The sequence below is a fragment of the Chroicocephalus ridibundus genome, chromosome Z (genome assembly GCF_963924245.1).
Source record: "Chroicocephalus ridibundus chromosome Z, bChrRid1.1, whole genome shotgun sequence".
Lineage (NCBI taxonomy): Eukaryota > Metazoa > Chordata > Aves > Charadriiformes > Laridae > Chroicocephalus > Chroicocephalus ridibundus.
Window position 1 is genome coordinate 24,278,289 of NC_086316.1, and position 288,358 is coordinate 24,566,646.

Sequence of the window (288,358 nt, forward strand, 5' to 3'; positions counted from 1 at the left end):
AATTACTTCTGTTGTTCTTCACAGACATTCACACGCACAATAGAGATAATTTCACCAATGGTGGGAGTGAACATGATATATGTGCACGCATACATTCACAAAAATCCATGGGCATGCATGCACGCACCTATACATTCCCTCCCCACTTTTCTGAACATATCTCCATTGTTATTACTACATATCCCAATGCCAATTTGCATTGCAAATACTTTTATAATTTCATAAAATGAAACCAATGCTTTTCATAAATTGGTATCTAAAGTCTCAGCCAAGAACTACTGCTAATTAAAAAAGACATTAATGTGTTAAATATTTTGTCATAGTTCATAAATGGAGTTCCTAATTATCCTTGATGATCTATTTTAATGGCTCATGAGTTACTTCTTCTCTTATTAATTGTTTCATTTTTAAGAATCTGAAATAAAGATTTTCTAAAGCTACGAAAACCATATTCATATAAAGTCTGACATTTCAGCTTGTTGCTTTTAAGTGCCTATGATCCAGGTATTACGAAGTATTTGAATGTCTAAAGATGTATTACAGTTCTCAAAAGTATCTAGATAAATAAGGTGCAATTGGAGCATAAGCTGTGAAGTAGGCAGCTGACACGTTTATGCATTTGTTAGTCCTGTTTTGATGATGCTAAATGCTTTTGAAATCTAGTCGTGTAATGCTAAATTTAGTTTTTAAAGAGGAATATTCTGAAGGGCAAGTACAACTATAGTCCTGTCCAGAGATCATAGACACATAATTCATGATCTTGTGATACTCATTCTTTGTCCAAAATAGATATTTTTAAATCCATTGCTTTTAGTTTTGTTAAAAACCAGCAACCTTACAGATTAGGTTGCCTTTTCTTTATTTATTACAAAACTGACCACCAACATAGTGTTAGGCTGGTATGTAATAAGTGATTTACAAGCCACTATCAGAACATTGGTATAAAGAAGATAACAGTCATTTGTCCTTTAAGGTCAATTTTTACAGTATTCACCAATTCCGAATAAAATGAGAATATTTTAATCAAACTATATGACAATAATATCTATGGCTAAAATAACTACATTTTACTTGCAGTTGTGGTTTACAAACTTCAGACAAGATTGATACTCTCATGGCAAGTCTATTTTATGTAGACAGGGGGCTAAGCCTTGGCTAGTTTAGGTTATTTATTTTAAAGAAAGAGTTTTTGGAAATACCTTGTCCTCGCCACCTATATTTTAAAGAGTCTTACAGTTCTTTCACCAAGAATGTTGGAAGAGAATATCTGAAGTACAGCAGGGCTAATCTTTTGCTTTAATATTACTCTTTTTGCTTCCCCCTTTCCCTTTCTCTGACACAGGAAAAAAATCAATGTTAGTAATGTTTGAGAAATCTGGGGTGACAGACTATGGAGACTACTGAGGATTTTTCAAAGACTCTGTTAACAAACAGACGTTCAAGAACCCCATCTGAGCAGAAAATCTCCTGCTGTCCTGTGCCATAGCCCGCTGTGGTCCTGAGGGACTGTACCTCTTATAAGCTCTCCATGCCCCTTGCCAGCATTTGAAAAGAAATAACTGCATTTTAAATCAGAGACAATGAGAAGTTCTGCACAGAGAAGCTGACTGGGGAAGCCAAAGATTGACTACAGAATGAGGAGACAGGGGTTAAGACTAACAGCATTTGGGAACGGTAACATTTTGTGAGCTAGTGAAGGAAAAAGTCTAAGATCAAAGTAGCAAACAATGGTAGAAATGGGAGAAAACAGGAAAAGTGGTGAGTTAAAAGGCTTGACTGGGAAAGAAAAAAAAATTAGTATGAAAAGTTTCAAAATAAAATGACAGGATGAGAAACTGGAAAGGACATGAAAACTGGTGTATAGAAGAAGCAAATGGATTAGGAAAACAGGCTCAGGGGACAGGCAATAAGGGCTCATGCCCACTGAAGTGCACTTCCCAGGATCTGATAGAAGAGTGTGTCTTGGACCAGACATCTAGATTCCTACAGTTTACTATTGCCACACTGTCAACAATACCTGAGAAAAACATGCGCAAATAAAGAAAGCAAGCTCAAGTTGTGTTTCCCATCTCTCAGCTGTCTAGTGTGATCAGGCTCTCTATGGCCTGCAAGGAGGAGTAGGCATGCGTACTGCACTCCAGTATCCCCCAGCTCTACTGACATGTCTTTCTGGGGACTGAACAGATTCCAGTGCTGCTGCTGACCTATTTCTGTGTCACTATGAATTCAAGGAATACATTTTTTGCAGGTTTGTTTTCATTTTAGTTTTCTTAAAAAAAAAACAAACAAAAAACACAAAAGACAGGTAAAACTATATTTAAAAAAAAAAAAAGACTTGTAAAAAAGTGCCTATCAAGAAATGGAAGTGAAAGGTAGTGTGGTCTGTGAGAACTTAATACATTTTTTTGTGCTCTTGCATTCCACACTGGTAACCTGCATCAGCGCACAGGTGGATTAGACCTGTTGCTGAATGCAACTGTGTAATGAACAAAACTAATCTGTAGAGTACCAGTTTCTTTTGTTACAGAATTCAGATTGTGCTGCAGTCACTGGGAAAGATTGTTCTCATAAAAGCAGTGATACAAAACTTAAAGATAGAAAATGTGGAAACAAAAAATAAAGAAGGTAAATAGCAAATGTACTTACTTGAGAAGGTAAAAACATTAAGGGGGAAAGCAGAGGTTGACGTAACTTAAGGAAATAGCAAGGAGCTTTTAAAGCATCCAAGAAATAAAGAAATACCATAAATATCTTAACAGAGGATATCATAAAATTGTAAATAATGAGGCAGAAAAAACAGAGACGACAATTCTGCTCAGGATTTGGAAAGAAGCACAACACTTTACTAACATCACTTTACAGGGATCCAATTCAATCTATCACTAACTAAGGGGAATGTTAAAGAGAATGTATTAGAATTATGTAGTTTTACATCAACAGGTACATGTAACTTTCAGCCACACATTATTAGTAAGTTGGCTGAAGAATTTTCTGGACTTTTATTAAGTAGCATTACTTTAGCTAGCATATTGAAGGCACTCTAGAGGATTCAGAAAGTATTAAGAATTCTGCAATGGGAAATTGTGGGTAACTGTGTCGTACTAGGAAAAAACACAGAAAAGCTTTAGAAATTAAATGCAGGTGATAACATCAAGGTCAACTGATACCATGTAAGCGAAAAAAAAAAAAGCTCTTGTAATCAAATCATATTCAATCTTTGGTGAGATTAGAATTTTGGTTGGTGATTTTACTGCACAAATATAACTTTTATGAGGCTTTTGACTCAACATCTATTAGCCTTTAATTAACAAATTAATGGTAAACTCTACAACAAAGTGTATATAAAAATACTAATAATTAGATAATTGATGAGTTGCAAAAACTACTGGCAATAAAGAATCAATATTAAACAGGGGCAGTTTCTAGATGTGAGTAGTATAAACCACCATATTTCTAAGTATGATTCATAAGTATGTATTGTATGAGTGCTGAAGAAGCTGATAAAGGTCACACAAAACTAATAGACAAGAGTAAGGCCAAGGAGACCAGCTCTGGAATTGAAACACAATGCATTTTTTACAGAGAAACAAAAATTCCCTTCCTTCTCCACTCCCTACCCACAAAATGCAGTACATATCTACACAATAAGAATTCCTATTCTCTATTTCCTGATAGAAGCAAGTCTAAAAAAGAAATTCAGGGTCATTACAGACAAAAAATAAAAATTACTTTCTAGTAAAACAGAGAGAAAATGTGGTTTAATGCAAACCTTCAAGGAACAAGCAAGGAGGAGTAATGAAAAACACTGGTGATTTTATGCCTCTAGATAGCACTGGTGAGACTGATATTGGCAAAGTGACTCCTGTTCTGCATACTACACGCAGTTCATTTTTGAAATGTCACGAAAAAAAATTGTAGATGATATAGAAAAAAGCTGCAAAATTATTCCAGGCTGCAGAAAATTCAGGTGAGTGAGGACTTAGAAATATCAGTGTGTTTATCTTATAAAAAAAAAAAAAAGACTGGCAGGTAGCTTGATTGCAGTGTATAAGCACCCTCACAAGGAACTAACAAACTCTTTAATCTAGCAGGGAAAGACAGAAATCAACAGATAGAGGAGGAAGGAAGGCAAATTCAAAACAGGAATAAGGTAAAAAATTTAACAGCATAGGTGATTAACAGTTGGAACAAACTCCCAACAGGAATGGCAGATTGTCCGTTACTTGGTGCTCTCAAATCAAAGCTAGGCACCTTTCCAGAAAATGTACTTAGTCTGGAGTCACTGGAAAATATTTAATGTCCTGAATTATACAGGACATATGTGTCTAGATGATCTAATGGTCCCTTCTGGCCTTAAAATCTGTCAATCAAAGGCAAGATTGTAAAATATTGCCACACAAAATTGGATTTTAACCCTCCTTCTGCCACACAGAATACCTAGATAATGTGTGGCAAATCACTTGATTCAAAATGTCTATAAACAGTTGCTGCCAGTGTACTACTGTTTGGTGCTTGGGTCCCCATCTTAAAGCCTTCCATACTGATGCTTACAAGCACAACCAAAATCGGTGAGAACAATGAGAGAACTTACCAGTGTGACATGGGTCACTAGCTGAGTATCAGCCTCTGGGAATTTCGGAGTAATAGGCCTTAACTTTTTGTGCCTCTGCTCCCTACATGTTAATGCCACTAAGAGTATTCTCTTCCCATCTAAGCACAATGAAAATAAACCAGTCTCCACAAACGTTATCATACCGAATGCCAAAGAAAAGCCTGTAAGAAAACTAGCGATTTTTAATCTCAAATATAGATTTCAGCGAGTAAGACATGAACGTGTACATTACATAACAACAGTTTAATGACCAAAAAGCCTTTGCGTTAGTTTATAGATGATTTCATTCGATTAACAGGGCAAGGAACCTATGGATAGGGTGCAGTTACAAAAGACTGTATTAAACATTTGCCCAAATGACCCAAAACGCTGATGTTGCATCTCTTCACAGTATTTTTTATTTTTTTCACTGGGAATACTGTCCCATCTATGGTGGATTTCACACTGCCCTGGTCATAACTGGCGAAGTGGCCTCTTCTCCAAATTGTCACAAACCATAAGAAAGTTGGAAAGTGAGAAATATTAAATGGATGCAATAACACTGTCTGGGAAGAAATGTGGTCTATCTACTCCCAGTACAACAGCGTAACCAGATAAAAATTACTTTGGATGCCAGATGGTACAACAACAAAACACCTAATGACCTATCCACCTTGCAGTGCAGTTTGAGAAATCTCTGAGCCTCCCTGCTCAAGACCCTATAGTTCTGGGAGTGGATAAGGCACATGGATAAGGACAAGGCTTGAAGGGGGACCAGCTGCCTCTCATAATGCAGTAAAACTTGAAAGCAGGGAATAGGAATGTAAGCCCACCCCCATTGTTCTGTCTGAACAGTAAGTGAAGTGATAAGTTATCAGCTGCTTGTCTTTTGGATTTGCTTCCTCTGCAAAATTTCACATGATGAGTAAAATATCCATTTGTTGTGTTTCAGTTCTGGCCAGAATATTCTAAGAATCAACTTTAGCTTCCCAAAGTGGATAGGATACCTGTACATGAATAGTTTTACAGCCCCATTGTGAGGTAATGGAGTAGTGGTTTTCATCCTGTTCAGACATGAATGTATGGTAAGTTGTAAAATGTTTTCTCAGCAGTTGATATTGTCCATTTTGTATGCAGATAAACTCAGGCACAGAAAAGTTAACTCAGTTACCTGGTCTCACTTGGCAATTCAGGGGCAGACACAGGAATGCATTTACACATTGTACAAGTTTTCATGAAATGGTCAAGGTAAAGTTTGTCTTTTACACAATTTTGGAACAAATTTAATCTGTTTGCCTTCAAATGTTTTGTTTACAGTTAAACTTAACTGTGTAAGGAATTGTCTATCCATGAAAATTCAGCTTGCGTCCTATGCACATATATCCTACCTGCCATGTCCTCTGGTGTAGATATGAATTTAAAGCTAATCATTTTAACTCAATGCTTATCAGTAATAAAATACAATTGCATTATTTTCGGCCAGCTATGTTTTCTAAGTCTGCAGGCCGGTGAGATCCTTTATAGCTTCACATGAAGACAAATATTAAAGCTTCCAGCAGTGTTCTCTAAAATCGATTCTAAAGTCATGGTAGTGTATCTTTGTCCATCCTCTTGCAAGTGAATTTCATTACTGTCACTTTGTCTAGAAATCAGGTTATTAAGTGCCATCCTTACAGAGAAAACAAATAATCATTACTTTATCATCCAAAATTATACTATTTCCAATGCATATACTTGAACATCTTTGCTGAAATAGCAAATTGCATTTATGCAGCATTATGACCGAGACTGGGTCTATTATTCAGATTCAGATCTAACAATCTTCTTTTAGAAAGGCAATGGTAGAACCGGACAAGGAGCCTAAAGATAGGAAAGGGTTGTCCTGTACCCACTTTACAGAACAATTAGTCAAATTATGGCAAGTACTCATGTACAGACAACACAGGCTGTTAGCACACACAGCAGAATCTGGGGGGTGGCACCTACACGAGTAAGTTAAAGAGAGGTCTGTACCTTTTTTTATGACTAGAATAACAAAAACTTTTCACTAGTCCTGAATCAGGTGCAATCTCAGTATTCCAATGCAATCAGTTGTATCACTAAACTTATTCTAAAGTGTGTGGGGGTTTGTTGGGGGTTTTTGGCTGTTGCCTTTTTGTTTTTGTAAACATGTAACACTGCTTTTTATTACTTGACAGTCCTATCTATGCTTTGATTGTAAGTTAGTGTTTGTGTGAAATGTGTCTGAATGGCTATAATAAATCTTGACAAATTTTCTACAATCAGGAGCATAATATCTTAACTTTCTCACATCTTGGCAGGATTTAAGAGAAGACTATACCCACAATGGAGCTGACAATCCACTAGTTGTTTTCTCTATTAATTTAAGTTTCTTCTAAAAGGTATTTTAGCCTCATTTGTTACAATTAATTAAGTCTATTTGTTCATAATGATCATCCCAAGACTCCTGATGCCAATGTAGAAAATGTAGGATGACTGAGGAATTCAGGCATCATGTGAAAGCTTAGAATAACAAAGCATTCCCTTACACATTCGATTTCTAGGAACTAAAATCTTGAGAAGACTATATGCATGTGTTTGGCTACACATTTCTACCACGTGTATCTTTGAACATATCTAAAATGCATAAACAATTATGTGTTTGGAAAGGCACAAGATAGAATTAGTTTCATCTGTCATCTGGGTACCACAGAAACTTCCCCTCCACTTTCTTTTACTGATCTCCTCCTCCCATGTGTCCTATGCATAGGACATATAGGTTACATATTCTGGTTGATAAATATAAATAAATAAAAATATAAATAAAAACTGCCTCAGATCAATAATTGAGTCTCTTTTTGTCTTTTTGGAATACAACAAGCTACGGCAGTACCAGCTAATCTCAATCACACTGCAATCTGCTCTCTTCTGTTTTTCATTATTTCTTCAAAACAGACCTTTTGTTTCCTTTGTTTCACACCAGGTGCCCTATGTAAGGGCTTTAGCTTTTAAAGACATAAGCTACAAGACAACAAGAATGCAATGTTTCGAAACAAGATATTAATTACATTATGTGAAAGATTTGCATGACCATTTTTCCGTAGCAACAGTGTGCACACCCTTGAAGTACGCCTTCAATGGATGAGCCTAGCAAAGAACATTGGTACATACTGCAATTCCCATCTTTTCTCTAGCACTTAAACATTGAACAACCTATCCCCTCCCAGCTTTGATATCATTCCCCTGCCTCATTCATCTATAAAATGACATAATACAGCAGAGTGAGAGATATGAACCAAAAATGGAAGTCCTAATAAAATAAGGGACCCCAGTTTCCTGGTATTAATAATTTTTATTCTCATGGCAGATCCAGTTCACCAGTAGAAAGTGAACTCTCAGAAGAATAAGAAGGTCTTTCATTAGGGGCAATGGTGATATTTCATATTAGGCAGCCACCAGGCACAGACATAGTGGGCCTGCTCAATATAAGTAAAAGGCAGCACAAAAAACAAGGGAAATTATGAGCCCTAGTGTCGCTTCTTGCCTTTTTAGGTTGTTGCAGTCATGATGTGATAAAACATACTCATGTGGGAATTAAACACATAATCTTGTTGTAAGAAATAACATCTGGTTTGCCTTGTTCTCATGTCCCAGAGGGTTAATTTGTTTGCTTTTGTTCAGAAATGGAAGAAAGACCTGCATTTGAAAAGGCAGCTGGAAAATGATCTTCTGGATACTTACAAAAGTAGCAGCAGTGAGTAATCACTCAAAAATCTGTGTTTCTGAGACCTCAGTGTGCCTGCGTATCTCTATCTGCCAACAAGCATTGACAGCCTGCAAATGCACTTGGCTTGAGACCTTCCTCTAGAGAGCACAAGTCATCGTATAGTTTCTTCATATATATCAATCTTTATTCCCAAGTCCTTGGCACGTTACATTGCACGCATAGCCCTATAGCAGTAAAGGCATGCCCCAGGGAACAGGCTGTTCAGTGAAGGGTATTAAAAAATCCCCAACTATTTCTGGAGATGCAAATTCTGTGTCTATTACTAAAGCAAAGAGATTCAGTGAAAACAGAAATCTGAATTCCAAAGACATGCCTGCAAGTGCTGCAATGCCAATACTGATACTGTAGACCTACATATAGGGAAGTGGTGAGGAGCAAAAGCAAATAGAGCTGTTGAATCACTTCCTGTTTTTAAAATAGTGCATTTTGCTGTTTTAATATCTAAAGATACAGGAAAATTAATATTAAAAAGCATCTGCTTTACATGAAACGTCACCTGCTTGTTCTGACAATCAGCATTTTTAATACAGAAATTAAGAAAAATCCCAAACCTGAATAAACTGTTCAGAGAAAGTAATACATTCAGCTATGTCTTCATAAGCTTAAGTTGTAGAACTGTTGCAGAATTTCCTTAACTATGGAGCTTCAAACGGTACAGCAGGTCTGCCAGCCATATGGGCAAATGCTTACCTGCTCATCTCCATTTGCAGGATACTGCAGAATTCAGATTTCTCCTCCCTCTTCTCTACTATGCTTGTGAAACCATTAGCTAGTGAAATGAAGGCTCTAAGGTTTTCTGCCATGTTGGTAGGATGTACCCATTTCTACCTCCCTGCTGTGATGGAAGCAACACAAAAAATGACCTGAGTGTGAGTGTGTCTGGGTTTTTTTAAGTTGTCTTCTTTAGAGTCAGTGAAGCAACACTGCAGGAAAAAATCTGCAGGTTTCGGTGATGATATCAGCCCTTCAAAATGAAACAATTTAGTTGCTGTTTCTTAGTTTGGCAATTTTTAGGGTCCCAAATTTAAACTCTTCAGACCTTTCAGATACATTAAATAATGCATCTACTCAAAATGTCACACTTCACAGTGTCAGAACTAAAAAGCTCCTGACAATTCTGAACTCTGAGATCTGTACCTTCAAGAATTGTTGCATTACCTCTGCAGTCTTTCATTTCATTCTCTCAACTTAAAAATAACAGCTTAAGTGCTGTTCCTCAAAGTCTGTAGCTTGAGACAAAGCTGCAGTACGGAAAGAATGTGGGGAGAAAAAAAAAAAAAAACCAGCACAAGAAACTTCAAAGGTTAACAACTTTGAAAAAAAACCACCTAAAACCACAACCTCCCCAAAACTCAAAAAACCCTGCTGATCCTTAACAATAAAGAGCATTGTCTGTGTTCACTGCAATATACATGTTAGGCAGGAACCTAAGAGCTGCCATGAGTAAAGCCTTGGAAAGCACTGAAGCTGCCTAGACTTGAGACTATATTTTGCAGGTAAGCGATTAATCAGTTGTTGAAGGGTAAAGAGGAAAAAAAGAACCAAAGCTAAGCATAAAAATGATCAACCATGTGGAACCACTGCCCAGCCCAGTACGCAGTCAGGCTGAACAGGACACGGGCAGCTCATAGGCTGGAACAATGCCACCCGTCAGCACTGTCCTGATCCCCTTTAGGGTCGCGCAAGATACAGCTGTGAACAACGAAAGCAGAGCCACTGCGCCTGGTCTCGGTGTGGGTGGCTGCAAGGTGAGCAACGCTTACCTTGGTTTTTCAGCCACAGCAGCAGAACCATACCAAGTTTAAAGTGAAAACCAGAAAGCTACAGCTGTTTGATATTAGCTTGCATTTAACAAAAAGACATGATGAGGCAGTCTTAGGGTATGCATAAGGCATGCATCTCTCAGAATACCGTGAGCCCTTAGAAAGGTGAGAAGCGAAGGCTGTTTGCGCACACGGACATGGTCTGCCCACAGTGCCATACTGATGTGGCCAGTGAATTTTACAACAGGTTGAGCTCTCTGTACTAGAAACATAATGCAGACCTAGAGCTTACCAGTGTACCACTAACAAAGATAGAACTGTAACTGCATTTGTCTAAATTCAGCTATGCCAATACAGTCCCGTATTGATTTTGCTGTAACATGAGTGAAAACCGCAAGTATGAAGCTACACTGACTGTTTTTGCAGATTAAATGAAGGCTGTTCCCATAATTGACTGGATGTTGTCTTGTTGTACAGTAAACAGCCACATTAATTGTAAGCTGTGCAAGAAAGAGAAAGATGAGTGTGTAGTGGGGGATGACTGTATGAGGAAAGGCAATGCTTGCTAAATGGAAAATTGAAGAAGTTGAGAAAGTACATTCTGACTTTTTATTCTGAATAATAAAAACCAGGAATTTTAGCATTTTGACAAAACTTCCTTTAAACAGAAAAAGAAAAGGGTGGGGGGAGTGAGAAAAAAGCAAGCTCATTCCTGGCATGCATGCACACTTTCTTTGCTGCCTTTAGTAAAGGATCACTTCCAAAGGTGATTTCCCACTTGGATGTGTGCCCTTTGCCTTTTTTAGCCCCTTGAACCATTTTCACGTGCAGTTCAGGCTGAATAAACTGCACACACAGGGTTTGGCTTTTAGATAAGAACAAAAGCTATCCCCAAGACTGTGCAGGAAAGAGAGTCAGAGCTTTAGATTAATGCAATGAAATTTCAGGACATTCAGCATTTCTTTATAAAGAAATAAAAAGCTTGCAAACAAACGGGAAGACTAGTTAACGTATCTCTAAGGTATTCCCCTAAGGAAAAAATAAGAAGAGATATTCCTGGTCTCTTGTGACTCATCTTCATTATGCCATTATTTCTGCTTTATTTCAGCTGGTCTTTATATGGTATTATATTGTCTGATATATTAGTGATCAATTTTATTGTTGTACATGGGTTTTTCTCTCCTCCAAATAGGGACTAAAACAATGTAATTATGGCTACAATCTCAGAAGCAAGATAATTAAATATAAGTGTTGTATTTTCACGTACATATCCATTAAACAAACAAACAAACAAACAAACAAAAAAACACCACTGTTTTTTCTGCTCTGAAAATCTCCCCACAGAAGCACATTTCTATGTAAAAACCCCAGGAAAATAATCCAAGAGCTCAAAGACCAAAGTGGGGTAAACTTCCATGGATGAGATCAGCACAACATGCTGTGTCCTGAATGGAGGCCCCTTCAACGCCTTGTGATGTGGGGTTCCTAGCATCTGAAGGGGTGTAAGGTTATCTATACTACTAACTCTTTCCTTATATTGTTAATGGCTTTCTAAATGGTAATTCACAGAGTCTTGAGTGCTTTTCTTACTGGGATCACAAAAAAGCAGTGTAAAATTGGTGCAAAACACCTTCCTCCAAGCTTCCTGGGGAAACTGCTTTTTCAAAATCTACACCTTTAAGGCAACCAGCTATGAGTTGAAGATACCAGTGACTCCAGATCCCGTAACTCCAAGGCTGTCTTCCAGCCATAGAAACTACATCAGCACCAGAAACTTAGGAGTTTCATTGTTTTCACCAAATATATTTTTTCTGCAGAATTTTTAACCCAAAGACACACACCTCTTACATTTCGTAAATGGCAGCTCACTAAATTTATTCTGTCGCCATATGTCACTCCTTATAAGAACAGCAGTTTCTTCCCCATATAAGCCTTCTAGCTTCCTCCCTACCAAGATCTCGATAAAACACGAAAGTATCAAGATATGAATCTTTTCTCAAATACTGACAACCAAGACACAAATAAAGCTTTGAGAAAACCTTGTTTTGTTCTTCCCATTTCATGTGCTTAGTTCTTTATCTTATCAGTTTACTCATTTGCAAACGTTCTTCAATTGAGATTCCTTTAGTAAGTCTCTTTTGGATGTATCTCCAGCTATGTGTTCCATGATGCATATTTCTAATTCTTTAAAAATCCAAACTGTAGCTAGTTCTATCACGTGAATAATTTAGAAATTCAGAAACAGTTGAAATCTGAAAATTTTTGATATTGTTATAAATGCATTTCACATGAAAAGCAATATTTTTCTGGGATATTTGTACTACTACTCAAAGATACTTAGGTGCATATGTATATTTGATGGATTTGAAGCTCTCAGGTCCATATGCTCAAACACAAATAACATATGAATTGAAGATTCATAGGCTGGTCTTCAAGTTGTTGATTAAATTACTAAGCCTTTAGAAAAAGTACAGGAAGACAAGCTTCTGCAAGTTTCAGACACTATGTCCTGCTAGGTATCTACACTGCCTTATCATATTGATAGACTTGTGTCTGGTTTTCTTTGCCATCTTTTCTGGTTTCCTGGACAGTTGAGCAAACATGCACAAGCATAGGTACATAAAATCACCAACCATGCAATATAGATAAAAATTATGATTCAGAGCTTGCTTAGTTCTTTCATGTTTTGCTGTTTCTCATAACCCAAAAGCAATGTCATAAAATTTTTAGGAGCATGTTTCTGCTGTGTATGGAAATAAACATTAGGGTTATTAACAAAACACAGTATATACATACCTTTACACTTCCTGACCAACAAGAGTCAGGCATTTGGTTGTGGGAAAGGAAATAAATCAAGTTATCGTCCAAAGAACTCAGTGTACTGAAGGTGAGTGAAACAGACCAGCCGAACCATGGTCATCAACAGCTGTGTAGTGAAATTATGACATGGAGAGAATGAATAAGTATCCTGCTTAGAAATCCTCTGGGCCGATGCAGTGAACTTGGCCAAAATTGCTACTTTTGAGAGTCTGCTTTCAGTATGTATTGTAACTTTTGTGAAAGTTACTTGTCGCTTGTTGAATTCTCTGGGTAAATTCAACTCTTTTGCATGATGGTGAGATACGGTATTTCACACCTGCTATGATTTCTCCCACAGGTGCATACTATGTGGTGGTAATTAAATGATTCTCAACATTATAGATAATGTTTGAAAAATACTCCAGGATTTTTGGAGATTGTCTACATTTACTGAGTTGAATGACACCGTAGAGATTTAGCACACTGCATACTCTCATCTACTTAAGAGAACCAAAGTTAGGAAAGTAAATGCTCTGTATCACTAATGGGGAAATGCAGTACCTTCCAAAAAGATGACTCAATGCAACCAGGTTATATGCTTAAAAGTGGTCAACAACGACTCTCCCATGTATTCGCAAACAAAATATCATTCACAATGTGTATTTTGTATGAAGAATAAAACCCCACAGAAACAAAAGTGCCCACCTAGGTGGTGCTCTCTTAAGAGTGACAATATGAAATGCATTTATTTATGGAATTCAGTCAACTACTTCAAGCAGAAGACACATGCAATTTAAGTCTTACAATATACACACAATATTGCTGTTAAATATCTATGGCTAGCAAGGAACTCCCCCTTGAAGGCATCTTTACTAGCATGAAAGCAGCAGGTGGGTAATTGACATGTTGTTGTAAGTGCTCTCCAGCTCTTCAGTGGAGTAACACTCTTATGAATTAGCCATCCTCAGGCTGATGTTCTATTACAAACAGGTTCTCTGTGGCAAAAATGTAAAGATAGTCTGCATCCACAGTACTCAAACAGGGAATCAGAGGAATAGGTAACTTCCGCATGATGAGTGCAAAGCATTTATTAAAAATTGAAGGGAGTTTTGATTCATAAAATAACAGAGATAGCAGAATCAGCTTTGACCCTTTTCCAGAGTGCTCCCCTCACACTAGACCTACTGTGATCTCTGATCAGAGAACTGAACTGATTTTTATGTTGGGTTTCTGAAGAAAGGAAAAAGAGATGGATTTTCTAAGAAAGGAAAGACACTTCAGACTTGATTATGAATTTGTTTTTTTGTTGATCAAATGCTGTTCCATAGACATTAATTCTTCTCATTCATTAGATCAGTAATTGTTATTTGTCATAGAATGTTACAGGTAACAGTTGCAAACAAGATAATGCAAGCGCAATAGAATTGATTGAGTGCTTAATCATAGACAATTTGTCTCAATATATTTGTATTGTACTCACGTTCATATCAGGCATAGAAAAAGAAAAAGTAAATAAGGCTGAGCAAATCCAAAACAAGATTTCTGCAAGTCATCTCAACTTAGTGGCTCTGAATTAAGACAATGGATTTAATCCTTTAATTATAATTTGAATTAAAATTGCCCATTTTGGAATGTTCTGGTATCAACTATTTGTACTTAACACTCCAGCAATAATACAATAACTTAATTTTTTTAAGACACTCAAAGGATAATGTTTTTTAAAACAATATGAGCCTGAGGAAAATAATCTATAACTCTTGCTTGTATTAAGTATAGAACAGGTTTGTGTTCTACTTACCTTTGGATTAGCTGAAAAGTTTTATATCAGTGAGAAATGAGTAGCTTAATCTTGAAGTCCTTCCTCAAGGAAAATTAACAACAAAGAAGGTGAAGATATTGTTCAATTCCTAAATGAAGATAGTCACAATATATAACAAACATAACAGAAGCTTATGGTGCAGCTATGCTCAGTTTCGACTGGAAGGCAAGGTTTTGGATAATTTAATGGATTAAAAGAATAAAATATTTATTCCCTGTATTTAGGCTATATAATGCATGAGTAAACCCAGATTTCTCTGAGAATTTTTATGCATTTTTACTTATACTTTAGGATCAAAGACTTCGACATAAGACATTTTCATATTCCTTTGTTTAAAAAACTATTTGTTAAGATTTATACTTTCATATAGAATTTGAAATTCACTGTAATAAATTCTGTAATAAAAAAGGTAATTTCTGTTGAAGTTCAATACAAATCCAACAGTTAATTATCACCTGAGCGCAGTAAATTCCAAGTTCTAAGATAATGGACAATCACATATAACAAGCATTTCTCTTACTGGCATGAGGGCTCACTCTGGTGATGTCACATTACTGATAAATTCTCTTTTGTTACAGATTTTCTGTAGAATTCAGGTCATAAATATACTAAATTAATTCCAATTATTCTGCATTAAAAAATGTCCTATTGTTCTGATTTTCTTGTTTTCAAAATTATGACCATATTTAGACATTACAACAACTTTCAAGCTATGGATAAAGTTGTCTTTAATAACAAAGAGGTCCATAGGAGTAAACAAACAGTTCAATATTCTTGTCTCACTCAAGGCAACTATCATGAGATGCTCCAGGAAAAAGGTAATTATCACAACCAATTTGAACAAGCAGATTCTGTATAGTCTGCTAAATGACAATATAGTAGCTTTGTATGCTATAAATAAAGTACGTAAATCTGAGAGACACAAAAGAGAATTTTGATTAAGCTGTATAGTAAGTATACTTCCTATCTCACTATTGCAAAAAAAATCCTGTTTGGTTTAGGGATTTAGTGATAGGTAGGCGTGAAGAGCTGTTGTTCCTTCCAAATCTGTTTTCCCTTCTGTGATATGAAGCTGTTCATTTAAGAAGATTCATATTAGCAGAGCCAAAGAATGTCTAAATAATTAGTATCTTCACCAACTACCCGAAAACTGGATTAGCATGGAATATATGCTGTACCTTTCATACTGTAATCATGTTTATTTATTTAAATTTTACCATATTGGAAGCAGCAGAGACATTACAGAAATCCAGAGACTCGAACACAGCTGTTCTTCCCATCCTTTAAGCTCAATATAAATTATATTTACAAAAGCCTAGCAATTACATTCATGCTAAAAGATACTAAATTATTCATGACAAAAAGACATGCTATAAATAACATATCAGTTTTATTACAACAATTCAGTTAATATTTATAAGGCACCAAATATCCTCCAGGAGTAAGAGCTCAGCAAAAACAAGGGCAGTTACTTTATGACACCTGCTTTGCTGTATCCTCATAGAATTAGTCATTCTGAGCCAGATATTCAGACAACTAAACCTAAGAGGATCAGCTATAAATGGCCTCAGCAATCTTGCATTCTGTCAAAGACAAGGGCCACAAAATTTTAATTGCTGCTTTAAAAAATAGAAGCTGAATATCACTACAAAGATGAAACACACTGTATATAAAAGATTGGATGAGATCAGTCCCTATCTATAAAACCCTGACAAGCTTCAATTATCAAACTTTACATTGTAAAATGTCAAAATCCTTTGTAGCATTAATTGCATTACTCCATAGAGAAGGAAAACTACTGGCAATACAATTTCCAATTTTTCATCAAAATGGGCTTTGTCTTGTTTTACACAATTAGAGTTTTGTTTAATATGTCCCAAAGAGCAGCATTGAATAAACTTGTAGACATGACGTATGTATTTTTTTTTTCATTGACTGCTGAGAAGACCTCCTACAAAACACAGTTGCCCAAGCTGAGCCGAAACTAGCTAAAAATGTGGAAAAAGTAGTGCCAAGATGCAGCCTTATCAGAGATTCACATTAGAGATATCCGGCTAGAGCTACTAAATGCATTGTGCTAACCTAAGTCTACCAGTCAAGATTCACAGCTCGTGGCAAACCAAAACAGGACAAGAGAGCTCGAAGAAAAACAGACACTAAATCATAGGATCATTTAGGTTGTAAAACACCTTTCAGATCATCAGGTCCAACCAGAAACCTAACACTGTCAAGTCCACCTCTGAACCATGACCCTAAGCACCATGTCTACATGTTTTTTAAATAACTCCAGGGATGGTGACACAACCATTTCCCTGGGGCAGCCTGTTCCAATGCTTCACAACCCTTTTGGTGAAGAAATTTTTCCTAATATCTATTCTAAAACCTCCTCTGGCACAACTTGAGGCCATTTCCTCACTTGTTACTTGGGACCAGAGACCGACCCCCACCTTGCTACAGCCTCCTGTCAGGCAGTTGCAGAAAGCAATAATGTCTCCCCTCAGCCTCCTTTGCTCCAGATTAAACAATCCCAGTTCCCTCAACTGCTCCTCATAGGACTTGTTCTCTAGACCCTTCAGCAACTTCATTGTTATTTTTTGGACATGCTCCAGCACCTCAATGTCTTTCTTGTAGTGAGAGGCCCAAAACTGAACACAGTATTCAAGGCGGAAACTCACCAGTGCTGAGTACAGGGGGACAATCACTTCCCTAGTCCTGCTGGCCATGCTATTTCTGATACAAGCCAGGACGCTATTGACCTTCTTGGACACCTGGGCACTCTGCTGGCTGATATTCAGCTGGCTGTTGACCAAAACCCCCAGACCCTTTTCTGCCAGACAGCTTTCCAGCCACTCTTCCCCAAGCCTGTAATGCTGCATGGCACTGTTGTGACCCAAATGCAGGACCCGGCAAATGGCCTTGTTGAATCTCATACCATTGGCCATGGCTCATCGACCCAGCCTGTCCAGATCCCTCTGTAGAGCCTTCCTACCCTCAAGCAGATCAACACTCCTGCCCAACTTGTTGTCATGCAAGCTTACTGAGGGTGCACATGATCCCCTCGTCCAGGTGGTGTGCAAAGATACTAAACAGAACTGGCCCCAATACTGAGCCCTGGGGAACGTCCCTTGTGATTGGCCACTAACTGGATTTGATTCCATTCACCACAACTCTCTGGGCCCGGCCATCCAGACAGGTTTTTATCCAGAAAATAGTACACCCTTCTAAGGCATGAGCAGCCAGTTTCTCCAGGAGGATTCTGTGGGCAACAGTGTCAAAGGCTTCACTAAAGCCCAGTTCAACAATAACCACAGCCTTTCCCTTGTCCACTAAGCAGATCACCCTGTTATAGAAGGAGATTGGGTTAGTCAAGCAGCACCTGCCTTTCATAAACCCATGCTGACTGGGCCCATTCACCAGGTTGCCCTGTACATGCTGTGTGAAGGCATTCAAGATGATCTGCTCCATAACCTTCCCAGGCACCGAGGTCATACTGACAGGCCTGTACTTCCTCGAATCCTTCTTTCGGCCCTTCTTGTAGATGGGTGTCACATGGGTGTACACCCATGGGTGTATCCCATCAGACCTCATAGACTTGTGTGTGTCTAAGTGGTGTAGCAGGTCACTAACCATTGTCCCTTGGATTACGGGGGCTTCATTCTGCTCCCTGTCTCTGCCTTCCAATGCAGGGGCCTGGGTACTCTGAGAACAACTGGTCTTAATATTAAAGACTGAGACAAAGAAGACAACAAGTACTTCAGCCTTTTCCTCATCTTTTGTCGCTGTCTTTCCCCCTGCACCCAATAAAGGATGGAGATTCTCCTTATCCCTCCTGTTGTTGTTATATACTTATAGAAACATATTTTATTGTCTTTTATGACAGTAGTCAGATTAAATTCTAGTTGGGCTTTGGCCCTTCTGCTCTTCTCCCTGCATAACCTCATGACACCTTGGTAGTCCTGTTGAGTTGGCTGCCCCTTCTTCCAAAGGTGATAAACTCTCTTTTTTTTCCTGAGTTACAGCCAAATCTCTCTGTTCAGCCAGGCTGGTCTTCTTCCCCGCCAGCTCATCATTCAGCACATAGGCACAGCCTGCTCCTGTGCCTTTAAGATTTCATTCTTGAAGACTGTCCAGCCTTCCTGGACTCCTTTGCCCTTCAGGACTGCCTCCCAAGGGACTCTGTCAACCAGCCCCCTAAAGAGGCCAACATCTGCCCTCTGGAAGTCCAAGGTTGCAGTTCTGCTAGCCCCCCTCCTTATTTCTCCAATAATTGAAAACTCTATAATTTCATGATTTCTGTGCCCAAGATGGCCTTCAACTATCACATCAGCCACAAGTGCTTCTCTGTTCACAAACAACAGGTCAAGTGGAACACCTTCCCTAGTTGGCTCACTCACCAAGTGTGTCAGGAAGTTATCTTCCACACACTCTAGGAACCTCCTAGACATATATTTGTTCTATTGGCCTGTGACTGTAGGCAGGCCACACAAAGGAATTCAAAGTGTGCATGTGTGACAGAAGGTGACGTGGCCTGTGTGGATGTTTTACTCCTGCTTTGCCATCCTGTGAGATGGATGGGCTTACTTGGTGCTGACCTTTGTGCTTGTAGACATGATGGTGCTCTTGGTGTCTATCCTTGTGGTAGGACAGGGCCTCTCCATGGCAGGGCCTTCGTCCTTGTTGCGCTGGTGAGACATCAGCGTTCCAAGACATTTCCAAATGGTGATGAGGGGGTGCAGGAGGGGAGGTGCTTGGTGCTGCAGGACACTCCTTCCTCCTGCACCTGCCCTAGCTGTGCCTCCAGCTCTCAAGCTGCTACTCTGCATTGGCTTGTGTCCAAGCCTCCCACTGCTTCAGCAAGAAGTGCATCTGGAGGCCCAGTCCGTACTTATGGTGCTTGTTCCTCCGCACTTATGGTACTTCTTCCCTATGCCGAGGGATCACCACTTGGATACCATGGTGTCCACCTTCCCAGGGGTTGCACCTGGGCAGCACTCTTGCTCTCCCCGGGGTTGGTTTGCTGTTCATCTGGTGCAAGCCCTCTGACAAGCACAGCCACCTACAACAGACTACCCAGGACCATGTCCAGATGACTTTCAAAGGTTGGAGTCTCCACAACCACCCCAGACAGCCTATGTGAGTGTTAGAGCACCCTCAGACTCATAGAATCATAGATTCATAAAATCGTAGAATGGTTAGAGTTGCTAGACCAGGTTGCTCAAAGTTCCATCCAACCTGGCCTTGAACACTTCCAGGGATGGGGCATCCACAGCCTCCCTGGGCAACGTGTTCCAGTGTCTCACCACACTCACAATAAAGAATTTCTTCCTAATAACTAATCTAAATCTACCCACTTGCAGTTTAGAAGCATTACCTCTCGTCCTATCACTACACTCCCTGGTTACTTGTCCCTCCCCATCTTTTCTGTAGGTCCCCTTTAGGTACTGGAGGTACTGGAAGGCCGCTATAAGGTCTCCCCAGAGCCTTCTCTTTTCCAGAGTGAACAACCCCAACTCTCTCAGGAGCACCTGCTCCATGATCTTGCCGGGCACAGAGGTGAGACTGACAGACCTGTAGTTCCCTGGGTGTTCCTTTTCTCCCTTTTTAAAAATGAGGGTTACGTTTCCTCTTTTCCAGTCAGTGGGAACTTCTCTGCACTGCCATGACTTCTCAAATATGATGGATAGTGACTTAGCAACTTCATCCACCAGTTTCAGTCATCTGTACATGCCTTAGATAAAATCAGTTAATTTAAATTCTTTCATTTGATAATAGAAAACAAAATTACACTCAGTAATATTTGTGAATATATCTGACACAGAGACGATACTTGTACATTAAGAACAAATTACTGGATTACACCTCCTGGATCATCCAGTGCTGTCCCCTGGTGTCACAAATACTTAGTTTGTGTTCTGCATTCTGAGAAAAGAATTTTTTTGGTCCACAGTGGAAGTTTGCTTTAGAAAGGAGGACATCTAATTACTGAACAGCTTCATGTAGTTTCTAGAATTAATTCATGGCCTGTTTACCCCCTTTGTCCTTTATTATAAATAGTCATTTTCCTCTCTAGGATTAAGTCTTTGATGTTCTTATATCCATGCTTGGGTATCAGTAGGCTAAATAAAGTGAGCTCATCTAAATTCAAGAGAAAGGGTTCATACCGCCCCAGCCATCCAAGGAACCCTCATCTACACCAGCCTAACTTTTATTTATTTCTTTTTTAATATAAGAAACCAGAACTGAACATGAAATATAGAAAAACCTCTTACACAAGTCCTGAACAACAGCACTAAAATGTTAATGCTTTTCTGTTTCCTAAGAATTCTTCTCCCGTCATTTTAGGATCATACTTGCCTTTTTCAAGACTACTTACTGCTGACAGTTCACAGTTATTCTGTGATAAATCAGAATATCCAGCTGCTTATTCACATCCTTCTCCACCTCCCACCCCCTCCCCTCCCCCTGCCCAACTGATGAACCCCTATTATATAGCAAAACCTTCTGTTATGAACTCCCAATGCAGGCATCAATAAAGGGCCTTAGGCACTGTGATGTTCAGCACTGGAAAGCTTAATAGATATTTAGGTCAGGGACTGGAATATATGAAACTGACTTTTGTAAACAAAAAGTCTTACATGTAGCACAAGGGTGAATGAAGAGTCTGCTTCAGGAATGCAAACAGCCAACATTCTGAGCGCTAGGACCCCAAAGAAATCCAAGAGGAAATGTTAAAAATTGATGCACGTGTGAAACCTTGTTTCCTGCATAGGCTTATATACCTGTCTTGTGGCTGCAGTTGAGAGTCCTGGGAGATAGAGACGGACCCTAAATTCACTTACCTCACTTTGCGAAGAGCATCCACATAGGATTTGAGGCCAATGGAATTCTTCACATTTGCCTTCAAAGGAGAAGAAACTGTGAAGATTCCCATGTTAGGACCCTCTGTTGTGGAGGATTCATCACAGTACCTGTCTTTTTAGCAAAGTAAGAAGCCATGGTATAAAAGGGAAGGTCCTTGTATGGGCAAAATAAAAAAAAAAAAAGACAAGAAACAGAAAAACAATAAAAATTGGTTAGTTCTTGAAACGAAGGGAAGTTAGCGGTTCCATAGGTATATGTGGCTGTTCAACATTTCTGTATGTATCCTGAAAAAGGGGACGAGCAATGGGATGGCAGTTTGCTGTCACCCGTTATTCAGTGTCATGAGTACTGGTTGAGATGAACTGCATTTCACATGACCAAGGAATCTATCTAAAACGGCAAATGAGATTCAGTGTGATTAAACGTAACACTAGGCAGGGGATGGTGTGGGGGGAAGACACATGTGAAGTTAGAATTGTTCTCAATTGCCCATTAACCCCAAGACATTGCTTGCGAGTAGTATGATAAGCAGTTTGGTGGTCAGCAGAGATAAAAGAAGAGAACAAACAAGCAAATCAAAAGTCAAGAAAGGATTAGCAAATAAAGAAGAGATCATAATTGCTTTGCTACATAAATCCATGCTGCATATGAGCCGTGAATACTATCTGCAGTTCTGGTCTCCTTATCTCAGAAAGGATATGGTGGAACTGGAAGCTACTCAAACTTCCTTGTTGCTTTAGCTAGAATTATAAAACAGTTTCTTTTTAAGAAATAGTTGAGCAGGCTAGGACTTTTTAGAAAAATAGAGGACCTTGAGGGAATATGACAAAAATCTACAAAATCCTGAGTGGTACAGAGAAGATGGATAGATGCTGACAATAACCAAATCTGAGGTATCGTCTGATAGCAGGAGGGGTTGGAACTAGATGATCTTTAAGGTCCCTTCTAAGCCAAACCATTCTGTGATTCTATGGTTCTAAGAAGTATGCTACTGGTTTTCTTTTGTTTACGGTGCTTCATAACATTCCATGTTTATGGAAGCTCAAACAGGTGAAAAATCTGTGTTTCCACCAGATGACTGGCACCTTCATGTCAACAAGTGTCTTCAGCCATAGCAGCTCAAAACCTTTTATGCTTAATCTTTCAACAGTGGTGCAGGGCACAGTGCAAGACAGTGGTACAGATAGTGTGTGCCACAGTGGTATTCCAAAGGGTTTTGGGGTTTGTCTGTGCAGATAACAGCCTCTTGCCTTCAAAATGCTCACTTTGTTGTCACCATTCAACAATAACTAAGGCATAATCGAGCTATTTTGGTGGGATGCACTACAGTAATCAGAGTACATGCACATAAGTAAAGGCAGAAGGTAACTGTCAGTCAAGCACATTTAAAGTAAAACAGCATCAAGAACCAAGGATTGCAACAGGCCAGTCAATGATCAAAGAAGGCACAGAAAGGAGGCTAATAGGGGAATAGTCTGTATGCAAACACAGTACATTAGTATTAGGCTGACAATAGAAATGAAAAATTAAACGTGTTATTGATTGCTTTCCCAGGTAATAGTGCCTCCATTTCTACAAAACAGCTTGCACAGTTCAGCTCCATGGAAAACTAAAACACATGCCAGCAGGAAAATAAAAAATATTATTCTAAGTAAAACTAGTAAACTGATCAAGTAAGCATATAGAAGATAAATAAAAACTACAGAGCTTCCTGTGGCTGGTTGAGCACAAGCTAAAATACAGTATTTTAGCTGTTTTTCTCAAAGTGGGGGACACAGATCCTTGACTATACGTGGCAGTGACTGAACTCTGCATTCTAAGGCACAATCCAGCAAAGACTCACTCACAGGCTGACAAAAAAGGTGCATATTTAAGAGGTATATGGTGTTGTGTCTCCATTAGCAAGGAAGGAACAAGTCTTAAACATAGCCATGTTCTGCCTCACAAAAGGCTTTTAAAACCCACAGGGGCAGTGTAAAGCTAGTCTGCCGTTCCACTGTCAGCCAAAATAAAACAGGTCAAGCATTATGCGTTCACAATTGCACAAACCAAGAACAAATACATTACTCCATTCTGAACAAGCTTTAAGTGGTGTAGACATTGTGCTTCTAGGAAGAAATTACAGAAATGAGCCTCCCAGTCAAGCAATTAGATGTTGCTTCACAATTTTTTCATGAGATCATTAGGCTAACTGCTTGCACGCATTAAACCAGTGGGAAACTTACACATGACAAAAAAGCAAGTCAGAAGGAATACATAAATTCTGCAGGAGCTCACTAACACTAAAAGTATCATCTTGAGAGAAGAGAAAACCCTTTTCTGGCTCACAAAGATTTCTTCTCCACAAAATAGTCTTCTTGGACTCACTGGTGAGGCATATACACAGCCAATACAGACAAGGTGAACCACAAAAATAAGTAAATTAAAGTTTAATCCAGTAGGATAAGCACTATCTTGAAATAAGCGAGTAGCATTTTTTAGTCATTTGCGTCCCACAACATAGATCAAAACTTTAAAAGTCCACAAAAAAGAAGCTACATTACGCTTCTCAATAAAAACACTGTTGGGTCTCCTGAGATGCTCCAATGAAACATAATTTCTCTCTTTCTGGAGAGTGAAAAAAGGAGTGGATGCCAACAATGCTTTGTGTAGAAGAGGAGGCATCAAAACCTGTGGGAGTTAAAGTTAGCTTTCCTTTCTGTCTATTCCGTGGTCACGTGGGAACATAAGAAAAGGCAGCAGAACAACACTTGTGTTGTCCCTTAGTTACATGAGTTGAGGATGAGTACACGCTGGGAAAAAGAAGAAAGAGTATATATACAAAATAAATTATAAGAACACATACATGATATAAGCTGGGGAAAACCAGGACAATAAAAAAAACCAGATATGTTTGGCTTTTCTTAATGCCATAGGATATATGGCTTTAAAAGGAGAGATAAGGAAGAGGAAAAAAGAAAAAGTTAGAAACATGACCTAGGGCAAAAAGTACGATGAAAATGAAACGAAAGAGGTGTTTGTGAGAGCAATGAAGGAAAAAAAATAAGTGAAGGAAAAGAAAGTAAGCGAAAAAGAAAGACAAACCAAAAGGACAAGGACAATAAAGCTACTTTTAAGAGAAGTATTGTGGCTTAAGTGCTACAATACGAAAAACAGGTATCTCCAGTAGTTCAGACAATAGACATTTATACTTTTATCGCTGAAATGTTCCAGCTTCCATCTCTGTGGACAATTCTGCTGTCTGGATTTGTGGCATGACTATATTCGCACAGAATTTGGACAGAAAATATGCGTCTCTGTAGGAAAAAATAAAGCAAGAATAAAAGAACCACTTAACCCAATAAAGAAAAACCAACCAGAGATTGGGAATTGCCTATAATTTAAAAAAAAAAAAAAAAGAAAAAAAAAAAAAAAGAAAAAACCAGTTACAAACTAGTGAAAACATATGAGAAAGTCATCCCCAGAGTCTACAAAGGTAAGCTGTTTAAATGGCTTATTCTTTGATTTTTGTATTATAAAAATGTATACCAAACCGACATTCCCCTGCTACTGCTGTACATGCATATTTATTTTAAAGCATATCTGCACTCTGGGTAGCTATTTAATCTTTTGCTTTCTCTCCTGTAGCAGGAATGGAATCTATTATTTCTTAATGGACTAAAACACTTGAACAGTCACAAGTAATGTGCAGACATATAGACAATCTGGCAATTTGTTTAATTAAGGCTTTAAAAATTTCAGATCCTTCTAAGAAGTTGGTGGCTGCCAGTTTGGACAATGCCAGTAATGTGAGGGTTAAGCAATGCATTTAGAAGTGACAAGTGCTCAAACACTCCTGAATTATAAGAAAAAGATTCTGGACAGCATTGACATGACACAAACACAAGCACTGTCAAACATGACAATAAATCACTTGTCACAGGAAAAGAGCAAGAAATGTTTAATGCAAGCAGATGCTTCTGTGATTTATATGCAGCCCTGATCTTCGTCAAGAAATACAGTGAATAGGAACAACATGAAGTTTATTGTCACCAAGGAAGAGAATGCATATCCTGCAACTATAAATGAAGCAATTAGACTATCTATTGCCCACACATGTACGCATAGCAGCCCTCTACAAATACTGGCAGGATTAATGCTGTCTTTAGAATGACAGATCTGCTGCTTTTTTTTTTTTTTTTTGCACAGCATGTGCTAGTAGCTTTTCATTTAAAATGTGAACATTGATTTTTGCCTTTTTTCCTTCATTTTTAAAATGGCACATCTAAAAAACACACACCATAAATAAGATAATTTAAAATGACATCTATATCAGGGAACAAGAGAAAATGTTTTTAAATGATTCAATACTATCCCCTTTGCCGCACATACAGCTTCTTTAGCTGTGCAAATATTTCAGTTATTTCTCTCCTCCTACCCTGTCACTTTACCTCATACTCCTTTACAATGTTGCTGGATAGTAGCTTAAGAAATTATTCAAACTAGAAAAAACGCCTGCAATTTTCAGGCTAAATCCACAAAGCCATTTGTCTACAGTGCAAAGAAAAAATAAAGACAAAATTAAAAAAATAAGTACTGAGATACCAAGTAAGATCCAGGTGCTTCAAATCTTTGTGGCTTTCGCCTTAAATGATTCGTACCTTTGACCCACCTTTCAGAGACAGACCCAAATGATTTGTGATCTGGAGCCCAAAGAGGCTGAGGAAGACAGATTTTTCAGCCTAGAGAAGAATAATCTGAAATTGATTTTATCAGCTGCCTAATAGGGTGTTACAGACCCAGAATGCTCAGAGGTGCACAGAGAAGAGGCAGAAGTTGTGATAATGCAAATGCCAAACAAGGGGAAAATCTTCCACAGAGAGAGCAGGTAAGTGAAGGGACACATTGCTCACAGAGGTTGTGGAACCTTTTAGATGCTTTTCAAAATTCAATTTGATAAGGACTTGAATAAAACACTCTAACTTGGAAGATATCCCTGCTTCGCGCTGACTACATGGGACTTACAGATGTCCCTTCCAAATGAAATAATTTTATGATCCTAAATGAGTTTCGAAAATAGAACATACAACTAAATCACATGAGGACTTTTGGGTTTTTTCCACATTTTCACAGTGTATGAATGTGAAGGCTTCTGGATATTAACTTTAAATCTAGACTGATAAGCATTACTAAAATAACGAAAAGTGTTTACTTGTAGTTCTGCTTTTTGACTATCCTGGAGTATCAGCATGTCCAGACTCTAATCAATAGAAAATGAATGAGTCATGAGACTGGATGCTCTGCATCATCATTTAATTCTTCAAATGCAGCTCAACTCAGTGGCAATTCATAGATTCTTACCATGAGAAGGCTGCTTAACCTGAATAGAAATGAATTAGCCACGCAGTTACCACACACCCATGCTACATAAATATACATTCCTTGGTAGATTCAACACTTTTTCCTAAATTTTAATGAGCATAAAATACTCGTATTTAGAGATTGTCATTTCAGCCCTTTGTTTACTTGCACAAGGAAACCAGACAAAATTTTAAACCTTTCCTGCATTTTATTGTGTGTTTTCAGTGAATAAGGAGAACATTCCATCCTCCAGGAATATTGATCTATTCACAGGCACTAAATTCATTTTTTAAAAGACAGTATAAGAGCTTTTCCACACTGGATATCTATACAAAGCTGTGAAAAATCAAAGAAAATTAAATTTGAAGAGTAAAGTTTCTTTTGATATATGCATGGTGAACTACCAACACAGAAAGCCCTGTTTATTCAGCAACAGAAAAACAGATTCTATAACAGAAAAAAAAATATATATTACAGCAAAGGTGGGGAAGGCAAGAAAGTAATTAATTTTTATTAATACTAATGACTGAAGGAATGTGGGGTTTTTGCAGAAGTCTACAACACTAAATCATCACATTTTCTTAAAAAAAAAGATATGTGGTCTTCTCAATTAAACAAATACAAATTCAGAATAACCCTACTCAGTGATTTACTCCACTCTTCTAAGTGAGCTAACCTAATGCAACCTTGATGTAAGATCAAAATCTGCCCCTTGTTAAAATTGGCTACTCATAAATCCAAATTTACTAACTATCCTTTTAAATCTGCCAGAAATTTAAGTGACACCCACAAATACTTGATTTAAGGTCAAGGCATATAACTATATTTCAAAGAAAGCACGTCCAATGAGGTATGCAAATTAGGAGTTATGAGTAATAAAAATATAATGTGCGTAACCTCAGGGGGGTTTTATATGGTTATAGCTTAAGGACAACTTCATGAAGAAATCCCAAATGTTAACATTTCTCGATTGTGTGAAACAAAACCATCCAAAACACCCTTTGATAAATTCTGTGGATTTACTATGACTTCAATTTACAGCAGGAGTCTATGGTGCAGCACAGGTTCAAGTGGAGGGTTACTTGTCCTCCTCTTACTAGCAAAGACATTCAAGATGGAAAACAGCCAAGGTGATATGGCATTCACAAACCTGACTGAATCTGCAGCATTGGCAGTCTGGAAATCAACATCATTTAGTATATAACGTAAGCGTTCTTAGTACAGAAACAGACAAAACAAAATCCCAGATTGCCAATTTCACAGTGCTTTTAGGGTAGAAATTTACAGTATTGTATTACTGCTGAAGCTGAAATGGTAAAATTCTATTAAACACTTCAAGTTTAAATTATCATCTGAGTTTGGCCGGTACCAAACACCAGGCAACTCTACAAAACTATTCTGAGGTACATCTCCTATCAGAATAGGAATTGGATACATTTATCAAAGCAAGAATTTTGTACAGAGGTCACACTTTGAAAGTTCATTCCATTTGTGGAGAAGTTGTCAGTTCCAGTGGTATCCACCTTTTAACTATATGGATTCTCTCTCAAAGCTAGGGAAGCAACCAAAAGAGAATTAACTTTTTAAGTGCAACCACTGTACATCAAATCAGTCACCTTTCAGTGAATTACAATGAGTGTACCAGCTATTGAATCAAAGTTATCACCTCGTAAATCATACTAGGATCAAGCCAATGTCAGATACACCGCATGGTTGAGTAGTTATTTCCCCTGGTAAATTAAAATCCTGATATCCTACAGCTGCTAACATTTACAAAAGCAATTATATTCAGACCTGACGTGGTATAACTTGCTGGGAAAAATCCTGATACAGTAGGTTTTTAGGAAGTCATTGTACCTTCCTTTAGAGGGAAGACAGCAAAAGCACCGGATTTTTCACGTGTGCAATCTAATACTAATTCTAAAATGGTCATCATGCTTTATAGAGCAAATTACCAAGTAACAAATACTGCACTCATACCTGGAAAGTCCTTTTGCTTTATGAGGCTTCCTGTAAAATAAACAGATTAGCAGATATGCATTCACTAAATTTAAAAAAAAATATATTTGAGATTAGGAGTACTAATTTAATATAATATAATGAAGTTGTTCAATCACACACAAGTAATCTCACACAATAAGATCCTCTTTATAATAACTTTGTAACACTTCAATTTTTTGTCACTATATTTTCCAGATGGGCAACTTAAAATCTGTAATTTTATTTATAGTTGTATAATTCATAATATGTATACATTTAAAGTTGAGGTAATATGCTTTTTCAATGAATTGAAAGAATTTGAGAAGGTCAAAATATTTCACTGTCAATGTTATTGAGACAGTCTTATACTGTTTTGCTTTGAAATTTTACTTTTATTATATTTTTCCTTACATTGTGATTTACAAAATGGAAGTTAACTGGCTCACTCCAATCTATTTTACAAAAAAACCCAAAACTCTTTCAAAATTAAATATTTTGTTCCAATTCAGAATGAAAACTAATGTGTAAAAATGTACCATGTTTTGAGAAATAAAACCTCTTCTTCCTATGCAGCTACTTAAGAGAAATCAGTTTGAAGTAGTATTCACAGTGCCTTCATCATTACCGCTTTTGGAATAAATAACATACCCTCATTTATATTTTATTTACCACAAAGCTTTTTTCTATAATACTTAGGTCAAGTGTTATAAGATGCTGCCCTCAGAAACTAGAGTTACTATATTATTCCATTCCCCAAAATGTCAGGAACACAGAGTAGGAATCAATTATTTCCTGCAGCACTCTTAAAATATTGTACTTTCAAAGAAAAGAAAGTGAATGTTCCAAAATGAAAACTCAAGTGACAGAGAACTGACATTATAAAAAATCTGCAAGATTGGCCCATTTTATTTAATTTTATTTTATTTAATTTTATTTTATTTTATTTTATTTTATTTTATTTTATTTTATTTTATTTTATTTTATTTTATTTTATTTTATTTTATTTTAAAGAAATCTGAACTGTAGGGCTGAAAGAGTAAATATTGATGTATGTCTTTTGTATGGAGATATGGGGGAAGGGACGAATTTGGGTTGGAATAAATGAAGTTTCTGGGAACCCTTTAGTCAATTCTCTTTCCCCTAACATGGATGTGGTGCCCGTGACAGTGAGAAAAGAACAATACGTTATGTAGATAACTTCCGCATGTACCTTCCAATTTTTCATACATATAGTTTTGGATGTGAAAGCACACAGCAAACACTTCAAGAAAGAGGACATTAAGAAAATAACTTAACAAATCATAGTCACGTAATCCCATATCTTTTCAGACCACTAACCCTACAAATTGGGAATAGTTCCTTAAACTATAAATTTTACATCCCGTGTTGAACTAGCAGCGTAATTTCTGTTTAAATCCCATATAAGTGCAGCAGAAATGGCATGCAAGCTTACAGGTTAAAAAAAACCTGAGCCAGCATATGTGATTTCCAGGACGTAGACCATTAGAGCTAGGCATGTCTGTTAAGATGTCATGATGATCAACTTTCAAATCCTTGCTAGAGGTTTTTCTGGTATAAGCAGAACAGGCTATGGGAAAAATACCCTGACAATGTTCTAAGCTAACCTTGAAAAGTAGTATATATATTATACAGTAATATATGTAGTATATATTTTATATCTTAAAGTTATATTGCATATATTATAATACATTATTATTATTATATAGACTATATATTATATAAAATAATCACTTATTATATACTTTATTAAAATATTTCAACACAAAGCAGTATCAACTTAAATGAGTGCATCATGTAAGCCATGAGAACACGTGATTCTATTAAATGTTTCATAATGTCTAACATCAGAAGATAAATATTGCTCCTTAGGAAATTCTCATAAATAATGATTCCGCAACATCTGGTTGCTTATTTTTGTCAGGGGGTGAAGCACCGTTCTATTTTTATAAAATCAGTATTGAGGAAATATTAATTCTTAAGTAACTGTAGACTTGTAGTCTGAAAGAGCTCAGGGATTTTCAAAGGACAGATTTATTGAAGCCAACCTCATATCCAAGCAAAACAGACCATATGATTTGTAATGCACAATTTATTTGACAAATTTTCCTGTTTCTTTGTAAATTGGCTGCTAACAAATGGCAGCGTTCTCAGATATTCATTATTCAAAATTATTTGTGAACACAGTGAGATAATAATTTCTATTTGGCACATTGTTTAGGACACTTAATTTGTACTGTTTTGCTCATTAATATAGCAGATGTTATACTATTCCCTAACAGAACACCTTATTCAATAATCATTACCTGTGTGCAATTTAAGTTATGCATTTGAACACTATACTCAACATAAGAGCACTAATTGTGTAAATTGAAGTTAACTTTTTTGTAATATTCAAATTTACTTTTTTAAGCTTTTCTTGAATCTTTGTTCTAGTGAAGCTGTGGTGCTTTAGAAAAATACAGAAAAGAAAACTAAAAAAAAATTTCTTACACCTCCAGGACGACTTAACTGAAAATTAATATTCATCAAATATTGATCAGCAGTTTTGCAGCATGCACCACATTCCATATGCAAAGCTGGAAGTAGAAAGACTATTCTTCTCAAATCGGGAATCATTAGCTGAGAAAGTGCAACCTACATCTCAAACAATAAATGTGTATACATATATTTTTTTCCTCCACAGAGGTAAACAAACATTAACATAAATTACTCCAGAGGTATTCTCATATATTGAAAAATTAAAATTTAATGAACATAGGAAAATTATGGCCATATTTCTCTCAAGCATCTAAGGAAAAAATGAAAATATTCTCATTTATTAAGAAAGGAGCAGAATGTTACAAAGAACCTTTATTGTTTGCTTTTTATTAAATCATTTTAGAAAAAAAATAACTTTTTGAGACATAAACACAATTTTTCTGAAAACTAGTTTTCAGTACAGTCCTTTTTTATTACATTTTTCTAAAATCTCTATCCTAGTGACTACAACTCTTTAATCTAGATAAGTCATTCTATTTACAAGTTGGTGCTTTTTTTATTAAAGCACTGTACACATGGCTGGTATCTCTCATTGTTTCTCAAAACTGGATGCAGAAACAAATAGAACAGGTGCATAACTGTCTTTTCATTTTTTTTTCCTTTGCAGCCCCTCAGAGACAATTGATATTTCAAAATTACTACTTTTTTAAAAAACATTAACTGAAAACTTTCAATACATCAAATATTTAATCCCATTTCCGTATGGAAACAACTGTTGACCTGTGAGAACTTCTTCAGCAACAAATATTCTAATTTTCAGTCAGCTCATATTGGAAAGATCCACAGCACAAGGACAGATATTGTGTTACTAATACTGGAGAGCACGTGAATAGATACAGCAAACCTAAAGTTAGAGAGATTAAATAATCCTATTTATGTAAATAATCCTATTTAAGTAACTCCGAACAAACCTAATAAAGAAGGAGATACAGTGAAAAGCATGAAAGTGGACTTGAGATGAGTCCAAATGTCTGTTTTGTTGGACACTTTTTGCATTGATGTGTTTTTTATGTTCATATATCATAAACACAGAAGGATCAGTGCCTTTGTGTCTTCCATCATAAACAATTCAAACTAACCTTGTTAGGGTTCTGTATACTTTTGGATGATTTAGAAGAGTGTTTCTGTTCATAATTCAGAATCTCTGAGTGCCTCATAGTAAATAATTAATTACAACTACTATTGAATTTCAGTATTTTTATTTTTTCAGGCTGAAACAAGGACTGTATCTTATGTACCCAAGAACAGCATTTCAATTTTCATTTTTTCATACAAATATTACTGGATTCTAGGGACATAGCCAATAAAACCCATTTCTAATTACTTTAATTTTGGCAAGTTTAACCACTGAAGCCGAAAGTTTTCAAGCTGGTTTGTCTGCCTTCAGTCAAACAGTCTGAAAAATTTCAGGTTCCACTCTTGTTCAGAATAAGGCTAGCGATCAGAGTAGAGACAACAGAAGAGGGGAAGACATGCCAGAAAAATATGGTGCTGGAACTAACTAAGCAGAAACACAACCAAAAATGGCAGAAGAGGGGTTACCAAAGGATGAGAAGGGTCAGGGAAGGAGGAAGGGGTGGACAACAAAAAAAAAAAGGCAGGAAGTAAAATCTTGGAGAAAGATACTGAGACTAGACGACCTATTAGTTAAGTTTTGTCATGTGAAGACCCATGTGGAGAAAGCATAAAGTAGGAGATAGGGTCTAGTAGACAAGGAATAGCTGAACAGAGTAACAGAACACATAGCAGGCCTCAAGAAACAGAAAGGAGACAGACTGAAGCAGAAGTGGGGTCTGTGAGCATTGGGGAACCCTCTCCTTTCACAGAGCTTCAGATGCTGGCTGCTCATCACTCTGTAGCTATCAGCATGTATCTGTGACACCTGCTAGAAACAAACAAATTTCATCGCTCTCCAGTGCCAGTTTGCCTGTGGAACAACTACGTTTCACATCAGTTACTTGCTTGACAACTGGCAGTGGTACACACAGCAAAGGTGTACACTCACTTTCGTACTGCACGTGGGCATTTTTCTCTCCAGCACACAAGAAAAGAATCACAGAGATAAACTCCTCCTTCCACAGCCAAAACGACCATTAAATTAATTCTCCTCTCCTTATCTCTTTTTTTCATACAAAAGTGAAAATTCTTTTTAAAATTTTCAAAATAAAAATTACCTCAAATGAAAAAGACAGTTGCAGAGGATCATTCCATGTATAATACCTGTATATATATGATATACTTGCTTTCTACTTTGTGTTTTTCTTGCCTACTTCGAGAGTTGGAACAGGAATTGTCTCTTGTTTTGCAGAAGATGGCTTTGCTCTTGATTAAAGTACAACAGTAACAAATAATTAACCCTCTGCACATATACAATGTCATATACGTACACAAACATTTTGTGTGCATAAGTCTGGCAAACTTGTGTGCAGTTGAACCATTTAATTGCATGTACTGTTCACAAAGCCAGCCTTTATTTATAAAGTAGACGCAATTTCTGAGTGTATTCACAACCGGAGGTGCTCAGCATTTACTCTGCCAGAAATAAGGGCACACAGACTGGAGTTGGGACTTTTGTGAAGGATCTTCATTGAAAATTAACTGTTCTGACTGCACAACTGTCAGCCATGTTCTCACGTATCATTAAGATGGCAGAATCCTGTGCTTTAATAGTTGTGTCATTCCATGGAGCAGAAAACTCTGCAAGAATGTTTTTGCAGTAATAAATAACTAGTATATATGACCGGCCATTTTGCATGCAGAAGTTTGTTGACAAAAGATTTGTATGAGATGAGACTATATCCCTTTTCCTTCCTCAACACCCATTAAATCACCAGCACTACTTGAGCTCTCAAATCTTTGAAGCTTTTGACCTCTAAGCACAGCAGGATAAATACAGCCTGAGATTACTAGCATTTGCTCCATTCATTACACTTTTCTCCTAAAAGTGGCAAAATGGCTTCAGGTTCAGCCATTTCCCTATAGTCAGTGTTCATACAGGGTCCTCTAGTCTGCCTCTCCACAAAACAGGGAATTAACTCTTAAACAAAGATTAGATTGGCACTGGATTCATGTCTTAATTGATCTGCATAAGGCAGTATGGCAAAGAACATATTGCCAATAGCAAGTATGCTATCAGTCAAGTGACAATATTGTGGAGTCTAGCAATGCCAATGAGCTGCAGCTCCCCAAAAACGTGGAAAAACACACATTACTTTTTCATGCTGGTTTTAGTCTTCTAACATACTGATCATATGTTTCTTAGTTGTCTAGACCATGCTTTTGCCAAGACAGGTTGGACCGGATGATCCTTGAGGTGCCTTTCAACCTGTTATTCTATGATTCTATGATTCAATGATAATGAGTTAACTAACCTAGCCACAAACTAAACAGACCCTACAGGCAGAACCAGTTCGTGTGCAATGTTGTATAACTGTGAAAGCCAACTGAGATGCTTTGTGATCTGTATATCCCCTGACTTTCCACTGCTTAATACAATCTTCCAACACTCATCATTTCACTATGGGCAGCCAAACCACAAAGACAATTTATATCTTTTCCAGACAAGCACCTCACCTTAGCTACCAGTTTAGTCAAAATTAAATCTCAGCAGAGATAATCAGGCTTCTTGTTTTCCAAATATGAATATGTAGTGTGCCATTTCAAGTCCAAGTCTTCATAACACCGCTTGGCCTCAGCCTATACAGCATTGTTTCGCTCTGTCATTCCTGAAAACTCTGGGCATTCAGCCCCACAATGAGCCCAGCTGGCCACTATTTGGTAGCAGTTACACAAGTAAGAAAATGACGCCATTAACTTGAGTGCAGGCTTTTGTTTGGCCAATTATTAACTGAACAGGCTGGTAAAATTTTAATAAATACTGAAGTGATTAAAGTGTAAGAAAACTGATATTTGCAATGACAATATCAAATGGCTTAATATGGGTTGCAATAATAAATCAACAAAATTAGCAACTAGCCTTATCAAAGAGCAGTTTCTCAACCAACTATAAGAATATTGGCATTTTTCCAGACTGACCTCAAATTAATGTTTAAAGGAATGCATTTGCATAACACATTACACAGCACATACACAGAGTTACTAACAGCTTGTTGAAACCATCCTGTTTTCTCACTTAGGCAGAAGCAGAACAGCAGCTGCTTGCATACTAAGCTCCCTGCTCGGTACTCCCTTACCACAGCTGGGTGCACGTAGGGAACTGATTTGACTTCCTCTAGAAGGCAGAGGTAGGGGTGACCTGTTCATTAATTCAGTTCATTTCCAGGTATCTTTGTTTTAGTAAATGTGTATAAGCAATGACATTTGTGCACTTGATCTATTAAGTGATAAGGCTAATGTAACATGCCTCTCCTTTTATGTTGACTATTACTGTGATGCAACAGACTGTATTCTGCAACACGAAGTACAGTAGTGTTCTTCATCAGTACAAAACGTGTAATTTATTGTTTTTCTACCTCTCTGTTTTACCACCACTTTTTCTGCATTTTCCTCAAATACTGTTGACAATTCCATCTTTGTTCTTGAAATTTGTCCTTCATAGAGGCATATGAGACTCTGTTCACTACCGCTGACATGTGCTGGGCTCATTATGGCAGGCAGGGCCATGCTGGAGCCGGGCAGCGGCTGTAAGGGCCGCATCCACAGCTCCTCCACCACTTCTGAGCTTCTCTAAGAACTAAAGAAATGCAACAGGCAAGCTCAGCGGTAACATTTTCCTTCATGAAAAGGCAGCAGCAAACTCCATGCCTGTGGTATGAGCGAAGCAGGGGTACACACCTGTGTGGAGAAAGAAACGGGGTTTCCCCCACACCACTCTCCTCCCTGTGGGTGGGCAGGTGGCCAAGCTGCCTTGCTGGGCTGTCTTCCAAAGCCCACACATCCGCCAAGGGAGAATTTCACTGTATTCCGCAGGGAGAGCAGCATCCCAAAAACATGGAGTTTATTGAAGCTCCACGGCAGTCTGGTGCGTCCCAGGGTGGGCTGTTCACGGTCTGATAAGCCAAGAGGGGTTAAAAGCGTCCTACAGCATTGTGGCAGCTCCTCCTTCTACCAGCCAAAGAAGGGGGCAGCGGGGGGGTGGGGTGGGTGGCCAGGAATTACTAAAGGAAAAAGTTTGTGTGCAAACAGGCAATCACAATTCATAGGGAGACTTCTGTTAAGTCACACAACCAAGTACACAACGCGCATTAGGTTACAAGTGAAGTTTCTGCAGAGCTAATGCAACACTACAATGAATATAAAGACACAGTTTAAACATATGATCACATACCATTTTTTCCCAGGGTTCCCTCATTTATTCACTGCACAGTGTGGATGGTACTTACTTCAAAACCAGCTGTTCAATATTTTATTTCTCTCCTCATTGTTCTTGTGTAGTTATAACATTATTCAAGCTCTGCTCTGAAGACGGAATTTCTAATTTCCCTTTGGGCTCTTTTAGGGCTCAAATCAGCACTAAATACCTAAATTTCTGAGTGAGTGCATTTATTTAGTTTCATGAGACCCTTGTACAGTGAGAGCCTGGTTAACTCCATTTAGCAGACAAATCAATACCCGAACTCCACAGCTGTTTAACTAGCCCAACCTGGTGCTATCACCCCACACTCCTCCCAGCCCCAGCCCATGGCCACCCATTCCTGCCTTCTGGCTACGTTCTCCTTCTGGCCCAAGTGTCCACACAGGCTTTTCTAGGAAGGAGTAGAAACCAAATTACCTTAACCTACTGAAAATCTCCTTCTTCTGGCAGAAAACCTACACATCTAGGACACAGTACCAGAACCGTTGCTTTCAGACAGGCTTCTTGTGGGTATGATAAAGCAGCTATCTCAGACTTGGAACACTAAGTAAAGTTGCTTTGTGGCTAAAAGCACTTAAATGGACTTTCTAATAACCTGAAAGGTATAAACTAATCTATAAAGCAGCTTTTAAAGTATAGCAAAATGGCAAAATGAATGGCCATTTCCAGGCAGGCCTGACAGATCCTGGCACTCTGGCATGCTGCAGAAGATTCAGAACCCTTGTAATGGCTTTGAGGTTTTTCCTAGTCAAGACAGGAAAATATCTACATAGGAAATCTGAGAACGTAGTAAGTGTTTATTCCTCATTTGTGAAAAAGTGACTGCCTGCTCTTTCTTACCATTAAGCCACAACTAGATCCTATTTAGTATATAGTGAGAAGAGGTCAGCTTTCAGTTGTCTTTAGGGCATTATAGATGTCTTATCTTATTACAGTTTTAATTTCTGTCTAAGGAGTGCAGAGATCTGGAATATTCTCATAAGTACAACCCAGTCAACATTTCTCTTTGGCTCTTTCTGCAAATGTCTCACAGGGCCACAGCACAGATCCAGTTTAAACCATGCTCCAGGTCCCATTAGCACACCCCTAAGTAACTAAAGACTCAATTTGATGAGTTTGTAAATGACTGCTTCTTCTCCTAAAAGGAGATATTTGTAAAACCCCTGTTAAGATACATGTTGAATTCCCTGGCAAGTACTTAAACACAGTTCCTTAAAAGCCTCCATGACTTGAACTTTGCAAACGGGAAGTTCTCATTAAGTAACTAAGGCCAAGATAGTTGTAACTTAAAACTGCCCTGGGCAGTTGAGGAGTGTTCATATATCATTTTTGAAGCTGAGGGGGACTATGCCTCCGTTTTGATGAGATTATTTTGAATTCTTCAATGACCTTGATGTTCCTTCTGGCTAGGTGCTGCTTACAAATGTAATAACTATACTTTTGCTTTCATCATCTATATCATAATGAAAATATTGACTAGTATATCCCTCAGGACAGTCCCCAGCAGAATCCTAGTCAATACACCCTTTCATTTAGACAATGAAACATTGATAATTCTAGCGAGCTTCTGACCAGTCAGGAAATACCATCTTTCAAACAAAGAATTGTAAACCATTTGACCATATGATTACTAGTCATTGTTTACTTTGCAGCATTCTACTTCATACAACACAAAGTACAAAATAATTTCCACCATTCTAGCAGCTGAAAGGAGGTTGCAGATGTTAGGGATCAGCGAAGTGACTTTTGACTGGTGCAGAGAGACACCACTAGCCAGAAGTAGACATAGCGTACTGTCTTGAGCTAGGCTGTTTCTCAGGGTGGAATTCAATACTGCAGAGCAGGATTCCTCTGTTGCAAACTGGTGACTAATCTGCCAGTCTGTCTGGAAAAGTAGGCAGCATTGATCTGCAGAAAAAGTGCTGAACAGCATGTGGCTTTTCCTGTGATGCTGCTCAGAGCCTGCTGCATAGTGGTTTCATCCACCTCAAATTCATACTTTCCTAAAACTGCAGCTGCCAGAATACTTTGAGTAGCTTATACTGATCCTTATTTTAACACAGTAATTCCCAAACCTAATTTTCAAGATAGCAGCATCAGTCCTAATGAACTGGAACCACAGTACCTGGATGGGTCAGGTCCAGCCAGGGAGAAGGAATGCACGTCCATCTGCTCCACCATGCTATGTATCCTCTTTCTTTGCAAAATTTACAACACTAGCTTTCCCCTATCTCCTACACTCACCACAAACAGGCACTAGTCCTTTCTCCTTGCTTTACCACGCTGGCATAGGTTGTTCTGAGCTCTTTGTCTCATTCTGCCTTGCCAGCCCACTACTGATACATGTTCTGGAGACCTGCATGCAGGGCAGCTGGCTGGTCCAGGGCTCACGTAAGTACCTGCACCCCAGAAAGCAGGCAGGATCTGGTACAAGGAGCTCCTCAATGCCTGTCTTCAGCTGCTTATTTGTGAGTCATGATTAAATCAGCAAGGAGCCTATAATCTGGTGATTGCTGAATGCATGTAACTGCTGATGTACAGGACCGTGGATCCAGGAAACACCTCTGTGCAAGTAATTCATGTCATAAGCCACCAAGACCATGACTTGAGTACGTCTGTTGTCCTGTGGTTACACAGGGTGTGCAACAGAAGAATGTCACCAGCTCAGTAGGTAAGAGGCTGGGCAGATGCTCAAATAACTTTATCCTGTTCCTGGGTTTTGCACTGGCTTAGTCCTATAAAATCAGATGTAACTTCTCTAGGTGCCTATACTGACCCTCAGACCTGGTTTCTCTTGCCTGTTTTGTCTGAAAAATCTTTGTGATACAGATGGGTCCATCAACGTGCTGACATGGTGCCTTGCAAAACAGAACCCACGTCCACAGGAGCTAAATGCAAGGAGTCCAGAACACTCGTGCCTGTGGTCTTAGTTCAAATTGAGATTTTCATCAAGAAAAACAAACAAAAACTGACTTCAAAAGAAGTCTAGCCAATCTGTCAAAACAACAGAGAGGAGAATGCCTTTACTCTAGTTTAGCTTTTGGCCCCTTCCTACATACCCCTTCCTACATACCCCCTTTATTGTATTAGTCAACTAATACAATAAAACAGGTGCATGAAAGACTATATTCAAAGGTAGTCGTTATCTTTTGTCAAAACAAAGATGAAAGATATTATCTAGAGTTTTCTTTCTGGAAAACAATGTTATAGTAAATATTAGCTACACTTCTTTGATATAACACCTTTAATGAGAATTGTTCAAATGAAAAGTGTGTTTTCTTTTATATGAGAAACGACCACTGAAATAGGTTGTTAAGGGTAATGTTTTTTCATGGCATGTTTTCCACTTTTTTTTCTCCTCCATGTGAAGAAAATCAAGTTGTCTGGAAAACCTTAGATTCAAGTATCTTAACCTATAGTGGCTATTCAACTACTCTTCTGATTTTTTTTGTTTGTGTGTGGTTAATCTCTAAACAGAGACACCAAATTCTGCGCTAGTAATAATAATAATGATAATTACTATCTGTAACCTGTATCAATAAGCATGCTTTCATAGAGATTTACTACCATAGAAGAGGACAATGGTAGTTAGGCCCCTTTTTTTTTTTTAATTTATTTATTATATCACAAGATACTGAACACTTGTTCAGGTAAAGAAAGGAGACTACTTGGATAATCGAGTTGAACTTAGCAAAGGAAATTAAAATAGAGATTTTTTTTTTTTTTACCCCCATTCCTATAATTAAGAAGAGGAATAACAAAAGAGGGGGAGAGAAGAGAATGCACAGACAAGTATAAAGTTTATATGGTTTGAGGGCTTGTGGCATCAGTGGATTCTGAGCAGCCCATAGAGTGTGACTGGGTGAAACTGATGCTGGAAACCTTGGAAGCTAACCAATAAAGTCGATATTCTTCATGGTTTTGTTACCATTAGTAAAAAGACTAAAGTCCAGGGTGCTTTCCATTCATAGGAAATTACAAGAAAAATGGAAGGGTACAAAGTTGGTACGGCTCCAAAAATTAATATTTTACCTGAGTTTTCAAGATACATAATAACTTCTAATGTACAAACAAAAGCAAAAAGAAATTATTTGTTTTTCCACTAGAGGACAGGATATTTTTTATTCCAGAATTGTGAAAGAGTTGGGAAATGAAATCACATACCCAGCAGTGAGAATTCACAATGAATCTTTCATTCCAGAGAAAGGTACCATCAATCTAGAAACCAGAACATGATTCAATATTAAGATAGGCTCAAAAAGGAAGTGTTAAAAGGGAAATGAGTTGGGAAACCACATGGGCAATAGTTTGGCCTCTGCAATAGTTAGGGCTCAAATTAGTCTTTACGTGAAAAATTGTGGGTAAACTGAAAACGGACTAAGCATACAACAGTGTTAGAAAGGCAGGTTGTGTCATCAAGCATTTTTCACAGATAAAAATAATTCATATTCTGGACAAGGGAAATGCTCCAGGTCTCTTCTCTTTGGAATTCAGTGGAGGAATTTGACTTAATGCCACGTAGGAAGTTATTAGTTCAAGTGGAAAAGGTGGGAATTACTACACGAATAATAAAAGGATAAAGGTTTACCTATTGGGAAGGTAACAAAACCAAAAAGCACCCTGTAGGGATGTGATTAGTGGACTCCCCAGAAGTTGTAGAAGCCAGCCTGGAGTGAGTACTTTTGTTGATGATCTTAGCATAATATGCTGTCGTGTACTTCTGAAACAAAGTCCCGAGGCATTGTCACTACAGAAGGGGGAATCAAATGTAGCTCGAAAACCAAGATAGAGTACAAGTGTCTTTTGTTGTACAGCTGCCCCAAAAATACAAACTCTTTTAAGGTTATTGCTGAACCTGCCAATAACTTGCATAAATCTAATCACTTGGACAGGTGGAGGAGGAGGAATGGGATTGTCAGAAAAGTGTAGAAATTGTATTACAGAACACTGTTGATAGATTTTTAAATATTTTTTAGAAAAATCCCAAACCAAGCAATGTATGCATTGCTGTCAACTTTTAGAAACAAAGATCAGACATATGATTTTTCTACAGATTTTAGTGCAAACTCAAGATTAGTCCTTAAGCGACAAGAAATGAGCATGCCAGAAACATGAACCAATTTAGATTTCTTCACATCCACCACTGGAGATATTTGTATACCTCAGGCTAGAGTGACAGAATGATCAGCAACATGACTCTGCAACTATGATCTGGCTAGATGTTCGGAGTCATGTAAAATTAGAAGCATTGCTGTTTCTGTCCCTCCCTGTCACTGCAAATGCACTAGTTTAGGGTTTAAATACACTGTTAATTACTGCTATAAATGAAGGATAGCAGAGAGGCCTTTCTCGTTCTAAACAAGGTATATAAAAAAAGGAAGTTATGATTAGATGATCTTACCCTATAGAATTTCCTTTCTGAATGTTATCTTGTGTAATTCAGGTAGAAATTTTGTGTACATACACAAATTTCCAGGGTGAAAATGTTCAGAAGAGACTGGATCTCCTGGTGCAGTCATGCCTTAAAGCACTAGGTTGCATACAGGAATCATCTGGCACCTCATTGCAGAGATAGGGTGTATTTCAGAATTTTTATCAAATTGTTAAATTGGATCATAGAAACAGCTGTGAAATATGCAGCTGATAGTTTAAGATATGAATTTGACCATATTATAGCTTTCACTACAGAAATATTGTACTAAAGATGAAATTTAGAAAAAAAAAAAGACTTACTATACTTGGTCCAGCATGCAATGTTACATGGAATTCATTAATATAGATGTTCATAATTCTGCTGCATCTTCTCTCATGTTGAGGACTTATTGTGAATTATTTTGGTTTAAAAATAAGATTATTCAAGATACCTAAGAACAAAGATAAAAGGGAATACACGTTGGTTACTGCACAAATTAATAATGCTCCACTAAAATAACTTATTTGAAAAACACTTGTTGAGCCTTAATTGTTTCCCATGAAGCATCACAATTTCCATTAGCTTTCACCAAGTCCAAGGAGTCTTCCAAGGGAATCTGCAGGAACTCCTTTCATACTGCTTGAAACTGGAGATGCCAGGGTCTTACCTTTGGCTTGCAGGTAGCCACAGTGGAGGCCCTTTCCGAAGCTGGGTATCTGGCAAGTTCTGATTCCCAGGTGGTGGAGAAATATCTGCCCCACAGGACTCCATCCAGGCCTCCCAAGTAGATTCCAGCAGCTTAGGAGGTAGATTTCCCTGGTACGTGGCTCGAGGTCAAGGGCTGCAAATGAGTGAGGGTAATCAAAAGGCAAAAGCAGCAGGAAGGTATTAAGAACCCCAAACAGAGCCAAGGCACTCAGGCTCCTATCTGCAAGGTTGAAACTCTAAGGATAGAAATCCTAGGGGAGTTTGGACGGTCCCTGGCAACAGAGCAGTCCGTATAGAGCGTGGATGGCTGCAAGCAGTGCCGGGAATCCTGAAAGCCAGCCAGTGAAGCTGATACTCCTGGGTTGGTTTGTGGGGTTTTTTTTGCTGCTAGTAAGCAGAACAAAGTCCAGGGTGCTTTTAGTTCACTGGAAATTAAAGGTAAATACTTTATGTTAATTTTGTATGAAAACACACAAACAGTAACCGCCACACAACCTGGAAATCTTACTGCCATACTTGCAAGCTTTGGTTCAGCCCGTGACTGCTGCTGTTATAGGTTCAAAGAGGTGGATTTGAACGTAACATGGTGCTCTAAAAAGTACTGTGCCACATTGTGTGCATCTAGACTAATACTCTCAGGAGCATTTTACTAAAAGCACACAAAGATCGAGAGAAACTATATGTCTCATGCAACTATATTCAGTTACCCAACATAAAAGTGCAGAACTTTATGTGAACAAGAGCTACAGGAATAATTAGGTACTTAATACTTTAGATAAAGTTTTTAAAGCATTTTACAATTGCAAGTAGGCCATGCTACCAGAACACGTTCTGGTGGACAGGTGAGAAACACCTCCAAGCAAAATAGTAGAGAGAAAGAAACTGCTCTTGAACACTATCTTACGTTTTAAAAACAAGCAAATCACAAGCATCTTTCATTGCTAATAGTAAACTTATATTAAAGGAGTCTTAAATACAGATATCAATAGTTTCTCTTCTGATTTTCTGATATTTGATCCTTATTCACTGCCAAATGATCACTGATCAATAAAGACAAGTTTATTTTTTTAGCAGAATTCAAACACTGAAATGGTTCAAGCTTTGGTATAAAAGACTTTCCTGTAAAGTAGTTACTCTACTGCTTGGTCACTATTTTCTCTCAAGAAAGAAGCAAGGCAGTTGTTAGTGAAATTCCTTCATCAGTAATACAATTCTCGCTTGTAGGAAATCAGCAGTGGGGAACCTAGATGCAGTTTGCTGGTCACATTGTTGCTTACGTACCTGCTTAGTTTCATCTAGCAGTTTTCCAGCCAGTGCGCCTAGAACAGCCTGAGCTTTTGCAGTAAGAGAAACCACCTTATTTGGGCCTCACATTCTCAAAGTGTGGGCTTCTATGTCAGCAACACGGGGGTTGTATAGAGCTTTTCTGATGTCGTCTCTGTCACAGGAAGTCTGCCTCATCCCTTTTCTTTTTTCCTCTGTTTGGATTCCCTTTCTCGGGTTTTTTTTTTGTTTTTTTCCCCCTCATCACTTCCGCTTTCCACAGCTTGTACTCTCAGATATTCTTTAACTGGAATTTCAACTTTCTTCCAACTCATACAGAAGAATTTGTGGTGTATAAACAATTGCTTTCAGACTCATGACTAGGAGTTTTAGTCCTCTGGGGCTCTGTTCATACAATTGTGTTTCTTTCTCTGCCACGCTGTTAATTTTTTCCTTTGATAAGCCCTTTTAGCAAAAGGCATATCTATATTGTTTAGTATGTCAGCTGTATTTAAAACACAAATCCATCAACACTACTGCCAAACTACCAAGCAGACCATACTATATAACCTGTATTCTAACAATAAAATAACCTCTGCCGTTATAGTTTGAATGTATAACTTAACAGTACAATGAACTGTGAAGGCTGGAAGGGATAAACGTGAAATGGCTGCACTGTCATGTCCTAAGCAGTAATAAATGTACCAATGAAACATTACGAATAACAGGCAGTCAGAAACATCCTTAAACAATGTGAGGAAAGTAGCCACCTCTTTGTTTGCATTCACAGAATTACATAGTCTGCACTTAAATTACTACAAAGAAAAAAGGTCTCCCAGAATTTCTGAGCATACCTGAAAGATCATCTGTGGGAAAACACTGGATAAAAAGTCAAACATGAAGAAAGGAGATATTCTTCTCCTCCTTCTCATTTTGTTCCCTGCCACAACAAACATCCTGTATTTGATCTGCAATTTGTAAAGCTCCTTTGACATCTTGGTTGTGAATACTTGCTGTGAGTGTCACAGCTGCACTCAAGACACAAATTAACACCCTCAAGGTCAGGCAGCTGTGGGGACAACTCATATACTATCATTACTTACCTGCAGAGTAGCCCTCTTAAAAGTCTTTGTTCTGCAGATAATGTGTGTAAGCAAGTCATTTTAATTTCTTTTCCACTCTATCATTTTTAATGCTACTTGCTATGTTATTCTGCAGCTTAAAACTGCCTCAATCAGTAAAGGATTTTTTCAGTCACTCTGGCCATGCTTTGAACTAGGTCCCCAGGCTGAACAGCTGCAGAACTTAATCTAGCTTTTCAGTAATGAATTCATTCACCTCATTCATATGCAAGTCATGCATAAGTACCACAACTTTAAAGTAAGACCAAAACCAATCTTTTTAAATGGAGTGAATGTACAGTAGACTTAAACTGAAGAAGCTTGCACAGAATTCACAAAGGATTTGCTGTGTTAGTGAATAAGCTGCACACATTGCAGTTAGAAAAATTCCTTTCAGTGTTGCCATCTAATTCTCTTTCTCTCCCACAAAATGCTATCAGTCATTGCTGTCTCTTGGGCAGAGGCATGAACAGCTGACTTCCAACAGCACCCCTTAAGCTGTGGCCCTTTAAAGGGGCCTGTAGTGCAGCCATAGGTGTAAGGACACCTTGCTTCTTGCTTGCCTGCTGCACTCTAACCTGGATGTAGAAGTGGCAAATGAGCCCTGTATCGGGAGCGTCTCAAATGGTTGTCAATGCGTTGCAGCATCGTCTATCCAGAACAGCACACTTCAGCTGAGCAAACTGCCTCGTGGGTAACCTGGGTCTGGTGCAGCTCAGACAGTATTACAAGGAGGGTCTCTGTAACAAACTCGTATATTAGCATGCTCCAGGGTATACCTGGAGTGCCTTCAAGCCTAGAATCTTCCTATTTTTTTATTGGTAGAGAAGATAAAGTTGAAGGAATAATGGTTGGAAATAGGTAGGAGAATGATGCTACTATGGGCAGCCCAATGCTGGCATTGCACATTTTATATTTGGCCTTTCTGGTGTGGGGTTATTTTGCTATATTCATGTGCCACAAGATGCTCTGCAATGGTCAGATCAATCAAGAGTCTGTTACCAAGGACTACGGTAAATATACTGCTCAAATGCCATTCTGCTCAGTGCTAGAGAGGTGGCTATCTGTCTGAAATGTATTTTTCCTCTTTTTAGTGCTGCCAGTAGTGTAGTTTCAAAATAAATTAAGTTGAAAATTTAATTGCATCAGTCCTAGATAATTTTTTCGCACCTCTCATAGATCCATAGCATGCTGAGTGGTATAGGGCTCTTCACTGTTTTGCTTCTCCTTTATATTGGACTACATATGATTATTCTTAAAAGAGTGTATAAAAGCTTTGTGAAGAAAATTTGGATAGCTGAATGCCTTTGTCACTGTAGATGCTAATGTATTAAGTGAGAGCAGTGTTTTTCTTTAAATGTCATTTTTTTGAAGAGTAGTAACTTCTTGACCTCGTAAAAATTTAATTCTGCAAATTGGGTTTTGTGCTTTGTGGAAGACTCTTTTGTCCAGTTTTTATTTCACTGCCAAAGCTTGAAAGCTTCTCATTTACTTGAGAAAAACCTGAATTAAGGTCACCAGCAAGCCACTTGAAAAATTATGCTTGTTTAGTCCATTCCATGTGTGTAAGTGTTGCTCTGCTGCATGTTCCAAAAATGCTCTAATACAATATTGCTCGGTGATATTTTTTTTTTGTCACAACTGTAGTACTTCACATATTTAAACAACTCTTTGAACAAATAATGAAATGGAAAGTCATTGTCATTCTGACAGGATGCAGCAGCGTCTGTATGGCTTTTGTTTGTCAGAAGTGCCACTGTTGCCAGGATACTCTGAGGGAAGATGTCAAAAGACAACAAACTGAAAGGACAGACTATCTGGACTTTCTGGAACACTGCCCCTTGCATACTAACAAATTTGGGGAGTGCTCCTTTTCCCACTGACTTCAACAAAAACAAAATTGAGTTGCTAGTTTCACTTAGGGACAAGCTGGAAAGGATCCCATGAGGCATTGTTAAATTTCTGACACCAAAGAAGCAGCTAAGATAGTATCTCTGCTTCCAATAACTTTTACGCTTTCTCTGGATGTAGCTAAATCATCCCTGCAAGAAGCTTGTAAAAGTTGTTTGCCTTTTGAATGGATTCTGCTGTACAGTGTTTTCCTGGAGCAAGATCTCTAGAAAGTGTAGTTTTAAGACCTTCTTAAATTGTACAGTTCCTGATAAGATTTGGTTGTTAGTACAGGATACAGTTTAGGCCCTGATGCTGTGCCCTCACTTCGGTGGGCAGGTTGACAAGCCTCTCAAAGACCTAGTGTCTTAAAAGGGAAATTACCCAAATTAAGACTAGAAATATGATAGAAATGTAACTGACAGCAGCATAACTCTTACTAAACTTTCATATCTTTATGTGTAATCACCTTTGCCCGAAAGAGGACGACTGCACTTCTTTATCAAAGTGGTACCCACAGTCCAGAGGCTGCCAGCTGTTTTTGTCATTAATGCTGATGAATCACTGTGTACATCAGTGCTCCAGATGGCCTTCCTTGCAGCTGGCACACAGTGGAGACACAGAGAGGACATGCCCAGCTGTGCTGCCATACCCAGCGATCTATGCTCAACTGCCCATACTGCGGATCCTCTTTCATTTTCTCTTTACCTACCACTCATTTCCCCCGTGCTGCTAAACCCCTCTGTCTGCGTCTGTTGCTCATACCCCTACACAAATAGCCCTTGCAAGCCACACAACAAACCTCCCCCCCAGCCTGGGTCCTGGCTGCAGAACTCACACCGAGACCTGCCCCATCTCCACAGCCGTCCCCCCAGCCCGCTCCTCGCCGGGCCTGCGGCCACCGCACTTCCCTTCTCTGTTGGCACAGGCACGTTTCACACTTGCTGAATAAGAAATGTTCGTACTGCTGTTTCCCTTCCCGGAAAAGGACCCCCTAATTGCATGCGCTGCCGCATGCACTCTCCCTCCTCCCTGATGAAGGCAACGGTTAGCAAAGGCAATAAAGAGCTATGTGTGCAGCAGGCCGTTTCTTGACAGGTTGGCTGCCCCTGCGGTCACCAGTGGTTACAGAACTGATTCACCACATCGCCCCTGTGTGCCTGCATTATAAGGCAGTCTTCAGAATAACCTTGACATTTGTGCGCCTCTGGAACAGACTGCAGTCTGAGAGGGGGCATGGCGAGCACGCCGTGCCAGCCCCAGGCTTCCCAGGCGCTCAAGTGTTCTTCTTCTGCAGCTTATTTATGAGTAGTGAGGAGTGGACACCATGCAGCGTTGTCAGTGTCATCAAAACAGATTTCAGAAATAGAATACAGATGTTACCAGACGATGCCCTTGAGATTGCACTGTGTGCTTGGTGGGAAGGCACCTTTCCTTGTTTTGATCATAAGGAAGTATTTTTGTTTCAGACAGAATCCACAGGTCTCTTCATCTTCTGTGGAGAAAATATAGCTTGAGGTACAGGAGCTTATCACAGGCTGAGTAAAAATGTTTAAGGGCACATGAAGTAAGCTGAAACCAGAATACTACCAGGACTACCATTCTTTTATTCTGTGTTTCCCATTGCTGGTATAATAAAGCAAGGCTATTTATTTGAATTCTGTTGAGAGAGACAGAATCAGTTGTTAAAGGTGGCAATAATAACCCTTTATTTAAGTATAGCACTAGCATTTAAGAGGGTGATTCATTAGTACATACCTCTGATTCATCATAATGCATAAACAATTACGCCACCAAAACATAATGTTGTCATAAAGCTTTGCCTAAACCACGTTGAAAGCAATAAAAAAATTAATTCTGCTCAGTGAACTTTGTGTCAGACTCTTCGTAATATAAAAATAAGGCTTTTTAGACTTCCTACTATGTGTTATTCAAGCCTTTTTTTACAGTTTATTCAACATGAAAAAATTATATTCACAATGTGAGAAAATAACACAATTTTCAACTGGGGCCATTCATTAAAATTTTTAATAACTCATTTCCTATATGAATAGTTGAAGAATTTGTGTTGCTCAGTATGTGGTTTTGAGACATTCAGAATAGGTATGAAAGCCTGTAAAGTACATTTAAAAGGTGCACTTTTTCTCAGTCTTCATTAAAAATATAGTCCAGAGAAATGCAGAAGTGCGTGTGCGTAAAACACAGACTGGAAGGTATATAGTGGTGCATTTACAACCCAAATTGGAACATCCCCTCATAAAGATTTCTGGGCTACCATGGAATTATACAACATTACTATCCAGAGTCCTAAGTCAGTATGTGAAATGACTACTGTGTATATTCTTGTTGTTTGTGTGTAATGGCTGTACAAAACAAGGGACTTGGCTTTGACTGCTGAGTCAATGAATTCATTTTCTTCATACAGAACTCCAAAGCACCTGGCTGCTCATGATTTGCAATTCTTTTTGGTAAAAGACTTAAATATTAGGGCATGACATGACCAAAATTACATAAGATCCTATGGAGAGCTGCTGCATTGACTGAAAACTATCCAAAGCCAAAATGCATGTGAAAATTTAACTTACAAAACGTCAGTGTAACTTCCTATAAAAGATGGAGCAGAACTACACTTTGAGCACCTGGAGTTTAAGATCCTGTCTTTTACAGGCTCAGCTATTGCAATTGCTAGATGGTTACTAGCCCCTTGTAAACGTGAACATTTTCAGAAACTGTGATTGCATATGGCAAGATTTATTATTATCAGAGGCCAAATTACAAAGATAACTGAGGAAAAAGAGGTCTGAAATTTAGAACGTCTGATTGCTCCAAGGTTGCAAAAATAAATAGATCATAGTCCAGCCACCACCCTGGAGGAGTTTTTCTGCCTCATTTCTTGCAGCCCCAGCTATATTTAGAAATGAAAAATGGAAGGAAAACACCCTGTCTATATAGACCTAAGGGTATGTCTGTATTGTAGAAAGCAGCGTGTCACAGAAACTCGTGGGCAAAAATGGCATAAGCTAGCTTCAGAAACAACTTGCGTAGTCCCTTCAGATCAAGACTGTGCCAAAGCTCATGAGCACTGTGCTGTGCTATGTTGACAGTACATCATGCACTGAGCTGGCAGCGGGAGCCCTGTGCTCTGTACTAATGTCCTTCATAGACACACCCAAAAGGCAACCACTGCCTTAAAGCATCCACTGTTGAAGATATAAAACCTGACTTTTTTGCAAACGTCATTCTACCACTGCTTTCAAAGACAAACAGTGTTATCACCATGCTCAACTTATAGTACATTTATTGTACAGTCAATTGATTACAATGACTCATGGCAAATGGCAAATAGGATATGATTGCAAAAATGCAGCACAAGGGAAAATGGGCACATTTTACAGAAAACATGTTTTACGTAGCTTCATATCTTAATTGTTTTACTTCACCTTAGCAATTTACAGTGTGATGTCAGTATGTCAATCTAAATATGATGCACACAACAGCCAACACCAATTTCTTACATGCTCAGGAATGCTGAAGCCTAGGTACCATGAGAAGGAAAAAATAAAAAATAAAAGGCAAAGCAACTCAGAAGAAAGGGAAACAGAACTCCTTCATTTAAACCAATATCTTGGAAGTAAACTTGGGAGCTTATGTTTATACTGGATTTTAGAAAAATGTATTGTACAAAAAAAAATGAACAGAATTTGCTGGATAAATGTGTCGGATATCATGTTATAATGATTATCTTTCCCTGAATCCCCAAGGATACACATTAGTCTTCTAAATTCTCTATTAAAAATACCCCACAAAACCTTAAGTGACAGATTCCTGGAAACAAGGATTAAGTAGAAAATGAGAAACTTAAGTTTTTGTTTTGTTTATGGTGTGTTACAGATTTTTGCATGCTTAAAATCCAGACCAAGAAGAAATTTTACATTGCATAAATGCATCCCATTAAGCATTGTGCTCCAAGCTAAACCTGAGAAAGATTAAAACGCAATTGCAGAGTACATACTGACACACTGGAAGAAGTGTGATGACTTCAGCGGCATGGAACAAGGCATAAGCTGCCTGGATGAGGATCGGGGAAGAGTATTAAGCTTCCACAGATGCTGACTTTATAGCATTTTTAAAATACTACTCAGAGGGTTATTTAAATACTCTCCACAGTTCACCCATGCTTCTCACCAGTCTCTCACCGTTTGCTCCATTTTTTCCTTTCATTTTTGATCCTTGCTGCTCCCAAAGGTTCCTTTTCTCCCCTGCATTCCAGTTTCCCTTTTCAAACATCAGCAGGTTCCAGACACCACCTTCCTGTGTCCCTTCCTCATCACCTGGGGTAGCACTGTCCCAAAATTGCATTTATTTCATCTGTACTTGCTGCCCATGCAATCCCCTTTGTTTCCTTCTTCCCTTTTACATGCTGCCCTGTACCCTTCTCTGAGTTTCTGAAGTGTACGCTCCATCTTTAACGTGATTCCTAATGGCTGTTTCTAGGGAACTAAGACATTCATGACCTTTCAGCTTGCTTGTCTCTACTACAGCCATTCCTGGATCCCTGTGTCACATACAGTGACACAGAAATTACCTTGATTTTCCTCATACAGAGAATAATTTAGGCACTGGGCTTCTTCATGTCTTTCCACACCCTGTCACCTCTGGCTTCGTAGCTTCTCTCGGCTTTTTTTGGGCAGCAGCCTCAGAGCCTCTTTCCTCCGTTTGTTCTCATATCAAATGTACCTAGCCATCAATCTGTTTTCTAGATTTAAGCTCTTTGGTTTCCTGGATTTTTGTCTTTTGTGATAGTCTGTTAAACATCATCTGTGATGATGTCAGCCTTCGTGTCAATGATCAGTCCACCCCCTGCTCTGCACATTACCTCACCCTGATGTTTTAATATAATCAGGAGTCTTGGTTTCACATCCACCCAAAAAGCTATTATTTGATTACAGTCTTCACCAGGTGCTACTTTAATTTAGCTGTCTTTTGCTGCCGTTCTCCTTTTTAATCATCCTTCAGTCTTTTTCCACAGTACCTACCAGTGTCAATTTTGTGCCCTTGTCTTTAGTATTTCTATGACTTTCTCTCGTTCACCACCTGTGACTTTCTGTTCTTAAGTCGTTCTTCCCTTTTTTTTTTTTTCTTCAGTATGATGACTGAGTCTCTCAGTGCTTCACATTTCTCTGTCCACAAGTCCTATTCATCTCTTGCCTGTTGGTAGGTCCATAGTGCTAGTCACTACCTAACAGGCCCTTCTCATGCTCTGCTGTTGCCCTTGCCCTTGCCCTCACCCTTGCCCTCACCCTTGCTGTGGAAATCATAGAATCATAGAATGGTTCGGGTTGGAAGGAACCTTAAAGATCATGTAGTTCCACCCCCCCTGCCACGGGCAGGGACACCTCCCGCTAGACCAGGCTGCTAAAAGCCCCATCCAGCCTGGCCTTGAACACTTCCAGGGATGGGGCACACACAACTTCCCTGGGCAACCTGTTCCACTGCCTCACTGCCCTCACAGTAAAGAATTTCTTCCTGATATCCAATCTAAATCTACCCTCTTTCAGCTTGAAGCTGTTACCCCATGTCCTATCATTACACTCCCCGATAAAGAGTCCCTCCCCATCCTTCCTGTAGGCCCCCTTCAGGTACTGGAAGGTCGCTATAAGGTTTCCCCGGAGCCTTCTCTTCTCCAGGATGAACAACCCCAATTCTCTCAGCCTGTCCTCATAGCAGAGGTGCTCCAGCCCTCTGATCATCTTTGTGGCCCTCCACTGGACCCACTCCAAGAGGTCCATGTCCTTCTTGTGCTGAGGACTCCAGAGCTGGACGCAGTACTCCAGGTGGGGGTCTCACAAGAGTGGAGTAGAGGGGATGAATTAGCTCCCTCGACCTGCTGGACATTCTTCTTTTGATTCAGCCCAGCATGCCATTGGCTTTCTGGGCTGCAAGTGCACATTGCCTGCTCATGTTGAGCTTCTTGTCCACCAGCACCCCCAAGTCCTTCTCCTCAGGACTGCTCTCAAGCCATTCTCTGCCCAACCTGTATTTGTGCCTGGGATTGCACTTGGCCTGGTTGAACTTCATGAAGCTCACACAGGCCTGCCTCTCAAGCCTGTCCAGGTCCCTCTGGATGGCATCCCTTCCCTCCAGTGTGTTGACCGTGCCATACAGCTTGGTGTCATCAGCAAATTTTCTGAGGGTGCGCTCCCTTAACCAATGTAAATCCTTTAACCAATGTAACTTTCTCTATGTCAGCTTCATTCTTTTCTTAGTTTCTCCTTAGCATTTCTCTTTCTGGATGATGGGCAAGATTCCTGAGCAAGACAGTAATGCGTATAGTGAATATAAAATAGTATTTCTGAAAATTATATTAAGAGGTGGAAGTAAGTCAATATTCCAAAGCATTCTTACAATCAATATCTGTTGGTAATATTTGCTCTTCAAGGCGCATCTGATTTTTTTTTTTTTTAATTTTATCTTTCTCCAATAAACTGATTTTGTTTTCCTGTGCAGGATACAGAAACAAAGGTTACAGGCAGGTAATAAGCTTGTTGGATATGGACGAAGGGTCACTAATAGTTGTTGGGTGATTTGTTATTATTTCAAATAGCACCTAAATCTTGAAATAAATATATTGTGAGACTTATCCCCAGAGAGAACATGGATCATTTTTCTTTCATTAAATGGAGCTGGAATAGCATTGTTTTTATTTATAAACACATTTCCAGGCGTAAAAGCTTGTCCCTTTCAAATTGCTAGTATTAAATTCTGATCAGCTCTTGATGAAGAAAGAACAATTGTTCAACAGCAACCCTGTTGACATCTGTGCTTGTTAAAAAGAAACCTAAAAGCCTAAAAAGGTTTTGCAAAGTTTATCAGTTTTTCCTCCAAAAGTAAGATGGGATGAATTGCACAGTTCTAAGTCAGTAAAGAGGTAAATTGGATTATGTTTTGCAATATTGGAGTCCCCATATGTATTGTAATGTGCAGCTGCCCTCCCTAGAATGTTGAATGTGTTTTTGCAACACGTTGCAGGATAGTAACCTCTGCTTTGTACACCAATAACACTGGAACGTGGATTTTATAAGTCCTTCTACATACCTACTTCAATATTTAATGCACACTGCTTAACCAAGCATTTTTCACATGGTTAGTATGGTCTAAACCTCAAAAGCTGGGGCTCTAAAGCATCGCAGTAACAGATGATGGTCACTAGATATAGTTCCGCAATTTGGAGAGATCACAGAACTTTGTGTGAATTTATCTAAGTATAGGACTTAAACTTAGAATTATAACCATGCTATTGTTATATCATTTAACAGGTTCCACAGAACAAACAGAACACAAAACAAAGGTGTTATGAAATGTTTTCAGAACCCTCAACCATGAATTCTGGATTTTACAACCAGAAAATTGTCTCGGTATTTTTACTAGAGACAATCTAAAGCAACTTAGGTACCAGAGGACCTCTAGCCTCTCAAATCTGTGTTATTACTGGCTGATGAATCTTTTGTCAGAATGACTAATGGGTCATTCATTGGAGGACAAGGCAAATGGTTGCAATTCTCTATGAAAGATCAAAACACCCCGTTTGGCTTGTTTCCATTTCACAATTACTGTTACATTATAAATAGTGTCTGAATCCAGTATCCAGTCTCCATACATGAGAAGGCAAATGTGCCAATGACTTTTGAAGAAGAATCCTTGTAATCCCTACATGTGTGAACAGGAGCAATGTAAGTAATTCAGATGGAAAACATGGAAATGGTGAATCATCTGACAAGTCTGCAGAATGTCTATGACCAGGTAGAAGAACGAAGTTCAACATGGTAAGCAGAGCCTGTTCTTCTCAAGATATGTATAAAGGATGTTGTTCCTGCCCTTTTCATAAGTACCATTTTGTGAATCAGACCAGTTTTTTAGAGGAGATTGATGTTCCTTCGTACCTAAAACAGCATGTCTTTTCTAGACATAAGGGTCTAATTGATTCCAATGACTGTCTAGACTTGACTAATGCTCTCAAGAACAGATGCTTCAAACACCAATCAGGTGATTATTTTTAAGTGTCTTATTGTAACATTGTTAGCAGAGGCATATGAATTCTCCATGTGTAGCTTGTGATATTTACCCCTGTAACTTTAAAGGAGCTCTAGTGTGTTGTGGTTCTGAGATCTAGTCAAGGATCAGTCTTGCTGACAAACTTACTCTGGGTTCCCATTCAAGATGGACGCTAGGCATGCAGCCCTATATCTGCTTTAGGTCCTGTCTGTCACTGAGTCTGCTGTGACTGAAGCTAAGGCTGTGTCTTCATCACTCTTTGCTGAGCTTTTTAAACCTGTTATGACTTTTGACAGACAGGATCCCAGTGATTACTTTTCAAATAGTAAGAATGCTGAATCTTTTTGAGTGCCTTGTTTGAGAATGACATAACAATATCGCCTGCTGGGTAACTTGCAGCAGTCAAGTTTATTAATTTCCATTATTTCTCCTGGAAGCTGAGTCCTTCTCTTGTCTCAGAGGGGCACATCATTTTGTATTTTATTACAAATTTAATATGCATTTTGAAATATCTTGTGAAGACCTTTTGTAACAATATGCATTTTTTTGCATACAGAACATTTTCAATTGGTGTGTCTCAAAACACCGATAAAAACTAATCAATTAAAACTCACAAAACTTAAAAGATATGAAATTTCTGTTTTCCAGTAGAGGACAGTGATATAAAGAGAAGTTTAGTTACTTCCATAAGATTTCACAAAAATCCCAAGCTTCAGTTCTCACTCCCATTTTTGACTTTTTAACCATTCCCCCCAGTTGTGATCACTGTGCCATTTCACCTGCTATTCACCTCTTTGATGACATTTTAATTTTCATCCTTCTGAAATACGTTACTAGCAGAAAACAAGATACACTTGAGTACATTGTTTATTATAGCTCAGTTCCTAGGAAGTCAATCCCTTAAAAATTTATATGTCAGAGAACAATGAAGAACATACAGAAACAACAAGGTATTAGAAGGCCTCTTGAGGAAACTGAAAGGTCAACATCATCATCATTTTGGAGAGATAAGACACTCTTTTGGTTTCTTCATAGTCTACTGCAAGAAATAGCCTCTTTACAGAATGCACTGGTTCTCACAATTCTGCATGCACTCTGAAAAGGTCTCTTCCCCAGTCAAAACATCATCCACCAGTTCAGGTTTTTACACCAGAAAATACCCTAAGTACCATATTTGATCTCTGTAAATGTCCATAACTTTGCAATGCTATACTGTCAAGAGTACAAACATTCAGTCTATTCTGCAGAAAAGCGTTGTCTCACATTGGCAAAGTCCCTTCCAGTTCAGTATGGAAAACCACTAATTCCACTAATTAGTGGACTGTTAATTCATAAGAGATTTAAAGTTGATAAGGCATCAATTAAATTGTGATAATGGATTTATATAGCACTAGACCATTAGACTTGTTCAGTTTATCAGCTTTCTTTCCCTCCTGAATTAGAATAAAAGACCCAAGCTCTACAGATGATGCTACCGTATCATTTATTCATAGATCATCAATAGAATAGATCATGCTTCCATGTAATTTACATGCAATAAAGCTTTTTCACACACGAGAAGTCAGTTTCTGGTCCAATTAGTGGTTAACACTGTTTCTGAAAAGAAGAGGAAGAGTCGTATATGCACTTTCCAAATTTGCAGTGCCACCCATGAGACACAGATGTCCCTTGTGGTAATTAGTTTACACCCTGAAGCAAGAAGCTTGATTACCCCTACATAATTAAATTAACTGTGGCTACAAATGTAATTAATGGCCTGAATGTTATCCAGCCTTTAAAAAAAAAGGCAACATTGTAATCCAGTGATCTCCCCAGCCTGATTACAGTGTACATAGCATAGAATCATATAAGCATAGAATCCTTTAGGTTGGAAAAAACCCTTAAGATCATCGAGTCCCACCATTAACTGAGCACTGTCAAATCCACCGTGAAACTATGTCCCTAAGTGCCACATCTACAGGTCTTTCAAATACCTCCAGGGATGGTGACTCCATCACTTCCCTGAGCAGCCTGTTCCAAAGCTTGATAACCCGTTCAGTGAAGAATTTTTTCCTAATATCATAGAATCATAGAATTGCCTAGGTTGGAAGGGACCTTTCAGATCATCTAGTCCAACCATCAACCTAAATCTGACAAAAACCATCACTAAACCATATCTCTAAACACTATGTCCACCCGTCTTTTAAATACCTTCAGGGATGGTGCCTCAACCACTTCCCTGGGCAGCCTGTTCCAGTGCTTAATAACCCTTTCAGTGTAAAAATGTTTCCTAATATCCAATCTAAACCTCCCCTAGTGCAACTTGAGGTGGTTTCCTCTTGTCCTATCGTCTGTCACTTGGGAGAAGAGACTGACCCCTACCTCTCTACAACCTCCTCTCAGGTAGTTGTAGAGAGGAATCTACACCTCCCCTGGTGCAGCTTGGGGCCATTTCCTCTTGTCCTATCACTTGCTACTTGGGAGAAGAGAATGACCCCCACCTCACTACAACCACCTTTCAGGTAGTTGCAGAGAGCGATAAGGGTGATGAGACAATGGAACAGGTTGCCCAGAAAAGCTGTGGATGCCCTGTCATTGGAAACATTCAAAGTCAGGTTAAACAGGTCTTTGGCCAACCTGATATAGTGAAAGATGTGTCTGCCCATGGCAGAGGGGTTGGAACTAGATAATCTTTAAAGATGCCTTCCAACCAAAGTGTTCTATGATTCTATGATTTATTATCCTTTTTCTCTTGTGGAGTCCAGTTCAAGACACAGGTTCAAAACAGATCTAGTGAATTGAGTCAAGGAAATTAAACAGCAAGAAATAAAATTTTTCTTGGCTGCCTATACTGCATCAAGTACCTCAGTGGCTGGGGCAAGCAAATTAATATGATCATTATAATGACTTGAGTAATGTGTATTCACTGGGGAGAAAGTCTAATTTTAAGACAGCAGATCCTCACCAGAACCCTATTAAAGGAACTGCAAGTCATTTCATAGGCGTAATTTTAGACATGTAAATGCCATGTTGCTCATGAGGTCACGTATGTTATATTGGTCAAAAACAGTTTGCCAAAATTATTTTAAATTATCTAACCCTGGATATTGATCAGATGCAGGACTCTCTCTCAGACTGCTGAAAGTATGTGGCGCTGACCTAAGGAGGTCTTATGGCAGAGACATAAGCTAGTGTACAGCCATTTTAACCTAGAGGGAAACCTTGGGTATTTGGCACTAGAAGAGTAGTTATCCAGTGACCAAGTATTTGAAACGGATTTGTCCCTTCTTGTTCTAAAATTTTTCACTGATGATATACATTTATTAGTGATAACTCAGTTTGATACAATATTTTCATAGAAGGATATAAAATAGCCAAACTTTCCAAGTATTTATAAAAATAGGATCCAATTAGGATTGCTGTACAATCGTATGAGAAATGGTTGAATTTTGGAGCTTTCTTTCAGGTAGGAACAGTATAGTGACTGTAGATGAAGCTACCTGGTTCATATTTTCTAACTTGACTTTAGTTTTCAAAGAAAACAAAAAAAAAAAAAAACAAAGCAGGAAAGTTGCTTCTTTAGTTTAACAAGGCTTCTTCTCTTCATCAAAGTTTCGTTTAATTCATCAGTCTTGCTACTGCATACAAAGTTAATTGATGTCATTAACTATATTACATTTCTAAAAAAAAAATCTCCCCTTGCCTCCAGGGAAGGGGATTGACTATTTACACCTTTGAAAATAAATTATTTGCTAATCTTTCATTGTAAATTACTGGAAAAAGTCCTCTGACTCAGCACCTTTAGGACAACATTGTTCCTGAAATATCATAAAACAACCAAAGTACATTCCTGCAATGCAAATGGAAAGTTATGTTACCTTAATATTGATGACAGTTTACTTCAATGAGCCACTGTGTAGCATGGAATTTAATGTTTTTTTACATATATAATTCAAGTAAATACCTGTAGATCTAGGATAAACAATGTTGAATTTTAGTCTGCCCATAGCTTTCCAGCATTTAATAGTTTTTGCTTCACTAATTTGAAGTAATTTCCAAAAAATTCAGACCTTTACAGATATGGTTAACTGGTTATCCTGGGCAAATTAAATTAAGCCTCTGGCATATGATGAAAAGTTTGTTTCACCTAATTAAGCATCTAATGAGTATGGATGAATTTAAGCTACTCATAGAAATTTTGTTTTTCAAAGCTTTTCTGATTAACATCCATTCAATTGGAGAAAGAAACACATTGCATTTATATATACAAAAGGTTTTGAAAGAAAGCTTAAAATAAGATTCTGATCCCTCCAGAAGGTTTCACCTCAAATTTTTGTGTCCTGTAGTAATAACTGTAATTATTACTGAAATACCCTGGCCCACTTTTCCTTTTGATTCATACAATTGCCTCTTCTTATTTCCCTCGGCTTTTCTGTGCAATATTGTGTATATTCACTAAAAAGGTGTGCTCTTCAGAAGCTTTACTATTACTCTGATCAAACTAGCATGTCAGTTTTCTCCCTCTAGAATATGCACCTGGAAACTAGATATAGCCTTTTTACCATCAAAATGTCAAGCAACAAGAGAAAGGGGTGGATAAAATTTTGGACTCTTTTGAGATTACTGAAAGCTTTATACCTTTGACCTTGCTCCATTTGATAGTATTCCTCTATGAATTCTTCATCTTAATAGTATTGCAAAAGCCTGAGATGGGCACTTTATTCTTTTTTACTCGTTATTACACATCAATAAAGCTCTGGACTCTATCTTGTCTTTTGGGTTAGGATAAAGGAAGAAATTCTTGTAAAGTAAAAAGTCAAAAATTTTTATCCTAGAAATCTTCTCATTTTGAGGAAACCCACAGGCTTTTAGACAAAGGATTTTAAATGAAGAGATTGTGTCCGAAGAAAGTTCACAGCCAGTTTTTCACACCACACAGCTTGGTCACAGTTCTGTTACTAAGAGCTCGTGTGGTTATCTACACTTGTTTCCCTCAATTCCACATTAAAAAAAAATAAGTCTCTTGTACAGCAAAAACCTGATTTGACCGTGTCTTTTTGAAGCTTGCACTAGCTTTTTTCCTTCAAAACATTTTGTTCTGCCTTTCCTTTCCTTTTAAATCACTACACATTTTGATCCTGCCTACATCCAGACCCTAATCCCTTCTTGCTATCACCCTACCACTTTTGTTTGTTCAGGCTTTTCTTGCCATTTCCTTTGTCTTGAACTAGGTGCTTTCATTTAATGTCTTTATACCACCATCCATTTATCCTATGCCTACACTGAGTTTAAAGATGTGATTGAAGCACATGGAGGTGTGCCCATGCTAGCCTTAATCTACCTGTTTGTGCTATGAGATTATTGCCTTCTAGTGCAAACCTGTCAGAAATTTGAGTGACCTACTCAAAATGTGACTCCCTTTGCCCTGAAATCTATGACTCTACTTCTTCCCTACATTGCTTCCAAAATTGCCTGGTTTAGAGCTAGTATGGATATATATCCCAAAGAGTGCCAGTCACCTTAATTCTGGCTGCATAGATTCACGTAGAGTATATTTTTAACCCAGAGCAATGCGTGGCTTATTTCATTGGGGTGGTTGTGTTCCTTACCCGGAGAAGGATTTGTCTCTGTGCCCTGCTTCCACGAGATTACAGATTATGGTTTAATTGGATAAGGTTTCTTCCAGTTCCTACAGATACTCATGAAAGGACCCTATGTCATTTGCTGTTAAAATAAGCTTTTTTCTATTCTCAGAAGAAATCAGATATTACACACTATTCACTGATGCCCTATGTTTCTCAGTTTCAAAGCATCTGTTAGGTGAAGCAAAAGGAAAACATAAGTAGGAATTTAACCACTGCTGGGCTGACAAACTGGCTTCTTGCTGTAATGAGGTCCATATGAGGTCCAGCGAGTTGTGATTCACCTCCCATTACAGGTATGGTCTTGGGCATGGGAATATTTTCCCACAGAAGTGAAATTAATACCCTAGACGACATATAGTTTTTTAGATAATCTAAGTAAAGCTATATTTGCTTTAATACAGAGGATCATTTTTTCCTGTGGCACTAATGTGGGCTTTCACTTGACCTGGGCTGTTCAGTTATAGCAAGGTTTAAAAAATTCAACATTGATCATCTAAGGCTAGAATAAAACATTCTTAGATTTTCTCAGGATTTACCATCCCTAAAGGCCTTCATTTATCCTTTTACACAAAGTATTCCATAATACTTTATGAATCTTCGTCCTTGTATTAAACCAAATAATGCTAAAAAATGAAAACACACCTTCTTCTCTTCTCCAGCTTGCAACAAAACCCAGGAATATACTTTCACAGATGCCCATGCTAAAAGGTACAATGCTTTCTTTGTGGTCTCTCCCAAAGCAGTACCTTAATCTGTGATAATTCAAGTTTATGGTTTTGTTTTATTTTTACTAAAAAAGTTAACCACTATTGTATTCGGACTTTTCTTTGCTATATTACACTTAAATGCCAGAAGGACTGCAGCTGCTCTCAAGTGCTTGTGCACGTTCTGATGTTTTCAATTAAAGTATTTACAATAATGACATACCATGGACTAAGAAGAATTTTCAGAGATGAAAACGGAGTCAAAATGGAGTAGTTGGGAACCACTTATGTAAAGAATGTTTTTGCTCTCATTCATTTTAACAACCCTTGTCGGCCTGTATAGGTGGAAAAAAAATCATCTCCACTTTCTCTCAGGGGAAGGAATAGGGAAGGGTAAAAGTGCCTGTTTGCCAAGTCCCCTGCTGGTAATAATAATTTGAGATTTTTGTTCCATTTTGGGTAATGCTTGCCTCCCATCAAGACTTAAAGGCTTTTGTATTCAGAGAGTTCCTCTGCATTTATGATGCTTCATTTCTGCTCGCTTACCTCGCATGCAGACCAATGGTCTTCAATTTTGAGCAGCAGTTTTCACACTGCTGAAAAGAGGATTATGCTAATACCCCCTTTGGAGTCATCTGTAGACAACTGAAATTGTTCTTCCTGGTGTTGTTCCTGACCACTACTGCTTCCTTAATTCATTATTAAGGGGGGAAACGGGTTCAAGTTACGTCAGGGGAGGTTTAGATTAGATATTAGGAAACATTTTTTCACTGAAAGGGTTATTAAACATTGGAATAGGCTGCCCAGGGAGGTGGTGGATTCACCATCCCTGGAGGTGTTTAAAAAAAGGGTAGATGGGGCACTGAGGGACATGGTTTAGAAGTGGCTCTTGTCAGGGTAGGCTAAAGGTTGGACTCGATGATCTTAAAGGTCCCTTCCAACCTCAACAATTCTATGATTCTATGATTCTATGATTCCTCAATTAACTCCTTCAGCTTCTTTTATTTTGTGTTAAGGTTTTCATTTAATGTCCACAGGACATCAGTCCAGAGTGGTATTCTCAGATTACTGTGCTGAGCAGCTAGATTAGGCACACTTCTTATGAAGCACATTGTTCCATAGGATCTTTGCTGGAGCAAAAGTATTACTGATGGAAACAAATGTAGTCTGTGCTACTCCTAGGCTTTCTTCTTTTGAGGATGATTTTTGTCTCAGGTATGCTTTTTTATAGAATTACCTGTGTAATACCCATGCCTGTTTTCATTGTTAGTACTAATTAGTACCACTTCTGGCAACACTCTCTTTTGTACATCAGGGTCCAGCTCAAAATCCAGCTCATTTAATAACTCATTTCCTTTCAGGCTTTTATAGAGAATTTGACTATGATGTTATTGGCACCTTTGCCAATTTTGTGCATATTATGCAAGCTCTTACTAACTGTTGTAAAATGATGTAATTATGTTTCTTGCAACATTTATATGGGTGCTGAACATTGTCTTGGCTCCAGTATCCTCCTGAGCAGTTGTTAGAGCTCACCAGTCCTGAGGTCTGCCATTCTAAATTATGTCTTTTTTCATGAGGTATTTCAGATTTGGGGGTTGGGGGGGGGGTTTAACCATTCTTGTTGCTCTGGAATGGTCCCCACATTTTATAAAATTCATTCTGGGCTGGACTATTTCCGATGCCTGCCCAATTGCTTTGTCAAAAGGCAGACTGACGTTTTTGGTTTTCTTGCCCTCCCTTTCTATTCCCCCAATTCTTTTGTTACACGTCCAATCAAGGTGTACTCTTCGTCCTAGAGTACTGTTCATCTTTTAATTCTTAAATAAAGTCGCAGGGTTTTTTTTGTAGTCTCATTTGCTTTAGGTACAACACCCTCAAAGATTTTACTTTAATGTGAAATGCAAAAATACTCCCCAAACTTTTTTATTGGTTTCAGCTAGCTTCCTGTTTGATTTCGCTGCTGTGCTCATCAAGTGTGTCAGAATTAGCCATTTGGTAGAAATATGGCAAGGTTTTCTCTGTCTTTCAGTTCTTTCAGATATAGAGTGTGATACAGGTAAAATTTCTCCACCCTCCCTCCATACCTAGATTTTTTAGTCATTGACCACTTCAGCCTCTCATTGAGGCAGTTTTCTTAGCTCCTTTTTAATTCATTATGCTGTGGTATTCAGCAGCTGCCCAGTGCTTCTAGCATTTTGTCCTCTATCGGCTGAGCTTCACGTCTGAAGCCAGGATGAAAAATTCTGCACTCAAACTGCCCCCAGTTAAGGATCCAGCCAGTTCCCTTGCTGTGTTAGAAACTGCGTAACTTTGAAATGGGCAGTGGAGGATGAGCTACCATCTTCAGGCTGTGATTCCCACCAGCGATACACCTATCTCAGTGCTGTGCCCTTAAGGTTTCTGAGATTTCCTGTGTCAGACTCCTCCCCTGCTGGGTGCAGCACAGAACTATCTCACTTGGGACATCAGCAACCATGTAAGCCCATTCACACAGAGAAAATATGTCAGGGGAAGGACCCTGGCAGCACTTTGGACTTGCCTTTAATGGCTGTTGCCCCAACAGCTCCTTTACTGTGTCTGATGCTGTCCCAGAATGATTTATACTTGTCATCACTAAGATCCCAATGAAGACCCAGAGGAATCTTGGCTCCTCATGCAGGACCCTCAGAGTAGCAAACTATCTACATCGGTGACAACTTTCTTCCTCGCAGCTGAGTGAGTGCAAGCTGAAGAGAGAGGGTTGAACTGCTCATAAGAGTGGAAGAGTCATAACACAACTGAAGCTTCACACCAAACCCACGTACTTGTTGCATTGCTCACTGACCCCTTGCACTGGTATACCTTCATCTCTATCTCCTCTTTCCATCGTCTTCAGCATTACCAGTTATTACATTAACCTCCTCTCACCCAGCAGCACTGCTGTTCAAGCCATGTGTAGCCTGCAAATACTCTAATGAGCAATTACATTTCTAAGATTTCCCTCAGGTGAAGTAGTGAATGCTTGCACAGCATCACGGTGCTCAGTAGGTGCAGTCTTTTCAGCTGGCTAATTCTCTCCCCCAAAGCAATGCAAATGTGAGACTGGAAGAGTTAGTCTCCTTCTCCTTTGTCAGAAAGACTTCACAGAAAGAATATTTGATCACTTTGGGATTCTGGATTGCATAGAGCTAGAGCTTTATCCTCTGTATCAGTAAATTTTCTTGTACCTCTTTATGTCCTCCAACACATTTCTCTGCAGAACATGGTCTCTTTTTCTTTGGTATTCAATACCTAATAAACACTGAATGCTTTTAAAAAACAACCATGTGATTATATAAAAATAAAAACAAATTATCTGCTTCATTCCAGTCTGGAATCTGGTAGGTAGGAAAACAATTCTATTTTATCTAGATTGCTGAATCTGGATAAAGAAATATTCTTCCTCAAGAAGTCTCATTAACTGTATTTCTGTCTCATCACTTCAAATGCTTGTGGAAATAAGACAGCTAACATTTCTTCTCTAGAACGAGTCATTGCATTCATATACTAATAGAGATCTTGGGAAGATTCTCTCCTTTAAAAGCTATGAGACAAGTTTATCTGTAACTTTGAAATTGTTGTTCAAATGTTAAGCTAAAATCAGTGAAATTTGATTGAGTATACCACAACACCTTTTTAAATCACACTTATTTTTAGAGTTAGAAAGCCAATTAAGTTTTTCTGCTCAGTTTTTCTTCTCCTTTACAGAAAACTGATAAAATTAGGTTCAGATGTCCTAAGTGGGCAATATATCTGATCTTACAAAACAGTCTAGTCTGTGAGAAGTACTTAGATTTTTCAGCAAATTTCTCCGTAAGAATCTAATAAAACTTTCTTTGTGTAAGCACACTATTTCATGTAAAACATCTCCACTTTAAAATTAAATTTTCTTCCTTCTTGCACAAAATATTGGTTGGTTTTTTTTAAGACTTAGGATTCTAATTTCAAAATTACATCCTGTGAATTAGAGCAGAACATAAACCGCCTTTCTGTTGAAGCCTTAGAAGAAATTTTTGAATATGTGAACACATGGATTATAAGTCTTAAAAAAAAAAAGTAAAATAAAATTGTTTTTTAGATGAATGAGTGCTATAATAGTGAGAGCATCTGGTATAACATTTTGCTGACCTCTATATGAAATACAGTTTGGCTAACACTTAATCAAAATTGATCATTCTTTCTGTAAACTAAAATGCAATCCATATAGCCTGAAAAGCCTCTAAAACACGTTCGGTTTAGATTTTGCCTATGACTTGCACTCTAATTTGAAGACCTCCATCTATGAACAGAATAATCCCCCAGCTTTCAAGGCACTATTTTCAGCACAAACTGCACAATTACCAAGCTGAGAAGTTCTGGCATGGCATTGGATATAACTACATCTCTATGTATTTATACATATGTGCACACAGAGAGAGATTTTTTGTGTTTAGTTTCTAGCAGAAAGTCATTCATTATTCCATGAATTTCAGACTGGGACTTGCAGTTCTTTATTAAATGAATGACAAAAACGTGAATGATACTGAACAGAAACATTAATATAAAGACTAATCAGTTTCCTTTTTTGTATGACTTCCATTTCAAGGTCTTCCCTTCTCAATTAGTCTCCATGAATTGATTGTTTAATGCATACCTAATCTTGAACTTGTTCTTCTCTTGCTGATGGGAAAATTAAAGTTAATTTGGTTGAAGTCATGATGCTTATGTTGCCCATTTATCAAATGGTGATATTTTCAAAATCCGTATGGCAGCTGTTCTGTTTCTCCTCAGCAGTACATGGAAGACAATTCTATTTATAAACATGCAGACCTCTACCCTGTTTCCTGGAAATAAAAAACAAACAAACAAACAAATATTTTCTCCAGTAATATAGAATTTTTCTCTCATGGTGGTAGGAATTATGTTCCCATGTGCTGCATTACAATAGGTTAAAAAAATATTGCTTAGGTTGGAAGGTCTAAGCTGCTGGCAAAAAGGGATAGAAAAACAACAGAAGTTTATTTCTCTCTAGAAGGCACACAAAAAGAAAAGTTGCAAAGGTCTGTGTATTTGCTGCAGCAGTTATATTTTAACCAAGTAAAACAATACCTGTGTCATACAATTACTTGAAATGAATCTGAACCTCACCTCCATGCCTTTTGGGAGTACTTGACCAAGTTCACCTCTGTTAGTTGTTAGTCCCCTATTTCCAGCTTTACCTTTTTCCAAGGGAATTTTGCTTCATAAAACACTGGGACAACTATATTTTCATTCAGAATATAGTTGCAGCTTTTGCATTTGCCTTCCGCTGATTTTCAACAAATCTTTTGTAAATGCGTTATCCAACACAAAACTCCTATTAAGTGTCTTGGAGTTGTAAAGAAAAACGAATGAATAAAGGTGAAAGTAATGATAAAACCAGTATCAAATCCTCACTGCAAAATCAACTAGGAAAAGACTGTGAATCCTCATTTACAGCACAGATACAGAGTGCTGACCATTTCTAGAGCTATTACTTAGCAGCTAAGACAGCAGCTAAGAAATAGCATAAATTCAGACTATTGCACTAATTTTGCAAGGATTTTTGTTTCCCCAGTAGTGCACTATCCAAATTCCTTCAGGCCTACTAGAGTCACGTCAGTCATTCGTACCATATTTTTTTGCATGCACAGATGCCATGGGTTTATTTCACTGGATGAAGTGGAGATGGAATCTGCCTTTCTCTCCTGTGCCAGCATTGTCTTGTGCCCCAAGACACAGCAGAGCATCATGTGCCAGCAGGAGGATGGAAGAGATTCAATTCTGTTCACTCAAGTTTAGCCACAAAATTATTCATATGGTCTGAGCCTTGAGCTTTGGAATGCCCAATCCCTAATCTTGACCCAGAAATGATCCCCAGATCATTTCATTAACTATAATGAACTATGACAAGTGAATTTCCTCTCATTTAAATAAGGGTGTGACAGTTTTGCTTTTCTGTTTTTTTCACTTTACCAGCTAGTTTTTTCTTAGCAATTACTAAGAGGTCATATTAAGTTTAGTTGAATCCCTTGACCTATGTGTTCAAGCATCATGGCAGTCTTGTGATTTAACATACCACAAAGAAGCTTTTATCATCATTTGGAGATAGAAAAATACAGATACGTATCCAAACATATATAATTGATGAAATTAGCAGCCTGAAAGCACACAACATTAGTAAGCACTGAGAATTAATATATGAACTTAAAAAATTACTGAGGAGCTGCCTGAAAGGGAGATGGCCTGGAGCTCTGATGAAAGAAGAACTACTGGGCTGGAGAAAGGCAACTGGGGAGTTTTTCAAGTATTGGTTTTAGAACTGATGGTATTTAAATATTTTCATCAATGACCTTGGCAAACATAGTAGGAGTATGCTAATGCAATGTGCCAGCACCATGTTTTGTCAGGTCATGGCGACATTCCAGCTGCAATATAAAAAAGGCCATATGGATTTCTCTTCACTACATAATAAGCTGCTGCTGCCAAAGCAGTTTGGCTTTTGGAGCACTCCATGCTACTGTTCTCCCCCAGCCCCCTCACACGTGGAAAGGGAGCAAGATACAAACCTGAGGACTGTTTTCAGAGGCTGGTGAATATTCTGGGAAGATTGCAGACTCTTCCCTACCATTTGCTCTCCCAAGAGCCTCTTTGTCTCCTCATATTGACATGACCAGGTATGTGTATCACATGAATAAGTTCAGTTACTTAATTATCCCTGGTTACATACCAGACACACACCGAGTTAGGGAATGGGAGCACACATGCATTTCAAGCCACATGGGAAGAAAGAGCATGGGAGTCCTATCTTATGACCTACACAAAGATTAGGGGAAGACGTTCAGGCCAAGGCAAGAAATTCTGTGTTACAGTCTTAACTGCCTCTGTTGCCAAAAGTTATGTAAATTAAGCTACCTAACAAGGCTTTTGGGGAAGCAAAATGTGAATTACCCAGATATCCTACTTAGGAATGTTCTTGATGTATGAATAATATACTTGGTTCAATATAACTTTTAGAATGTCTTTCTGTTGACTTTTATTTTAGCACAAAGTGAATGTATAGGATACAGATGAAGTTTCTACTGGAACAGCTCTTCTTTTGAGTCAGTCATCTTCTTATGTACATAATCTAATAAGGTTTTCCTTTTGTTATAACAGTCTGATAAAGAACAAGAACAACATGTGGACCTGTCTTCAATAATGTCCTCTAAGGCTACATACCTTTCATGTGCTTTTCATGTATTCCAGCCTCACAGAAAATGTTTCTAAACTCACACGAGTTCAAACCTTCATGATCTCTGAGGACCCAAGAAAAACGCATTTGCTAGTTTTTCAGATTATTGTTTTCAAGTTTACAAGTTTAAAATTATGAATAGTCAAAAACAGGAGGAAAAAGGAGAGTCACTGCTTTTTCTTTCCTAACACTCTTCTGTAGGTAGACAAACCTTTCCTTTCAGAATTTTGCATTTTGCAGATGTTTTATTTTCTTTACACCAAAGATTCTGAGGTACCTGGAGGCATACCTCTGTTCTGGAAACTATTCAGTGTACTTATGGCAAATAACAGTGGGCAGCTGGGTGAGCTTGACTGACATGATATACTCCAAATACAGAAGTCATTTACGCTACACAAGTTCTCTTAAGCTTTTGCCAACAGAACTAGACTACAATATCATGCTATATCAATTATGTAAAAGAGACTACAACTCTCTATTTCTAAGAAAAAGCAAATTTTTGTTAGTGATTCACCTACTGAGTCATTAAAATATTTTTTAGTAGAGATGCGAAGAGGCTACGCATACTTTTTATTTTTAGCTACAAGGGAGGTAATGCTTATTTATGAATTTTAGTCTGTGTGTCTGAATTGCACTTATTTTCCTACAACCACCATTTCAGTAGAATCTTGCCTGAGAATTACTCTGCATAATTCTGCATAAATGGACGCCATTGATAAGAATAGCCATAAAGTGCTCTACAGAGAGGAATACATGATTTATATCTCGTGTGAGCAATTTTGCATAATAATTGTTAGATTTTTCAGATTTGGGGTGTATGTAGTTTAACAAACAGTGGCCAAAATATTATTTTTAAGAGAAGACCATTACTACAGGACCACCATAAAATAATCTTTATCCTGCTTTACTCTCCTGACTTCCAACAAGTAATGGCTTAGGGATTTTCAGTACCTGGGTGGTTGTTTATAACAGCCCCTGGAAAACCTATCTTTTGTCTAACCACTTTTTGAATCTATTTACCTATTGGGTTTCCACAAGTTATACTACCTCCTTTTTTTAGTTTAAATTTGTTAATCAGTAATTTCATTCTGTCTTAACTAGTTCTTATGAGATAAAAAGATAGTAAGTAATTTCCTATCATCTACTGTATCCACACACATTTATAGTTTCATCATTTTATAAATGCCTTTCAGTTTGCCATTTGTTGATGAGTCCCAGCTCTTTAGTCTTTCCTCATATGGCAGCCACTCTAATCATCCCTGTTGGGCACCTATATATTTTTCTAGTTCTACTATATCCTTTTAAAGATGAAATAATTAGAACTGCAGGCAATATTCAAGACAGGGGCATACTGTTGATTTGTGCAAATTCAAAACAGTATTTTCTGGTTGGTTTTGGTTTGGTTTTGGTTTTTTTTCCTCCACTCTCCTTCTACCAATAAAACCCAATGTTATGTTTTCTGTCTTGTCTGAGCACCGGAACTGACCTTTTCAGAGAACTGCATGCAGTGCATCCTGCATCTCTTTCCTCAGTAGCAGCTAATTTAGAGCCCATAATTTTGTATATCTATATCGCTTACCATATGTACTTACCCATTCTGAAATACATCTCCCAGTCCCATTGCCCTGTCTCTGGTATATACATCGCAATGCCTAATCCCGAATAGTAAGTGTGGTGCCAAAAGAATACAAAAGTATAAGAATTATAGAAAAAGCCTCAGTAGATATGTATGTCCAAAAATGAAAGATATGTTTCTGATTAAAAGTATTTACATGCCAATAGAGAAGATATGTTTAAGGGAAAATGCTGAAGTATCAAGTCTATTAACATTGTTGCAAAGTTAGTTAAAAGTCTGGACAAAGTGTTATAGCAAATACTGGAATTATTTCACAGAAAAAACTCTAGTCTCAAAGACATCCAAAGACTATGAAAATATTAACAGGAATTTAATCTTCATGAAGGCCTAAAGCTACTGAAAGCAGAGAACATTCAAGTCAGAAAGGTTTGATACCAAAGAAATATCACTGACTCAGAAAAATGAGGGAAGGATATTTTCCACTATTGTTCACAACATGTGTTTCTTCTGATAATTTTTTTCAGTCCAGGAAACACAGTATCAAGAATGAAAAGTGCTGTGAGAAGACATTTTTCTTTCTTTAATAGATAGAACATGCCTATAATATCATATTCATCCAACTATGGATAGGTGAAGAGATCTGGAAAGCCTGAAATAAAATTTATAATTGACAAAACCCCCTTTCTTTATCAATAGAAATTTAAGACAATTCAGAGAACTGCTTATATCACAAAAGCTAGTTGAAAAGAAAATTAAAATTTTTCAAACAGATTAGAATCAGAAGAGATCAATCAAATAAAACTTTTAATTTGCATACATAGAAGTAAGCATGTCATTGTAGCAACCAATAACCTTGTATTCTCTCTGTTGGTCATGTGATGCAAATATTGACATGAATTATGTAGTCAGCCTTTGGGAATACTAATGAACATTTCATATGGTAAATAAAGTATTGCTCTCTTTTTCCTTTCAAATCTTCTCCTAAGACTCATTACTACCTAGATGCCTACAAAAACCTTAGCAGATATATTTTGCTAGGTAATAGATCAATCATAGGCAAGTATTATTGCTTATTTATGACAAAAAGATGAACTGAGAAATAACTGGTCACAAATCTAACAGAAATAGAAACGCTCTCTAATAATTCATGAACATACAGGTTAAGTCTAATGGCAGGTAGGACAGGGACACAGAGGTTGGAAGAAGCAGAAAAAAAAGGAAAAAGAAATCAAAATAACTTCTTCACATTTCATTAGCAATAAAGAGTTAAGAGAAAATTCTATGAAAGGACATGGCTGATGATAGATCAGAAAGGCTACCGCAATTCTTTTTTGTTTTTTAAAGAAGAGGTTAGCTACTGTGGTAGCTTTTATAATAGAATAGACAAATGCACAGACACCTATTGGAACATCTGAAGATGATAAGCATTCCAGGATATAGGATAGATGTGTATATATAACACTCTGTCTTTTAAAGTCTTTCTGCTCTGTTCTTACCATTAAAATAAACCATGCATTGTATTGGTATCCATTTATATACATCCGTGCTATGGGTACAAGTGTACTGACATTGTTAAGCAGAGACTTTTACACTTTTATCCATCCTGGAGCGTCCAAGACTCCTGCTCTCACTTTCAATTTATACAGAAATACAAATGGATAGATCTCTCCCAGTCACTCCTTCCAGTCCAAGAATCTGAACTGAGGATTCTGAGGGTGACAAACAGAAAGGTAGGTTATAAAGGTACATATTGGAAACATTTCTAAAGAACAGTTATTATTAAGTAACATTTTTTTTTTTTTTTTTTACTTTGCTTGATCATCTCTGGATGTATTCCCATTGGGGAAGATTCTCAGCCTTCCCAAAAAGTGTTACGTGGGGAGTTTTTGTGGCAAAGAATAGGCACTTGTTCGTGCTATCTAGCATCTCTTCAAAAGCTTGATTTTATTGTTGAGCTTATCTATTACAAGAAGCTGGTGCCAAGTATAAAACTGAAAAAAAGAAAAAAAAAGAAGTCAAGAAATGGCACTTAAGAATTAGGAAGACCTGAAGAAAGCAAAGAAGTTTTAGTACTGGTGACAGAGAGAGTTTCAAATGGCAGTGAAGGAGGACTGAAGGATGTCACAGTGCAAGGGGACATCTTTAAACTATGCATACTCTGTAGAATAAAGCAGATCAGCCATCTAGGCAGCTGATAGCAGGCTGATATGTATCAGCTCACTTCTGGGTGTTAATCACGCCCCAACAAGTCAGGATCAAACATGTTCAATAGCAACATTAGAGAATACCACTCGAAGGGGTCATCCACCATTGAGTGAATTAGAGAATTAACTTTTTCACCACAACTCAAGCAGATTATCAAATCAGACAACAAGAGTAAGTGATGACCCCTAAGAATTTCTGGGTGAAACCCCTTTGTCATGAGAGATTAACCATATTCTGTCACTTTTACCTTTGGGGAGAACTCAAATCACAAGCCTAATAGAAGGGAATTCTTAATTAACTAAGAATTATCCCTTATATATCTTAATATCCCAATATCGGTTTCTGTCATCATCCCAGATGCAGACATTCGGGAACCTATAACACAAATGCCACTAGCTAGCTAACCTACAGCCTTTTGGAACTCTGTAGCTTCCTGAATCGGATAGTTGGTAAACAAGTGCAAACCACAGAATGCCATGACATCCCAGCTAAAATGCCAGTAAATATAAATGATAGTCAAGGGATTCTTGGGCTGCTGAAGAGCGGAGTCTCGTAGTAAGTGACATAAAAGTACAATATATGCATACATTTTCATTTTAGCTTACATTGATTTTCTAACATATATGCTACTTACTATGCTCCTCCATCACCATCCTGCTGGCCAGCACAAATTGTTGCACAAAAGAATTTTTAAAAATATCTCAATATTGGATAAAAACATTCCTGAGGGTTATATGGCAGGCTGCTATTTCCAAGCCAACTCACATATTTTTTCATATTTCATCATTTTCAACAGCCACAAGACAAAGTGAAATTAGAGCATCCAGGTATTTGTATACATTTTTAAATTTTACATATTTTGAAACTTTGATCCTAGGAAAATACTCATGAGACAAGTATCTTCTTTGAATATTCATCTAGATGTAGGAAAATTTGCAAATTTGGATCTCTGACTTAGCCGTTTGAGCCAAAATGCCTCCCACACTTGTGCTACATATGCATATTTGTTAAATATTATCCCCTTTCTCCTGCAACTCTAAAGCAACCCTGTGTATTCCCAGCTAAGGGACAGATGTGGTTTGTCGTCTACAACAGGCAATATTCTGACTTGCACTGATAAAAAAATTAAAGTTCACTGTCTAACAGCTTAATATTAATAGATATTATTTATAAAGACAATATGAAAAAATACCAAGGTTCACAATAGCTGTCAATGTACTTGTAGTTCTGGAGAGTCATAAACTATTCTGCTTTTAAAAAGCGGGATATTCTAATAAAGAGAAGAGTAAACGGAGTCTCTGAAAGCATCAGTGCTTTCCAAGTTCTGTATAGTTGGCCTTCTGGTACCAGACAGGCTGACAGAGCTGGAAGAGCTTTGTATGCTGGAATACAGGAAGTATTTTTCCGACATGCAGAGGAGCAACCTTTCTTAAAATTCACAATCTAACATCCTTTCTCGTAACACCAGTGGCTGACTGGAAACAAACTTCCTGAGAGATACCTCTCAGTGTGGCGTTCCTGGTATCTTGTTTATCTTACTATAAATTAGCATACATACACATAAGAATATTTATTAGACAACTATTGCTGATTGTATCTGAAATGGCTTCTTTGTAAACTCTAAGAATACAGTCTGGATCTAATGTATAACAGAATGATTTGTGAGAAAGATACTTTTTTTTTTTTATTTTTTTGCTAGAAAGTAGTACTTGGGAAAGACCTGCATCAGTTTTATAGCGTGATTTCCTTTAGTATTCATAAAGGAGATAGCAGAATTAGACTCACTGAAAAGTACACAGTAGAAAAGCAGAATGAATTATGAGAATTAACTCTATGAGATGGCTAAACTGAATTGTTGAATTGTAGGGGTTTGCAGTTTTCTTAACCCTACAGTCCCTAAACTTCAGAGTGGCTCATCCACGTCTGAATCCCTAGAAATTCCAGCAGGCATCTGGAAAGGAAAATCATGACCATGTATGTATTTCAAGACCAGTTCGGATAGCCTTGTCAATCTGCAGATACAGAATCTTAGAACCACAAAAGACTGGTTGAAATAGCTGAACATTTACAATTTATACTCGTTACTGTCTAATGTGAATAGCAAGCTTGCAGAGCCCTCTGGAGAACACACAGTAGGCACCCTTTGGGATACAGAAAAGCAGACGTATTCTCCCCAGGCCAACTGCACAATGACCAAACCCACAGTGTGATCTCCAGCACAGCTGCCAAAGTCAGCACACGAGCAGTTTTAAATTTCATGCAACAAAGTCAGCAATCGAGGGCTACGTCATCTTGAAAGAATGGGATCTGTGAGACATAACAAATGTGGTCTAAACTCAGAAGAAGCCAAAAACGCCATGCTGAAGGGCAATACTGTCAGCATCTAATTTCTCTGAGGGGCAGCATGTTCTCATTCCAGAAAGTTAATTTTAGAAAGACCCATCCCAACATACCATTTTTCCAACACAGCAGATGACAGGGATGTTTGCAACATGCCGAACAGATGTGCAAAATGCTCCCAACTTTCTTGGAACCAGAACTGACTTGCTATAATGGAAGTGGCTATGATCACAATGTGTAAGGCCTTTCTGGCTTTATTATTGAAAACTATGGCTTTTAGCTATATCTCTACAGCTAGGAAGTCAGATATAGCAATACTAAAATGATGTGGAAGCTAGATTCTTCTGTTTTTATTGGATATGAACAGAAGGTTAATGGTGTTGCCTTTATACTATGCATCCTCTCTGTGAATCCAACAAGTAACATCCCGTTGTGATAGCTGCAAGCACTGATTATTATTTTTAAACTCTCAAACACTTTCTAGGATGTTTTATACATAAATTAGGTGAGAAATTTTTTTTACATAGGTGATTTACTTTGTGCAGCTTTCCCAGGCAATTTTTGCCAAGTGATAATAAAAATTTGGAAAACCAGGCATAGAACTGCTAGTGAAGAGCAAGAAGTGCATGTAGTCCCTGTCTGCAAGAATTACTGTTATTTGCTACTGAAAGGACTGGAACACTGTTACATGTACTAAATGGTACTATGCAGAAGACTCAGAGATTTTTGCCAGTGCGAAGTTACTTTACCTGCTAAGAGACAGAGGACACTGAAGTCACTTTCTGTGCTAAACTCAAAATTGCATTTTCCACCGTGGAGTAAGTAGCAGAGGAATGACTAGAGATGTGTTTTTTCAGATGAAGTGACCCTAATTGATTGCTTGCACAGCTGAACACAAAAGTTTAAACAGTGAACAACGGAGAAAGTGAGCTGGAGTAGTAAAGCTCTCTGTTTTCTGCAGTGTCAACAGTAGGACACTGACTTTAGTAGAACTTCAGGAATGTAAATGACACTGTATTTTGGCCTGCTGGCTTCAGACACAAACCTCATCACATCCTAAAGTACAGTGAAAATCAAAATTCTCATATCCTCCACTTCATTGTATTACCCTTCTTATGAAAGCAGAGATGTATAGTCGGACAAACTTGACCATACATAGGCCTACATTTTAAGAAATTCTGCATTCGCAACTTTTCCTCAATTGTATTTGAAGGCACACTTACAATCAAACATGGTTTCTTATCTTGTTTGTTGTTAGTCTTCTATTAACTTTATCTTATCTTTCTTCATGTAAGGAATTTGGAGCAGGAAAAGCAAGCTGAGCATCAGGCTTGGAGAAAGAAAGCAAGCTCTTCCAAGCAACAAAAGAGGGACCAAAGCCATTGTCATGGCAACAAGAATCAGAAGTGAATGCTCCTGTTGCCCATATTCTAGTAGATAGGTGAAATAATTTATGTCTGAACTGGAGGTGCAGTATTCCTTGTTATTGATTGCATCTCTGAATTATAGAATAATTCATATAAATTGCAAGGAAAAAATATGCAGAGAAACAGATTTGTGTATTAAATGATCTAAATATAATTTGTAAGAATGTGGAACAGTGTACAGGTATTATATAAAAATCAAATCTCTCCAATATGTTATTTTTTAAAAAAATCATCCATTCTGAATAGTTGCCTCTCAGCATTTTGTGTTGAGAAAATATTCTGTTTTCCAAATAGTATGTCCTAAATATAATTATTTCCTGAAATTCAAAATACAAACAAAATATACGTATCTGCACACTATAGTGTACTAAACAACAAATTGAAAAAAGATCACTGTAATCACTTCACTAAGTAATCTAATAGGTACATGATTTTTAACTGTGTTCTTTTCCTTTATATTTTAAAAGAGGATTACATACATTTGAAAAGGCTTTTGGAAGACTACAGATCCAATGATCCTGTACTATAATCCACCAATATTTGCAGAATACATTAAACACTTTCAAGCATTATGTGCTGAATATTTAACACATGAAACACTCAGGAAGACCAGAAAGTCTGAAAGTGTTTTAATTTAAAAGCTGGGACTCTGGAATAATTTGTTCCTTTGCTCACAGGAGTTACACACGGTACCACTTTAGGTTTAAAGGAAAGTATCTTTTCTCCCATTTTTAACATAGAATCATAGAATCATGGAATGGTTCGGGTTAGAATGGACCTTAAGGATCACCCAGTTCCAACTCATGTCCCACGACAGAGTCTTACCAGCTTTCCATCCTGACTGTGCTAATTCTAGCTGTTGCCTAACACCAAATCTTTGGTTTCTCAGCAAGAAGCTTCCAACTGAGCTCCCTACCCAGCAATTCACTTTGCAGAGCCTGAGCAGCACCTGCCTGCCTGGCACCGCTGCTTTGTGCTCCACTGCCTGCCGCAGCTGGGAGTGCTGGCTTCATCTTCACCTCCTCTGCGGCATTGGTCACTGTTGGCCATGACTACCTCTACACCTGTGTGTCACCTAGGAAACATGGTGTGTGAGCAAATGTGTTGGAATTCTTTCCTGAAGAAAGAAACCCCACAGACAGTAACGTGAACCTGCATCATGACCTACTGGCTTTTCAGCCCCCAAATCTCACAGGAGCATTTTGCTTGCAGTACCAGCCAACATGCCACCTATAGGGAATCTGCTGTTTTGGTGTAAATCAGAGCTCTAGCAATATGCAGGTGATAGTCCCTCTACTTACTATCCTTGGGTGATGATCAGAGAAATGCTTCCGTGCTTTAATTTAACCAAGTACTGAATGAAAAACTGTGATTCTGTTCAGCTGCAAGAGAGAGGCTGATTTCACAAAGTCATTGGAGCAACTTTCAGCCACAGCCCACCCTTCTGTGCTAGAAGGTACATATACAAATTAGTCAATGTAGCCTGTATTCTAGTATTGATATTATAATCTTCACTGACAGTAAATTGTTATATTGCAGCGTCCAAAAATATGTCTTTTTGCCTTTTGGCTTTATATCCTGTTATATCCTTTCTTCAATTTTTTTTTATTTTTTTTTTTTTTTAGATATCTTTTTGGCTCAAAGGCTGCTGTGCCCAATCTGTTTGATCTCTTGATGTGAGATGATATTCGGAAAGATAAAGTTGAGCCCCAGAAGATTAATCTCCCTCAAAGCACCTGTATATAAACATGAGAGAGGGCTGTGCAGTGAATGTTTCAGTGCACATAAAAGCAAACTTCTCTGAGTCACTCTGCAGAAGACTTATTTACTCTCCCTGAAAGCAGAGAACCAAGAGAGAAATTAGCCTCCTGTAGCTAAAGTATGCTCTTCCACATGCTTTTCCATGGTTGCTGCCATGGAGCATCCTCCTTCATGAAACTACTGAATGCCTTTAGTACTTCTGTGTTATGACAAAGTCTGCCACAAACATGTCAAAACACGTCCTCTGCCTTATGCGCTGGTCCCTTATATCGTAGAGAGACTTTTCCAACGTCTCAGTTCTAATTTTCAAGAGTCTTATGACTTCAAACAGCATATCTAAATGAATTCTTTCCATGTGAATATGATGATAGTAAGAAACTTACAATTTGAATCAAGATGAAACATTCAAACAGCTGATGAGAACTACACCAAGGTCTCTCTGACTTCAGCCACCACTGTAAGCCATCTTTCAAAGTAAACTTGAGGAAATCTGTGTTTTCCAAAAATCTGCTTTTCCTGGCTTTTCTGTTTTAATTCACAGGCACAAAATTTTTACAGCATTTCCTCAACTAAAACCTCAAAATTGAGGATTTTTAAGTAATGTTGCCCTTATGATAGAAAAATCCTTAATCAGACTTTAATGAGGAAATTTAGGTAAACCCTTGAAACCTACATTCAACTTATACATCATTTTGCTACACAGGTCAGAATAGTTATAGAATCTCTCCCTTTTCTGGATGGAGGCCGGTCTTGTACTGTTTATTCTTCTCAGAGTGAACCAAATCAAATATCCACTTTTTTTAAAGGGCTTCTTCATTTGGCTTGTCACATTTTCTCTACTCAAACTGAAACAATTATCAGTTTGAGTTGGCAGGATCTGTACACTGCTCAAATGACAGAAATCCATTTGCGCTTTCCAAATCTCCAAACAAGAGTTTTGTAGGGTTCTTTGCTGATGGTCAGCTATGAGGAATGCTGCTGTGGGCCAACCAGATTGTTACTGTTGTTGAGCAACCAGATGCTGTACATGGATCTCATCTTTATAGCATTAGTTTACAAAAGTCATCATGCCAATCCCCACTGTCCCCTCGAAATCCTACAGAAGTTTGCATGTTTCCTAAGATAGTATGAATTTTTAGATTTCAAGTATCTCAGCTTGCCAAAGCACTATAGATTCATGTTTCCCCCTTGGTCTGTAATAGATGCAAAAATGTGCATTCACTGTAAACTTTTCTTTCTGTTTGTTAAGTTTCAGACCTCTTACACAATTCAAAGCCCCAGTTATGTTAACAATATGTACTTCATTGTTTTTCCGGTGACCTAGTCTTGGCTAGGTGCTCGCTTGATCCCACTTTTTGCACACTTTCCACTGCCCAATTTTCTTTTTCTCCAGATAAATTCTGCCTTACCTTGACTGAAGTTTTTAGAACTGCAGAATGTCCAACAGTTTAAAATAATGACATAATCTTACAACCTTCCTCTTCCTGGCAGAAGCAGTGGAGCCATGCTCTGATCATGAACTGCCTTTCATCTCTCCTGTGGAATACTTAACCTTTGAAATCCAAGCATTCTCTCTGTGATCAGGAACAATTTACCATGGACTTGAAGATGAACTGTATTTCTAGAATGGATCCTTGCCTGTTGATTTTCCAGTTCCATAAATTTACTTATTTGTCTCTTTACCTTAAAAAAAATATCTGCTGCCTTTGAGTGCAAGCCTGCTATCCTATACCTATTTCTCAGCTGTGGAAATGGGCATATTTATATTTCTTCTAATCATTAAAGCATAGACATAAATCTCATCTTCCAGAGCAAACCACATCTTTTCCACAGCAAATTTATTGCTATTTTCCTGAAGGGCACTGATTTAACAAGGATGAAATGCAAAATGAATATAATAGAAATTCAGATTTGCTGATTAGCAAGTAGTTACTTGTCCATTACATAAGACGGAAGATCTCTGCAGTAACCGCAGACTTCCTTCCATAATAATAGTGATACAAACAGTAAGGAAGATATCTATATACTTGATTCTCTCAACAAGTTCTTAAAGTAGATGTTAGCTTTTTTTGTAATATGGACATCAGCTTTGCAAAACTTTGGGGTTCTCGTGCCTGTGTCCAACGTGGACAATATAGGTAGATGAGTGTATGAACAGCTGCCATAACTTTACCAACTTTGACCACTAGAGCAAAAATTGGTGTTTCTTATCCATAAAAGAGTTCTGAAAAATTGGCAAATCCACAAGCAGATGATGTATAATAGGAGCAAACTCCAACAAAAGTCCTTCCATCTATGTCTGTCTGGGAAATTATCCAGTTTTGAGCATTCTCAGTTCTGGTTTTGCTGCTGGAAATTTCTCTTTGTTGATTGTGTGGCTAAAATAAATTAATCACTTTTGAAATGATTCACATTCCTTCACCTTTGTTCATATTGACAATCTTGTGTTTTCACAGGCCAGTCGAAACTGTATTGATTCTTGTTCAAACTGTAATACGGACAAAGATACCATCTTGCAGCAAACAAGTAATAGCCCTCAAACATGGTTTGAGGCATTATGTAAGAGGAGAGAAATCACTTTGTATTATCACAGCTCTGGCATTACCACAAAAATTTTTTCACTTTGCCCTTTGGATTAGTTTCCATTTGCCTACCTACTTTTAAAGCCAAGTGTAGAATACAAAATTAAACCGAACACTGGTGCCAAGTTACTATGCATCAATGACAATTGATCAAAATCCTTTTAATCTCAGTTTCCAGCTTGGTCCAAACATAAGGTGGCGTTGAATTGGTGATTGCCCTCACTTTTATAGGAACTGTAATGTCCCACCCTGACCACCCACAGTTCCACACCTCCCATCACAACACAGACAGCACCTTTACAACCCAGTTACTCTGTGACCTTCACATACAAAATGCTACCTGTCATCATGGTCACAAGGCTTTGGGCACCTAATGACTTACATGGTGCCAAAGTGAAAGCAGTGTGCCTCGAAAGGCCAGTAAAATGCATATCTTGACAGTTTGTGCTACAAAAGTGAACTGGACTTTTATAGACCTTATATTGTGGAATTCTAGATATCATGACAGAGATGATGTGACATTGCCAGAGACTGGATGAAATATAAGTGTGTTGGGGGTGGGGGTGTTTCTTCCACTGAGTTTTTAGTTGAAACATGGAGAAGATGACAAGGACTGCTGGAAGACTCCTTACAGATTTTTGACAAAGTCCCGAGGAATGAGATTTCAATGCTTGGGGTTTTTTTTTGGCTACTGATGTTTATTTAGGTGGTGCCTGTTTCACACATACCACCATACCAGATTGCTGTTAGGTCAGTGAATCATAGCCATTTTTTTTTCTTGGATTTAGAAGTTTGCTCTTGAATCCTAGCTTTTTGGTTCTCCCCACTTAAAAGTATGTCATCATCAAAGAAGGAAACTGTATTTGCTTTTTCCTCTTGGCTAGTACTTGCATGATTCATTGTTTCATATATTAAAAATACACACCACACACCCCCTCTCCCCCCCCCCCCCCCCCCAGCACTTGGTTACTAGTTGTCAAAAACATCCAGAAAATCAAGAGAGATCCATTTCTGGTCCGTATCTGCAGGAGGTTTAACTGCTAAAATCTCCCAAACTATGGATTTTCCCTTTTCAGCTACTCCTCATGTATTCTGTACTGGAAAGCTACTAATAGCCCACAGATCACAAGTTTCAAACAGACCTTATTTTTAAAGATGAACCTCCACAAACTCAATTTATAAGGCACCTTTCCTAGCAGCAATTACACATTTATTAGCTATATTAAAACCCAACTCAACCCAATTATTAGCGTCTTGGCTTATATTCCAAAGGCCCAATTTTTGATGAATGAAAAATCACAACTCATTTTCTCTATTTGGAGACCAATTAGGTTAATAGGTTGCGGATCTCTGTGCCAAAACCATTTGAGTAAGTTCGCCTTACAGTTAAATTTGAGCTTTCACAGTTTCTTTCTCATGTCTACTAGCCAAGCCGGTAGAATTCATTTACAAAGATATAAGCAAAAGAAATGGAACTGATTTTGGCACTGTCAAAATAAACGATTTCCTTTTTGGGGTGCAAACCTTAAGTCTCTATCTGGATGAAGGACTTTTACTAGAATGCTCCATTCAGAATTAACACATTTGTAACATCTGTATTCAATCTTTTGACACAATCAAAATTGTCTATTTGAATTTCTTCCATTAAACTGATATTGTTTGACTTATTTTGGCTTGGAATGGGTTACGGTTTTAAATAATTAAAAACATATGGAACAAAGATGATACTTCTTTTCACTGTCACAGGTATTAAACAAAGAGTTTTGCGAGCAAAGGTCATCAGTTTTCAAAGGTGTTTTTCTCAGTACACTGCTGCAAGTGATTCAGACCACACTGCTTAGGATGTATAGCAACCCCAACAGGCATTTTAAAGGGCAAGTCCAAACTCAACTTTAAACTTGCCAATTTCCGTTTTCTCCTGGAAATGTTCAGTGCTGCACATTGAACCAGGAAAAACATTTCTGGTAAAGGTTGTTCCTTCTCTGAATTTTCAGCGATCATCTTTGGCCTCACATCCTCAAACATGCATCTGATTCTTGTAAAAGTTCTAGTTATCAGATGAAGCCTTCCTTCCGCTTCACAGGAACAGGCCATGCAGCACCACAGAATGACTGAATTAATGAGGTTGGCAGGGACCTCTGGAGGAGGGGGCTGGCAGGGACCCCTGCTTTGGCAGGGGGGTTGGACTAGATGATCTCCAGAGGTCCCTTCCAACCCCTACCATTCTGTAATTCTGTGATTCTGTGAAAATGCTGCTCAAGCAGGGCCTCCTACAGCCAATTGCCCAGGACCATAATGTCTAGACAGCTTTTGAGTATTGCAAAGGGTGGAGATGGCACCGCCTCTCTGGGCAACTGTGCCAGTCCTTGGTCACCCTCACAGTGCAAAAGTGTTTCCTGATGTTCAGGAGGAACCTCCTGTGTTTCAATTTGTGTCCATTGTCTCTGGACCTGTCACTGGGCACCACTGAAAAGAGCCTGGCTCTGTCCTCTTTGCCCCACCACTTTATGTGTTTATATACATTGATAAGATTCTCCTGGGCCTTCTGTTCCTCAGGCTGAACAGTCCCAGCTCTTTCAGACCCTCCTCATATGACAGGGGCTCCAGTCCCTAGAAGAACAAAACTACACAATGTCATTAACAGGCCTTTTTTATTATTTTCTTGCTCCTTTTCACATCTACTGCTTTGGCCCCCATGCTGAATTAAGCCTAGTAAGTCACCAAGGAATTTTCTCGAAGTTATAAGACTTCTGCATGAATTGGATTGGGACAATTTGCTTTCTCTTCCTCAAGCCTTCTTGAACCTTCAGAACTGCTCTAAATGTACAGTATTGCTGATAACATTTAACTGATATCATTAAAAAGATTGACCTTCACTGTCATCTAGAACTGTGCATTTTCTTTCATCAGTGCATTTTACTGATGAAGTCTTTGAAGCTCTTTCTGTTATTAAGTTCAAAGTTGGCCAAAACTTTAATATACTCTATTTTCCAGACAGCTTTCTGATCTAGCACAATCAGGTTGCTGTCTCTCTCTTTAATGTGACTTGAGTGTCCAGTTGTTTTATGGCTGGGTTTCTCAATATGCCTAAATCTTTTGATCTAGCAAATACTTCATCTGTGCTTACAGGTCATTTTTTTATCTTTCCTGGAAATCCTCCAGTTCTTCTCGTTTTTTTTAAAAAAAAAAAAAAAAAAAAAAGCATACCTACTTTTGCTGTCTTAAAAGATGGTGGAACCTAGCAGTTTCAGATATTTTGCCTGCAACAATATGTGTATAATACAGAACATATACCTTTGCTCACGGCACGTTATTTCTCACTTTTTGCGGTACTAGAAGACAGTTGCTATGCAGAAAAGTCTTTGGAATTGACTTGAAGCTATTATTTACTGGAAAACTGAGAACTTGCAAATGATTTTGATTTCACTGTTCTTATTAAGTTCTTCCAGTACAAAGCCTATGGTTTAATCTGATTTGAGTTCTAAAGAGAGAGCTGTAAAAAGCCTAATTTCTTCAGAATGAATTGGGTTGCATCCCATTCTTACTGAGATTTACACACACAAATTACTTGAACTAGAGATTTCTTTTTTCAAACTATCTATACCTATAGTTTACCTGCTTCTGGAAAACAGAGAGTTAGGAAACATCTTACATCAAACTCAAAGTGAAAGTAGCCCAAACCACAGAAATTATAGATTTTGTTGGTCACTGATGTGAACAGGTTGCTCTTAGAGGGTGCCTGGTAGCCAAAGCCCTAACAGTGGGCATTATCAAAATGTCTCTGATTTATTATCGTCTGATCAAGACAGATCAATTAATTCTGAGCATATTCAGGACTTCTGGAAAGTAGGTTACAGGTAAACTTGGGGATGACTGACAGGTCCTGAAATGGAGATCACGTTATATCATGCTACCACTGGCAGAGCACTCTCCCATCTCTCTTGATGAGCGTCAGGAATACCTGGATTCTTCACCACACACAATTCCAGCTCACAAATGTATAAATTTATTTTGGAAAACTAGGGAAGGAGAGAGGAGGAGAAAAAGGGAGAACGGCAGCGAAGTGTGTTCAAATGGATTTTCAGAGACAGAAAAATGTATGTGCCTGAAGAGCAGGCTAGAGATGGAAGGAAGTTGTGCCAAGCAAATAGGGTTTGTGCCCCATTCACATGCTGATTGATGTAGATTAAAAAGCTGGCTGAGCGCTCACATCCAGCCCATCTCATGTTTTGGCTCACACTGCAGGCAGTCGGACTCCAGAAAGCTCTAGGCAGAGCTGGAAGGCTGTGTACGTGCTGGAGTCCACAAACGCCTACACGCTTAGCTGGCATGCTAAGAAAGGAGAAAGTTGTACAAAAGGAAAAACTCAGACATCAAAATAAAAATAGACTAGCCATCTGAGGAGATCGCAAGGTACTTTGCAGGTCATGATTTGAGAGGAACAGAGGCACATGCCATCCATGTGTGGTGGTACACCACAGGGCCTGGCGGTGGTGGTAAAGCAGGACAGACACTGCTGGGATTAAAGTCTTCAGTTTAGTCATACCCATGATATGAATGATTATATAGATTGACAGTAAAAGGATATCCCCTTAGCACACAGTCTATGAGGAAGAGTATAAGAGTATGCTATACTGAGAAACTAAAGCTCTGAAGCTTACAATTAAAAATATCCATCTTTACAGTTCAAATACCACAAGTTTACATACGTGATGGAAGTTTTTTATTTAATTATTTTCTCATTACCCTCAGCGTTATTAAATAATTTACCTAAAGGAAGGAGAGTAATGTAAATAATGTATTATTGCTACTCTGCATAGAAATTCTGGCAGACAAAAGCTCGTGGTGCAATATGGACTTCAAATATCTATTAGTTCATAAAAATCTGTATATTACAAGACTGATGGCTCCACAATTTAGTATTATAATTTACAGAAATATTTGGAGACAGAGAAACTTTGTATCAGTAAGAACATTGCCTGAAAATCCCAAATCCTCCAATGAATTGAGCTTATTCTAGGTAATGTACTGCATTTTTTGTATGTTCCCTCTTTTAGAAGACAAAATTAATATGTCTCATTTTTGTTGTTGCAATTCTTAATATTATGGAAGAGTCATTATCCCAAAATAAATAGGACAACAAATTGAATGTCTATTTTATATTTTGCCATATATGAAACTCATTACAAGTCAGATAACCATTTAAATCTCAGCAATATATTTTAGTGTCAGTATCAGTAAAGATACAACAATGGACAGGTACATACCAAATACAGTTAATTTAATTTCAAAAAGTAAAAGACTTTATTGGTAAAAGGAATTAATGGAGTATGTTCTGTCCAGATTCTGATATTAATGGATTCCAGAATAGGATGACCTTAAGAAGGTGAAGGCGTGCTTCAAATTGGACCCATACCCATTGTTGTCTGCTGCAGTTAGATGTTACATACTTTTTTTTATCTTGAAGCACCTTTATAAAATTATGTGGATTTACACTGTATATGTTTATGTATACTTTTATATTTATAGCTAAGACTATCCAGTCCAAAATCAAATAGCTTCAGGCACTGACTGAAATTTATACTAATTGTCTTTGCAACTCATTATGCTCAAGCACCATCAGCACTTTGGGAAACCTGCAAAGCATCTATGCCTGTTCAACCTCTCCTATGTAATTACAACATATTACAATACCATTATATTATTTTCTTAAAAATGTTCCATCTAATTACAATTGAACTGTTATTTTGACTTTATTTTCAAATGGTGTGTTAGTTAATTTAATTTACAAGAACAGCTTCGAGTCAGTTACTCTCAAATGCTTAAAGGAGAAATGAGATTAATTCAAGTAAAAAAAAAATTTAGAATTCTACACCTTCTACTATTTTCTGCTAAGTCACTGCAAGGTTTCTTTTGTGAAAGAAGAGCTACCCATTATGTCTGAAGTTAGCATCTATCTTCTCTGTTTGGCAACTGTGAAATAGATTGCATCTTTCACCAGGAGTTCATCTCACTACAGGTAATTGTCACTCCCAACCTTCTCAAAGAAAGCATGCTTGTTGTTTATCTTTTTTTTCTTTTATTTAAATTAAAGGTATTAATGACACTGACCACATCTCACAATAACATTATCTTTTATTCGAGATCTTATTTTACATATCCCCATAAGATATAAAACCTTCCAAGAGAAAATATCAAAAACCTTCAGTTGAAATCAGTTTGTTTCAGACAATATGAGCAAGTCAACCAAAGACATTTAAGATAAAGAAATGTAAAAAAAATTCAGTACAGGTACAACTCTGGTATGAAAAGTAATTACGAGGTTTTAAACCATTTATTACATAGCATTGTCTTTAAAACCATATTGTAAGGTAAGGATGCTTGGTTCTCTTAACCAGTAGTTATAAACCCAGCAGCTATAAAAATAGAAAAAAAAGAAAATAATATGATTAAATTAGCTGGCTAATGCACAAAAAGCCCAAGAACTTAAATGAAATATCCAATGTAAAGAAAATACGGCGTAAGAATTCATTAAGAGTTGTCAGGAAAAAACAAAACAAAACAACAACCAAGCCCATCGACAGCCACATTCTGAACCAATTAAAGTAAAATTTATTATCAGACTTTGACTGGGGCCTACAGGAAGGATGGGGAGGGACTCTTTATCAGGAAGTGTAATGATAGGACACAGGGTAACGGTTTCAAGCTGAAAGAGGGGAGATTTAGATTGGATATTAGGAAGAAAGTCTTTACTGTGAGGGTGGTGAGGCACTGGAACAGGTTGCCCAGGGAAGCTGTGGATGCCCCATCCCTGGAAGTGTTCAAGGCCAGGCTGGATGGGGCTTTGAGCAGCCTGGTCTAGTGGGAGGTGTCCCTGCCCAGGGCAGGGGGTTGGAACTAGATGGTCTTTAAGGTCCCTTCCAACCCAAACCATTCTATGATTCTGTGACTGGAGTTTTGACTTAGTCATGGATTTCAGGAAAGGATCAGAAATTGAAGGCTGTTCTGTTGTTCACAAAAAAAATGCAAAATAAAGGAACAACGATTAAATCTGCTGGTTAAGGAAGATTCAGGCATCATGATTGTACAACTGATGATAAAAGAAATGATCGAATGTTATATGAAACATCTTTTGGAAGTAATTCCAACAGGCAAAATACTTCAAAACTTTATTGCATCAAAATTTTCTTTCTTCTGCCTAACAAAACTGAAATAGTATTTTGAAAGCTCTCTTGCAAAGAACACATAAAAGTCTCTGAAGCATTTTAATTTTGAAGATGCAACAAAATAGATGTTATGAGAAAATTCTGCTGGCAGGTCTACCAAGCTTTAAGTTCCAACAAAAAATAGGATTTTCAAATACTACAGCTAAGAAAAGTTACAGTACATGTTTATTGCATGAAAACATCCATTTATTGGATCCATCTGATTCTTCCATTTGTGGTTAGTGGTTCTTATATTCTTGATATAACTTGCACCAGATCCTACTAAGTATTCCATTAATTACAAAACACACAGTAGCTTGAATTAATTAGGGAAATCTACACAATCTCAACAGAGATCCAACCTGTGACAATGCATGAAATCAAAGTTTCACATTCATTTTCTTTTAAGATAGCCTGTAGCTACATGATATAATTTGATACACTGTGGACCAACAATGATGAAATTAAATACAGTAGGCAATATCAGAGTTAGAAAATAGCATATCTTTTTAACAGTTATGATGACTTTTCATGCATTAGTATTAAAGATAAGCAATGATGTATGGAAAAGTAAAGCATAAGCAAGGGATAGAAGAAAGAGTTATGAAGATAAATGAAGACTAGGAAATGGGATCACACTCAGGTGCCTGTTTATATATATAAACTGTAAACAGCAGCTCTACTTAGGGAAATACTTTTCACACTTGAACAACTTCAGCACTAAATATGGATTGCTTGATATGTGAAAACAAAGCAAAAAGTAAAGATTCCATTTTTCAGTAACGTGAGCACTGGCAATGTAAGTGAGGTTGCAAGTTTGAAAAATGTCATTTAAAATATAGGCACATGATTTTGAATTAACAGGTCACCACAATCTGTGACATGCAAGCACATATTTTGATGGGTTTGCAAACTATGTCTTGCTTACTATCAACTCTGCATCAAGTTGCAATTTCCTTGAAAGCAGCTGAATTTAGATTTTACAGTAATTCTTTTTTTTGTCTGTCTCATGTTATGACATCATTTTAATACATTCAAATAGTCAAAATGTTCAGAATAAGATAGCACAAACTTGGTGCAGGAGGACATAGATCAGAGTGTGGCCAGCATTGTCAAATAGGAGATACACAGCTTAATTATTATATAAACTAACTTTCCCCCAAAAACATTAACATAGACACCAAAATTGTAACAAGACGTATCAAAAAATAAGGCACATTTATCTTGATATGATAATCTTGAAATAGAAAACTCATTTCAGAGAACATCGGTATCTAAATGAGTTTTATAAAAAATCTTGTATTCATGATAATTATGGACATTTCTCATCATACATGATAATGGAATAATTGCACATATCCCAGTGTGTCAAGTAACAAAATGGGAGTTTTATTAAACATTTCCATTGCAAAATTATTTTGTAGGTTCATGTTTTCCTATTTACATAACTCAGGTGAAGGATAGAAGTATTAAAATCTACCATCACTTATCACAAGTACTGCAGGCTTTTATTTTACCACAATTAATAATCCCCTTTATGTTGAATAAATTGAAATTAATTGTGGAATAAATTGAGATTATTGTCATTTATATAAATGATTGTAAATATTTGGACATTAGCTACTACACAAGAACATTTTATTTCATTTAATTTCCAAGCTGCATCAGGACTTTCTACACTGAATTATTTGTACATAAATTCATCAAGGATCAGCAAAGAAGGCTGTTTAAAATCCAATCCCCTCTTTATGAAAATTAAAACACCAGAAAACATCATTAGTTAGCATTTAACCTGAGATATAATCTGTTGAGAGGTTAACATCCTTAGAAATTTCTTCACTTGTTGCATTAACTTATACTGATGTTGCTATTTTATGAAAACAAAACAAAATAAAAACCCCCAAACAAAAAAGTTGCTTGCAACATGGCTTTTCACTGTGTTGGTCAAAAAAATTATAGAATGCATGTTTTTGTCACAGTATCCAGAAGCTGGAATAATAATAATGTGCTTCTTATTGCACGTAAAACTTAGAGGAGATATATTTGCAGATTCCTGTTCTCTATCTGAGTAGTAAAGCCAGATTTCATCTTAGCCGAATCCGGAACGTATTTATCTCCATAGAATTCATATTTATTTCACTTATATTTCCGGCATCCGGAGGTGAATGCATCAAAGATAAAGATGTGGGTGTAAGACTTTCCACTCTGAATTTGTTAAAGAGTTTATGCACCTTTATCTGAAAAAAAAAAATAAAAAAAATAGAAAATATGGCATATATCTTAAAATTGACTTTAATCTAATCTCTAACAATGATTCAAATGATACATCTCCTTATGGGTATTACCACAGCAATTCTTACACCAAACATTATGAATATTTTTAAGTACCATCTCTCAAATGCTATACACTATATCTTTTTAATCAGCGTTCCCTTGCCACGTTTCAAAGCAGGTAAGTTAAAATGACACATTAAAAAACTCATCAGAAATATTTGGATTAAAACTCTTCTTGTTTCTAAACAAAACAGCACTTACTCTTCTGTTTAAAGAAAATCTCAATCAGATTTCAAAATTTGATTACAAAATTGCTACAGATTCATAACCATCCAGTCCATCTGTAACCCTCAGAACAACATTGTATAATTCATACTTCATAATTTTACATATCACATCAATTCTCTAGCAATTGCAAAACACTCAGGTATTTGCAATGGCGTAGGCCATGCATGTGAACATGGGTAGACAAAGGACATGCTATAATAATCAACAGTTTTCAAAGTAACAGACACATAACTTGTGGATATGTTAATAATATTCAAAAGATACACTTCATAATATGTAATATGACTCTTTTTACTTAGTAAAGTCCTAAAACACTATCAAAAAAATATTTGAGAAATACCAATCTGTGTTATACGAAAACATTTACAGGAAGATGATGAGATTAAAACTGACCTAGAAGTTTACTAGTTGATGCTTACATGCCATTCCCCCACACCAGCAGATCCATATATTTATCAAATGGAAAGCAGTTTTCAAGATAAACTTAACTATTACCCTGAAAGTATAACTCCTGAGAAATAAGTACCTAGACTTTTCCTATAATTTAACTTAAAAGATCAGTGTTTCTGCAATACTTGTAAGGTAAGCTACCCATAAAATTTCAGTATACCTTTCCCTGAGTAGTGGAACAGAGCAGACCCATGTCTCTGTTTGAAAATCTGCAGTCAAATCCCTTTCTGTGAAGAATCAGAGCAGCTTCATCAGACGGCTCAATATCTACCTACAAATAAACAAAATAAAAAATTACTCAGAAAGTAGCAGAGCTGGAAAGACATTTTAGGACCTCATAAAATTATCACTACCTTACAGCGATAGAGCCACTTATGCCTTAAATAATTAATGTTCAGCCTAGATTGAACAGTCATGTTTCTTTTAATGTTTGTAAGACTAAACATTGAAAGAGCTAAACAGCAAAGAGAGTTTAGATATACAAAGTACCACAGAATATGAAGGTAAGTTGTTAAGCAAAGAGTTCGAAGCTCAATAGATGCACATGTACAGACTCAGAATTCAAGTGTATAGTAGTATTAATTGGCTTCCCAGAAAAATGACATGGCAAAACTAAAAACTGACTAGAAATCACAAGCTAATTACAATATCCGGTTTTTAACAGTCATCATGACTATATTCCATCAAGCTTTCATTTTGCAAACCAGATCTCTAAAATCTGACTCAGATTAAGGTGTACATGACATACAGTGCTCTTGAGCCTCAACAGGCATCAAAGAGCAATCCACAATTTCAACTTCCTAGTTTGGACCAAATCACTAACATCACTTAGGACGAATGGTCACAAGGATAGCATATAAAGACCTCAAATCAGAATATTGTTTTGATATGTACTTCATAAAACAAAATAACCTAGAACTGGCTGGGAAACTTCAATTTACACAAAAACTTCATTATTTTTTTTTCTTTTACACTAAAATGTAGACAACCACTCTTGTTCAGCAAGAGTAACAGAAAAGAAATTCTTCACATTACAGATGGATGTGCATGCAAGCTATCTTCATGTCACAAGACTGGCACATGACAAGATGTCCTTTGTGCTGCAAGATGGCTGCTGTATCGCTACACTCACCTTAGTAATTTATTTTCCATGATGCATTCCTTTATTTATTTTTTTTTTTGTTGTTGACATTGTTTTACATTCTTCAGCTCTTCATCTTATTGCATATATAATAAGGGTATAAAAAAAGATGGCTCTATCCACAACCATGACAGGTCTTCAGGCTATTTTTCTCTAATTTATGTCTGGTTTACTTGTTTTTGTACTGGTGCTTTTTCCCAAAAGTCTCTGCCATGAGTTAGGTTCATTTCTGGTACTTCAGTAAGTATCTATTGCCTTGGAGAAACCTACGCCAACAAGCATTAGGCACTTTGTGATGCTTTAGCTCTTGAAGGTGTAACAAACAAGAGAGGTCTTAATCTAAAACACTTCAGTTCATAACCAATCTTCTAATAAAGGAGGTCTTCGAACAGCTTGAATCAGCTTCTTTGAAACCCAGCACAACACAGCTTCATGGGAGTACAAATTCATAGTACTAAGTAGTCATTCAGATAATAAAAAATGGTAAACTGATAAACTTAATGTTAGTGTTTTCTAAATATTTAAGTATTTAAAATAGCAAAAAATTATTTGCTATTTTCATATTGATAGCAATATTGATATTGCTAATATCAACAGTATTCGGAATTGAAATGAGATACTTTTCAGTAAAACATTGCCTGGTAAAAACTCTGCATAGTTTACAAATCATGAATAAATCTCAGTATGAGAAGATTTTAATGAACAACAATAGCTTATAACCACGTAAAATCATATTTTTAATTAATGAATGATGTCTATAGTCAGCACAATGAAACTAGTTTGCAGCACTTAATATCACTGATGGTTGAAAGAGTTCTTATCCTATTTATTGGAACAGTAGTACCACCTTCTACATTAAGTAAGGTAATAATGACGCTGTGACAAAATTATTTTCTGTCTCCAACTATGAAATACCTGACTTGGTTTTCACTGTCACTGATGTGACAAAGTTGCACTTGAAAGTAGACATTTTTATGTACACAAAATAATGCTGTCTGCCTAAACATCAGAATACTGAAATTTTAAAATTCATACTGCAAAAGCCTCACTTCCTATGGAGGAAACTGGTATTAAAAATGACAAGCCAATAATGGATATCAAAATTTTCTCTATTAAAGTGGAATTATCTTGTAGTAATCTGCATAACAAATGCATTTCTGCATTTCAAATGATGGCATGAATATTTCACCTCTTAAGTTTTTAAAATTAAATATTATCTTAATTCTTAATTAAGATTCAAAAGATTTAAAACAGAAAGATAATAAACAATTAATGACACCTTCAGGAAAAGAGTTTTGGTGAGTATAAATATCTATGATACAGCAGTCAACCTTTTAGAATTCCCAGGACTTTATCATGCTCACAGCATTCATATGTAATAAATTAAGCTGTTCTAACCTATTATCAAAGCAGGTGTAAGACTGAGTAAGTTACCACAGCCTCTGCATCTACTTTAACTTACCTCTTGTATCCTTTCTAGGTGAATTAGATTAAGTGTATGCAAGCCTCAGGAAATGTCTGAGCAAGGATGAACCTAATTTACATCAAATACACCTTCTAAACATGATCATGCTAACTGCATGAAAACCTGTAACAAATTCTCAATTTTCAACGAACAACACCACTTTTAATTGCAGAACTTTACAGCATTGTTATATGACAAATACTGTACTATCAAATCTCTGCCTGCCTCTCTTGGAAGAGCTGCCAAAGCTTGATTTGATTTTGATCTCTGAGAAATAAAATGTGGTTCTCACATCAAGATGTCTAGATGGAAAAAAAAAGAAAAAATTCTCATAAGCAGCACTCCAGGGCAGTGCTGCTAAAATTTTGATGAGAAAGAAAGAAACGTTTAAACACTTTTTTTATCTGATTACTGTAAGCTAACAGGCATGCATTTAAAAGTTCAAGGAACATGACAAAACTATGTATTTATATTTAGTATAAAGGGACAAAAATGTACTTTGTTTTTAAATCTTGAGGGCCAGTCTATTTACAGTAGGTAAAATCATGTCAAACAACCTAAAAACCGGAGCTTTATTAAAAATTCATAACAAAAATTTCATATTCCTGAGGCATTGGAATCTTCCATGACAAGATCACTTATCTTACAACAATAGCAGTATTATTCCCACTAAGAGGAGCAGAGTTTAAAGGGAAACCAAGAATCCCCTTAAGTTTTTTCTCATTTATGCTTTAATGCACTTGCTTGCATTTGATTTCTACCTTAAATCTTAAAAATATTTTAATTTGGTATCCTTTTATGTGGAATTGTAATGATATGATTTCTTGAAAACCAACTTCAACGGCTAAAGCAATGGAGAAGTAGCCCACATTTCTGGAAAAAATGGCACTGTATCAATTAGCCAGAATTATGACACTTGTCATTCAAATTCTTGGAAGACAGAAAGGAAGCAGAAGGTGAGAAAAGATAAAAAGAGGCCACTTTGGTATGCAAGAAATTATTTGCAAGGCATAGCACCATTTCTGCTGTGGGGAAGAACTGTTCTGTACCTATAACGATAGTGCTCCTACCCTATGACTACTGATAACTTTCACTTTGAAGTGCACAGAGTAATGCTGCAAGCTCAAGAGCTGTCAAACAAGTAATCATTGAAATATACAGTTGTGGACAGGGAAGAGATCATAGCCTCAAACAATCTTATACCAATTGGGATAGTGGGGTCAGTATAGCCCAGATAAAATCGCAGAATTCACCTGTGAATAGTAACATTGAACTCAAAAAACGCAGACACAGAGCCAGCCTTCCATTTCACAGGTTTCACACCCACATGATACAAACAAGGGGAGGAAGTTTAGTTCTGGAAAAGGGAGAGGGGGCACGTTCATGAAGGTCTGCCCTGAACTTGACATGCTGAAGCAAACAGGTGCTGCTGAGCTGGCTGAGGTAAATGAAAAGAGTTTACAGTGAAGTGTGGAATGTGAACTTCGCATAAACATTTAATTCATTACAAAGCTTCCTCCTAACTCTTCAAAGGCATAAGACCTGCAGAATCAAGAGTTATTCCACTTTGAAATTTAAAATAATAAATGGTCACAGCTGAAGGAGCGTACATGAGACTGAACTACTAACAGAGGAAGTGTGAGAAACTAAACTAATTCTTTAAGTTTTGAAATAAGGATTAAGACAAAAATGAAGAACTACAGTAAAACAGCAGCTAATGGCAAGTTTTTTAGATATTCTGAAGATAATCTGGGGCTATTAGAGATGAGCAGTTCTACCTCAGCCACCACAGAGACTCTATGGGAAGAGGGACAACTGTAGTTTCTAAGTATCTAAGCATGGTAGAATTAGAAAGGGATTTCACCTATGGTAACAGCACTGGTGAGTGATACTGCAATACAGCATAAAGTTAATATACTCACATTTTAAAAGGTGTTGAAAAACTGAAAAGAATTTATACAAGAGCTGGCAGAAGAAGGATGTCTAAACAGTCCTACTTCTACAGTTTATCAAACAGAAAACAGAAATATGGTTGTTAACAATTGTGTAAGTTCCTTTGCAAGGAAAAAAAATATTGAGTAGAAAACAGGTTTTTTGTTTGGTTATTTTTTTTTTGGTAAACCTACCAGAGAACAGTTTCACAGGAACCAAGGATTGTAAGCTGATATAAGAATAATTAAAATAGGTCTTGTATTTAAGCTTAACGATATTTTAACAATTTATTCCTACAGATGTTAAGATGTGGTAAATTTTCTTTAAGCCTTCCAAATGGAATCAGATGGGTTTAAAACTATATGCTTTAATAAAAACACAAATTATTGTACCCAGAACAAAGTCCAATTACCTTAATTTCAATTCCTCTTTATAGAGGAGAGGCCAAGGTATATGAGCCCTTCCGCTCTTAAATTTTGGGAATGCATTGAAATGTGCCTCCTCCAGACAGAGAATAATACACTATGCATTTTATTATGTTGTGAAAAAACAAGTCCTGTATTTCATGTTACTCAGACACAAGTCTCTAGTTCTTGCAGAATTAACCAAAACTAGTCATCACAGAGCAGTTTATCAAATCATACAAAAAAACTCCCACAAATTACTTTCCTAGAATGAAGCATTTGATTAGATTATATTACTAAGCTATATCATATGTTTACTTATAAGAATAGTGGTTTGAGCTTACCTTTGATTGGATTGTCCTCAGATTGACTATATGCATGTCACAAGGCATAGATGACACGAGTGGAGAAAAAGTATTTAGCATCTCTGGGACACCTGAATCTGCATATGTTGTCATTGGAATTACAGGATGATTTAAGAAAGAAGAAGTCATATGGCTAAGAAGTGAGGGAAAACTGACTGATGCCTTCTCTTCATTCTGCAAAATACAAGAGAAAATATTTGTAAAATCAAGTTAATATACCATCACGTTTAAATTTTGAAACCCATTTACTTTATACATGACTCCATTAATTTAATACAAAATTTTAGTTTATAGACTGTCCCTTTAATTGGTTTTGGAAATTTCTAATCATCCGCTAATTCTCTTCTAGTACTAGGTATACTTCCTGTTTTTACAAATCATTAGTACATCTTTCAAGAAGATCATTAGATGACACTTCATTTTACAGTATTAGCCCTTGATGTGTAAACAATGTGGTTTAGAGAACGAAACTAGCTACTACTTTAGCAAGTTACTCCTATCTATTCAGAATCTACCTGAATACTGACAGCCAGCTAGTCTTTTGGAGGCTTCCTTTTCTGCATAAATTTCTGTCCTGTATTTCTTATCTACTTTCTTCAGATTCATCTAACTTTTATCCTACATCCCTCTTTCGTCTCAAATCCAACTTCTTAAAACTTTTTGCTGGAAGAAATTGCAAGTAGCATCTTTGTCTTAGCCTGTAATGTAAAAGATTTCATGTCCTGCCAGCAGGAACTGAAGAGGCTCTCTCCCAAGATTTTACAAGTTCTGTACTTTCCCAAGTTTTGTATTTGCAGTGCTTTTACATGACTGCAGAAGCTGTGTTACAAACACAAGACGACCCAGTCCTATGTATTCACAACAGCTAGTTAAAACTCCATAGAAGCCAGAAAAGAAAACAAAGGAAGTTCAAAAACGCGATTTCTGTTTTAGTATGTCAGTGAAATTAAGGTAGAAATGGGTGAAAACTTATTTTGCTCTTATTTTAACTTGCATACTTAATCAGATAAATCCCTGCTTGTTTATAGTTAAATAGGTGACTTTTAGTGAAAACTTCGCAGAAAGTTTATTGGAAACATAGTATCTTAAGCATTGATATCTTAAATTTGCATTTTACGACAGGCTGAAAATATGAAACAAAAAAAATAAATGGAAGACACTTAAAGCAAAAGGGAGGATTATTTATCAACTTAAAATGGACAACCATAACAGTAATTCCTGTTTTAGGGTGCATATGCATGTATGTATATTTATTCATACCTCTGCAGAAACATTTAATACATCTGATAGTGTAGCAATTGAAAATATGCCAGAACTGGATTGATGCAAAATGATAATTTCTGTTTTATTCTTGGTGCTTTTCTTAGTAATGACTAACACCGTTTGCCTGTTTGGTAGCCACTAAGCATTAAGGCTAGTATTATAACACCCAAAATTGCTTTCCAAAAATGGTAATAGTTGATAGTTATAGAGGATTGCTTCTGCATGCACTTCACTAAATTTACTTACATTGAATTCTATCTGCCACTTTACTGCATGCTAAATCACCGAGTCCTCCAACTGCCCAGTTAGCCTTGATTTTTTTTTTTTTTGTACTACCTTGAATAGTTCAGCATCCGTGGAAAATTTGTTTGTCATGATTTTATTCTTTTCCAATGAAAGTATGAGCAAGCTTACTCTAAGTACAGCAAAAGCTAAAAGTCTTCCGTTCAAGTGACTGCATGCATGCCCCACCCACATGGAAAATGCGCATATACATGTTCTTTCAAAGAATTCACTGTTTCACACCAAAAGGAACACCGTTTACTCTGTTGCCTTAGATGTGGTAAAGTCAGTCAAAACATGTTCTTGTCAGTTTTCATATTATTATTCTATCATTTTTTCTCTATAAAGTAAGTTGATTGCTTGCATCTGAGAACTTTAAAAAGGATCTCCTAGAATATCTTACAAATTACTCATGAATCAGTCAAATAATTTATTTATACTATTATATTTAAAACAAAAGATTTATCAAAAGCCCTGCAACTGGTTCCTAGTTCTAGGCATGTAACCTGAGAATGAGCAGAAGATAAAACTACTGTCCAGCTACAACAGATAACTGAGATCAGTTTTTCACACACCCTTTTAAACTCAAAACATTTGAGATCAGTGATTTTGCCTAAGTGGGATTCACAGTCCATCATTTCCTCCCCTACTTTCAACCATTGCCTAATATACACTACAAACATGTTGAAGCAAGAAGTGCACACCCCATATCCAACACAGTTCTCCTCAACTCCATTTTTCTAAAATTTAAGAGACTCCAAGGAATTGCAAAGACGAAGAAGGGTGAGCCTTCACAGAAACAACTGGGGTTTTGTTTTTTTAAATAAAATGTTTTATCTACTTGCAAATTCTCACTGTAAGACATCCCAAATACTTACTTGGAGAAGGGCCACAGTTTGTTATGAGAAGAGAGACTGAAAAACCATTCTACTACGTGCAACTTTACACCTGGAAATACAGTGCTTGCTGTAAACAAACAAAACTCATTTAGATGTACTCAAAACTTCCTTTAAAAGCTTTTAAGCTTTAAAAACTTCCTTTCTGTTCCTCAGAAAATGCCACCAAGGTCATCTGAGATGAAGAGACATGAGATCTTTATGAAAGCTTCTGTTCCATGTACAGAAGAATACCACGTACATAAACACAAGCATGATACCATGGGTCAAAACCTTGCCCGAATCCCAGAAATCAGAACTACAGGAAAAGATGGGAAGCAAGTTTGTATATTGGCGAACATGACTGTAAAAAATCCCCCATGGCAAAAATATCGGGCAAATCCTCAGCTTTGTCTAGGAAAAGATAGCACAGAGCAGGTCAATCTTCTAGGACCGAATCCTTCAAAGCCTTCTATAAGGCTAACAGAAGTAATGTGAACAAAAAAAAAAAAGCTGTTTTTAACATAAAGATGCAGTAACATATATTGCAGATGAGAAATCAGGAGAGATGGAAGGAAAGACACTGGAAACTTTGAAGAAGAATGTGGGTGGGAGAGTATCATCTACTATTTTATGGGCAATGGGACAAAATTCTCAGATAACCTGTAGCAGAACCATAAAGAGTGGGTCCTCAATTCCTTGATTCTGGAAATAACCGAGGACTACAGAGAAACACAGTCTTGAAGGTCTCTGGCAAATGCTAGAACCAGAGCTGATTCACCTTGACTCATTTTTCTCCTGCTGTGTTTACATGTTTTATCATGGGCACAAGCATTCTATTTAAGCATTATGCACTTTGAAACTTTGAAAAGCTGCACTAAAACTTAAGTGGAGATTTTATCTTGAATCTTGTATTCCCACAGTTCAAACAACAGTCAGTTATGCTACCACAGAAGACCCAGAAGGGATATTTCAAATCCCACTCCCCGCAAGGTACACCACAGTCACAAAAGGACTGGAGTACGTCTTTGCCCTCTCAACCTAGTGATCCAAAATTTCAACAGGACTCTGAGGAAAGAGAAAGATGGGAAGGTTTTGCACGTACAGACAACACATTTGGAAGAATAGTTACTCTATATGCACATTCATTATATGGGCAGCTTTCAGCAGTACCCTGCTAATGGTAAGTCAGAAGACATAGTCCCACAATCTCCATCTAACTAAAGTACTACTCTCTCAAAAGTGGCATTATTTCCTCAACTTCAATAACAGTGTTTAGCACTCAAAAGTGTGAATGGAGCTCCACTGGCAGCCTTACAAACATTACGTACTGGCAAGATTGTGACAAATGCCACTGATATAGCTGAGTGCTGGCTTTATGAGCTCTAATCAAAGCAAATACTGCCTTTTTACCTACCTTACAGTGCATTCATATACAGTTATCCAATTGGAAACTGTGTTGAAACACAACCCCTTGAATGACTGTGCAATAGATGTAAATGAAGGATCTTTCCTTGTCATCAAAAGTAAGGTGAATAATTATAAATTTTTAGTTTTGAGGAAAAACAAACAAACTAACCACACTCCAGTATAACCTTAGGTTACAACTTGCAACAAGTTCTGAGAATGGCCTCATCTATATAAAGTGCCCATATAACAGAAATGAGCTATTTTATCAATAAATGGAGGATGGAACAGATTAAGAAAAGACTCAAAGGGTTTGCTGTAAGAGTTTAAATTGAGGAACTGAGGTCCTTAATTAGAGGGGAAAAACACTAATTAGACTCTTCAGGAATCATTTAGTAATTGAATGGAAGAAAGAAATGGAAAATACTGTAGACAAGAAAGTAAAGCTGAAGCAGTTGATAATTAGAATTCAATTGAGCTAACAGAGAAACAATTAACTTTTCAACACAGACAAGTAGTCTTAAATTTCCCATACAAAAGTAAGGAAAGGAAACTGAGGCAAAGAGAATATCAAATCACAAATCTTGACTATTTACTCCTCCTCTAAACTGTTCTCTGCTATGAACAACCCTGGTCAGGAAAGAAATTTAATTATAAACCGAAAACCCACCAGCATCCAAACTATCTGATCAAACATGCTGAAATGTGGATGCTGAATTTGGATGCCAGTGCATTCAAATAAAATCTGGGAACAGATAGAATTCTGGTCCTGCTAAATCAAGGGATGCAGATCAAAATAGTCTGATATCAAACAATCTGGACTATTCCTGCAAGGAAAAATTCTCTCACTCTCTCTCATGTTGTGTGAGGAAACAATTTTTACCAACTTTCCCTGTTACCAGTTCAGAAAACCAACTGGCAGCACTCTTCAAAGACTGGTAAATCTAATCTGTGCAGTAAAATGACTCTTCAGAACATCCCTAGGCCCAAGACAGAGGGAGACAATACTATTAAATCTCTCTCAATCATAATCTAGCAACTGACAGCAACCGCAATGGTCCGCTGAAGAATCTAAAGCTTTCCAAAGACAAACATGGAAAGAAAAATTTGTTTCTTTCTGCATGATCCAAAGATTCACAATCCATCTGCATGTTTGATGAGATGCCGGAAGTGGTTGTGTAATACTGTGCTAGCCTGCTTATAGGTGAGAAACAAAATGGCAGACAACATCACTGACTATGTGAATATGCAGTTTTACAACACATAACAAAAATAAGTTACAGGTAAGGACAGAAGCCTTAGCTTTAAAATTACATATATTCTTCCCCAAATGCAAATATCTTGAATCCTTAACTATTTAGAGTGCTCCCCGCTTGAGGTGTCTGTAAACCAAAAGAGAGTGAGAAAATCGCACAATATTCTTGCATGCACATTGCCCTAAAGCTTCCAACTTGAAAGAGAAATTCAGATTTTATTTGGGACTGACACTAGTCAAGTTAATGAAATTGACATCAAGCTGTTAATGGTTTCAACTTAGTTGCAGGTTTTACACACGAGATTGCCTGGCTGTTCCCTCACTAAATGAAAATCAGATGCACGTGCTTTAAATTCACCCAAAGTTGCACACTGTAATACAAAAAGAATAATTGAAGTCTGACAAGTTGCGAAAGTCCTCCAGATATGGATAAATCATTCCCTTTCTTCTGAGGTCAATGTCTGGAGCTAGATTTTTGTGTGTCTGTAAAAACTCCCAGTGCTTTTGAGAAAGAAAGAAGGAAGATACATAACAGGGCTTAAACCCGTAATGCAACAAATGGCGATTAGTCTGATGAAAACTGGGTTAATTCTTCTGAGGTGAGTAATTCCTTTTCAGTGTCCAACAGTACAATGTGATGTAACCAAGTGTCAAAGGAAACACTGACCATCACTTCAAGCAGCCTTCAAACTGCCTAGTGGTTGCAGAGGTAATTTTGTATGGAAATCAGATAAGGTGATAGGAAGACCACCTTTTCTGGCAACGGGATTCAGAACACCCAAGACCTCAAAGCTGTACAAGAACAATCTTCAGGTACGATGAATCAGACTTTTAGGAAGGCCTGGATAAATTGCAACCAGAAATAACAGCCACAAATGTGAGTACTGAACAGGCAGTTACCCCGGAATCTTACAAAGACTATAAACAAGAATACCAGGTGCCAGATTATTTTCTGCTATACTACAGCATCAATCTTCCCTGAAATCCTGGGGGACAAAGATACTGAAAAATATAAGGATGAGATCAGCCTGAATTGTTCATATACACATTTTCGTCAACATTGAAATATTCATCAGTTACGTTACAGTTTTGCACATCAAAGTGTAAATTCTTTTGGCAACATGTTTCAAGTCCTTTATTGAAAACCATGACCTGGAATGCTTAGGGTTTTTTGATAGCTATTGAAGTGACCAGCAAAGGGGGACTCAACTGAGCAGACAAAAACTGATATTACCTCTTTACCTCAGGGAATGGAAAAATTTCTATCAGTTCACTTGGAGACTATTACACTGGAAATGAATTTCTGCCACACTAGGTGAAAGGGGTCCCTGGAGGCTGATTATAGAAGTAATGAAAATTCTGAGTCACTGTAAAATGTCCACGAGCCTGTGAGTTGGTTCAGAGTGACTCTAAAATCACCACAGAACTTCTGTACTGCCTGTGGATTCTTAGCTGGCACTAAGACTTCAGGTGAGGAAACCTGGGACAGCTACAGGTAACCAAATCCAGGGAAATTTGGACCCACAGGAGGAGTTCCTCACAGGCTGCTAGAGCCAAATTTGATGGTCTCTAAGACCAGGGGACTCCACTCTTCCCAGGTCAAGAGATGGGAGCCTGCTATACTTCTGCTCCTCCAAGACCAGGCTGGAGAAAGTCAGAGCATATATTTCCAGTAGGCATGCACACACACATGGGCAGCCATACAAGCGAGCAGAGAGCAGCACTTTTACCAGCACCCACATAAACACAAAGCACTTAGGTAACACGAGCAGAAAATCCAAACCTGACTGTGCTCTCCAGATGATCAGGTCTGAAGTTCACTAGTCAAAGACCCTGACCTTCATGATTCACAAGTACACTCAACAACCACTGATCCCTCAAAAATCAGCGTGGACCTCAAGTCTGTCTGATATCCAGGCCTGGACTCACCAGCTCAGACTTCACATCCTTACAGGTGCTGGACCCCAACCTGTCAGCTTGAAGTTTTCTAGCTGTTTACATGCACTCACAGAAAATATAGGTCTTGCGAGCAACTAGCAGCCAGTTGCACTGGTCCCTCAGTCCCATGGTGTCTCTCTCCAATAACTAACACACAGACCTCTTATTCTACTTGCTTCCTAATTCTTACCTGAAGCTGGCTAATAGCTCACACAAATTCAGAGAAGATTGTGCACTTGCTCAGAAACAAGATTTAATACGAACACAGGGTAGGCTGTGGTGATCAAGCACTGACCTATTTATGCCTCTTTTACCCCTATTTTTCCCACTTGTTCCTCCTCAGTCCTTTTCTTTCCCCTCCTGCGGCACTTACACTGAACATCCCATAACAAGCCTCTAATTTTTTTATTTTTTTTTAAAAGTACAAAATTCACTCCTCCTCCAAATCCTGTAAATCTTGGACTCCTTTAGGCAATAATCCCCTTAGTCGGCATAAAGTGATTTCTGCTGAGTTGTCCTGCTAGGTTTCACAACAGGAACAATCTTAACTTCTCCCTATCATGGCCTCAGGCACAGCCAGTTCAGTGCGCTCCACTCCTCGCTGGTTAGGTTCCTTCACTTTCTCCACCTATCACTGTTCTTTTGATGACTGTCAGGTCCTTGCGTTTAATTTAGTTAGTCTTTAATCAGATGCCATAATACCAATCATGTTCTATAAACAGATCATTTGGAGAACAGCTGCTCACTGGTCTACAGAAGAGTGCAGACAGCAAAGAAAGTAACTAGTCACTGTGACCATAAGCACACCACCGTAATTGCTGAGGTTGACAAATATGTAGCCATCAGTATAGTAGGATGAAAAGGACCACAAAAGCAGACCAACAACACAAAACACTTTTCTCAACAATAAAAGTATTTTATACTTTAGTTATAGACTCTCCCACCAATTTTATTTCTTCTCTTCTAGTTCTTCTTACAGTGTTTATATTGTTCAATAACAGTGCAGGAAGAAGGAGGAGGGACTTAATATCTAAATAAATAAACCATGTTAAGAGTTACGGGAGGGACACGGTGCTAAATTTTGTTTCCTGTTGACTGGTAAGAGCTTATCCTGTTCCCGACGATGGCAGAACACAGTGATCAGAAATTTTCTGGAATTCTGCTTTGATGAGAAAGTAGGTCATCAAACTGATGATAAAGACAGAAACTACATAGTGATATCCTCCTGAATTTTGTCCTCCAGAGAGACTACCTGCATTGGAAGACTGCTACTCATGGAAACTTCTTGTTCCATGTGTAAGGAAATTATCCCTTGAGAGTTATATGTCTTGAGAATACAAAAAGCCGCTCTGGACTTTGCAGCCTTTCTCCCTTCTTTAAGAAGGATTCTGCCCTACTGCCAGACCTTACAGCAGGAATGAGCAGGCCTTCCTAGAAGTGCTGATACAGAAAGGTTTAAATCTAATACCTCAAACTGCACCAGCTCAGATAGGCTCAGAAAAGACCTTAAAGAGGTAGACTCTCCCACTTTGGTGAATTATATGGGCTAAAAGTGGAGAGACCAAGCTTGAATACTGTGCATACTACTGAATAAAATACTTCCTTTCAAAATAGAGCTGGCAGACAGGTTATGCACAAATGAAGACAAATAAAAACAACACAAAGTAATTCCCTGTAGAGATGTACACACATACATACAAAGAAAACCCACAAAAAAGACACACCTGTAAGCCCAAAAATCAGAGGAAGGCAGTCCTCTGTACTACCTATTGCACCATGAGACAGTTATAACAAGTGGCTGCTGCCCTCTTGTAGGGGGAGAACATTCACCCCTGTGGCTTTGGACAGTTTCACATGAATGGAGCTTGGAGGCAAATCTGTCTTTATTTAGAACCTGTCTGCAACACATCTTTGTCACAATGTCAAGAAAAAACATGTGAAAGAAATTAAGCTGTAAGGTGCCCTGGCATAAAAACAAAGACAGTGCTGACCTGAAAGCAGGTAGTATTTGTAGATAAATAAGAGATGGAAACATTGTTCTTGAGCAGCAGAAACAAACTTCCAGCATAAGAAATACAGTATCATCTGTATAGTAAGTAGCAGTAATAATTTAAATGTAGTGTTTTAAGCAAATTTGTAAAAGAACTAATGCATGCCTGAATCTCTTTTCAAATGAAACAAGAAATAAGTGTATTTCCTTTACTAAATATATGTGGCAAGGCTCTAAAGGAGAAGCATTGTGTTCTGTTTAGAGAGAGGGAGAAAGGGAAATGTCTTTTTTCTTCTGTGGCTACCATAAACCCCTAAAATTTTAAGTTTTAAGATTTTGTGTACATTTGACAAGTTCGCTATGGTAGTCATAACTAAAAGTGATATTAGAATATCTGAGGTTGTCACACATGGGCTTGAAAATGCTTCTAAATGGTAGTAGTTAAGCCAATGTTAAGATTCTACTTTTTTGAAACATCAGTTATGCTTGTTAAGGTGTGGTTACACATATCATAGCAATGCACAGTATAGTATATAGCTACTATGTGAAAGATACACATGTATTATAAATATGCACATCAAGTAAGTGGAAAATGCAACTCAATAATCAGACAGAAATGGCTGTATTACCAAGCATACATTTTCAGAGAAAGTGGATACTGACGGATATTTAATAAGAAAAAAAGAATAGCTGTACGTGGTGGAAGAAAAGGGGTTTGATTATCTGACTGCCATATATCTGTGATTTTATTAACTGTCTGTATCATTGTTTCTCTAAACAACCTCCCACAAACCATAGCAAGTATTTGAGCCACTGAATCCTGGATCTCTTCTTGAGACTAGGCTCTAAATCCAGTTATATAAATTGAGCAGGTCAAGGCAAGGTATGAAAGAGGAATCTGAACAAGAAAGCATGTGCCTGGCACAGCATCTTTTCTCCAGCTATGTCATTGATGAAATAAAGATATTATTACTTCCTATAAATTCTATTTCATTTTCTTATACTAATATAACGCACTAAGGGCCAGAAAGCAAAACAGTATCAATGCTTATTTTTAACCAAACTTATAGTAAATGTAAAATAAAGATACCATATTTTCAAAAATAAAGAAACATTTACTCTTTTGACAAACAAGTATTGGTAACTGTACTCAGTTTCATTCTCAGCTAAATAATAATCCCTTCAGTTTAAGAATTAAATGCATTCAGTTCTCGCTTAAAAATCTCAATTAATATTAGGAGAGAAGACAAAAAGATATGCAGAATCAAAAAAGGCCTGCAAGGACAAAATGAACATGTAAGCAGAATTAGATCTAGGTAGGAGGAAAAAAAGATGTATACAGAAATTGTATCAAAACACAGTAACAGAATTCATGAGCCAAAACCCAGGTAACACTAGGACTAGAGACTTAGCAGAATACAGGCCACCTCAATTAAGAATTCCACCTTCCCACTGGACACGTCAATCTTACACTTCAGAACACTCATGCAGTTTGACTCTGCCATTAAAATACACTGTTCAGGGTGGGGTTGGGAAAGAAAAACAAGTATTTCAGAGATGTAAATTAAATTAATTGGAATAATTGGCTGAGATTGTCATAACCAAAAAGCTCCTCCGTAATTGCACCACAGTGGTGCATGTTTATTTGAATTAATTTTAAAGAATTGTACATCTTACACTTCACACACTCTCCTTTCATGGAGAAGTTTCCCAGAGAAAAAATCCTGTTCTTCAGAACTGTTTTTGAGAAAAGACAGAATGAAATATTTTGGAATACACTTTAGGAAAAGCTTGTACTGGCAAAGATGCCAAGTGATCAAAACTCTCTCCTCCTGTAGCTTCCATGGTTCCTCAAGTCAATAACAAAAACAGGCTTGACAATAAAATTAGGGTCAGTGTATGAGTCACGCTGCAGCTGGTTACATATATAAACTGCATATAATTTCTTCATAACTTTCTGACAGGGCTATTTTTAAACTATTATAACAACTACCTTCTGAGTAACAATGCACTAAAAAAAAATGTTTGTACATTTAAAAAAACTGAAAGAAAGGGTACTACTACTCTTCCTTACTTTAACACATCTGAAAACGTTACATTAATCAGAAAACGTTACTGAAGTTCAAATAAATTTTGAAAGACAAAATGCTAGAACACTCTTAATATAGCAAAGGGGAATTCCAGATACAGCACCAGAAAGATAATGTTTCCTTAAAACACCTTGCTTGGCTCCTGGGCGTTACGCACGCTGTATCAGTTGGGCCAACAGCACCTCTTTGACTGTGCCCATTCCCCCATAACTTTGATCCTCCTTCCTTTCAAGTCCCTGCAGGCATGTATAAGAACCAACTGTCATTAAAGGCTTACTCTGCAGGTATTTAAAACCACTACAAGCTCAGCAGAAAGAGTCAGGGAGAAGCAACATAGATGCTGTAACACAGGTACCCAAAACACCTCAAAGATTTTTTGATTGTAGTGGGTAACCGTCCCTGCTCCTTTGAATGATTCTCAGCAACTTGCACAGAATCTTTCAAAGATGGAGGAAAAGAAGAGGATTTTAGTAATAAAAGAAAAATACATTGTTATTCCACTAAGCTTATATCTGACTTGTATCCCAAACAAAGTGGTAAATGTATGCAAAGCCACATGTAAACGTTTCACTAACCAGATAATCCCAGAGTTGTTTAGGCTGCCTGTTCTGCTGCCCATTCTAATTGAGGTTTGTCTGTTCTGACATTAAAATAGACCTGCTTTCAGCAGGACTAGAAGACTTCCAGAGATACCTTTTAGTGAGTTATTTTATGGTCCCATGGAAAATACCAAAACTGCACACAGTGTCAATGCAAGCACCATGGTACTAACTGATTTGATCTGCTCCTGTTGTTTCAAATTATTTGCTAATGTAAACATAGATGTCCATGTCCAATAATTCTTACTTATCAGCTTCATATTCTAATTTAATACAACACAAATTACCCTCAGAACTCAAAAAGTTTTCTGTGGTGGTATAGATCTCTCTGCAGGTTTCTTCTTGTGAAGGTAGATTAACCTGGGCGATGCTCATTGCTGTCAAAGCTAGACTGCTGCAGAACTCAAGTTAGCTTCTTTCAAGTTAACTAGGATATTTGCATACCACACTGATAAATGCAGTTAATATGCTGCCTGAGTTATACAGGATGAGGAACTAGAAAATCATAATGACACGTACAACCTGAAAAAAACACCGGCAATCACTAAGTGGTGAAAATTAGCTTTAAGCTTGATATTATCATCCTCTCACAGTGGTTAATGATATCCATTATAAACCAGAAATAATTCCAATTTATCTGCATATTCATTAGTAGCTCGGTATACAACCTCTCATGTTTAGCTATGTGATGTTTTTAAAATATACTCAGTGCTATCATCATGATTCTACTGCTTCAGTACGAAGATGTACTACTTATTTTGTCCTCAAAAATGACAGGAAAAAAAAGCAGAGATGATACGAAAAGAACTGAAAGAAAACTGAAGAGTTATTTGAAAGACTAATACAGGAAAAGGTGAACTGAAATTATCTGTGTGAGTAAAAAAACCCACACCCTTACAATAAAGGGTGTCAACTTTCCCAGAATCATAATGAAGTGAGAAGGTTTATATGTCTGACAACTTAATATTTCAACTTAAATCTTATTTCCTAAGAAAACTAAATTTATAACATGTTTTTTCTTTTCACCCATTTATCTAAAACAATTTGTCAACCTTTTTCCAGATTCAGTTAACTTTGTTAAGAAGCAGAAGTCTCGCTCATTAGCAATTTTTTAAAAGCTCCCTCATTAAAAAAGAAAACAGGAAAAAAATAGAAAGAAAAAAGAAAAGACTTCCACAACAGTACCCCAGTCATGTGTCGAAGTGTGAGTGAGAAAGTACACACTGCAGGTACTTGTCTGAGGAGTAGTGAAAGATGAAGTCTTTACGATAACAATATGCAAGCAAGCTGACAAAACTCCCTTGAAAGTTATTTTTCCTTAGTTCTACTGGTCTTAGAGTAATTTCTTTCCTGAGTTCATGGCTGCTGCAACAAAAATAAATATTTATATCTTAATTAGCTAGAGAAATACAGACAATGAATCCTACCACATCTGTTCCATGTCTTCTTTCCAGCAGAAGTCGGAAGATATTAGCTGTAATCTTGTTATCTTGGACACCTTGTCCAAGGCCACGGTTGTCATCCTGCATAAGACGACGATCCATGATCACTTCCAACTGACCTGAAAGAGCAATACAAGGATTAGGCTGGTAATAAGAGCATGTAAAGCTTCTATTAAACATAAGAAAAATACTCTGAAACATAACTTACAAAGAATCACAGCTGTTCTCTTGTGTATGCAATAGCAGATCTATATTGTTTGGACTGATTATGAAAACAGTTAATACCCTTGGGTTTTGGCTGTTAATAACCTTCGAAAAATTTTTTCACTAGCCTTTCAGCACAACGTCCTGCAAAGTTTCAATGTAAAAGTCTAAACTGAAGTTTAGCACTGTTAACAGTGACAAGTGGCATCCCTCAGGGGTCCAAAATGGTACTGGTACTGTTCAATATCTGCATAAATGACACAGATAGTGGATCAAGTGCACCCTCAGCAAGTTTGCGGATGACACCAAGCTGAGTTGTACAGTTGACACACCTAAGGGACTGGATGCCATCCAGAGGGACCTGGACAAGCTTGATGAGTGGGCCTGTGTGAACTCCATAAGGCTCAATGAGGCCACCTGCACCTGGGTCAGGACAACGCCCAGAGTCAATATAGGCTGGGGAATGAAGGGATTGAGAGAAGCCCCATGTAGAAGGACTTGGGGGTACTGGTGGATGAACAGATGTACATGAGCCAACAATGTGTGCTTGCAGCCCAGAAAGTCAACTGTATCCTGGGCTGTACCAAAAGAAGCGAGACCAGAAGGTTGAGCGAAGTGACTCTGCCCCTCTACTCTGCCCTTGTGAGACCTTACATGGAGTACCGTGTCCAGATCTGGAACAGGAAAGACACGGACCTGTTGGAGCGGGTCCAGAGAAAGGCCACAAAAATGGTGAGAGGGATGGAACACTTCTCCTATGAGGACAGGCTGAGACAGTTGAGGTTGCTCAGCCTGGAGTAAAGGCAGCTCCGGGGAGACCTTATTGCAGCCTTTCAGTGCTTTAAGCGGGCCTACAGAAAAGATGGGGACAAACTTTTTAGCAGGGCCTATTGCGATAGGACAAGGGATAACGGCTTTAAACTGAAAGAGGGCAGATTTAGATTAGGTACAAGGAAGAAATTTTTTATGATGAGGGTGGTGAAACACTGGAACAGGTTGCCCAGAGGGGTGGTAGAACCAGAGAGGTAGAACTTTGCACCAGATGAATGCTGAGTATGAAGTTCTGAATTTATGTTGAACTGTAACATTGCCATTCAGAATAGCTCTTTAAGCATGATGTTAAATCATAAATAGCCTTATGGAAGATGAAGTTCATATCTTTTCAAGTTTATATCTCCAGAGGGAAACCAGTTCAGGGCATGTAATTAGGGCTGTTACAGTTTTTGCACGCTGAATCTTCAAACAAATGTATTTGTTTCCTAAATAAAACTGGAAGATTGAAGTACTTGTTTCCTAAATAAGAAATGCACAATTTAAGCTACTAAAAGAAGCTGCTTAGTAAGACGGTCTCTTTTATAATTCTTCATTGTTTTACAAACACTTATCCAATTTTCCTAAATACTTATTCTTCTCTTCCTGCAAGGAAAAACAGATTTTGTGTATTCAGGACAGAAGTCAGCTGGCAATGAGTAAGAAACAAATTTACCATTTCATACTAAGGTATAAGGCTAGGATTGTGCCTCAAATTGATGGTCTTTGTGGATCGCTGTACGAACATGGGAGACAGGCATGATAAGTCTCTGAAAAAACCTAGAGCCACAGTAAGAAGGACAAACCTACGATACACTTAGGTCAAAGTTTTTTAAAAAAACAACTTAGATCCAAAACTATCCAACTGCATTTCCAACTTTATTAGAGAAGCTAGGATAACGAAGGCTAACAAAATAAAGCTTTATGATTCTTAAAGCCATTGTGAACAGCAAATACAAAAAAAATGATCAGTCCTGTTATAAAAAACATTTGAAAAGTGGGTCAAAGATTAAAGATTGTTTTAGGGAAATTTCTGGCTTAAAAGTGGTGTAAGTGTACTGCATGAAGCTTCAGGACATAAGTGATCCCTGCTACGCCATTAGTTATCCACTAGACTGCAGGGAAGTCCATCTCTAAATGACTGGTGCATCCCATCTGGAGGTCTTCCCTAGGTCATGGAGGATAATCCACTAAGCAGTAAATTAGAGCAGAACTGGATGGAATTTACAAGGTGAAGCACGTTCAGCATGTAACATTAAAAAATGCTTATGCATCCAATCCCACAAATGGAAGAGAGATGGAAAGCAGGAATAAAGTTGTGGCATATGTACTTCACAGTTTTTGATCAAGTTTCTTAGAAGCTGATATTGAAGACTAATGATAATACAGTGAGAAATCCTAATCCATACTGCTGAGATCACCTGACAGCATGACAGTTAACTAACTGCTCCTTAGTAAGGAACGTGTCTCTAATCCAAGAATGAGAAGTGAGAAATAATCAGCTGTTCATGTCTCAGATGATGGGTTATGCCTTGAGACACACAGTCTCAGACACACAGATACACAGCTACTGAAGGTGGTTGCCTAAACTGTAATGTTTCGAGATCCTGAGGGGCCTTCAAAAGGAGTGTGACGAGGTGTATGACTTTCAGCAGCCACAGAACCTTCAGCTTCATTTTTTGTTTTCTTTCAAGGAGTCCAACATGCCCTCAGGACAAAGGCAGTAAACACACATTTCATGAAATGTTACCTAATGATAAGAAGTCAGATTAATACATTCTCCTGCTTTTTTTAGTGGGCACTGAGTAAATATTTGATGTTGCTAACTATCTCTTAACCTTGAGTGGTATAACAGAGTTTGCCAAAGAGTGACATTGTTAAGAAATTAATGCCATGATCAGGTATGGGACACATCTTTCGCTCTTTTATATAACTGGAATAGGGGAAAAGCCTCTAATGTCCTCTGACTGTGGTAAAATCAATGCTCACAGAAAGCCAGTTTCTCCCTGATACTTAACTGCAATATGTCAATCAAAGCTAGCCTTAATTTCCCTAACTTGGAAGCAGATAGAGGGGGTCTCTGTCGATTTAGATGTTCCACTATTCTATGATGCAGAGACTAGGATTGTTAAAGAACAAATGCAGACACTATTCCAAGGTAACAGAGCCTCTGCACACTAATTTAGTCTCCAATACCTATGTAACAAGTGTCTACAAACATTTGGTGGTGTCAAGATAATTCACAAGATCAGGCCAAAGGGAATTTTGTTCCTATCAATGAAAGACATGAAAATACGTATCTTGTATCAGGCAGCCTTGGAACAAAAGGCTGATATTTTCCACTATGGCTTTATTAAAGCATCAGTCTATAGGCCAGTGTTAACTCTTTGCCCTGAAATAAATTAGGTTTGCTAATACTGCCATCAATCTAGTACACTATTCACCTTTTGTCAGAACAGACATTAATATGACACTTTTCTGAAAAGCGACTGGGAAGTAGGTTTTGGCATAGTTTCTGATGGGCTATTTTTCTAAGTATTCATTCCATTGTTTTTTAAAACTATGTAGATTTAAACTCACAATATACTACTGCAAGGAATTATACATCTTAAATTATGAATTACATACCTTATTTTGTCAACTACTTGCTAGCTTTAATTCATAAAATCATAAAATGGTTTAGTTTGGAAGGTACCTCAAAGATCATCTAGTCCAACTCCCCTGCCATGGGCAGGGACACCTCCCACTAGACCAGGCTGCTCAAAGCCCCATCCAGGCTAGCCTTGAACACTTCCAGGGATGGGGCATCCACAGCTTCCCTGGGAAACCACTTCCAGGGCCTCACCACTCTCAATAGTGAAAAATTTCTTCCTAATATCTAATTTGAATCTACCATCTTTCAGTTTGGAGCTATTAGACTTTGTCCTACCGCAATAGGCCCTTGTAAGAAGTCCTTCCCCACCTTTCCTATAGACCCCCCTTAGGTACTGGAAGGCTGCTATAAGGTCTCCCTTGAGCCTTCTCTTCTCCAGGGTGAACAACCACAACTCTCTCAGCCTGTCTTCATAGGAGAGGTGCTCCAGCTCTCTGATCATGTTTTTCACCCTCCTCTGGACTCACTCCAACGGGTCAATGTCCTTATGTTGGAAGCTCCAGACCCGGACCCAGTACTGCAGGTGAGGTCTCATCAGAGCAGAGTAGAGAGGGAGAATCACCCCCCTCAACCTGCTCGTCTCACTTCTTTTGGTGCAGCCAAGGATACAGTTGGCTTTCTGGTCTGAGAGAACACATTGCCAGCTCATGTTGAGCTTCTCATCAACCAACACCCCCAAGTCCTTCTCCTCAGGGCTGCTCTCAAGCCATTCTCCACCCAGCCTGTATTTGTGCTTGGGATTGCCCTAACCCAAGTGCAGGACCTTGTGCCCTAACCCAAGTGCAGGACCTTGCACTTGGGCTGGCTGAACTTCATGAGGTTCGCACAGGCGCACCTCTCAAGCCTGTCCAGGTCCCTCTGGATGGCAAGCCATCGCTCAGGTATGTCAACCACACCACTCTACTTGGTGTCTTTACCAAACTTGCTGAGGGCACGCTCAATCTCACTGTCCATGTCACTGACAAAGATGTTAAAGAGCGGTGGTTCCAATACTGACCCCTGAGAAACCCACTCATCACTCATTTTCACTTCGGTATTGAGCTGTTGAGAGCAACTCTTTGAGTACAACCAGCCAATCCCTTTTCCATCGAGTGGTCCGTCCATCAAATTCAGGTCTCTCCAATTTAGAAACAAGGATGTAATGTGGGACAGTGCCAAATGCTTTGACAAATGTTTGTCAAATGCATTTATTTGAATTCCTCCTCATTCTGGTAGCAGGATAGACTGAACAACTGACTTCTGTTTCCACCCCTCCAAGGCCATTCATCATCACCTTCTTTGCTCTGAGGGACAAGACTGTGTATCTTTCGGAATTCTTAATATGAATTGATTTTTCTTGCCAATGTATTCATCAGCTCTTTCAAAGTACTCCATTAAATTTGTGGGGTACAATTTTGCTTCAGAAGAAGTACATTGATTCTTACCCAGGGTAATTTTTATCCTTTATTTCACTAATTCTTGTCTTCAAAAAAGCTACCAATGTTTTCTTTGATAGGGATGTTACACTATACAGCCTATACTTTAAGACTTGTGCTTTCTACCCTAAAGCAAACAAACAAATCAAAAAACATAATCAGCAACACATTGTCCATCTTAAGCCTTCTGCTACCAGAGCATTACAAAAAAGAACAAATCACTTAGTTTTGCGGTTTCACCCTTGAGCTCCATGTGAGTTCTTGGGTGAAAAACACTTGGTTATGACAACTTATTGCTCATTTTATCTTTTTTGTAATCTCTTTCCTCTGTCTCTAGTTTGAGACAGAATTTCTATTGAAGATGACAGGATCTCACGTGGGAACAACCTCTACCTCCTTCCTTATGGACATATTCTAAAACTTGTCAGAATTGGAGAACCGTATTTCCTTTCTTCAAATGTTAGTAGGTACGGCAATCTCTGAATGAACTATTTCAGACAATCATGAAGGACAGGCCTTTATAGTATCTATCCTCTTGTACTTACCATTTTTCAAGCTTGCAACACCTAGAGATTGAGCTGAATGAAGTGTCAAACGCACGCCAACATCTTGGATATAAGCCATTGTAGTCATAGGATAGATATTTGCTTGAAGAGGTAATTTGCTCATCGTCAGTCTGGGCTGGATCTGCAGTATGAACAGGAACTTCAATAAAATACATTCTTTTTATGCATTTAAATTTCAAAGACCTTTTCAGACATTTATCCCATGTGCTTTAGAAGCACAACTGGCACCAAAGCACTCACTCAACTGTATTATTTAGCTTTTTGGAGATTTGTGGCTAAAATTACCACTTTGGAAATGATAACTTCAATGTACTTTTAGATCAAAGACTATTTAAAAAAACCTGAAAGATTCATCAAGGGAACCTACAAAAAAAGCAATAATCACAGTTATAGAATGAGAGAAAAAAAATTCTCCTCTAGAGAGAAGGCAGAGAATAGATTCAAGGTAGCAGAAAATGAACTGTTGGTTTATAATTGGAACTTATTAAAGTGCTAGTGGAATTCTTGAATGGTACATGACAAATGAGTGGTAGTACTAAAATTATTTTCATGTTTATATATTCACTTTACTGTCTCCAGCAAAACACAGGACTACACACTAACTGGAAAAAACACAGGTATGATTTTAAATGTATTTGCAAAATTATTTTTAGCAAGGAAGGAAGATAGGGAAAAGAAAATTTTCTTTCTTTTGTGTGTGCTGCAGTGTCCAAGTTAAGAAAATAGTCACACTATATTTAATCAGATGCATTACCAATAGAATAAGTTACTACACTCCAAAAATACATCACTTATTTCCACCACAGCAGCAAGAAAGTGTTCTCTAGGTCTGAGTTGCTGGGCCTTATGCACCTCTAGCGTTGTGCTACCCAAAGGGCTCTAATTAAATAGAAAAATCGAGGGGGAAAGGCACGCAGATATACAAGCTACTACATGGTAGCTTGTCATAACTTCCTTTATTACAATTCTTATGTTAAAAAGGACATAAAGGAATATTTAGCAAACACTTTGAAACTATTTACAATCAGAAGTATTAAGACAATCCAAAACTGAGACCCTAGGCTTTTATAATTAATAGACGATCATTACCTGATATCCATTAAGATCAGTATAGAATTTATTTTGACTGTTTATGTCAGATGAAATTCTCATGGCAAGCTCACGATTATATTCTCCTCTAATATCCACAATATTGGAAACTTCAAGAGACTGGCCTTCCAAACCTACATGAAAAAGATGCATTTAAAATCTCTCAAATTTTAAAAGTGATTGACACATATATAAGAAAGACTATGCTCCCAGAACACAGTGATTTATCTAGTTTTTGCCTGCTAGTTTTCCTTTTCTGTTATATCTAACCAGATATCTGAAGCCAGTTCAGTTTTATACCATATGATATAGCAATACTTCTAATCCAGTACTCATTGAGCAGACAGTCTGAAACCTTCACTGAAATAGAACAGAAGCAATTAATGGTAAAAACCAATGTGGGTTCCAGAAGATCAGCAGGAAACGGTACACAGCTGTTAAGTGCTGTCTTTAGCAGCAGGTAATACGCTGGAGCAAGAGCTAGGCATTTATGTGGTTGTTGCCATTCACAGACAAGAAGGAAGTCCCAGCTCCTTGACAGCAACTGTTCCATTAAGCAGGAAACTAGTCCGCTGTTTTAACCAAAACAGGGAGAAGCTTCCGTAAGGACAGTGAATTAAGAAACCACATACTCATATGACCACAACCAGGACACAAGTCTTTGCTGACAGGGAAAAGATGCCTATTTATTAAAAGAAGAATTAAGTATTTGAAAAAGCAGACATATGTTCACTGAGATTCTTTTCTACAGTGCCTTGCCCTGAAAATTGAATACCATTAAAAATAACCTGACCTTTTCCAACAGTTCAAGACAGAGTTTGGACTGGAATCATACCATCATTCAGCATGACCACATCTACCCCTTCTGTAGTCTAATGGGACTAACAATTGTGAACAGAATTACACCAAGCACAACAAAGATATGAAGTCTCTCTTTGTAGTGAGATGAAATTACGTGTGCTTGTCTGAGGGATTGCAAACAGAAGAAAGCGAGGCATTGATTAACCAGCGTAGTCCTTTAAAGTTTGAAGTCAGGATTTAAAAATCTTAGGTACTTAACACTTTTTTTTTTTCCTCCCAACACTTCACTGTCAACTCACAAGACCCAGAGGTGTGCTAATCAGTTAGAGGCTCATCACAGACAGAGGTTAGTACAACCTCTTTTTCCTTCTGCATATACAGTTTTAAAATTTTTCTAGCAGTTCTGTTTGAGAGCATGTTGGAGTAGTTTCCTTAAGAAGGTCTTTACTTTGTCAAATTCTAAAACAAACACTGAACCTTTACACAATGGAATGCTGAAAGTGTCCGCCTGCTTCAATTTTTATGCTATTATTTTGTATGTAAAATGCATACTAAATGGGTTGTGATTTTGTCACCTGAAAAAGAAGGATGTCAAGCTCTATATCTGTTATAAAATCTGAATGCCACCTGCAGCAGTACCAGCAACTGTTAAAATGTTAACATTTACCAATTACTATTATGCTACAGTGCTAAATTAAAAACATTTGATTCAGGTAATTATTTCTATTTTCACAGACATAGTCAGTAAAAAGTGGATCTATATGTTCCACTTTTGACGGTCTTAGTCATAGACTTTCCACCTATTTTAAAGCAGGACTATTAAAGCACGAGTACATTGAACAAGGAAACAATATTTTAGTTTACAATTTCGGAATGACCAGACCATTAATTACTCTCAGCTCTTTGCTACTGCATTATTTGAGTTAATACAAAAATACAATTAAGAAGATAATGAAACATAAGAAGCTTCCTATAAAAAGATTAACAAAACCCTGCTGATGCCAGTGGAAGCAGAAAAAGACAAAAATCACTCATTGGCCAACTACTGAGCAGAGTTGCCAAGCCAGACTATTTTCTGCTGAAAATTAACAGAATCCTAAAGCCATAAGTGGAAAAAGCAGTGTTTTACTAAAATTGCTGAAGAAGTCATAGGACTAGGAAGTACTGTCTAACAGTTGGATCAGGCTTTCCAACACCTGGCAAGCAGGAGTACCAGGTCTTTATTTAAAAAAAAAGGTACATATTCACATACACCTATTTCTTTCTCTCCATATGATCTGTTACTGTGCATATCTAGTAAGACTTCAAGATACCTTCTTTTAACTGAAGTAATGCTATACAAATAACTTCCCTTACAAAGCCCAGGAATCAGATCTCAGCAAAATGATGATGCAAAGACATCAAATTTTAAATTTTGAAAAAGGCTATTGCATATGAAGAAATTAAAATAAATCACAAAAGTAAACAGAGACAATATATAAAATAATGGCATCATTTTTCCTTGTAAAAGCTGTGAACATGGTAAAGGACTTCACCATGATGACTGGATAGGTAATGGTGTAAGTACTGAACCAGTGCGACGAATTAAAAACTGTCAAAAAAAAAGAAAAAGAGGAAAAAAAACTAGATAGTGCACTCAGAATGAAAGATAAACTTATGTTTTAGGAAAGATTTTCACTGACAGCCCATTTTCTGTGAACTGTGAAATGGAGTATAATACTTCTGGTAGGTACTTACTAACAAATTAAAGAAAAAGGAGTATTATAAAGAAATCCATTAAAAAAACCAAACAACCTCACCCTAAACAGACAAGAGAATTTTCAGGCTTTTTCTCTCCCCTTCACTACAATAAACATCCTCTTTATGTAAGTTCCCTCCTTGCTAAGAAGTTTAATTTACTGGAAGCCACATAAAGTAACTTTCTTTTCACATTTTTGGCAATCTAGTATATCTTCACCTCAGGGTACCTTTTCTTTCATCTAGACATCATTGGTCACATAAAACCAAGAAAATTTCACATCACCTCCAAGATATTTCTAATTATTTTTTTTCTCATTTTCATAAGTTATAGCTGCCTACAGCATTCAGATGACCCGGTAAAGCTCAAGACACCCTTGTAGGTAATTTATAATACAAAATTTCCTAATACTGAGAGGTGTATCTAACAAATATGTTAAGTCTAAGCACGCCAGCTTAATGACTAGCATGATGCTCAGAAAGGGATCATTGTGCACTGGACTCAGTAAGACTTCAGTCTGACAAATTCTGCACTAGTTCAGAAGTGCATTTAAACATTAGTAAGTCAGGTAGGATCCAAGACTGTAGCAATGAAAAATAACTGCTGAGACAGAATTTCACAAGTCTTACCCTGGACTTTATACAGTCGCATGGTGTGTGTCACGTGGTGGAAAAAACAAACAACTTCTGAGAAAATCTTTCCATGAGCAACTCTTACGGTAGGTGGATCTGTGAAAATATAAGGCTACAAAAAAAAAAGGAAGTTAGACTAATTATTTTGAGAGTTTTGCATAAACATAGTGTCAATAAATCAAAATATTTAATATGTATTAAACAGCCTTTTAATTTTCTTGAGTTGTTCTATGTATAAGTCTAGTCTAAAAACTGGGAATTAAAAGCTACTCCTGATCTTAAATTCAGCATCTTCTCTTCAGTGCCTCACTTATCCTTTGGCTAAAATTAGGATAACCCTCATTACATATCTCACAGGTATTTTATGAGGATTAATGGATACAAGGACTACATATAAACACAGCAATGTATTAATATTGCAAACATACGGATTGAGGTTTTTTTGCTAGCAAACTACAGTAATCAAATACTGTAGTTCATAATCTGTGGCAGATGTTTGTGTTTGTGTTTGCTCACAGTTTACTGTATCACTGGTACACAATGCACGAGGAAAACTGCCTCTACATTGTCTTGTGGATCAGTTTGCATATCCTTTTGACAGTGAAAGAGGAAGCTTTGTCTGCATCAAAAGCAGCTACAGTTGTCAGGGGAGTCCCCTGGAATGCAGGGTATTGCTGGGAACAATTAAGAAACCTCAAGAGGGACACTGGCTTCTTATTAATGTCTCTCAAAGACTAGCAGAAATTTTGCACATTCACAGTCAAACCAAAGAGATGAAGAGAATTATTTTTCCATGTAGTTACAGTATTTTGAGTCTCAGCTAAGCAAAAAATGACTTTTTTTTTTAAGTTGATCCCAAACTGAACTGTATATACTATATAGAAACACATGGATGGCTACAAAGGTAAAAATGGGTTAAATATTAAGCGTGTACAAAGCCAAAAATGAAAACACAACACATGCAATACTACTATAGGGCAACAGCAATAAAGACTTCACTCAAAAAAAACCCAACAGAATACTTGAAAAACATGTTATTCAGAAGGATCTATGCAGAAAGCTCTTAGAGGGTGGCTGCCTTCCTCCTGTATGTACCAATGTCATAAGAACAGAACATGCTTTTTTTCTCAAGAAAAAAAAAACAAAGATCAAATGTATCTTGAGGAAGAGACAAAAATCAAGATTACATACATACAGAGAAAAACAAGTACAGATACATAAAATCCAATCATCTTCTTCGAGCATGCACTATATGTATATTCACAGAGAAGATTTCAAGAAGTATTGTATAAAAGAAGAAACTGAAAGAGATTTTCAAAGACTAAAAGCCTGCCTTTCTATTCACATATTTATTCTTAAAGCTTCAGCCAGAACACTGTTTAATATGAGCTTTGCCAGAGCTCCGAGAGGCAACTCTGCAGCTATCAACTAGAGGAATACTTCGTACAGGAGTTTGGTAGAGGAATCATAATTGCTTACACTTCTGTAAGATGGGTTGTTTTAGGGAGAGAGGGACTTTTCTGCTGATCATCTTACACCAATGTTGTATCCCGTTAATCAGTACAAAAACCCAAATGAGGAAATGGTTTTTTGTACTTCTTAACAGTTGACATAAAAAAAATGATGAGATACTTCCAAGGGGTCTCATCTTGTCACTAAGACAAAAAAGTGTTATCTATTATACAAAACTGATTTTCTAGCTGAGAAATAAAAGAGGACTATGGTAGTAGGAAGGCACGGAAGCCAGACGAATTATTATGCTGGGATTATTATTTGAAGATCAGATTTTAGCTTAGAATTTGAGATGGCTTTTGGGTTCTGTTATTTCCATGAAAAACTGCCAACATAAGTAAATGTAGACTGAATCTTCCCCTTTCTTCTGGCAGAAGAGATTGTTATCTATCTGCTTATCTATCACACATAGGTATAGAAGACAAACTCATTTAAACTGTGACTGTACGCTCTTAGAAGTATAGCTTTAGATTAAAATCCCACAGAGGAACTGGATTACTGACAGGAAGGTGGAATAATCAAACCCTTCAAAATCCTACCTACAGGGTAGGGTGACATGAAGATCCTCAGGTTAGCAATGAAGGACTGAAACAGCAGCTAAAGCAACTCTCAGAAAATGAACTGAGAAACCCGAAGTTTTCAGATCAAGCAAATACCCTCACCAATTATTACCTAGGAGAACACTACTTGCATGAATAACAGCCTGACAAATACATTCTGTTAGCACAGTAACACCTATCTTATGGGCTTATTTCTGTTGTTTGTAAGAACATTTCTCATGAGATCTTTCACTGGAGCTATACAGGACCAAACCAGCAAAATACAAAGATGCTGCATGAGTGACAAAGGAACGCAAAAGGCTGTGCGCTTATTAAAAAAAAAAAAAGAGAGAAAAAAATAAATTACCTGAAGTAATTTTTTTTAAAACAAACAGTAAAAAAAATACTTGGAGGAACTCTGTTCCATCCAGCTTTAGTATAAAACATGATGGTGACATTGACAACTACCAAAATACGTTGTTCCCATACAAGTAGAAAGCTGCAATTAGATGCATTTAACAGCTCTCAGATTCTGGGATATTGCCACAAACACTAAGTTAACACATGCAAGCTGCACATGTAGCCAGATCAGCTCCCCAGCTGAAGATAATGACAACCATACTTACCATTCTGAATTTAAGGAAAGATGACGTCGTAAGAAAGAAAAGTAATTATGTGTCATTTTACAGATATTGCCTGAAACTAATTATTTTTCTTTAAATCATAATTTGTGATTCCACTAGCATACCCACAGAGAGAAATGTATCAAACCCAGTTTGCAAGCCTCTAATTCAGACATGGTGCAGTGAAAAGGTGCAAACGAGGAAAGAGAGTTACAAAGGCACATGCTATCATGTGATTTTGGGGGTTAGACAAGCTCTTTCTGATACAAAGAGTGCAGATATTTGATGTATACTTGAGTTCTTAAAGACGCCTGTTGCTTCCTGATTGTTGGACAAACAGGAAAAATGAAGAAAAAATACAGTACTGAGTGAAGAGGGAAGTCTCCTAATTCATATTTAGTTCTTAGAGAAGCACTAATCCTAGAACATTATTTCTTGATAGTCATCTGGAGACATACTGAATTCACAAGCTACAAAGATATAATTGACCTCCTCTGCCACACTGAAAAGTTTTCAATGATTCAGGCAGGAAAACACCTTTATGCATTGAATGTGCAATTACTCTAGTATCATTGTAAAAATCCTCAGTGAGATGCACAAAGGCCTGTGAAATGATCCTGGTCCTGGATCTGAAATATAAAGATAGCTTTGATGTGAAAGTCTGGCTAAAATGCCAAAATAAGCCTCTTACTACTCAGACACAATCCACTGTCCTTTCTAAGTGGAAGGAATAAACAGTGATAGAGCTATTTGCAAAACTGATTGGACAAAACCCTGGTCTGAATTCAGTATTTACTCTGCTTTGAGTGGGAACTTGGACTAAATGACCTTCCAAGCGTGAAGGACTATGTTTACTTAGACCTTAAATTAGGAAGAAAAAGATTTGGGTCTCATACCCAGTGATACTCTCAAGAGTCCGCTTCCTAAACAGTTAAAATGAATAGTTGCTGTAAAATCTGTTCCCCTCAGCTCCACTGGAATGAGTTCCATTCTAAAAGATTCAGCAGCTACTGTGGCAGGTTTTCTTGAGCCTGGAAAGCAGTATATTCAGAATAAGGGTAACAGAACTATGGGTCAAAGGGTCCAGAAACCATTTTTCAGTACTTATATTGAAGAGAAACATGTCAACCTCCCCTTGAGGGAAAGAAAGAAAAAAAAAAAAGCAATCTTGAAATTTTAAGAGAGAATACTTGGAGCAAAATAATATCCCATAGTTTCCTAGCATATTTTAAAATACTTGCCATCAAATTGTGTGCCAAAGTGCCAAGGGGCAGTGAAAACTGGAGAGAGGTTTACGGGCTCACTTAGCAGCTGGCATGGCATATTGCAGTCTGAAGGCATGAAGCATGGGCAATAAGCCTTTCCCCTTGCAGTCAACCGAAGCACTACTAACCATCTTAGTGCGGCCTAGAAATTTCTGGCAGCGCAGCACACCGTTGGTGCGGAAGTCAAATAAACTATGCCCAGAAGAAAGGTTTCCAACACAGACTGAATTGCTCTTGATATGCCTGAGATTTTATTAAAGATCTCAAGACAAAGCCTTCAAGAAAAATTGCTTCTCAATAGCAGATTACCCTTCATTTGGCAGGGTTTGAGATTAGACTGGGCTTTGGGGCTGTGAGGGGGAATGAAAATCAAATACAATGAACTCTTGAGAACTGTGTTTTTAAGAATTAGGTGTCAGAAGTGAGACAGTTGTCATTTTAAATACTTTTGTCTGCAAAACCAACCCCACCAATACATGGGGCAGATTTTTAGATGACAGATAAGATGCTTGAGGAAAATACATAGCACCAAGGAAAGAAGAGAAGCTTAAAAGGCAGACGATTTTTGAGCATTGTGAGCACCCTCCAGGTAATGGTGCCTGCATACTTGTCTTTTCCTGTTATAAGGCACACAATAATGACGGAAGCATTAAAAATATGCTTGAATGAGGATCCTCTCCCCTTTTGAGAGAGAAGATCTGAAGTTGGATACAGTGGGATACCCTAAATGTATAGTCTGTCTCCTTTTGGGCAGTGGAACTTCCCAATCTCACTTATAAAAATGCAGAAAGATACCATTATCTCTTCCTTAGGTTTGAAGGCCAAGCATTTAGATAACTCAGATAAGTGTTCTCTGAGAAGTAGAGGCAACAGGTAATCCTGACAGATTAAAAAAGAACCTGTCACAAAAAATGCTTCTTGAAGCTAGTGGCAGCAGCTGCAGCTATCCAAGCCAGAGATCATCATCAGTAAAGGAAGTCCAACCATGGAGACAAAGCGTGAAGAAATAAGGAGAAAAGCTCTAGCACTAGAGATCCAGCAGGCTTAAAAAAAAAATAGATCTCTCTTCTTATATATTCTGTTACTACTTAAGTATCTCCTACTAGTACATACATAGACACAGCTGCCTGAGGGAGAATCACAATTTCCCAGTCTGGGTCTACCGAAAAAGTCCACTTTTATTCTAAAAAACTGATTTGCAAAAAAAAGAAACTGAACCACTCACATTGATCCCACAAACACTTAGCATCTGACTCCTTGGAAAAAAACTGTTTTGTTCTATTTCCTACTGATATTGAACATGGCTACTAAGTAGGTCATCACATACTGAATTCTCTTGAATACATAGAAGAAAACGTAGACAGTTAACTGTTCAGAATTTATTGAATGCTGATCTAACAGATTTATGGAGGTGGCCATCCTTCACAAAAATCACAAGAGATACAAATGTTTTCCCTTCATAGGCAGAATGCTTTTGTTTATAGTTGTTGTGAGGTCCACGGGTCCAAGGGAAGCCCCTTCCTTCCAAACCTTGACAACATTGTCAGTCAGTTAAGCAGCACTGATGTTTTAAAAACTTAAGATACTCCCTGGTACTTTGCTTTTGCTCTATTTTGCAGAAAATACAAAGACATGGTAGGGGTACTGCCTTATCTCTACAGCTGCAGCACGGAGCTTCTGCTCTGTGTCAATGTCCTGGCACTGATGTCCCAGCCTGAGGCTGCCACTGAACTACTTTCACACTTCAGAGACAGCAGGGACAGCATGGTCATGACCCTATGCCACAGTCCCAGAGACTCCTCTTACTGGGGGCTGTCTAGCTGCACCATGGCAATGTTTGCCAATGTGTCATAGAGCCTTAAGTCCAGCTATTCTTTCAGAGCAGTGACAGAGCTATCTGTGTTCAGTGTACCTTCTATTTAATACTGTGTAAACCACTGTCATTAACCCAGGCGTCTGCTGATGACCAACTTAGTGCTGATACTAAAGGCTTACCACGTCTTAGCTGGAATGTACTCTTTGCAGTACTCCAGGCTCGTTTTTGGTCAGCCATAAAGATAATTAATCCAAGGAACCTCTTGAAAGATCCAGATTTGTGTACATTCTAAGCACACAGACCATCATCTGCAGAAAACATGACATTCACTCCTTACAGCCTACTGATGAACAGAGCTGCACTGTATGTGTCAAGTGTGAACATGGCTTTAAGTCATGGCCTACAAATGTAGCATGTTACAGAACCAAGTTTCCAAAATAAAACTGGCAGAAGAACTCAAGACCAAAAAGGCTATATAAGTCCTATAGTAAGACAGACAATTAAACTAGGTGAAGAAAAATAATGAAGAAAAATAATTTCTGAGTATTGCAGAACTGAAAAGAAAGGAAGCAAAAGACTTAATCAGGTGACAATATAATCAGCTAATAAAGGCAAAGAAAACATAGAACTGTACTCATATACCAGAGAAAAATGACCCAACATCAAATGCAATTTATTCTTTGTAATTTTTGCAGTAATACATAGGGTAAGGGGGATAGAAAAAACAACCACCTAGCCAAAAATCAAGAAAACTGCCTGTAATCTACCCTATATCCACTCCACACAAGAACTTTGGAAGTGTCAGTCCACCTCACGTTGAGAACCGTGAACAGATGGCATTTCTTTAAAGACAGAAATTAGTTCAAACTGGTTTAGAAACTACTATAGAATTACATCGTTATTCCCAGTTGGACAACCCAATTAATGTTATTAAAATGTAAGCCAAATGAGCCTTATGGTATATTTATGAAGCAGAATTTTTAGAAGTATCATGATTTAATTTTTATTATATAAAAAGTTACAAAAGCTGAACCCACCATCCTTTTTAATGTTAACTAAAAATGTACTTTAATTTCATTTTTCATAAAAGTTCAATATGTACCTTATTTTCTAACTGTGCTTGCAGGCATGTGAGACAACTTCTGTTCAAACCATAGCATTATGCTATCTAGATTTGTCTACGTTATTTTATAAAGCAAGTAATTCAAAAGTGTAGTTAAAATTATATAATTGATACATTTAGGGATTATTGTTTTTATAAGCAAAAGACGAAGAAGTATCTAAAATAAAAGTGTCACCATGCAGCTGATGAAAGGTAAAAAAATCAAAAAATATAATTGATATTATTCATGTATTCACAGATCAAACCCACTGACATTTAAAAATTAAGAGTAAGTGAACCCTGGTGAATATAACTAATGCAAACAATTAGGGGACTAAATACACGAAATGATTTAAAACTGCCAACTCACAGACCTCGGAACGTGTGCTTCTAGGACAGGCTGCGAAAAGGAAAAGAAACTGTTCTGTCCACTTCCAGACTGATTTACGAGTGATTACCCTTGTGTATTTCCTGAAGTGGTGAACATAGAACTCCCAGTTTGCCTTATGCATGCAGCTTAAGTTTCCCCAGGAGAAAATGGGCAGAAGAAATATGCTGCAAACTAGCTAGCTTTTTATAAGTCTTCATTATCTCTTCATTTTCCTCCTGAAATATCGTCTTTCCAGTTCCAAAAGTGATACAATACATTTTGTGTATTAAGTCAGTATATTCCTTATATTAAGTCACTGTAAGAACACTGTCATTTTCTGAATTTCCAATTTGAAAACTAATATGAGCATGCTGTTGCCCTCCAATAATTACACAGATTAAAGTATTGATAACTCTAGACAACTAAATCAGAACAGTTGCTTGTTACTCCAGCTTTATACTCATCCGTTGGGACTCAGTATCTTAATTACTGTATTAAACTACATATGCTAATATCAGCTTTAAAAGTACTACACTCTGAACTGGAATCTCCTAATTCACAAAAAAGAAAGCTTAAGAATCAGAAAAGTGAAGAAATGCAGGAATGAATCAGTATGTCCTATACATTTGCACCATAGGAAGTGAAAGTGAACTTATTTTATTGATAGTGAATGGTCACATCTCACTGGCTTTCTTGCAAGGGTGTCATCTTATTTAAGTTTTTTGTTGAATCATGAAATAATCTGTCTATTTTTACGCTTCCAAATTAATGCTGTCTTTTTACCCAAATCTAGTGTTATGAAGTATGAAGTTCTGACAATCATTTCAATAACTGATGTCATTATTTCTAGTCACACAGCTGTATTTCAGTGTTGGGGAAAACTAGGTCTTCCAATCTGTATTTGCAGAATGCTTGAAGTTACTTCAAGATGAGAATCTCTCTGCAAATGGAAGATTTACCTTGGCGTCTCCATCTGGTAAGAAGAGATAAGCTCCACTTTTATCCCGGTTACTTGTCGTTCCATACCAAGAAAACTCAACCTTCATTTGATGATTTTTACCATCTTCTTTGGTATTTATTTTCTAAGGACAGAGAATCATGTTTGAAATAGTTGACAGATTTAGGTTTCCACAAATAAGAACAAAAATTCTTAAAAAAGTAAAACACCGTGTTTCTAAATATAATGCAACACACCTCAAGTAATCCAGACATTCCAGAAAACCACAGTTTCATATAAGAATTTTCTAAGATGATATTATCCACAGAATTCTGCATCTCTTTTATCTTGAAAAGTCTGTCCGGCTTCTCCTGCCTACTATTCCTTGTGTATATATTATAGTCTGCTAAAACTGCTTCTGAACTCTGAACCTCCAAAAGCTGGTAAACTCCAAGCCCCAGAGGTGGTAGACGCGCCACGAAAGAGATCTGTTGGGATCAAAGAAGAAGCCATTATTAAAAACATCAAAGTATCAACTTTCTATACTACATTTATGCTCAGACTAACTCCTTTTGTTTCAATTATTTTAGGATGGCTGAATTCTTTCCAATATTCCATAAATGAATATGAAATTACAAATGTCAGTCCAAAATTAATAGCTGAAGCATATTAAGAAGAATTAGGAAACAAAAATGTCTGCATTGTCAATTTGTTAATCAAGAGCACTGTTACAATAATGCAATAATGATTCTGAACCTTATTAAAAAAGAATGTTAGTTGTGATGTGCAGTTCTGAGCATATTTGCTGTACATTAAAGATGCGTGTGTAGCGTATCAAGCGTGCACAGACCCTACTTCTAAGCTGCATTTAAAAATTCACAAGTTTAAATCGTGAAATATAAGGCAACTGTCTCATTTTTAGTCGCCGTAATTTTATTTTTCCTTCTTCAGACTCATACAGTGCTATGTTTTGATATCAACAATGTTAAAAACAGAGGGATGTTTTATCTACGGCTGAGTAGTGCTCATACAGGACCAAGGCCTTTTCAGCTTCTCAGTCGACCCTGCCAGCGAGCAGGCTGGGGGTGCACAGGAGCTGGGAGGGGACACAGTGGGGACAGCTGACCCCAGCTGACCAAAGGGATACCCCAGACCATATGACGGCATGCTCAGCAATAAAAACCGGGAGAAGAAGGAGGAAGAGGGGACGCAGAGAGTGATGGTGTTTGTCGCGTAATGGAGCCCTGCTTTCCTGGAGATGGACAAACACCTGCCTGCTGATGGAAAGCTGCGAATGAATTCCTTATTTCACTTTGCTCACACGCACAGCTTTTGCTTTACCTATTAAACTGTTATTATATCAATCCTCCAGTGTTCTCACTGTTACCATTTCAATTTTCTGCCCCATCCTACTGGGGGCAGTGAGCGAGCAGCTGTGTGGGGCTGCGCTGCTTACCGGGGTTAACCCATAGCAATTATCAATAATTACCCCTTTGAGGGACGACTGAGAGACACTTACTGAATTATCTTCACAGGAATGTTATCCTGAAACATGTTCAATTTAGCTCACAAGTCAAAAGGAATCACACTAAGAATGTAAGCCTGCAAGTAATACAGTGCTGTTACACTAATACAGTACTATTATATCACTAAGAATTTAACATAATATAGTTTCTGATGTGTGATCATTGAGGACAATCTTCTATAATGACGCAGGATTCAAAAATTATCAGAAATTTTGTTTAAAGCCAAAAACAAGAGGTGGACCCAAAGTCATCTCCCTAGCTTGAGTACAAGAGTAATGAAGATTACTATCCAGCCTCTATATCCGAAAGATGGAAAAAAAAAAATTAAAAAAAATCAGAATCTAACTGCTTAAGCCATTGCACTTACAAACCTTCCAGCTGTAGTGCTTGAGCACATACAGACAGTGTGACTGTGTATAGACTATCATTTGAACGAAAAAGCAGCTTTGGAAAGACACACATCCAGTATTTTCTGTTCACACAGCTGAGACTGACCCTTCAAATGTAGTACACCATATCAAAAAAATTTAATAACTTCTCAGTTTAAGAAACATTAATGCTAAATATATGTATTTCCTTTTTTCCTTAAAATGACTAAATTAACAGGACGATCTGCAGAAGACAGAATTGCCAATATTTGAAGCATGCTTTCCATTTCCTTAGACTGTGAAGCTACAATATCTGTCAAAAAAAACTTCAATGCCTTTTACTTAAAGCAGCATACCTGATATGCTTCATGTGATACTGTAGTTGCTCCATCCCAAACAGCACTGATCTGGACACTAACAGGTTTTCCCAAAGGAGATAATATTTTAACTCTGGGTGAATTCACATTGACTGAAACAACTGAAAATCGCTCTTGTTCCGTAGGATTATATATCAAAAGGTACCTGCAAAAACATATTTACCAAATTATCTTTTGGCAAACAAGCTTCCTCCTTCAGGTTTAATATTATTGCACATAAATTTTACATACAGAGCGTTAAAACAATGTTAGAACAACAGATACATACCACAACAAATAAATATGCAAAACATAACCAGGAAACAATGGATATTTAACATCAATTCTTGTCAGATCTTCTTTTCTTAATGCTATTATTTTTCCAAGCAATTTTGAAAATACCTTACAATAAAAATACCTCATTTTCCCATCTTAACTACTAAAAAATTGCTATTAACAGTTGCAAGCACAATCAAGATATTTAAGGACATTTTAAATGTACTTTTCAGGGTGAACTACTAAATTCTTTTGCACAGTTGCTCTCCATTTAACATAATTTAAAAACAACGAAAGAATGAACAAAGCCTCCTGTATATACATATAATTGATATATATTCTTTAAAGCAACCAGTTTCTTTCTGCTATAAGGGAAAGTTAAAAATTATTTAAATTATAATTTACCAAAATTCCCTATGGCAACTGCCTACGTATACATTGAAATCTTTTTATTAGGTACATCATGAATAACTCATTTTTATGTAATCTTATGCCTGTTATTCTGTTTGAACACAGATTTTGTTACTAACCAAAAGAATCATCCCTGAAACTGAATAGAGCAACTTTGTCAGCCTCTATAATTTTTCTTTTTAATTACAAGTTCGTACATTGTAAGGTATAGAAAAATAAAATTATACTAGAACATTTGTCCCTCACGCATCTCTAGGACTATCGTTGTACTTCTTGTCTTTTCACTGCCAAGCTCAAAGAATACACTATTTTAAACTGTTCTCTGAAGTTTCCCTCTCTTCATTTCATCTTTTAAAAAAATTGTCTTTTAACAGTGAAAAATGTTCTTGCCAAAATTTCTAATAACTTCGATACACAGCAGAACCACTATTCTATCTTCAACCTCCTTGACCCTTCCGCACTGTAAAACATAGTTTACTTCTTCATGAAATCTTATTTTTCATCAGTTTCCATGATATCCACTTCTCACTTATCAAATCACTCCTTCAGCATTTCTTCTAAGTAGATTCTCCTCATTCTCTGCTCCATTTTCTATGCAGATTCCTCAGGGTTTTGCCGGTGATTTTCTTCCTTTCTCTTTCACATCTTAACCTTCAAATTCAATTACCACCTTCACAGAACAAACTGCTTCATCTAGAATTGCTTCCTTCCACCCAAACTAGAAATCTCATTCTGTCACTCAGGTCTTTAACTTAAACATGACCTGTAGCTTGAATCTCTTTCTATAAGCGCACATTCTGACTGTAAGTCTTCTAGGTTCCTTACCCATACATTTAGATGCTCTGTGCTCCATTATTCACTAGCCTAGCACTACAGTACAACTAAGGTCCTGCTAATAAGTTACTTACATCACAAACCCTTTCATCTTTTCTCTTTTCCAACATTATCTCTAAACAGACTGAGGGTAGCCCTCCTCTACACACACGCCAGAGGACAGTGAGGTCTTCTTGGCACCATAAAGTCTGGCAGGCAGTGGACAAAACTGCTGAGATGATACTTTGGAAATAATGAAACAGCAAAAGTTCAAGGCTGAGAAGCAGCAGCGAACTACTTAGAGTTAATAAGGAAGTACAAATTTAACTCCTCTATTCTGGGAGAGAGGACTTCCACGCAATTTCAGTGTAAAGTCTGAGCAACTATGTTAATCCACCTTTAAACTACAAACGCAATACAGGCATAAAAGGAAAATTCTTCCTCCTTCTCCATACTGCTGAAAAATTTCACCTACTTTCCTTCCATCCTGCCCTTTTATTTTTTTTGCAACACTACTCTAATTTTAACAAGTGCTGTTTTGCTCTATGGATACTCAAAATCCTCATGAACACTAATGAGGCTACCATTTTCCCCTTTTCTTTTCCTTGGCTCCCTCTTTTTTTCTGCACCAAACTTAGGTTTTTCATCTTCAATTTCATAGCCCTTCACTGCTATCCTATTACCTCACAGTCAGTAGAAAAGAAAAGATGAACTCCAACTTCTCATTCATTGAATAAACTAAAATCAAAGGCTATATTAGTTTTTCTATCAAGCAGCTTTGGATTACCTGCCATATATAGGATGAGCTTCCCATAAAAATTATTTTCCTTTTAACTCTTCAAATGAAGATTCCTGTGCTTAAGTATTGTTAAATCATGACTTCTGTGTATAACAACTACTTTCCTCCCATATTTGTGCAACTAACTGTGGTCAGTTACCTTCTAGCAGAACTAAAAGTGCTTTGGGATGCTCCTTTTGCCCTGTTTCATGTTGAAGACTCCTAGATTATGAGATATCACAAGAGTTAACTGTATTCTTGGTCAGCTATTGGAGTCTTTAAGAACTTGCACAAGACTTTGTGAGGGCCTCCACTAGACTTGGGTAGGTCATTTTACAGTTCTGCTTTACTGAAGATGTCTTCTTTTTAGATAAGATTTTAATTTAAATATTAAAGTAAATTTCTTTAGTAACAGGTGTGGAACCAAAACCAAACTAAACCAACACTGCTCTCAGTCTAGACCCTTTAAAAAGTAGGAAGCCACAAAAAATAAAATTAGTGAAATACTTTTTTCAGAACTCCTCATATACTGTCAGAAACTATACATATCTAAGAGATGATCCAACACCAAAGCTCAGAATAAATCATCATTCTCATCCATCAACAGAACATTACAAAAATCTTTTGTTTATTCTTTCTATACAGTGGAATTCTTCAATTATTACGCCTCCAAGTAAAATGCTAGCTTATGCTTACAATTCATTTCTAGTAATGCTATACATCTTCATTAAATTTAAATTATCTGTAAAAACATTTCCAGAAACTTTGTTCGCTTTCCCATTGATACAAACATGTTTCAAAATTTTAATTAACTGCATGACGAATTTACCCATGACAGAAGACCTTAGGAAGTGCCATAATATCATTATATTTCAGCAGGTTATTTTTTTGTTATGTTTGGATAAAACAAAGCTCCTCTTGTACCAAGGTATATATGCTTTGTACCTTCTTGAATCAAGGTACTGTAACTGCATTATGTGTATGTAGAATAATAAGGCAGTCAGATGAAGCTAGTAATGACAGATTTTCAGCAGTTGAAATGCAGAAATACTAGACGCTACTATTTTATTTTCAAATTCTATTACAGCAGGACTGAAGTTTTTATGCTCCATAAGATATAATTCTTGTGCATATACAAAAGCACTGATTAACGTAACTAACTCATGTTAGTTCTGAAGCACCATTCAACTCCCAGCTTTAAAACAGAGTGGGATATTATTTAAGTTCTTTATGAAACAAAAGAGCTACACTTAACTTAAGCTGTATCATTACAAAGAATGTCATCCACAAATGTAGATTACAACTGCGTAACGTATTGTGGTTACATTACACAGAGAACCAACTTGACAATATTTAAAAGTTTTCTATTCCAGATTTTAAGGAAAAAAAATTAAATTACTGTCTTTCAGAAGCAGCAAGCAATTATTTTCCTTTCATTTTTCAGATCACTGGTCTTTGGCAGCAGCACCGAGAAAACTACAAAAGCTCACATATTGTCCAAATAAAGGGGGAGGGTTTTTAATGACTACTGGTAAAATTCAGATGAAAAATTTTACCTGAAATATTTTACTTTAGAAACACCACTATGGCCAAGTGTCAGCCATCATTTCTTTCACTTACTCAAGAAACCAAAGAATTCTGAAACTATTTTAATATAAACTGTATTGAAACAAAAGGAAATCATGTAACTTTCTACAGCTAAAACCACGGCCAGTTTACTCACACAGAGACCACATATTCCATCTGTGCACTGGAAGCAGGAGTAAACTGCTCTCAGCCCCTCAAAAAAAATGAGAAACAGGTGCACATTTGAGCTCTTAATCCTAAATTGGACGCATCTCTGATGTGCAAATATTTGCAATTTCAGAAAAGCAAATCCTGCCACCTGCTTTTCAGACACTTTTGGAAAGATATACCTTGAATTTTTTTACCCCATACTTTTTTGGGTCTCTGAAACCTAGAACAAGTACTTTTTATTCATTTTCCCTATATAGCCTACCATATGCCATTAATAAACCCTTCTAATATTCGCATACGTCCAAGCATCAAGGAATATTTTGACTAGTCTTTCCTGTAGTAAAAATTTAATTTGCTGTGGAACATTCTCAGCCAAAGCTGAAAAAAGTCACCCCCTATTTCCCCCCATTCTTATTTCAAATACTTTCTTTACTAAATTATCAAGAAAACACGTAAACCGGTGTAGCTATATTCACAGGCAAAATGTGAATAAAGCTGATACAGATCTTTAACAACTTCCTGGTTTCCTCGAAGAATGCTATTGCAAATTTTGTTTCTTAAACTGAAAAGTTACAGTATTTCAGACCACTGTTCTTTTTTTTTCCACTGATGTGCATAAACATATGGGCATACATATATATTGATACATAGACACATTTACTGGTAACACCTGCAACACATACACCATTTTCTTCTAAAGTTCATTCAGTGCTGTCTTCACAAGCAATGCCTTCAACTAGCATGAGAAACTAGAACTCATTACTAGTAAAAGTCAGAGGATCATCAAGTTACAAAGGATTATTCAGAAGACCACCTCTTCAAGACACTTGGACTCATGACAGCTTAGGACAACAGCTTGCATTGCTCAGTGGAGAATCTTTATTCAAGTTTGCTTTGACAACCAGTTCTTTCAGGCACTCTAGCTCAGACTGATCAATTTTACTGGAAGCTCTCTGACAAACCTGCACAGACAGATGAGAGAATTTCCCATTATAACTCATCAGAACCAGTCCTCTGGGCACATACGGATGATTTCAATGCAAAGTTATGTGAACAGCACCTTCAAAGCTGGTTAGTTTCTTTCCCTCGCCTATTCTAGAGGCTAAGCTAGAAAATCACTAAGTGGTGAAAAAAAGCAAAACTGCAAACATGTACAACATCTCTGATGAAAAGACCTCAATGATTCTTGCATTGAAGCCCAAGAAAACATGTTAATAGACACTTAGTTTCCTCAGTTTTACTCTCGTGTTATTTAAGAAGCTCTTTCCTTGCTTTAGAGGACCATGGGAAAAAACTTTGAACAAAAACTAACCACAACAATCCCTTTTTCTTAAGAAGAAATACTCTCCAGAGTTATTTACTCAAAACACTAAGTTAAAAACCAAAAAGTTATATCAAGTTACTTAGTTCTGTTCAAAGCTCTTATGGTCTCTCACGTAAGAGTCAAGGCCTCCTTAGTCAAAAGTATGACTAAAGTGACATTTTAAGTACAGATCCCCATATCCACTTTTTTACGTATCTGTCCTAGTTTGCATTCATTTCTGCTATGAATTACTAAAGATGGAAAGAGTCTACAACATCATTGCTCTTAAAATAAATGCCATGTAAATGCCACATATACAACTTGAAGTGTCCTTTAATCAACTTCAGTTTTTTGAAAACAGGGATTCAGGATATCATCTGAAATCATCTGGTCATGCTGCTCCTCTGGTTCTACAAAAATTAGACATCTTCTAATATCTCAAGCCATGTTCTTAATATTCCTTTAGGAACATGACTAATCAAAAGCCAACTATACAGGCTCATGATCGCGACACTCTCCTTAACAGCAGATTAATGCTTTTTCTACAACTCTTCTATCAGTTACTAAATTGAGTTTTAGAAACTATATGTTTCACAGCATTTCAAGACACCTTTAAATCCAATTCAAAATATATTTAGGAAGAAAGTTAGGTAATGGAGAAAGTTTTGGACAGTCATTCAAAATCTACTGCATGAAAACCATGTGACCAATCCACTTTCCAAAGGTATTCAAGTCTGATCCATGCTTGTTTTAAAGAAAATTTGACTCTGCAGGTATTTTTTAAAACCATCCTCATTTCCCACTCTGTCACATGGGTATTTATTTCTGAAATGTAAAAAGTTCTCCTGATTTCACCAAAATTATACTTTTTCTAATACATGTTATTCAAAACACTGAACACCAAGCCTCTGTGTGTCAAAGACATCTGGCTCACAACTTTCTTTTAACAGTGGCAAACCCTACCAAAAAATAGAAAACAAAGAATGTGGAAACCAATTGTCTGTTAATTTTTAGTTAAAAAGTCCATAAACCCCTGAGGAATTTTTGAATGTATTTTTGAAGACATATGCATGGATAGTTGTCCAATAATACAAAAATAATTTTCTTCCTAGTTCATATTCAGAAAGGAAGCAAAAATAGTAATACCCATAAGATGGAATAATTGTGCATCAGAGTCTGTTTTTTTCCCAGAAGGGGAAATACACTTTTATATCAAGCCATACCCACTAATTTACAGAACTACAATGTTAGGGATTCAGGACATTTCTTTTATAAATATAACTGGATACATACCCATAGTATATATGCTACTTATGGGTGGGGGAGGGGTGGGCCAGGTAGAGGGAAAATCCAGAATTTTCCAGTATTAGGACATATCTTGACCTGTGCATTCCTATAGAAAACTGATCTGTTGTTACTAATGTAAATAATTATTAGTTTACTCAACATTTTGCACTTCATCAGAAAGCCACCTACCCACAGTAAAAAACCATAAAATAAATGTATTACTTTGCAAACATTTAATGTGTAAAACAGTTAAAATACCCAGCACTGAGACAGCTCTTTTATCAGAAGTGATACAGAAACACTTTTCCTTTTATAGCAGATCTGCCAAGTGCCAAAATAATGCTTGTCAGAAGAAAAAAAACCCCTTTTTATCCTAAACAGGAAATTATTTTTGCCTGTACGACAAACTGAACACAAAATGCAGCGCTTGTGCATTAGGGACAGCAGTTCTCATTAGAGCAACTAGCTCTCATACAAACATCAGGTAACGTTTCAGGTCACTGGAAGGTCTTGTATGCCTTAAACCTGCCCACTTTTCTCATTTATTCCAGTTGGTCAAATAAAAGACAGTATATACAAAACACACTAGCCTATAGCCTTAGGCCATGCTCAGTACTGCAAAATATACTGGGTTATTATGACTCTCAAAAGTCAAAAGGCAAATCTATATATTAATAAAAAACCCAGAGGACTAGAAGGTTGCTGTAGTTTGACCTCTTACCCAGATGGAGAATTCAGTAGGACAAGCTTTGACAAATGCTTTAACCACTATTCTTGAAAACTTCCAAAACAGTTTATACTGTTCAAGCCTTCTCAAAGTCTCATCTCCTGAAGTATGCTTTCTAAAACTATATACCATATTTTTGATGCAGCCTTCATCACACAGAGATGTGATAGCACACTATTTCAACTGTATTTTACACAGAACTTCCATTTAAATAATCCAAAAGCAAAATTGTCTCTGACACCATACAAGTAACTCTTTCAATTTGATCTTTTGTAATGCCTTGTCTTTTTCTGCTTCACTGATGTCTACTAGGTTAGTCCCCACATTATTTTTCCATGTGGTGTTTAATACTTCCACTTGCCTGCTTCACGTCATTCTTTGACTATGAAACATTGGCTCCGTTTTATTAAGATATTTTTAAATTTTAATCCTATATGGAGTGTTTGTTCCCAGTATGATTTCAAATTTTATAATCTATTTACATTCTACTCAATCAGCATGACTGATACAAATAGAAAACAATTTGTGATTTTATGATCAGAACTGAAGAATTTCTTCTTTGTTTTTGGCCTCACTTTGCACAAAAAACTCCACCCTGTTCAGATGGATACTCAAGGATATAAGATGAATAATATGTGATATCCAAAATTTAGCAATGGCCATTTGAGTCATTGCTAGGCAACCAGCAATTCTGTCTATTAACTGAGTGAAGGTAGCACTGGCAAAAATATATTTACAACAAATGGACTAGAAATTAAAGTGTGGAATTAAAACATGACGCTACGTCTTATTTTTTACTTTCTAGTTTTAAAGAAAGGGGATCAGATGTACTTCAATATTCCTGTTTGGGTTAGTGTTTTTTTTTTTTAAACTTAATCTGCATATTATGAGAATAAACTTTCAGAAAAAGCTGTAACAAGTTAAGCTCAAAGCACCAAACAAAACTACAGTGAAGGTGTCCTTTAAATTGCATCAACACACCTAATTGTATTACAACATTTAGTTTCAATAATTGCTACACCTTTAATGTACACCTCCTCTAAGATATAGTAGATGCTGAAACTTATGTTAAGAGTTCATAACTATACAATCCTAGACATTTAATTGAATAGAGAAGTCTTGTGTAAGGAAAACCTTATGCTTACAGAGCTGCAGTCTCAGATACACTGCCAAAGGTAAACGTGAAGTTTGGGGCAGTGGGAATATGGGTGGCTTAATAAAAATTCAAGTTAAGCAAGCAGTTCTCCTCTATGTAGTCAGAGAAAAGCAAGTTCTTCCCAAAAGGAGATTCCGATACCTTCTCAAGGGCCTTTTCATTGAGTGGATAAAGCGTAAGGAGATTTTTCAGCTTACTTAACTGGGTAAGATAAATAATGCTAATATGGTCCTCTGCATCACATCCAGCTAAGCTTCTTGTAAATTTAAAAATCCTAATTTGTGACTACCAATACTGTAACAGATGTAACAAACAAACAAACAAAAAAATCAATTTACATTTAAGCGCCAATTCTTATAATCCAATTACACTGTTTATTATAGAGTAGAATATTAATTTTAAATATATATAATCAAATATTATCATATATGAACAAATATTAAGATTTTTGCCTCCTCCTAAATAAAACATCTTTTCTAGTTTATGAAAAAAATCCTACAGAAGAATTAGTAGAAATCAAATCTCAACTTGAAACTACAAGCACACAATATAAATTTGTGTTGCTTTCATAAGGTATAAAAACCAAGGTGGAAACAGTATCTATTATCCACAGATCATCTTTTCATTATAAAATCAAACTGGTGACATCAAGAAATTAAAAAAAGAGATAGTATCAATAAATCAGTAAATTCACAAGAACTCAGTAGCTTTTCAACCAACACAAAATAGAATTATGCTATGTTTATAACAGCATTTGAAGAAGTAGTTAAATGCACAGTATAGAAACAAAGGTATAACGTTAAAATTAGACATTCCTTCTAAAAGAAGTAGTGGCTGGCTTACAGTTCTGATTAACATACAAATAATTAAAAGCAATGATAGTGTGCTTAAAAAAAAAGTTCCATTATCTTAGCTTGACATTTCAGAATTCTGAATCACTCCAGGAACGCCCTTCCTAATGACAAACCCAAAGTCGAACTTTAGATTCGTTGATAAAGGTAAAAGAACTCACTCACATACGTTCCTATCAATTCTCTTTTCATAGCTCTACAGATATATCTTTATAATAGCCATTACTCATGCAAAAGGCAGAGAATTAGGCAGACAATCGGCACATATTCCAGCCCTCTACTCTCACAGGAAACAGGACCTTTGTGTGGCTTTCTCAAGAACAAACCATGGAACACCCTCAAGAAAACAGCGTTCACGATAAACACAGACAACAGCACAGCAAGAACTATAAATTTTGAGAACACAAAAAACCAACATCAACCTAAGACAAGACTTTTAAAATGTTATGTACCTACTACATATGCCAGATACACATACTTCCTATGATTTGGATGGATTGTAGTGGCACACATATCCTAATCTGGAGCACATAACTACTCTCCAATTAAGGATAAAAGGATTAAGTCCAAAGGCACTATTTTAAATTTTTCTTTTACCACAAAGTTGTGAGGTGTTCTGAAGTCCAAGATGGGCTTGAAGCCCCCTGACTTTTTCAGGATCAGGAAGTACCTTCACTAAAATCCTTTCCTTGTTCCTCTTGTAGTGCAGGCTTTATAAATCTGCATTTAGAAGGGAAAAAAAATCTGGTTCAGAAGAGCAGAAAGACTTTTAAGTATGCCATATCGCTTCAGTCTGTGCCTTGAGAGCCTTGGACTAACTACAGTATTGCCTCAAAGCAACTCCAGTAAAAAGGCTGAAGGGGCCAGTGCCTGGAAAAAAAAAAAGAAATAATACACAAATATACTAATATACTGAAAACGTGTATCTTCTACTTCCAAAACTGCTTCAACAAATACATGCATACAATGCAGTATATTTCAGTTATATTCAGTTCTTTACTAGCATATTCCTTCATAATGATCACTTTTTGGTTTTTGAAAAACAAACACAGTTTTTTTCCTCCCCCCAAAGTATGTTTAGTTAATCTATTCTTTCTATATTTCATATGACACTTCCATTACAAACAGCATTTTCAGAGAAACCCAGAATTTACTTGTAACACCTAATTGTGGGATTTTTCATTTAATGTTTAAGTTTATGTAGCAAATGAAGCACTCTGATTGCATTGGTACTGCAAACCCCAACAAAAACTGTGCACTGAACCGAAAATCCTAAATTTGTGTAGTTTTGAGAAACTGCAAAGATTCTACAAATGCTACAAATTGTACCAACTTATTTACTGGTTTAATTTTGCAACTGTAATTTCAGAGACAATCAGTAAACAAAAATACTTAGAACAGACCATCATTGGTTTACCAACAATAAGACAGACCAAAAACTGAAAATGCTTGATTTATAAGAATTTTTATGCACTGAAAAAGTAATTATTAAAAGTTCAAAATTTAAGAAATTTTAGAACAACTTGAATTCAGAAGCATGACAGTCAAAACTGAAGTTTGAAAAATAAAGATTAATTACACAGAAAGCTTTGGAGTGCAATTAATTGCAAATCAAAGCTGCTTTTGTCTTCTTAATAATGAAAATTTATAATAACTAAAAAAATGAACCACTGTTCGGTTTTAAAGAGCTACACTTTACATCAAAACAGACATTCATCCCTTAACTTATTTGTTGTTTTGTTTTCAGAGTTCACACATAAACTTTTAATGAAGTCAACTGCCAGTGCAGTTCTGAGATAAGCCTGCATGTGGTGTAATTAACACAAGTAGTAGAAAACACACAATAAAAATGGAAATCTCTGAAAAACTGCTGTGACCTTACAGAAAAGAGTGGGAATTAAGAGACCAAGGTGCTGTGAACTCTTCCACACCCCTCGCATCCTCTCCTATTAGACATTGTCAATGCATAATTTGCTGGGTTTGGTCATAAAGATAGCTGCACAGCTAACGTACACCCATACAACAGAATGAATGTATCCTGGTTTTTGTTTTGTTCATTTTGTCACCACTATTGCCAGAATGACTTTTACTGAAATATTTATTTCAGGTTCACAGTAACTGATGTTTCAGGATTCAGATGCCTGAGTTACCCTGTGTCAGCCAAGCATTTGATTGCCTTTGCAACTGCTCCTCCATCATGAAAATCAAAGTGAGAGACTGCTTTTTAAATACCCATTCAATTTAGTCAAAATGACCTTGAGTTTACTACAAACAGAACATGTTCATGGCAGTTATAGGTCACGGGAAATCTAGTAAATTGATCAGGCAGCTGAACACTGAGATTAACACTTTAAAGTAATTTTTAAAAAATCATTAGGCTGATTTTCAGCTTAAGCTGCCAGGGTATTGGAAACTGAAAGTGCGACTCTTCACATATAATTTCAAAGAGTTTTCTCATTTTTTTAACTTCTTGCACTACTGTGCTGAGAATATAAGTGCTTAATTAAGTGTTGTTTCTTAACAGAAGAAAAGAGTCTTAAGGCTCGATTGCACGACCATTCAACCTGTCCACCTCCCTTAGAGTTACTAATACAGAGGTTTCACTTTAACAAAAACATAACAAGGCTGTGCATATTGCTATCACTATTTCATCCAATAAAAAGCTAAAACTGTCGGCTTGGTTTTGGTTTTTGTGGGTTTTTTCCTCCCTGGGAAACAAGTGTGCTTATTAACAATATATGGACCCCCACAAATATTTTTGGCTTTATTTTAAATGTTACTGTATTCTTTCTTGTTTTCTTTAAACATTTTTCCCCCTCATTGACAACTGAATATACCCTTGTTTCAACTGTGGGTTTTTTTAACTGTTTCAGTATTTAACTAGACATACATATGCCTCAGAACTTGTGCAAGCATAAAAGGTAATTAAAATGTATATTATTAAAATGTCAAATGCTGTCAGAGCACCCTCTGCTTGTACAATTGTTAGGCTGGACAACTGCTTAGACTGATTGTCCCAACATGGACAACACAGGTGAAAAAAAAAAATTAAAAAACCCCACCACCCCAAGGTAAAGTTGCCAAATGAGAATATTAAAACATTACCCCAATCCAGTCACCTTCTAAACTCAGAAAGATACAGTTTCTTTGGTGTGAAGCTTTAATCAATTTCTTCACATCATCAGGACAGCTCTCCCTTTTGGCATATCACACCAACAGAGTTTCCTTCTCAGGCAAGTTATCCTTGCTGTCATCTCCAACAAAATACACTAACACAGACACTGCTCTGCCAAGAATTTTTGACCTTTGTACATTATTCTTTATCACGCATTAAACTTAATAACTTAACTTCAATTTTCTACATTATAGTGCTGTGTTGAGAAAGCAGTAGGTTCATGTGCCAAGCAAATTTTTGAAAAGGTAACCAACTTGCAAAATCTTAATGGTAAATCATCATTTTCTTTCTCAAAAAAGACCACAAATCTTGGACCTAACAGGATGAGCACATCTTATGTCAAAAGTTTGTTAATTACAATCTTATGCCAAAACTTGCTCACAGATACTGAAGTACGGATAATAGCCCAGAATACTGTGAATCCTCAAATTTGGAAAAATGAAACTTTCTTTTATAAGGTGGATGTCACTAAACTGCTTGGTCCTTTGACAGATCTTTGAAGAATCATTGATTACAGTGTATCCTACCCAGAATTAATCCCCTAGGCAACCTGAATGTTTCAACCAGTGGAAAATGTCTGCTAAGCTATTGAAGTAGCTTGATAAGAAGGATATAATGCCATTCCTCCACGATGAGCTAACAAAAGTAACTTGTGGGCAAATTACAAGTATTGTTGGTTTAGCACTAGAAATAATCCCAAATAAATAATTTTTTAAAATCTTTCAATATCATAGTATCTTCAGTTCAGATGGGATGCCTTATACCATGCTTGCAGGGTGCAATGGAGTTCAGGACTGAAACTCCACAGCCAGGTACATGAAGGTTCAGAAATAGATAAAAAAAAGGGGGGGAAAGGGAGGAGAGGAGAGTGTGTCTCATTCACTCCTAGGTTCATCATGTTGTGCGAAACAATACTACTACAAAATCCAAGCTGGTACAGACTGCCAATTCAGTTATTTGGTCATGTATCACATTCCCCTTCAATGCTGTCTCGGGAAACACTGTAGATGGAAATAGCTATGAAATCTTACCAATCACTTTATCAACACACCCTTCATCAACAGCTGACAGCTTAAACTGGATGGCGTGAGGTTCAAACCCACATCCCCCTCCAAGTCCAGTGAGTGTGAGTCTTTTGCCATTGGGAAGTATGACCTCTGACAGACTATTCCCAAGAAACAATGATTATATCAAAGGACAGGGCTCTCGCAGAAGTATGATGCAGCATCCACTTTATCAGCACACTCACGGGCTTTGTTTCCAAGACTCACTGTAATAACTGTTAATTTCAGAACAAGGTAAAAGTAGTTCCATATCTAGTTGGATATTAACTTGTGAAAGCTTTGTTTTTCAGCTGGAAGTAACCATTTTTTAAAAAAACATGCAACTCTATTTATCAGTTAAAAGGGGGTTATAATAATTAAATACACCATAACTTCAGTACTTAAAAGCCTGATCAAAGACCACTTAGTTCGTCTAAGGAGGCAGAGTCACAATAAGATTTAAAATACTCTACATACCTGTTTCATTGAAATTAACACATTACTTTTCTTATGAAACTACGGATTCATAAAAAGATGGCAACACAGCACTACAAAGAACCAATGCAGGGTGGGGTGAGGGGGTGGGGGAACCACGTCAAATATATCAGAAGTGGTACCTACTTAGAAGCAGTTTGAAAGATACTTCGCCACTACACAACCATCTGGAGCTGCTTTGTACTACAACAATGACTACTGAAAAGATAGGTTCTTTTCCTCTTTTCTTTTTTTCCATGTAATCAAATTGTACTAGCTCTCCTGTATAGTCTGTCCAATCAGTTTGCACTACTGACTACAACTTTCACAAGCAGTGAAGAGAACACAACTAAAAAAAAAAAAAAAAAAAAAAATCGAAAAGGAAGGCTGTTTGAGAGAGGCAAAAGCATACTATGAAATTGTTTCCTGTTGAAAAGCAGGTTAGATTTGAAATTCAGTATCAACTCAGTAAAATAAGAAAAAAATAGGAAAATGACTGAATAATTAATCAGATAAAAATATCCGTTATCTTATGAGCTTCCCATCAGCAGTGCTTCTCTAAATTTATAGCTGATATGAACCAAACTTTTTTAAGAATAATCAATTTACAATACAGTTATTTTTAAAAATCTTGACATGGAAATGCAAAACTACAAAAACCTAAACAGTCAATTAAAGGAAAATAACACTTTGCCAGTTACATTGACTTAATTTCTATCCCACATAATGGTATATTAGAACACATCAACAGAAAGAAATCCAGAGATTTCATGCTCCAGACATAAATAATAAAGACTATTATGACTAGAGGATAACCAAGCAATAAAGTTTTGAAGATAATCAGTATTTTCAATCTGCTGATGCCTCAAAATTTGAAATGAAAAAATCAGTTTCTGTCTTAGAAGCTTCAAACTCTGGAGTTTAAGCACAGTAATCCTTAATGATAAATTTATCAAGTTAAGTTTAAGATTCTACTGAAATGAACTTTTCATATCTTTACTGGTTACCTAGAAAACTCAGATGCACAGTCATAATATTCACATACTAGATTTAAGCAAAAGTTACTGTCTCAGCTTACATACTACTTTTCACAATAATAATAATAATAATAATAATGTTAGTGGAGATTCAGACTACACCCAGAGATAAAGCTAAAAGCCTAGAAAGACTATGCTCATTTTTATAAGAGAAAATAATTGAACATACAGATACTCAAATGAAAATTTTAACAACAAAGTAAACATGATGTAGTGTGCACTTCAGCATTGCTTTGAAAGCGTTTCCAAACAGGAAGTCATTACAAAAATAGGTTTTCAGGCAGCAATATCAATATTCTCTTGTAATCTTTCTCCTCCCCTTCTCCCTCACATTTTTCTCCTGTTTAGTCTATCTCCCATAATTCTTATTACACAGTCTTTGGAACACGAACTGCATCTTATATGACTGTATGGTACCTTCACAATACCAGACAAGTTAAAATTAGCAATTATCTACCAATGTCATCTTCTTAGTAAGTTAAGAAAAGTTTGGAGAACAGCAGCAAAAGGCTGCTAGGATAATATTAATTTTATAATAAAAAATCTTGACATATATATCTACTTAATGAACTACTAAGAGGGGAAAAAAAAAGCAAATGCCTGAAATGCATAAACACCAAAAAGGGAAAAACTTACTTAGCATACTATGCAGAGAGATAAGTGGAACAGCAGATGTAAACAAAAGGCATATCAGGGGATGGAAGGGGCATGGGGAAAATTTCAACAGTAACCTAGGCAAGGAAAGCAAAAGCATTAAAGCTATCCTCAAACGGAAAGAATGTCTATAATATAACTTGCCTCCAGCCAAGTGTTTATGTACAATATATACAGTCCTCTCCTAGTGAGGATATCTGAGGGGACATTTTGAGAAAGTTGAAAGATTTTAGTTAAATAAATAGCTAGGCACCTGAGTTTTTGACCATTTTGGACAAGTTTAAGATAACCTATTAGCACCTATCTAGTACTCCAATACAAGAATAAAACTCCTATCTTAGCAAAAATGTGTGTCTACAGGACTGCTCTGGAAACAAGCTTATATTAAAACTACATATACACACACATTATATACATTTAACTTCAGAGCACAAAAGACAGCTTCCCCAAAAAGCTCACAAGGACCAAACTTCACTCATTTTTTCAAAGAATCTGATTAGAATTTTTTAACAGCAGTTAGTCTGCTGAATAGCCTGACACCTTCATGAATTAGGCATGTAAGTTTTATTAGCTTGCCACTTGCTAGAACTAGAGAAATTAAATACTAACAACAGCAAAAACAGCATTCACTACTTTTTAAATGGATCTTAAATCTTCTCTTCTGTAAGCAAAAACCTTGGTACTACTTGATTTACACTCATAACAGCTCTCATATCCATACAGTTTATTCACTTGGTGTGGATTAGTCAGCATTGAACAGATGTTTAAGTTTTTTCAGGTTGGATACGGAATGTTCACGGGGAGACCAGAATGACACAGTTTCAACTAATACTCCAATGACAGTTTCAACTGAATACTCTGGAACTACACATAAAGAAGTAAGCCCTCTTAATACAATGGAAAGTTGGAGTTAAGACAAAACAGAGTCCTAGTTTATCCTCTACTTGAATTTTAAAGACAATCCAACACTTATGTATTGTGATTTTTAGGCCTCATAAAAACTAAGGTTTTGCACACAGTGTTAGTTGAGCAAGCTGTAATTACATTTAATTAGAATTTTCTACTGCTAAGGATTACAATGCTCTAAAAGCACTTAGTAAACAGACTCTTTACTTGCTGCAGCTGAATTAGTGGTATGTGAGAAACTTCTATGGTTTTAAAGTGCTGTGTCCTCTTTATACTAGACATACCAGTATTAACATAATATGCCAGACTACCTTTTTAATTCATTTATTTTTTTTTTAATTTTACTTTTATTTTGACTGAAAGTTAAAAAGGAATGAATTGGCATAAAAACCTAGTAGGCAGTGAAAACACACACATTGCTAAAAGAATCTCAGAAACTAAGTAATATATAAATTATTTACCTTGGTTGTGATGTCAGCTTTATAACTGTCTTACGTGGCAAAGAATCTTGGGAAGATTGAACATCATCCTACAAGAGAACATCTTTGAATTTGTTTGGAATACACTTAAACATATATTATATGAGCTTTGTCTATTATGTGAACTTTATGAAGTAAAAAACCATGATGGCTGTACCATAAACAGAAACCTGTTCTAGCATGTTACACAGGACGATGAACCACAAAACTGTATAAACTAAGTACTTCAGACTGACAAAAGAAAAGGGCTCACTTTGACCAATTCATTGAGAAACCTTTGCTTTCACTAAACGTCTCTTACCAGACCATTACCAAATTGTTACCCCCATGTTTTCATTTTTTGCATAAAAGACATCATAATCACCAACTTCCTTGAAGTTTTGCATATACTTGTCATATTTTTATTAACTTTCTCTTGCTATAATCTACTCTCTGAAACCTTATGCTCCTGTGTATTTATCACAAGAATTTAGAGTTTAGTTTTCTGACAGACCTCATTGTTACCTTATATTGTATGTAAAGAAAATTTTCAAAAACATATTTTGGGATGTGCATTTATGATTTTTATGTGATATAAACCACTTGAAGAATTGTTTCACAATATTGGTTAATTCTTATTTTTCACTAGTTTCTCTCTTTTCCTAAACACAATACAACTGAGGGCTCAATTCCAGTGAGAAAAGGTAGTGACAAGCCATTGCTGTCACTATTGTGTTACTCTTTAATTAAAAGAACAGCCAACCTGTTGATGTACTGTTACATTCCTATTGGCTCATATAATGGTGACAACAATAGACCTTGCAACTGAAGTACAAAGCTCCTAGTTCCTCAGGGCACTCCAAAACATCCTCAAAATCATGGTTTTCAAATCCAACTATTGCCACTTAGACGAAATTTTTCTTTCTACACTCAAAGAAATAAGACTAATATACAGGAATGGTGCAATGGTTGGATAGCTTTACTTTTATACATTGGATCTCATCCTGTTGGTTGGATCATTCAGGGATCTCTAGGTTTCTTCCATTTTTCAGTGTGTTGTGTTCCAAGAGATCTGGGTTTTGTTTGTTTACTAGTGTAGAGTCTGTAAAACTTACACATGATATACAAAGTATTCAGTTATCGTCTGAGAAAACCATGATGCTTTTGTGTGTAACTAATAATTAAGAATAGCAGAAACACAGTGCAAGCGGTGTCATTCTGTAATCTTTCCATCCTTCTCTTTTCCAGCTTCCTTTTTTCTAGCTTCAAGAAGCAATTTTACCCTGGTTGCACCTACTACCTACTGGAATGCTGCTAGTCTCTTGCTCTGTTCCTTTGACCATGTGTTTTTTTCCTTCTTCACCCCCGCAAACACAAATGAAGCCTGTTAGATCAAAAACAGCTATTGTCTTTCTCAAGTCTCTCAGCATTCACTCTGGATGCCCATCTCTGAGCAATGATTGATGTCAGCTTCCATCGGCCACGAAAATACCATGATAGTATTTCAGAACAAGTGCCTCTGAACTTTCTACTTGCTCAAGGTTTGCAAAAGGTTTTTCGTAAATATCCTTAAGTTCTCCCATTAGCATTCCCCACATTAAAAACATTTTGTTGTGGTAAACAAAGTACTGTGGGAATATTAGGTTTATGATATGCTGTAGTTACTGTATAAGATATAGATAAATCATAATCTACTTCTTTAATCATCTTTTCTTTCTGTGTTATATAGATATAATAAATTCATTGAAATAAGAGCTTTCTTTTTCATTTCTGCTTTCACAGTAGTAATAATGGTGGGTTTGACTTAGTGTGCTCCTAGGCAATATACAGTTTAAACAGCAATTAGTACTTCTACAATCCATTAGTATTAACCCAGACTCATAAAGAACAGGAACAATGAAAGTTTATCAAAATATAACATCACAACATCCTCCAATATAATTCAGAGCAGAAATGAAAACTTCCTCCCATGAACAACTTCCAAAGATTCTTAGTTTATGAAGGTGCACATTCTCTTTGTTACCCTTTCCAACCGGGAGAAAAAGGACATATTTTTGTCACACAACCACAGGCACATATATGCATCATGCACATATATATTAGTATCAAAGTCATAAAATGCATAAAGAACTGTTTTAATAATTCATTATTTTTTTAAATATATGTGACTGAAGATTCAAAACATGATACACCTGGCACATCTAAGCCAGCACGATACATGTCATGTTAGTTACATTAGAAATGTGAGGTAATCATATAATAAAAATTGTATTAATCCTGCTATGTTTATCCACAAAGAAATGAAAGCATCTTGTTTCCCCTCTAGTCCAGGTTTATGGACTTAGGTAGACTTACGAAGACTACCTAGCTATGACAGCAGAAAGTTTTCATTCAGAAAGTGAAGAAACTAAACGGAACAATATTAGCAAGCGTGTTTCTTCAAGGTGCTCTTCACTGAAAAATGGGTCACAAAATGATATGTGGGGATCTGTTGCTGACTTTACCATCAGTAGATCCTGTTTCAAATAATTTCAGCTAAGGAAAAAAGCACAAGGTCATGTCTAGACCTGGTCTTGCAAATTTAGCTTAGGTTTATTTCAGGATGGAAATTTTCAACTTCCTACATTTGTTAAGTAATAAGGTGAAGTCAAATTAGAGGACTGCATACCATTCTGTATTCATTTATCATACACATGTCACTGAAGTCAACAACAAATTCATGCCCATAAGAAAATTAGAACACCTGGCTTTACTATGTGATTCACGAAGTGGAACAAAATAAGCCTATTTAATTTAGGTATGTGGTGTTTTTTCAGCATTAACTACTGAAGTTTTCACTTTTTACTTTCCAATATCTTCAATTAATAGGAACAATGATAAGCAGCAGGTTTTGAGCAAGTATTAGCAGCAAATTTCATTCTGACTTTTAGCAGACCACTTAAACTGTATTGAAACTGCATGGTTCACATTTTATTTTTGGAGAAAATCAAGAAAGATAGCTCACCATTTTCAGGAATGGAGTTGATGTGTCATAATTATAAGCACCTTTATCCTTTAGGATAAGAATATGAGCGGAGTCAATTATCACTTTCTTCAAGTTCATTATTGAATGGAAAAGCCTGTTAAAAAATTTAAAGTCTTAGTTAGTTTTCAGTTGTTTTTATTTGATGTGATAATCGAAATTTAAAAACATTAAAGAACTCAAAACTATGAGTTATAAAAAAATAAATGTAATTTTTAATATCAATATAGCATGAAATTAACAACAGCTAGTTGAAATAAGTGACTAGACTGCAAAATGCAGACATATTCTGAATTTCATTATATTCCTACCTTGCATACTGAAAATGAGGTACATCTCCACCCCACTGTTAAGCTACAAAATGTATACCCTCAAAATAACAAGTACTTTTTCAAAATACTAATCTTAGGAAAGTTTATGCTTTCTATGTTTGATTTCCAGTATCTATAGTGGGGACAACCTGAAATGCTGGTCACAAAGTCAAGTCAGTCTGCCTTTAAGCAGTATTAGAAAAACAATCAGAAGCACAAAAATTTAAATTATCGTTATTTCCATTGCTTCAACTGACACAAGGTTTCCAAATTCTTATATACAGAGTGCTGTGTAATTTTATTTGCAAAGTGAAAAAAGCCTTTATTTTACTCTCTCATAACCAAATGCATTGCACATGTTCACACCTTGATTATACCTGTGCTTTAATAGATAAGAAATTAACAAATTTATGGAACTTAAAAATACTTGTCATGAATGCAGTAGTTTAAACCAAAAAAGAGTATTCGAGAGGCATTTAAAAAAAAACTTATTTAATGGACATGCTCTGCCATCAACCATCTACCCCAATTAATCAAATGTACTAGTGTTTAACATCCCAGTATGTAACAATTTTCTGAACAAATGCATAATTAAAGCATGTATCTGCATACACAGACATACACATATAAAATTCCACAAAGTTGCTAGTAGACTAATTGATCAATACTGAGAAAATAACTACCCACCAGATATAACAGTGTCCTGGTTTCAGCTGGGATAGAGGTAGTTGTCTTTCTAGTGGCTGCTGTATTTTCAATTTGGTATGAAAGGAATGTCAATAATGCATATTGGTTAAGTTCTTGCTAGGTGATGTTTATATTAATCAACAACTTTTTTCAGCTTCCCATAGAAGCTGAGAAGGCGTGTACACAGAACAATGGAATGGCCAATGGAATATTCCACAACATAGGCATCATGCTTAATATATAAATGAGGGTTGGCCAGGAGGAAGGAATCCACAGATCACTGCTCGGGATGAGCTGGGAAACCAGTTCACCAGGTGGTGAGAGTGACTTGCGTTGTATTACTTTATCTTATATATTCTTTTACTGCTATTATTATTATTGTTATTTTCATTTTTCTGTTACTGTTCTATTAAACTGCCTTTATTTCAACCCACGAGGTTTTTTTCCCTTTACTTTCCACTCCTTTTCTCCCTCTGGGGGAGGAAGGGGCAGAACCGTGAAAGCGGCTGCATGGTACTAGCTGCTGTCTGGGGTTAAACCACGGCAAACATCAATACAGAACAACAGACAAATTAAGTAAAGTTTGGCAATATGAAAAAGATTTCCCACATTGAAGAAAGGCAGGTTACAGAGGGTGTGGGACTTTCCAAGGAATATATGCCTAAATTAGCATGTCTCTTGATCATTGCTTAGCACAGGCAGATACAAAGTGTTCTCCTATACAATAGCTACTGCAGAAAATAATAGCCCTGTTAATAAAGAACTCTCGGCATGATGTCTACCTAGCTTCTTTTGAAACCTCAGAAAGTTTGTTTGGACATCAAATTCTTACTTCAGAGGATTAAAAAATATTTCATAAATGAAGAGCATGGGTAATCAAATCCACTTCTTATCTACAGCACCACTACACTTTGAGTACTGAGTATGTTGCTAGCTCTAGCAAATCTGCATGTCTAAAATAAATACCTGTGTTTTAAAAAAGGTAAAGGGAAAATAAGATTTAAGTTTATATAGTCATAATAAATTACCTAGTGCCATAATCCACAACTACCCAATCTTTAGACGTTCCTGTAATAGCATCATGATGCTGAAAGAGTCCAAGGTTCCTCCTAGCTTCTGTCAGCAATTTATAGTTATCCACTGAAGGAAATAGACCCATTTTCTCAGATTTGCTGGACTGTACCAAAGCCAAGGAGTAGAGGATTTCAGCTGCTCTGGAATTGCAGAGAAGAATCAAATATTTATATAGGTTTAAAAACCAAAAAACAACACACATTTTATATGAAGAAGATACCAATGTTTTTACATCTTTCCTCATGCCTAGTTCCACGGGTTCTTTAAACCTTAATCTTGTACTTTTTGGCCTGTTTCTAGCTTCAAACAGTTAAAAATCACTGCTGCATTTGATCGTCACTAGTTTTGCATCTTGTAAGCTTCCTGCAAGTTTTCAGTGATGGAAAACATAGCTTGAGAACAAAAATAAGACAGTACAAAGTACCATAGCATTTTCACAAATGTGTGAGGTATACAGAGCTGAACTCAAATGATACAGCAATGATAGCCTGCATTACAGGAGGCATACAATTCCCATTTCAAAAAGCAACTTATTAAACAAATAAAATTATCTTAAAATAAATACATTAATCTGTACACTCTATATAATATCTATTCTGCCATTTGTACTCTAACCAAAAATAACTTCTAAAGACGTAGGCAGCTGCTCACTAAACATTCACCTGAATGGTGAGAACATTGGATTCAAAGACCCTTAGACTGAACCAGATGCAGAGCCCTTCTCTCCTTCTTATACAAAAGCCTAGCACTAAAATATTGCCATCAGGTTCTCACTTGATTTATGAGAATCTAAATTTATTTTACAAAAAAAAACCCCCAAACAACAAAACTAAAACAAAACAAACTATAATTGCCAGTCATTATGAGTATCTGACTAACAAGATGCCTGTAGAAATTCTGGGAAATCATTTGTTAACTTTTTTTGTTATCTCCTTATCCTAAAATGTTACAGTTCTGTTTTTCTAAGTCTGATAAGTGTCAGATTCTTTTTCAAACTTTATTTGATCTTAATCAAGGTTTCTCATGTGTTTAAAGAAATCAAGAAGATACAGGTTAATGTTATAAAAAACAAAAAAAAGCAAAATAGCATGTTCTTGAAACAAACGTAAAACTAACTTCTAAGCATATAAAGAAAAAAAAAAAAAAGATTTAAAAAGGGAAAATATGTTAACTCTTATACTTACCCAAACTGTCAGTGAGTGCATGTGTTCAAATTTAAACTAGGTACAACAACAAATTTTAAAATAATTCTCAACTTGGGTTTTCAGACTGTGGAGTGCTATTAACTGTTAACATGAAAAATAAATGTATTCATAAATGGATTCAGCTTGATCTCTTTCTCTTTGTGCATCACATAGTTGACAATTATGTAAAAACTGCAAGTAGCATGCGTCAAACTAAACTGAAATGTACGCTGTACATATAACAGATCAATTCACTTTCATATTGTCAATATTTGAGGAATAGGGTGAGATTTTGCTCTTACAGGTAACATAACTGCTCAGAAGCTACGCACAAAATCAAGGAGCTAAAAGTTGTAATTCCTTTTTTTATTACTAGTGCACTTAAGCTTAATGGCTGTGATTTTAATGTTCCGTAGTATAAATTCATACATCTATGCATTCCTCCTACTTTGTTCTATTACAGCTTAACTTTAAATGAAAACAAGTACATTTTAGTTAAAATGGCATCCGATTCACATTCATTTAGTGGATAAGCCTTGTCTGAAAGTGTTTTACTGTTTTTTGTAAAATTTGACTTAGCCACTAAACACTGACCCAACTGTCAAGTAGAGAACACAAAAAATTCTAGTCCTCAAAATACAGGTTTGATTTCCCTCCCCACAATCCACCTCCATTTTTTTTTGTTAAATAGGGAAGTCCATTATATGTAAACAAGGTAACAACCTTAAAGCAAAAGAAATAACATTAAAATGAAGTTGTATAGTAAATATATTCTGAGTTCATACTGCTTCCAGAACTTCACTTTAAATCCATTTTGTCTATAAGGAGCACTCAAAACTCTTTTGACTTTCAGAAAAACAACTGATTTTGTTTTACAGATCCCTTCAATACATCAGTCTTTTAGATGCAGAATTTTCCTTTCAAGTCACAATATTATTCTAAATAATAGAATTGTTCAATGGTCTCAAAGATGAAAGACACTCAGAAGTGAAACCACAAGAAACACTGTATTAGAGAACACTTCATCTTATAAGTAAACATTTACCTCTCCGTAATACCTTTCTACAAAAGCTGTAAAAAGCCTTGGTTTTCTCACCTCTATTTCAAACTACTGCAGATCACCTGAAGTAGTTACCCCAGATTATCTACTTTGGTGTAATTTGTAACTGTATCTCTACCTAATGGGACACTGCAAATAAACCAAAATTTCCTTCACTGATTGCTCAAAGTCTACACTAGGTTACATTTAGGTATACTTTATAGGCAATTTACATAAATAATAAATGATTTCTACAAGAGTTTCTGAACTCTCAACATGTGGTCTTATCTATCCGTCTGTACAGCTAGAAATATCACTGCAGCTCTTCTTCTGCTTTGGAATTACTGCAACGATCTCTTTTGCAGACTAATCATAATTTTCCCCCGATTACATCTGTAAAGAATGAAATCACAGAATGCATTCCTAACTTACCCCCAACTACACTATTGTTCTTTGCATCTTCCAATTACTACATTAAAAAAACTTCTGGTCACTGATTTCATCACCCTTCAAACTACTTTGATCCATCCATCCACCTCTCACTTAGGATTAAAAAAATCAGTTATGTCTCAAATTAGCAGTGATGTCAATCTCCATTACAAAATCCTTAAACTTTCATGTACTTTAATGCACAAACCAAAAAGTTTTTTAAAAACAGGAAAAACCCATCCAACCAACTGTTTTTCTGGCTTAAATGGCCAGCCATCATAGCAGGTCCTGAGGCTGAACAGTTTCCTGGCTATTAAGTAGCAGCGAAGTACTTCTTAATCCTGATACTGCTGGAACTTAAAAGCATTCATCCTTGGTAAAGAATACACGCACACATATTTATCTCCTGTTCATGGTTCATTCCCCTACATGTATACACATACATATGAACACTAGATAGATAGAAAGAACTTAGCTCAAAAAGAACTATGGAAAATTTAATCACAAGGGTGGGATGAGGGTGTTATTGATTAAATATGATCATAACATATTTCTTCTGACTCTAAAGAAAATAAAAAAATAAAAGACAAACCCCCTAATTCTGCTAATATGCCAGCCTTGAAGATCCTCCAGGTCTCTGAAAGCACAACTGCCAAAAAACCTGATACTAAACTGACAAGAACACTTCTATACATTTTGTTCTTGCACGGTATTCAAAGAGGATAATGAAGGATGAAAAACTTCACAGGTACATTTTTAGAAATGTGATTTGTTTTAATTCATAAGACTGAAGGTTTAGTTTTCTTTCAGAGATTCTTTACATGTAAGACTAGCAGTTTTCATGAGTTAAAGGTAATTGAAATCCTTATGTGAAGGAATCTTTTAAGAGTGTAAAGTTGTAAATACTACAAAGAAACTTGCAAGCAATTAATACTAAGTTTTATGCAATGTAAGTAATTAAAAACAGAAAAATGTACAGTACAATAAAGTAAACATACTTAAAAATTTTGAGAGAATAGGCTATGATAAAGCTAAAAGAAAATTAAATCTTGGTGCATTTTAATGAACAGAAAGGAATTTAGGCAAAAGTATGAAAAACAATTCAATAGGGAATTCAATTTACAAAGACACCATCTTTCTATACATTCTATATTTCCCAACAGCAGTATTAAACAAGGTTGTTTTCACTGAAAAGCAAAGATTCTTACGATAAACAAGCTAATAAGAACAGAGCTAATTAGTATTTATAATGTCAATACAGCAAGTAAAAAATAAAATGCTTCTAAGAAAATCATATTCCTAGCGATGCTTGATAATCTATTTGTAAACTATTTCTGAATAGCTGTCAAAATTCCTAATTACTGTTAGCCTTATAAATGCCCTCTTTCTAATTTTCTAACATTCTTGGTTTTGTACATAAGTTAAGCATAACACTTTTAACATTCCAAAGTTCTGATTAAAACACTGAATAAGTCACTGCTCTAATAACTTCTCCTGAATATATTATTTTTACATTCTTCTGCCAAAGGGATCCTAGCCTTGCTTTTTGTCATTCCTCTAAGCATTGGTCTTATTTTTCTTCTTCTTCCTGACAGTCTTTGGCTTCTTTCATCCCTGCTTTCCCATTTGTGAGCACCAAGGAGAAAAGTTTCAATGTGATGCCTTCAAAGTTACATTACCTTGTCTCTTCCCTAACACCGTTCTGTTCTCAGGCCCTTGATCTCACTTCTCCTTACACATTTCTGAGTCTATTGCTTTCATTTGTTCTTCATTTAGGTTCTTGATTTCCCCAGGTCTCATACTCTGTATTCATAGAGTGCAGAGAGAAGGCTAGAAAAAGCCACTTTTATTACGAGAAAAACATACTACGGATCACAGAGTAGCTACGTCCCAAGTTTGCAAAACCTCCATTGTACCAGAGTAAAGACTTGATTCCTTGTCAGAAGGAAAACAAATTCTTCTAGATACGGAGGTTTCTCTTCTGAAAGGTACTTATATCTGCCTCCAAACTGCTGCTTTCCATGCTCCCAAAACACTACTTTCCACACCTCTCTTGCTCTCTCCACTACTGCAGCAGCCATTACAACACAAAAAAACCATAACTGTAAGAAATCCTTAAGGAAGGATTTCTCAGCTTTACAGAAGTTCTTCTCTAGCACAAAAAGGTCTGAACAGCATATAGAAGCACGAATATAGGTATATTTTAAAGGGTCCTTCCAAAAGACAAAAAGCGTCCTTTGACTAAGGATACTTGGAAGAGTAATCTTTTGGAAACCTAGTCTCCAAGTTTTGGCAATAGATGAAACGTCCAGGGTTTACATCACATGCATTTGCCCCAGAGTTCTTTCTGGAGCTTTAAAATACAGTGTGTCTTATCTACAGCTGCTACATGGGAGAACCACTTAAATACTCCATTATAAAAATTCAAAAATTCAGCAGTAACTTTTTCTGTAAAGGTGCAAACACTTTTCAGCAGAGCAGTACCTTACAAACTGAGATCACTTGGCACACAATATTCCTTACTACTTCTCACCTCTATCTAACAACCCTTGGAAAATTGACACCTTTGTATTTCTCTCTAAGAGTTCACAGTATAGCTATAATGACCAATTGATCTGACAGCTACTCAAATCTGATCCAAAAATAAAAAGCATACTACTTGCTATTTTTCACAGAATCAAGCCTTGCTGATCACTTGAACAGTATTTTCCAAGAATTTCTCTCAATTTACTAAAAAAACAGATAGATCAACTAATCCTTATAACAAGAACTATATTTGAGGGCCATTTAGGCTATCCTTATTGTAAGTAGACTTAAACTGTGCATTTTGAAATCACTTTTCCATCTGCCCAACAGATTTGGAGTACTTATACATACACTCATCTCTTCTGTGTGCCAAGACATATGTTATGAATTTACTGGATGGCAGTATTTACCGTAAGTAGGATTCCAGAACTCTATCCAGTCGTTTATAGAAGGGTCGCGATGTAAAATATCCACTCCAGTAATGATGATCTCTGTCTGCATAGGTGAAGAAGTCTCCACTTAAAACAGGGAAAAATGAATTGCTGCTCTTTTCACCCAAATTGCTTTCTTTGCGCAGAGCTTCAAAGTAATCTGATAAGGTTCCAAACTGGGCCTGAATGAAAATTAAAATTACTATAACATAGTTCCTTTTTCTTTATTTAGACATATGAAGATAATTAATATGCTTGGTTTCATATACGTTTCAGAAACATGCCAGTCTTTCAGCAGAATTGTAGCGCAAATCCTATCCTAAAGAGCTTTAAAGTTTCCCTGCACACTTTTCAGACAAGCTGAATAACTCTTCCAAAAGCATTTCAACTTTATTTCAACTCAGTACAAGGAAGACATGGACTTGTTGCACCAGGTCCAGAGGAGAGCCACAAAAAAGATCAGAGAGATGGTACACCTCTCCTATGAGGACAAGCTGAGAGAGTTAGGGTTGTTCAGCCTGAAGAAGACGCAGCTCCGGGGAGACCTTATTGCGGCCTTTCAGTACTTCAAGCAAGGCCTAGAGGAAAGATTGGGACAAACTTTTTAGCAGGGCCTATTGCAATAGGACAAGGGATAATGGCTTTAAACTGAAAGAGGGCAGGTTCAGATTAGATATAAGGAAGAAATTTTTTATGATGAGGGTGGTAAAACACTGGAACAGGTTGCCCAGAGAGGTGGTAGATGCCCCATCCCTGGGAATATTGAAGGTCAGCCTGGACGGGGGTCTGAGCAACCTGATCTAGATGTCCCTGCTTATTGCAGGGGAATTGGACTAGGTGACCTTTAAAGGTCCTTTCCAACTCAGATTATTCTATGATTCATGAAATACGAAAGACGCAATATTATGTAAGTAGATGTCTGGACCAAACAAGGAACTTAATGTAATATGACAAGAACATAATTGTCTTAATCCCATGTTTTCAAAACTAACTCTGTTGTGCTCCAGATCTCCGACATTTGCCTAATCCAAAATGACTGTTGATCAAAAAATTAGCATTTGCTTTCAGAAGCTCAGGGGTTTTTTTGAAAACTATATACAAAGAAATTGCATTTAGAGATGTAACACAGGGGAGTACCAAAAATTCATTACCTTCTGGTCATTTTTAAAAATGCTCAGTCAAATAAGGCAGTAACAGCCCTTCACAGGGTAGGTCAAAAGATGGGGTACAAAAAAGGGAAGAAAATAAAAGAGGGACAGGGACCAACGTCAATGCTGCCAGCTTTGAGAGATGTTGTTAAAGAAGGCAGAGATGGCAAACTAGATTTTGAATGAGAGTGGAAAAACAATTAACGGAAGTGCAAACAGCACAGAAGATCACATTACCACAAGTATCCTCATAATAAATTATAGTGATAAATCTTCAAGTTTAAATTAAGTCACTTTTGGGTGGGTTTTTTTTTTTGGGCAGGGGGGTGTATTTTTATTTTATTCTGAATTTTTAATTTTAATAACAAGCATATGAAGTAGCATGCTACAATTTACAACACCAGAAAACAAGTTTCTAGTAAAAATTCTTTTTAAAGTGACTTGGAATATAAGGACTGTTACTGTGACAACGAAGATACACTATTTCAATGTTAAAAAAAACCCCAACAAAATCCCAACAGTATTCACTCTTCAAAATCATTCAGAAGATCCAAGTATTTGTTAGGTGGATACAATTTGATAACTTGCTACTTTGAATGGAAGTAAAGCAGAAAAAGAGACACGCTGCCACAGAAATCCCAGTATTAGTGATCCTTGCCTTATCAGGCACTTCTAGGACACCTGGCATTTCCCCTCACTATCATAAACAACTTCAAGACGGAATTCAGAAAAAGTAAAAATAAAAATCAATGGAACAAAAGAAATCAGGTATAGGTGGCCTCCCTTCTGCATGCTGGGCTACATCAGAGGAACAAAACCTCATCAGAGGAACAAAACCTCACCAGAGGAACCGACAAAGTTGAAGAAAACTCACTCTCATGTCAGGTGAGTGGAAACAGTGAAATAATCTGGTAGACTCTTCTACTGGCACATAAATCTCAGCTTAATTTATGCATAACAGATGTAAAGGACATCTCCAAAAGGGAGATTAAACTCTCTGAGAGCAAAATAGGTATCTTTTCAAGTAATCTACCACATCCTTTTAGGACCACAGAAGAGTGGCTGGCATGAGAATCTCAAAGCTAACAGGCATATCCACTAGATAAACATCTCTAAATTTGTCTGAAAGGGTAAATCTCTCATAAAATCATAAAGGCAGAGTAGGCAGTCCCTTGTGTAAGTAGAATATCCTAGGCATCTCAGAACTTAAGAAATGTGAACTCTTCCTTTACATAATCTAGGTTCATAGGAAGCTGAGTGTGACCCCTTACTTGCCTGTGGAGTTACAGTCCAGTGAGGAAACTAGTACAGTGTGAAAGTTCTCCACCCAAGCTTGTATTTCCAAGGATAAATGACATCAGTTTATAAAAGGAATGAACGAACAAACAAAAGCAAACATTAAACAACCACGAAAACCTAATCCCAAAATACAGAGAGAGAAGGAAAAAAAAACTCAACTAAATAAATTAAATGAAAAGAGATGCGCTCGAGTGCCAACAGTGCACTGGCTAAGCAAAGTACCCTACGTATGAAGTGGCTGAATCAGAGTATTGCATATCTTTTTGTCTGGGTATTAAGAACCAGAAAAAGGGTTGGATAGTCTATGAGGGCCACAAGGCATGTTGTGATTACTAAGGCATTAATCTTGGCAGGCAAGCCAGGGCTAATGAAGTAGACTTCTGGAGTGGCTGAGCAGAACCTTTTAGATAAGGATCTTTCAGATAACTCAGGACAGGATTGGTCCTTGAAGAATGACGTCAGAGCTAAAGCCTGCAAGTTTTTGCCCCAGAGAAGAGATCATTCAGCGCAGGTTAGCAGGAATGGAGACTACAGAAGCTATGCTGCTGTTAGTATGCAAAAAGTAACTACCTGCACACTATATCCAGTTTTGAGGGGAGTAAAACTGGTGAGAGCAGCAAGCTTTAGGTTTAAAACATAGACTTGAGATTTAAAAGATTTTAAAAATACTCTTCAGCCCCATCCCCCTCTACTGAGACATAACAGGCATTCCCACACATCATGTCACCCACAATAGCTCTCTCTCATGTGATACTCAAGAAAAAATAAGGTTGTGGTCCCCTATTTTCTTATTCCCATGCTGAAAGATGATGAAAAGGTGTCTCAGTACAGAAAACATCTATAGTACAAGAAGTCTCTAAAGTACTCAGATTACACATTAGAATGTATGAATGTGTATTATAACACTCAAACATAATTAATGAATTAAAGTGAAACATAATTAATTATTTAAAGTGATATCTCATCCCATAATTGTGGTAGTATATTCACATATATTTTGTAGCCAGGTCACTCTCCTTGATTTTATTGTATTCAAGAACATGTGCTAGCAATGGCACCTCTTTGGAATATTTTTTTGGTTTGGGAGATAAAACCAAGGGGACACAAGCAAAGGAACAAAATTTGATTGAAATTCTAAAAAGAGAAAATACAATAGTTTTAAATAACAAAGCCTGCAAGCCTCAAATAACTATGTCTGATGCCTGTGGAAACATGAGTACTAAGAAAACAATCAAACTTAATAGCTCCTCTCTAAAATAATCTAGCTTGGATACTATTTACAGTTTTCAAGCGGATATTACTAACAGAAAAGTTTTTGTTTTGGAGGGAGAGAAGGCAGTAAAGGTAAAAAAAAAAAGTTATCTGCCAAGACAAACCAATGTGCTGTTAAATAAGATAAGAAGCTCCACAGTTTAAAAAAAAAAAAAACAAAAAAAAAAACCACACAAACCAAAAAAACCCAAACACCAGCAAAAAAACAACCACAACTTATTTCCATGAAGAATCTTAAAATACTAAGAAATATTGTTTCCTCCAGAAATCACAAAAAGTGTTGTATTTACCTTAACATGCCACTCAGGATGAGAATTCATATAATCAAACAGCTTCTGATAATTCTGGTACTGTTGATCCCATTCTGAGCTCTCAGCATAGCGGAAATCATCCCCTAGTGGAGCCAACAGAACTTTAGTACGGAAAAGCTTTGACTTCTTCCTGTATTGATCTAAAATCATCCAAGCCCTTGAGGCGGGGGGGGAAAAAAAGAAGACAATTTAGAAAACAGAATAATAAAGGTCAGATTTTGACAAAACAATTCTTAGATATCAAGTTGTGCATTAGGGTGACCCTACACAAGAGATATAAAACTCTGCTATCTCATTTTGTAACAAAAAGCTGGATGCAATTCCCCCCACTGAGACACCACATTCAACCTACTATTGTTGCAAACGCTATGCTAATTAAATCCTTCAATAAGCTTATCAAGTTCCATCTCAAACAGTAGGTCAGTCTGCATCAATTTGTTCCTGTGCCAAAACTAACCTTCAGTTTAAATTATGTTTACCTGCTTTATATTTAGATAACAATCCTAATCCTCTCCAACCCTTATTTACAACAATAAGCAAGCCCTTCTCATCCCCTCTGGTAATTCCCTTGGATACTTTGCTTCATATCTTCATGTCCTTGACAGAAAAGCTGCCCATAAATTAATCTTTGAGGAACTCCAGCCTTGCCAAAAAAAAAAGAATATTCTGGAGAAAGTTCACTAATAACAATCATTGTTCTCCCTCTCAGAGACAGCCCTCTTAAGCTTTAAGCACATTCTAAAAAATTAAACACTCTGCTTTTCTGCTTTTGGCCTTAAAAAAAAAACAAAACACAAAAATACCCCAAAAACCCCATACAAACAAAACCCACACATGTACACACAGAAAAAAAGGCAGTAAAATTATCCTTTGGCACTTACTAACTCTCTGACAGGTAAAATATCGGTTCTGTCATTAAGCAGCAATGTATTAGAAGTTACAAGTCTGACGTCTTGGTTACTGAAAAGTTCCATTTCCCCCTCCCTCCCCCTCCCAACCACAATCACTATCAACATTTTCAGATGCTGATCCTCTATAATCAAAGTTATGAAAATATTTTTAGTAGGAAGTATAAACTGTAGTAACATATTTAAGAAAACAGGAGTACAAATTACAACATTTTAAAGAGAAAATAGCAGCAAAATCCAGATTCCAGTGAGCTTTTTGTTTCTACAAGTCTGTTGAATAGATGGTCTAGCAAAATCTACTTTCAACTCATACTCTTGAAGATTTGTTACATAAACTTTTATGTGAGAATTGAATCTAGTCCAATATATTTGAAACCCATATTTCTTTGACCAGCATGTCAAGGTTTATTTATCAGATTATAGAAGTATTTAGCAAACATGTGGTCTGACTGTATTCTGGAGGGAGAAAGGGGGCACAACAACATCTTTAGTTAAGGATCTACATAGTTCTGCTGAGACTACAATAGACCCAGCTAGTGGCTTCCCTCTCTCTCTCTAGTTTGATTTACTGTTCAGATTACCAAGTATTTGCTTGACTGCTTGACTCGGTATTTTCCATGACTTTCAACAGGCTGACGATTTACACATAAAAACTTCCTCTCCCCACAACTAACAGAACAACTGGCACAGCACAAGACTTTGTAATTCTGCCTTCTAAGAAGCCAGCCTAACTCAACTTTTCTACATGCAGACTACGGCTGGAAATATACTTTATTTTAGACCGTCCAGAAAAATACAGGTTTACAGTTAACACAATATTTGACTTTGACATCTATCTTCAAATTATTCCTCTAGTTTCTTCCCAAATCTCCTGCAAAATTCATCAGTGCTGCTGTTCTCCCTTTCTTCAAAGTACTTCAAACTGTAGGATTATTAGGTGTTTTTAAGGGGGCAGCAGGATCTTCCTCCATTGCAAACTAGTTTCAATTACAATAACGCTAAAGAAAAATCAGATATCCTAAGTCAGGTATATCCTCTTACATTTCTCTCAAATAACTTCCTAAATCACTATTTCATACAGGAGTGAGAAATAATCAGCAGAAAGCCCCTGACAGAATCTGCTGAAGACGAAAAACACTTCTGAAGGAAAAAAAAAAAAAATAGACTTCCCCTTCTGGTTCCCCAGCAAGACATTATTATATCTATTTTGATATATGTTTATCCTGCCTACCTGAATGAAAATTTGAAAACCAAAGAGATTGGTCATGATAAACTTTTTACAGCACTGTAATTACGAATATAGCATATCAGCAGCAACTCCATTGTAATGGCTTTAAAAAAAAACCCTCAAATTTTCATTTTTATACAATTAAGAGTTCTTGGAATTGTACACAATGCATTATGTAGTTTTCACTATTCAGAGCAACCCTAACTGCACTCTTAGTTGACAACACTGAAGTATATCAACATTGTCAGTAACATTGTCAAGAATGTTTTTCACCTTTCTTTTGGAAGCTTTCAGATTATCATTGAAAGACTAAGACCTTTCAGAAATGAAGAAAATCCCTTCATATGACAGGTGTGTTCTTTTAACACAAAAACCCCAAATATTTGTCTAAAACATATCAAAACAAGTAACATGTCTGGTTTTGCCCCTTCCTGTGTCAAAGAAGGAGGAGCAGTAGCCACCCAGAATCTGTGGGAACCACAAGAAATTTTGCAGCAGCTATAGCAAGTCCTATGTAGACAGGTTTGACAGTGGTCATGGCTTCACAGTCCCTACTACATCAGCCCATACTGCACATGAAGCATTAGGGACTCACTCTGCTCAACTATCTCAATTAGAAAACAAAACCATTTAGTGGATTGGCAATTTTCTGTTCAAGTAATTTTATGGAGGACATGGCTATGCAGATAGGACAAGTACTTCCTAAGGGGGTGATCTCAGATTCTTGAGGTTGGCAGTCACAAACATTAACGATCAAAGCCACATGAGCAATATAATTCTGAACACCAGTTGCATGTTGTGCAATGTCACCAACCATAAAGCGAAAAAAGCTGAAGCATAAAATTGGGCTCTCGAACAGCAGAAGGTGAAGGGGAAAGTTCATTTTCTACTCCTTCTCTGAATCATGTAACTTGGAGTACAGATTCTGTCCTATTTTCCATGCACAGGAGAGAGACATACACCAAAACAAGCTATGCTTCCTTTAACAAAACAGCTCATTCCATTCAAGGAAAAAAACAGCAACAGCTGTTTTTTCTTGCTATAAGGACAGGCTGAGAGTTGGGGTTGTTCAGCCTGGAGAAGAGAAGGCTCCGGGGAGACCTTATAGCAGCCTTCCAGTACCTAAAGAGGGCCTACAGAAAGAATGGGGAGGGACTCTATCAGGGAGTGTAATGATAGGACATGGGGTAACAGCTTCAAACAGAAAGAGGGTAGATTTAGATTAGATATAAGGAAGAAATTTTTTTATGATGAGGATGGTGAAACACTGAAACAGGTTACCCAGAGAGATGGTAGATGCCTCATCCCTGTGAATATTCAAGGTCAGCCTGGATGGGGCTCTGAGCAACCTGATCTAGTTGGAGATGTCCCTGCTCATTGCAGGGGAGGCTGGACTAGATGACTTTTGAAAGTCCCTTCCAACCCCAATTATTCTATGGTTTATTCAAACATATGGATAAGGATGCAGTTGCAAAACAAGGCAAGTGCAGCAGCAATCTTTATAAACTAAGGTGTGATGAAGTGCAATCGAACAAGCACAGGCTTTCAATTAGGCTGTTGTTTCATTCCTTCCTACCAAATCATAACTAAAGTAGCAAGACAATGATAAAACCAACAGCTAATAGTTTTAAGTTTTCAATTCAATATCTCTTCAGTAGGTATATACGGCCATAATATTATCAAAATCAAAAGCAAGAGTCCCATCTGAGTATTCAAGATCTGTGTTTTATTAATTTTGTTGCACATTTAGTATTGAAGAAAGGTCAGTGATCTAAACCTTGCCTCTAAATTAATCATGTGTATCAAATACATTTTTCAGATCCATGTACTGTAGATCTCCTGTATTTTTCCAGTCTTAAAAAACAAAGCAATCAGAGATGAGAGACACATTAGTGTGCTACAAACTTTTAACCTTGGAAAGCTTATTATGTAAAGACAGATTTTTACAATTACTTCTGCATCTCATACATCTCCTCATCATAACAGCTGTAAAACTTGTGTTGTTACTGAGGTCACATCAGAGAAGTTTTTGATTGCCTACAGTATTCCAACTTTTTATTTTATGTGACATATGAGTAGCGTCTTTAGCTTTCTCCAGCAAAACACTGCTTCCTATGTTTTAGTGGATTTATTTGAAACTACACTCTCAAAGTATGGTTCCTGTGTTCCTTCCAGTGTTCAAAATGTAAATAATCCAGGCTCACCACTCAAAGACCATGTTTGAGTTTTTACTTTTCCTTTAGGTATTATCTTAGCTATTATAATACTGCTCTTTAAACTCCCTGTTAGAGACCGAAACTGATTTTGTCTACCAAAAGCTGCCACAAAAAAATTAAGTTTCAGAGACTATACTGAGATGATGATCTCTTCAACTCGATTGTACGTTAACTACATACCTGCCCCATTTCTTTTATTCTTTGATTTCATATGACATGGTGAAAGAAGCATTTCTTTTACAAGGCCTAATTTAGATTATGCAAAGGTTGCATCTTGGAAGTGCAGGGATAAATTAAGATTTAATTGAAAAACAAAAACCTTAAAAAGCATTCCAAGTAGGCTCACTCTACATTATATTTATAGCCTGTATGTTCCAGGTATTCATTAAACAAGCTGTTACTCTTCTACAAATATTTGTCTCAGCTAATTGGGACACATATTCAATGTTTTTCTTCTTACAACTTAGATTAAAAGACACATGAGCTTTCCTTCACATTTCATAAGCACTGGGTGTGTCATAAGGATTCTTCTATTAGGTCTACTTGTTCTCCTGTCACCTTCAGCTTTCATTTTCCTATTTTTAAAGAAAATTACTTTCCCCTATCATCATTCCAATTTCTACCTTACAATATGACAGTTGTGATGTATTCTGTTTTATTTTGGTTTTATCTTCAATAAAATTTCATAATTGAATTCTACTGACAAAGTGCAGTTTTCAAGATGCTTGCTAAAATCCACACTCAAAAAGGACATGCAGACTTGACATGCAGACAACCAACGCATCATCATCAGATCATCACTTCAGAACTTCAGCATCAAGACTAGAACCAAAAAGTCACCCTGCTATCCTTAATACATTTGTTATACTCAGCAATTTGCAACAATTGTAAACACCTACCTGAATTTCTAACTCTTGAGCTTGGGATGGTTTGAAGGCCTGAAGATAGTAACAGGGCCATAGAATATAATCTTTTTCTGGAAAAAACTTTCAGCAGTTCTGTCTTGCCTTTCTTTTTTCCCCTTTCTGTTTTGGGGTTTGTTTCCCCCACCCCTTTTTTTTCCCCCTCCTCCACAAACTGAAAAGTAGTTTTGTAAAACTGTAGACTTGATTCTTACCCATGGCAAAACAATTCAGTGTTTCTATTTGAAAAATAAAATTGAGGTTAACATGATTACTCTCCCTGCCAGGACATGTAAGACATAGGACAGATTCACTTGAAAGTGCCCACTTCAGGAAACCTAGGTCACAGATTACCAAGTTCTGCAAAGATATACCATGAAAAATACCTCATTGTTTGCAGTTACAGCATACTATACCATGTTGTCCCTGAAGTCTTCCTCTGACAGAAGACAAATCACTGTCTATTCATAAAATTTGCAAAAACTACAGTAACATAACTATAATCAGTTGACTATGTTCTGTCTAGCATTCAGAGATAGTAATAGTTAGACTCATGCATTATGAAAGGAAAAGAAAAAAAAATTAATGCATCCTTCTTAATCATAACCTATCTTCAAATTTCACTGTCAATTACATTCTGAACTTATGAACAAACACTAGGCTAAGCAACAGGTATCTCGTTTTCCTATTAAAAGTTTCTTTTTAGAAGCATATAAATTCAACAAACTATGTTAGATACCATCTTTGACCAGCATGAATATTTTTGTTTTAAACTTAGTCCCTTGAAGAATATGTAAAAACTGTACCTGTGCTGAACATTTCCAGCATGAATGGCTTCTGGTGGAACTCTCCACGGACAGCTTACTCGTCCTCCAGGAAGACGTTTGAAATCAAACTGGCAGCAGATTTTCGGATCTGGACCACAAGTATGAGGAACATCATAGCTATAGAAAGGCATCATATGACAAAGGATATCTGTACTGGATCCCAAATCTGGAATTAAATACATAGAGCACATCTTTAAAATAAACCCTCTCAGATTTGCCAAAAACTATATCAGTTCCATGCTCTTATTCCAAGACTTGTATTAAAAACATCAGATCAAGACAATTCCTTGCTTTGAATAGCCATACCTGGAGTCTCCCTTTGCATGTACCTTACACATAAAAAGGCTAAAAAACAGAGACACAAACAAGATTGGCATGCTCCAATCAAGCACCAGCTGGTGGACAAAGACAGGAACAGAATGTTAGGGATTTTTTTACCCAGGTAGGTCTCACTATTACCAGAATTTTAGAGGTGAACATACATCTTTTATACTTCGAGTGAATCAAAACCAAACAACAACAACAAAACAGCAACAAAAAAAACCAAACCCAACTATCCTGTTGTCATCACTTCATTAGCACAACATATTAATTGGTTGACTTTAGCGATATCCTTATTTCTTGAACACATAACTTCAATACATTAACAGTATGATTCTATGCACTTGTAGATAGATTATGTGCACTTGTACATAGAACTGCATGGAATCCTCTGCACTTCTGAGACCATCGTTGCAATCCCAACTTTTCCATCTAGTCATTCCATTCCCTTAAGTTTGACCCACCAGGAGCAGATATCTACCCACATTTTGTCAAGTCTCAGTAGAAAGTCTTTCAAAATTTAACTTTAAAGAAAACCTGAATTTCTCATAAAATTTAAGATAACCTTAAGTTTACTCATCTGGTAAAACAACTAAATGCTGCTTACCTATTTCCAGCACTAACAACTTACAGCAATTTTATGCCCAAAAAAAGGGATGAATGCTGTAGATGTGCCACAGAACCTGGCTCCTAAGTATGTCAACAATACACAAAACCTTTAATAGCATAAGTCTTCACAGTTCTAATCCAGATCTTTTGTTTAAAAACTCCTATTTTACTACTACTTACTTATTACTAAAAAGGTAAATATATTTTATTTTTCAGCTACAGGTGTTCTCTTTATGTCAGATAGCATGTCTACATATTATGCCAGATAACTGTGCAGTGATCTTTGATTTGTGATCTGGTTTGAAAAGATGTCTTCTGAAGCCTGAACACTAGACCATACACGTGATTTACATATGCAAGTATTTTGGAAAAAGTCCTGTCAACTAAGTATTCTGTAGACTGAGTGGCATACACCAACGTTCAAAGAAAAATCTCTGAAGTGTCAGTATCTGACAAATTCTTTCACAGTGGCATGCTTTCCTCAAATGAAGCTTACTTGTGCAGCAGATTGCTTTCTCTGAATAACCTCCTCCCTACAACTTCTGATTAAAAACACAGAAGAACTAAAAAAGCTTCAAAATCACCATCATCTTTCAATAGTAAGTACTAAACACATTTGTTTCACCCTGTATCGATACAGCAGTGACATATTAGCTTAGTTTAAAAACCAGAAAGACCAAAACCTACGTACATTCATCATACAGTTTACTGGAATGCCAGTGCAGTACAAAGAAAAAGAAAGTATTCATATAGAAAAGTACATTCATTTACAAACACATCAGTTTCCTAAGGCATAATCACTACATTACCTAAGAAAACTTTCATACTCTATATTGTATAAAGAATAACAAAAAAGCAGTCACATTTATTCTAAGAATAAGGTTTTAGATGAGACTTCAATTGCAAATTAAAATGGTGACATTTTTAATCTATTTTTCTGACCAAAGATAACTTACAAATTTCAACTCCACAGAAAGCTACTGTAACTAATTATGCTAATTTGTTACACCAGCTGAGGAAAACTGGTTGCTTGAAAGTTTTTTCCGTAGTAAGAACATAAACAAGACGGATCTCTTCATCTTCAAATGTTCACTTTTGGCCTTTTTTTTTTTTTCCTCTCCAAAAGAAATGTTCCTTCTCCTCCACATTATTTCCACATAGTAGAGTAAGAGGAAGAAAACAAAGAAGTGAGAAAAGGAAAAAGAATATTTCACTCCATTTACTTTTTTTATATATATTTGTAAGGAATGTGGGAGTAGCGAAATAAGAGAAAGTAAAAGCACAAAAGAAAGTGAAGAAACAGAAAGATTGGAGGAACAATGGCAATAATACAGTTGGGTTTTTTTAACTCTTTTCCCAACACACAGGTACTCACATTCCCTGTCTGTTATTTAAAAAAAAATATATATATGTATTGCTGGAACTTAACCTAGAAGACTTTTTTTTTTTTTAAAACAGAACTACAAGTCAAAGATTTTCAAGTCTAGGTTGACTTCTCTAAGTAAACTATTCTGTAAAGATTTCCATAGTATTTATTCAAGTTCTCTCCACATTTTACCTGTGTAAATTAACAAAATAAATTGACATAAAGGAAAAACACATACCCCAGTTCTGTCTCCAAAAAAATTCTAGTGTCTTCTGCATTGCAAAATGTTTTTTAACTGAGTAATGAACTCTCTGTATAAGCATATTGGAAAATCCTGTGCGTTTTAGAAGGTAGGCCATTGTTGGTGAATGCCCAAAAGGATCAATTGCCCAACCAGACTTTGGTTTTACTCCTGTTGACAAATGAAAAAAGTAAAAAGGAAAGAAAGTTTTACTTTATACTCAAAGAAAGCTATATCAATATAATTCAAATCAGAGCACTAAAGAAGATAAATTAAAATATACAGGTGAGTATTAAGCCTCCTGCAGAACACACCCTGGAATTAACAAGCTAGGATTAAAACAGATAAACAATTAACAAAAAAAATCAAATGTCTTAGAGGCAAAGCATTCTGTCTAACTACATAAAAACCCTGAGATTAGTACTCTACATTGTTACAGTATTTCAATTGTGCCTCAAACATCTTTACATGGAATGATAATGAATGCACCTCCTTTTTCACTTCAAGTAGTTTACAGATGTTACAGAAAATGAACGGATGGAGATGGACTGATGTTGCGGCTTGTTGCATTTTCACTGTAATTTAAATAATGTTAACCTTCGTTGGCTTTAGAACTAACTTTTCTTTTCTTTTGATTTATTTGGTTGGCAATCATTAGAATCACGTTGATTAATACTGTCCTTTCACTGAACTTCATACTAGCAAATAAAGAAGCTATATCTAACTCTTGTTTTACTGATTCTTCAACATGGTTCCTTTACTGTCGTATCAAAAAAAACAGTAGGGAATGCATTATTCTTTTATCAGGCCTTCCTCCCCGCCCCTTAATTATGGCAAGCTGCATTTATGGAAATTTCAATTTTCCATTTAAGAAAAACAGTGAAACAGCTTTTCAAAATAATTTCAGTTAATTGGATGAAGACATGTGAACTTATTATTAAAATCACTATACAATTTTTTTCTGTAGAAAAAGGGTTCTCTACTTACAGAACATTACCTCTATTTATAGAACTAAACAAAAAAAACCCTCCCAAAGCCACCAAAACAGTTCAGCCAATGTTACTGCAGCCAGTAATTCCTCAAGTTTCAAAAGTGAATGAGTCAGCTTAGCTTTTTTTTTTTTTAAAATATGAACATTACAATGGGTTTAGGTTTTATAACTACTACTGGTACAACAACCACTACTAAATTTCACATTTACTTTTTTGAAAGCCTTACATAAGAGAGCCTAATGAATACACAGCCTGCAGAACAGATTCAAACACATGAAAGGAATATTAATTTTTAGGTCATTTTAAGGCCTTTGTCATGATTTTCAAAAGACAGAAACAGCAAACAGAAACTGTTTGTGACACCAGAGACATGATCTACAGTTCAGAATGATCTAGTGTTAAATTTTATTATACTAATATACTACACACGTCTTTCATTGATCAAGACAAAATGTTATGACATAAAATTGTTTAAATGCACTTCATCCAGGAACTTCTATCTGCAAACAGTAATTGCAAATATTAGATTCAATCCTCTAGCTTACAGTAAGTGGTCTGATTTAATGTTTCAGGAAAGCAGAGTAGAGAGTCTTCTAAGCACCTCATAAATACAAAAAGCGTTTTCAAATTTACTTCTTCTATTAACACAGTTAAATTTTGGATCAAGATACATACCGAGGTTCTTTTCTAGCCATTGATGTCCTTCTATCAGTTGGTCAATTAAAGCAAAATAATGAGGAGAGGCTTCATCAGGCATGACCCATCCTCCTGTTACTATTTCAAATTGTCCATCTTTTATCAACCTGAAAAATACGTAAATTGTGTTCAGAATCTTGCACACGGAAACACACTCTTAAAAATCAATTTCTGAATACCCAATAGCTATTTACCAGGGACACAATACCAAAATCTAAATCGTTTGTGCTACTTCCATCACTGGACTACATTTCTTTAACCAAACTGGGAAAGAATGAATAGATGGAACAGTGAATCTTTTAATGCCTCTGTGCAATTAAAACTACCAGCTCTACTGCATATGCCATAATACTTGATTTTTTTTTAAATCAGGAAGAGGCTATTTCCTGCCTAGTTTATCAAAACAAAAGTGTATGTGCCACAGTACCAAAGGTCAATTGAGCGAGACCTTTCCAAGCACATTTCAAGCATTACTAATATGTCCCCATCTTTGATCTGCTCTTCCTTTTATTGTTTTAGAGAGCTGATAGAGCTTCAAAGTTTATTGTATCTATAAAGGCTTCAAACCATCTCCCTCATTAAAATGCCTTCTTGAAACAGATCACAGGACGATGACATCAATGAAAACAATGACCATGCTTACAGTACCAGGTAGTCCCTACAGTAAAATAATGTAATTTCAACACTTATACTGTACACTGGCATATAAACGTTTAATGAATTCAAGAAAGGAATACAGTAAACTTAAGTCACATTATAGATAATACCTGTAAGAGTAATGAAAAACATACAGCAAAAATAATCGCCAGTGCAGCTTCTGTAAGTCTTACAGCAGTTTAACCAATACCTGATTCCCCTGAAGAAAGGACAGAGTTTCTTAGCGACTATCATTTACTGTTTATTGTGTGCCAAGGGATCTTTTTAATCTCAGAAAACAACAGCTGTGCTATAATACTCATGCATTGTACATAAATTTTTAAATAGACAGTTTTCTGTCATACCCAAGATTTCCAGCTCTACCTAACCTTTGCAGCTGTGAGGCTCTCATAGCATAATGTACACTGCAACTTCTGCATCTTGAAGAGGGGCATGAGAATGAGGGCATCACAGAGATGAGCTAAGAAGTGTTGGATCCTGTCTTAAAACCAGCCCCTTTTGGAAAACTTCAAACTATATCCTTTCTTCAAGTTTATACAAGCAGCATGCTTTCTTGTCTCAATGTCTATGCAAAACTTTTACTTTTGTCTCACATTTTGAACTTTAATTTTAAAAAGAACTGAGAAGAGCAAGGGTGTGGAGTATGTACTACTTTACCATTAAAGCAGCTGCATGTTTATAAAAAAATACTCACATTTAACACCAAAAAATTCTCATTTCATAATTGTGTTAAAACTGAAGAAAAAATTACCACATATAAAGAGCTAATATGAAAAATTATTTTTATTCCATTGCCAATACTTCAATGTGACTTCAAATAAAGTTTATAATCACAACTCTATTACAATTATAATGACATCTTTATGGTTGTACATGGAAACTTTTAGTCAATTTTTTCAGTAACTCAGTAATTTGTCTTCAAAATCTAAACGCATTTTTATTTTGTAACTGGCAAAAAAAAGAACCAAGGCCAAAAATATTAGAACTTGAGTAGTCAATTATTCTAGCAATTCTGCATTGCAGAAAGTGAAATCTCAAGTTTACCATGTAGTCAAATACACAGAGTCCCAGAACATTCCACATAGAAAATAAGAAATAGTTCAGTGTTCAAACCTTTTAACAGCATCCTTTTTTTGGCTATCTATTCCATCCCACCATTTTGAAAAGTAAGAAATCTCAGACCACATAAATTTCCTTCGATTGTCTTCTTGCAGTTTTATAACCATATTACTTAAGATATGCTGCGTCTGATCTCTGAAGTAATCATCAAAAGTCTTCAGCCAACCTAAAAAAAAAAAGAATATATGAAATTCAAGTTGCTTTCAACAGTCTTAGAGATCTGCCTTCTTCCCAATGCCTACAAGAAGTGAAGCATTTTCTTAAAGAGCTGAACTTTACACCCTGCGGACAGTTCAAAGTGCTAAGCTCTCCAGGAGTTTCTTTCTACAAAGTTTAGATGCTTTATTCCCTAAACATGTAAGTATATGGAAGGCTTTCCACTTGGATCAACAGGATACACAGATTTAAAAAATTGTGAATTTTTCTTTTTTAAGCACAACCTAAGTAGTTGAAAAGGAAGATGTATACACCTGCAAATTGATCTTTGATAACTTCCACCAGACTTCCTCGTGTCTCACATCAGGACTGTAGCATCTACTCACAGATCATCTTCCCAGCCCCAACACTATTCCAAATACACACACGCACAATACCCTCTAATACTTCCCTCAATGTCTTATTTCTTCTTTCAAGTCAAAGCACCCCAAACCTCCTTTATGTAAAACAACCAAACAAAAATCCTTACTAGCAGCATCTTACACCTACGGCTTGAGGAGAAAATTAAGAGTTATCCCACAGACCTTGAGGGTAAAGAAATCACATGGGGGCAAACCAAGCAGCAGTAAGCCCTGCATCCCATGTTCAGCATCATTTGTGAATGAAGGGCTTGTTAGCAACGACTGAGAAAAGAAATATGTTATAGCTGCAACCCTCATTAAAAAAAGATATTGGTGAGACGCGGAATAAAAGAAAACTCAACTTTAACCATATATTCAGACCTCACAATACAAAGCCTTCCGTGAAAATTTTTAACCTCTTCCTAAAACCTTGCATGAGAAAGTACATGTATCTTCCCTCCCAGAACCTGGAAGGGGTGTATTCTTTCTGTAACTATAACTAGAAAAAAGAAGCAGTTAATCCTGGCTACTAAATACACAAGTGGCATACTCCTACTCTTCATACCATGTCACATATGGGCATTTTCATTAAAGTGCTTCCAAAAGGGATTCAGCAGTTGAGTTTGAAGCCTAAGTATCATGTACAACACAGTAACAACTGAAGAATGGAAGTGATGTTATGAAACTATCCTATAGCATGCATCCACACAGTGTGAGGATTGTGCTCCAGAAAAATATGATCGTAGTGATTCCACTCTGATTTACCAGTTCTGTTCTGCAGAGGCACTGCCATTCTAGCACAATGCCAGTCTGCTTATAAGATACAGGATGAGGCTGCTCTGGACTGAGATTATATTGTTCCAAGGCAGTTATATAAATGCAGAAAATTTCAGTATTAAAAAAATAATTTTTAAGTCTTATAAAAGAAAACCACTTTATTTCCAAATAGGGTCCAAACACGGATTCAGAGAGGATATATTATCCTTTATTTTAAGGATGAAAAACAAGTGATATTCACCTTAGGTAGAAATGTAGAGCTAACATAATTTGACAATACGCACATTCTTTTCCAGTTCACATCGAATTGTTCATTATATTTCAAAGAAAAACTCTTGTAATTAGGAATAACCAGTAGGCACAGGCTCACTCTTACTTTTATTGCAATACTTTCAGGCTGGACTCTCGCTTTGTAAAGCTCAGATTTTAATAAAGTAGTCAGAAACAAACAAAATCACCACGAATTTCCAAAAACCTTCCTTTTTTATTTCGCAAATGAGGAAATAAACCTGTAACACTCAAGAGGAAGAGTGCTAGCTCAGTATTTTTTATTTTTTTTTAACAGATGTTTAGCATCAAGAAAAATCATCACATCTGATGCAAGTTTCTATACAGATAGAACAAGAGAGTCTAAATTATCTTAAGGAGGAAAATACATTTTGTCAAGACAGTTAATATGAGGACTTGAAATTTAAAAACTTAAAACATTTTCTTTAAAGGCATGGAAACAGCTTAGTAGAAAAAAGTTGTCAGTAAATTACTATTACACAATAATTTCATGGAGACTGAAAACAGAAAAGCAATGAATAAGCTGAATTTATTTTCTTTTTGTGCTCTTTTTACTCAAAATTTGTTGTGATCTCTGCCTATTTCAGTGGTTTTTTTAATGGAAGTTTTCACTCAAAGAATTGAGATCACATAGCCAATTAATCTTTTTCAGTGCTCTTTGACTTTTCAACAAATCAAAGAAATATTGAACTGATATTTACATAAGAAGATCCAGATGTAGCTGACTACAAATTTATAGCTTTTTACCAGGAATTTCTTCTGCAAGAGACAGTATCATGCTGGCACACAACTAATGGAAGATGAACTTAACCCATCCTATGTTTTTCCTACACAGAAATATATCATAATCATAGAACCATAGAATGGTTCGGGTTGGAAGGGACCTTAAAGATCATCTAGTTCCAACCCCCTGCCATGGGCAGGGACACCTCCCACCAGACCCCTGTGTTGAAGCACTAAGTCTGATTCAGAAGAAGACAAATAGAAGATGAGCCCCTTGTTCCCCAAAAATATGGTCTGAAATAAAGTCATTTAGGTAGAAGCAGCGACACTGATATTAGAAAGGCACGACCATATTGATTTGTCCAATGACATACTTTAACTTGTAAAAGATCTCTGCTCAATGGACCACAAGAATCATTTCATATTTATCACATTTAATTTCATAAGCATAGCTAGAAACTCAAATAATTGCACATTTCACCAAAAGCAAAATCTGTCATGAACCATAAGGTACTTCAAAAACTATAATTAGACTTCTTATGTATTAGGCTTACACAGTGCAAGGTATTGTATATATCAAGTCTGCTGCCCTCATAACTAAGATGGGAAGAAAATTTGTACTGATCAGAAATTAAAAGTGTGTTCTCTGTAACAGTCCTGTCAATTTGCAATGTAACTTCCCTGAATTTTCTTCCCCCTGCCTCCACCACCTGACAAAGGAAAAAGAAAAAGTTCTCTTACTAAAAGTACCCTACCACCTCATACACAAACACAGAAACATTGAGAAGTGAGCCAGCAATAAAATTTAGATTTCTGTAATTCAGCATGTCAAGAAAAACTCATGAGCTGCCCGGTTTCCCATTCTATTTCTAGGTCTCATCATCCTCTACAATAGAAAAATTAGGTGTACACCATTCAATGTGTATTTTTATAGTCTTTTCATAGCCACAGAATCACAGAATCTTCATGGTTGGAAGGGATCTTTGAGATCACCGAGTCCGTAGCCATCACAGTTGTTTGGGTTTTTTTTTGTTAGAAAACTCTATATACTGTTCATGTTTACAAAAAGGAAAACAAGTTCTGGACAGTGGTGACAGATTTTTATTTTTTATCTTCCTATGTAAACACAACGCGAACATATTAATCATTGAACTTTCAATTTACAGTCTGAAACTTTTAAAGGTAAAGTTTTCAGATGTTATTCAACTAGCATTTTTTCTTTTCTGCTTCAGTTCTATACTAACCTGTTCCTACATTTTGGTGGGTCAGACAACAGTCTAAATAACCTGTGTTTCAAACATGTCAGAGAAACAAAGATACCTGAAAACCATATCCAGATCTGGTCAACAGAAAACAAACCTGAATCTCCATGGTATATCAACAGCCTCAAACTGCTATGCTTAAGTTTTCTCTTATCTTAACACTGCAATTAGCTTCACAGGGCCATACAGATTTCCTCTTGAGAACCAGAGACTGTCTTAAGTAATAAAAATGTATTAACATGAGTGCAAGTAAAGTAAAGTTACCGATGTTATGGATAATTAATGAAGTGTTAAAAAGTAGCATTTAGACCTGACATATGTGCACATACACTATTAATTAGGTAGAAATTAGGGGTGGGCAGGCAGAGGGGCAAGGGAAAAATCTATTTTTCCTCTCTTTTAATTCCACTTAAGCACTGTTTGTACTAGGTCTGTAACAACCACATTCAGCAATAAAATAATCTGATCTGCTACACACATATATTACAAAGCTCATAAGTCTCAATTCTTAAATAATTTATTGAGAAGCCGTTACCAAAATCATCACTGCCAACAGAGCAAGAAATGCTAGAGGTGTCTTTCAACCCCTCAGGTGATATCTGAATATCATCTTTCAAGTCCAGTTGTGCTGGTTGACAGTATCTCTGTCCCTGACCAGGATTCTCCCCTCTGGAGTTCAGCTGCCTAATCCACCTCAGGCAGTCACATGAAACTGCTGCTGAAGCACATGAGAGCTAACATAAGGGCTTTGCCAGCACAGCATGTTATACGATCGCTCATTAATCTGCTCCAGAAAGAAAAGTCACCCATCTGCAACAGCTATAACCTCACACAACACAGCTATTTGTAAATTGAACATCTCTCCATGGCTTGAGATTAATCTGCACTGGGTGAATCCCCCCCAGATCAGGCATGCTACTGAGGTGCTCAAATTTTCATCAGCTGTCAGCAATTAAAAGACAGTTATGCCTGCCACTAAGCAAAAGTGTGAAGGGTATCCATCCTCATACCTGATTTCCCCATAACAGGTAAATGTATTAGCTACTGAAGGGAGAAGCACAGACACCCCAAGTTTGTGGGTCCTGGTTGAATCACACAGAAGCAATTAACTCAGATTTAGCAGAATTTAGCAACATAAAGGGTTTTGGAGCACATAAATTATTCCCCAAAACAGAACTTGGAACCTAAGACCACTCCCTTCACTACTGATTCTGTTTCAAGGCAGTTTCTTTGCCTTTTAGCTACAGATTCTCGCTAGCTAGCATAACTGGTTATGTGAAAAGTTAAAGTAGCCTCAGATAAGAAGACATAAAACGTAATGAGAATTTAAAGCTTCTGCAGCTAATACAGTTATATCTTTACTGATCCCATTTCTTAGTAAATATTTTTCACATACATTGTTACGCTATAGGTTCATTATGCCTTAAACTTTTTCGCTAGAAGGCATTTCCTTTGCACTATGCCTTTTAATCCTCTGTGGGAAAGGAATAATGTAACCATTAGCTATACAAGAGGTTTCAGATCTCTGTTACAGATAAATTTTCCTTCTTTCAAGTGCTTATTAATATGCAGTTTCATACTGCAGACAATTCCACAGAAATGTCCTTACCAAAAGCAGTACCAACTCAGGAGATTTCTATATCACTCTTTGTAAAAGCAAACAATAACCAGTCTCACATGATCGCCTTTGGTGATGAACAGTTTACGTTTACCAGGATTATATCTCAGTTTAACTCTACTTGATATCAACTGAGGAGCCTGAACCAGCTGCGAGATACTTAGATTATATGCATGAGGAGATGCAAATGTTTTGATTTTAGTTGCTGCTGGTGGAAGGACTGATACAATTTTATAGTATAGTAAAGGCATGAAGAACTTAGGTATCAAGAAGGAAGACCTTAGGAACCCAAACTAGACACCAGTGAGAAAGTCAACTATTAAAAGTGAATGACAACATCATTAACAACAACTTCAGACTAGTCCTTGGGAATAACCTATGCAGGAAAAAAGTTGTAACAGAAAGACGCGAGACAGCTCTCATAACTTCACAGAATTCTTCAAGCCTTATTATTGAAGGGGCAGTCATAGAAAGGACTTCTTTCAGAGAGCTGAAAGAACAAGTACCTTACTATAGATTTAATGAGTGACTCCCTCCAAAATAGATATCTGAATGCTGGGAAAAAATCCATCTGTGAAGCCAAGTTCATTATGGCCCACACCCCTATTTGGAAGAGGGCCAGTGCAGTGGTGGAGAGGGCAAAACAGAATCACATTAAACTTCCCAAGTGCACCAAGAGACATCATTCAGATGTAAAATTAAGGAATAGACAGACACATCACGAACATGTTTCCTGCGTAAGTAAAAAAAAATCCTACTGGAAAGTACAGGAAATTCCAAGATTGGTAAGAAAAAAAATTAAACAGGAAAAAGTGTTGGTGAGGCTACCTCTGGTTGTAGAGCAGTATCTATCTTTATCTGTCTTAGAAGTTTAATAATTATTTTTTTAGAGAGGGTGGCGGGTTTTGGTTGGGGTTTTTTTGTTTGTTTTTTTTTGGTGGTGTGGTTGGTTTTTGTTGGTTTTTTTTTTAGACACAGACCAAGAACCCAAACTTGACAGAGAAGAATGCTGTACATAGAGAGGGTCTCCAGACCTGGAGAAAACCCTTGTTATCCTCTGACCTTTCAAATGAAGGTGTAACATTTTAAGAATCATAGCAAATATATAGCAAAGCTCAAAGCATTCCTCACTGAACGAGTTTAGTAACTTGACATCCTAATTTGGAGGCTATTAAGATATGTGTCCATCTTCCCAAGGATTCCACTATTTTTGGGACCCTTCTCATACGAGCAATACAGAGCTATTCAGTCTGCTAGACCCAAAAGACACATACCTAAAAATTTGGAGGCTCTGATGAAGCCCCCTCCAGCATAACCTGATATTGATGGCTTCTGCTACTGGCCAGCTCAGCCAAAAAATGACTGTAAAGACTGGGGCTTCTTTCTAGGAAAGTTTCCAGAAAAACAACAACCAGAGAGGAAATAAATGGACACCGGTTTAAAAACAGTTCTACAGAAAGGCAGACCAAAGTTTATACTGGGATTATTTTACCTGAATATTTTTACTATATCCATACTTTGTTATTTTAGCTGTCATAACTGGACAATACAGTCCCTCCAAATTCCATTGCTCATTTTCTTTGAAATGGCTAGATATGTGCAAATGGAAGTCACTTACTTCACTCAGATCCACAGTACTTCAAACAACAAATTAAATTGTTAGACAGATACACAGCGCTAAAGTTTGAAATCACTGAAATTTTGGCTTTCCACAATAACAAGTAGCTTCACCAGCTTCTCATGGTCAGTGTACATGTACCAGGAGTATACTACAGCAGTATAACTCACTGCTTTTTGGTGCGTTTTACAGTCATTTCAAAATAAAGTGACACTTCTCCATTTTATTCATTATACAGTAAACATCCACCCAGGAGGAAGTGAAATTACGTAAGCATAACTAGGTTTCGTTTAGATCCAGACTTTCTATTATCCCACTGTATGTTGTGGGTGGGGGCATGCACAAAACAGTAAAGAGTGTTACAGTAAAAAACCTCAGATTTGCCATTGTCACGTCTTCCAAAAAGCACAGGCTGAGGGTTAAATATCTATCTATGACAGCCCAAAAAGTCAAAATCAGAGCAGGCCATATTTAATGCAGCAGTGAATAAACTGACTGGGTTACCAGCAGGATGAACACAGAAAATCCGTATTACCTTCCAATATCAACACCAAAGTTCTAGTCCAGTTAATAAATAAGTATGCATACAACTTTTATCATAACAGTTGTCACTCAAAGTCAATGGTACTTGAATTACACATCTGCTTATGCACCCTGCTAGACTTAAATCTAACATATTAAGTTGTATGCTTCAAAAAAAAAAAAACCCAAGTCTTAACAGAAATGGCAATATATTTCTTAATTCAAAAGTTCCTATATATTCAAATCAATACAGTTAAAATATTACCTGGGTCATTATGTGAGTGAGGCACAACAAAAACTTGAAGTGGTTCATTGTCCCATTCATTTTCATTGTATGTGATATCAAATCCTTGTTTCCACACGCCACCATCTGGATTATCAAAAGGAAGAATGTCATAGACATCCAACATCTAAAAAAAGAGTAAAAGAAATACAAAACATGAATTCACAAAAACACTTCTGCTATTAAAACCCAAAGCTGTTTTCATCAAAAATGGATCAGCTTGTTCATTACGCAAGGAGAGACCAAGTGTCAAATGAATAGAAAACTGACAAATGAGAGCTAGTTTCAAGTCACACTACAACACCCAAGACACAGCTGCCAGGAAGAGGAGCATTTTGGCAGGCCCTGTTCTAAGGAAACTGAAATTCATTAGATAAACAGTAGGAATAAGAGCCTTAAGTCACAAAAATTATGACAGCTCACAATGGCATTGGAGCAGGAAAGCAGGGAGAGGATTATAGACAATAGCACAATACCCTAAATAGGGGAATGCAGAAGATGATGAGGACAAACTAAGGAAGCGGTAAGAAGGGAGGACAAAAGGAGAGAGAAGGGAGGACAAAAGGAGAGAGAAGGGAGGACAAAAGGAGAGAGAAGGGAGGACAAAAGGAGAGAGAAGGGAGGACAAAAGGAGAGAGAAGGGAGGACAAAAGGAGAGAAATTGAGGCAAAAATCAAACTCTCAAAAGGGAACTGAAAGAACCTATCAAGGACAAATGTTCAGAAATACAGCCAATTGCTATAACAAAGTTACTTATATATTTACTGTTGCCCAGTATACTAATTACACAAGGAAGGACATATTTCACTTGTCAAGGCAAATAATAAGGTTACAGGTAAGTAAATCAACGCTAAGAGTTATTTTAACAAGTTCCTATGAAATTCAGAAACCACCAGATAGCTTCAAAAGAGAATTTTCTAATGTGAGTTCAGACCAAAGTTACCATATCCAAGGTTTTTTTGTTTAGTTGGTTTGGTTTTTTCTTTTGTAATGCTCTGGTCTGCTTTTAGGAAAGAAGGCAAACTTTACGAAGGTGGACTATCATTTGGAAAAGCCTTTTACTGGCAATAGTTTAAAAAACTTAAACTAAACTTTAGTTCTAGCCCCATGTTAGAATAGAACTGTATACTTGACAAACTTCCTTCAACAAACATTTCACTTGCACAAAAATAGCCTACAGGAGTCATTTGCTACATGAACACCACAAGAGTTAAAACTTTCCAGTGGTAAGCCAATTTCTGTCCTGCTATGAAACTTTAGAAAAATACAGGTATCTGAAACAAACATCTGACTAAAGAAGTTAAGGCCTTGTGATGGGTTGACCTTGGCTGGCTGCCAAACCCCCACCCAGCTGCTCTCTCACTCTCCCTCCTCAACAGGACAGGGAGAGAAATAAGATGAAAAGCTCATCAGTCAAGATAAAGGCAGAGAGATCACTTACCATCACAGGCAAAACAGACCTGACTCAAAAACATTACATTAATTTATTGCCAATTAAGAGAGTTGGATAGTGAGAAACAAAGACAAAACTAAAACACCTTTTCCCCACTCCCCTTCTAGCCTGGTTCAACTTCACTCCTTCATTCCCAACTCCTCTACGTCCCCCTACCCTAAGTGGGGCAGGGGTACAGGGGCTGCAGTCAGTCCATAATGGTTCCTCTTTATCACTTCTTCCTCGTCACACTTTTTTTCTGCTCCAGCATGGGGTCCCTTCCACAAGCTCCAGTCCTTCATGAACTGCTCCAGCATGGGATCCCCCATGGCCACTGTTCCTTCTGAAATTATCTACCTGCTCTACCTTTAGCTTGAGACACAAAGAGAAGTAAGCAATGTTAGACGGGAATACAAACCACTGTAATCCTAGAACTAGCAGAGCATCAGTTAGGCCTACAACATCCATACACTAGATATCTATGGCCTGTACGAGATCATCTTGTCACATCACTGCTCTACCAGGATTGCTTCCACCTTTGGACAACATTGCTTAGTGGAAAATACAGGTGCAATACTTGCAGATATACGCATTCTGTAAGCCCAGCTTGAAGGGCCCAAATAAAGGTTACAATGAAATTACTGTAATACCATACTTCCCTGCTTTTCTAACATTTGATTTTGAGTAACTGCAATTTTTCTGTGAAATGCAACCTTCTGAAGAAAATTAAATGAATGCAAACTCTGTAAATTTGCCAGTTACCAATGTCTGATCTTAAGACTGATAAACTCATAGGAATGTGGGCAATTCCAGGAATTGTTCTTTTTAAACAAATATGTTTTCAAGGTTGAAACGTCAAGAGCTTCTCTCATGGACAGAGCCTGAATTTCACAAGCAACTTTCTGCAGCCTGCAGGACACCAGTTTTTATAGTCCATAACATACATAACTGTAAGGTAATAGATGTTAGGGAAAAAATTATCTCAAACCATGCTCCCATGATTATGAGCTCAAGAGCTGGAAAGTGCAACTCGGGAAATAGATCTTGGAATCTTAATCTATAGTTGTTTGATATAACTGGCTCAATGACCTGATGCATCTTCTACAGAGGTTTGCTCCCTGCCAAGGGCACGGATCCAGGATGTTCTAGAGGAACTGTCAAAGCTTGTCCAACTTGATGACTGCTACCCCCTTGCTCTTCTTCCATGCGGGTACCAACGATACTGCCAGGGGCAACCCAGACTGCATCAGAAGTGATTACAGAGTTCTTGGGGTAGCAGTCGAAGTCATGGAGGCCCAGGTGGTATCCTCTTCAATCTCACCAGTGAAGGGTAAGAGTAAGAGTGTGAGAGGAGGACACCAACAGCACAGGTCAATAATTGGCCTCGGAGCTGGTGTTGGGAACAGGTTTTGGGGTTCTATGACCACAGGACCCTGTTTGCAGATCAGTGTCTGTTTAGGAGAGAAGAGATCCAACTCACTAAAGTGGGGCAAAGGCATCTGTGCCAGGAGGATGGCTAACCTGTTAAGGAGAGCTTTTAGCTAGGAATAAAGCCTGAGGAACAGAGTTACCAGCAGGCCTGTGATGGACAGAAGTAATGTGACACAAAAGGATTTAAAAAAAATAGTTAAAAAAAAAAAACCAAAAATAATCAGGGCTTAAGTAGGGTCACCTCCAGTGTTTGCATGTAAGTAAGGAAGTGCCTAAGGCACAATAACAGAGAAATCCCCAAAATTCTCTCTGGGAAATCAGCATCCTGGGGTGCCTCTCTGAAGTACACTAACACACACAGCATGGGGAATAAACATGATAAACTAGAGATCTGTGTGCACTTGCAAGCCTATGATCTTGTCAGGATCATGGAGATATGGTGGGATGACTAATGACTGTAAATGGAGGGATACAAGACAGAAGATCTTGAGGAAAGACAGACCAGGAAAACAAGGAGGAAGAGTTGGCCTTTATACCAGAGAGCAGCTGGTATGCATGGATCTCTGCCTGCAGATGGATCAGAAGCCAACCGAGAGCTTATCGGCAAGGACTAAAAAGCAGACCAGTACAGGTGACGTTGTAGTGGATGCCTGCTATAGGTCGCCTGACCAGGAATACAAGTGAATGAGGCCCTCCACAGTCAGATAGGAGCAGCCTCATATTTGCAGGACCTGTTCCTCATGGGGAACTTCAACCATCTTGTTATCTGCTGGAGGGACAACAGAAAACTGGTTAATATTCAAGGATCACCTCATGCAAGCTCAAGTCCATCCCGACAAATAGGAAGTCAGGCAAAAATGCCAGGAGGTCTGCATGGATGAACAAGGAGCTCCTGGCAAAACTCAAACACAAAAGGAAGCATACAGAGTGTAGAAGCAGAGAGAGGTAATGTGGGAGGAATACAGAAACATTGTCCTGGCATCCAGAAATGAAGTTAGGAAAGCTTAATTTCAAATGGAATTGAATACAGCCAGGAATGTCACAGGCAAGAGGAGGGCTTCTATAAGTACATGGGTGACAAAAGGAAGGCTGCTGAATGAGACAGGGGGTCTGATGACATAGGACACGGAAAGGGCTGAGGTACTGAGCCTTCTTTGCCTCAGTCTTTACTAGCAAGACTGGCTTTCATGAATCCCAGGTCCCACAGACCAGGGGAAAAGTCTGGAGCAAGGAAGACACACACTTGGTGGAAAATGGCCAGGTCAGGGAATACTTAAACCAACTGGACATAAGTAAGTCCGTGGGCCCTGGTGGGATGCACCCACAAGTACAGAGGGATCTGGCTGATGTCACTGCAAGGTCACTTGCAAGATGCGTTACAAATCATGGTGGTTGGAAGAAGTGCCCAAGGACTGGAGGAAAGCAATGTCACTCCTATCTTCAAGAACAGCAAGGAGGAAGACCCAGGGAACTACAGGCTGCCCAGCTTACCTTGGTCCCTGGGAAGGTGATGGAGCAGCTAATCCTGGAAACCATTTCCAGGCACATGAAAGACAAGAAAGTCAACAGGAGTAGTGAGCATGGATTCACCAAGGGCAAGTCATGCTTGACCAACTTGAGAAACTTCTATGATGAAATGACTGGCCTGCTAGACGAGGGAACAGCTGTGGATATTGTCTACCTTGACTTCTGTAAGGCTTCAGCCCTGACTCCTCTCACATCCTCACAGAGAAGCTGCAGATGTATGAGCAGTGAGATGGACCAAAAACCATCTGAACAGCCACACCCAGATGGTAGTGATCAATGCGCAGCATGAAGTCTAGTTGGTGGCCAATAACCAGTGGTTACTCAGGGGTCGCTACTGGGTCCGATCCTGCTTAACATCTTCATTAATGATTTGGATGATGGCACAGAGTGCACCCTCAGCAAATTTGTAGACGATGCCTAACTGGGAAAAGTGGCTGATACACCAGAGGATCATGATCCCTCATCCAGAGGGATGCCAACAGGCTGGAGAAATGGGCTGACAGGAACCTCATGCAGTTTAACAAGAGGAAGCACAAAGTCCCGCACCTGGGGAGGAACAACCCCAAGCATCAGTACATGCTACAAGTAGCCCAGCTAGAAAGCAGCTTTGCAGAAAGTAACCTGGGGGTCCTGGTGGATGACAAACTGAATGCAAGACAGCAATGCGCCTTTACAGCAAAGAAAGCCAAGGGCATCCTTAGCTTCATTAAGAAGAGTTGCCAGCAAGTCAAGGGAGGTGACCCATCCCCTCTACTCCACACTGGTGAGGCCACACCTGGAGTACTGTGTTCAGTTCCGAGCTCCGCAGTACAAAAGAGACATAGACACAATGGAGAGAGTCCAGCAAAGGGCCACTAAGATGATGACGGGACTGCAGCAGCTTTCCTATGAGGAATGGCTGAACTGTTTAGCCTAGAGACGCTTGGGGGATCTTATCAATGCATACAAATACCTCAAGGAAAAGTGCAGAGAAGGAGGAGCTAGGTTCTTTTCAGTGGTGCCCAGTGACAGGACCAGAGCCAACAGGCACAAACTAGAACACAAGAGGTTCCTCCTGAATATCAGGAAACACATTTTCCCTATGAAAGTGACAGAGCACTGGCACAGGTTGGTGGTAGTCTCCATCCTTGGAGATACTCAAAACATGTCTGGACGTGGTCCTGGGCAACTGGCTCTAGGTGACCCTGCTTGAGCAGGGGGTTGGACCAGATGACCTCCAGAGATCTCTCCCAACCTCAACCATTCAGTCATTCTATGATTCAAACATTAGTCAGAAGCAGTTAAGAAAATACAAGAAAAAACTTAGGACTCAAAAACTTCCACTGGAATAAACTGAAGCCAGATCAGGCCGAAATCTATGCACTTATACAAAGACTTCCAGAAACAGATGTTAAGTCTTTTTTACCTTTCACAAAACACCATCCTCTGTAAGAATTGTGCAAAGGATTAATTACAAATTGCACCATCACTTGACCAGGTTACACAACTGCAAGTGAAGAATAAGTTCCAAATACCCAGTCAGTAAGGAGCAAAAAAGATTAAAGACAAGCATTACCTGGATATATTTTAATTTTATTTCTAAGTATAAAACACCGATATACTAAGCAAGGACTTTGTAAAAAGAGTAAACAAACAGAAACTCAAAAAAGATGCTGCCTGCTTTCATTACAGTTGCTTCAGAAGACAGTCATGTTTTTACAAGCTTTTCAATTAAAACATTTAAAAACTTACGAGTTTCCCTTTTTCCCTCTATATGGCCTTATTCTTTCTCTACACTGAGGACTCAAACTGCTTAAGTAATGCAAGTCTTGGGCAAACATCACAACATTTACCCCAGTAAACACTAAACTACCACACGGAAGAAATAAAAGCATAGTCTGTGCCTCTTGAAGTCACCTTTTTAAAGAGTGATTCGTGACTCATTTTAAAAGGAGCAACATTACTAAGCACAATGTTAGATCCTTCAGTAGTTGAAAGGGACAAGAGAGGAGACACCTTGCTGTATTAAAAGACCTTCCAGCTCAACATGATGGCTGTTCAGAATTCTATCTTCTTTGAGCACAAATTCCAGATACTTCTTGAACTACTGACCTAAAAAAGCATCAGGTCACAATGATATTTGATCCAAGTTCTTCATTTTGTTGGTTTTATTACCTAGCTCTACTTTTACCTTTTGAAAAAAGTACACATTAGTCTTCTATTTCATTTGAATTACATCAATTCTCAAGTTAGTGCTAATTTCAGTGGCCAGCTGTACTACAGTTTCCCACCTACTTAAAAACACCACAAGTAACAGTTGTACTTGTGGTACATGTATATTACCTGAACCATACAAGTATACAATTTCTTGATTTACAATTCCTTCATGAAAAAAAATCCTTTAGCTCTCCTATCCAAGAATCTTTTGAGGCTCATGTTATTAGTAACTTGTTTTGTCTGATTTATGCAAAGAAAATACATCTCTGAGTAGCAAGTCATGGTAATATTTCTCACTGAAATATCACAAAGGTTTTTAATCCATATTTGAATGCATTCTCATAATGGTTTCTCTATTATGAGAGACTATAATAAGTTCCCATAATTTATTCAGTGAAGCCTCTTTTGCCTTAATTCTCTAAAGTGATCTTTAGCCAAACACTATGTCTCACCTATATTAGCTTTTACTTCTTTCTAGTCTCTTGTTTCATTCTCATACACCCACTTAAGAGACAAACCATGGAAAAAGTAAGGTCTAAATCTGTAGGTTTAAGTTAATGTTTATGAACAGCAGGTAATTAACACAAGCTGGTTTGGAATTTAAAATATAATTAAGAAAAAATACTCCAAGTAATCTACTCAGAATTTTTCAGTCCTTATAAAAAAAAATCTAGAAGAAAATAAATTAACTGAGCTTGCAGAGCACGTCAGGCTTGGCAAATTATTAAATAGTAAAACCATATTCAAATACAGTAATTTAGATCAGCTTTTGAACGTAGTGTTACAAGAATTCTGCTAAAGTCAAGGTCTTAGATTTCATAACGGAAATGTGGGTCAGGCTCACAGGATGAGAAGCCACATACAGAAGCTGTATTAAAGTGACTTAGTGACGATGGTGGATAACCTGCTGAGTACAAGGTACTAATGCAATGACACAAAAAACACTAGAGCCCTCCCTCCCTGTTCAAGGCAAGGAAAGAAGTGTGAATATGGGAGTAGTCTAAGAATATTCCATGCTATATTTATTGCTTAAGTACATGCATATAACTTTAAAAGTAAAGTTACCAAAAAGCAGTTTAGCTAGTACAGCCTACCATTAAGTGGGTAGCTACATTAGCTGACAGTAGGTACATGTTCTGACATTCTGCAAATATGAAGCAAAACATGGGAATAGTTTAAGCAAACATGTTTTGCTTCCCATTCACAACAGGTTAACACATCCAAGAATTTAAACCAACTCATTTTACCCCAAAATTCACAATTCACATTTATGATAATTTATTTCTAACGCTCCTAAAAAGCACACCACTCATATGGCAACAGACCATACAAGGAATAACCTGTTAACAATCCAGTAACTTGAAAACATATAATCATAGATCCACGTGCTTTAGTTTTCTGCACAGAAGTCTTAAAATATATTAGAAATATGAACAGTCAGATATTGTCTTTAAAAACTACTTTTCCTGTAAAAGACATTAAGGTGGTGCCTACCCTTGAAGAGCCTAAAGGAATTATGAACAATACATCAGAGGTTACAATTGTTCTAATATGTGTACTTATTCATCCTAAGTCCACTGTCTTTCTTCTGCAATAGAAATACTTTCAGTTCTAGACTGAGAAAGCTGGACTTCAAAATTTAATCTTTGCTTTAGAGTGCTACGAATAGTTATAGTACTCCCACAAGACTCCTGAAAACAGTACAGATCACAAACTTCACATAGTATTCTCAGTGCTCCAGAAACACTCCATTGAAACTGCATACATAAGAGTCCATGAACTCACAAGCATCACCAGAAAGCCAAATAAATTCAACTTGAAGTGTTTGACTTTAAAAACTTCAACCTCCCCAGTTCATGGCAACCAGTCAACATGGTATATGTTCCTCCTTTCTGATCAAAGTGCCTATACAAACTGGAGACACACGAGAATGCTGAAATACAGAAATGTCATTTAAAAGGTTATGCACTACCTGAGATTTTTTTTAAACTGTTAGTTCTTGAACACTCTTTACCTCCCCATCAAGATCCATCTACACAGATATCCCTAAAACGTAAAACCTATTTAAATCAAGACTATCCACCATTTCCAGTCAATTTCTCATTGATTTTAGAACAATTTTGGGAAACTGAAAGAGACTCTCAAACAAAGTCTTTCCAAAGAGCTTCTGACTGGACAATAATCTGGAAAATAATCTGAGTATAATTGTTTTAAAACCCTGGGTTCTGTTTAGCATTTTTTAAGAACTTTCAAGCTTTCTGAAATGTTGGCTCTTCACAATCATTAGTCAATTTCTAGACAGTTTAAAACCGGTAAAAAAGAACAGTTTCATAACATCTGTTAAACACAACAGTCACCTGAACAATTCTATTATGTCTTAGATTAGAAGCTTAGTACCAAGCTTTTACCAGTAAATTAGACATTTTCAGAATTAAAAGGTAACGACAGCTAGCACTTCGGTAGAATGAAAGAGAACGACATACGGCTTACCTGTACACTTGAACTGTGACTTCCACTTTTTGAAGCAAACAAACAATCCTCAGAGTCAACTGAAAGCAAAACTGAAGCAGAAGGAAAGAGCTCGGAGACAGATCCTTGACTGAAGTTTATAGCCTCTGCATTTTTTTGACCATCCTTTACTGATTCACTCAGATTGATCACAGAATCTCTTATGTTTGAAATAATCTCATTATTTTCTGCCAACAGGCGTTCTAAGTGATCTATTTTTTCTTGCAACATTGAAAGTTGGCCCTGTAAAAAAAAAAAGTAAATTTTAATTATTTCTCAGACCAATTCTTGACAGAATTTAAAAAAAAGTATCAATTTCACAATAGTATATGATCACACACACAAAATCAAATCTTTATTCTATATTTTATGTAAAGTCAAACTAATAAGAAATTGAACGAACATATGAAGTTTTCTCCTTTCAGAAAAAGGGAAAAGAGCAAAAATTACATCTTCCACTATGAACTTGAATTCTCAGCACAAGATTTAATCAGTGATACAAAGGTATCCTTAAAAGGTCACACTGTTTCAAGTACCAATTATGCAAACTTCAACTTTTTTCATGTCTTTCACAGATTTGCAAAAATCTGATCTTTTCATTTATCTTCACATCAGAACATCAAAGAGAAAATCATTTTTAGAAAGACGTCGCATCGTTATGGGATTAACAGGATATATACATTTTAGGTTTTTCCTGTACATGGAAAATAGTAAGTCAGTAAATACTGAGTTCCTTATTTTCAGTGAAATTTTGAGACAAACGAACAAAAGCACTTAAACTGCCTGATCATAGTAATAATCTGTATAATTGGAACATCACAAACATCAAGATAACCAATAACGCTTTCAGTCGGAAGGTCCTATTCAGTTGCCAAACATGAATTTGTAGATGATTCTAGTCTATACCACAAGAAGGATATAGCAGTGTGAACTGACAGAAGTCAAAGTATCTCCCAAAAATACTTCAAAGGAGAGACAGATACCACAAAGCAATTTAATAGCATCTAATCACTGTATTGCTGGAATACAGGAGGGAGCATAGCAGAACAAGGTATCTGGAAGTGCTACTGCCCTCTCATGTACTAGTAATCACTCCTTCCAGATGATTTGAGGTATGCTTTTTCAGGCATGAATGTGTTAGCTTTTACACAAAAGGCCAGATTATTTAACTTGTTTTTAGGGATATTTACTTAACAGTAATTTCTTTCTTTCCCTAGATTGACTTCAACCTAACACTATTAAGAAAAGATAGAAAAGAAAAAGCCGGTCGCTCCCTGTTATTAAAGTTGTGGTTAGACCCCAACATACACAATACATGTTTTTTTTTCAAGAAGCTGTCATTACAGCAAAAACCCCACTGCAGATTCAGGCATTTTCATATTACCCATTACATTCAACACAAATAACATTGATTTGGTAGACAGCTACTCTGTGACCTATGATTTTAAGGACAGGTAAAACTTTTTCCTAGCACCAATGACTTATTTTCTAAGTAATACAGAATAAGATTAGAAACAACAACTGTACATGACAACTTTTTTCCTCTTTGACAATAATTCATTTGAGGTCTTTGCATTTTCCTTTTTAGTGACAAAGTGCTTTCCTCAAATGCTAAATTAATTCCAACTTCTGTAGTTAGGCTGTAGTTTGCAAAGGACTAAGCCTCCTTTCTAAATTGTGATGCGTACTTACTTTTAAATTCTGTTCACTTTGAGAATAAAAATAAAAAACAACCCTTACCAAGAGACATTAATCAGCCTTTTGGGTTCTACTAAATCGGCATTCTTATAATTATATCTTTATGGAAGTTCTGTGTAATTTTGCAGAACATATGTTTTAGTATTTTTTTTTAACCTGTTGGTAAGTTTTTCCTCTCATTTTCTGAGCTGTATAAAGCGCTGACCCACTCCTTTGATTTTTTTCTTAGATTGATACATCCTGAAAATGCTTACAGGTTATAAGATGCAACATGGGCAAACTGTTATTGCTCCCCAAAAGACAAAAACATATTTTGACAATAGATCCCGATTAAGCTAATTGAGATGTAGGGCAAACATTCTAGGATCTTGGCAGTTTAAAGACAAATACTAGAAACTTAAAAAATAGATGAACTGAAAACAATAGGAAATCAATATGCAGATGATGGGATGCTCGAGAGAAAAAAAAAAAAAAAACAAACAACTGTTGTCCCATGCCCCCTGGTGGCACAAAAGAAACAAGAACCAGACTGAAATCTTTCAAATGCTACATTAAAGACAGGGTACACACATTTCTGTGTAAAATTAGTATTTTTCCTTTCAATGTCTGCAACATTTTAAAAGAAAACAAGGTTTCTCTACTCAGAGAGAGTACTCAGTGGCTTAGTATGCTGCTCACTCTAAACATAACATATATAAAATAATACTGATTGGGGCTTTATAGGCTGCCCAACATAGGCTCTAATCTTTAGATTCCTAAGAAGCTAAAGTATAGCTGCCACCTATACAAATTATTACCTGCTTCACTGCACATGACTATAGTTCACCAAAGTTACCAAGTGTGTAAGCAGCTAAAATGCCATTCACACCTATCCCACCACTATATACGCTGCCTCTACAACTGTAAAATCAGACAACTGTTTAAAATTTATATTCTCACTCACATATGTTATAGAAATACTTTACCTCTTCCTACAAGAAAAGCATTTTATACTGCTTAGCAATAGCCTGTCAACTACCTGGTCATAGATTACACCACCAATCTGCCTTATGTCATCGAGCCAATTATGGTCTCTCCAGCACTGACCGACAACAGGCACACACAGCAAAAACCAAAAAAACCCTGAACCCAAGATTAAAAAAAAAAACAAAACAAAACACCAAACACACATTTAAACTGATCCTTTCATTAGCATATACTGCCAACCCCTAGCAGTCAGATACAAACTTCCAGTTTAGAGGTCATGTCATATTTCACATCTCCAAGATGGACCTTTCATTTAACTTATCACACTTCAAACCTTCAAATATCTGCAATAACCAGTTCCACCATTTTACCATTTATTATGTGACAAAACACTTTTCTTTGTAAAATAAGTTCTCTGCTTCCTGTTTCACAATAAATAGTAATTTGTTCCCTGATAATCTTCAAAAAACAATGATTTTATATGTTGCTATATACTTCCAGTAATAATTTATTGTTAAGCTGGAGGGTTCAAGCCTACCTAGGACTCTGAAGAGCAGTGGTTTTTAGAATTCTGTTAAAGTATGTTAGTTTAACTTTGAAGGTAGATATTCTGTTATTTGGAGAAAAAAAAAATCCTTACAAAGACCTCCCATTGTGGAACTTAACAGAGGACATTAATAAAGACAATCCTGCTTTCTTTTCTGAAGACTATGAGATGCATCCTGCCTCTCTTTTAAAGCATTTTGACATGCTATGTACTAACTCAATTTGAATGTAAAACATGAAATAAAAAGCTACAGTTAAGGACATATAACTATGACCTCATGCAGTACTCAAGTTAAAACTGACAGGCAACCAAACCTTTTGAGATTTTAAAAATATTTTCCATTTGAGGTTTTAAAAATATTTTCCACTTATGTTGTGAAATGCATCAGCCATGAGAGTTAACTTTAAGAAACAATAGTGTGACAAACTAGAAACAAATCCCAGTTTTCATTCAGTATGAAAATAGTTCATGTCAGGAATCCATTCTCAAGTTGAAAGTTTCACATGGATCCAAATTATGCAAAAGCTAAGTCTATTTCTATTGCACATTCACCTTTTCTTCTCACTCTTTTTAAAAGGGAGTAGACAATGCCTAGAACATAGTATTCAAGAGAAAAATTATTTTAAAATGTGAGCTAAACGTGGAAAATATGGCAACTCTTCAAGACAACAAAATTAACATATGAAAATAAATGAAATTCAGTTTCAACATTTTTAGAGGAAGGCAAACAACTTACACTGCCCAACTTCAAATGTCAAGGCCAAACAGTACAAAACAGTGAAGTTACTCTAAAACTGTTTCATCTTATTGATTGCTAGTAACAGATGTTGATTTACTAGTAAAACAGATTAGAAGCATGTTGCAGGTGGCATTAAATAGGTCTAATTAAAAAATTAAAAACACAGGTCCTCTCCACTACAAAAAAACATACTCTAAAAGTATGTTGGTTTACAATAATTTTGAAAATTTTTCATCCATTTAGGGGGCAAGGGGGGATTATTTTTCTTTTTTTTAAATCTGAGCAAGAGATGCACCATTTTTACCTTAACCAATTCTGCCTCAAAAATTTGTAATCTACATGGCTTTGTGGATAGCAAAATTTGGCCAGCTGCACGATCCATAAATGTCAGCAGACCTCCCCCTGACTTTACAGCATCAATTCTTCTCAGAAAAGATGCAATCCTGATCTGAGACTTTGAGCCCTGCCTAACTGCACAGAAAATTGGAGATATGTTGTCTGGATAAGTATGTCTTAGTCCAAATTAACGTCATTAAAGGATGCTCTGTTAATGTACATACTTGTTTTAAAGAAAGGAAATGCAATGTAAAGTTATGTGAATCACCTGGCCTATGCAACCACTTAAAAAGTTAATAACAACTTTGGTGAAAATATCTTTCTTTCATTTCTCTCTGACTTTATATATTGATCAGATGGTGCAAATAAAGGTCTTACTAAAAAAGGAAGAAAGGCAACCCTGCTGTTACTCCACAGCAAAGCAACCACTTCTACAGTAAGTACAAAGTGCCAACAAATCCAACAGTACTGAAAGTAGGTACAGCTGCATCGGTAGAGAAGTGGCATCACACGAGCAGCGCATCTGGTCATCATCCCCATGGTTACACAGGGCTGGACTTAACCAACAAAATCTGCCCATGGGAGATCATCTCTGAGCAGAGACCAGCACACCTTCCTCCCACCTGGAACAAAAACTGTCCATACCTGCAAGCTGCACTGAGCAACCCGCCACTACCACCACATGAACCAGCTACATAAACAGTTCCTTATGCTTCAGTCAGTCCGAACCCTTCAGCAGTTTTCATGCCCCAAATACTCCAAAGCAATCTGCTTTCCCACTGCCCTCTGCTTGTCCTTCTCTGTTTGCTTCTGACACTGGTCCAATCTGCAGCAAGGAGTCTCTCCAGAAGGGAGTATACTGCCACCCAGCACAAGGAGGCAAGTCCAGTAAGACAATGAAAGATCATAGAATCATAGAATGTGTTGGGTTGGAAGGGACCTTTAAAGGTCATCTAGTCCGACCCCCCTGCAGTAAGCAGGGACATCTCTAACTAGATCAGATTGCTCAGAGCCTCATCAAGCCTGACCTCGAACGTCTCCAGGGATGGGGCATCCACCACCTCTCTGGGCAACACGTTCCAGTGTCTCACCACCCTCATTGTAAAGAACTTCTTCCTAATGTCTAATCTAAACCTACCCTGCTCTAGTTTAAAACCATTGCCCCTCGTCCCATCGCTACATGCCCTTGCAAAGAGCCCCTCCCCAGCATTCTCATAGGCCCCCTTCAAGTACAGGAAGGATCAAGGTGCTTTATTCTGGGGAAGTGGAGAACGGACAGTTTCTCCCATCTAACCATTGTACACTGCAGAAAAGATACTAGTTGCAACTTTAATTTCCTCAGTGAACGTTCACGGCTTCTCTAAATGCAGTGCTTTCAGCAGGCCACTAACCACCATTTCATCAGGAAAAAGACAGATAGCTCAAATAACTGATGTGGGAGTATGACAGGCCCACAAATGAGGAAATCTCATGGAAACAGGCAGGCAGAAGAGAAATCCACATTAGAGACTTCTGAGGTTAGGTCGGCTGGAACTTGATTATTTGAATCCAGACTCAGCCAGCAACCACTAAGCGCTTGGTCCAAAACCAGCCAGAGCCCATGTTCCTTCTCACCCACATGAACAAGTAAGAGACCACAAAGGAACTGGCAGTGTCCTGCATATGAGGCTCTGGTGCACCGATGAGTGGTAGTGAAGAAAGCAGACGCGGAATTCAAGTCAAGATAGTTGCCTATACAGATTTACTGCAGTAAGCAGTGAGGAAATTGGAACTCAAATCTCATTTTCTGTCTGCGCTGAATGGCAGTCATCATAACAATATTCCACACCAGTCTTGTAAATAACTATTTCCAGGTACATTTTCAGAAATCGCATACTACCTTCACTAAAATCTTAATATAAACCTCTGATCAGATGCCAGTGTACCAAAATGGTAAGACCAGCAAGCATTCTCTGTTGACTGTTAGAGCACTGTACAGTGAACAGAACATACTAAATGTAGAATTAAATGGTCAGCTCCTGTACAGAAAAAGCAAGCAGGTAAAAGTTAAAAATGCAACCTGATGTAGCATCAAAGCTTAATATTCAAAGACACTGTTTCAGCATGTATTCACATTGCAAGGTAGGTCATAGAACAAAAAACCAAGCATACAAAGCATCTATCAAAAGGACAAGTCAAGGTTTAAAGCCTTTACTAATCTGAGCAGAAGACTTATGTGCCTTTGTAATGATGAAAATTGCATAAGTAACCTTGTTAATAATTTCCTACCTTTAAAGTACCATTCAAAACAAGCTTACTTTACAAAGACACTGGAATTCTTCTGAACTAACTGAACTAAAAAACAAAAGTCGTGTTCTCTTAAAAAATGAGAAAGTTCTATTCCAAAGATGCATCAGCCTAACAAATGGATTCGAAGAGGCTGATGGACTTCCACATTCTATTTTACCAGAGGCAGCAATAACAGGAGTACTTAATGTACTATTATCCTAGACTTAAGTTTCACATAATTTACTGAGATAAAAATAAGGCATGCTGTTAGGGACTAATTTGACACCATCATCAGTGATCTGAAGGTAAAGAGAAAGGAAAGGGATATGGAGACAAATCTAGAAATATTCCCTGTTTACAGTCAATTACTCTGAAAAATGTTCACTACTACTCTATCTGATATGTTTCAGGTTCATTTCCTTTTTGATTCCCCTCTCTGTTCTATGTTTAATCCTTATTTAAATGGCTAGCAGTACAAAACTAAAGCACAGCTTACATGGCATTAAGAGCATGACCATTTTAATAATGTTTATTTTTATTTGAACAAGTCAAAACTTAAAATAACAAAACCATGTGTCAGACAAAGAAAAGGTCAAGTAAGAGCAAATTAGGAAACTTTCTCTCTCCATTTAGTTTATACAGTTTAAGTTAGGCATTGACTCTAGGTAACAGAAGGAAGTGTTCATTTAGAGGTGGTGGTACTACTTTGCCGCAAAACACATTTCACTCAACAGTTTGCACCAGATCTAAAGACTGTAATTGAAGGACACTAGCTTCTGCTTGACTGCTGCTTAGCCAAATAACAAGCAACAAAGACAAATACTGTGAACATTAGGAAGTACAAAGAATTGTTACTGACCTGCAATTATGTTCACAAAGACGCCCCCTCCTTCTTTACAAACCTACTAGAAACTCAGCAGAAGAAATCTAAATTTTTGTTATCTTACATTCAAGATAATTCCCATGACACTCAAAGGCTTGTAGATTGTGAACTTTCTGGGTGTTGTTAATAGTATTTTGTTTGTTTGTTTTTTAAATGAGTCAACATGTTTCAAATCCGGGAAAATTATTCCGTCTGTGGATTTCTTCACTCAACATTCAATCTTCTCTGATGTGAAACTCATAAGAATGCTAATAAAAGTCACTGTGCCCACAATTTTTCAGTACTCAGAAATCAGAAAATGCCAACTTCAAAATTATGTACAACCTTAATTGCCACTATTCAGATTTTAGAGTAAGCCAAACATTTCCTAAATACCTGATCATACTGCTTCCAATACTTCTGCATACAGAAGTCCTGTTTCTTGTTATACAACATAGGTCTGAAAGCTGCCTAACAAGCTCATAAAAATACAGCAATTGCTAAGAACATGCAGCAACAAAACGTGTGTATTTGTAGTCCATGTAAGCCATTTATTTCAGCTACTTCACTATGACAAGGCACCTAGCAAAACTATAGCTGGAAAAGGTGTTTACAGTGCATCAGGAGCTATTTCAAAACAGGAAGCATACAAACTTGCCGACACTGGAGGGAGCTGAGCTTTGCACTGCACAGTATTGGGACATGGTAACTACCAAGCATAAGCTGATACGCTACAGTTACAGCCACCTAATAGAGACTCAGGGCTGACTAAAGGTATTGCTTCCTTACAGCAGGGGAAATACTACCTTAGCCGTGCTCCAGAGTAAAGTTCACAAGGTGCCTTTGTTCAACACAGATTCAGAGAACTGCTGGTGTTTCTGCCATGTATTTGGTCCTAATTTCCTACTGTTACTGCTACACCCTACCATGATTCATATTTTGGCCAGGTGGTACTACTATCAAATCATTGGCAAGCTCAGATGAAATAACACTCCATAACGAAGGAATCACCACTTGCGCCATTTGTGCGGAAGTATTTGATGCATTGTGTCGATGCCTTAAAAGTATGAATCCAGTAAAGAAGCTTTAGCAGTACCACCAACAGCCAGGCCACTTGATGCTTTGCTGGAAGGATACTGCAAACAAAACAAGCCAGCTGCTTTTATAGGAACTGTACTTGATCACCTCTGCTCAATGCAATGCAACCAGTGAGCCCATAAAAGCAGTTAACACACATGAGAAGATCTAAGTAAGCTTCAAATAATGGTGGTGAAAGGTGGGGGCAGAGAGGGTGAGGGGGTGGGGAAGAGAAATCTTATTCAAATAAGAATTTGTTTAGAAAAACGGAAACAGTAAGGATGGAAGTTGCTGTACGTTTGTGCTTTGCCTTTTAATAAATTTTAAGGGAAAGACCAAAGATAAAAAGGAGCAATCGCTCCTTGCCATTCCAGTTATCAACTGGAATCATGGCAGACCTGAGTTTTAAAAATGTATTTACAGAAACAACAGAATGTCTCCATGGGGAGACATTCCATAAAAACCAAAGCAAGCTGTGTGAAAGTAGCTAGAGGGAAAAACTCCTGTCCAAAGCATTCACCTATGAGGTAGTATCAGAGGATGCTGCATTGTGTTGCTGTTTTGCCTTGCTCAGGCATAAAATTCATTAAAAATAAACTTTCATGTGAAGACTACACAAAGGCCATATATTTCTGAAGCAAGATACTCTTACAAACAAATCCCGAGCTTTTTTTTTTTTTTAAACTGGATTTTCAATGTGTGCCATGCGTGTTTAGGTGTGAATCTAGCAAAATTTAGAATTGAAAGAACTATTCCACAGACTTCTATAAATGAACAGCTTTTATGGATCTGTTCTAAGTCAAGGTAAAGTTAGTTAAGAAAACAAGCCATGTTAGGCTAATGATTTAGTGTTTGGGTTTTTTTTTTTTCCCTATTTAGGTCCAAAATACATAATAGATTAATATGGGCTTATCAGTATTTGGTATTCATCTGTATACAGTAACATAGGTTCTTTAATACAAGATGCTTATGGACTTGTTCCAATTTAGACTTGATTTGAATGTAGTTTTCATTTAGTAGTTATCAATTTAGCCCACAAATCACTTGCACCTGACACTAGTGCAGAAGCGATGGCATAGGACTAACCACCACTCTGAACCTCCCTCCACTCTACAGTCACACAAGATTTCTCAGAGAAATCTGTGTTATTACAGACAAAAACAATATACTCAACCATTTTTCCACTATATTCCACTAGACAACTCTTAGACAATGATCTGTACTGACAACTGGTACAATAATAACCTAAAAATGCACCCAAGGCATTCCTCCACCTTGAGCTGGTCTCTGCGCAGTGTTGTAACGTTGTTCCTAGACTGAGATAGGACGCTAGGACACATCGTATACTGAGATGTGTCCTGAGACAGGAGCATCCTATGGCTATTAACAGGCTCATGAGAAAGACAGAGCTTGCAATATGGCCATAGTAAGAATAGTATACACCTGACAACTAGGCAGGATCCATAAAGATATATGCAGGAATTACAGAGAAGAAGCCAGTAAGTCTTGATCTCTTGGGAGAGAGATCCCACTCCTCTTGGGAGATCTTGTTCAAAAATTATTTCTGCAAGACATTTCCATTGGCATCCTTGAACAACTACCTGAACTCTCAAATGGGAAAGCAAGCTCCAGAAGGACAACTCTTGACTACACTGGCAGATAAGCCTGAAAGAAGACAGGTTCACAAAATTGAGTCTGATGCAAACTTCCCCAAGACCATGCAAAGAGAAGGTGTTTTGTCTGGAAGAAAAAGTAGAAATGAAAGTGGAGCAGCAATCCTAACCATTTATTTCAGTACTGGTATTAGGTACTGTGACACACTAGGTGAATGCAGACCAACAGACACTGCCAGTTGAAGAATTCCAACTCTAATCCTAGCAGAAATTAAATAAAAAGCCTAGATAGACAAACACTCATAAACTAAACAGGAGACCACTTGCAGAGGTACCCCCTTCTCTCCTCTGAGCTTAATGTAAGCCACGTAAGTCAGGAAGAAACTAATCAATATGCAACTTCCAGGACACAAAAAGGTGACGTGTACTGTTACCAGGACTGCAAAGAGGAACAGAAAAACTGAAGAATTAGCACACTGTCAGAACAGAAAGAGGTATGAAGTGAATCAATCCAATAATCTGTGAAAAAAAGTCTCAGTTCCTTTTTCTAAGCAAAAAAGGTTCCGATCTTTGCCATCAGGAATGAGAATGCCTTCTTAAATCTACAGACAGATGATCTACTGCTGCCGTAACTTATCACAAACAAAAAAAGCTTCAAGTTTTTACATCTGTGGCTAGTTTCACTTACAGTACAATGAGTTATGGCAACACTGCACTGACACAAACAACTTTTTGTCAGCTGAGGTAGGATTAAACTTGTTTTTTTCAAATATTTGTGGTGGCTTCTATTTCACTTTTCATCTTTTGCATTTACTTTAAACTGATGTTATAAGGCTCTGAAAACATTTGCTAGCTGTCAAGAGGTTTCCCAGTTGTAGCAAAGTGAAAAATTTCTACCCTATGGGCGGCAAAAGGAAACGACAAAATCACATCGACTTCATCCGTAACTTCCTCAAAGGATAAAGCAGTAAGAAAGGAAAAGGTAACTGTTCGCCTAAAGGAAGGACAAAACCAGCAACACACAGAGGATTCTCCAGTGAGAGTCAGCAGCCCCAAAGAAATTTAGGTACGGAAAAGGCAGAAAGAGTAAACACTGACAGATTGTTCTAGAAGATCGAGGGGAAGGAGGAGGACGGAAGGAGAAATGGTTGTCGCCAGCTGACTAGATCATGTAGAAGTGTAACAACAGATTAAGGTACTAAACCCTTGGTGACAAGAGATAAGACCATGTTACACAGCAAACCAGTGTTACATGTAGGACAGAGACAGGAATTTCAACTGCAAGACACTGACAATGGAATACAAAACACATTTAATAAATATAGTGCCTGTTCACTCAAGTATTTCAAACCAAAATCTAACATCAAAAAAAAAGACCACCCACGTACAAGATTTCCCGTTCTATACTTTAGCTGTATTATACTCAACTGGTGGTTTAAAGACACATGAAGTGATTTCCACATATAAGATACTGACTGTATCACCAAAGCAGCGCTTGTACTTAACTGTTACAAGTGTCACACATGGCATTACTCTCCTGCTGGAGTTATATATTGAGCAGACACCGCTGCTGTAGCCAGACTTCTTTTGCTTTCTTCTCCTAAGCTTCTTTGCCATTCTCTTAGTTCCTGAAAAAAATAGTGGCTGACCTCTGAACTGTAACTTGAAGGAAAAAAGGCACTACAGATCTGCACTCTTTCTTTACATTTCAGTCAAGGATTTTATCTTTACTGCTAACAAAACTGTATCAATTACTTTTGCAGTAACCGAAAAATTTGTGATTCTATCAGAGAGAGAATTGTCACTTTTTAAATAAGCCTTTTGAGTTCTTCCATTCACTTGAAGCCTCACTGCTGTACTGAAAAAAAAAGTTTCATTCCTTTTATTTCCCAAAAAAAATAGTACAGTGGAACCATAAATAAGCTGTAACTTCACTTTCTAATTGTTATTCTTTTTTGTCTACTACTATAAGAAAACAGACCTATTTATACACGACGGTACTCTGACAGCATACCATGTGCTCTCTGAAGTACTTCTATCACGGTTAAACATTCCTTATTAGAACACTACCACGATACACAGCTTTTAAATTTCTCTGCCGCACAGACAAGAAGGGAAAGTGAGGAACTAAAGAACCGCTTCGTTTCACCATGCGGTGCAGTCAGGTATCGGCCAATTACGGCTCCAAAGCAAGGCTTAGCGAAAAGGAAAGCAGTAACATAAAGTCAGCATTTTTCTAAACCTACCTGTTGATGCCATAGCTGAGGTCTACCCCCGACTTCCCGACTTCCCCCGCCAGCTCCCGCCCGTTCTCAACACTGGTTTCCACAGCGCGGAGTTAAAGCCCTGCGCTCCCCCTGCCCCGGTGCCGCGGAGGGCGGCCGGACGGTGAACCCACAGCGCGACCCCGGCCCGGCCCGCCCAGGGGGAAGCCCCCCCTCCAGGGGCCCCGGTGCCGGACGGGTGGGCTGCGCCCGCCTCCCTCCGCAGCCCCACGCCGGCAGCAGCGCCGCCCCGAGGCGGCACCGCTCGTCCCCCGCCCCTACGGCCCGGCAGCCGCCGCACCTCGCCGCCGGCCCGGAGGGGGCGAGCCGCGCCTCGGCGCTCCGGCACCCCCCGGCGGGGAAAGGGGAAGAGGCGGGGGGGCCCCGTGGCGGCACCGCCGCCCTCCCCTCCGCCCCGCGCCCCGGCCGCCGCCTCGCTCACCTTGGGGAAGGTGCCCTCCCGCCGCGGGCTCTTCGGGTGGTCGAAGTGGCCGCGGTCCAGCATCAGGTAGAGGGAGAAGATCACCACGCAGAAGACCGCGCTGCCGAAGACCGTGAACTGCCGGCTCAGCTTCATCGCCGCCGCCGCCCGGCCGGCCCCGCCGCCGCGCTCCTCCCGCCGCGGCCGGCGCTCCCGGGCCCCACTCGCCGCTCCGCGCTCGGAGGGGAAAAGTTCTGCCGCCGCAGCGGGCGGCGGGGAACACAGGCGCTGCCGCCGCCGCCCCCCCGGACGCGGGGCAGCGCCGGGTCTTCTCCGGAGAAGTGCGAGAAGTTACCTCTTACCGTCCCCCCGCTTCCACCTCGGCCGCTGAGCTGGGGCGGAGAGCCCTGCCGACACCCCGCCGCAGCGGCGAGAGGCGAACCGAGAGTTTCCGGGAGAGGATCGGGTTCCCGGGCAGGCTTAGCGCCCAGCGGGGAAGTGGCGGCGGCGGCGGCGGCAGCGCTGCGGGGCCGACTGAGCGCCGCTGCTTCCTTCCTCCCTCCTCCTCGCTAACCGCTCCGCTCCTCCTCGTTACCGGCAAAGCGTCGCCGGAGCCTGACGCCTCCTCCCCCTCCCGGCGGCCGGAGCGCTGCCGCCGCCGGAGCACCGCGGGCCGCCGCGCACAGTCTGTCCGCGCCCAACGAGACCTCGCCGCCGCCGGAGCGCCGCGCTCCGCCCCCGCGCGCCCGGGCGGTTGGGCGGCGCCGCGCGCGTGTGACGGCCACGGCACCGCCCCCGCCGGCCCGCCCAGCCACGGCGCTGCGCTGGGTGGGGGTGCGCGCGCGGCGGCCGTTGGGGAGGCGGAGGCCGTTGGGGAGGCGGCTGGCGCCCTTTCCTCTCACCCGCCGGTCCGCCGTGAGGAGGAGGAGGAGGAGGAGGAGGACGAGGACCCCCTCACACCCCCCGCCCCGGTTCGGCGCGGCAGGGCCGGGCACCCGAGCTGTCTCCCACCTTTCCCGCCCCGCGGCAGCGGCTCCGAGGCGCCGCGTAACGGTCTGCCTGCTCGCGGGGAGACCGTGTGGGGCAGCCTCCGCCTGGTGAATCGACAAGGCCTCCGCCGTCCTTCCCGGGCCTTGCCGTGCCCAGCTGCGGAGCGGGGAACGGCGGCCCGTGAGAGGAGGGGGGGGTGTGGGGTGACCTCCGGCACCGAACGAGCCCCCGCGTACCCGCGGTGTTTCGCAAAGAGACGTCCCGCTTTTCCGTGCACCTTTTCCTGTTCCTCAGCTAGCAGCATCAGACGCGTTTGCGGGTCACTGTCGAGCTCCAGCTTTTCCGCCTCTGAAGCAAGCTTCAGGAAAAGCACCGCATGTTCCCCGTAGGAACGGGCCACAGCTGTGCTCGAGGGCCAGCCGTTCTGATTGCCCCCCTCCTCCATTGCAGCGCTTAGCTCCTTCTCATTTTCACAGATGTCGTCTGCTCAGATTTGAAAACGTTCACGCCTGATGTCTGCTTCTGACCAATATTTTGGGGAAGTACTTAAAATGCATTGGCTGCCACTGAGAACTAGACACATGCTGAAAACATCTTTTACTACTCTGTGTGTGCTGCTTTTTTGAGCACTATCATGGGGGTATACCCCTATGACTTGAAGTCAGGATGTATGTGTTAGCATTGCTATGTTCTTTCTCCATGGAAATCTCACCAATCGTACCCAGATGTTAAAACTGTAATAACACATAAAAATTTGGCCAATAAAGTTCAGTAGGCTTTTTGCAGGAGCCAAGAAGCTTAAATCATTGCTAATGTTTTCCATATTTGGAGCTTGTTCCATTATCTTACAGAACATACTTGAGGGCTCGATTATTCATAACTTCTCCCTCCCTTTCTCCCACTGGACAAAAAGTTAAAGCATTTGATTCTGGTGGCACAGGACTCCTGCGGTTTCTGGGTATGGACATTATGAGCTGCCGTGGTGGGAGCAGAGAAACAGCCTCTCTTGTGCGTTGTGCACTATTGTGCATACTGACTGCATTCAAGACTTCTAATGCAGGGGAAAGAGTTAGAGAGGTTGAATAGAAAAGCAGCTGAGCAGTGGGGACAATACAGGGAATAACCTGAGGAAGGACAAAAAGATGGGGGCTAGTGTAGGAACGGAAAGGAACTGACAACCAGGGAAAGCTAGGAATAAGAGATGAAGCAGGTTAGGGGAAAGAATTACACTGGAAAGGCACAACGCTCAGTGTCAGGCAAAATAGAAGAAAGCTTCAGATGGGTCTCCTACAGAATCTGGAATAAAACTCAGGAGTTTTGAAACCTGATATTGCTGTGCTGTTCAGCAAAAAGCTGCAAACGTAAGGATCTTGCCATTTCGCATTTGCTCTATTCCCCCTCTAGTGGCGGATCTCCACAGAAATTACGATGCTTTTATTTTCCATCTCTAGTTGTTAGTGGAGTTCAGATGTCTTTGTGAATCCAAAAATCTAGCTTTGCCACGATCTACATAAGATGTCATTTCCAAATTTCTTTTTCTTAAGAGGGAAACTGTATTTAAAGCTGGAGTAAACTAACACTGAGATTACAAAAAATGGCCTCAGGATTTGGGATATCTGTTATTAAAATTAAGTCTGAAGCCTCTGTTCATCTTGTGCATGATCAGATAGATATTATCTCTTTTTTTTGCTGGAATATATAGTTGATTCATTGAACAGGGTAATGGTGTGCCTAGAGGGAAAAAACAGGACTGTGAACAAACCAGTCCTCTGCAGACCTTCTGTTTCACCTGTTAAAAAAGTCAGAAACTGATGAACGAGACAAGAATACCACAGAGAGACAGTAGTGTTCAGGTGGCTAAGAGAACAAATGTTGCCACAGACAATCAGACCCTGTTCTCCTCCCTGCTGGAAGATTTCTGGGTGATATTAAATCACACGAACGGAAATACCTACGGAGAGGTGGTAAGGATTCTTTGCTTTCTGTGGTCCTTCTCAAGACACTTGTAATCTAAATTGCAGAAATATGCAGAACTCATTTGCAGCTGAGGCCAATGAAAGCAATGAGCTTAGACCTCTCCTCACAAGGACCTTTTACATATAAAACTGTAATGTTTGTAATAAACCATGATTTTTTAGAACATCATTAAACTATGAGGAAATTAACCGTTCTACTGTCAGTTCATGTTTCAATGGTGTATATGGAGTAATGTGAGAGGTCACAATTTACAGTTAGAATAAAACCATATTTGAATCCTAAAAGTTTCAGTGAGAGCTGTCTGAATAAACCAGGGGTCAAGTGGAAAGTAGTATCTGGTCTAACATTTTGAAGCTGTGTCATAATGTTCATAATGTATATATGGACCAACTCAGGTTTTCTAGGCAACGTTGTGACATGTTGTTGCTCTGATTTTGCAACTCTCCATATTCTTGTGGTCTGAGATTTTTGTCAGGTGACACTTAAGATTAGATATCATTACCTGTTTAGATACATGCTTTGTTCTCTTGTGTTAGATACACTGTAGTATTCTAATGTTTAATGGCTGATAAATAAGAATGTATCTTCTGTAGAATGAGGGACTCAGCTAATGTGTGAGACTAAACTTTTAGTCTAGGATCATCTCAATGTATCTGGTATGGCTGGTATCAAAGTCAAGAACTACAATGTTTCCAGTTCTGATTTGTTGGGGTTTTTTGTGTTGTGGTGTTTTTGAGTTTTGGGTTGGGGTTTTTTGTTGTTTGTTTTTTTTTTCTTTCACACATAATGTGAAATACCAGTAGTACACAGTATTAAAACCCATGTGGAATTCTGATTCTCTTAGAGATGTAGTGCTAGGCCCAAAAAATTCTTCTCAGGTAGAATTCAGGTTCTTTTGTTAGATACCTAAATTATGATACACAGGGGATAAGGAGAAGTGCTAACCTCATAAATAAGGGTCAAAACCTCAAGCTGTTCAAAGAACTCTCCTGGGCAGTCACCACTAAAGACACCACTTTAGTCACCACTAAAGACAGTCGTTTGAGTAAAACCCTGCCCTTTCCCAAGATTTAGGCTTATTAATAAGAGACTGGAAATGTGTGTTTTCACCTACTTGGGCCTGTAACTTTGAATTTTCTCTTGAATATAGATGTTCAATGTTCATTTTTCAAAGATATACTATTTTCACTTTTGATGTGGAAGGAAGAAAATGGTGACGCTGGCCACTTTTATAGACTAGCCATCTTTACTTAAGGCTTTATATGGATATCTCTGTGTTTATGAAGCCATAAATAAATACATATTATAATAATCATGTATGTGTGTGGTTTTGTTTTTTAAGTTTTAGTGTCAAGAATTGTATTTTGTGAAGGATGCAATCTTCTTGCTATACCTTTAGAGCTACGCCTGTGTTTTTTCTACCCATTTAAGGTTAGATGGGAACCTGGGTACTGAGGTTGGGGCAAACTTTTGTGGAAGTGCAGGAGCTGTATTCATATGAAAAAGTTTCATCTTAAATACAGATATGTCTTAAGCCATAGGCAGTTGCTGAGTGAATTTTTTTTTAGATCTCAGTTTTGGATTTGGGCACCTAAAGTTTGTCTAATCCTTTCCTTAGCTACCAAATTATTTTTCTGGATCTCTCCTCTAATAGCAAACAGAGGAAACTAGTTTTACAATGGTTATTTTCTTACTGACCAGGCTGATGGTATCTAAAATATATTTTCCACTACAGACTATGGAAACCTTATCTCTGGCTGTTAAGAAACTGTAGAACCAAGTAAATACCACACATGAAGGGATCTACTATCCAAAAAAGGATGAAAATATAAAAAATATTGTACAGGTATAACTTTTACAACTTTCTTAACTGCATGCTAACTCTTAAGAGAGGATAAAGATATAATTATTGTTGTTAATAATATTGTAAAAAAAAATCTGTCAAAGTATTTACTGATAAAATTTTGTTTTCCCACCAAGTCAATGAATATTAAATTGTGAGATTGAGAGATGGTTTGCCTATTTTAAAATATATATAACTTGTATAATTAAAGTATATATACCTTTAGTTCTTGGAGACAAATTATTTTGGTCAGGGTATTGGAAGTGTGTAATCATGATATAAAACCATTATTGTTGGATTGGACAACCAGTGATCTATAGTTGCTTATTTGAAAACTGTAACTAGCATCAGAAATTTGGTAGGAACACAGAAATTTGGCAAACTTTGCCTTTCATCTTCAAGAAACTGATTTTTCTCATTTGCTTCTTGAATCAAATGCTTATACATAACATTCATCCTTTGTAGCAACAGTTGTAATATAAGAAACGGAGACATTTTCTTAAATCTGTAACATACTGTGTTTGATGGGTACTTATATTTCTAAGTATATAGAACATTTCTGAGGGCTAGAACATTTTTAGTTTGCCTAAACTAAACTAAAACATTTCTATTGGAAATGGAACTCAGTGTTGTTGTTATACATTAGAAAAGAGTTGTGGTTGTTCAGAAATTTTTATTTCTTCTGAGTTTCTCTTGTATACTAAGCTTTTTGTAAGTGTTTTTTTAATAATGCAAAAACAGCTGAGGTAAGAGCAGCACACGCATATATGCATGATACTATAACGGGAAGAACCTGCAGGTGTAATAATGGTGGATAGTATATTTTGGTGTACAGATACAAGCACATAAGTGAGAAGAATTCACCTTTATCACAATCTGTCCTCAAGACTTGAGATCCTTCCTGTCCTTCTTCACTTTTCCCCACCATTTTTAAACATACGTATTCCTAGGATATAAATTTGGTACAAATGGACATAGGAGGGGACAATTCTTAATTTCATTTTCTTAAGAAACTTAGCTTGTCTGAACATACATTCCTTTTTCCTTTCCCACTTCAGTAATTTTTCAACCTGTGGAAGCAGTAGACTGCATTTGACAAAGATGGAATCTTGAAAACACTTAATTTCCCAGACATGTATGAGAAGTGGTGGCTGGGGTACAGTAGGGGAAAAAGCTACACAGATACTGACGGTCCAAGAGGAAATGTTGCTCAGAACATGCACAGTTTATGCTGCCTTTGCCTGTAAGGAAGGCACAAAGAAACAACGAAGGCACTGTGGAGGAAAAGGTAGCTAAAACATTCTGTTAAGGAAGAAAGGAAGAGTGAACTGGAAACACTGTAAGGAAGAAATGCAGGAAAAACAGAGGGAACAAGGAGGGGGAGGGACACTATTGTGATTGGAGATGTTTACTACTTCAAATACAGCTATAGAAAACTATAATCCATTAGTTAATTGTTCATGGAGTAACTTGATTGAGCTAGAATTATTGCAAGCTTCTTTTTCCCTTTTCTGTTTCTTTCCCCCTTCCTATTCACTCTCCTTCCTCTTCCCCGTCCCCTTCCCCTTTTTAAACCAACAAGGCCTTACATTCCTGCCAGGCTATTTTTATTTGATGTTTCCTCAATGTCAGATCAATCACTTTTGTTTAAATACAAATGAAAAATCAACCAGGAAACAGTTTAGTAGTGCCTCGTTGCCTACTATTAGTATCACGTAGCAGTACTTGCCAGTCTTTGCATTTATTGAAGGTGTAAGGCTCCAGACTGCAAAAATCAATCAAATTTCCAAGCAGTCAGGTCATTCTTTAAAATATTAGTAACTACTGGAGGAAAATAAGGCATTGCTCTCACCTTTATTGAATTTCTTTGCTTGGTTTTTTGAATATAACTTTTAAATATTGTGTTTGACCACTTGATTGACTGAAGGGCCACAATAATGTAAATTTTAAATAAATCATTAATGTGTGTATATATAGAGAGAGGTATTTAAACACTGATGGCTTTAGAACTAGACTGCATTGTCCTAGTATAGATCTTGAAACACTGTATAATAGAGTGGAGCATCAGGCAATTAACAAAGCCTCTTGTGTTTTCTGAAGTGAATTGCTACAGGAATTTGATTTTTATAAGGTACTTGTATGTCTCTGGTTTTTTTATTCCCTTACATGCAGAACTTGCCTCCATCTGCTTTTAGAGTGCGTATTTTTAAGTATCTGTCTTCATTTAACAATATATTATTTAGAGAGGAAAAAGTGGTGTGGTACTTCTTTGTTAAAATCAGAATGTTGAAACTATATCCATGCAGAAAGTTAATGCAGAGGCTGACAATCGATTATTTCTGATCTGTTATTCTGATAGGCTAAGTAACTCAATCAGTATATTAATGTATTATAGATTGCACTAAACTGCAAAAGCATAGAGTAAAACAATGCTAAATGCATGTCCATTAAGATTCATGGCTCTTTCAAACCCATGAAGACTTTTTGTTTGTCTACAGACAAAAAGGCTGACCATTCTTGCAGGTCAAATTAGAACTATATGAACTCTCTCACTAAGTGCTGTCTGACACCCTTTTCCAAGCTTTTCAATGAACCATTTCATATGTCTTAGTCCGTATAAAAGATGTTTGCCTTGACCACTGAATTCGTTTTTCCTAATGGATGGCCAGTTTGCACACTAACTGTAGCAAAGCCCTTTTCTACTGGAGAACCTTGAACTGAACAGTCCTGCCTTAATCCTAGATGAGATGAATCAAAACAGCTGGATTCAAGGGGGCAGATAGCTTCACAACAAATGTTGATTTAATGAACGTGGCATGACAAAAATCAGAAAGTTACCTTCACAGATCTGAAAGTAAGCCACATGTCATTAAATGTGGCTGAATGAGCGTAAACCCACATGAAAGCTTACTGAAGTTCTTACAGAAAAATAATATACCATTCTGTAACAAGGAACACTCAAATCAAAATTTTAAATTAAAAAAAAATGTTGTTGGACAAGCCTGTTCATTCATGGTGAATTAAGTCATTGCACAATGTATCAATGTATTTTTACAAAGTGAAAGAATGCCTTGTTTCTTTGCTGAATGCTATTGGATATCTGTGTTTTATTTGTGTGTTCAGTCATGTCTTTAATTATATGGACATTCTCTAAAAAAACAGAATAAAAACATGAGAAAAAAAATCAACACTGTATCTGCTATCCATATATTTTATTCTCAAAATAAAAGCTGATTCTTTCAGTATTAGGCACAAAGTGAAGACGGAGCACAGAGAGAGAAGCCTTTATTGTAAAGAACACAGCACTAGCTTTAAGAGTAAAGCATAGGCTGAGCTAAGAAAAGAAAATCTGAACATCGTAGAACAGAACTTTCAGGGGCCTCTTCCAGTGTCATTCAGTTCTCTAGAAAAATAGTGATTGTAGAGATTATATAATGCTATGGTTAGATCTCCAAAACAGGTACAGTCAGTTTTCTGCACCTCCAAATATCCGAAGTGTAGTAAATACCATGTCTAGAAAGCATAACAGAGAAGGCAGTATTTAATAATAGTCAAAGTATATAGTACTGTCCTGATTATTCTCAGAATTACCCACAACTGGGAAAGCATTCCGGGAACTGCAAATCTTTAAGTGCAAACATAGTTTAAAGGGAATAAATCAACAGTTAATGGGTGGAGATAAAGTTCTGCATTAGCAACATCAAAGTAAAGGGAAAAGTCTCAGATATGTTGTAAGAAGTCACATAAAAATATCAGTTTAGATATTAAATTAACTAATATTTAATAAATATTAAAAAGCAAACAGTAACAAAAATGTTCATCAGAGCAGCAAATGTTATACTTGTTAAAAAGGCCAGTTACAAGTGTAAAATTAGTACTATCTACTTCAGAAAGTCTGTTTTATCATTGTAAGTCTAGTAACAGAAATAAACATAAATCAAGCTTAGCTTATGTTTTGCTGTGATATATTTGATTAAAATATAATCCTGCCCATCTGACTTAGCCTCAAAGTACAAAAACTGGGTCAAATACCACAGTCACCTGTATTTATGTAAATATTAAATGTATTAGAGACATGTTTCATTCTTTTTGAACTTTTACCTGGGGCAAAAAAGCTAATTATTATGGAACCTCACTAATGCTCTTATGCAGGTTTTGAATTCACAAGTTTTAAACCATGTGCTATAAGACCAAAGCTGAACACATCCACAACTCTCTCTCACATTATTCAGTAGTGGCCAAAGTAGCCAGGGTGGTCCAGAAGTACGTTTGGTAGTGAATATTTTGCTATGCTTTGGAGTGATGCCTCGGAGTATATGCAAGTATATGAGAACATGTTATTTCATGGCCCACCATTTCTACAGAAGTTCTAGATCTTTATTTGAAGAGATAATTCACTGTAACTTCAAATGCAAACACCCCTAGGAATATGTCAGATGTTTCTAATGTTTGGTATACAAACTAATTAAATCACAGCATATATTTTCAAATTTACTTTTCTTGCAATAATGTTGAGAATATGGAACAAAATTTGCATATGTCTATTGTTGCTTACTGAGTATTGAAAATAAGGCTTCAAAATTGCAGGAACAAAGTATGGTATATTTTCAGATGATATTTTGGTTCTTATTTTTTCCTTTGATCTCTTTTCAATTCAACTGAAAAGTACATCCTGAAAAGAATATTACAAATCAACTTCACCTTTTGAGAAATACCTTTTTCTCTTGCTTGATGTAGTTGACTATAGGCAAGAAGGTTGTGAAAAATTGCCCTTAATGTGTGAAGCTCTGTACAAACCAACAAAAAAAATCGTGTGGGCAGCCAAATTCTAAAAAGCCTACACAATAAATGTATTATTAATTTAATAATACACTATTAAAAGGAGAAGACAAAAAAAATGGACAAAAAGTGACAAACAAAAATAGACAAAAAGCAACAAACACCACAGGAGTACAGATTTCACTAGTTACATTTCTTCAGACCAAACTAATCCTTTTTGCCTTCCTAAATTTCCCTAAAAAACAATAAAATATCTACCTTTCATGCTGCCCACACACATATCTCAGAAATGTGCTGAAGATTAATTCTAACTGAATAAAGCTAAGAATATTACCCTGACCAAAGGGATGGACAGCACGTGTCTCCACCTGCCCCAGCACCCCCTACAGAAGGGGAATGCTTTCCACGGTCCCTGGCTGCTGCTCTGGGCTGTTTGGGGTTGAAGGAGGTAGTGTCCATAACCACAACATCACTTAGCTGCTTGAGATTTCAACAGAAACTTTTGCAGTACCTTTGTGTCTGCATTTGTGTGCGCAGCATAAAGTAGTGGACACTTGAAGGGCAATAATATAGAAAAAAATTAACAAGGTGATAATATTGTTATATATTGGAAAACAGGAAGAATGCCCATTACCTTGTCAAGCATCTTGCCACTTCCTCCCATCAGCCCATTTTTGTGTTTGGACTATTTGCCACATATCCAATTCTGCAATTGAATAACCTCCTAGATAGACAGACTATTTAGGGCTACCAGGCAGCAATACTCCTGTGGAAGAACTCTGTAGGATGTTGAAGTGTTAAAACTAATAAATAAATAAGCAAACAAACAAACACAAAAATAAATAAATAAATAAAAGGGGGGAAAAGAGGATTTTTTTGCATGTTGTTGTTGTAACAAGCTTATATGACCCTTGCAGTGCATGACCTACATTGTAGGAAGGCACAATACTTGCTTGCATTATTCTATTACTTCATGTCACAATTTAGAAAGAAAAACAAAGAAGGATTTTAGCACTAGTTATACAGTTCTGGTGAGGATGCCCCCACAATTCCTGTGGGAGATGCACAAAGGAAGAATTTTGTAACATGGTGTCCTACAGTTACAGCATTTTAGAGTTTTAGTTTAAAGGTAAAAAGGGAAAGGTAGGAGGAAAACGAGAGGCTTTTCTGCTGCCAGCAGAACAAATAAGATGTAGTTTCCTATCATTTTGCTCCTTCTTCTTTGATTTGCTGTAATTTAATAAAGGACAAGCACCATTTTCCACAGTGGTGGCATTTATTATCCTCTTTTCCCTTATGAAACCTTATATGTTTAAATAGGAGTTAAGCTAACTGTGAAACTTCTCCATCAGAAGGGCATTAATCAGATGTCTGTCTTCTACCTGGCTGCCTATTTTTATTAATTCTGCAAGACCATAGTATCTTTTTTATCATTGCTTTTCTCTAATATTTTATTGATGTTTGCTAGTGCTTTTAAAAGTTGTAGAAGAGAGAGGATGCATGAGCCTTCTTATTTCAGAATTTTTATCTTTCCTCATTAAATAGGGAACAGTGCTGAGATTTTTGAGAAAATATTGTTCTCTGTCATGTAAAGATTTCATAATAAGCATAGTGCTCTCCACCACCACAGCATGGAAGACTGGAAACAAGTCCTAACAGAAATGTATGCTATCAAGTACTGCAACTATCCTCAACGCCAGTAATCCTCAGACATTTCATTATCAAATGGCATCAAACAGGAACTGCTAAGTAGTTATGATAACATCCTGACATTGTATCTTGGCTTTTCTGTTGGCGATGTTGCATTTTTTCCATCAATGATTAATTAGCTCCTTAGGTCTTTCATCTCTTTATTTCTGCTGTGAGGAAAAATGTGTGAGTGATGGGGAGGAAATTATCTCCCAGTCTCCTCTCTGCTGGAGGCAACAGGGAGAGGATTGACTTCTATAGCTTATTCTTCAGGGCATGCTAACTGCATCTCAAGCAATCACATGCTTGTCAACATGACCATGACTGCTCCATGACTACATTGCCAGTGTCAGCAAGATACAAGACTCAATTGGCACTCTCTGCGGTGATGACAAGTAATACAGGTGTCTGATCTGTGTGCAGAGATTCACACTGTATCATTTTATTCTTGCATTTGTAAGAGCTGGATTTAATTTGCCTGCTAATGCTTATCATCATAGAAGGAAACTGTTCAAGTCAACACATGTCACTTCATTGAAGTCACATGCTGCAAGTATGAATCTTTGCCTTAGTAATTACTAGGACCAACACCTGCTTTTCAGAAGGGAAATCTGTTTTGAGGAATTTGTGTTGATTTTGTGTTTCGTAACTGTTTGTTTTACTGCTGTAAGGGAAATTGAGAAGTTTGCTTAAGGGACAGAGAAAATGGAGAAGAAAAAGATGTCCCTTAGAGTAGTGTAACAACTAAAAAGGAGCACATAAGCATGCATATATAGATCAGGTACAAGATCTCCGCAAAAACTAGGACCTCAACAATGGGTGGGACCACTTAATGACAGAAACTTAAGGTGATGAAGCATGGGCTCAGAACTTTTCCAAGAAGAAAAATAAATTAAGACATTTTTGTAAGGAGCTTGCTCAGTGCTTTAATGACAGTATGCTCCTACAAGAGTATGTCTGGGGTGGTAATGGTCTTGAAGACACTGCTCAGTGTATACTGGCAAAGGAGACTTCAGATCAGACAGGTGCTAGCAAATTCTAGGTGGTGCAGTGGTTCTAGTGGTTCATGCCTGCTGTGCTTTCAGGAAACCTAAAAAACCCCTGCTGCCCTTTGGATGAACCTTTATTTTGATGTGTGTCAACTGGATAAGAAAAAATATAACTATATGCCAATAGTGAGAGAATGTACCTTCAACAAGTTTTACAATACCTACAAGCCTGAAAGAGAATACTTTGGAAGGGACTGATGGTACATGATAGAATTGCAAATAACCATTAAGAGAATATTCACACTTAAGCATTTAGACTGTACAGCAAAACCACTGATGGAGTTCCATGGAGTACTTTTTTGCTTTCAGTTACACCAAAATTGTGTGTGTTACGAACCGTGGTTATTGCTTTGTATTTGATGTGCAACTTGTAGATGCCTTACAAACTACAAACTACCATCTCTTTGCCGTTGATGAAAGTATATGATGCCCAGAAAGTGGACACATAACTTGATGAAAGTATATGATAATGTAATTTTCTAAATCATAACGACAACATAAATCATTAACATATTTTTTCTCTTCTGTGCTTTATTAGATATAAATTACTCAGCAGACTATTGACTTATTAATGTGAGTATTTTGTAGTACATCAAATTAGAAGGAGTCTAGAAATTTAACTTTGGTTTTAAATCAAGATCTTTATTAGGATTTAAAGTAGATTAAACTTTTACTTCAGTTGCATAAACACTAAACTTCTAGTAAACATTTGAAAACTGCTCTGTAGTTAAAAAATCAAGTGACATGAGTTTCTGTTTTTAGAAACCATAAACTATATGCCACTATCATTTACTTAATAATACAGCAGTAGTCTTCAAGGGGGGAAATGTGGCTTTTGCTGAATCTTTTTAAAATTTAGGATGAAGGAGAGTGATGAATCTGGAATGATAATGAATTAGTGGTTTTGAAGTTCTTATCACCAAGCAGGAAGAACCTCTCTTTTTATTGTCATCACAAAAGAGTCGTTAGGGATACAGCCTCAAAAAATTTTCTTAGATGAGAAAGTACAACTTCATTCTAGATTTGCTTTCACAGTTAAGCTGAGGCAGCAAATCTTTGGCAAGATAATGTGTTTCTTGACAGAACAATTCTCTTTCCCTGTTTTTTTAAGACATCCTGCTTTCTTTTTTGTGTATTTTATTTCTACCAGTGCTAATGCTAACCAGTATTTAAACTGATGTTTAAGGGCTAACCTGTCCACCTTTACGTAGAATCACAGAACCATAGGGTTGGAAGGGACCTCTGGAGACCATCTAGTCCATCCATCACAGCTTACACAGGGAGGGAAGTCAGGCCTTTAATGGTACAGTTTAAGTTTACCTGAGTTGTCACTAATGCTAACAGAGTCAGTCTTACTGTTTTCCCCATTCCTGAATTCACATGACCTGTCTTGTGCTGCAGTGTTAGAGATCACGATGGTGCATGGTTAGTGCAATCAGGCAACCAATTAAGTTGATACCTAAGGAAACAAAAAATAATTTATTCTGAGCCAGCTGGGTTCCTGAATCCAGCTGTCCCTTTGATTGCAAAATACTTGTGCTGGCATAAGCAAGAGAATATACGTTTATATTGGTTTAAACTGAATGTTAAACAACACCTTTAATTGTAAAACAGTTTAACAGGCAAACAAAGATGAATTTACTTACAATTTTAAGTCAGGGATGCAGTGATTGGAATTTTGCCTGTGTCTGGATTGTATGTAAGAGTCAAACATGCAAGACTGAAATTCATTACTGGGTTCTGGATCTGTTTGTTTACTAGTGACTAATGAAAAGCTATCAATAATTCTGTTCTTCTAATGTATCCTGCCTCTGCAGAGCTAAAATACTCTCTAGGCAGTTTAAGCCTTCTGGGACAACTTTTCCAGAGCCAAAGAAGAAAACAATGTGAATTTTGAATTGAAACTGTCATAATGGATGAACATAGAATTACATTTCTGGATCTGTATTATTTCTTTGAAAGAAATACAATATATGCAAAATAAGTTGAAGGAAGCTGAGTATCATATTGGACAACAGAATTGTTCTGATCACACAGGATTTTTGCATTTATGCAGTTTAGAAATCATCTGCCTAACTACATAGAACTTAGAGAAACTGAGTGAAACTAGATAATCTATTTTAAAACAGCTTGGGTTTTGGAATGGAATTAATTAATCAAAATACATTTGAAAACCACAAAATTCTGGTAGAAAAAATAGAAACAGATTATTGCCCTTTTCACCTAACAGTTGAAAGGGCAGTTCCTAACCTTGACCCTAGGCCTGGTGTCTGAAAGATATGTACAGTATTTGTTCTGAAACTATCCAACTTGCAATAAAAACAGACAAATCTGACAAATGTTAGGTAAACTTTTCTTTTGTCACTGTTTTCAGAGTGATCTGTCAATTAAAGAGTAAAGCTCTGAAATTGTATTACTGCTACCTGTTGTCAGGGACTAGATAAAACCTTAACAGGTCTTATTCACCTTAACAGGGTGCATAGAGCAGTCACTTTTAATCTGTTGAATTAAATAAGTTATTAGAATGTTTTTATTTAAAAAAGTAGCCAAACAATAATAAGGTCAAAACACAGCCTTAAGTAGCATCTACAAGTCTATGCAGAGTGTCATGCTGCCTTACTTAGGCTTCTGTCAGTACCTAGATGAATAAATAGCTGCCAATATATTAATCTTTCTTGAAAGGAAAAAAAAATAAAATTAAAAGAGGAAATCTATGAGCTACATTTGACTACAGATAGAATAGAGCTGTGACCAAAGCAATTTTCAGCTGTTTGATTACTCCCGAGTTCTGAAAAATGACTGTGCGTTCCTTGTAAACAAATAGAAGTTAGTAGATTCCATCATCTTCTCTTCTCAATTTCTTTTTTAGTGGAAGGCTTTGATTTTGTTCAAAATCTAGACAAATAAAGCAGAGGCCATGTTACTCTTGTACTATTTTCTAACTGAAACATTATTTTTCATTTAACAACAGTTCAGGAGTAGATGCATTTTTAGTCTTGTAAAATAAAATTGCTGTTCAGTTACAGAAATAATTTCACATGCATCTAGAAATATTTAAATATATATTTGTAAATTTCAGCAAAGATTAGATACAGGGAGCAAAAGAATGTATCCTGCAATAACCATGTGGCAATGAGAAAGCTATACACTCAAATACAGTCTAGAATAGCTTTACAATTACATTTTTTTAAATGTTGATAATGGCAAGTGTAGCAGAAGATATTTTAGGGAATATCAACAAGTTGAAAGCCAAAATCTGAACAGATAAGAAGATTACCAGTCGTTTTTAAAAGTCATTATTTTATTATTACTGTGTGGTATTTTTCTGCATCACAGTTAGTCTGGACCCATCTTTACTCAGTAAGACTAAACGTCACAGTTATGTTACACTGCTGCAGCGAATTATTTTAAATGTGTAACCTTACAGATTGTCTATGATTAAAATAAAAGAAAACAACAAAAACCAAACCAAACCAAAACAAACTATTTACCCACCACAGCTGGCACACTTGCTCAAAATCTCAGCAAAATTAAAGATTATGGAATTCAAATGTTACTTCCTAGTGTTACTGTCAGCCTGGTCATTACTACAAAGACTTATCAATGACACTTGGCTTCTTTTAGCACAATCTGTCTGTATTCATAGAGTTCTCTAAATAATTCTCATGCATTTACCAGCAAATACAAACCTGTTCCTCAAACAAAGTAAGAGCTCTGTTAGTATATTTGCATTTATGCAGTGCCTCAGCAGAAAAAGAATGATATCACAGTTTAAACAGTTCTTCCCCAGCAAACTGACAATGCAGCTGTTCCTGCAGAAGAAGCTTCACTGGTACAATGTTTTAATTCTGCTTCATGGAGCAAAGCGCAGTTGAAAGTCTGACTGTCAAATCCCAGCATAGCTTTCCGGGAATGATGCCTGCTCCACCCCACTTTTATGCTGTTCTGTGCTTTAGGAAAAATCTATTTCCTTAAAACATTGATATACACATATTGCATCAGCAATAGTGTGGATTTTTTGTTGGAATGGGAGGCAGGGAAGTCCAGAGGTACAGCAGGACGGGGTCTATGCCAGCTAGAGAGAAATGAAATACACCACATTTACCAAGATTAAGGAGTAAAAATATTAGCCTGAATATTCTAATTGAGATATGCTTTTTAAGTATTCATCACTGACATGTTAAATTGGAACCGTGGTATCTTCCTATTAGTAATAATGGACAGTGATCTAATCTGAATGGAGACTTGTCCTTAAAATGGTGCCTGTGGGAGAGAATGTTAAAGCTGTAAATGCAAAAGATGTTGAGAGCAAGAGTTAAATGCTTGGAAACGTCTCTGGATACAGTAAAAAAGGAATTTGAGTAGATGTGATGCAGAAGTGGCTGCTTCATGAATATAGACAGCTTATTTTCTCCAAAATCCTTTCTCCACCTTCTTCTCAAAATGATAGCTGTATGTACTTTCTTGTTTGAACTTGGACATTTATTTTCATTATAACATGGTGCTTGATAGCAGTCAAAAATGAGACATACTTTGCAGAGATGTTTGCTAAGTAGTTATGTTATGTTATGTTACACTATAAAACTGAGTAGGAAAGACTGATCTTCAGTACTCAAAGAGATCTTGCATCTTTCAGCACAAAAGACTTAAGTGTCAAGAGTGCACTATTGATCAAAATACCAGCAGGCTTACAGCACAGCAGCCACTTGACAATACAGAAAAAAATTACTTCTGTCCAGGTAATGTAAAACCCTTCATCGGGTTTTCAGTCTTCCTAGAAGTATACCTATAATCTCACTCTGGCAGAAAATAATAAGAACTGCTATGAATAAACTTACTGTCAGTCACAATTATGCTCTGCGTGGGCTATTAAACGGCAGAGAGCACTCTGGCAGAAGCCAGTTTCCTACATCGTGATAACCTGGCCAAATCGTGTAAGAAATAAAGGCTGGCCATTAAGCCTAAATGACTGATAGGTGTCCATGCTGGTCCCTCTGCTGCTGTATTACTCGGTGGGCTACTTTGCACCAGGACCATAAATACAGCATCCCCTTTGCTGGGGCCCTGCATGGGCTCCCAGCGGACCAGTCACGAGCACTGCACCGGTCTGCCTTCAGCTTTCCTCATGTCTGTCCCACAAGCTGTCTCAGGACCTGCTTGGTAGGGTTACTGGCAGCTAAGCTGGGTGCTGGGCATGCTCCTGCCTTGCCTTTGGTTTGGCTTTTACTTCTTGACCTTGTACAGTCCTTACTTCCATTCCTTGTATTAGCCTGCTCAGACCAATTGTGACAGCCCATGCCTTGTTCATGCTCTTTTAACATCTACTGCATACACTGAGAATCTTGCATATTAATATTTCCACATTTTAAGTAATATTTTCTAGACAATTCCAGTTGAAGAAAAAAAAGAATGTATTTTCTTTGTCCTGAGACACACACAGATGTCAACATTTTGCAAAGCAATTATTCCTTTTTGCATTGTACGATTTCATACTCTGTGTAACCGTTCTTTGAAATCTTACCTTGGCCACATAGCAAAATATTGGCATATCTCACATTACGTGAAGTCAGCAGGCAAATTGAACCTCTTGCCATCAGCCTTGGAGCTAGAATGTCCTCTGGGCATCACAAATGTTATGAAATGCAATCATGCCACAATAGCATGAGGGATATTGTCTCTGTCTAGACTGTCCTAGGTGTAAGGCATTTTTAACCTTCCTTCTGTCTTCCAAAGATACATGCCATGACCTGTGCTGGGCCAGGAGACAGTTAAATCTTACTCTGGAAATGCTGATTGTCTTTCCTGATGCTGTCATTCTGCAAATAGAAAAGTACCTCTCACCCTCTCAATATATATGAGATAGTTCCACTGATCAATACAGCATTCATGTTACTAGCAGCAAGACATGTTAAGAAAGATAAATGGTACTAAAAAGAATGGAAACAGAGGGTTTTCTTGGAATGTTGCCCAAGTACTCAGGCAGATTTTGTGGAGCTGTGCTATACATTACACTAAGTCTAAAATACAGAGAAAAGAGAACCCACAGAGTACTGCATCACATGCTTTCCTGTGAGACACAAGGAGGCCCTCGCCCAAAACCTTATATATTTTGCTATAGTCTTTTTCTTCTAGGTCTTGATGAATCTGGGAGAGGCAGACAGCTCTGATTACGCCCTATCAGAAGAACAATACTGGCTTCACCGTGTCTGCTGGTAAAACCTCCTAGGCAGTAGACAAGCATGACTTAGAATGAAGTGCATGATCCAAGCATCACTGGAAAATGAACATCTCTGGGGAAAAGAATATGATTTCTCACTTTTCACCAGCATTAAAAATCGGCTGACAGAAAGGAAAAGATGTGACTATTAGGATATTGATAAATTTCCTTCATTTTTTCATTTGTTTTGCAAAATTCATTCTGGGAGCATGACAGTTAAATAATACTATCTCATGAACGTAAAGAGGTAGCAAGTTTACCTTGATAAAAATCCTTATTCTAAAAGCAAACTTATTTGCCTATTTACTCAACATCTAAGGAAGTTTCTAAGGAGGCATGCATTAGCATAACTATCTTTCTAAAAGATGGTCTTTTGAATCATCAAGAGTGTAATTTGAGGAAATTGATATAGTAAGAAAGAATGTAATAGTATTTAAGGTTTGGAGAAGCTGTAGAAACAGAGGACTGTATCACATTTGCATTCAGAGACTAACCACAATCCAGTATGCCTGTACCTCCACTGCAGCAGAATAATTCACTATTGATATTGAACTTTTGTACCTCTGAATTCTGAAAACTAATCTGTGCTTCAAACAGTTTTGGCAGAAATGGCACTGTCTTGCAATTCAGACTTTTGGATGTTATCCAGATACACTAACTTTATAACATGATAAATAATACCTTAGCATACTGCATTGACCTGTGTTACTTTTGTATGTTTTCTGGCTTGTGCTTAATGAATTGCCTTTATCTTGCCAATCTGTTTTCCTTTTTGTTCAGTTACCAAGTACCATTTACCAAGAGAGTAGATAATAAAGAAAGGCTCATTCAGTACTTTCTAAATAAGCCAGACTTCCACAGAGATGTGAGAGAGAGGTGTAACCTTCCATCAGATTTCATAGGTCTGAACTAAGTAATACAGGTGTTTGAGTAGCTGATCCACTAAACACAGAGAACTACTACTTGCCTCCTGTCCACTGAGTGATGAAAGGAAAACAAGAAAGGATTTAGCTATGATTTTGTTTAAAATACATTCTTGCTAACAATACTTGTAGTATTTCTTATGCTGAATATATTTTCTTAGCACTGAATTTATTATGGATAACATAAAAAATGAATACGTATTATATGAATTTAAATAGAGGAATACCATTTTTTTCTTGGTTTTGTTTTTCTTTTTTTTTTTTTTATGAAAGGTATTATCATCATTTTGTCTAATACCTCCTGCATTTATTTAGGAAATTATTTCATTTTTTGAAATGTGTGACGTGACATATTAAATCTAAACACTCATGATTTAGAAATAATCAAAAGACATCAAAGTGGATACTAAAGGTATGAATTTCTTTAATTTTACCAGAGTAAGCATCTTGTATATATCATTACAGACAATGCTGGCTATAGTAATTCGTCCAGCTTGAGTCGCTCAGACCATTCTTAGGGTCCTTTTGCACAGCAGTCCTAGGAGAATGTGATCAGCAATTTGCTCATGCAGATCTCCTACAGAAATTATCATAAAAAAGGACAAAATAAAGTGGTTTTCCCCTCTTAGAAGTCAGTTCTGTCAAACATATCTTGATCACCTTGTGTTTTTTCCAGGATCTGATTCAAAATCCAAACAAGACCATGGGAATTTTTCAGAGGAAACTTTTTCAGACCTTTATTCCATGTGTTGCCTAATTCTTTTCTCTTTATCTCTGCCCTACTTTAGCACTAAACAAGCTATGAGATACGTAGGCCAAGTCAGACATCTATCGTGTATATAAAAAGAGTTTCAGTTCTGATTAGGCATATTCTCTCCTAATAGAAAAGAGAAGTACTCTTTAAGGCTAGTGGAAGAATGACGGAACAGCGTTTATTGAACAATAAGACATACATACAACTAGAATAGATCCAATTAGGAGTGCATGAATAGTGATGCTTAAAACTTTCTTTTCGCTATCAGTGGCTTAACATACTTTCTGTGAGGTATAGCAAAAGCAATAGTTATTACACCTATAGTTGTCATAAATGTTACAATACTATGAAATATGAAGAAGACAACAAAAGACACTTAAAACTTTCTTAAACCCTAACCTTACCAAACCATCAGTATACCCTAGAAGTTATTAAAAATTGATTAGGCTTATGATTCAACTCTCTCAAGTATGAAGCTTCCTATTCAGCTGAGGAAAAAGGGGTCTGCAGGAGGGAAGATTCCTTGGACAGGCAGAATGCCTATTTCTTCCTCTTCCCTGGAGGTTGTGTGCCTCTCTATCCAGAACCCTGTGCTCAGATTTAGCCTTTGTTTTATTTATGCTTTGTCCTTACTTTTTCCCCATTTATGTGCAGGTTTCATTCTAAAACTGTGAATGTCAGATTATTTTTAAATAGCCTTAGTTAATCCACTCTATATTTTCATACATCTAAAGTATGTTAAAATAATGTATTAGTCTGATGCTCTTGTATTACTAGCCTTCATTTTATTCATAGAGCTGTTCATAGCCCTTGATACCATCCAGTATCAAATTGGGTTTATCTTTCCTTGTCCCCGGACATATCCAGTATTTTTAGGAACATTTCCCAGAAGCTAGATGCCATAGTCTATGGTAATAAACTTTTATTATTTTTTCTTGACACAGATTTGGCATATTTCTAGCAACACACTTTCTAAATAATTCACTGGCATAATTCAGCAACTTCCAGGGAATGTTTCCTTTCAGTATTCCAGATGAGACTGTACCTCTTCTGCTCGTTGCCTCCCACAGCAACTGCAGCAGACAGAAGCAACAGCTGCTGAAAGATACCTCCTTAGCTGCCAGCTAGACCACACTGCAGGGTCCTGCCACCTCATCTCACCTGGTGCAGTTAAAGCAAACACAACCAGGCTTACCTGTCTTTCAAGCAAGAATGACGCTGGCAAGCATTTTTATATGGCTGTGTGCATGCACACATACTCAATGATCCAGTCCTCTTCTGCTCCGCCCCCTCCCAACAGAGGACATGGTAAGCACACACGGAAACTGACACTGGATACTCCATCCATAGCTATTTTCACTATTCAAGCCATCTTTCTTAGCCCAGGCTCAAGGCTACTATGAACAAAACCAGCAGCTTTCTCAACCTCCCTCTCCTCACCCCAGAGCTCCTTTCCACATCCCCATCATCTGCCTCATCTTCCAGACAGCTCTATCCATGTCTGGTGAGGGTTGTGACTGCTCATCATGCCAGCAAGGGAGGGTCCATACACAACCCAGTATTGCAGAGCAATGTGGTCACCATGTAGGTCCTCAACTAGGTCAGGGTCTGGATGCAGGAGAAGCGGACACACATGTCCCAGGAAGGACTTATTCTGTTCTGAGCATCATCTCAAGGCATGTGGAGGAAAAGAAAGCTATCAGAAGTACTCAACATGGATTCACCAAGGGGAAATCAGGTCTGACTAATCTGATAGCCTTCTATGATGGCATGACTGGATGGATAGATGAGGGGAGGGCAGTGGATGTTGTCTACCTTGACTTCAGCAAGGTGTTTGACACAGTCTCCCACAGCATCCTCATAGGGAAGCTTAGGAAGTGTGGGTTGGATGAATGGACAGTGGGGTGGAGAGAAAACCGGTTGAAAGAGAGAGCTCAGAGGGTCGTGATTAGGGGCAGAGAGTCTAGTTGGAGGTCAGTGACGAGTGGTGTTCCCCAGGGGTCAGTACTGGGTCCAGTCCTGTTCAATATAGTCATCAATGACCTGGGTGAAGGGATAGAGTGCACCTTCAGCAAGTTTGCTGATGACACAAAGCTGGGAGGGGTGGCTGACCCAGCAGAAGGCTGTGCTGCCATACAGAGAGACGTGGACAGGCTGGAGAGTTGGCTGGAGAGAAACCTTATGAAATTCAATAAACGCAAGTGTAGGGTGCTGCACCTGGGGAGGAATAACCCCATGCACCAGTACAGGTTGGGGGCTGACCTGCTGGAGAGAAGCTCTGTGGAAAGAGACATGGGAGTCCTGGTGGACGACGGGATGACCATGAGCCAGCAATGTGCCCTTGCGGCCAAGAAGGCCAATGGCACCCTGGGGTGCATCAAGAAGAGTGTGGCCAGCAGGTCGAGGGAGGTCATCCTCCCCCTCTACTCTGCCCTGGTGAGGCCACACCCGAAGTACTGTGTCCAGTTCTGGGCTCCCCGGTTCAAGAAGGACAGAGAACTGCTGGAGAGGGTACAGCAAAGGACTATGAAGATGATTAGGGGACTGGAACACCTCTCTTATGAAGAAAGGCTGAGGGATTTGGGTCTCTTCGGTCTGGAAAAAAGACAACAGGGTGGATCTTATCAACGCTTATAAATACTTAAGGAAGGGTGTCAGGAGGATGGGGCCAGGCTCTCTTCAGTGGTGCCCGGCAACAGGACAAGAGGTAATGGGCACAAAGTTGAACATAGGAAGTTCCACCTAAACATGAGGAGGAACTTCTTTACTTTGAGGGTGGCAGAGCACTGGAACAGGCTGCCCAGAGAGGTGGTGGAGTCTCCATCTCTGGAGACATTCAAAACCCACCTGGATACGTTCCTGTGCAACCTGCTCTAGGTGACCCTGCTCTGGCAGGGGGGTTGGACTAGATGATCTCAAGAGGTCCCTTCCAACCCTACGATTCTGTGATTCTGTGATTCTGCGTAATTGCAATTAAGGCTTTCCTTGGATCCTAGGCTTCTAGTAGAATATTTTCATAGTAGCCACCCTGGCATCCCACAACTTGGCTGAGGTGTGTTGGCATATTTTTGCAGTCTCACATGTAAGACAGCAACAGGAGCAGCCTACAGAGATTGGAGCAACGCAGCCACAGCTGGGTTTGTGTGCCCCACCATATCACTCCTGGATCCAGACGGGCAGCAGCTTGGCAGGTGCTGCCCACCTTCTGTGGATCTGTGTGATGCTGAGCTGCAGCTGTGTGCTCTGCAACAGCTTCAGGTAGGCTGAATGGTGTAAAATGCAGCTAATAAGCTAGCATACCTAGGTTTTTCTGAAAACCAACTTTGCAACCATCCTCTAGTGGCACCAATTAGACGCTTGATTCACTGATGGTACAAAACAAGCTCAGCAAATGAGCACAGGGAGCCTCTCATGGCTCCAGCCATCTTTTCTCTACCCGCTTTACCCAAACCTCTCTGTCTCTCTTCCTACAGTCTTGGCAGCAGCCTATACACAAGAGACACATGTCAATCAAAAAACATTGCCCAGAGTAGTTCCTGTGCTGGGAAATACTCAGATCTTCTTGGACCATCCCGTCCTCACATTGGGTCAGCAGCATTAGGGTCAGTGCTGCTGCGTAGTTCTGAGGTAAGTGATACAACTGAGCCTTTGCCATGAAGTGGCTTGGTGTGTTGCAGCTGATGGGTCTAATCATACTACAAGTATTCCATCCAACTTGCCTCATTCTTCACTATTGAAGTTTTATAATTTGTAATTTGAATTTTGTATTATTTTTCCACCATTTTCCATAATTTTCTGTTTGAAAATAGCATATATTTTGCTTCAGCACTTGATTACGTAATAAAATTAAAATGTCAAATACTTAATTAAATTTGATGGTAAAATAATTTTTAAGAAAGTCTAAAGGTGAAAATTAATAAAATGAGTCACCTCAAAATGACCATCCAATGGAATGAAACTTTCTATTTCACTGGCCAAATAAGTGACTGTTTTTCAAATTCAAGACGGGTATCTTCTAGCCGTTTAACTGTTAAACTGCTTAACTGTTTATTGTTTAACTGTTCTGTTATTGTTAGCTGGTGGGAAAGTGGCATCAAACATTCCACTTGAATTTTTCCGATTTTATAATAAACCTTAGACTATCCCTTGGAAAAGTATGTAATTTTATCATTGTAAAAGGACTTTGATCTGCCTCCTTCCTTTGATGTTTCTAATGAATCTGTAAAAGTACTTCCTCTACATTGTTCTCCCCATTTCCTTGGAAATATGAAGCTGCCAATGCGTTAAGGTACAACGTTACATCTCGATGCATTCTGCACTTGCAGATCTATTCTGTACACGTTTGCCTATTTGTCTTATATTCGTAGGCAATTCATCAGTCCCGCTCCCAGACATTCAAAACTTGTGATAGCTCACCATGTCACAAGTCTGGATGGTCTAAGCTGCGCATTCAGGAAAAATCAAGTTATAAAAGAAGACTTCACCTGGATTTACATGACTCTAAACAACTGCCACAATAAATCTGTGTTCTGGTCGCCTATGTTCATGTAATGAATATCAATGTGTGTGGTAAAGCTAACCGAACTGAAAAGTGGCCTGGACACGGCACACAAAAAACACTGCAAAAATTCACCCTTTTGCCTCTCCCCTATTGCTTCTTTCTCTTTATGTTTGTCACCACTGCAAGTTCTTCCATCTCCACCAGCCACACAGATAGTGCCAGGCTGGGGGATGCTCGCCCCGGGGCAGGCAGGGAGCGGGTAGGCCACGGGGGCCAGTGGGGGCAGCCCCAGCCCAGGGCATCCGGTACCTCCGTGGGTGCGGAAACTCCCACAGTTCCAGGCAGACCGGTTGGGCTACAAATGTTACTCTCCACTCTGAGGGTGAAAAGCAATTTTCATGAATTTTCTGCATGAAGCAGCAGAGTTAGAAGCTTCGTGCGCTCCTGTCCTACAGAGTTACAGCCAATTCCCTTAGTTAGAGCAGGTGTGCTGGGTCAGTGATTCTCAGGATTGGGTCAAAGAATGCACTAGCACTATATACATTCACCAAAAGCCGCTCGCCTCCCATTTGCTGTCCACTATCATGAACCTGACAGATAAAATGTGGCAGGTACATTCTTACCTAACTTTATCGCTAACTTTTGAAGCAGCCAAATGCACAAATTAAATCTCTTTGAGAATTTGAATGTGCTTCAGGTGTTGTATCAGTGAGGAAATGGGACTTTCTTGGACTCGATATAATGTATTTTTAAACCTTTTTTAGACTTATGTTGTCAATACTACTCATTATGTTTTACAGCAGGGAGGGAGCAACAGCTGGAAGTAAACTCTTTTGATCTTGGCCAAACAAACAGAAAGTCCCATGGAATGGCATGAAGGATGGAGCAGCCTGACCACAAAACTACAAAGATACACAAAGAAAACACAAAGATAACGAAGAAAAAGTCTCTTGGAGTTTTTTTTTCTTTTAGAAAAGATTCATTTGGGTTTGCTCCTATAGTTCTCCAAAGAATTATTCATTTTCTTCCTTGTTTTTAACACATTTAATGCATTTTTAACCCATTTCACTGCCTTTAAATAAGCCAAAATATTCTAGAGTTTCTTCCATTAACAACAGAAGCAACTAAAAGGACTTTTTTATTTTATTGATTTAATTGCAATATGGCAGGGTTGAATTCAGATTATTTAAAAGAATTAATGACATCTAACATTTTTAAGTTTTGGCCTGATTATAAACTAAAAGCAGAAAGACTTGAAGGCATTGTTTTAATGAAACTAATCTTGTATTTCTATTTGTTTAAATCACTGCCACTCTTCTGATTAAACTAAGAAGTACTGATTGACATAGAACATTTCTCATATTTAAAAATATCCAAGTTAGTCAATATTAACATATTTTCTTGGATGAGTAGCTAGGAGATATGAAGGACAGACGTTTCTTTCACAGATGGAGAGAAATGGGTCAACTGTTTTGTTTTACTTGACAATTTAAATATGACTTGTAAACAGCCCAGCAGGAACATTAGGAACATTAATATTTGACTCCCTTCTGCTAGAAAAGGTCTGGGTTTTTTATCAGGAAGTGCAACATTGCCACGTATTCTCTGACGCTGTGTGACACCCGCTTCGTTTCGTGCACAGGGAAGCTGGAGAAGGGGTCGGGAGCGCAGGTATCCCCTGCGGCCCCGGGCAATGGAACGAGTTCCGACAGGCAGCAGCGTCTCCCACACCCTGCTCCTGGCTGCAGGCTTCCTCCACTGCACCCCGCTTCTGCCAGTATTGGCACTCATCGGTCTTGTGTGACGACAGTTCTGTTACCAGAACGGAGAGAAAACAAACCTAACAGCGAACTGAATACTTTCCTGCTGGGCTGGTGAGTTGAAGCAGTTTGGGAGAGCGGCCAGACACCAATCAAGGGAAAGCCTCTGGCTGGGAGAATGGACATGGGATGCAAGGGCAGGAGGCGGCAGAGGAAGCAGGATCTCCTCCCCTTAAATCTTTTCAGCTATCTTGTGTAAGTTCACCCTGGCACACAGAACACTGTTTGCATGGCAGCAACATTTCTTCATGTTCGTTAAAACAAATGAGTTATCCTCAGACCTTCTTTGTCATTGAAAGATACACATATAAATCAAATATTCTTTAATAGGTCACCCGTAGTTGATACAGGTGCTTATCTTGTGAACGGTAAAGTGAGTCCTGGTTCATGACTAGGACTCCTAAGAGTTACAGTATAAATAATAACAATTGCTGGGCACGGTGGATTTCTTTTACTTCGCTACCAAACATACAGCTTGCAGAATCAGGAGTGGCTCAGAATTACGATGAGCAAACTAGAAATATTCCTTCCCTTTCCTCCAACAAGCTATTTAATCATCTTTGAAGGATCAAGCCCTTTATGCTGGTTTGAGAGGAAACCAATCTCTTGGTACTGCGGGAAGAGATTGCACAGTTTGAAATGAATCTGGAAATTACTCCAATCGGTAAAAGAAAACAAAATGGATAACAAAGCTCTTAGAACTGATGTTTTCTGTTCATACTTAAGTCTTCAGTCTCATTTGTGGAATGATGAGATTTGTGAAATGATGAAAAGATGATTTTGACCCATGTTTTTTTCTTTTTCTTCAGAACTGAAGAAAGTTGAAAGTAAACATGTAAAATTGCAAAAGTACAGTCTTAATTACCATCAATCTCTGTTAAATTGTTTGTTTGTTCCAAATTCTGAAACTTGTATTATTCTAGTCCAAAAAAAAATGATTGTTTCTATTGCACTTTTCATTATCTTATGCTTCTTCATGCTAATCTGAATGAGCTACTTCATCAGCCTCCAAGCCTAATCCAACCTGATAATTTTCAAACGGTTGGCTCCCTCCTCTGTTTACTGGAACAGCCCAATTTAGCATTATCAGCAAATTTAGGTACATTTGAAATTGCATGCTCCCTTCAAGGTCATTTATGTCCACAAAGAAACCTGCAATAAAAGAATGTTAATGAGATAGAATAAAAGCAATGAAATTCACTTACAGCTGAAATGTATCTTGTATGACCTACAAAACAGAAGTACAATACAGTACTTTATAAAGCTGCTCAGGTGGCACCTTGTGGTGGTTAATTTGAAAAGGCATATGGTACATTTCAGTCTTGTTTGTGATTTTCCTTCCTCTTATTGCTTTCTTTCATGACCTTTAACCTAGCTCTAGTAAAGCAATAATAAACTAATGTCCTTTCCTGGCTGATTTTGAAGAAAGAATGCCTCTGGAAAGCCCCATCTTTTCATAACAGCACGCTGTTGGAAGAATGTGGTTATATAACTTCTGAATAATGATATCAAAAGCTTCCATTTTCAAAAAAATTACTGTGTCCACCTCCTCAGTACAGTTCTTTTTCCTGCTTGATAGACCTGAGAGGGAAAAGGAGTGGGAATTGGCCAAGCTGCAGGGAGAAAAGGTCAAAATGAAAGAACATTCAGGAACGTAAATGTTATTAAAGATGGGTATCTTTGCCTATTCCATGGTGTGCCACCATGGAGGGAGCATCTTGAATAATGGATCCCAAATTAAGCCATGTTTCTATGTAAAAAAAAAAAAAAAAGGTTTCTAGGCAGCAGACAGATGTCCAGAGAATCAGCTGTAACGTTTCACTCCTGAAGTGACTGGCCTGTTTGGGCTATAGATGTCTTATTCGGTGTAAGCTCTTCAGAAGAAATAAGTGTTTGTATATTGAAAAACTCTTCACTGAGAATAAATTTTACCTCTAAATATCTGCTTTAATAGTAGCCTTTTACAGAATTCCTTTTAGAACAGATGTCAAACAACCCCCATTAATTTAGCTGTCCAGCTTTTAACTCTCTGAATTTTTTTCTCTTTTTTGATACAGTGAAAAACAACTTCTGAACATATTCCTTCTTGCCTAGTGCACCTTTTCCCAAACTATTTCCGTAAAGCCTTGCTTGCTTGCTGGGTGCTGTACATGACTGCATTCCCCCTCCTTTCTCTCTGTCCCCGAACATGCTGTCCCTCGCTCCCCTGCCCTGGACAAAGGGGTTTTCTGCAGAGCACTGCTGCCGTCCCGCTCGGTGGCTTCCAGCAGCTTGCTTCACTTCCCCTTAGTTACGGTTTCTCCCCCAAGCCACCAGTGCAGTAATTGTCCTCACTATAAAGTGTCCTGAGATCAACCAGTGAGTTACACAAGCACTGGGTATTCTCGTCAGAAGGCACAAATCAGAGCAATTCACACTTATGGCGTCTCCCAGCCCTGAATCGTTCATTTCACACGGCTGGCGCGCAGCGGGTGCACCCCCGAGCGCTCTGCTCCCCGTCTCCCTCCTGGGGACAGGCTCTGCGCCCACTTGCAGGTGGGGCAACCCCTGCCCCACGCTCAGCACAGTCAGAGTCCGGCTTTTTAGACACAGGCAGGATAACTACCCCAGGTCTGCTGCCTGCATGAACGGCGGCTCCCGGCTGGTGGACAACCTGGAAGTTGCTGTCCAAAGATATTGTGGACCTCTCTTATTCTGCACTCCATCTCTTTAATTCAATTTGTTCCACCTGTCTGTGTTGCGTTTGGATTTTTCTTGAATATGATGCTGTTCTTAAGTACGGAATCAAATGCTTTAATGAAATATGGATAGACTTTTTTTTCACTAAATCAGCAAGATAATTAAAGAATTCAAGCACAACAGTGAGACATCTTTTTTTTTTTCCCCTTCAGGAATTCATAATGAATATTCATTAATAAATTACAGCCTAGTGGTACATGAACAGATGTGCCTGTGTGAACTATTACATCTGCAAAGAATGCGATCATGTTCCTCACAGATCTTAAAATCTGCATTAGTACCTCCCTGTTCAGGTCTGAAGCTTTCTGTATGTTGCTTCTTAAGAATTTTTATTTTTTTTCTATTATTTTCCAAATAACTGTAATCAAGTCCACAGGCTTGTGGTTTGGTTGGTTTTCATTATTTTAATTAAACAGAAAAACAACTGCAGCCCACCTACAGGTCTTTGTAATGGGCCATTTTCACTGTACTCCAGCTTGCATTCAGAGAATTTCCAATGCTATAAAACTTCCATTTATTTGTCTTTGCTTTTTCCTAAAATTAAGATTACAGTACACACAAATTCCATGCAATTGCCTCCAGAGAACAATAGAAAACTGGGAATGACTTGACTTGATTTTCCGTTCTCTCTGGAGGGTGCACAGAAGAGAGGATTTAAGCCTTTAAGTTAAGGAGATTAAAAAAAACCCCTGAATTAGCTGTGTGAGTACAAAAATAACAAACAAAATTATTTAAGTCAGTTGGTGTGTGCACTCCTTCCTAAGTGGTCCTTAGCTAATCCTAAAGAAACAAAATTATAAAATAGAAGCAATCGTTTGCTAGCATAAAGTTTGAACCCATGTACTACTTCATCATGGCGAACGATAGTTGTTATATATTTTTTCTAAAATCTAAAACAATCTTAAATTAGTTTTCCTAAGCATTATAGCTATCTTTTCAGGAACTAAAGGTGCTTTTAAAAAAAATATTATTTTTATATCTTTTATATATTTTTAAATGGGTCTCATTCTCTTCCTTTTTTCCATTTTGCACTTGAATCCTAAAGTACACAAGTAATTGCCATGTTTTAAAATTAATAAATAAATGAATGCATGCATTTTCAGAATAAATCTTTGTACATCTTTGCTATTGAAATGTTAGCACTTGGTTTGAGTCCAATAATTTTTAAATTCAAATGACCTAACATCCCAGGACTTTTTTAATTTTGCATTTACAATGTTTCTCTTGTGGTGCAGAAGTAGCATGAAAAAGGACTTAAATTTTGCAGATGTTCCTCTGCAAGAGTGTACTCCAGATATTAGTGCTGTATAGCACAGTTTTCACATAGCTGGAAACTATCTGCCCCTGTTTCTTACCCTTCCTCCTCTCATACGCTTAAAAATACCTGATATTCATATTTTAATTCAACAACTGTTCCTTCAAGATAGTCACTAAATAGATGTGCAATAAACATTAACCTATGCAACACTTTTCTTCTGTAGTCCTCAGTTACTCAAATTATTCATATTGATTTTTTAAATTATTCAGCTTGTTCTTATGCACAGTAATTTGTTGAAACAATTTAGGTTTAATTTCCTATTACGATCCCATAAATCTTCGATGTGCTGCTTTGCCTTAGTGATATTGACTCTGTGCAAACAATTCAGGGGCTTTAGACATTTTTCGATATTCATCACTTTAAACATGATTAAAATTTTTCCCTCAGATCCTTATTTCTGAGACCTAAAATTTAGGTAATAACCTATTTAGGGCCCAGAATATTTCTTTCATTACAAATATTGATGCAGCTGATTCAGGAAGAAGTGAGAGAGCATGAAACTCATTGTTTTAGTATATCACATGCCACACTTCTGTTGTTTTTGCTACTCAATTTCCTCCCTCTCACTGGAAAAATAGTGAGAAAACCATTTTTTTAATCCTTTTAATTGTACAGTCGAATACTGTTTAATCTTTCATCTTGATGGATTACAAAAAGAAGGGAGAGAACATTTTAACCCTCAAATACAAGGTATTTCCTGATCCCATGAATTTCAGGCAGTTTGCTATTCCCCAGAAAGCCCGCACATTTCTCCTTTGGTTGGATGTCACTGCCCTGTGCAAAGGTCCGTGAGGAGAGAAGTAGCATCCTTTGCAGGCTGATGGAGTCCCAACAGCTACAAGGATCAGGTTTCTGGATTTCGCCTGTTGTCTATGGGTACTGGCCGCCCATATGGGTAAGAAGAAAGGTATTTCGATACCTTCTTGTTACATGCGGAGACAGTTGTGGGAATGCCTGGAGTCTGACCACATCACTGTGTGCATTTCCAGGAAGAGACATTAAACTACCAGAGCAGACTGTGCTGCCTAAATCACCTTCTCTAAGAAGACCATGAGCTAGATGGCAGCCTTTTGTAGGTGGAACCCATCCCAAGGTTTACAGTAGCGAATGCAGACTGCTTCCTTCACTAAGACTGAGCCCTGACCACTACGTGCTTCAGTGCATAAAGTGAGAAAGCGGGAGTGCATTCAGTCTGACCAGGATTGATTCTGCTTGGCTGCAGATTGACAATCATCCAAACCTTTAATTGGTTTTCTTGTAAGTTCTTACTTTCCCTCTACTGCTTCCTTTGAAAAGCATGGAATATCAGAGATCTTAAAAAGTAGCCGTGTATGAATTCTCAAGAAAAAAAATTTATGATCTCCTAAAAAGTTGCATGCTGCTTCTGACTTCACAGACATGCAAAAATCTAATTGGCGGTTTTGATTGCTCAGGGAAGATGGGACTTTTCCCTAATTGTGTCTTGAGTTAGGCTAGGTAAAGACAAGCACTGATTGAAATCTATAAAGAATTCATAAACTTATTAAGGAAAAGATCATTTTAAGCTTTTTTTTAGGTTCTTCTTTTTCTAATTGAGCATATAGAATCCTCCAAATGCTATATAAACAGTAGATAAGTGATCTTCATATACTCCACTTCCCTGAACTATATAGCCCCACTTCATGGGTATAGAAACCCAGAAGAAAGTATCCACGTGAAGACAGAGATTTTTTTATACAGTTTTTTATTTGCATTTCAAAAAACAAGAAAGACTTAGTTCAAACTGCAAGCACATCTAAGTATTACAGATTTTTCTAATCCCTTTTGAACTCATGCAGATTTTTGTTCTGAACAATATTCTGTTGAACTAAGTTCATGTTGTGTGAAGGAGGACTTCCAAATATTCATTCTGTATGTGTGAAAACTGAGCATATAATCTGATGTTTAGTGTTCTACCTTTTAACTGTGTGCAATCCCACCTTCCTGTTTTATGAGATTCCTTTCTTTAAGTGTTTGTGATGCCAGAACTTTGGTATCCCTATGAACCTTGGTTTCTTCAGAGAACCCCGCCTCTGCGTAAGGAGTGACTTCTCTTTACAGAGTTGGGTTGACTCTTCCTCAATGTGTTAGTTACACCCACGTGCCAACTAATTTTGTTCTTTAAAAACATTTCTGCTCACTTGTCCCATCTGGGTAACATAGTTCAGGTCTGTGGCTCCCCAGGTCTCCACTGGAATCTTTTAAAAAGTTAGCATCACATTAACTACCTACCGGTCCTCTGGTACACACAGTCAGTTTTGAGTAAAATATTATACTTCATGGTTGGCAATTCCTGGTGTCCCTGTGGAACCTGATAGGTGAATACTATCTGGTCCTAGCAATCCATTATTTATTGGTTTAGTCCATTTTACCAATATGTCCTGTAATCTCGTCTAGCAGCCCTCTGCCTACCTCTAGTTTTGCGTGTTTCTCAAGTTGTTTTTTAACCTTTCTTATGTTTCTACCCTGCACTTAAAAGAACTCATGATTCTTTCTATTTTGTGCATTTTGCTACATCATTACCTCTGCTTCTCAGGCATGCAGGCTTTCTTATGGGATTCCTAAAGGGAGCTTTTTTGTCAGAAGTGGTAAATGTTTGCTCTGTGCCTCCATTAGGGTCGTTTCTAATTGTCTGTGTCACTTACAAAGATTTTTTTGTCTTTCCTCTCTTAACAAATCTCATTTTTATGCAACTTTGAACTAAGCATTAGATTTTTTGCCTTTGAATATCACGTGCCAGTACCCTATGATCACTGTGACTTTGTACAGTAACGTTATGAACAAGGTCTGGCAATCAGGACCAGCTGAGGTGTTGCTTCTCCTGTTGAGGTTCCCTGTCTCACTGCTCCACAAAGCAGTCATTTACGATATCTAAGGATTTAGTCTCAGCTTCATGACCTGATAGGACATCTGTTCAAACTATGTGGGGGTAATAGCAGTCTCCCATTACCATTGTGTTTCCTTGCCCTCTCAGCTTCTTTGCTGTCATTCAGGATGTCAATCACCTATCAAGCTTATTGTCATGTCCTTATTTCCACTCTGGGCAGGTTTATCAAGACATATGAGATGGATTGATGCCACGTCATTGGCTGCAGGGCTGATAGCCTAGGCACAGCTTAACAGGGGCTGTCAGCAGGTGTTCTCACAGTACTGCTTATTGTTGCCAGAAATACTGCTTCAAGAAGAAAACGACCTGATAAAGGAGAGGGTACACAGCGTGGGAGAGGAGTAACGTTTCTAGTCAGACTATCAAGTAGATGCCGCAGTGCTGTCCGTGTGGTATTTCGATTGACCGTGTGCTCTTGAGACTGTTATTTTAAGAAGAACATCTGGTGACTCTCCCTCTCATATACTGCTTTTGGTTTAGTAATTTCATGACCAAATACATGCATGCAAATTTGTGTTACACTGTTGGATAACTAACCACCTTTTCAACAATCCTGAAGGACCTCATGAGGACACAGTTGCAGTGGCGTTAGCACTACCCTCCAGTGACATGCTGGAGACACGACTGACGTACAGTTGGTTAAACAAGCTTCGTTGCACAGCGGGATGGTCAAGTCAGCCCATTTCAGAAAGGACCTCTTCTAATTTCTAGAGCTGAAGAACTTGCACACTGATTAGTAAGTCTGTTAATCACTTTAACATCTTTTGGTGTATGACATACAGAGTAAGAATGTATCCAACATATCACGTGATACATCTTTTATAAAATGTTATTAGATGACTGTATATAAAATAATCAGGCTAACTTGCTTGTTATATATATACACACGTATATATTACCCACATATACCACGTGGTATTGTTTGAATTAAAATCTAGTCATTGAATTTTTGTTAATGTGTGTAAACTGTACTTCAGATTTTGCCGGCATATATTGACTAATGGAATGACTGATCATAGAAAGTAAAAAGGCTGAAAATAAGCCAAAATTAAAAATGCTTAATGACTGGTGCAAAATAAGCATGAAATAATTTCTCTAATAAATTTCAATATGACATCTTTGCACTGAAATTCAGCTGCACTGAATAGAAATTTGAATGAAAACTTACTCTTCTTCCCTGTACCTGCTATATTTTGAAGTGTGAACAACATTCATTGATAAAAATATCTGATTAACAATATCCATCAAATAAATAATAAAAACATCTGATTAACAATATTCATCAAATATACAGCTTGTATCGCTAGGTACAGATGTGGATATAGATACAGACATAATAAGGACATAGATAAGGATATAGATGGAGGTGGAGATGGATACCATAAAGAGTGAAAGCTAGTATTTTTATTTCCTAAAATGTAATAATAAGATAATCAATTACTAATTATATACTAATTACATACCATAGCCTTAGATATAATCCATGTACACAGGTGTGTTCATATTTACAGTTCAAGTCAGTACTAAGGTTGGTAAATTGGTCAAGGAACTGAACAATACTATTTATATCATGATCTCAAACTAGGGCTCCATACTTTGTTTATGCTTGGAAAGCACACATTGGTCTTTCTTGATTCTTTCACAAATATTTTTAATTATATGGGATCAGATGCATGCTTTATAACTGATTTTTAACTACAGACATGAAAAATTGATTTCTTAGGAAGCAGTCTTGACTTACTTTTGAATGACTGTACACGAGTAACCTTCACATATAGAGTTGCTTTACTTCTTTTTAAGCATTCTTTATATGGATAGTATGCTGAAGTATTGAGATCTTTTTAAGTTTATAAACTAAGCCCAAAGCATTTGAGAATAGAATTGCTTACCATAAAAAACTGAAGAACTGTAAGAGAAAATGAAACATAAAAATAAATTTCCATGCAAAATTTGAGTCAACACTGTCAAACCGTATTGTGCCTACGCAAAAACTATTATCTTTAATCCAGAAAACTGCTCCAGAAAACTGAAAAAGTGAAAACAAATAAAATCAAACAAAAGAGTAAGATAAAACCCATTATGTTTGTGGACATGTTGTGTTATCTACTGCCTTTTCTGGGAAAATATATTTGTTATATTTGTTTCTGAACACATAAAAGGTGTTACAGTGCAATATCAAGTAATCATCTACTTTTCAGTTTTGATTTTTAACGTATTACAGTATTGAAATTTAGAACAGAAATAATGTAGTAATCCTGTGAAATCAATGTGCCTTTTTTGTGTTTTATATCATACTTCATATTCGATACAGCAATTTATTATTGCAGCAATTCTTTGTAAAATGTAAAATCATATAAATCATTATTTGGTAGTTGAGATTGTAATCCCTATTGCTATGTTTCTCTACTGAACATACAGATTTAATGAAATTAAAGCACTTGTTCATCATCTTGTCGACCTAAACATCCATTCTGTATTTAAACATTAATTTAATGTAATGTTATGGGTAACTGGACTTGTGTCAGTATGATTTAAGGACTGCCTCTACTGCTGTCTCAGTTGGACTTATCTAGAATAATGTGCTTTATAACAGCTTTTTGTGTTGTACTAGGGGTCTACTGCACATGTAATGGCAACACCATCAAATGTTTAACATTGATAACAAATATCCAGAGCTAAGAGCACTGTATAGCTAAAACATCCAAGGGACAGGACGCTGTGGAGAATCAAGTACCTAATGCAAATACCAACAAGTCCTCTGGGCACTAAAAGAAAAAGGCAAATAGAAACAAGTGCTTTGACGTATTTTGTTGACAAACTAATGAAATCTATACACGTATATGTAGGATCAGATGACAATTTGTGTGGGTGCTGTATTTCTAATGTAACCAGAGTTTAAAATTTATATCTTGTACTTGTCTTCCTTTGTAGTTTGTAATCTTTGACTCAAGAAAAAAGTAAATCGGAAAATATCCAAGAGTGTCAGTGACACAGAATTTTCATAATGATCTCAAGCACGTTTGAGAAAATTTAAAAATATTTCCGTGTCTTCTCTTTGCTCTACAAGGGAGCTCTGTGAGAATATCTATAAATAAATATTACTTGAGCATTTTTAAATACATACATGAGGTAGATATAAATAAGTGTCAAATGGAGAGGTTAGGCAAAATGTAGGGGTGGACATTAAAATGAGAGGAATGACAAGACTAATTGCCCTCATTGTTCATAACATGGTATCACAGATGTAGGTTAAAACAGCTGTGCTTTCCTTCTGCTCAGTTACACATTAACCATTGTAAACCAGTGTGCATGAAGTAAATTTTATGGGTTAACACCATACCTTAACCACAGCGAAGATTTTTAGTGGGTCTCTAGTCCAGTAAAGAAACAGCTAGCTAAAGGCAAAGTGCCCAAATAACACACAGTTAATAATAGTTTACAGTACATTTACTCTGAGAAATTAAATGTATACTGCAACATGTAGTTACTTAATCAACAGGGCGGAAAAGCAAACCATCTCTGAAAAGTCACCTGAGATCAAATACCCGCAGGTATTTTCTCCTTTATGTGAAATGGAAGGGAAAGTTGGAAAGGGTCTTATGCCACTCTGCCTGACGCCTGTGCTATAGGCATTTCAGAGGGCTTTTACTTCAAATTAGCACTGGACTGAGTGCCTGATACTCATTGCACTACCAAAGCTGCTGCCCTGTGCTGCCTTTCTGGTTTAGTGTCATCTGAAGGAAGCGTCTGCCCTCTGGGAACTCTGAACCAGAGCGTGTGGGGACAAGCAGGAGATCCACTTCAAAAGTGCACACCTGACCCAAACCAAAATGCTCATGCAGGTACATCTACGAGGACCGGGATGCAGAGGGTACATGCCTGACTGGGGACATGAAGAACCCAGCCTGTGTGTTTTCCAGCGCTGTTATGGAAATTGCTACATCTCCAAATGTCTGCACTTAACCAGAGCCTGTGATATTTGCAACACTTCCCTTCTCAGACATTGTTTGGAAAATGTCTGCTTCTCTTCAGTGCCACATCTGAGGAATTATTGGTACCTGAAATGCATCCAGCTCTTACCTCTGAGCAATATGTGGCTGACACTGCTAATTCCTAGAGATACTGGTGGCCACCATGCTGAGCGTCTGCCCAAACAACCCCTATTAAAAAATCTGCACCTTGCTTTACTCCATTTGCATTCTTCTGTAAAAGTCATTAGCCACTGCAAGCTGAAAAATTGCATCTAGTATATCTTCGCTGAATAGAAGTTGGAGCAACATGTTTACCCTGGGGGAAAGCTAAGACCTACCTTACTATCTGGGATGAAAAGCACATCCAAGGTGAGTTTAATTCTGAAAAATGCAATCATAAGCTGCTTTGATGGGATCTGATCACCTCGCAAATGGGGAAATTCAGCACACTGCTTACAAAGGTGAAGCAAAATGACCTTTGAATTTTCCACAGAATAGGACGAAATATTTTGTGAATATCTGTAATACCAACAGAGAACCTCGCCTTCTTTTGAAGAGCTGGATTGAGCTGTGAGCCAAAATGTAACTCATCTTCATAAACAGCAGTTTGACTGAAATGAACAACAAAGGCACAAAGGAAAAAAGGAGCAAGAAACGGCGACATTTCATTGTTGCTCAGTCTGTTTTAGACTGTTTGCCAAAGTGAAATGGAGAGAAAAAGAGCAGGAGTTGGAAACATATCTGAGTTACTCCGTATTTCTGACCTTTTTCTTACTTTGTGTAAGAGTTCACTCCTGAAAGCAGAATACATCTTCGATGTGTGCCTAGTCCAGGAGACAAACCATTTTCTCCAACTGTATTTTCCCTTGGTTACATTAATTAGCCATTTTGTGTAAGAAATATGTTAGGATCTTTAAGTAGTCGCCAGGAGCTCTCACAGGATTAAAAAAATACATACATTGAGCACTTATTGCTCCCCACACTTGTAATGGGAAGAGCAAAACCTGGCAAGGAAAGAAGCAGGGCGGAGGAACTTAAATCATTTTAATCATAATTTAAATCAGTAAGCACGAAATCTTGCTTTAATGGACCTTATTATCTTGTTTTTCATGAGTAATTTTTAGTTACTTTCACAAAGGAAGTTTGATTCTCATTAGCCGGTAAAATCATTGTACAGCTTGTTTTTGGCTAATACAGAATTTCCAGTAAGTATATTTTGGTTTCTGGAAGGATCTGTAATATTTGTCTGAGCAACTATACACTTTAGCATAAATTTTATCTAGATTCAAGTATTCTTGTTTTATTATCAGCAAATCATTCTCCTCTACTTTCCTGACAAGGAGTATTTAATTTTCCTTTGTTTATGTCTGTATCTCTAGAAGTTATAGAAATGTAGAAAATGAGATGGAGTTTTAAAAAAATACATAAAGCAATATTTTAAGTTACCTTATTTATGATTGGAAAGACATCTTTAAATAATCTAACTAACATAACACAGATCTCTAATGTCGCAATAGTTTTTATTTTGAAGTGATGTAATGAAAACAAATTATTACATACTGTTAGTGGACTGAAGGAATTAATATTCCCATGAAGTTTTTTAAAACTAGCAAGCCCTACCTTTTTGCACTTTAATCCTGTAGGTGAGGAAATTGGGGAAAAAAACTCCAGTCTGTCTCCTTCTTAAATTCACTGTAGGTTTCATAGTTGTGGAACTAGTCTTTGGGGTGAACTATATGAATAAATTAAGATGAGAAAAGTCTTCTCTCAGCATCATCAGAAACTGTTGATAATTAGAAAACTCTGAGTCTGTATACATATTATGTGTCTCGGTTTAGGTACAGCGGAAAGGATTTTCACCTGTTGTCTTATTTGACTCTGTGTCTAATTTCAGAAATAGCTTTTGGACTTACCCTTTTCTGTTAAACCAATCTGTGTCAAACCCTGCAAAGAGATTTAAGTGTACTGGAAACCTGGGTTGTTTGACAGCATAGATCTCTGTTTTCCCACTATTCTGAAAATTTAGAGATCTTATTGATGTTGCAGAAACTGATGGCTGGTATGCCATCAGAATGTTATATTACGAAGCAGAATACATTCTCCATCATGCCCTTTTTGCTCTAAAGTTCTGTATCTGCCTGAAAGCCTGCAAGATGTTGAAACTGTAAAATGATTTCCTGTTCCCATATGTTTTACTTTAATAAGAACTGTAGACCACCTGGTTTAACCAGTTAATTTTAGAGACAACCATGGAATATATAGCTGTGGCTACAGCACATAGAAAGGTGCATTAAAATGAATTATGTATTTTAAAGCCATAATAAATGAAGTAGCAAAGAAAATGATTCAGGGAGTTGACCAGTGGCCCAGATCCCAAGCCGTACTGCAGCATTTGTGCAAGACACAGCTTTGGTGAAGTGTCCCTGCAGCTGATTCCAACCAGTTTATTACTTTAAATGCATAGTGATTTGAGTACTTTGACTACCACTTACTTTGCTACGTTATTAACCTAATATGCCCTCGTAAAGTCCAAAGATAGTTGCAAAGTTCAGTAGCCAATCTCCATGGCCAGCTTCCAAGCTACTGCAGTAACTCTCTTATCTGTGGGAACAGCTGAAATAATACAGCAGTTAGTTTTTCATTGCAAAGTGGGTTCTACTCTCGTCTGTCAGTCATCTGTCGTCTGACCTAGTCATCTGCACATGTCTTCTTGAGTCACTGCTTCTCCAAAAAGTGAAAAGATATATTCCATGAATTTAGTTTGACAAAGACAAGCAGGTAATCAGAAAAAGTCAATATGGATTTACCAAGGGAAAATCAAGCTTGATCAACCTGTCTGCTCTCTACGATGAAATGACTGACTATGTGAATGAGGTGGGGTGGGGGGATGTGGATGTAAAATAGCTTGAATTTAGTAAGGCTTTTGACTCCGCTTTTCACAGCATTCTCATTTGGAAGCTGAGTTGAGAAAGGCAGGACAAACAGACTGTTAGATGGACTGAAAATTGGCTGGTCAACCAGAATTACAGGCAAGTAATCAATAGTCTGACATCTGGCTGGAATACCTACTTAGACAGGTGTCTGTACTAAGGTCTTATTGTTCAATAGCTTCATCAGTGACCTGGGTGACAAGACAGAACTCATCAGCAGCACATCTGTGGACAATACTAAATCAATGGGGGTGGCTGGCACACCCAACAACAGTGTCTCAGTCCAGACGAACCCTGAAAATCTCAAGTATAGGACCAACAAAGGATCGGTTCCACCATAAGAAGGACAAAGATCTGTACCTGTGAGTACCTTTCACCAACCAAGGCTGGGAACCAACTGGCTGAGCATTAGTCCTGGTGGAACACACCTGGGGGTTACAGCAGAGTATGTGCCAACAGTACACCTCAATCACAAAAGCAGAAAAAAGTAGCTACACCCTGGAAAAGCCAGATCCAGAAGGTTATTTTCTTGCACTGGGCTAAGGTGAAGCTGCACCTAGAATACGGTGTCCAGTTTTGGGCCCCCTGTTCGAGACGGATGTTGATTAACTGGAAAGAATCCATTGGGGCTACCAAGATGGCTAATGGCATACAGCGTGTAACATAGGAGGAGGTGCAGAGAGAACTAGGCTTGCTTAGTCTGGCAAAGAGGAGACTGAGAGGCAATTTAATACTTTCCTACAACTACCTGAACAGTTGTTTCAAAGGTGACAGGACCAAATTCTTCTCTGTGGAAGCAGAAAAAAACCAAGCAGCAGCAGCCACTAGTTTCAACTTGGAAGTTCAGATTGGACCTGAAGATTAACTTCTTCAGTAGGAGAGCAGAGCAGCACTGCAAGGAGTATTGGTATCCAGAGAGACCGTGGAAAGCCCATCCTTAGAGAAAAACTGAGCTGGACAAAGTCACAGCTGGCCCAGTTCTTGTGTTGCAACAGTTCTGCTTCAAGCAGGAGAGGTTCCTTCCAACCGACATGTCTGTGAGTCTGTGACTTCCTCAAAATTTGCCTTCTGCACTAGGTTCATTTGATGATGCAGATGGATAAAATCCTCTTAATTTATCTTTCCTTCTTTTTATGTGCCAGGCTGACGGGGACTAATACAGTTTTCATTTTGTTTTACATGAAATTTTTCAAACCAAAAATCTTAGGTGGTTGAAGATGAAACAACTGGAAGTACCAGACCTGTTACTATAGCTAATATCGCTGAATTAAAAATTGAATAATATCAAGCAAAACAGGGAGAAATCTGAAAAAAAACCAACACAAACAACAAACACACAGAATATTTGTAATCCTCGGCAGAGGCTTTTATATGGAAGAGCTAATGAATACCTGATAATATGGTTGTAAAATATTCTAATAAAAATACAGTTGGATAAAGGATGAGCTAGCTGCACATGCAAAACATTGGCTGCCGTGGTGGGAAGAAAGTTCTGTAATTTGTAACCAGCTAAAATAATTTGGTATTTATTTGAAATTCACAGCTTTAATCACTATATGGAAGAGAGCTTCAGTCACACTGGATTGATGGCATTGTGACACTTGAAAGATATTGAGTTGCTTTATTCATAATTCAGATAAAGCCAAGACTTATCCTTCTGAAAACAAAATGGTTTCTGAATATACAGTGATTGTCTATGGAAAAAAAGGACTCTCCAGACAAATATATAAACAGTATTTACTGTTTAAGAGACTTTAAACTATTAAAAACCTTTATACTGTTTAAGAGACTATAAACTATTTAAAACCTAATGTATAATACTTTTGTATATATGTAGAATATGTAGAATACCACACAGTGTTCAGGGCCTCACATGAGAAAATACATAAGTTCTGTTCCAGTAAGTTCTATTTTTCAGATCATAGAAAATCTGCAAAGAAAATCCTGTTGAGGGAAAACTACAGTACATGCTAAGAAAAGGAAAGCTCTCAGTTTCTAATTCTGACCTTATTAATCAACTGTGCACTGGAGCTGCACAGTGCACTGGCATTCATACATAATGAGAAATGGGGAAATCATTCTCAGCAGACACATGGCACGGAGAATGCCGGACTATTTTAAAAGCTCATTAATGAGGATCAGGGACTTTCAAGTCCCCTTGCAGAGTTTCTGTTCTCCTTTGTTTAATTGTACCAGTTAGGAGTACGGTGTATTTCCTTCCTCAGCTACCATTTTACAAAAGCACGGGTAAATATAGCTGAAGCACCTCCTAATTTGTCCCATCTCACTTGTTGTGGGCTCTTGAACTGAGCAAGCGACAAGAATCCCGCTTTAGGCTGACTAGCATTTGCACCTGCGTGCTAAGCATTCAGTAAATCTGGAGGAATATGTGAGCATCAAGGGATACACTCCTTTGACAATATTTTCAGGAACTGATCTGGACAGATTCATAGGTATTTTTTCAGGGAATCAGTTGTCTCAGCATAAAATCATCTAATGTGTTGCATGCTAATTTTATATGGGAAAATATGTTAATTGCTACCATCAGTCACAGAGCTGGATGTTGCTCACCGGTAGATAGAATTTAAGCAGAAAGAGCAAAAATGCCTTTTTATGTAGTGATAACCACTAGGTCACATGGGAAACCTGATGAGACGTACAGCACGTGGTTGGGAATGCTTGGGGAGAATTACAGCCAAAGGAATTCAGGCAGCAGCATTCCAGGTGGAGACGCAGCTGTTGCAAGCTGAAGCTGCGCAAAACTCAGTCTCGCATGATGTCACGATGTTATTCTAGATATCATTAAATTATCAATACAAAGACACGCTCCCACCCAGAAAATACTTAAACTCCTCCTTTTTTAGGGATATTGATTGCCTCGATGTGCACAAGCATAAGATAGGCAACAAAAGCGAACATGAAAGAGAGATTGTGGAGATGGACATTTTCTTGTATGTCTGTTTGTCTGTACTATGATCAGGGATAGGAGACTTTAGGTACATTCGATATAAACAAAAAGATAACATCAAAGAAATATCTGATTTGCATAATTGATTTCCCTTCTAGGGCAACATTTAAAGAGAATCAAACAAAAAAAGATAAACACATACTAAACAAATCTTCAAAATCAATAAAGTAGATGTTTACAGTACTAGTTAATGAGTTTCTAATCATGGTAGATCTTAGTGTTGATACTCTTCCCAGATACACACCTCTCTCTTAAAGAAAGAAACAATTAAATTACGCACACTTAGGAGGATGTCTGATATTCAATGGCTGTGGATGCTATTTACTTTGTTGCCTTACCGGTCATCATTTTGATATACATGTTATACATAAGGCCATTTTGAATATCTGCCTATCAGCACTTAGTATTTAATTTTCAATTTCCCTAGAGTGCTGCCTACTCAAAAAATTATTATTTTAAAGCCAGTATTCTAAAAATAGATACCATGCTAGCACTCATCAGACCACAGAAACTAACAAATTATTTCCCAGCTATAGCAGAAATAACACCATGTTATTTAATTTTTATAGGCAGAAAAGCCTATCCTAATGATGACTATCTGGCTCCATCTAAGTTTTGTCATTTTTGACATGTAGCTAGTTTTGGCTAAATGAAAGGATACAAAAATAATAGATAAACATTTTGACTTTAAGTGTTATTTAAAATTTTGTGAAGTTTTACAGAAAAACTGGTTTTGTATGTATACATATATGCATACAAATATATATGAATTTGACAGTATAAAGTTGATCTAAAGTTAGGATCCATGTTCATTCAAAATTATTGGTCCCGTCAACTAAGAGGGCCGTTTCAGCTTCTGAATACATAAATAATTGCAGTATTATCTTTACAAATATTTTTAGCAGTAATGCTCTACATTTTGCAATTTAGTTAAAATATAATATATCTAAAATTTCAGAAAGCCTGAAAGTAGGTTGTAAAAAAATCAGCTTCTGTGCCAGTAATTCCTCTGTATCACTGCGAATGCTTGTGCAGTGGGTTGACCAGATCCAGTACAGCTAGGAACACAAGAACAGGCCATCCCAGCCCTTCCCAGAGCTTTGTGCACATAAACCACCGCTGCTAAAATGTACAGATTGATTATGATCCAAACAAAAGCTCCCAATAAGGGAATAGTGATGAGTCATTATTATCTCAGATATAAGTGTAACAATGAAGTAATAATAGTAAAAAAGTGACTCTCTTGCTCAAAACATATACAAAAAAAACCCCACATTGTGCTTAGGTACATAGTGTATAGGCACCAAGTAAATAGCTTTAAAATACTTTCTAAAAAAGAATATCAGAATGGCTGTAAGATTATGATACGAGAACTAATTAACCCAATACTGGCAGAGATTTTTCAGTAATCTGTTGCAATCACAGAAATGTGTTAATAAAAAAGAAGCCAGGTAATGTAAAGCACTTTTTTTTTTTTTCCAAGTAAATTAACGAAGTCTCTCACAAGCAGATATTAAAGAAAGTCAGGAGATAAAAGACAAATTACTGCCCTAGGCAAAAGTTAGGAAGGAAAAAGATAAGCAAAAGGTATAAAAGGGGACACTTTATCAAGACAGAAGGATAAAAGCAGACCTATATTAAGTCCTGGTTTTGTTTAGTACATAGAAAGCAAGGTAACTACGTTGTTTAGTTATGCCAGGAAAAAAAAAAAAACACACAGAATTTCACAGGGACTCATGGAGTGGACTGGAAATGACAGAGGGAATTCAGTGATGATAAATGCAGTGGTAATGCTCACTGAAGGAGAAAAATGAGCTACTTGTACATATTAAGTCTAAATTAACTGTACTAACTGACAGGACATAGGCATTATTCTGGACAGCACTGCAATGAGAAACTGCAGATGGAGAAACGAAAAGATACAAACAAGTGGCAATAAGGAAAACTACATAGAAATTACCGTCTGCTAGAAAGATTCAGGCAGATGCTTACTTGGAGCACTGCTGCTAAATAAAAAAAAAAATTGAAATCACTTATTGTAAGCAGATTGATAACAGAAACAAAGAATTTCTATTTAATCAAGTTTTGCATTTGTACTTTGACTAATTTTCCTGCATAATTGTTCATTTGCATTGACTTATATAAAGATTAAACCTCGGAACCTTTACACTTACTTTGCTTTCTCTGCTGAAAATTACAACACTTTATATCTAAAATTATTTAACTAAATCACTCTATAGCTTCATAGGATTTGTTCACATTATTCATTCTTTCTTTTCGTTATTCTAGAAAACGTTCAACAATTCATCTGTTTATTACATTTTCATATTCTTTATAATTTCCTCTTTCCTAATTACATTCAGACCTTATATTCTAAGTTTGGGTTAAGCTGTATCTGGATTGAAAAAGGAATTCAATTGAAAGGTAACCAAAAGTATTTTAAATTAGTCTAAGAAAAGCCAGTGGAAACGGATACATTTTTAAAAAGAGAAGATTGAAAAGGGAGCAATAGCTGGAAAAAGGCAAGTGTTAAACACACCTTCAAAAAGGCAAGCAGGACAATCTGGAAAAGTACAGGATCATCAAACTCACCTTAGTACCTGGGTGTCTTTATATTGCAGTTCCTCCTGGAAACCATTTTAAAGCAGGGGAAGGACAGAAAGGTTATTGGGCACCGCACAAAGGGGAATTTGTGCTTTACCAACCTGTTTGGCTCCTGTGACGAAATGTCCAGTGTTATGTAGGGATGTCATTCACCTTGACTTTCTATACAGTCTCCTGTAGTATTTTGCTAGCCAAACTGTAGGATGGGAGGGCCAAAAGGAAGATCACGAAGATCAACAAAGAAATATTCTAAGTTTTACACTTAGGATGTAATAAGCCCAATGCAACAGTACATGCAGGGGATCGACTGGCCAGGGACCAGATCTGCAGAAAAGGAGTTGGAGGTTGTGGTGGGCAAACTGAACAGGAGTCAGCAGTGTGCCGTTGTGGCAAGAGCACAGCCACGCATCCTGTAGTCCCTGTTTTTCATTCATCATCTGGAAGTAGAAAACCAGAATTCTGGCTTATACAGTTTCCAGCCTTTTGAAGAACTGCTTTCAATTTGGGGAAAAAAAAGAAAAAAAACCAAACAGGTATTTACTGAAGTAGTTTGCTACAGCAGAAGTACTAGCAAAACATTTTCTACACATAAGGATTCAAAAAGATTTGATTTTTGTGTGAAACATATCCACATTTGCTGCACTGGAAATACTGAAAGCAATATATGTAGACTAATATATAACACTAGGACATTTTCAAAAAGCTTGAGCTACCTTAAAAAATTAAATGTTTCCCAACTTTCTGGTTCTGTATATAGTTTTGCAGCCTTTAGCTTTCATATCTGAGGAAGGTCGTAGATGTAGCACATAACTTGATTTATTAAAATAAATTGCCAAGGTTATAGTAGTTTCAGGCCTTAACTTAAGATTGTTATATTTTTGCATTTAATTTTAAATTGTTCCTTTTAAAAATGTATTCCTTTCATTTAAATGAACATAATGGTAGTTATTTAGTCTGCTTTCGGTGCATTTAATATTAAACAGGATATTGGAAAATTAGAGGGAATTCATGAGAGAGGGAAAAAGGATTAATAGAGATATGAAAAGCTTTGATTTGAAGAGAAATACAAACTATTTTCCTGCAAGGAGGGGAGGCATGGTAACAAGGTACTCAGCAGGTACCCTGCTCCTGCCTTCACTGCTGCCTATGAAAAGGAGCGTCTGATGCTTTCCTCCCTTCTCTTCTCCACCAGTCTTGACCGTGCATCAAGCATTAGCCATGCTCCTGCTATTTTCCATCCCCTGCTGTCATGACAGTGGAACACCCTGAGTCTTTCTCAGCATAGGGATACCATATATTTTGTAGTTTGTCTGTTTCCATTAGACTTTTTATCTTGTACCCTGTCTCACCTGCCTTTCGGGACCAGTCGTCAGTCATCTGGTCACTCTGAGCTTTGTATATGTCTTTCTCCTGCTATGTTAAACTTGTGATGCAGACTCATAAGATGATTCAGAAGACAATTCTAATCATTTAAGTAACCTATCACAGTGATCATCATGAGGAATATGATGAAATGAGTTTATGGTATCAGTTGCAAAATTTCCCAGGCTGAATCAGAAGCAAATGGTATTCAGTTCAGTGCCTTCTTTTGTAAGACTGACACTGACACAAAACAGAAATAATCATCCGGTCTTGACCACTAGAATAGATGTTTTGTTATTTTTTGTTCTGACAAATACTTCGGCGATCTTCACTAAAGTGTGTTATTTGTATTTCCATTGGAACATTAAGTCTGTACCTCTTGTCATATACCCATATTGTAGGAAAAGCCCATTCTGAGACTAAAGACTAGATGAAAGTGTTCAGGATTTGCTAGAGCATCTTGCTGTCCATCAGCTAATATTTTTCCTTAATCAGAAAGCTTTAGATCATATTAACTATACTTATGACCTCTGCAACCATTTTTCCATCATCATCCAACTGTGAAGAAAAAGATGACGAAACAAGCAGTTAGCAGTCATGTTGTCTGTTTCAGGATGCATTTTAAATTATATATAAATTCAAGAAATCTTGTTAGCAGTTATGTAATTCATTACACTGCTTGTTCAGTTCTTTTTCCTCTTAACAGTGTCATGGATAGATCGTGATTGCATGTAGTTTGTTTGACTCAATGACAGGCTATCTGTTGTTCTGTTGGCCATATGAGTGAGTTAAAAACTGCAGTTCACACATCTAATACTAAACCAATGTGAGATAAGTTGCCTCTTTCAAGGTTTCATCCTAATGTTTCATAGTCAGATACTAGTTTAAACCTCAAAGAGATTTTTTTTTTTTAGCCTTTCCAGTTATAACTGTGCTGTAGGCTTCATATGAGTAGGAAAGTCCAGAACTTCTGTATATCCTTCACATCTTATGGAAATGAGTCCTACCCCCTAATTACCGCATGTTCCCACAGCACTGTGCAGCACAGTATTGTATCAGTGCTGTTGACAGATCTGCAACCTTATTTTGATGCAAGGTCTGCAGCTTGCAATACCACACTGCATGAATGCTTACTTTTGAATTCTTTTCATGAGGCATAATGCTTTGTTCCCCTTGCTTCTTCATACTTTGTCTGTAAGTTCACATTTCCCATCATAGAATAGAGAAGATATGCAGAGAAAGAGAGTAACGCCAAGGAAGAGAGGAAAATGCAGAATATTAAAAAGGTCACAACAGTATGGCACACTATTTTAATTCATAAAATGTGAGACAGTCTAAATGCTTCCTGACACCTCATTCTAATGATAAATACTGTAATAAGAAACATAAATGGCAGAAATTATTCCATTCACTTGACAAAGATTATGAAAGCAGGAAGAGGTGCAAAATTAATCAGTTCTTTTTTGTATAATTGTATTCACGTAGTGGTCTTTAGACATATTATTTGGAATGACTAAATAACAGATCTAACTTAGCCATTAACTATAATAACAGAAAATAGGGAGAGATTTTCCTTAAATTGATTATTCCAATTTTTAAATAAAAATCATTAAGGAACTGGATTACTGTTAAATCATTTTCTGTTCATTTCAGTATAACTTTTTTCTGGCATACTGTGTTGTATTAACTTCCTTCTTTCCAGGAAATGCTCCACTGGAGCAAGAATCACATTTAACTTGAGAGGACAAAATTGATCAGAATTTTTTAATCGGTTTCTTACTGTGCCTGCTAGTATGCTGACAGACTGTTCTTTGGTATCCTAGATATGGTAGAGAGCATATTTTTATTTGTATCCAATCATGTTTTATCCAGTTTTGAAGGCTGCATACAGCAAGGTGTTTTGTTAATAACGATGCTATTTTCAATGTTATTTATTTGTCAGAATGGGAACTTTACTAGCACAGCATATAGCATGCAGAGAGCATGTGCTCTTTCAAGCAGCCCCACTACAGTAGCTGCTGGTACTGAACTGATTAAGAGCTCTTTATCTCTAAGCAACACTAAGCAACACTGCAGTTGAGGCTCACCATGGGTTTACCATAGTCACCGCTTTGGCCTTGTTAGCTCCCGGCTGCATGAATATTGCAACTGTTTTAAGATGTTTTATCATGACCCTTGCTCGTAAGACAAAACTCTGGTGGCTGTGGATAGCCTGTCCATGTATATTCCATAGCCCCGGTGCTCAGGGTCTCCAGGCACTCATGCCTGTACTGTTTGGACAGATATATTCCCTGAAGAACATGCTGAGCTCTGGGTGTCCTTTGGTCCTCCCTTCACACAGCATAAAAGTGGGAAGGCTACCTGTGTCTGAGAACATAGTATGCAACAGTTCTGAGATGTGTGCGCTGGCTCAGTGAACATTTAAAAGCCATAAGGCTGCTACCTCTCCAGAACTGACAATACTCAAGTGATAGAAGAATCTTGTAGAACTCTGCTGAGAAGTACCTGCCTCTGTACCATTTCTATCCAGTGATAATGGATGCCTCCATTTTAGATAGTGAGCTTACATATGTCAGTTCTAGACTCAAAGACATGTATCTACTCAAAAAGTTCATGCAGCATTTGACTCCTAGAGCTAAGAAGTATTTGGTAGGTTGAATAACACTGTTTCCAACAGTGAGAGGACTGATACGGGTGACAGTTTACTGTCATCTTACCTGCATCTTCACCTTCTTCCCTGTGCACTATGCAAGGTATGTGAGACCAAAAATAAAAAGGAGCCATGAAAGAGTCGAACATCTTACCTGCTGTTGATTACAACCAGGAAAAAAGGAAGAAGGGACAGATAAAAGGAAGAGGGGACACACAGCCCTTTCATATTTCCCGTTGAAGTTTTACAGGCTTGGGTCCAGAATGCACATGGGTCCCAGGCTTATGATCTTTTCCCCAACCACATATTCCTTTTTTATATTTTTATCAGTCTGAGGAACAAGGTTCACTCTCCTTGATTCTTATAGCAATAAGAAGTTTTTGAAAAACAGCGTTACCCCCTCTTGTTTTACACTGTAAGGACATGTACAAGGCTTTGCACCTCGACTGCTACAGTTTTTACTTATTTCGTGTTATAAGCAAGCCATAGCACAAGCATGGCAAGGCTGTGGCTATTAATACACTTATGTCTCTCACACCAGGGCTATCACAGACGATAAACGGTGGCATGAGGCTGCTGGGTATTCCACATCATTCTTTTAGCAAAAAGTGGGCAAGGAAGAGCTGCTAATGTCTCTCACAGGGATTCAGGTACACATCCTGTCCAACTACCATCCTTAGTAGAGCAACGGCCACTTGGGAGCCATGAATGACAAAATAATTCAGGCTGGAAGGGAGTTCAGGAGACCTCCAGTCCAACTGCCTGCTCACAGCCAGGTCAGCTTTGCAGTCAGAGCAGGTTGTTCAGAGCTCCAGTTGGCTCTCGAAAACCTTAGGTGTTGAAAATGATCAAAGAGACTGCGCAACCTCTCTGTACAACCTGCGCCACTGCTTGACTGTCCTCATGGGGAAAAAGATTTTTTCCTTTTATCCAGTCTGAACCTCTGTTCTTGCTATTTGTGTCCATTGTCTTTTATCCTCCTGCCATACACTGTTGTGAAGATCCTGGCTCCATCTTCTCAATAATCTCTTCATAAGTATTGGTTGTTATTTGGTCAGCACTGAAACCTCTTCTTGAGGCTGAACAAGCGCAGTTTCGCTGCAGTTGATCCATCTCTTTCTTGCATTTGGGGCCCAATAATCTGCTTGTCTCAAGAGTGCTGAGTAGAGAAGGATATTGATTTCCCTCCACCTACTGACTGTGCTCCCATCAATACAGCCCAAAATGCCGATGGCCTGTATTGCTGCATGGGGTTCTTCCTTTGCAGGTGCAGGACTTTGCATTGAATTGTTGAATTTCATGACGTTCCTGTTGGCCATTTCCTCCAGTCTGTACAGGTCCCCATTCAATGGCAGCTGTGTGGTCCTATCTGTCTCCTCAACTCTCCAAACTGTAGGGTATGAAACTCATACAGCTGAGGAAGCTGGCCATTTTTACTACTGCAAATAACAGTGCTTTAAAGAGAAGCTCATAACTTATGTGCATTTCCACTTGATGAGGACTCATAAACTTGTTCAGAACATAGTATCCCCCCCTACAGAAATGCATAAATTCTCCCTGTTCCTCTACACACATGACATGGAACCCAGTAAGTCATATTTTTATTAATCTGCATGCACTGCAATTTGGTCAATAAAATAAACCTTCTCCTCATTTGTCAGTAAGGATTTAATATCAAGCACTTTGCACTACCGTAACCTTATAAAACTACAAACTAGAATGTGAGCATGGGGAATAGACATACATTGTTTAATGGGTATTTATATGAAGCATCTCATATAAATCAATGAAAGTATTCATGTAATTAAAGAGATTACAATCTAGTTCTGGAATGCTGTTACATGTGCAAAATATTGCACACAAATTTTAAGGGTATGTTACAAGTACTAAGAAAGTAATGAGATCTAAACTGTAATCATCCATTCCATTATACTTTGAGATTACTTTGATACAGAATGCTTGGTTTTGTCTATTTTTTTAATTCATGTAATTCCAATTTGACTAAGTCAAATGGATATCCATTTTGAAATGGATAGTCTGAATTTCAGTATGGATTTCAAGTATCTTGTGAAATAAACCACAACAGTTTCACGAAAGTGAACACATGAATATGCATATACATTCAAAAGCCCTACCTCACCACAGTTGGGAAAACTCAAACACACTGTTGTGAAAAGAAAATCCACATACCAAAAAGCAAAGAGATATAAGATCTGTGAAGCACCAGTACCAATATTCTAGATATAAAAACTAAATAAAGCAAACAAATGATAAATCACCTTTCTTCGAAATGCATCCTACACAAAATAATGTATAAATCTTTCATCTCAACCTCTTCCTCTTGTTCCTCCTGAACCTCCATCATCAGGGTGTCAGACCTCACTGTAGCTCCTTCATCACTCTATCTCCAGAGCAGAAGCCAGGTCAGCTCCCCCAACTCTGAAAGTCCTGTTCTTTAACAGCTATAGCTTCCACCTTGACCATTGATGGTGTTTCTCCTTCACCTTCTAACACTCATTTCTCCTGAGTTTTGAAGAGTCTTTTTTCACTACTTACCCTCACAAGCCTTAAAAACTCTTCTTGCTATGCTGCTGCCCATTTCTACTTGGTTTTTTTTGCTCCTCTGTTGTTACAGCAGTGGTGCATGCAGTTTCATTGCTGTCTGGCGCCCTTAACACCTGATCAGCACTGACAAGAATCGTTCCATGTGTTAAGTGTGATGTATTAAAACAACCAGCTCAGTCCCAGCAATCTCTGACCCTTTGGTCATCAGAATCACTGGACTGGTGACTAAAAACTGTGCATGCAGGTGGAGAGAGCACTGTATGTTCACCTATTACTGTTTTTTCTTTGACCACAGAAGCTAATGGAAGGACAAGCGAGTTGACCTCATGCCCATGTGGAGCTAAGGAGGAGTAAGAGGAATGTCAGCATTTGCTGCCTGTCAGCCTTCAGCTTCTCTGGTATTGTCAGCCAGTACAATGCAGACTGCATCAGTCAGCAAAGAGAGAATAGAGAAAAATTAGATATATTGAGAATCTAGATGAAAAATAGCAATACTATCTCTGTTTTCCTAATCTACAAGAATTTCTCAGACTTCGTTGTGCAGGTTATAGCTGTGATTGTATCCCTCTTCTGCTCACCCTTTCTTCTTCCTCTGTCCTAAATACCTAGAGACAGTTGCTTTGAGAATGACCATCGCTTGTTATCACAGGTTTACAGTGGTATTTCAGTAGTCTCTGTCTTAAAGATTAATCCCTAAATTTAAAGATATTGAAGCCAGATCCATCTTCTTCAGAGAATAGTGGTGTACCACAGGGGACCTTCAGTTTCTATCACAGCAAAGCCAATTTCCTCTTCTTGTTTACAAAATTGCCTCTTAGATTTCCTCCATCACGACCCTGTCAATTGAGAGCCATCTACTTTGAATTCCCTCATCTTGGTCTCCTCTTGGTTCTCCCATGACTATGTAGAACTACTCCTTCCCTTGCAATTTCTCGTGTGTTGGCAGTTTTCCCCTCTGCCGCCTTCCCTTATTTAATCTCTCCCTCATCTCTCTCTTCACATTCAAGTAGTATGGACAACACTCATGTTCTCCAGTTTTGTTACTTCCTCCTGACATGAATATTACTCTACTGACCCAATTACAAAATACTTACCTCTCTCTTTTATATTTTAACTTTCATTTCTTTCTAATCTATCACATCACTTTGTTGTCACTTTCTGCATGCACCAAAGACACTGTTGTCAGTTCTGCAAAGTTTTATCTTGCTATTACTCTTCTCTTTCAGAAGCATTTTGTAAAATTTTGTATGAATGTCATTATACAAAAATAAATTGAATTGTTACATTTTGTCATTCATGCCTGAGTGAATGCGTCTTATGGAAAAAACCATATCTGAATTTCAACGTCTTCACAGGATTAGGATTTTCAGGGTTTTTTAATGACATATTCTAAGCATTGCCTGCAGTGGAGGAACCAAAAAATGTGGCTAAAGGAATTACATATGTGTATTAAGTAACCCACTGAAATACTGAGGTATAAAGTAATACACTGAAATAACCGAAAATAAATTAGAGATAATCCAAATTAGTGAGAAGAATTATTATACTGAATTAATGGGGGTAACAAATGATGACAGTGAGTCATACAAATCTTATTTTCTATCAATTGCTCCAGCAACCACTTAGCTCCATAGTACTATAAAACATTACACGACAGCATTAAACAAATGGGTGTGCTGCTGGCTCCCTTGCATTTATATTAAAAGAATGGAAACGTACATCCTGCATAACGATGCATGTACAGTAAAGCAAGACAGACAATCATAGGCAAATGTGAATGTCTAAGGAAAACCAGATGTTCAGTGGGATAACAGACATGTAGTATAAAGAGACCAAGACTGCCACAAACAGGATGTCAGATGATGATGCAAAAATGGCATACTTATAAAAAATTATATCATTGAAAATCATTATTTATGTGAGAAAGATCTGTTTCCAAATGGGAAATTCTGCTATATTTTTTTTTAAATACTGTGATGTGCAATGAACAAAAATACCACTTTGAGAAGACATTACGGTTCATACCCTTCTCTCTGGAGGTGGGAGAACAAATGAAATGTCAGCGCACCTCTCCAGAGGCAGAATGATGCGGGGCTGAAATCTGTTGCTCTCTCACATCAAGTGTCACAGAGTGTGTGCCTCACAGGATATGTTGAATCAAAAGCTTCAAGTCTCCTCAGTAAAATCACCCTGCTTTCTACATCAAATTTTACATGAAGATTTCCTTTACACGTGGAAGATTCTTCTCTTGACTGCCCTAAGGGTGTCTCTGTATCGTATGTTACAGCTTCATAAACTTTCTACAGACCTAGAAGGAGAAGGAACACGTGTCTTCATTTGAAATAATATATACAAAGCAAATATCATAGCTGTAGGTTGGGTGATGGTGGAATCCATGACTCACCTTTTCTTTTGTTATTGTCTCTTTCTTTGGAAATGGACATTATAAACTAACATTTCATTGTCCTATCCCCTCAGCATCCTGCCTCTCTCACCAGAGAGATGTGGTTCTTCTCCCATAGTAGAGCCGAGCAGCTCAAAAGGACTGATTTCGGGTCAATCCCAAGCACCGATATAGCTGGGCAAGCAGCGACTGGCTTGAGAGCAGCCCTGAAGAAAAGGACTTGGGGGTGCTGGTAGATGAGAGGCTCAACATGAGCTGTCAGCGTGCACTGGCAGCCCAGAAAATCAATCGTATCCTGGGCTGCATCAAGAGAAGCATGGCCAGCAGGTTGAGGGAGGTGATTCTCCCCCTCTACTCCACTCTCGTGAGACCCCACCTGGACTACTGCATCCAATTCTGGAGCTCCTACTACAAGAGAAATATGGACATGCTGGAACGTGTCCAGAGAAGGGCCACGAGGATGATCAGAGGGCTGGAGCACCTCTCCTATAAGGACAGACTGAGAGAGTTGGGGTTGTTCAGTCTGGAGAAAAGAAGGCTCTGAGAAGACCTTATAGTGGCCTACCAGTATCTTAAGGGGGCGTAAAAGAAAGCTGGTGAGGGACTTATTAGGATATTGGGTAATGGTAGGACTAGAGGGAATGGATTAAAACTAGAGATGGGACGATTCACACTGGACATTAGGAAGAAGTTCTTCACCATGAGGGTGGTGAGACACTGGAACGGGTTACCCAGAGAGGTGGTGGAAGCCCCATCCCTGGAAGTTTTTAAGGCCAGGCTGGACGGGGCTCTGAGCAACCTGATCTAGTGGGAGGTGTCCCTGCCCATGGCAGGGGGGTTGGAACTAGATGATTTTTAAGGTCCCTTCCAACCCTAACAATTCTATGATTCTATGATTCAGTGTTTTTGGTAAGAATCAGAATGCGACTGTGTTGCGTTGTTCTCAGAACATTTCCCTTTGATGGCTAGACCATATTATTTTATTTCTTCCTTTCTGTCTCCTCACCACCAACGACAGAAACCTTAGCTCTTTACTAAGTACTGTAGGAAAGGACAAGAACTCCTGAAGAAGAAATACTTCTTCCCTGCCAGCACCAGAACCACGAAAGTCACAGGACTGGCTTATAAGAAGCAGAGTTTGCATTTTATCATTTGTAAAGTTGCAACACGCACCTTTTCTTTATCTTTTTTAATGAAGTTTTGCCTTTTGCATCAAAGAAAGAATGACAAGACCGTACATATAATATTCTTTCAGTGTGGAGTCTATCATTGTTCAATAAGAAGGAAATATTCATATATATAGCTTCAAATCAACAAATATTCCCAAGACTGCTTACAGTTGCAGGGAAGGAGATGCCATCATTATTTCCAAATTTTTATTATGCCAACATGTTAATGGCTAACATCTCATCATATTTGTCATCATCAGTTAGTATTGTACAGAGATATCTGCATAATATACTCCATATCAAGCAGTGGATTATAGGCAGCTGCTACAGAAAGGGGTCTGTATATATGCCTAACTAAATCTTACAACTGACTATTTTTTACAATGATTCATACTGCGGCTTTGGAGTCCAGGCTTTATACAACATACCTGTTAGCAAGCTGTTATAAGCTGCCTTTGAGATATAATATAATAGCTTTTTCATCTTTAAACAGCTTCAGAAAAGATTTCCTGAGTAATAAATGCTTCATTTAGTAGGGCAGAATTTACTCTTTGACTGAAATGACCAGTTGCTCAAATGTACTTTTGAACTGATGCCTAATAGTGAAAGAAAACAAGCAAAACAACTGTAAATGATCAAAAAGAAACATGTTTATGTAAGATATCATTATGTAACTACCTGTTTTCACTGTAATAGCAAGCCAAATACCATAGACCATCTGCATGCATAAAATATTTCCACCTACATGGCATGAGGCTTTGATAGTCCTTTGTGGACTCCTTTTAGGTTTGAAATGTAAATATGATCTAACTGCTATGCTTTCACTTTAATTTCAGTGGGGCTTTTGTCCCGAGCAATTTGAGTTCGCTGTCATTTCTTCTAAGTAAACACATTGAAAGGAATTTGCTCTATTAGGATCACAAATACCCCAAACATGGGAGTTACAGCTTTTGTACGCTGCAGCTGTTTTACAGATGAATAATGGTAAGACTTGAGCCTATTCTTAGCATATTTCTTGTAGAAGTCCACTAGAAAAGTACACCAGAAGGTGTACACCAACATTTCTACCTGTTAAGAATGGTTTATTTCTATGCCTAAAAAACCTATGCCTAAAAGCGTTGGTCAGTCGTGACGACTCTCAACAAAAGATGCACGCACAAAACCACACAAACAATAGTTGCAAAATAAGTGACTGAAGATGTCAAATGCTAGGTAGGCATTTATGTAGGCATTGAACATAAATGCCTACGAGGTAGGTATTGATTTGTATATCCAGAGCTATCATTCTTGTCCAGTTTTGACATACGTATCCAGATGTTCACCTGCTGAAAATTGATTCTTTATTTCTGTTATCCGTGCAAGAATATGAACAACAATCTCCCCCTTGCCATCTTCTTATCAAAAGCCAAAAGCACAGTTTTAATTTGTGTTTACAGTTTCTGCAACACTAGTATAATTTCAGCCAATCTATGAAAGCAGATCAGAGAGTAAAATCTTTCTATAATTTTAATAATAATTTTTAATAATCTTAAAAAAAAATTACTTGCATTCCTAATTTTATCCATAGAATGCTCAGACCAATGGTTCTCTTCACAATGAGCAGTACTTTAACGCACAAGCAACTCTAGTGACTTCGGTGAGGTTTCCCATCCAATGTATTTCAGTGCAACAAAGCAAAAATGTCACAGGCTTCTACTGTGCCTACAGTCATGAATTCACGATGAGGCATTCTGAAAGCAATTGTAAACAAATAAAAGTAATCACTCACAGTAGCTAACATCGGGAAGATGTTTTCAAAAGTATAATTATGTATCTACAAGTATGGAGTAATGAAATAGGGTTACATTTTGGAAGAGTTTCAGCAGTTAGCAGCATACATCCAACTGGACCCTTTGGCATTTTTGATCCAGTCTTCTGAATAACACTAAAGAGGAATCTCCAGTAGAAAGCTTTCTCTAACATAGCTCTCACTAAGATTGTCCAAAGGACATGGCCTCTGTCAGATGTGACCATACACACAATTTTGAAGAAGACTATGGAAGTGCGACAGTGCAACAAGGGATGATGGTCTATTATTGCCTTTTCTTGCAGTGATTTAAGTTAAAACTGTCTTCAGCAAGTCTAACTTTCCCCAGATTGAGGTGAAATGGAGTAATTAACTCCAGCTGTCTCTCTGAAGAGCTATGTGCTGTCTGGGCTGAGATGAGTTCAAACGGACTATGAGAACATAAAATGAGAGCAGTCATAATGAATCAGACCAAGTATCCTGTCCATTTAACACAGTCTCCTGTCTCAGGCCTACATCCTAGACCCAGATGTCTGGGGATAAAACAAGAACAGGGCAACTGTGCACTGATAACTCCAAAGAAGAAGTCCTTCCATCCAGTGCTTTGCAGGTCAGGAAGGCAGGACCTTCCAGGGCATGAGGTGTCCTTCTCATGCAGAATCATGCACTTGACATGTAGGAAGTAAAGGCAAATTTGTTCAAATTCAACATAATTAAACAGCAGTCTTGAATTCAGTTTTAATAATTGTTATAAAATAATATAAAAACTAACGCATGACATCAAGAAAAGCTTTCTGGTTCCTGCAGATTTTCTCAGACATATATCCTCAGATAACCATCAGAAACAGTGCTGAAGGATTCTGAGCTTTAAAATTGCCAGTAAGAGTCTCTAGATTGTAAGTTTAGGGTAAATCATAGCTTTAGATACACGAGGTCATATTCACCTCCAGCGTTATGTACTTGAAATCCCATGGATTAATTTAGCACAGACTTAGTGTGATTTTTAGAAAAGTTCACCCAGAGAGCAATTGCTTTATGTTGGATGACATATTTAAGTCCTTTATTGTTTCTGACAAATCACTTTGCTGCCAAAGCATTTGAAAAGTTCACAGCTCTTCTGTCTCTAAGGTGCAGTATATTTATCACTCAATCCTTCACTGGACTTCAAGATATAAAAGTTTCCCAGGGTCATGTTCTAAAATATGATTATAAAATTATTCAGGTTCTAAAAAGCTTATAAGATTAATTCTGAAGTTATTTTTCAGTGTCTTTTGTGTAAACTAGAATTAAAAATTTGATTAGGCAAATACCTGAATCAAGACTTAGAAGTCTTATGCCACATTAGCGTTGACAAAGCAGCCAAAACTCTTGAGTGTGAATAGGCACTGCAGACCCATATATGCATTTGTGCATCTCTGTTACTGTCTGTATGCACATATACATACACATTCATATACATATATAAACAAGGATAGCTATGGATCTATATGCATACATATATTAGGATTGGAAGTATCTGCCAGCATTTTTATAAAAACTTTTGTTTAAACTATTTCTGTCATTAACTGACCTATTTAAAAATCAAGAAATGACAAAACGCCCTGGCTGGTTATCATCCAAGATTCATGCAATCATATTTTTCTCTGTTTTTATGAGCTCTCAAGAAATAATTTTTATAGAATATGTAATTATAAATATACATGCACAGCTGGACATTTCATATCTTTGTTAAAATAGTGCGTGACCTTTCCCTAAATCAAGTTACTTTTCTATCATCATATCAGAAGCTAGGGAGGAAAAAATGAAATTTTTTAACTTCAGATATACTTGTCAGTCTTCTCTTCTTTCCAATCAGATTTGAAAATTGTTACAAGCAAGCTTAATTACCTTCGCAATAAAAGCCATTAATTTTCTTCAGAGACTTAACCATAGTGATTTACAATACCATTGTGAATCTATAACATATAACAATCACTGAGACTCATGCTGCAAACGTTCGTAGGGCTACTCAAAGCATAGCGTAAATAAATGACTTAATGACTAATGGAGAACTGTCTAACACAAAGTAGTCTTCATCCTCACTTGGACATATTTTTAATATTATAGTCTGCAAATATAATAGTAGAAAAGGATAAAAAGCACAACCTGCAGCATTTTTTATTATGCTTGAGAAAATATTTTTCATATAAACAAAAAACACCTAAATGATTGAATAACCCCTTCAGAAAATAAGAAAAACAGATCCTCCCATGGCTGATTATATCCAGTATTCATGCATTGCTGGTTAGCATACTTTCCACAGACTATAAGAAAAAAGTTGTGTTTTATAGAATTCAAACACGTGACCATTTTCTAATGATCCAAGTAATCCTTGTAGACACAGTCATGTACGTGCATGCACACACACACATGCACATGCAGAGCGTCACTCTCCTCCTCCCCTCTGTGTTTCCCCCCCACCTGCCCACACCAGCAAGGAACTCGTTCCATGTTAGCACTGATGCTAACAAATTAGCATAGGGAGTAGTTACTATCCATTTGCCAGGAATTCATTACTCATAACTGCAACGTTTTCTATCTACCGGAAAGCAAATTGGTTATGTCACATGCAGAGACTATCACTGGTAGGGAGTTGGCCTTGAGGAATTGTGGGATGTTAAAAATGTGTCGTTCCTCATTGCAGCAATGTTGTCAGCCTGCAGTACATAAAATATCATGTCACATTTATCACCCAGAATCCGTACTGTTTATCTGTTCAGTACACACAATGGCTCATGCAGGTCTCACTGTTTGAGAATACGGCACTTGTCCATGGGGTGCTTCAGAAGCCCCAATACTTCTGTAATAGGACTAATAGAAGCTTTGGATATGAGCCTAAACAATTATGTATATTGATCAATCAGTCACTGTCTTCTCTTCATCCTTATGCCCAAATCTTTTAAAAGTATCCAGGTTCTTCACTGACAGAGAGCATGCATGCTCAGTATATAAAAAAAAAAATAATAAATGAACAGCTTAGTGTAATTTCCACCCTATGGCAGAAGATGGGAAAAGGGGAGTGGGGAGGAGGGAGAGCAGAGAGGGGAAAGAAAAGGTGTAAATATTTTCATGGAAATGCCAGGAGCAGTTGTGAACTCCTACACTATTTCCTCTGCAAATGGAAGGAAAATCAAAAGCTTTCCACAGATGAGGTGCATCCTGGGGAAAGAGAACGGGAATGTAGGACAGGAAGGCTCAGGGCAGCTGGAGAAGAGATCTCTGTCCAGAGAGATCGGAGGTGGGGGTGGGAAAAGAGCAATGCTACATGCGGGGCTCCTGGAATGGGGCTGGGCATCAGTGAGACAGCAATGTATTATTCACTCAAAATAATACAAATAAATAATAAATAAACAAATAAATAATACATTATAAAGTATAGATAAATATAATATAAACACATATTAAAAATATATATAAATAAATAAATTATACATGCTAGAACAGCAAATACTTACTAATCCTTACCAATACAGTCTTTGAATAAGTGTAAGAACTGTGTTGGGTTTTGGTTTTTGTGGACTTTTAGCATTCGTCACACAAAGTTAGACCTTGAATCAGATTGTTACGGCAGATTTTCTAAAAAAAGCTCAGGGGAACCTTCAATAGTGTGCTCGTGTTTGCTCAGGCAGCTACTATATTTACTAGATTTGCATGCACAAATATTTGAGTTCTGTGCACGTTCATGGAAAAGCAGTCATACAGACTGATATTAAAATACAGTCTAGAACAGGAACGCTTAGCCAACAGTCTTTCAGTGTGCCATTAAGAGTACCGCCATCCTGATTATGATAACTGAAGAAAACAAAAAGAAACTTAGCCTTTAGCAGAAACTGTTACCCTCAAATAAGAATGAAGAGAAGTGAAGGGAATGACACAAGACCTCTGCTTTCCTTTTAATTACTATAGAATTAAAATTGTGTGGAATAAGTGCTTCCAGGAATACACCAATAGAATAGGATTTTCCATTAAGAAGTAGAGTAGAGTTTGTAACTGGAGCAATCACTCATGTAGTAAGCTACTCTTACAGGAAATGGTGCACATACGTAGTTTGTTGGCTAATAAACGCAAGGGCCCTGAAGAGTTGTAGCTACAATGAGGAGGCCACGTACAAACCTATTTTTAGTTCCTGTCTAACAGTAAAACTATACCAAGATACTTATTACTGTGGTTTGTTTTGGTTTTGTTTTAAATTCAGTTTCCATGAAGTGCAGGCTTTGTAACATTGTATTTTTAAAAATAATTAGGTTACTAGCTTTTGCATTATACAGGACTCTTAAAAACATAAGCTACATACAAATAATATTCTGTTGACCAACCACATATGAGACCTCCCTGTTTTGTAATGGATGTGTGACTGATAAACATAAAAATCTGTTTGCAGTGGTTCTTCTCTGGTTTACATGGCCAAATGGCTTTATGATTCTCGTGTTGGCCAATTTTTAGGAATGTGTCTCCAAGCACAGTAAGTTGACAGGCTTTTACTGCCCATGACAATATTAATGTCCCTATAATTTTTTTAAGCCTTTTCATCTGTCAGTCTAGATAGTGTCTGCCCAGTGACTGACTGCCGTTAGATACCGCAATAATTCTACAAACAAACAGTGCAGGTGTCCATCTGTGTCTTACAGGCACAGTACTCATAATTCAGCAAGTGTACTTGAATGAATTTTAAAGTCCCTGTGGACCAGAATAAGAAAAGGGTTGCTGGGAGAGGTTACATCCCAGTATAACTGATACTGTTGGAAAAAAGCAGGCTATCAGACATTCAATCCATTCTTCAAGTCTAAAAGAAAGGCAACAGATTTCTCTTCGGGCTGAGAACAATTGCTATGACTTTAAACAAAATCTTTCGATGAATTATAAAGCCAGAAGAAAAAAAAAAAGAAAAAGAAGAGGGGAAAAAACAGAGCTTGCTTACATGAAAGAGCAAAGCAGCTTATTATTAAGAAGGCAAAAGGTGTGATGGTCATTAGTACTTGAAGACAAGGGGAGAGAGAGGTCTTTGGTAGCAGGGACCTGATAAAGGTGAGTAATTAGCTGATGATGGCTTTTGGAAGAAATTCTAATGCATCATAAAACCAGGGGCTCTACTGAGTTTGTAATTTTCAGCCCAACCAAATTAGAATATTTTATTTTGTAGGCTATATTGACTCACTGGTTTCAGTGCATTGCTATAGTTCAGTAGGCCAGGACAAAAGTGTATTCCGGTACTATTTTCTTTCCAATGTGGCGAATAAATTACTGTTTAGTTTTTCCTCATGAAGTAGATTATCTTCCATAGTCACATCCAGTGAGTTATTTTCCTTGGGTAACAGGTAACCAGAGCTTTTCCCACACCTACCTCTTTCTTTTCTCTACATCCATGGTTTCAGTTCAGATGGAAATTTTTCAACAAACAAACAACCCCACTGTTTTCCTCTCAGGACCATCACCGAAATCTGATCTACTCCTTATTCAGCAAAGAAGTAAGTAAAAGGACTTAAGACTTTACTTCGTTACATGTCTCAGAGTAACAGTAGATCAGCTTGCTCATCTGCGTTCTCCTCAGTCATGTATATGTCACCATATCAGTCACCATAATCACCAGTCACCATAATCATCACTGTTTGTATATTTTGGATTCACTGCCACTGACAGCTGTCCACATGGAAAATGCCCGAATTTAGTGGCAATTTCTCTTTTTTAATTTGGTTTACACCACTTTCAGTCAAAGTCACAAAGTTTTCTAATTAGCACTTATGCTCTTCAGAGTGGGTGAAACGTGTAGCTCTTGCTTTTTATTGTCCTCACAGCTCATATCATTACTTGAACAGCCATTTAAAGCAAGTTTTAATGACTTCTTTTGCAGGAGGGTAGACAGGTAGGAGTGAATAAATAAAACTTCTTGAATAAGTAAAAGAAGTTGAATTGAACTCCATAAGAACACTGCATATGAGCACTCTTTCTGAAAAGCTCCCTTCCTGGCAAACGACTTAAACACATTTAAATCCTACCAGCTTCAGTGACAGCTGGGTACATGTTTAAGTATTTTGTTGGTGACTGGCCACCGTTTTCTGTACCTCACAGAACCTAGCTTTTAGACAGATCTACTGAGTGAGAAAAGGGTTTCGGAGTGATTAAAATATAGGATATTAGCACCCGTAACATTTTTTTTTCCAGCTACAAAGAAGGAAAATTCAAGAAATACACTCTTGAAAGTGAATACGAAACTTCAAAAGTTTATAGAAAACTTCGGAAATTGGTTTCTCATATTACACCATGAGATAGCACTCATAGGAAAAAATAATTATTAATCTTTTAAAATAGTACATCACCAGATGTCCTTTCTCAACTTTTCAGTATCCATATGGCAGCCTTTCTTAAGTGTAAGTGTATTTGTCCATATACAAAAGCAATCTCCTTAGATATTCTGGGCTATCAAAACATGACAGAAAAATGAATGTGCCCTTTTCCAAAATCTCTTCCCTTTAAATCTGCCTCCTCAAAATAGCAGAAACTTCCAACTGTATATTCATGGACTGGCTTCACAAGTTAATTACCAGTGTTGTGGATCATTGTAAATGAAACCTAAAGGCCAGTCCAATCTACTGAGCTGCAAGGGGAGTCATTTATTTTATAACGTATGACACATCTAAATATACTGTGTAATTACATAAAGTTTTCTGATGCAATTTAGTTTCAGCTGTATCTGTATTTGATGAAAAACTTATATAACATAATGATGAAGTACACTACCTGTATCTATGTAATTTGTGAAAATTCCAAAAAAGAAACTTCCATTATATGAAGATAATAATGCCTACTACAATCATATTAGACTCAGGAACATGAAAGGAATACTAGATTAAAAATGGATTACCACTTACATATATATATTTCATTGAACAGATAAAAGTGAAGAAAAGCAGTGCAAGCTTTGATATATATTCTTGCTGTGATGACTATTTACCCATAACTCAAATGAATCTGTAGGTCTTTCCTACAGACGACCTGGTCCAGAGTATTCCTTGTGCTGTCCACATTCTGCAGTCCAATGCAATTCTTAGTTGATTTATTTTCAGTTACGTTCACAGATGGGAGGCAGAAGCTGATCCCCTGACTTTGAACAGTTTGATGTTCATTTGGAACGTGAGAAAAAGCTAGCAATGCTGTCATAAGGCCAAGACAAGATTTTAAAATGCTGACAGACAGCTTCTCTGACTCACTGGGAAGTCTGCAGAGCCAGCACCGAGACTGTGCAACACGACGCTTAGTCTTAACTGTGCTTTCACCTCAAATTGGCAAGCAATGCAAGATTAAGCAGAACAAGTGGCATTCAAAAAGAAGAACACATAGGTAATTATGCAAAGGCAAATCTCACTTAGCAGTGGTAATACTGCTGTCCTCCAGAGATTGCTGCTTCGCCATTGTATACATAAAGGATTCAAAATAAACAGCCATTCTCCAGGAATTTGCAGGCTGAAGACAACACCAATGCATTGTACAAACCCACAATCGAGGCAATGACTAAGGCACCTACTCAAAAGTATCTCCCCAAAAATGTCTGCTGTAATGGCTTTCACAAATATTCCCAAAAAAGAGATATTCCAAAATACGAAGCAGTGTTGAGACAGTGATTACTGGCTTCTGCCACTTAATCACAATGTGCAGCTGCACAGAATAATAGTGAAATTAATTTGAAGTTTATCCATGCAATAACAATGTTTCCTGGAAAATGTATGCATATTGCTTGAGATCAAATATGTGAACAACTGGTCAGTCCCCAAACAAGCAAGTTTTACAGCAGCAGTAACAACTGTTTATACAAAGACAGCCTTAACCTTTGGTAAAATATAATGTTTTCTTTCAAAGGAAAGGGTTACACTGATATATTCTGTTGAACAAGGTAGAGAGACTATGGCAGCAGTGACTAAAGCAATAAAGATCAATAAAAGTGACAGTACAATTCAGAAATGAATGTGATTTTTCTGGTAGAACAAAATGGTTTGCAATTGGCACTATAAAACGTAATTGAAAGTTCTGTATATGCCTACATTAGGAGCTTAATTCTTTGGAAAACACTATAGTTACTCTAAATAGCAATTCATGTTTCAAAGGTGCTTAAATTAATAATTGTTCCATTATGATTATATGGAAATTCATACTACATTTCAGAAGATTTGAGAAGTAATGAGTATTGGTTTAAGAAAAACAGGAAGTAACAGACAGTGTTGTGGAAGTCCTCATTGTAAGTTAGCTTCTGTGCTGGTTTGAAAGCACATGTTAGTATACATTGATTACACACAAGCTGATTTTTCTATTGTTATTAAATACACCTACTCCTACAATGTTTACTCCTACTACTCCACAACTAGTACTACTGTTGATGATAATGACACAAGACAGAGAAGCACAGTTTCATTTAAGTAAACAATTTTCTATCATCGTGCTTCTATCATTCTGGCAATTTAACCAAAGGAATAGCATAGCTAATTGATCCCATCACAATCCAAAGACCTATTAGCCTCTAAGCTTAATTGTACGTATTAGTACAGCAAAGAACAGAAAACCTTTATTTGAAGCGTTGACTTCTGAGAATCTGAAGGCAGAACAAGGGCTGACAAATAATGAAAATTGCTCAAAAATCATTAGGTGTTATTATGAATGGAAATCTATTCCATCTGTTGCAATGAACTGGTCATATACAGCCTTATTTTAAATAAGATAACTGTCTTACAAACAATGAATCCAGAAAACGTGCTCTTTCTGCTATTCTTACTGTCAGTAGAATTTAACAAGTAGGAACTCAAAATGAGAAAGGAGGTAATGAAAGCATTAGTTAGAATAATGCTATTTAAATAAGGAACAAGGCTAGTTCTCTTGTGTAGAGAGAAAGCACAGGAGAACATAAAAAAACAAGCCCTAAGGGATCAAGCTGCCCACCTGGACCTCTGAAAGGCGCCAGAAGTATGCAGCTAGAGCAGGGCGTAACAGCAGAGCCAGGCAGAGGTATTTCACTGGCAGTTCCATGGGGGGGGCTGCCCACCTCCACCCGGGGTCAACAGCAGCATCCCTCTGTTCAACAGCCCCCGAGGGACTTCGTACCACAGAGCGCAAGACAGAAGCAATGCACAAAGTGCCTCAGAGGCAGGAGGTGTCTGCATGAAGAAATTTTTTCTAGTGTATTTTCTTTACTTTATTAGAAAGAGAAGATTAAAGACTAGGGCTTGGATTTTGTCAATCTGATGTCTGGAAAACATGTAGAGCTTTATTCTCAAACTGTAAACAGGCTTGCACGTTTTTTGCAGAATGCTTTCTGCCTTTTGTACTTATTAGGAATGAATTCCTGGTCAACTTTCGTAAGGATGGTGAAAATTATACCTTGCTGAGGTGGTCAGAGTCCTAGACAGCTTTACCAAGTGTCAGAAGACCAAGGGTTTGTTCACAGATTCTCACAGGTCTTACCATTTACGCTTACATAATGACACTCACATAATGGTCCTAATCCTAGTTAATAGGGCATACCTGCTGAGATCACTAATGCAGCATCTCAATGGTAATTCAATTTAAAAGGAAGTTTTTATAGGGCGTCTGCAGTATACAATTTAATTATATTAAGATTAGTTTACTGTCAGCCTCACTGATAGTACTGATAGCCTGGCTATGTCAGCCTTATGTTTGAATATCTATTTCATTTAAATTGTAGGCCCAGGCCAAAATAATCAGGAACTTTCTAGATAAATCGCATGTTCCCAGTGGAAGAATGGTCAATATATCTACTTGATAGCGTAGTTTAGAGGAAAGGCAGGGGAGTGGAGTTTATCTTCTTTAAATCTGGACAATACAGAATTTACCCAATTTCCATCTATACCAAGTATATGATTTACTATTGTACTACTGCTTTTTGACACAGCATTATAATCAGGCTATTATGCTGGTAGCTTCACACTCGCTATTCATTCCTGTTGGACAGCATTTTGCTCTAAAAACACATGCCTCTTATAGGTGTGAGGGAGAAAAGGTTTGTGGAAGGGAAGAAGAAAGCCCTTTACTGCTAGTAATGCAGCCAAGTAAAAGCTGGGTTAGCTGCCTGGCCCAGGAATGGAGAACAAAATCCAGTTAACATTATACCTGAATGTCTTGAATGGCACATGGGACAAATGGACAACACTGTGATGGGGACAGAGCTGGTCTGCAGGGTTTGCAAATGCAATCCTGTCCTTTGGAGACATCATCTTCTGCTAGGATCAGCTCCCAAGGAGGCCAAAAGTCCTTCTTTAAAAGCTCTTAGTATGGTGCTTTTCTTTGCTAAGCATGGCCTCAGGAAGAGAAGAATGTGTGTCACTGAGAGTTTACCCTATGCGTTCACCCATGACAATGCATGGAGCATGATAAAAAACACGTTGGAAGAAAACACCTGAAGGCATGCTGCCATCTAAGACCTCCCACTACTTATTTCACAAGATGGCACAAGCCCTCTCTTGCTTTCTGCTGCACAATGAAAAAACTTCAGCAGCTTTCGCACCCACCTACTCTGCTAACCACAGTAGCTTATACACAGCAAACTTTTAAGATAGGCATAAAATGTGTGTTTATATCTTTTGAGGGGGAGAACAGAACTGAATATGAAAACAGAAGGAAACACCGTAGCTCATTTCAAAACAACATGAGTGCTTTGAAACAGGCTCATAGGATTTGTCCTGCATTGGTCTGTAAAGTGTATGTCACTTTTAGGATCACCCAGGATCAGGTAGCAAGTTAGGATCACCTTTCAAAATCCTAGTTGTAGATCAAGATACACTCCCACACACATAAAGTCACACTTTAGGTGTATAAATCTCTGCCACAGCCTCTGGTATCTCCATTCACCAGCAAGGGGGTTAAATGGATCAGTGACTTTTCTTGGTCACACAGAACCTGCTCACAGTGGCCTTTTGCGGAAACCTTCAAGAAAGAATGATTCAACCCCAAGTTTCATCATATGAGGCTTTGTTACCCTGGGGGGACTATATACATTGTCAGTGGTAGGGTGAATTTTCTTAATGGCACAGGAGCACAAGGCTGTGAGTTAGATAAAGCAACTATTCAGCTGGAAAAGCTTATGAAAAAATACTAGTCTCTAGGCTCAGGCAAATAATTTGAAGAAATATACAACTGATAAAAATGGAGACTTTGCTGAAGATGCAGGCATTGTAATTTGAGGTTAATACATTTCCCAAGAGATTTAGAGACTGATTCTGACATTACAGAAGTTTTTAAGCTGTTAACATAATACAATATTTATAAGATATCTCTGAAATGTTTTAAAATGTGTGTTTGGAAACCTTGATGATTTAATATATTTGATAATGATAGTGCAGTAATTACAAATTATTTTGTTTCCACTAAAGACTATGAATGATCAAGACCTAGAAGGAAAAGCAATTTTACAGAATTCAAAAAGAAAGAGGAGCTATATCCAATGTGCATTACTTCTCCTTTAGATCCTTTAAGACTAGACTCTAGTGCCTTGTGGGCACTAGAGTGGAATTACTGAAGTACTGTACTTTTTAAATATACATTCCTGAATGTTTCAGAAGCAATTATAGAAGAAATCTGGAAACTTATCTAAAGCTGTAAAGCCAAGTTGTAAAGTGTTGGGCCCAAAACTCCTGCTTTGTGAAAAGCATGGTCTGAAAAGCTGATCCTGGTCAAGGCTTCATTAAATCAACCACTAGCTAAGAAAGAGAAAAGAAACACTTTACTGAACAGGCAGCAAAAGAAAGGGAAAAAATTCTCTCTGCTACTGCATGCATTCAATTGTCTGATGTCATCCACGTATGTAAATAAAATAATAAAGGTAAAGCAAAATATGGTTTTGGAACAATCATAGAGGTCTTGCAAAAATACTGATAAACAGATTAAATCCGTGTTTCCAGTGGATGTTCAGGTGCTTTTGTAAAATTAACATTATATATAAACACAAATCAGTGTTTAAGTGCCAGATGGTTAATGAAGACCAGCCAGGCAACTTCCATAATTCACAATAATGAGTATGGTAATGAGCCTGCATTATAAACTGAACAGCCGAGTGATACATGGTGCCTACTTGAAGTAACAAAGCATTTGGAGTGTTTGATATTAACAAAAAATGTTGCATTACCACAAAAAAAGACAGGGAATGTAAATGATAGATTTGCTTAAGTTGAATGAAATGTTCCTCAATTTTGTTACAAATACTATAAACGAATTTAATCTCCATTAATAGCAAGAAACCTGAATTAAAATGAAGTGACAGAAATTTAAACATTAAATTAGTTCTACAAATGCTTCCAATAACAAACAGCTTTTCCATTCCAGCATTTTCTGTTTTCATTGGCTTTGCTAGGGGCAACACAGACTCCCACTGCTTTTTAGGGGCTTCATTGTTATGAAAGTCAGGTTTGGTACAACCATGATAGCGGCACATCTAGTACTTCTCTGCGATAATGGACTGATGTAATGATCTATTTGCATGTGCAGTTACAAGATGATACCTGGAGATTAGTCCTACAGTTGAAACAAACATTCCCACTGCGGCCTCTGTATGGTTACACTTTTAAAAAGAAAACAAGGTTGAATTCTTTTGTCCTTTATTGACAGGGACCAGTCTGGATCATAGATCATGTCTCAAATACTTAGGAGATGGCTGGGTAAAAGGTAATGCTAAGACACAGTATGGGGTAAGAAAAGCAAAGCCCTATGGTTCTCCCTGAAAGCTGATGACTTGGGAAGGTGGTTCCACTTCTTCCATTCACGGGTGGTCTCTGGTGGGAACTCTATACTCTCCAGCTGTCAAAATACTGTTCCCTTTCCTTAGACACAGGCTTTGTCTTCAGACCATGTCTGAATAGCTGCTTTTATCTCTCCAGCAGATGCCTTCACCTTGACCCTTTTCTTTTTCAGACACCCTCTTAGCCTTCTGAAATGCTCATGTGATCTGACACATCTGTTTTGCTTTTCCTCCAGAGCAACCTTCAGAGTAGCAACACTGCAATAAAGCAAAGGCTTCCCCTTTCTTTCCTTGTTGTGTGTCACGATTTTAATGTCATTTGCACCAGTACTCACATCCTCATTTTCTGGCTAGCTGCTCGTGCTAGGTACCTCTTTAAGAACAGATAAATGACAAGGTGCTGGCATTGGTCTACACCAATATGCTAATAAACATAGGCTCAGCAGAATCTATAGTGCTACCAGTTCTAAGATCATTATTTTTAAAGCATTTATTCATGGAATAGCTAAAAAAAAAAAAAAAGAACTGATTTTGAAAAATCTGGATAAAATCTTCTATTTGGGCCATAGAAAGCGAGACTAAAGTGCAAAATTTTCACTGGATTCAGTAACACATTTATCATTGACTGCAATTCTTTTTCAACAAAATTCTAGCCCTACATCTCCTTGATCTCTTAAAGCATTAAAGTTTCTGTAATTAACCAGTTCATCATTTTCATACCAACAACTTGTAAACTTTCAGGAGCTATTTGGTCACTTCCTTACACCTTGTACAGCCATCACTCAGTCACAGCCTGCTGATTTTTCTGGAGTCTGCAGATTTCTCTGCAGTCTGGGCTGGTGAGAAATATGCTTGACACCATTTTATCAGGAGTCAGTGTGGAAACGAAACCGCTGTTGAAAACAGACTAGCAGCACTCTGCTCCTTCCAACAGCTCTGTGATCTGCCTCTTTTTACTATTCTACATCCTCTTTCTTACCCTTCTGTCCTGTCAAACAGATGCCACGAAGTGCATTGTCAATAAAAAGCAGTTTAAGAGATGTCTATACAAGAATACTACACTTCGGCAAAGTGGGTGCTCTCAGAATGAAAGTTCAATATTCCCTTTGGATTCCTTTCACAGAAGGGTATCAGGGTGGAAAAATTTTGCTTTCTTAGCCTTATGTCTAGTATTAGATGCCTAGACAAAACCCTGCTTGTTTTAAAGAAGCGTCAATGCAAAAACAGTGGAATGATGGGGTTTGTGCAACACCTTTGCTTCATCCATACTGTTCTTCCATTTCCTTCTTCCCTGCCATTATTATTATTAGGCACTTCAGGAGCCCATTTTTCTGTCTGCCTCATTAATCCTTTTCTTGTATTTCATATCCTATTTCAGTCATTTCTGTACATTATTGTATGCTGTTTGTATTTGCTTGTTCCGCACAGCATGCCTTCCATTACCCAGTTTGTTTTCCCTTTGTTTCAAGCCATGTGGTTTCCCTGGATTCCTTTCTGGATGTTGGTTGCTTTGTTGCTTCTCAGCATTTCTACATGAGTCATTTCATTTTGGCTGTTGAGTCTGTTGTTCGGGTTTGGTATATATTTTAGAAGTATTATATCACAAAATGTTTGTAATTCCACTTTAAAAGCAATGACTGCCATTACAGTATGAATTGATTTCCTTTTAATTTAGATGTACCATGGAAATTTTCAGTATTAGTAATATGAATTCAAGAATGATTTGATGGGGAGCGGATATTATTGTGTCGGTGTTATTAACATACTTTGAAAATGCTTTTTCAGTATCTTCCATACACAATTTAAATAAGATAAATCAAATTTGATGACTGTAAGATTTTTATGTAAGCTAAACAAAAATACTAATTTTCTGTGGGAGGAATAATGATTGGTTACTAGTAAGACATAAACCTCTGGGACAAACCTGAGAGATGCTTTAAAATCCTGGCAGTAACAATCTGCAAGATTTCAATAGCTGCCTAAGAAAATGGTCAAATAAGAAGGATAATATGTTACCGACTGAAATAGTCTGAACTACTTCAAACAGAAATCTTTATCCTTAATACTGGTCGGCTGGCTTTGCTTTCTTCCTTTACTGTACATCTGTCATTCTAACTCTCTCTTTCGCTTTTTCTCACGCCTCTTTTCTTCCCCTCTCCTCCTTTTTCTCCTGAACATTTCTGTTTCTCTCATTTCACTTCTCTGTATTGATTGTTATCAGATTCTTAATAGTCCACAGGTCTTTAATCCCATTCTGATTTTACTACAAGGAGAAACTAAAAATGAATACATTGTACAAGCAAGGACATCTAAGACAACATCTTGAATTAATGTTTTCAGAACAGGATCACTCAAGTTTGTACTATTATGAACTATATTCAGCATAATTTTTCTTCTCAGTTGTTTTTTTAAACTACCTGTGTTGTTTTCTGGTACGCATGCATTTTGCCATTTAAAAGGAATGATAAGTTGTTGCATTCTAATTCTAATATAGGAATATATATAACTACAAGTACTACTACAACTACTAAAGCCTTTGTCTAATACACTGTATGTATGCAGTATATGATACATTATAAAAAAAAGATATAAAATTTTAAAGAAATACAATTTACCTCATGGAATACAATATTAATGGTGCTGCTACTGTTGTTAACTATGTTTGTGTAATGAGCTTGGGGGTCCTGGTAATACTGAGCTCTGTATAGATAAAGAGCATTTGTTTTGAAGAATTTGTAATCTCTTCATTTCATCCAGGTATACATATTCCACTATAAAGTTACATAAAGTTTATATAATCAAGATGATTTATAAATACACAATGTCCATACTGAATGACTCCATCCAGAAATATAATTTTAAAAGGGAAATTCAATGTGATTTAGTTTCACTAAAAGGGATTTTAGTCTCTCAATGGGATTTAGGATCTCTTGAAAGTCAAGCTTTCTGATGATAAAATCGTATTTTATTAAATATCTCACAGTTATGAATCTAAAATGAGTGTCATTATTGCTTTTCAGTGTTATTTGTATAATCAACTTGCTTCATCTGAGGGAAGTCAGGGATTAGCTATTTCTTCTTTAATGCCTTCCTGAATATTCTGACACACTTTGATTGAATACACTTGATTTTTCTGTACCTTCCAGGGATTTTTGCTCAGACCTGTGTCTGTGAGAATGGGATAGGAGATCAGTACAACTGTCTCACTGTTATTTTTTGAAGAGCATTAATTACTGTATATATAATTTAAAACATTTAAAATTAATTGTGAAGGATAGGGAAAAATTAAAAATGGATTCAGAATACAGAGACTTTCTTATGTGTGATTTGTGAAGGAGGAAAGCAGGAAAAAAGATTGTTTTCTGTCTTATAATGATTAGATAAAAAGCAAGAATAATTACCAGCTCAGTGGGTAGGCTGGTACAAAGGAAGAAACACTCATCAAGCAGTTGTTTTTTCGGCTTCAGCAGATTGTGCACATAAACACACAGACACCCCCCTTGGTGAGTTTTGCTATCCTATAAAATCTAATGAATTACCTTCATGGCACATTTTGATGCATATAGTTCCATAAGATCGGTTGATGTCACTTCACTTTTTATATTGTCTAAGACTTAACTAATGGCTGCAATTCAAATTAATGATAACAAGGTAGGTATGGAAATGATGAGTGCATTTTCCCAAGTTTTTCCAGACTAAGCTTGTTACCAGCATGAAACACAATGATGTCTCTATGAATAATTCTTAATAACCTTGAGAATAAAATGGTGAAATAAAGCTTCCATTTCCCCACTTGGTATTCTGGAGTTTGTTCATGGAAGAGATTACTTCTTTTATCTTTTCTTTTATAAAGTAAATTTCAGAGTAGACCTAGGAGTCCTGTAAATTTGGTATAGAGTAAACACATTAATATTAAACAGTATGTTATTTTGTCCAAAATTGCTTGATGTGCCTTACATTCTTTATCAAAAAGCTCCACAGGGTATCATATGCAATGCTCACAGGAACAGGACCTTTGGAAAACCAGGTTACAGAAATCCAGACTTGGTATCCAAGACAGGAATGACTAGACCAACACAGACCAACGCAAAAGACTAAATACAGAATTAGGCTTGTCAAGTCAGATAGTTCACTAGCTACAGTTTAATTCATAATGTATGTCTGTTGAGAGCCAAATTCTCCCGTGTGTTGCAAAGACTTCTAAGTCTGAATCCACCAAAATACTAAGTTGCCCAACTCCCATAACAGCATAGCTTCTGAGGTTTCAACTGACTATAAGTCTTGTTTATGTGGTGGATATCATTAGTTTTAAGATGAGGACAGAACACTTACAGAAATTAACAACAGAAATACATCAGCAAGTACTGGAGAGGAGGAACAAGAAAATTTTAAAAGTATCCATCTTCTACTGACTTCCTCCTCCTAGCAATAGGCACGGGGGGCTGTAGATTCAAGGGTTATTAGTGTCAGGAGAGAAGAAACGCTTACTGAAATTCATAGTTCATATCACGCTGGTACCAAAGCGTGCTTAGAAGATGTTTCCCCCCTCCAGTCCCCCCCATATTCTGTTCCCTGTCACCTAAAACAATGCTTTATTCTCTTTAGAGTACTGGGTGCAATATAAACCAAAGACTGCACATACACTTTTTTCCTTTTTTTTTTTTCTCATAAAATCTTTCACATCCTATAATGATTTAAGGAATAAAATTATTTGCTCACTAAACTATATGGTGTAGCACACAGTTAATAGACTGTCCATGCTTCTTTCAATGAAAGATCAAAATGATGTGCCTAATTCCTTCCTCATTGGTACCAATTTTAAACCCATCATGGGAGTATTATACAATGTTTTACTGCTATTCTAGTTTGTTCTTCACATAACAAACCCCATACTTGGATTTAAACAGATCTTAAAAGTCAGAAACACTCAGACCCAGTATTTGCGATAGGGAAACACTCATCAGCTGAATTGTTTCAAGATATTAATTTGTGTAAAAATAAAGGGTCTGTACAGTAGGTAAAAGAGATGGGTGCAAAGACTAAGACAGTAATCCCCAAGCAGATGAGGAAAGTAAAAGATTCTCCCAAAACAGAAAGCATAATCTGTGTTCTCTCGACTCACCTAATCTATGCAAATTTGCAATGTGTTCAGCAACCAGTAAATGTGGTCACAGTAAAGATGGATGTTCCATATAAGGGAAAGGCAATGCTTACCCAGATGCTGCAAAGCTATCTTAATTTGTGGCTCCTTTAGACCAAGAACAAAGCAGATTGCCTGCAACCATAGCTACTAGTTCAAATGTCAAACTTCTCTCTTAAATGTACTACGGAGGCGGCAGCAGCTGACAGGCAATCCAAGTGTAGAGGATAAGTGGATAATGGAAATTCCAGGAGAGATCCCTTGCAACAATTGAGGAAAGCCAAAGGTGAAAAGAAATGCTACAGTCACTTGGGTGTGAATGTTTGTGAATATTGCTGCTACATTCTGCTGTGAGCAGTGCAAATTCGGTATTGTTTCTGTCGTCTTCCTGTTCCCCTGCCAGAGTAAAGGATTCTTTTTCTTTTTTTTTTTTTTTCCTTTATTACTGGAAATGCAGACTACAGCAACAACATCAAGTGAAAATCTGACCCACGCAGCAAAAAATGACAAATGCAGCCAGGGATTCTCAGTTACTGCCTCACGTATAAATGCACAGAAATTCTACTATCTACCCAGACAAAGAAGAAAGCTGTAAGGCTCCTTTACTGACAACGATCTGGCACGAACACAGTCCTTCACAAGTCAGCACCAGTGCCTAGCTGGCTTACTGGGCCAGGTTGCAAAACACGTAATTTTGAGCACTGCTTTTGGATGAGATTAAACTATTGGAGAGATCTGGCCCTGCCATTGCTTTGGAAGGTCATTACTATTTCCACAACTCACCTTTGAGGATGCAAGTGAAGATTTATTTATCTTTTTTTATACACAAGAATCCAGACACGACAGCAGAGGAAAAATCTAGAGAGAAGTCCCACTGTGAAGCACAGGGCTAGGACAGAACTGTTCAACCAGAGAGCACCATTTTTTTAAATGAAGATCCTTGTTTAATGTGAGTTTTAACCATTGTCACACTGACAGCTGGGGTGCTGAATACACTTGTTTAGGATATGAGCAAGCATTTGCATGTGTACGTGCTTATGTGTAATTTACATAGTTTTTTTGAGATACATCACAATTTGCATCACTTTTTCTAAAGTGCTTGCAATATACCAGATGGAATAATTGTGTTTCTTTTCTGAAGGATTATTTTAAAACAAGATCCAGTGCAGTATTTTATTTATAATCACAGAGAAAAGTAAGAAGCAAGACATAAAGGAACTATATGAAATACTATTTTATTTTGTCAGAGTTCTTGTATGTCATTTGACCTCAGTGAACAATTCCTGCTTATCTTCTTTCTGGACGAAAAAACTCTTTTTTCCATATCCCAGGTTGCATTATAACATAGTCAAATATCCTTTTGTCACGGTTTAACCTGAGCCAGCAAATAAGCACCATGCAGCAGCTCCCTCCCCACCCTGAGTTTGGATGGGGGAGAGAATCAGAAAAGTGAGAAGAAACTCGTGGGTTGAGATAAAGACAGTTTAATAAGCAAAGCAAAATCCGCACATGCAAGCAAAGCAAAACACGGAATTCATTCACTGCTTCCCATCGGCAGGCAGGTGTTCAGCCATCTCCAGGAAAGCAGGGCTCCATCACGCCTAACGGTTACTTGGAAAGACAAATGCCATCACTCCAAATGTCCTCCCCCTCTCCCCTTCCTTCTTCTTCCCCCAGCTTTATATACTGAGCTTGACTTCACATGGCATAGAATGTCCCTTTGGTCAGCTGGGGTCACCTGTCCCAGCCGTGACCTCTCCCAACTTTTTGTGCCCTCCCAGCCTACCTATTGGCAGGGCGGTGTGAGGAGCAGTAAAGGCCTTGACTGCTTAGCAACAACCAAAAACATCAGTGCACTACCAACACTATTCTCATCCTAAATCCAAAACATAGCACTACACCAGCTGCTAGCAAGAAAGTCAGCCCCTTCCCAGCCAAAACTATAACACCTTTATATGCATCAGAATTTGAAATGGTCCTTTTTCACTGGAACTGCAATGCTCTAATAGTAGTGTCAGTTGCTTCAAAAGAAAAACCAAGTACTCCTGCAGCAAATGGCCTAAGGAGAAAAAATATAGTTCAAGAAAAATCTTTAACTAAGAGAACAGTTTGATGCACCATAGTCAGCTTTAAACAGTCTTCTTGAAGGGAAAGTTAACCATGTGAAGCTTGGCTTTAGCCACCTTTGGCTTTCAGATACCCAAGGTGGCTCATACAAAGCTGGTCAGCGCACCTTACAGCAAAATTATACCTTAGCTTTGCTTCAGAGTTTATATAGCCTTTCAAATATAGCAAGGTTATAAAGTCAGTTTGTCAACCGACATAAAAAAAAATTAATTTTTTTTTCGCTTTCAACACATTCAATTTGGTTGCATATCATAAAGGTTTGAAAAACGTGTTTCACAAGCTATGTGGAAGCTGATGTGTCTGACTAGATGCCATAACAAAAGAAATACCATTTGAGAGACAAACAATTAGCTCTCCAAGTTTCTTTCCCGCAGATTTTTGGATTATGAGGCCTTGATGACAAGACTGGTATGACAGACACACAGAAATAAAATTAACGAAGAAACCTTCCGCCTTAGGGCACCATCTGATCCTCTTGCAACCCTGTGTGAAAGCAGTCAAAAGTCTAAATTTCTAGTGTCATTATTACCCTTTCCCCCATATCTTCTGAAGGCCTAAACAGTGCATGTCCACCAATGCACACCTCTTTCTGTCATATAGATAAAATTATGACAGTACTCCATGTGTTTTACAGATTCTTTTGTCTAGGTTCTACATATTTTGAGATTTGCTTTATCTTCACAAAAACAAACGGGAAATAATCCTTTTGAAAATAATTTGCAAGGCTGTCCTGAAAAAAGGAATGGAATTACTTAAAACTTCTCTAAAACCTTTTTGGAAAGCTAACAACCTTATAAAGGATGGTATCACGCAGCTCTTTAAAACTAAACTTTTCCCAAATAATTTTTCTTTGATTAGAAACGTGATCTATGAATTTTTATATAATGAAGATTTACGTTAGATTAGGGTCAAGGTAAAGTTTGCATCTGTTGTAGGTTTACAAAAATTACTATCCTACTTCTCGTAAACACACCTATTTTACACATGTTCCTTAAAATTTTGTAGTAATTCCCTGCAGTGAAATCAGTGAAAACGGTGCTCAGTCACAAGGACATCAACTATTCACGGATACAAGCACTGAAAACAAGATATACCTTTACAGCAGCAAATTGTAGATAATGCTTTTGTCATCACTTCTCTCTCCTTAGTGTCTACCTATAATGCAAGCAGAACTTATTTAAGAAACCAAATATGAAGTCCTGAAACACGCCCCATTAAAAACCCTCACAATATTAAGATACAATGTTCACTTTGCAGAAATGATGCCAACAGCAGCTGCTGTAAAAATCTACCATTCCTCACGTTTTTGTGAAGCTGAGAATATGGATAGCCTATTAGCTTGTGTGTCGTGCCACTATTCCTGAATACAGCAGTATTATTCACAGGGAATTAGCTGTAACTATACCAGTAGGAGGGTATTTGTGTGATGAAAGGAATACAGATGTAAGAAAATACTTCTTAATGTTTTGGGAACAGAGAATTTGTTAGAGCAAATCTGCAGTGAAACACATTCAAGAACTGCTACTAGTGTGCTTTCTTTTAAAGGCAGTACTGCATCTAGGATTAGGGTACCAGGTAGAACAAAATATCACCAAAATATATGAAAAGCATAAATTACAGTGCTATTTTATTTTAAACAGTATTCTTGTAAGGTGGTTTTCCATTTTGCAGGAAGGCCATTCGGTTTCATTTTTTTCCTCACTAAAATGCTCAGAAAATAACCTCCCCTTGAAGGATCTCTGTGTACAAACTTGCTGTGTTATCCTCAGTGGACACAGTCCTAGTTGGGATATTTGGTCAAGAGAACAACTGGAGACTAAACACCGATGGGGAAATTAGGAATGAATGGTTAAGCTCTTAGGACAGCACTCTGTGCCCTTCTTGACTCTTCCTAACTTCTACCCATTTGTCCCTTACTGACAGCAGTAATTTACAGAGTGTAAAAGACAACCTTTGGAATGGCATCAGTGCTGGGCATCACAGCTGTTAGCTGTCCCCTGCTCCCAGTAACAAGACCAGCCAACTTTTGGAAGATGTGGATGGTATGGAAGAGCTTTGATAACTACGAAATAAACAGCGTACACTGCAGAGCTTTCTGCCAGCCACTGTGGTAAACTGTTCCTCAGCCACAAAGCTCTGGCTGCTTGTAATTACCATGCTTTTCCTCTCTCTATCACCTCTAAGGAGAAAACACTCCACACTGAATATAGTAATGAAAGACAATATAAGGTATATATTGCAGAAATTATATAACAATACAATTCGGTGAATAAATTATTCTATCAGAATTGAGGAAGAAAGACCAATTAGTGGCACTGACATGGGAAAAGGAGATATAGCATACAACACAGCTTGAAAGAGGGGAAATTAGCGAGATACAGATGGCAGGAAGTGCAGAGAAGAAAACATTGACATTAATGGCTTGCACAGTCTGCAAAGGAAAAAAGAAAGGAAGCAGTTTAAAAAAAAAAAAAAAGGTGATGGTGGACAGACAAATGAGGTGCTATATCCAAGAGGCAAACTGCAGAAAAATCTGTAGAGATTTTTAAAGGAAGAGGTGGTTTTGAACTGGATTCTTAAAGGGCTGAGGAGTCATTTCAAGGTGATCTGTTTCTATTTTTAGTCCAAGTGGTAAGATTGGTTGCAGAGTTCTGCAGGTAAGAAGATGACAGAGGAGTTACAAGGACAACAAAAGGGAATTAAAGGGAATGTAAAGACAAACAGGCGGAAGATTTCAACAGTGTCAGACAGCGCACTTGAACAGAAATATGTGCTGACTGAGGGAAAAGAAGCATAGTTTGGGATCCAGGACTCCACTGCTCTGAGAGAAGTCAAAGACAAGTCAGCAGGCAGCAGTCTCCTCAGAATCCTCCTTGCTGTTGTAATACAGCACCCTGAGCATTTTCTGGTGTTATTTCCAGCAGTAGAAATCAAATAACTATTGCCCACATTACCTGCTCATTGCAAATGGGGCCTGTAACGGCGAGAATGACCGTTAATCAGATTCCAGTATTATTTAACAACCTCTGGGTTTAACAATGAGCAGCTTAATTTTGAGCACTGAAACAGAGTGGCAGAGTTAAAGATTTTCTGAATGCCTAATGCTAGTGTGTACATTCCTATTTTACACAGTAGCCTCCACACCTCTGAATACAGATGTTTTCACCACGTGCTTGCATCCTGCTAAGTCAAATAAACACTCTGGAGTATCCAGAAGTCAGTAAGATAGAAAGCTGGAAACAGCCTAAGTATTCACTGGTCTACAGAACAGTTAAAGTCCTACTGATACACAAATGATTTCTAGCCCTCTCTCACTTTTTAGAAGACTTCAGTTGTGTTGTTGCTTTCATGATCTTTACTTAGATGAAGAGTTACATACAAACTTTGCTCTGCATTAAAAAAAAATCAGACAAAAATATTTTTTAAATAAACTCATCACCAGTCTTTCTAAAAGAGCCTTCCTCCTTTCTGGGTACACCAGATACTTATTTCCAGCTTCCTAGTTTAGAGACTTTTCTGTATGTTAACTTTTTGGCCTGTCAGACATATGTCCATTGACCTTATGGACTGTTGCCTTGATGGGTCTTAACCATACATCTGGATCCCACTGCGACTGCAGCCATGGATTATCACAAAGGCCTTACAGATAAGGAGTGACATCATGCGCTATTGTTCCTGCCTTGGCCAGCTCAGCAATACACACATCCAGGCAGCCAGGCACCTCACGGACTTCCTCTCCATGCTGCACTCGGGTAGTTGCGGACATGACCCTCGCGACAGTCACAGAACTATCCAAACAGTTCCTCAAAAGCGGTGCTAACTCTGATATAAACTGCTTGTGTTACACATTTCTGTGGTGGTCTAAGAGCTGTAATCTGTACGTGTAATCCTCTTTATGTTGTGACGCAGCACATGGGCTGGCTGGCTGATACAGCATTCCTATCCTCTTTGCACAAAAAAAAGGCATCTAAGTCACAGCATATTAAGCTGTTTGTAACACAGTGTCTTGGATACTTTCCACATTCTGAAAATATGGATTAAATTATGTTTCCCAAATCCTACCCTGAAAGAAAAAATTGAAGTGGTAAATAAGCCTATCAAAAATAATCATCATACCATGGCACCAAGTTTACAGAAAAGCATGTAACTGCTGCACAGCTGCCGGAGCCTCCCCACACTTTTCCCTGCTTTTCTACTTGTGTATAAAGTGTCCCTGGACACAATGTCCTTCGAAGGTGAAGCCAGGAACAGAACCTTCTTCATTAATAGCTTATTTTTCCTGGAATTATGTCAGAATTCAGTACTTCCAAAAACACAACAGGGATTGTATTATAACAAGAGAAAATTTAATTGCTCCAAGAAGGAAGTGATACAAGTTTACAAATTAATGGCTCTTTATAAAAGAAAGTGAAATCATTTTATTTATTTATAAATACCCCAGGACTTCAGACTCCCTGAATCTTACTCTCTTTCTCTCATCTCTTTCCTATGAAGAGGAGTTCTGCATGTTTTAGAAAGCCTCCTTCACTAAACGCCGCTGTACAGGGGCTTTTCGGCCTGAGGGCCGCGGGCTGCCGCGGGCTCCCGCCGGCCCCCGCCAGCCCCAGGGCGCCCCGGAGCCGGCCCGCCGATCACAACATGGCGCGCCCTCCTCCCCCGCCCCGCCCCCGGTGCCGGGGAGCGCCTCAGGGCTTTCCGGCGAGACATGCCGCTTTGCCGCAGTGAGGACGGGTTTTTCTCTCCCTTTCCTCGCAGAGGGGGGCCGGCAGGCCGGGACAAACCCGCCCGCACCCACTCCCACAGACCCGACCCCGCCGCCTCACGGCCGTCGCCGGCCGCCCCGCGGCCCCACAGCAGCGGCGCGGCGCCACCTGCCGGCCGTGAGGGGGCCGAGGGGAGCCAGGAGCTCGCCCTTACCTTGGGTCAGCCAAGTTAATTAATTACAGATGTCAAGCTGCTGCCTGCATGCCCAGGGTGGGGATTTTCCTTTCCTCAGGGAATCTCCCTTGCGAGAAGAAGCACGTCCCGACGGCAGCCGGCGCCTCGGGCACCCGAGCTTGGCCTCCCCACCTGCCCCAGCGCAGAGGCCAGCCTGGGTGCTCCAGCCGCTCCCTGGGGCTGGGGTTTCAGGAGAACTCAATAGGGTGATGCTCAGAGTGGAAAAAAGGTCCTTGAAAATGGCCGCAGCGCAAGTTTGAGGCACCGAAGCTGGTTGTAAATTCACCCGCTCGGGTACTGGTTACAGGCATGGCGGCTGGAAGCTCAGCAAGGGTGGGCTCGCCTTCCCCCGTGGCCTGAAGCTCTGCCTACCAGCCAGCGTCAGGAAGCTGGACCCATGTGATGCTGTCCAGATGCAGTCATTTTCTTCTGGAGCTGAAGGTGTCGACCGTTTTACGTTGGCTACAGCTGCCTCCTCTGAGAATTGATTTTGGGGGCAGCCCCCAGACGTTTGTCCCGTAACCTCTGCAGCTCAAGTCCTAAGACTTAGATCAGCTACAGAGCGTCATCATCTTCAATCAAAACCTTCCAGTTTGGTCTCATTTAATAGCTGGATGCTTTGGTGCATCGTGGTAGCCCGTAGGCTGTGTGAGATAGAGTTATCCTTTGGTATTATCTTTCCTTCTTGTAAATATCAGGGGTAAAGTGCCTTCGGAGACCACTGGAAACTTTGACATAGCTGTCTAACAGGCCCCATAGATGGCAGTGCAATTCACCCCTTGATCCTCTACAGATCCATGCTCTGAGCAAGTGGGGGGATAGTTTTCAGCATAAAAATTGGCTGCATTTTGAACTGAAGTCTGCAGGAGGCTAGCTGACCATTAGTGACAGGTTGTAGGAACATTGCATACTGAATTCTTTGAAAAACGCTCTTCCATTTCTAAAACTTGATATTGAGCCTGTGTGGTCAGTCACCAGGTGATGTCCTTCTCTTGTGTTGTGAGAAGCCTCTTCCCTTGGTTCAGTACGTTTACACTGCGATGTCTTCAGGGCTGGGACAAACATCTATGCTTTGTTTCGTCTGAAAAAATAGAAAACTTAAAACAGATAATAATAGACAATAAGTATTCACATTGTGCTATGATGTCTGCATATTCATACAGGCTAAGGAAGTGCTCCCGGTCTGTATATGTTTGCAGGTCAGAGATGCTTGACAATTACCTGTGTTTTAAAAATACCAGTTTTTCAGAATTAACAGCTCTGCAGAAATATAGTTCATGAAAAAATCCACCTAGAAATTAATAGATAAGGTGATGGTTTCATAAGGTGAAACTGTGAAATTTCATTTAAAATTTTTCTGTTTCAAGTGCATATAGTATTATTTTTAAATTTTGTATAATAAAGCCCCTAAAAGCTGGAAATATACATTGGTTTGCAAACTGTTCAGAATCTTCACTCACTTGCTTTTTTTTACCTGTATAAGGCATTGCTGAAAGGACTTACAGAGAGTTTTTGCCAGCAGTGCAGAGCACCAGGGTTTCTTTCAGGAACTTCTGCTGAAGTGAATGACACTCCAAATGTAATTGTTGACATCTGCAAATGTTGCGAGATGTAATTTTATTTCATTCTAACTCTTTTTGCAATAGTGGGATTTATTTTTTCTGTTCACTTGGAACAATGAGCTTCTAAAATCTTTGAATTATCTACATATAATAATGTTGCAATATTTTCCATGATTTATTTTAACGTAAGAGCTAAGACTTGGGAAATTCTGCAAGTCAGCCTTCTGTGTGATTTGTTGGTTAGTTTCTCCCTAAAGCCTTTTTCTGAAGGCAGATAGCCAAACTAGTACCACCATACCATTTTCTATTCTGATTTACGTACGGACAGTAGTATTGGATCTCATTCCTTAATGTTATCTCTGGGGCACACAGGACTGAATGCTGTCTCTTCAAATCTGTGCTGTGGTGCAGCTTCTTAATCAGAGCTGACTGGTACCTTTTCCATTCCTATATACAGGGTAGGTCGAAAATACCTGAACTTATATGCTTATAAAGGTGGAATGGTTGGTTGAAGACTTTGCTGTTTTGAAATTAGATGAGAAGTTGCTGCAGTGAAAACATTCTTTCACTGTCTACTTTATGGATGATACTGTTGTTGGGGAAAATCAATACATTTTATTTGAAAGTGTACACCAGCAGTAAAAAAAGATAAAGTTGGGCATAATTTCGCAGGTTACATCAATTGTTTTAAGTGAGATAACTGTGTTTTGTATCCTTATTAACTGGCTTAGTTTGAACAAGCAATCTGACTGGCAGG

The 288,358-nt window shown here is 37.7% G+C and overlaps 1 protein-coding gene across 1 annotated transcript; it reads right to left on the minus strand.

Moving 5' to 3' along the window:
- Nucleotides 1-86,848: 86,848 nt before the first annotated feature.
- Nucleotides 86,849-203,849, minus strand: MAN2A1 (mannosidase alpha class 2A member 1). Its single transcript, XM_063320103.1, has 22 exons — nucleotides 203,174-203,849; nucleotides 190,344-190,604; nucleotides 181,250-181,394; nucleotides 173,614-173,785; nucleotides 171,823-171,950; nucleotides 170,153-170,326; nucleotides 167,598-167,784; nucleotides 161,517-161,694; nucleotides 157,487-157,689; nucleotides 151,853-152,038; nucleotides 149,809-149,923; nucleotides 146,808-146,875; nucleotides 129,719-129,884; nucleotides 127,726-127,956; nucleotides 127,491-127,613; nucleotides 119,302-119,416; nucleotides 116,134-116,267; nucleotides 115,024-115,165; nucleotides 109,382-109,515; nucleotides 96,235-96,429; nucleotides 91,109-91,219; nucleotides 86,849-90,173 (listed from the first exon to the last, which is right to left on the minus strand). Exons 1-22 carry the CDS (start codon nucleotides 203,306-203,308, stop codon nucleotides 90,021-90,023), a joined length of 3,456 nt encoding a protein of 1,151 aa, XP_063176173.1. The 5' UTR covers nucleotides 203,309-203,849; the 3' UTR covers nucleotides 86,849-90,020.
- Between the last annotated feature and the right edge of the window lie 84,509 nt (nucleotides 203,850-288,358).

Bases quoted from the DNA above. Each gene is read 5' to 3' on its own strand.
- MAN2A1 (XM_063320103.1), bottom strand. From the start codon at position 203,308: ATGAAGCTGAGCCGGCAGTTCACGGTCTTCGGCAGCGCGGTCTTCTGC. The intron at 157,690-161,516 runs GTAAATACAACA...ATTTTCATTCAG, and splicing joins ATCCTGAGTGGCATGTTAAG to GCCCAGTTTGGAACCTTATC. The intron at 119,417-127,490 runs GTAAATCTTCCA...TTTTTTTTGTAG, and splicing joins TACCAGATGGAGACGCCAAG to CCTTATATTTTCACAGATCC.